General features: G+C 46.4%; 1 protein-coding gene across 1 annotated transcript; it reads left to right on the top strand.

Moving 5' to 3' along the window:
• The first annotated feature begins 68,565 nt into the window (after positions 1-68,565).
• Positions 68,566-281,980, top strand: LOC138566854 (THAP domain-containing protein 5-like). Its single transcript, XM_069644561.1, has 4 exons — positions 68,566-68,747; positions 123,003-123,195; positions 253,654-254,739; positions 281,614-281,980. The coding sequence occupies exons 1-4, from the start codon at positions 68,665-68,667 to the stop codon at positions 281,770-281,772; spliced, it is 1,521 nt and encodes a 506-aa protein (XP_069500662.1). The 5' UTR covers positions 68,566-68,664; the 3' UTR covers positions 281,773-281,980.
• The last annotated feature ends 6,378 nt before the right edge of the window (positions 281,981-288,358 follow it).

Genomic DNA, 288,358 nt, shown 5'->3' with positions numbered 1-288,358 from the left:
ACAGCACACAGGAGCTGTCTGGAGGGGAGTCAGGTCAAGGGAGCATGAGCCCCACAGAGGTGCCACACGAATTTGCATATTTGACACATGCAGCATCCACTTCCACTGGTGTCCGTGGTGGGGTGCAGCAAATGGAACATACGGTGCAGCACCAGAAGGAGCTGACAGCCCTAGTCAGGCAGTTTGTTTCCGACGGCGCCCAGGCAAGGCGGGAGGGGCGGGACAACACTGCGTCCCTGAGACAGGCAATTGAGGCCAGTACCACGCGTATCTGCGAAGGAGGTGTCTGCTCTGAGGCAGGTCCTTTCCTGCATAGCAGATGCCATGGAAGCAGAGCGTCCTGCCCCAAGACTGGAGCAAGCAGGCACGGCATCATCATCTAGCCCCACCCAGACCAGCCCCCTTCGCAGGTCTGCGCGCACCTTGCGGAGATTGGAAATGCCGCCACCAGATGCGGGAAGTGGACAGGTAGACAAGTAGATGGGGCAGCCTGATGAAGGCAATTGACGCAGTAACCTGCAGCATTTGCTGTAGGTAATTTGTATATTTTTATTTGTGAATTTGAGTAAGAATACTGAACCACTTAAAGAATTGTTGAATTTGAATTTTGGTTGGTTTGATCGCAAATTCTTGTTGTGTGTTGAAACACTACATAGTACTTTGGAGTACTTTTTGAATATTTGTATGAGACAAACAGTGGAAGGAGGTCATTTGTCCTATAAGAGTGCATAGGGGTTACCTGTTGGTGACAACAGGGTAGATAGGTATAAGTTCACATTGGTCTCCACGGGTGAGGAGACGATACCCTGCTGCACCAGAAGCCACCAAAACCCATTTTAAGTTAAAAAGCAAAGGAAATAAAAAGACTAACAAATCACTGACCAATATTGGAGTGCCCATAGACATAAAACTACGTTTCTCTCTTTTCTTATTTGAATCTTGCAGATCCCTCACCAAAACCCGCCTAGAGTCTCCTCCCAGGTTGCCAGGAGAGGGCAGATGCTTCCTGATGCCAATCCTGGGGGTAGTATACTGCGGGAGGATCACCTGGGTGGAGACAAGGACCAGGCTAGTGAGGAGATTCCGTGGGATAAGACACAGTATTTCTTCCCTCAGATGGATACGTTTGCCACTGTGTCAGAGGAGGTTTTGGCTTGCTGTCGTGGCCACAGGAAAAGAACCACAAGCTCCACTACATCAAGGGTCCAGTTGGAGCCAGTTCTGTCGCCTTTGGCGCCAGGCTCATGAGAAAGTGTGCTCTGCACACTTTTATTCTGGTGCACGTGCTATTTTCTTCCCTGCAGGGCCTTCACGTGCCTCCAGGTCGGGTTGTGCCATAGGAGTGCATTGTGCTGCATGTGCAGCCTCTTCTGGGAGTGGCAGGGTGGGGCCACAAGTCAGAACAAATGGGCGTGGCTGGGACCAGGCTATTTAAGCCTACCCTACCCGCATGCAAGCGATTCGCGTTAGTCTGCTTATAGCAGCGTAACGGTCAGCGCCGCCTGAAGCGCATCTTATCTGATTCCAGCAATAACCATCGCCTAAAGCGCATCCTTACCTGATTCCAGCAGCAACCGCAGTCGGAGCGCATCATTACCTGATTGCAGCAGCAACAGCAGTCAGAGCGCATCCTTACCTGATTCCAGCAGCAACCGCAGTCGGAGCGCATCCTTACCTGTCTCCAGCAGCAACAGCAGTCGAAGCGCATTCTTACCTGATTCCAGCAGCAACACAGTCGGAGTGCATCCTTACATGATCTCGGCTCCCAGCCTCAACACTTACTCAGGAGTCCATCTCTGGCCAGCATCCTCGCGGATACAGTCATCCTTCACCCGCCGGCAGATCTTCGGATAACAGCATTCCAGTCTGATTTCGCCTTGCCATCCCTGCAGGAGAAAAGGACAAACACGGTTAGAAAAACTATAAAGACATTACGCTAAGGTCGCGCAAAAACCAATCCTCGCGCTTGACCTAAGAACCAAACCTACCATTTATTGGAACATAGTGAACTGCCCTGTTCTCCATTGGGGCTCGCGTATTGCACCGCAATTCCGCTGGGCCTCACATCACCTATTGGGGAGAAGGAAAGACATTACGAGAGATACAGACAATAATCAAGGAAAAAGACATTACAAAAGAATATGGACAATAATCATTATCGAAGGATACTTACCTTTGAAGTGGTTCAGCCACATCCGTTCTGGGCTGCCACACACATGGACCATTGAAGAAACTAGGTCTAACTAAAAGCTCCCTTGCAGTGGAAGCAGGACGAAGAGCTCGCCATCATAATTAAACAGGTGAGACTATATGGGTAGGCTCACCACATTCTGGGAAGAAGGGTTCGAGGGAGACCACTGCCGTATCACAGCATTTTCACGGCCTCTCGTATTCTCGCAGGGGCAGTACCAACAACCAGCGCAGTCCACAACACAGGAGCAGGGGAAGAAGCCAGACCCCGGGGAGCCAGGTCCAGAGGGCTGCAACCGTGCCCCAACGTCCCCGCAGAGACCAGGTGAGCGCAACACTTACTGTCACTTTAATATATCACAACCTCCAAGTAAGACCGAAATGGCAAGCTCCAAGGTTGAAACCCCTCAACCTTTTATATAAAAGAACAGGTCTTTTGTATCCCTAAAAATAAACATCGTCCTCAATGTCATGAGTATACCAAAAGGAATGATGGAAGTGTGGCCTTTTTTATACCATTTGTTTCTGATAAAGCCTAAAACCCACAATCCCTCTTCTAAAATTAATAAGAAAACTAAAACTACCTTTAACAATTTAAAAGGAGTGGAAAAAACGAATTTCCTTAAAATCAACTACGTGTCCTAGAATCCCTCAGGGACTGCAACGAAGAAGAGGGCTAAGGAGGCATGCAGAAGTAGAAGACAAGCAAATAGGCCCAACAGCATTCACCAGGGTCAGGCAATTAACATTAAGGGCCTGCACATAAAGTCAAATGCCCCACCTGAGAGGTGTAAAGGCTGCAGCAGAAAGGAGCAGAGAGAAGGAGCTGGCAGTAGTAGCAGAAGGAGAAGAGCACAAGGCTTGCAGTTCATGAGGAATTGTGATCACTTAAGGGACGCCGAGACGAGAGAAGAGCAGATTTCCCCTGCAGGTTTCAAGTTGGTCCTGTGTTCACAAACCCTGTTTGGCCATGGCTGCACTGAGAGAGACGTGCTGAAGTTAAAAGTATTTTCAGGTAGAACCTAGTAACTGTGACTGCAGCGCTGAGGTTGTCCTTCAACCCAAGGAATGTGTGCAGAAGCAAGCCAAGGGACAGAGGGTGATGGAGTGAAGGAGAATCCCTGTGGTCGAGGCTGGAACAGAGACATCCATGCTGCAAAGGGGTGTGGGTCCTAAGAGTGCCTGAAGTAGTAGTAGCAGGAAGAAAAATCAGGAAGTGGAAGCCGTCCACAACCACAGTGTTTCTGGAGCTGGTAAATGAAGCTGCGTACTCCGATTCACTGAAAATCCCTTGCTGGGAACTGTAACCAGCTCAATTATAACTTGCGTAGAAGTGTAAGCAAGTTAAAGTTGTTTGTTGCTATAAGAAGTTCTAACAACAAAGGAAATGTATCACGCACACATTTAATACCCATTAGAACGCTCATGTAAACAAAAATCTTTCCTTTTTGCCATTGTTGACTAAATACCTTTACAGGAGTGGTTGCGTGTCTCCAACTGAAGGGGAGAACGCTGTTTGAAATTAATCAGAAGGTTAACGCTGACTTTTACGAATTGTTGGAAGTATTATCACATCAAAGAGAGGTCGCGTATGGACAATTATGATTCCCGACAAGAAAAGTAACACTCTGTATGAATGAAAGGGAATGCAAATCCTTACCATTCTTTGAAGCTATAAATCTTCATCAAGGAGTGGTACCGTATATCTAAATAAGTTTCTCTTGTGAATCTTGTAACATCCAGAACAAGTATTCTATCATTTTAGAAGTTGCTGAAGTAAAGAGAAGAGCAAGCATTACCCAAGCCAGTAGGTGAATCCTTTCTAAAGTGAAACCAGCCCTATTCAAATCTAACCACCTGTCTTTTGAAGTTGTTAAAGGTCCAATGTCCTCTGCTACATGGGTGGCAAGTTTACCCGAAGCTGGAAGAGTAGTAATACAGCTTTGGGGGTAGCTGCTGTAACCAAGAAAGTGTTCATGAAGCTGGGTGCTAAGAAGAGTCAGTCCATAGCTAAGACTGTTGAAGCTGAAAGAGAAGCAGTTTGGAAGCCAAGGCAGATTATATTGGTAGCAGCAAGAAAGACGGAAGAGGCTGACCTTTTCTTATGGCATAGGTAGGAAGAGTGCCTTGTCTACCTCTGGAGGTCAAAGCGTCTTGTTTTTAAGTTGCCCAACCATCATTAAGTACCAAGTAGAAGTAGAGCTAACAGAACTGTGGCTGTCTATAATATTGTCAGAAAACATTATATTGAAGGTCGTTGAAGCAGCAGAACACAGTGGAGCAAAGGAGCTTGTTTTCCACAGTGAAAGTAGCAGGAGGGGGCTGTTGAGAGGAGAGCAACACCCTAAGAAGAAGCATCCTGACAAATGACACTTCAGAGGCTACAAACATATGGAAGTGGTTGAAGTAGAAGCTGTACTTTTGTATTTCCGATTATATCTAGAACATCCAGGATTACCATTGGTGCTGTTTTCTTTATTGGAATTGGAATGGGAACTTTTCAACAGACGGATAAAAAACTGTTGCCAGTAGTTTTTAATTTAGGTGAACTTTTGTTTCCTTTGGAACTTTCAAGAACTGATTCAATACTTCTTTGTGAACACTTGAAGAGTGTGACTTTGGACAATCCTGGGAAGGGGGTCTACCCAGAACAGGTGAAGGTTATCCATATCATTGGTTATTTAATAATCATTTACGTTGTCTATTATTTGCTTTGTATGGTTTGTTGTTTAGTGTGAGGGCCAGTTTTGTGTATGCTAGGAGATTTTCCCTTAGAACATAGACTAGTTAGGGAACTCCCTGGTAGAGTAGGTTTAGTATTTTGCTTTGCACTTTTTTGTATCAATAAAATGTTTAATGTTGAGAAAATCACAAGCAGTTGTCCGCCTTGAATAACTGACCCCTCACAATGCTTTAAAAAACAAGCATTGGCAATGCCAATAGTTTTTGCGATTACTCATGTTATTTGCATTTTGCATTTACAGGCACAAGAGTGCAAGGAGGAGAGTACAAAGTTTGAAAGGAGGATTCGATAAGAGGTGCAGGTGTGCAATAGAATGAGAAGAGGAATAGAGCAAGGGTCGAAGCCATTGATAGAGGGTGCCATCAATGATGAGCAAGAGTAAATATGAGCGAAAAATGGCATGAGTGAGAGGAAGGAGAGGAGATAGGGAGAGGGGTAAGAGAAGGTAGGATGGGGTAGGGTGGGTGGTAGGGTTGAGTAGAGAAAGAGGTGGTAGGGTAGGTGGGGGAATGGAGAGGGGGTGGTATCACATTGTGGGTAACAATTATGGTATTCCTTAAATCAGCTAACAAGCGTGCTGCAACTGAATTCCCTGTAGCACTATATAAAACACCAGCGTTATCACTTGGACCTCCAAAAACATGTATTATCCATCCAATCTTGCTCGAAATTTGTGAATAGTATAGAAAACCATTTTTATTACAAAGCAAACTAATTCCCTCTCAAGCAAACATATTTTAGAACCAGTAAAATGAGAAAAACGTGCAACCAGTAAAATGAGAGAAACGTGCACAATCCTCTCTTCTATTGAAATAAAGGTTGGTGTTCTAACTTGATGGGTCCGACTTGATGGTCGTGCAGTTATAAAATGCCTCCGTCCCCAAGTACCGCTCGAGCAGAATATAACCACTGCCCGAGCAATCTTTGAGGCCACAGGAAGGAGTGTTGTCGTCAGCCTGGTATTGAGAACGCCGGAAGGACCCCTGAGTGCTGTAAGGCAAAAGGTTATAATCAGGAATATACTCTATAATGGCAATGGGCATTTGATAGAAAGAGTTAAACAAGATGCAGTGACACCAGCTTACCTACTAGAGATGGAATGTAGGTAGAAAACCTACGCAGGGAAATCCAAGGCAAGCTGGAATGATGTAATAGGCACTCCTTCCCAGTACCTCGTGGAGTGTGGCAAGATCTGTAGCAAGGCTTGAAGCAATCCGAAGGTTGCAAAACAGAAGGGCAATCCAAGAGCAAGTCCAGAGTATAACAGGGGTCGGATGTCCAGAAAATCAGAGAGCACGCCAAAATCCAAGGGTGATCCAATAGCAAATCCGAAAAGAGTTCCAAGGTCGAAGCAAACAAGAGCAAGGGTAATGCGTGACAGTCCTCCGTAGAAGTTGAAGTAGCTGTGAAGCAAAGAGTCTTGTTTGCCGGCTTCTTTTGAAGGGGCGAGTGGTATCACGTGACGTATCACGTGACTGCTCGCGTACGTTGCATGGAGCGCAACGTGGCCAGTGATTGGAGCTGCCGGCACTTCCTGGTATTCTGACGTTGCCGGCTGTGCAAGAGGCGCCATGGCAGACGCCAACGCGGAAAAGGGCGAAACGAGGCAGATCCGCCCAACATGGTATTCCGCCTGCCGTGTTTTCCCTGCTGGTGGTGTGAATGGGAAATACTACGGCGAGAGGCGCCTGAGGAGGAGAGGTGTGAAGAGGGAAAGGTCGTGTGAGAGGGCGTGACAGAGCCCCCCCTCAAAGGCCCACGACCGCGTGGGCTGGAAGGATGCTCTCGATGAAACTTGGCCACCAGGCGAGAAGCGTGAACATCTCGAGCAGCAACCCAGGAGCGATCTTCAGGGCCATAACCCCGCCAATCCACCAGATATTGTAGCCCACCCCTGTGTATACGGGAACCCAGTATTCCCTGGACCTCAAAAACATCAGGAGAAGAGACAGAGACCGGAGCAGGAGGGGCAACTAATCGGGTAGGACCAGGGCAGGGCTTAAGCAGGGAGACATGGAAAACTGGGTGGATTCGCCAAGCAGGAGGTACCGCCAGACGCATAGCCACCGGATTCAGAACCTTGGCCACCTTGTAAGGACCCACAAAGCGAGGGAGAAGTTTGCGACAACCAGGAATGTGTAAATGACGAGTGGAGAGCCAAACCCTGTCCCCCACCTTGTACGCAGGAGCCTCCGCCCTCTTCCTGTCAGCTGTGGATTTCATGGAAGATTGGGCCTCACGCAAATGGATCAAAGTCCGGGCATGTACTGACACTAAATCCCTAGCGCAGGCCGAGGCAGCGGGGTTATCAGAAGAGGAGTAATCTGGCAGAGGAAGAGTACGAGGATGTTGGCCATAGAGAGCGAAGAATGGCGAAAAACCAGTAGCAGAATGCAAAGAGTTGTTATAAGCAAATTCGGCAAGATGCAATAAATTAAGCCAAGTGTCCTGATATTGTAACGTTAGGCAACGTAGGTATTGCTCCAATGACTGGTTAACCCTCTCAGTCTGCCCGTCACTCTCTGGATGGTAAGCAGAGGAATAATGAGCATCAATTCCCAACAGAGAGGTGAGGGCCCGCCAGAAACGAGAGGTGAACTGTGTGCCTCGATCGGACACCAAAACATGAGGCAGGCCAAAGAGACAGAAGACAGACTTAAAGAAATGCCTGGCCAAAACCGGGGCTGAGGGTACTCCCTTACATGGTACAAAACGAGCCATTTTGGTATAGGAGTCGACAACAACCCATATAGTATCGAAACCCTGTGTGCGTGACAAATCAGTAATTAAGTCCATTGAGACCGTGTGCCAGGGACGTGGAGGAACCGGGAGAGGAAGAAGAAGACCCAAAGGCCGGCCCCTACGTGACTTGCCCTGAGCACAGATTGGACAGGTATTGACATAATTCTGTACGTCTCGTTTCATAGCCGGCCACCAACACCATCGTTTGAGTAATTCCAGGGTACGATGCTGCCCGGGGTGACCATTAATGGCAGCATCATGAGACCATTCCAACGCCAAATTCCTGGTTTCACTCGTGGGAAGAAAAAGCTTCCCATGTACAAAGGGCAGCCCATCCTGCATAACGGGATCCCATTCTGTTAGTGACTGTGGATATCGGGAGACCCATTGTCGTATGGTGGACTGCAATGAAGGTGATGGTGTGCAAACACAAACTACGTGAGACTCACTCAACAAGGTTTCAGGGAAGGATGGTAGAACTTCCCCCCCAGGAGAACGAGACAGGGCGTCTGCTTTCCCATGCCCTACACCAGGTCTATGTTTGACCACGAAGTCGAACGCGGCAAAGAAAAGATGCCAACGTACTTGTCGACTATTGGTACATTTCAAGGAGGCAAGGTCTTGGAGATTCTTATGGTCTGAGAACACCACCGTCTGGTGTTTTGCTCCTAGAAGGTGATGTCTCCAGGTCTGTAAGGCGTCCTTAATGGCCAATAGTTCCTTTTCTGTGACTGTGTAGTGTAATACACTTGTTGTGAACTTGCGAGAGTGAAATGCCACCGGATGTAGCCGACCAGTGGCAGGACATGGCTGGGACAGTACAGCTCCAAGTGCATAAGAGGATGCGTCTGCCTCAAGGACAAACGGGAGTTCAGGGTCAGGGTGTTGTAACACCGGAGCAGTAGTGAACATAGTTTTCAGAGAATCGAAAGCATTTTGTTGTTTTTCGGACCAGACATAGGGGACTGAAGGACTAGTGAGCGCAGTGAGTGGTGCTACAATAGAAGAAAACCCAGCTATGAACCGTCGGTAAAAGTTGGCAAAACCCAAAAATGACTGTAATTGCTTAAGTGTGGTCAGAATTGGCCAATCGTTTATTGCCCGAACTTTGGACTGATTCATGGAGAGGCCTCCAGGAGAGATATGGAACCCCAAGAACTCAACCTGGCTGGTATGGAAAATACACTTTTCAGGTTTAGCAAATAGTGCATTGGCTTGCAGACGTAACAATACTTCCTTGACATGTTTGATGTGTTCATCGAGAGAGGAAGAGAAGACCAATATGTCATCTAAATACACTACTACGTATGTGTTCAGGATATCGCCAAATATGTCATCCATGAAGCGCTGGAACGTAGCAGGAGCATTACAGAGACCAAACGGCATAACTGTATACTCAAACAGCCCTTGTCGTGAGCAGAAAGCCGTCTTCCATTCGTCTCCCTCTCGTATGCGTATGAGATTGTATGCACCCCGTAGATCCAATTTGGTGTAAATTGTGGCATGAGTAAGTTTGTCCAACAACGGGGTAATAAGAGGAATAGGATAGCGGTTTTTTACTGTGATGGCGTTCAAACGCCTGTAATCAATGCAGGGACGGAGATCCCCTTCCTTCTTTGGCACAAAGAAGATGGGACTTGCAGCTGGAGAGGTTGATGGGCGAACATGACCTAGACGCAGCGCCTGCTGTATGTAATCCTGAAGGACTCGCTCCTCTGTTTGGGTTAAGGAGTATATCCGCCCCTTTGGGATAGGGGCGTCTGGGATTAAATCAATGGGGCAGTCGTAAGATCGATGTGGAGGAAGGCCTTCTGCAGAGCCTTTGTCAAACACTGCCCGAAATTCATAATACTCAGGAGGCATGTTATTTGTGACCGCCCCTATCATGTGTGTGTCTGGGGAATCGGACCTGTCTTCTGTGTCTAATGAAGCGACTATCCCTAGGATGTCTGCGGGACTGGAAACCTGAGGTGTCTCAAGCAGGCAGTAGTATTGACATGTTTCGGATTCAAAGAGTACCTGACCTGTACCCCAGTTAATCAAAGGATTATGCCTCTTTAGCCAGGGAATGCCCAGGATAACACCAAACTGAGGCGTAGCTATGAGGTCAAAAGACATGGTCTCTCTATGGACTTCCTGTATGACTAATTCCAAAGGGGCTGTCTGGTGTAAGATCGGCCCAGAGGTTAATGATGTCCCATCTACTGCATGAACTGGTTTGGGGTGTTTCTTTTGGACCAGAGGTAAGTTTAGAGCATTGGCTAGCGCTATGTCTATAAAGCAACCAGTAGCACCAGAGTCGATCACTATTTGTATTGCATGGGAAACTCCTGCAGCTAGGTTTAAGGAAGCTTGCACCACCACAGGTCGAACGGGACCAAAAGCAAGATCAGAGGTATTAGGTATAGGACTCCCCCAACCCCTGATCTCAAGGGCGAGTCTTCGGAAAACCCGGAGCTTTGTTTCTTGGTCGACGGGGACACTGCTTTACAAAGTGCCCATTGAGTCTGCAGTAGTAGCAAGCGTTGTCTGCCCTCCTGCGCTCCCGTTCGGCATGTGTAATAGGACTGCGTACCCCGCCGATCTGCATGGGTTCAGGTAAGGTGCTAGATGAGGTTGAAGGTGAGCTCTGGGATATCCCTGCTTCCCCCTTACGTTCTGCCCGCCTGGCGTCGATTTGCAAGGTTAAATCTACCAGATCAAGATAAAGTGAGGGAAGGGAGGGCACTACAGACAAAGCATCCTTCATGGAACCACACAGACCCCGATAATAGATCACTGCCTTCTTATTCTCTGGCCATGAAGTCTCGGTGGCGAGTTGATTAAACTTGGTAATATACTCAATGAGAGTAGATCGACCTTGAGTGAGATCTAAGAGCTCCATGTCTCTGGATTGGGCTTTATATCTAGTGTCAAAAACCTTAGCCATTTCTTGAGTCAATAATTCGAAATCGTACAGAGCGGGATGATTGCTCTCCAAAAACGGATTAGCCCATGTGGCTGCTACACCCGACAAATGGGAGAGTAGAAAAGCCGCTTTAGAGACTGGATCAGAGAAAGCTTGAGGTCGGCATAAGAAATGTAGTTTGCACTGATTTATAAAAGTGCGATATTTCAAAGGATCTCCCTGGTACCTCTCAGGGGCTGCTAGAGGAAATGGAGTCTGAACCACCACAGACGGGACTGGCAAAGTAAGTGGAGTGATGGGGGTGTTTTGGGATGAGGCAGCATCGCCGAACTCAGCGTCAGCAGGTAAGGGATGTCGGGTGCTTTGCATGGCATCAAGACGATGGTTCAGTGCAGTGGTGGCAGAGGCTAAATCAGTGCGGAGGGCAGTGGTAGCAACTGCCATATCTGTCCTAAGCGATGTCACTGCTTGCATTAAAGCAGTCACAGGGTCCCCGGCTGAAACATCCATAACTGGACGACCATAAGGCTTCACAGTCTGTTCTAACTTGATGGGTCCGACTTGATGGTCGTGCAGTTATAAAATGCCTCCGTCCCCAAGTACCGCTCGAGCAGAATATAACCACTGCCCGAGCAATCTTTGAGGCCACAGGAAGGAGTGTTGTCGTCAGCCTGGTATTGAGAACGCCGGAAGGACCCCTGAGTGCTGTAAGGCAAAAGGTTATAATCAGGAATATACTCTATAATGGCAATGGGCATTTGATAGAAAGAGTTAAACAAGATGCAGTGACACCAGCTTACCTAATAGAGATGGAATGTAGGTAGAAAACCTACGCAGGGAAATCCACGGCAAGCTGGAATGATGTAATAGGCACTCCTTCCCAGTACCTCGTGGAGTGTGGCAAGATCTGTAGCAAGGCTTGAAGCAATCCGAAGGTTGCAAAACAGAAGGGCAATCCAAGAGCAAGTCCAGAGTATAACAGGGGTCGGATGTCCAGAAAATCAGAGAGCACGCCAAAATCCAAGGGTGATCCAATAGCAAATCCGAAAAGAGTTCCAAGGTCGAAGCAAACAAGAGCAAGGGTAATGCGTGACAGTCCTCCGTAGAAGTTGAAGTAGCTGTGAAGCAAAGAGTCTTGTTTGCCGGCTTCTTTTGAAGGGGCGAGTGGTATCACGTGACGTATCACGTGACTGCTCGCGTATGTTGCATGGAGCGCAACGTGGCCAGTGATTGGAGCTGCCGGCACTTCCTGGTATTCTGACGTTGCCGGCTGTGCAAGAGGCGCCATGGCAGACGCCAACGCGGAAAAGGGCGAAACGAGGCAGATCCGCCCAACATGGTATTCCGCCTGCCGTGTTTTCCCTGCTGGTGGTGTGAATGGGAAATACTACGGCGAGAGGCGCCTGAGGAGGAGAGGTGTGAAGAGGGAAAGGTCGTGTGAGAGGGCGTGACAGTTGGGTAGAAGACTGGATTACAGGAGGTGCAGCTTTTTCTGAAGGAGCGTCAGGAGTATGTACAGGAGAATTAGTTCCACATGAAGGAGAACATCTAGAGCTTTATAAATAGAGTGCTATTAAGTATTTGGTAATCAGGACACCAGGGGAAACTCGCTTCGAGTTTGGTGTTTTTAGCTAATACTCCAAACTGAACAACTGATCCAGTCTGTGGTAATGGTATCTGTAAACTGGGAAATTGTGATGCTGGAAATGCATCTGAGGGACAGGGCCTCTGAATCCTTGTCCTTTTACTGTTTTTACCGTGTGTTCTGTTATGTTTTCTGCCCCGGAGTCCATGTGGGACTCCTGGCAGTGCAGCTCTCTCTTTTGGTTTGGTGAACAGACCCATGGGATACCCTTATGGCACCCATGGGTAGGGGTACAACCCTGTGCCCCTCGTGTATGTTTTTGGGCACCTGTGGGTGGCCCCAGAGCAGGGTATGGGCTGGTGGCAGCTCTGTGCTGAAATTGACAGGTGCTCCGGGTGTCCTCCATTTTGGGATACCCAGGCCCTGCCATTGGGATCTGTTGATTCCTGATAGGAAACAAGATGGCCCCTGTGGCCTCTTGCATTCTATTGCCTGTTAACTTGTTTTCCCAAAGTCCTGGGAAGCCCTGTCTCTGTCCCTTCCCCCTGACAGGCTGTTGGGTGGAAGTTCCATATATGGTATTGTTGTGAAGGCCCAGCTAGACTGACTGGAGCCTTCCCAGTGTCTGTATGTTGTGGGTACCTCCTGTGGGTGGGACCTGGGTGAATGGAGTGTGTGACCAATATACACTTCTTGTTGTGGTTGTCTGGTTTCTGGCATGAGAGACAAAGGCTGAGACAGCCCTGCCCGAAACTGGCCTGAATGCAGTGTGTAGTGTTGAATGGCTGGGTACTTGTCCCAATCCACATTTCTTGTTGTGAGTGTCTGGAAGGGAGGAGTGTGGCCTGAATGCACTGTGTGCCTGATTGGCTGACTGACTGCATGAATGCCCTGCTGTATGATTGGCTGCTGAGTGTGTGCCAGCAGCGTGGATGAGAGACAAGATAGTATATCTGGGGACCTCTCACCACAGGAAAAGTGTTCAGAAGCAGCCAGGTGTTCAGAAGGAACCATTGGTTGAGAAGCGACCATTGTGTTCAGAAGCGTTCTGGAGCTGAGTCTCCACTCTAAGAGTAACTGGAACTGCTGATCCTCGACGTCCAGCTGGAAGAAGAAGACTTGCTGTGGCATTTGCTTCGACCGATCTGAAGGCTGACGAGATCGTCGAGGGCTGACCCGAGAGAGGACCTGGTAAGGCGCCCTCTTCCCGTGCTCCGAGGGACCATCGAGCACCGCTCCATCTTCGCCGAAGCGCCCTGGAAGACAGACCCTCGAAAGGCTGTCGACCCGAGACGGGACCGCTGAGGAGATCGAAGTGAAGCACCCGGACATCGACGCCGTCGAAGTCCATTGCCGTCGACCAGGGTTCGCAGGCTTGTGTAACCGCTGGAGGCCCGTCGAAGTTGTGTTGCCCAGCCGTGGGAACCACTTGATGCTGTGCCGCCGACGACCGGAGCCGTCCGCTCCTTTGCCTAAGAACATTCAATCGAAGGACTCTCTCGACCGCATCGTCGACCGCGTATCCTGCCGGAGAAAGACGAGGACGACCAACGCGCCGAGGAGAAACCTGCCGGTGGGTTTCCCGCCACCCGAAGACCCCAAAGACTCGACCGACTCGACGCCCTTGCTGGGCCTCCGTCTCTACAATCTTTGCGGTCCAGAACTATTGTCACCGAGGTGCCCCGCACGCCTCTGCCTTGCAGGACGCCGACGCTCCGACGCCGACGAGCACCGCTCGGACGAAGCTGCCGCCTCACCGACACCGTTCTACCTCGTTCGTCGACGGACGTTCGACGCCCCGTGCCTCCCGCTTGAAAGGGAAGGCATTCAAGAAGGGCCGTCGATTCCCCGTCGCCGAACAACGAGTTCCTCGACGCTTGTCGACGCCTCTTCAAGGAGCTCGACTCCACCAGGTACATTGGGGGGGTAAAAACATTATAGGAGAGAATAAGACTTGCAGAGCAATAAATGGACTGGGCGTGCGCTACATCTTTGTTTTACAGGTTGCCCAGGTAGGGGGATCTCCACACAGAACTGTGCCTAGTGGTAGGGGCCAGTATTCTGCCTATTGCTCAATCATCTTATTTTCTCTCCTCTCTCTATTGCTGGCTTCACTCTATTGGTCTGTGTGACATTGTACAGTATTGTTCATGCACTTTAATGAGATCTCATACAAAGGGTGGTACCACTTTAGAATTGTATATATTTGCCATTGTTGATTTTTCCGGAGTACAAAGTGAGTTATTATGATAAGTGTACATAACCTTGAATATTGATTATATAAAGACTGTGTTCTAACCAATACAGAGTGTGGATATTCCTTTGTGGGGGCTTGGGGACTACACTGTACTTAAGAACCAGCCTGCATCACCTCCTGAGAAGCTAGGCCTTGATTGCTCGACCATTGCTACCGTAATAGAGAATCTTGGCTGGGGTCTCCTGTGCCTCTCCTCCACCATATAGGGAGCGGAAGTACAGACACCCCCCACCGGTCGTTGAGGCCCTTCTCTCACAGAAATCAGCACTAAATTATGCATTTTAGTTACTCTCCTGTCAGGTTGCAATTGCCGGCACGTTCCCCTCGCTCACCTGGTGATATTAAACGAACAATCTCACATACGAGCAGGCGATTGCATAATGGACTATTTCGAAGGCACTGGCACTTGACACAGCTGCAGTCACGTTCCCGTCTGCTTTCCGCTCACGTGACTCCCACGCCGCAGCAACGCCGATATAGTCACGCCCCCTCCCTCCCCCCGCGCTTCTGATTGTTTTCTCTTTGGACTTCAACAGCAGCGCTTATATACTACTGAACTCCAGGTTTCTGACTCTTGCTTGTTTTTTGGACTTCGTTTGCCTTGCCCTCCGGTCTAAGCCTTCTTGAATTGCTACGACCCGGACTGTGTAACTGGCTGTGCTTTTTGTCTCGTGATTTCACTTCTTCTTGTTACTTGTGGATTGAGGACCTGGACTACTTACGGAATGCCTTGCTTTATGGACATTGTTTAAACACCTCCACAAGGAGCTGCGCTGGAAATACCATCTCCTAGGTGTACTCGTGCCGGCGGGAATAGGGTGTTTATTTCTGTGCTGGACTAGAGACTGCCTGCAGCACTTTGGAATTACTGTGTTGGACTAGAGACTGCCTGCAGCACTTGTGAAACCTAGGCGTCCTCGTTTTGGTGGTACAGGTGGAGTTCTTGCTTCATTGTGGAATTTTGGAACTATTAGCTACAAAAGAGGTTCTGCTTTTGGACACATAGGTAAGCAAAGGGTACTAGTACCTGGTTATTTATATCCGATTCTATTTCCAGTCCTAGGCTTACTTGTGGTGTGTTGTGTTTACTATAGATTCGCTATCTGGCTCCAGTGCTGACCAATTTGTACCTGCTATCCCAGGAGTCATCTTGGTTATAGTCAGGTGGGTTACCAATTGTCATTTATGTTACCAACTACCGTACATATACAAGTTGCTAACCCAGTGTTTTCTTTGCAGCCATTTGGGGTCCAGCGTGTCCAGCCATCGTCAATTACTCTGAAAGGGGCCCCTGAGGGACCCTCGGATGTGGAAACAAGGCACAGTCACCACACTCGAATAGATACGCCAGACACAAGGTTCCGTTCCCAAAATCTAGGGTTTATTGCAATACAAAGAAGTCCCAGTTGGCCAAATGGGCCACGCCCCGTGACATGTGTCTAACAGACCTCGGGGACGCAAGAGAAGAAGAAACGTACATCAGTTACATATATACAAACTGAGTACCTTACAATCAGCAATGACACAGTATGACACATTTGATGCCGCCCTCAATTAATTTTCCTTTGAATTAGAGGCGATAATTGACCAGTATAATAAAAATGACACCTTAGACCACCATATTTAGTAACGGTTTGCAATCTTCAATTTTACAGACACCATTCTTTATTTGCGAGAACACAGCGTTTCTGTTTTTCATGGGCAAGCTGTGCGTAGGAGACTGGCACATACCAGACCTCACTATCTCTTAGTTTCGATTCTCGCTCTAGAGGTCAACCTGCTCTCCGGGGCCTCACTGGGCTCAGAAAGGGGGGCCGTAAAGAAGATCATAATTCAACTCTTTAAATGCTAGTTTCGTACATTGCTATTCTTTCAGGGGACTCGCTGGCATTCGTGTACTGATTAAATGCCTTGCTCCCTGTCTTCAAGGATATGTGAGGGAGGGAATCGGGGCTTTTCTGTCTGGCTCTCCAGTGTAATGTTTCAACATGTTTCTTAACCTTGGACCATTGAAGCGAAATAATATCTACAGCAAAGCAGTTTTACATGAGGCAAAGTGGCAACGTTAGAGAGAACAGAGAGAGAAAACAAAATGGCGATTCTGGTCATCTTAAAATGGCCTCACTCTAGTTGAACTAGTTGAACTAATAGCTACGTAATAACTAATGAATATCTATTCTTAACACTGTAAATGAGGCGGTTGGTCTTCGGCCAACCAATTATCATTCATTTCCGGGCCCTCAAGGGGTGTTTGGTTTTTCTGGACTGACAAACGCTCCTCTTGGCTGTATGCCAAACATCTCATCCATACATTGCATCCTCCTCCGACCAAGTATTTGGATTAGATTCGGAATCTGATTCAAATTCGGACCCATGTATACTTGTTGTCTCCTTGTTATTATTATCAATATCAATTGCCATGAATTCTTTAATGGTTTCAGATTCGTTACTATGACGAGTCCTTGATTTAGTAATGTTTTTTCGTTTCATCATTTGTACACACTCTTCCCTGATTTCAGTACATATTATGGGGAGACAATGTATCCAACAACAACATGTCACGAATATTCTTAGGATTGCTAGTAAGATTTCAAATAGCTTCCATCCCCAGGATCGCAACACTTCCCAGAACCTGGAGCTTATTTTCAATTCCCAGCCACCTTCAGGGGGGTGGAGATCAGAGCTTAACACATGCAATTTTCTTATTGCCTCAAAAATCGTGGGGAGGAGTCACTTACAAATACGCAACACACTGATCCCACGATTTTGCAAACACCGCCGCGATCAACTAAGATTATATCAAGGGCCATTCTATTTTGTAGTGACATGAATATAATTCCTTTTTCCTCGAGAGTCATATCATATAATATATCAGTGGTTCCATTTATTGTTTCTTCCAATATCCTAGACAGTCGTCTTATGTTATAAGAGTTTATCGCCTGGCCCCAAAATGGTATGAATGATTTTGCTATGTCCCCTACAATCAACCCGTCTTCAATATTACGGCGAGGTCGTGACCTGGTCAATTTGGTTATGTCTGATGTTTTTAAAAGAAACACCCCAGGAAATAGAAATCCCAAATAACACGTACCTCCCCAGTTCCTAGGTAACCAATGATATGCTTTTTCTCCACATATGAAATACACAGGATCTCCCACATATATTGGTTCCACTTCTTTATCAAGGAATGCTATATTCCTGCATCTGGTAAATGTTCCTACCTGGAAAGAACCCTTTTTCTTTAAACACAATGGGACAGAATGAGGGTTATAATTCACTGTATATGAAGGGGGTTCCGCATCCTTATTCCTCTGTGGGTTCATGTGGAACGTGATCACAGAAGTTTTATAAGGTACAGACAATCTATCCTGTGGCATTATTGCTGGTGTAATTAATCGTCTTTTGTGGAACATGGAGGAACCCATCGGTTTCATAATCACTTCCTCGAATTCATTCATATTTGTTTTATCTAGTTGACCAGTTTCACTTTCGTTCCATTTCGCATAATATAGGGCACTAACAGAAGCCTAACACGCAGATGTTAAGGGCAGGGGCTGTACATACCATCCTATTCCCTGACCAGCATGCTGCGGCAGGTGGGCACAAACCCAACAATTATTTTTTCTTAGGATTGAGTGTGTCATATTCATTATTAACAGCAATGTGTTATTCCCATATCCTTCCCTATGTTTCTCTTCTATTGGGGACACGGAAATCACATGGACTGGGCTTTCCATTGTGGAAATGTTCATAATAGGCAAAAGTACTTCAAGAGGGTGCGTGATATGGTCAATATTGGGGCTAATATACTCATTATACACATTATTATGGTTAGACCCAACATACAATTCTTTCGCCCATGTCCTTTTTTTACCATACTATGTACTGCGTTTAATTCTCTATCAGCATTGGTATAAGAGGGGGCATTTGCTGGTTCCGACATTTCTTCTCTTCCCTCTTCTACTGCTGTGCTCGTCGTGACTATCTCTTGTTCATGTGTTTCCCAGGATGTTGACAGAGTTCAATCAATGTCTACAATCTTTTATGCCAGTTTGCTATCTGCCTGCATTGCTTTTTCATTTGGCAAAGCCTTCGTGCATTTTCACATTGCCCTATAGTTTCAGAGCAGCTGCCTTTGTACCACGTGCGCCCCGCTTGTTCACTCGGGTTCCTGACGCATGGATTTAGCACCGAGGAGTTGCGTTTCGTGAGCTGTCTAACTTGCACAACTCTTACGCCACCCCCCTTTAGGCCTCCGGTTCCCACTTCATCTGAAAATAGGAAACAGAGGCAAGAAATTCACCAAGAGATGAAAATGTGATCACTCCTTCTTTCTGCTCCGCAGGTTGTACCGATTTGCTCCTGGTACCGTGTGATCAACAAATAGTGAGGGTGCACTTCCGGTCTCGAGCTTGGAGTCAGCCTGGGGCACAATGGCAGATGATGATGGGTGCCCAGGCGACAATGCAGGCTGTGGCGCAACAGAAGATGGTGGGCGCCACAGAGGTATGCGCCTGATTTCGGCCAGCAGAGATGCAGAATCTGCTGGACAACGTTGAGGCACTCTTTACTCTTCCGTTTTTATGGCAATCTCATCAGGCTTTGTTTCAGGATCAGGCAGTTTCTATGGCAAGGGACTGGCAATGGCATTTTTCGTTTCTGGAACCGCTGCTATCTCTTTCTGGTCTTTGTCCCGATCAGTTGACGTGTCAAATGGCGATGAGACTTTCTTGGTGTGCGTGGCATGAATCCACGCCTTGCGTCCATCCACGCGTATCGCTGTCTGCGTGGTCAGGAGTATTTGATACGGCCCACGCCACCTGGGTGCCAGTGATGTTTTCCGTTCGTAATTTCGGATTAATACCCAGGTGCCTGGCTCCAATGCATGTCCTGGGCCAGTATACCTTACTGGTAATGCCTCCTGCACCTGCTGATGAATACAGGGTATTCTAACTCTCTCATTCTCCTAGGCTGGGGTGCGCACCACACATTCGCCGGTCTCCCCATTATGATTTCATAGGGGGAGAGCCCAGTCCTGGCCTGCACTGACGGTCGCATACACAGTAACGCTATTGGTAATGCATCTTCCCAACTTAATTTGCTGCCTGCACAGATCTTACTGATTTTGGACTTTGAGATTCCGTTATGCCGTTCAATAAGACCGGCCGAACTCGGATGTCTCGAACAATGGAATCTTTTATCGATTTGCAATCCTGCACAAATCTGCAGTATCACTGCACCTACAAAGTGCGGACCATTGTCCGACCATATGACACGGGGCAGACCAAAGCGAGAGAAATACTCTTTTAGCATTACTTTCGTCGTGCTCATAGCTGTGCAATCTTTCAAGGGATATGCTTCCACCTATTTGCTGAATTCACATATGATCACCAAAACATACTTCAGATTTTGGCATCTCTCCATTTCTATGAAGTCAAAGTGAATCACTTCGAATGGCATAGAGGGAGGTCCAAAACTTCCTGTTGGAGTCACCGTTCCCTTTCCCACATTGTGCTGTAGGCATGTAATGCAGTTTTGTACCAGCCTTTCGGCATTATTTTTTATCAGTGGATTTTCCCAGACTGTGGCTAAATGTTGGACTATTTTCTTCGCACAGATGTGTATGGGACTATGAGCCATTGTAACCATTGCGTTTACATACGCATTTGGGAACATCCAATTCCTGCTTTTCTTGTCCACCCAACAACCCTCCAAATCCAGTTCTGCAGAGCCCTTGGCCCATCCTTGTATTTCGTCCGCGGTAGCTTCCGCCTGCATTTCTTTAACAGTCACAATTCCATTTTCATGTCACTTTTTTATGCGCCTCGCATTTCACAATTGCCAGGTGCTTTGGACACGTAAGTGCATACAGCAATCGTACAATCAGAGGGCCATGTTGAATTCTAGTCCCCTGGGATGTTAAGAAACCTCTCTCGGTCCATAATCTGCCAAAATTATGAACTACGCCAAAGGCGTACTGGCTATCAGTATAGATATTTACGCTCAAGTTCTCTGAAATTTCACAAGCTCTTGTTAAGGCAATTATCTCTGCTGCCTGGGCAGAGTTATAAGGAATTATTTTACTCTTCACAACGCTTTTTAATGTTGTAACAGCATATGCGGCAGTTGATGTGCCATTAGGTAGTTTAAAACAGGAGCCGTCACAAAACAGTTCCCCTTCTGGTTCTTTTAGTGGTGTGTCACTCAAATAAATTCTCCCTTTTGTTTCTTCCTCAGTAACCATTAGGCAATCGTGGGGAGGCAATTCAGTCCCACCGCTATTTTCCCCGGGCATTGGCATTCATTCTGCTGGATTCAAAGCGCTACACCTCATAATTTGGATGTGGGGCGCAAACAATACAATTTCATATCTAGTCAATCTAGCAGAGGTGAGGTGTTGCGTCTGGGTTCTATTGAGTAGAACGTCTATGGCATGTGGCACCATCAAAATTTAAGGTGTGCCCCAAACCATCCCTTCTGTTTGTTTGATATGATATGATAGTTTATTTATATAGTGCCTATACACAATGTGTTTCAAAGCGCTTCAAGGCAAGGGAGAGAACAAGGGAAAATACAACCACATTCTTACAGGCCATGAACAGTAAGGATGTGAAATTAACTATCGTACTCTGCCTGATGACATTTCAGATAGTGCAAGAGCTAAGACATAGATAAGGAAGGGAGGGGGAGAGTGGGAAGGAAATGGAAACAGACAGGCGACTACCGTACTAGGTCTGACGACATTTCTGGTAGAGCCGGAGAAAAACAAAAGGTTAGGGAGAGGGGTGCAGAAAGGGGGGGGGAGGAACAAAACAAGCGACTATCATACTAGGCCTTGACGACATTTCAGATAGTGCTGGAGGGGCGGTGGGGAGGAAAAAAACAGTAATGGGAGGTTGGAGAAAACAGACGAGGTTGCTATCATATTAGGTCCAGGGACAATTCTGATAGAGTAATTGCATAGAAGAAAGTAAGGGGAGGAGATAGGAAAAGGGAGAAGGGAAAGGCGGAGAGAAAAGAGATTAAGCAGTCAACAAGAGTGGAGAAGCAAGCCTGGAGAGCAAATACAATTGCAGAAGTCAGTAGTAACACATAATGTTGCAAGCCAGGATACAAGATGAAGATGGGAACAGCATGATTCAGGGTCACCATAAGTACAAGATGCAAAGGAAGTCCAGCATGAGAGTTGAGAAAGAGTGACGCACCGTGAAAGAATGAAGTCCATAAAAGTCAAATCCAGCATTGGCCACAAGACAGTGATGGTGAAGGAAGGCACCAAGTGGGCGGGGCTTGCTAAGTGGTGAAAGGGAGCAGCAGGCAGGAAGGTACCAGGTGGGCGGGGCTTAGGCTAGGTGACCTAGATCCACATGCACCTGCTCCCCATCTGCAAAGGAAAAGAAGCTGGAGGGCTCCTTAAGTAGGGGAACAGAGAGGCAAGCAGAAAGGCACCAGGTGGGCGTGGCTTGCTAAGTGGTGAAAAAGAGCGGGAAGCAGGAAGGCACCAGGTGGGCGGGGCATGCTAAGTGGTGAAAAAGAGCAGCAAGCAGGAAGGCACCAGTTGGGCGGGCTTGCTAAGTGCTGAAAAAGAGCGGCAGGCAGAAAGGCACCAGGTGGGTGGGGCTTAAGCCAGGTGACCTAGATCCACTTGCACCTGCTCCCCATCTGCAAAGGAAAAGAAGCTGGAGGGCTCCTTAAGTAGGGAAACAGAGCAGCAAGCAGAAAGGCACCAGGTGGCCGTGGCTTGCTAAGTGGTGAAAAAGAGCGGGAAGCAGGAAGGCACCAGGTGGGCGGGGCTTGCTAAGTGGTGAAAAAGAGCGGGAAGCAGGAAGGTACCAGGTGGGTGGGGGTTTCACTGACACAGCAGCTGCTGCAACAGCTCGCAAACATCGTGGTAGTGCGCGTGCTACAGGGTCCAGTGCAGAAGAAAAATAGCCGCACGCCCGATTTCTTCCACCTTGTTCCTGTGTTAAGACAGACAACGTGCATCCTTCGTTCTCATGCACACATAGCCTAAAAACCTTTTCATAATTCGGTGTGCCCAAAACTGCAGCAGAACTCAAAATGGTTTTTAGCTAATCAAATGCCTTCTGACATTCTTCATTCCACTGCAAATCACATCATCCTTTTTTGATAATTCCACCATTGGTTTCACAATTAAAGCAAATTTTATAATCCATTGACGGCAATAAGAAGCCATCCCTATTATCGCTCTCACACCTTTCTGTGTTGTTGGAATAGGCATACCAGAAATACTCTATCCTCTCTGGCGTTAATCTTCTCCCTTCCTTTGAAAGTAGGTAACCCAAATAAGCTACTTCTTTCTGAAAGTACTGGAATTTCTTTAAGCTCGCATTATGGCCATGCGTAGCTAGATGAGTCACTAATAGAACAGTACCTTCTTTACATATCTCCTCCGTGTCAGCAGCGATTAGTAAATCGTCAATGTATTGTAGCAACACACAGTCTGCTGGTAATTCTAACATGTCTAGCTGTTCTTTCAACACTCTACTGTATATACTCGGACTTTCAGTATATCCTTGTGGAATGCATGTAAATGTGAATGATCGTCCTCCTAGAGTGAAAGCAAATAAATACCTGCTTTCTTTGTGTACTGGAATGCTGAAGAAGGCGTTTTTTTAAATCGATCACACTAAAGTATTCTGCTGAAGCAGGGATCATTGTCAAAATCGTAGTGACATCTGGCACTAACAGGAATTGGGGGTCTACCACTTTGTTCAGTGCACGGAGATCAATTATGAAACGGTACGGTACCTCATTACCCCCTTTCTTGTACACGGGAAGAATGGGACTGTTACATACACTACCTGTAATTTCTTCAATCACTCCCAATTTCACCAAATCAGAAACAATGCTTTTCAATCCTTTCTCTCCTTCTGCTGAAATTTTATACTGCGGAATACGTGGTAGCGTTATTCCTTCTTTTAATGTAATTTTCACTGGCTCTATTTTCAAACATCCCACATCATTGTCATTCACGGCCCAAATGCAAGCTGGTACCTTACTCAATTCCTCTGATAAAGGTTCTGTCACAAATTCAGAAGTCGGCATAGTCTGGGGAGAAATAGTCAAAAATACCCCATCTGGCGTACAATGAATAACTGTGCTTAGTTTTTTAAATACATTCAATCCTAAAAGATTTTCCGCACAATGCTCTGTTAAAAGAAATGGACAATGTTCAGTAAAAGGCCCTATTGTCACTGCTACTGATTTGGACTCTGGGTTTATTACTGGGGTACCTGCGAACCCTACTGAAATATTCTGTTGCCCTGACAGAGGTATGTCTAGAACCAAGTGATGATCTATCGAGCACTTTTGTGCCCCCGTGTCTATGAGGAACCTATGCTCTTCATTCCCGATTTTCATCTCTACGTAGGGTCCTTTCTGATTCACGGGAATTGACACTGGTTCCGACCCCTGTCCTGGGCTTTCCTATTGGGGTAACAACACATCATCCGATGTAGTCTCCACTGTTATTATAATATGCACCTGTCTGGTTATCAAAAATGTTCCCCCCTCTCCCTCTACTTCCCGTTTGTACACCCTGCTGATTTTGACTTTGAGTAGTTTGATTCGGAGCCTGGCCTTGATTCTGTGCACCATTCCCATAATTATTTTGGTGCTGCTGCATATGATTTCTGTTGTGACCATTTGTTCCCATGTGCCCTCTGTGAGGCCTTCTCTGACTATATCCGCCTCTGTATTGCAAATGCGGATATTGTGCCCGCTAGTGTCCTTCCTCTCTGCAGTATGCACATTGGCTTAATCCCAAAGGCCCTCCATGCATATTCAAATTTCCCCTACTCTGTGCATTTCCCCTTCCCCTGTTGTATCCTGCTACCTGCTGGAGTAACACTCCTACTATTGTCCGCGGAGCTTCTATTCTTATTTGCAAAGGATACTCATTACATATCTCATTTATTTCTCCTACCGAAGTCCTAGGGTTTGACATCCATCTCATCGTTTCCCACACACACACCTGGAATCTTTGTCTATCACCTATCTGTTCCGTTGGCGGCAAAGATTTCTGCATATACAGTCCTGACGCTTTCTTCCTGCCTCTCTCAATATTCTTTCTCCTATTTCCCGGTGTGGCGAGTACTTCAGAATACTCTTCATCCAATTCATTCTTTATTTCAAACAATCGCTTCACATGCTCTTCTATTTCCTCATCTCTCCTTCTACAACGGGCTAATGCATTCAAATCCAACAATCGTTGCAGTGGTAACTTCCCAATGAACTTTTCCATTGTCCCGACAAATATTCCCCCATGCATTCCAACAATACCTGTCTTTCGTTGTTCCTTCTGAAGTCATATAGGGACGCTAGCGGGGATACCCCATCATTATCGTCTATATACATTTCCGCCTGTTCTTGCAGCTCACGCTTTCTCTCCTTACTGATCGCGCTGCGAGTTACTCTCGTACATTCATTCTGCTCAATTCCACTCATGGGAGGAGCGGTCGGAACAGTGTGTTAGATCTCTCTGCCCTTCCAGTCTGTTAGCGGGAAAGAAAGCACGGCGTCGCCAGTTGCTCAGCGGCGCATCCGCGATTGTGTCCTCCTGTATACCGTGTCTACACTTCTACGGCGCCTGGGTCATCGGTCTCCTGCCTTTCCAGTAATAGACCATTCTGGTTGTTATTTCTAATAGCCAGACAGGTACATTATTTGGAAGACTTCGTCTTCTACACGACGAGGCAAGTCGCTCCATTTCAAGTGCTCCCTTGACAGATTCAGAAGCCTTTAATATGGATGCGAACGAGACCTTGACCACTATTTTGGAATTAATGGCCGACCTTCGTAATGATATGACTGCTGCCCATTCCGTCACTCAATGACGGATCGATGAGCTACAAGCAGGTATGCAATCCCCAGGCGCACAACTACCACCGTCTGACATGGCATCTGGGTCAGGTGTAGGACCACCGGCACCAGGGGCTGGGCCAGTGTACATGACTGCACAGTTCCCATTGGCGCCCCCAGAACGATTCAACGGAGATCCTAAATCCTACAGGACCTTTTTGAATCAATGCAGGTTGCATTTCCTCTGTAGACCTGCTTCCTTTCCTGACTCTACGACTAAGGCCGCCTTTTTGCTGTCCCATTTGGGTGGTACAGCGGCCGCCTGGGCTAACCCATTGCTAGAGGATGGCAGTCATTTGCTGTACAATTGTGACGCCTTGAGAGAGGCAATGAGTCGTGTGTTTGATACACGATATGCTACTCAAGCTACAGATCTAGAGTTATTGGGCCTCAAGCAAGGGGAGATGCCTCTTCTTGCATATTTGGCCAAGTTCAATCAACTAGTGGCAGAGACCGGATGGCCTGAAGATAAGAAGGCATCCCTGTTTTACAAAGGCCTTTCGGAACCCCTGAAAGATACCCTGGCCACTGTTCCGGTTGTGCCAAATACCTTCCCTGAACTTCTTGATTTGGTATTACAAATCGATTCAAGACGAGCGGAAAGAAAAGGGGAAAAAACAAACTGTTCCTCCCACGTACTTTTCACCCTCCGCTCCTATGCCTAGTCCTTCGGAACCTATGCAAATAGGTGTATTAGGGGGACCTCTCTCCGCTGAGACGAGAGAACACAGGCGGAAGAACGGATTGTGTTTCTATTGCGGGGCCTCAGATCATCTTTTGCGTGTTTGTCCCAAGAAACCAGCTAAGAAGCAGGGAAACACCAAAGCTCGGCAGTAGAAGGGGTCCAGCTGCTGGGCATTTCTTCCATGGACTCTAATTCTTCCACCCCTTATTACCTCTTGGCTACTCTCTCTTCTGACACAGGTGGTCTAAAAGAGGTCTTGGCCGTCCTAGACTCGGGGGCTACCGGCTGTTATATGGACGAAAAGTATGCTCGAGAGTTGGGATTGCCTATTGTGATTAAACCTTTTCCTGAAACCGTGAGTGCTTTTGATGGGTCTTCATTGGTTTCAGGTCCCGTAACAGAGTGTACAGCCACATTGATGATGACCACTAGCTCCGGGCATAATGAAAATATAACTTTTGATCTCATTGATGCTCCACAGCTTAAGTGCATATTGGGACTGTCTTGGTTACGGTTACATAACCCCGTAATTGACTGGCAATCGGGGGAGGTGATGTTCCTTTCTGATCATTGCGAAAACAACTGCTTGGAAAGTACTCCCGACACATCGAAACCTACTTGCTTGATACCGCTTCCATTGTGGGAGCTGTTATCAACACAGTTTTACCAAAAGAATATCAAGAATACAAGGACGTTTTTGATTTCGTTGCAGCAGACATTCTGCCACCCCATAGGACTTATGATTGTCCAATAGAACTGGTACCTGGGGCAAAGATACCATCCGGGCGAATATACTCTTTGACACCCAAAGAAGATTTAATCCTAAAGTACTATATTGAGAAATCCTTAGAAACTGGTTTCATTCGCCCATCAAAGTCCCCGGCAGCCTCTCCCTTATTTTTTGTTTGTCCCCAAAAGGGAGGGGGACCTACGCCCTTGTATTGATTATCGGGCTCTGAATGCGGTTACCATAAGAAATCAATATCCACTCCCGCTGCTCTCTGTCTTATTGGATCAACTTGGAAGTTCAGTGGTGTTCACTAAACTGGACTTGCGTGGGGCATATAACCTAGTGAGAATTCGAAAGGGAGATGAATGGAAGACTGCGTTCAAAACCAAATATGGGCTTTTTGAGTATTGCGTGATGTCGTTTGGGCTGTGCAACGCCCCGGCCACCTTTCAGTATTTCATCAAAGAAGTGTTCCATGATATGCTGGAACGTTATCTGGTGGTTTATCTGGATGACATTTTGATCTATTCACCCTCTCTGGAAACACACATTTCACATGTAACCAATATATTGCAGCGATTAAGAGAAAACCACTTATTCGCCAAATTGGAAAAATGCATATTTCATGTACAGGAGGTGGAGTTCCTAGGTTACAACATTACCAACCATGGGGTGCAAATGAGTCCCTCTAAGGTATCAGCAGTGTTGCAATGGCCGACCCCTGTGACCTTGAAAGAGCTTCAGTCCTTTCTAGGGTTCTCTAACTTCTACCGACGCTTCATTAAGGATTTCTCAACCATTGCTGCCCCCCTCACGGTTTTGACCAGTTCCAAAAAGCCTTTTTGCTGGAATGGGGAAGCTCAAAAGGCGTTTGAAAGTCTTAAGACCGCATTTACTACTGCACCTGTACTCCAGCATCCCAATCCGGCAAGGCCTTACATTGTGGAAGCAGATGCCTCAGGTATTGCTCTTGGAGCGATACTGTCGCAATTATGCCCCGAGACAAACAGTCTTCACCCGGTTGCATATCACTCCAGGAAACTCACCTCATATGAAAGGAATTACACTATCACAGAACGAGAGTTGTTGGCAGTAATAGATGCTTTCATGGTATAGAGGCACCATTTGCAGGGTACCTCAGAACCTATCCAGGTTTTTACCGACCACAGAAATCTGTTTGCACTCCAGTCCGTTAAGTGTACTACAGCTCGGCATGCTCGCTGGCACAAGTTTTTCTCAATATTTAATTTCACTATGTCGTATCGCCCAGGAGCCCTCCATTCTAAAGCTGATGCACTTTCTCGTAACCATGGTAGTCCTGAGCACAGTAACATGGATGGGGTTCCACGTTTACCTAACCAGGTGGTATGTGGTTGTACCCTCCAACCGTTCTTCATAGACAAGCTTCGGGATTGGGTGGAGACACCTCCCACGGAAATATCCACTCTGGGGCTGGAGATAGTGCAGTTCCTCCCTTATAAAGATGGGAAGGTCTATCTACCCGATATTCTTACTAGACAACAGGCGATGCAATGGTGCCACGATTCGTCTATTGCCGCCCATCCGGGTATCCGGAAGACTCTGGATTTACTAAAACGTTGGTGTTGGTGGCCATGTATGGCAAAAGATGTTGCAGACCATTTGTCAACCTGTGCGGTTTGCGCCCAGTGCAAATCCCTTCATGGCAAACCAGTAGCTTGTTACGGCCTATGCCCATACCCGAACTACCATGGACCATGATTTCCATGGTCTTTGTTGTGGAACTACCGCTGGTGGAAGGCTATGACACGATATGGGTTATCATTGACTATCTCACGAAGATGGCCTTGTTCGTTCCTTGCAAAGGAATCCCTACAGCTCCTATTCTGGCGAGCCTGTTTCTAAAGCATGTATTCAGGCGTTTTGGTCTTCCATCAATCATCATTACTGATCGGGGTTCACAATTCACTTCTCTCTTTTGGCAAGCGTTAACCTCTACCCTAGGTATTGATGGTAGATACTCCAGTGCATATCACCCACAAACCGATGGGCAGACTGTACGCGTAAACGCGACTATGGAGCAATACCTACGCTGCCTTATCAGTCATCTTCAAGGTTCTTGGGTCTCGCTTCGGTCCTTTGCTGAATACGCTTATAATGATTCTATACATACTGCGACAGGTGTTTCTCCGTTCTTTGCTATGTATGGAATGAATCCTAGAGCCCTTCCTATACAGTTCGAGCTTCCACTGAATAACCCTGCAGCTCTGGCTTGTGTGAGGGATTTGTCTGAAACACGCAGAAAAGTTCGACAACATTTACTCCAAGCCCAAGCAAAAATTAAAGAAACGGCGGACGCTCATAGGTCTCCGGCTCTGAAATACAAAATAGGTACCAAGGTGTGGTTGTCCACGCGTAACCTGCGAATACCAGGTCGCAAAGCTCTAACACCTAAATTTGTAGGGCCGTAGGTCATTTCGGAAGTCATTAATCCGGTGGCTATCCGGTTGAAACTCCCGTCTACCCGGAAAATCCATCCGGTGTTTCATGTTTCTCTTGTTAAACCTTGCCATCCTTCTACCAGGCTTCCATCTCGCCCACTTCCTATTAGAGTTCATGGTTCAGATGAATATGAAGTGAACGCTATTTTGGGCACACGGTTACGCAGGGGTAGATGGTTTTACCTGGTGGATTGGAAGGGGTACGGTCCGGAAGATCGTACCTGGGAACCGGCGTGTAATATACATGCTCTAGCTCTAGTGTCCCAGTTCTGGTCTGCCCGAAGGGTGAGGGCCTCTTTGGGGGAGGATACTGTTAGATCTCTCTGCCCTTCCAGTCTGTTAGCTGGGAAAGAAAGCACGGCGTCGCCAGTTGCTCACCGGCGCATCCGCGATCAAAGACTTCAGCGCAAAACTAAAGTGTATCCTAGCAGTTGAGTACTTCACTTACCCCGGATGCAATCCTTTCTCTCCTTCTGCTGAAATTTTATACTGCGGAATATGTGGTAGCGTTATTCCTTCTTTTAATGTAATTTTCACTGGCTCTATTTTCAAACATCCCACATCATTGTCATTCACGGCCCAAATGCAAGCTGGTACCTTACTCAATTCCTCTGATAAAGGTTCTGTCACAAATTCAGAAGTTGGCATAGTCTGGGGAGAAATAGTCAAAAATACCCCATCTGGCGTACAATGAATAATTGTGCTTAGTTTTTTATATAGATTCAATCCTAAAAGATTTTCCGCACAATGCTCTGTTAAAAGAAATGGACAATGTTCAGTAAAAGGCCCTATTGTCACTGCTACTGATTTGGACTCGGGGTTTATTACTGGGGTACCTGCGAACCCTACTGAAATATTCTGCTGCCCTGACAGAGGTATGTCTAGAACCAAGTGATGATCTATCGAGCACTTTTGTGCCCCCGTGTCTATGAGGAACCTATGCTCTTCATTCCCGATTTACATCTCTACGTAGGGTCCTTTCTGATTCACGGGAATTGACACTGGTTCCGACCCCTGTCCTGGGCTGTCCTATTGGGGTAACAACACATCATCCGATGTAGTCTCCACTGTTATTATAATATGCACCTGTCTGGTTATCAAAAATGTTCCCCCCTCTCCCTCTACTTCTTGTTTGTACACCCTGCTGATTTTGACTTTGAGTAGTTTGATTCGGAGCCTGGCCTTGATTCTGTGCACCATTCCCATAATTATTTTGGTGCTGCTGCATATGATTTCTGTTGTGACCATTTGTTCCCATGTGCCCTCTGTGAGGCCTTCTCTGACTATATCCGCCTCTGTATTGCAAATGCGGATATTGTGCCCGTCAGTGTCCTTCCTCTCTGCAGTATGCACATTGGTTTAATCCCAAAGGCCCTCCATGCATATTCGAATTTCCCCAACTCTGTGCATTTCCCCTTCCCTTGTTGTGTCCTGCTACCTGCTGGAGTAACACTCCTACTATCGTCCGCAGAGCTTCTATTCTTATTTGCAAAGGATACTCATTACATATCTCATTTATTTCTCCTACCGAAGTCCTAGGGCTTGACATCCATCTCATCGTTTCCTGCACACACACCTGGAATCTTTGTCTATCACCTATCTATCCCGTTGGCGGCAAAGATTTCTGCATACACAGTCCTGGCGCTTTCTTCTTGCCTCTTTCAATATTCTTTCTCCTATTTCCCGGTGTGGCGAGTACTTCAGAATACTCTTCATCCAATTCATTCTTTATTTCAAACAATCGCTTCACATGCTCTTCTATTTCCTCATCTCTCCTTCTACAACGGGCTAATGCATTCAAATCCAACAATCGTTGCAGTGGTAACTTCCCAATGAACTTTATCCATTGTCCCGACAAATATTCCCCCATGCATTCCAACAATACCTGTCTTTCGTTGTTCCTTCTGAAGTCATATAGGGACGCTAGCGGGGATACCCCATCATTATCGTCTATATAAATTTCCGCCTGTTCTTGCAGCTCACACTTTCTCTCCTTACTGATCGCGCTGCGAGTTACTCTCGTACATTCATTCTGCTCAATTCCACTCATGGGAGGAGCGGTCGGAACAGTGTGTTAGATCTCTCTGCCCTTCCAGTCTGTTAGCGGGAAAGAAAGCACGTCGTCGCCAGTTGCTCACCGGCGCATCCGCGATTGTGTCCTCCTGTATACCGTGTCTACACTTCTACGGCGCCTGGGTCATCGGTCTCCTGTCTTTCCAGTAATAGACCATTCTGGTTGTTATTTCTAATAGCCAGACAGGTACATTATTTGGAAGACTTCGTCTTCTACACGACGAGGCAAGTCGCTCCATTTCAAGTGCTCCCTTGACAGATTCAGAAGCCTTTAATATGGATGCGAACGAGACCTTGACCACTATTTTGGAATTAATGGCCGACCTTCGTAATGATATGACTGCTGCCCATTCCGTCACTCAATGACGGATCGATGAGCTACAAGCAGGTATGCAATCCCCAGGCGCACAACTACCACTGTCTGACATGGCATCTGGGTCAGGTGTAGGACCACCGGCACCAGGGGCTGGGCCAGTGTACATGACGGCACAGTTCCCATTGGCGCCCCCAGAACGATTCAACAGAGATCCTAAATCCTACAGGACCTTTTTGAATCAATGCAGGTTGCATTTCCTCTGTACACCTGCTTCTTTTCCTGACTCTACGACTAAGGCCACCTTTTTGCTGTCCCATTTGGGTGGTACAGCGGACGCCTGGGCTAACCCATTGCTAGAGGATGGCAGTCATTTGCTGTATAATTGTGACGCCTTGATAGAGGCAATGAGTCGTGTGCTTGATACACGATATGCTACTCAAGCTACAGATCTAGAGTTATTGGGCCTCAAGCAAGGGGAGATGCCTCTTCTTGCATATTTGGCCATGTTCAATCAACTAGTGGCAGAGACCGGATGGCCTGAAGATAAGAAGGCATCCCTGTTTTACAAAGGCCTTTCGGAACCCCTGAAAGATACCCTGGCCACTGTTCCGGTTGTGCCAAATACCTTCCCTGAACTTCTTGATTTGGTATTACAAATCGATTCAAGACGAGCGGAAAGAAAAGGGGAAAAACGAACTGTTCCTCCCACGTACTTTTCACCCCCCGCTCCTATGCCTAGTCCTTCGGAACCTATGCAAATAGGTGCATTACGGGGACCTCTCTCCGCTGAGACGAGAGAACACAGGCGGAAGAACGGATTGTGTTTCTATTGCGGGGCCTCAGATCATCTTTTGCGTGTTTGTCCCAAGAAACCAGCTAAGAAGCAGGGAAACACCAAAGCTCGGCAGTAGAAGGGGTCCAGCTGCTGGGCATTTCTTCCATGGACTCTAATTCTTCCACCCCTTATTACCTCTCGGCTACTCTCTCTTCTGACACAGGCGGTCTAAAAGAGGTCTTGGCCGTCCTAGACTCGGGGGCTACCGGCTGTTATATGGACGAAAAGTATGCTCGAGAGTTGGGATTGCCTATTGTGATTAAACCTTTTCCTGAAACCGTGAGTGCTGTTGATGGGTCTTCATTGGTTTCAGGTCCCGTAATAGAGTGTACAGCCACGTTGATGATGACCACTAGCTCCGGGCATAGTGAAAATATAACTTTTGATCTCATTGCGGCTCCACAGCTTAAGTGCATATTGGGACTGTCTTGGTTACGGTTACATAACCCCGTAATTGACTGGCAATCGGGGGAGGTGATGTTCCTTTCTGATCATTGCGAAAACAACTGCTTGGAAAGTACTCCCGACACATCGAAACCTAGTCGCGCCTTGCTTGATACCGCTTCCATCGTGGGAGCTGTTATCAACACAGTTTTACCAAAAGAATATCAAGAATACAAGGACGTTTTTGATTTAGTTGCAGCAGACATTCTGCCACCACACAGGACTTATGATTGTCCAATAGAACTGGTACCTGGGGCAAAGATACCATCCGGGCGAATATACTCTTTGACACCCAAAGAAGATTTAATCCTAAAGTACTATATTGAGAAATCCTTAGAAACTGGTTTCATTCGCCCATCAAAGTCCCCGGCAGCCTCTCCCTTATTTTATGTCACCAAAAGGGGGGGGGGCCTACGCCCTTGTATTGATTATCGGGCTCTGAATACGGTTACCATAAGAAATCAATATCCACTCCCACTGATCTCTGTCTTATTGGATCAACTTGGAAGTTCAGTGGTGTTCACTAAACTGGACTTGCGTGGGGCATATAACCTAGTGAGAATTCGAAAGGGAGATGAATGGAAGACTGCGTTCAAAACCAAATATGGGCTTTTTGAGTATTGCGTGATGTCTTTTGGGCTGTGCAACGCCCCGGCCACCTTTCAGTATTTCATCAATGAAGTGTTCCATGATATGCTGGACCGTTATCTGGTGGTTTATCTGGATGACATTTTGATCTATTCACCCTCTCAGGAAACACACATTTCACATGTAACCAATATATTGCAGCGATTAAGAGAAAACCACTTATTCGCCAAATTGGAAAAATGCATATTTCATGTACAGGAGGTGGAGTTCCTAGGTTACAACATTACCAACCATGGGGTGCAAATGAGTCCCTCCAAGGTATCAGCAGTGTTGCAATGGCCGACCCCTGTGACCTTGAAAGAGCTTCAGTCCTTTCTGGGGTTCTCTAACTTCTACTGACGCTTCATTAAGGATTTCTCAACCATTGCTGCCCCCCTCACGGTTTTGACCAGTTCCAAAAAGCCTTTTTGCTGGAATGGGGAAGCTCAAAAGGCGTTTGAAAGTCTTAAGACCGCATTTACTACTGCACCTGTACTCCAGCATCCCAATCCGGCAAGGCCTTACATTGTGGAAGCAGATGCCTCAGGTATTGCTCTTGGAGCGATACTGTCGCAATTATGACCCGAGACAAACAGTCTTCATCCGGTTGCATATCACTCCAGGAAACTCACCTCATATGAAAGGAATTACACTATCACAGAACGAGAGTTGTTGGCAGTAATAGATGCTTTCATGGTATAGAGGCACCATTTGCAGGGTACCTCAGAACCTGTCCAGGTTTTTACCGACCACAGACGTCTGCTTGCACTCCAGTCCGTTAAGTGTACTACAGCTCGGCATGCTCGCTGGCACGAGTTTTTCTCAATATTTAATTTCACTATATCGTATCGCCCAGGAGCCCTCCATTCTAAAGTTGATGCACTTTCTCGTAACCATGGTAGTCCTGAGCACAGTAACATGGATGGGGTTCCACTTTTACCTAACCAGGTGGTATGTGGTTGTACCCTCCAACCATTCTTCATAGACAAGCTTCGAGATTGGGTGGAGACATCTCCCACGGAAATATCCACTCTGGGGCTGGAGATAGTGCAGTCCCTCCCTTATAAAGATGGGAAGGTCTATCTACCCAATATTCTTACTAGACAACAGGCGATGCAATGGTGCCACGATTCGTCTATTGCCGCCCATCCGGGTATCCGGAAGACTCTGGATTTACTAAAACGTTGGTGTTGGTGGCCATGTATGGCAAAAGATGTTGCAGACCATTTATCAACCTGTGCGGTTTGCGCCCAGTGCAAATCCCTTCATGGCAAACCAGTAGGCTTGTTACGGCCTATGCCCATACCCGAACTACCATGGACCATGATTTCCATGGTCTTTGTTGTGGAACTACCGCTGGTGGAAAGCTATGACACGATATGGGTTATCATTGACTATCTCACGAAGATGGCCTTGTTCGTTCCTTGCAAAGGAATCCCTACAGCTCCTATTCTGGCGAGCCTGTTTCTAAAGCATGTATTCAGGTGTTTTGGTCTTCCATCAATCATCATTACTGATCGGGGTTCACAATTCACTTCTCTCTTTTGGCAAGCGTTAACCTCTACCCTAGGTATTGATGGTAGATACTCCAGTGCATATCACCCACAAATCGATGGGCAGACTGTACGCGTAAACACGACTATGGAGCAATACCTACGCTGCCTTATCAGTCAGCTTCAAGGTTCTTGGGTCTCGCTTCTGTCCTTTGCTGAATACACTTATAATGATTTTATACATACTGCGACAGGTGTTTCTCCGTTCTTTGCTATGTATGGAATGAATCCTAGAGCCCTTCCTATACAGTTCGAGCTTCCACTGAATAACCCTGCAGCTCTGGCTTGTGTGAGGGATTTGTCTGAAACACGCAGAAAAGTTCGACAACATTTACTCCAAGCCCAAGCAAAAATTAAAGAAACAGCGGACGCTCATAGGTCTCCGGCTCCGAAATACAAAATAGGTACCAAGGTGTGGTTGTCCACGCGTAACCTGCGAATACCAGGTCGCAAAGCTCTAACACCTAAATTTGTAGGGCCGTACGTCATTTCGGAAGTCATTAATCCGGTGGCTATCCGGTTGAAACTCCTGTCTACCCGGAAAATCCATCCGGTGTTTCATGTTTCTCTTGTTAAACCTTGCCATCCTTTTACCAGGCTTCCATCTCGCCCGCTTCCTATTAGAGTTCATGGTTCAGATGAATATGAAGTGAACGCTATTTTGGGCACACGGTTACGCAGGGGTAGACGGTTTTACCTGGTAGATTGGAAGGGGTACGGTCCGGAAGATCGTACCTGGGAACCGGCGTGTAATATACATGCTCCAGCTCTAGTGTCCCAGTTCTGGTCTGCCCGAAGGGAGAGGGCCTCTTTGGGGGAGGATACTGTTAGATCTCTCTGCCCTTTCAGTCTGTTAGCTGGGAAAGAAAGCACGGCGTCGCCAGTTGCTCACCGGCGCATCCGCGATCAAAGACTTCAGCGCAAAACTAAAGTGTATCCTAGCAGTCAAGTACTTCACTTACCCCGGATGCAGCGCAGTGCCTGGAAGGTAGCCTGGCAACGCTGGTGTCCTCTACACTACAGGAGCACTCGTCCTGCTGTGACGGTATCACGCAAACCAAGTCACGTGATACAGTCTTCATAAGCTCCTCCCTGTACAATCACCAGCGCTTCTGAACTTTCTTCGGTTGCGTTTCGGATTCGATTCCTGTTTCCTGATCATAGTTTTTTCCTGGTCCTCCCGGTTTTGACTTCAGACTGCTTTGGTTGCTCTTTGGGATTTGCCTTTTGATCTTTTGCCTTCCTCCTCTTGACCACGGACTGTCCCTGATTTTGCCTTGGATTCTGAATTGTTCTGCACTGCCCGCTCCCTGCTCCACATTAGCCTGACATTGGATATTGCCTTGGATTCTGATTTGGTCTGCTTTGCTCACTCCCTGCACGACATAGGATTGTTATTGGACTTTGCTTTGGATTGCTTCCACGCTGCTACCTCACCTTGAATGATTTTGGCTTCGTTTTGGTTTTTGAACTTCCTTGCTTTCGTCCCTCACAAGTACACAGACTAGAGACTTCCATGGTGTACGTTGTGGGTGGTTTGCTTGTCTCAAGCCTCGCGACTGAGGTTTGCTACGAACTTCCTCTGCCCCTCCGGACCCTTGTTACCACTGGACAGGAGTCCAACACGGTAAAACTATGATAGTAATTAGGGACTCCTAGTTATTCTGTTGATGCTTATTGATAAGTGACTCATTGCCGTATTCTTTGCTTAGACTGCAGGTGTCAGCATTACCAGCCGGTTATCTTTCTTACCTGAGTTAGCAGGTTAGTGGTATTCCGTGTATTCTGTTTTGTATTGGCTTTATTGTTTATGCAAAGTCTGATACTTGCCTTGTTTTCAGCTGGTGGTGTGTCCTCCTGTATACCGTGTCTACACTTCTACGGCGCCTGGGTCATCGGTCTCCTGTCCTTCCAGCAATAGACCATTCTGGTTGTTATTTCTAATAGCCAGACAGGTACATTATTTGGAAGACTTTGTCTTCTACACGACGAGGCAAGTCGCTCCATTTCAAGAGCTCCCTTGGTCTGACACAGTGGCACCCTCTTGATCGGGAGATGCGGAGGGGGCAGTGAGAGTGGGATCCGTCTGCTGGGGCTGTGGTAATTGCGAAACACTCGGGGCTGGCTGGCTAGTTGGCAGTGCAGTGTCTGATGCAACCTGTGGCTGTGCTGGTGTTGGGAGGGGCTGGGCAACGGGAGGGGGTTGAGCGGCAGCTACTGACATAACCTTACCCTTGGCTAATTAAACTTACTCTGGGTGTTTGATTTTGCAAAATCAACTCTCAACCAATATCAGGATCACTTACGAATCGGGGCACGACTCACCTGATTAGTCAATTTGACTTTTCAAGACACAATTCGTCTGTATACTGACGCAACCAATGACGTCGTGTCTGCGTATCTTGGCTCTGCCTCGTTTTGGGACCCTCGCCTCCTTGTTCGCTGGCCAGGGACGTCGATCAGAGATCAGCGGTGTGCAGATCTGCAAAGGAGTCTCTCATTGCTTTCGCAGGGGTGCCCCGAACACCTCTTGATCCCGGCTCGATCGCTCCCGTCCTCGCCGTTCTTACCGCCTTCCTTATTCTGCAACGTACACGATGGAACAAGTGGGGGAGGGTCCCTATTCGGGCGCGACCCTCAGATGTGGAAACAAGGCACAGTCACCACACTCGAATAGAAACGCCAGACACGAGGTTCTGTTCCCAAAATCTAGGGTTTATTGCAATACAAAGAAGTCCCTGTTGGCCAAATGGTCCCACGCCCCGCGACGTGTGTCTAACAGACCTCGGGGGACGCAAGAGAAGAAGAAACGTACATCAGTTACATATATACAAACCGAGCACCTTATAATCAGCAATGACACAGTATGACACATTTGATGCAGCCCTCAATTCATTTCCCTTTGAATTGGAGGCGATGATTGACCAGTATGACAAATATGACACCTTAGACCACCATATTTAGTAACGGTTTGCAATCTTCAATTTTACAGACACCATTTTTTATTTGCGAGAACACAGCGTTTCTGTTTTTCATGGGCAAGCTGCGCATAGGAGACTGGCACATACCAGACCTCACTATCTCTTAGTTTCGATTCTCGCTCTAGAGGTCAACACGCTCTCCGGGGCCTCACTGGGCTCAGAAAGGGGGGCCGTAAAGAAGATCATAATTCAATTCATTAAATGCCAGTTTCGTACATTGCTATTCTTTCAGGAGACTCTTCAAGGATATGTGAGGGAGGGAATCGGGCATTTCTTTCTGGCTCTCCAGTGTAATGTTTCAACATGTTTCTTACACTTGGACCATTGAAGTGAAATATCTACAGCAAAGCAGTTTTACATGAGGCAAAGTGGCAACGTTAGAGAGAACAGAGAGAGAAAACAAAATGGCGATTCTGGTCATCTTAAAATGGCCTCACTCTAGTTGAACTAGTTGAACTAATAGTTACGTAATAACTAATGAATGTATATTCTTAACACTGTAAATGAGGTGGTTGGTCTTCGGCCAACCAATTATCATTCATTTCCGGGCCCTCAAGGGGTGTTTGGCTTTTCTGGACTGACAACTCTTTCAACCAATTAAACGCTCAGCACTGTTCTTAAGTACAACTGAGTATTGCATTGGTGGGAAGAACTCATTTCTTCACTACGAGTTCAAGAGTACCCCATGCCCGTTAGGCACTTGGTTCTGACAGAATCAGAAGCCTTATAATGGACACAGCTAGTGATCGCTTTGCGACATTGGTTCAGTTGGTGGCTGATTTGCGTGCTGATATGCAGACAGCTCACAACGCCACTCATCGCTGCATTGATGACATTCAGGCGGGATTGAGAACCGGTGTCACTGGGCCTCCACCAGTTGCTGTGGCATCCGGTTCAGGTACGCCTGGAGCCCAACCACGGTCAGAAACGGTACCTGTCTATATGGCAGCAGAGTTCCCATTGGCCCCTCTGGAACAATTCTTGGGCGATCCCAAAGCCTTTAGAACCTTTATAAACCAATGCAGACTGCACTTTTTATGCAGACCATCATTTCCTGACTCCACTACCAAGGCTGCCTTTGTCCTGTCTAATTTGGGTGGTACTGCTGCAGTTTGGGCCAATCCCCTTGTGGAACAGGGTAGTCATTTGTTATTCGATTGCGACGCCCTTATAGAGGCACTTACACAGGTCTTTGACACCAGATATAAATCTCAAGCCACCAACTTAGAGCTACTAAGTCTTCAGCAAGGTGATACCCCCTTATTGACATACCTCGCTAAATTCAATCAGCTTGTGGCTGAGACTAACTGGCCGGATGAAAAGAAGGCGGCTTTGTTTTACAAAGGCCTATCGGATTCAGACACCATAGCCACGGTACCTGTGGTACCAGCCTCTTTTCCTGATTTTTTGGATCTGGTTCTCCAGATCGAATCTTGGAAATCAGAAAGGAAGGGAGAAAAAAGGACACTGCCTCCGGTTCCAGTCAATCTTGCGAGCTGGGTCCCTGGGAATGGAGAATCTATGCAAATAGGGGAGGTAAGGGGACCATTGTCCAGAGAAGAAAGAGAGAACCGAAAGAAAAACAACTTATTTTTTTACTGTGGTTCGTCTGAGCATTTTTTACGCTCCTGTCCCAAGAAACCAGTGAAATCGGGAAACGCCAAGGCCCAGCAATAGACGCAGCCCCTATGCCGAGCACTAATGTTCAAAGCTCCAGTTTCTCTGTCCCATTCACGATTAAGGCCACCATTGTATGTCTGGAAAGACAGCCCTGGTCTACCAAAGCTGTTTTGGATTCCGGAGCAACTGGTAATTATATTGATAGCCAGTATGTCTGGCAAATACCACTTGTACCCAAAGAACATCCCGAAGTGGTCAATGCGGTAGATGGCACTACACTTCCTTCCGGGCTAGTAACCAAATCCACTGTGCCTCTGACCTTGATTGTCGACAGCTTCCATAGTGAGCTTATTTCATTTGATGTTATTGCTGCACCCCAATTTCGGCTCATTTTAGGCTTACCCTGGCTTAGACTCCACAACCCTATTGTTAACTGGGTTACCGGTTCCGTTTCTTTTGTGTCACCGCATTGTCTGGATCATTGTAGTACATCAAGCATTGTGCCAGATAACCTATGCCAAGCTCTACTGGAAACTGCTTCAGTGGTCGGTGGCGTCCTCAATACTACCATACCCCCACAATATATGGGCCCTCATTACGACCCAGGCAGTAAGTGCCTACCCCCGGAGCACCAGGCCAGGCCCAGCACCCCCGGGAGCAGGCATCACGCCCCTGGGTAAAAGCCCAGCGGCCCTTTATAGGGGCTCTTTGGACTCTGTCCTGGCGCCGTTGGCGCCAGGCTCATGTTGGACATCAGTCCTGGCGCCATAGGCGCCAGGCTCATAAGGAGAAGTGTTTGTGCACTTACCTGAAGCAGACCATGCTGCACACTCACCTGATGCAGACCATGCTGCATGAAGAACCAAGCCAAATGAGGCTTAGGAGGGACTATTTTTCTGAAGGAACTATTTTGTTACTTGGGTGGGGCTGTGGAATAATACTCACCTGGAACTTCTTCCAAGGCTATTTAAGCCACACCCGGACAGCCACACGTGCTTTGTGTTGTTCTGCATCCCAGCAGCTGAACGCTCACCGTGTCTGCTCCTGCACCTGGACTCCAGCCACGCCCGCCTCGAACCTGGAACACCTGTAAGGAAAGAAGAGAAGAGAAAGGTGAAAACCAAGTACTTATTCAACCTTCTTACCTGCATCCGGAATCTTCACGCCAGCATTCCTGAAGGAAGACTTCCATTTAAAAGCACCGCGTTGCTTGCTGCAGCGCCACGCTTCACTCACCAGTTCCCGAGACGCCGCCCGGCTCCATCGCGGCTCTCAGCACCGGTCGCCACATCTCTGCACCTAGGGGAGAGAAGAAGAGACAAAAGGTGAGCAAGCGAACACAAGAGGAAAGACGAATTTTCAGCCATATTACTTACCGGCTTTTCTTGGTGAACCATTCCACATCTCGGGTCGGCGCCGCATCTTTGGCAGGTACCGCACCCCGGCCCCTATGGGGAAAGGACAAAAGACATTACTGGGGAATTATAAAGACATTTAGAGGGGTCGCCCTCATCACTAACTCACCTGATTTTACCACCGGCAATTTAACCCCTGAACGCATCGCCTTTGTTCTGCACCTGAAATAAAGGACAGAAAAAACAACATAAAAGGAGGCTCACACTTCAACTTTTGCATCTTCATACTTACGGCGTATCGCTCAGAAAAGTCAAGTGGATTTGCCAGCGCCATTCTGAAAACCAGTGAAGTAACTGGACGAACGCGCGCCCCTGCACCAGAAGCAGGATGGAAAGTTCATCCTTCCAAACCATAAGGTGAGCTTAAACCAGGGGTTTTGGAGGAAGTCAGAGAAGAACGAAGGGGGAAAGGGGGGGAGCAAGCACACTGTTCAGCAGACAGTTAATCCCCTTTCTCATCTGCAGAAGGATATTCCTACGGGCCAGACAAGCAAGATTTGGGGGTCCTGTTCAATCGGTGGTCCGAATTCTGCGCATCACGCTTGAAGAGGCCACAGCAACCCAGACCAGACCAGCGCCTCCGTGGGTGCCAGGTGAGCGTTACAGAACCCGAAGCCTTCCTACAAATTCCCACCCAGGCGCTATGGAAACTTCTGAGACTGACCAGTTGGCCCAACTACTGGGGGAATTACGGGCCGAAGTACACGCCGCTCGTCAAGAGACTAATCCTCTCAGGAGGGAAGTGATTGTAACAAAGGAAAGAGCTGATGACCTGGCTAGACAGCTTTTGCAAGGTCAAGCTGGACAAACTCCTTTACCCGGTTCCGGAGGGAACCCCGCTCCTGTGCTTTCCAGTAACCCGGTGCAGATTAATCTACCTGGAAACATGCCGCTGGCCCCACCCGAACGCTTTGCTGGGGACCCCAAACGATTCGCCGTATTCATAAATCAGTGTCGTTTGCATTTCCTGTGCAGACCTGGGGCCTTCCCTAATGACCAGACCAAGGTAGCCTTTGTATTGTCATATCTCAGTGGCAGTGCTGCCGATTGGTCAGTTCCACTGGTAACTCAAGATGACCCGATTCTTTGTGATTTTCAAGGATTTCAAGCAAGCATGGAAAGGTTATTTGCTCGTCACTCCCAGGGGCAGGCTCTAGATGACGAACTTCTATCTCTGCGACAGGGCAATCAAGACCTCCTTTCCTACATTGCAACCCTTAATAGACTAATTGTGGAAACTGGGTGGGCAGAGGATAAAAGAATCACGTTATTTTATCGAGGTCTACGCGGAGAACTTAAAGATGTCCTGGCTCAAGTTGTAAATCCGCCCCAAGAATGCTCAGAATATATAGACTTAGTGGTCCAATTGGATCACAGACTGCAAAACAGAAAAGCAGATCGGTCCAAGTTTGAGACCCGGGTGTTAGTCAAGACCCACGCTAACCTCAAGGGGGCTGAAGCCTCTGAGCCAATGCAAATCGGAGGAGTTAAAGGACCTTTAACTCAAAAGGAACGTGAAAGAAGACGGCAGATGCACTTATGTCTTTATTGTGGTTCCTCTGGACACTTTCTACTAGATTGCCCGGCAAGGCCGCCCAGGAAGGTGGTAGGAGCTGCTGATAAAATCCATGAAACCTCTGTATCGGGAAACGACCCCGCCCGACAAGCGTAGGGGTCCGCTTGCCGAGCTTGAAAACAAACTCTCAGACCTCGCATTTCATTGTGCCAATGGTCCTCGTAGATCTGGGACAGCCTAAGCGGTTGCATGCAATAAAGGCATACATCGATAGTGGGGCTATAGGAAACTACGCGGATCGTGAATTGGTCTCCAGGATTAACGTCCCTCTGCGTCCTAAAACCAGCAAAGATGTCATCACCACAGTTGATGGTACCGAAATTGCCTCGGGACCGGTAACACATTCCACAGCTGAGGTGACACTTGTAGGTCCGGACGGCCATCGGGAGGCAGTTGTGTTTGATGTAATCAAGGCTCCACAGTTTCAGGTTATTCTCGGAATCTCTTGGTTAGAGACACATAATCCTCGAATTGATTGGCGAGCGAAGAGAATAATCTTTCCGGAGTGTGCACGAACCTGCTACCCAGAAAATCTGAAGATCATTCTAGCATCAGTAACCTCTGTCTCCATGCAACTACCTCCGGAATACCAAGACTTTCAGGACGTCTTCCAAAAGGAACAGGCCAACACGTTACCTCCTCACAGATCGTACGATTGCCAAATCGATCTGGTGCCCGGTGCACAACCCCCTTGTAGCAGGATTTGTGCCCTTACTGAGCCGGAGAATCTGCATTTGAGACAATATTTAGATCAATACCTAGCCAATGGTTTCATTCGCCCGTCAAAGTCTCCGGCATCCTCGGCTTTGTTCTTCGTGCCGAAAAAAGAAGGCGACCTTAGAACTTGTATCGATTACCGCGCATTGAACCAGATAACTGTTAAAAATCGTTACCCTCTGCCTTTGATCCCTGAACTCCTTGACCAGGTGAAGGACGCTTGTATATACACCAAGTTAGATCTCCGGGGGGCTTATCATCTGGTACGAGTAAAAGAAGGCGACGAATGGAAAACGGCCTTCCGTACAAAATATGGACTATTCGAATACCAGGCGATGCCTTTCGGGTTGTGCAACGCGCCAGCTGCCTTCCAATTCTTCATGAACGATGTCCTTCGGGAACTCATCGATGTCTGTGTTGTGTATATCGATGACATTCTGGTGTACTCCTCTTCGGAATCAGATCACAGAAAACATGTCAGGGCCGTCCTTGAGAAATTGCGCCAGCACAAACTGTTTGCAAAACTGGAAAAATGCGTTTTCCATACTACCGAGGTTGAGTTTCTTGGATTCATCCTGACACCTAAAGGGGTCCGAATGGACTCACGGAAAGTGGATGCCATCCTCAAATGGCCATCACCTAGTTCGGTGAAAGGTGTCCAAAGCATGCTTGGTTTTGCCAATTTTTATCGCAGGTTTATCCCGGAATTTTCATGGGTGGTGCAACCCATCACTGCACTCTTGCGGAAGAATAAACGTTTTGAATTGACCAAGGAAGCTGAACAGGCCTTTCAAGAATTAAAAGCTAAATTTACGTCTGCACCTATTTTGATACACCCGCGTCCTGATCTCCCATATATAGTCGAAACCGACGCATCCAGTTTAGCCATGGGAGCTGTCCTGTCTCAGAGAGACCCCGAAACCAACCAACTGCACCCCGTAGCATTTTGGTCCAGAAAGTTCTCGCCGCCGGAGATAAATTATGCAATCACCGATAAGGAATTATTAGCCATTAAGTCCGCCTTTAAGGCTTGGCGGCATTATCTTCTTGGCACCAGGCATACCATCACCGTGATCACTGATCACCGAAATTTACAATATTTAAAAACTGCCAAGGCTCAGTCTTCACGACAGCTCCGATGGGCTTTATTCTTTGCTGAGTTCGATTTTGTAATCACTTACCGTCCCGGCTGTAAGAATGGCAAAGCGGACGCGCTATCTCGAATTGGAATGGGAGAAATGGACACAAACTCAGAACCTGTGCCGATAATTCCCGAACAAAGAATCTTGGGCATAACCACTTTACAAACCCTTGAAGACATTCAAGCACGGGTAAAACTATTCCTGGACTCTTCAGCCTTGCAGGATTGGATCACAAGGGGGTCTGACTTTTCAATCAACGATGGCTTACCTTACTTCCAAGGACGTTTATTTTTGCCAGAAAAGGAATTGCAAGAACTGGTTATTTCCCGTCATCACGATACTCTGATGGAAGGACATCCTGGCATTGCCAAAACAGAGGAAAAAATTAAACGACAATTCTGGTGGCCGTCCTGGCGAAAGGATATTAAATCTCTTGTGATGTCCTGTGGAGTTTGCGCCCAAAACAAAGGTCAAAAAACAAAACCCGCCGGTCTTCTTCAACCCTTAGACATTCCACCAGCACCTTGGCACACCTTGTCACTAGATTTTATCACGGACCTGCCCTCTTGTAATGGATACAATACTATTCTGGTTGTGGTGGATTTATTTTCCAAGATGGCCCATTTTATTCCGTTGAAAGGATTACTTTCAGCTTTTGTTCTTGCCAAGGAATTCCTCGAAAATATCATCTGTCTGCATGGATTCCCGTCCATACTAATCTCCGATCTGGGAAGCCAGTTTATTTCTCATTTTTGGAAAAAGTGTTGTCAACTGGCACAAATCGACGTAAGACTCTCAACCAGCCACCACCCACAGACCGATGGTCAGACGGAGAGAACGAACCAGACCCTTGAACAATATCTACGATGTATGTTGCACCAATCGGAGGGTAATTGGAAGGATATTTTATGGGTGGCTGAATATGCATACAATAACTCGATACACTCTGGAACTGGTCAGAGCCCCTTTTGTACCCTATATGGACATCACCCTCGTACTTCAGACTTGGATTCACCTTTGAGCCTCGAAATGCCCGCAGTGGACCATTTGCATTCTACGATTACTCAAGCCTTCAAGGATGCTACTGCACTTACAACATGCGAAAGGGAAATACAAAAAGAATGCGGATCTGCATCGAAAGGAGGCGCCTCCATACCAAATAGGGGATGAAGTATGGTTGGCTACCAAACACTTATCGCTCAAGGGACCTCGGACTTTTAATCCAAGGTATTTAGACCCTTACTCAATCAAAGCTATAATTAACCCAGTGGCAGTCAAGCTAGATTTACCAGCTAACATGCGGATTCACCCTGTTTTTCATGTCTCGCTTTTGAAACCATTGCAACCAGGAACCAGATTAATAAAGCCAACAGAACCAATCCAGATAGATGGGGAGCCTGGATTCGAGGTGAAGAACATTTTGGACTCTAAGATCTCAAAATCAAAACTTTTCTATCTAATTGATTGGAAGGGGTACGGGCCTCAGGAAAGATCTTGGGAACCCAACGATCACGTACATGCACCTCGGCTAGTAAAAAGTTTCCATCGGAATTTCCCCAACAAACCGAAACCCCCTGAGGGAACGACCTTGGGAGGTGCCTTGGGGGGAGTGCTGTCATGATGCCTACCCCCGGAGCACCAGGCCAGGCCCAGCACCCCCGGGAGCAGGCATCACGCCCCTGGGTAAAAGCCCAGCGGCCCTTTATAGGGGCTCTTTGGACTCTGTCCTGGCGCCGTTGGCGCCAGGCTCATGTTGGACATCAGTCCTGCCGCCATAGGCGCCAGGCTCATAAGGAGAAGTGTTTGTGCACTTACCTGAAGCAGACCATGCTGCACACTCACCTGATGCAGACCATGCTGCATGAAGAACCAAGCCAAATGAGGCTTAGGAGGGACTATTTTTCTGAAGGAACTATTTTGTTACTTGGGTGGGGCTGTGGAATAATACTCACCTGGAACTTCTTCCAAGGCTATTTAAGCCACACCCGGACAGCCACACGTGCTTTGTGTTGTTCTGCATCCCAGCAGCTGAACGCTCACCGTGTCTGCTCCTGCACCTGGACTCCAGCCACGCCCGCCTCGAACCTGGAACACCTGTAAGGAAAGAAGAGAAGAGAAAGGTGAAAACCAAGAACTTATTCAACCTTCTTACCTGCATCCGGAATCTTCACGCCAGCATTCCTGAAGGAAGACTTCCATTTAAAAGCACCGCGTTGCTTGCTGCAGCGCCACGCTTCACTCACCAGTTCCCGAGACGCCGCCCGGCTCCATCGCGGCTCTCAGCACCGGTCGCCACATCTCTGCACCTAGGGGAGAGAAGAAGAGACAAAAGGTGAGCAAGCGAACACAAGAGGAAAGACGAATTTTCAGCCATATTACTTACCGGCTTTTCTTGGTGAACCATTCCACATCTCGGGTCGGCGCCGCATCTTTGGCAGGTACCGCACCCCGGCCCCTATGGGGAAAGGACAAAAGACATTACTGGGGAATTATAAAGACATTTAGAGGGGTCGCCCTCATCACTAACTCACCTGATTTTACCACCGGCAATTTAACCCCTGAACGCATCGCCTTTGTTCTGCACCTGAAATAAAGGACAGAAAAAACAACATAAAAGGAGGCTCACACTTCAACTTTTGCATCTTCATACTTACGGCGTATCGCTCAGAAAAGTCAAGTGGATTTGCCAGCGCCATTCTGAAAACCAGTGAAGTAACTGGACGAACGCGCGCCCCTGCACCAGAAGCAGGATGGAAAGTTCATCCTTCCAAACCATAAGGTGAGCTTAAACCAGGGGTTTTGGAGGAAGTCAGAGAAGAACGAAGGGGGAAAGGGGGGGAGCAAGCACACTGTTCAGCAGACAGTTAATCCCCTTTCTCATCTGCAGAAGGATATTCCTACGGGCCAGACAAGCAAGATTTGGGGGTCCTGTTCAATCGGTGGTCCGAATTCTGCGCATCACGCTTGAAGAGGCCACAGCAACCCAGACCAGACCAGCGCCTCCGTGGGTGCCAGGTGAGCGTTACAGAACCCGAAGCCTTCCTACAAATTCCCACCCAGGCGCTATGGAAACTTCTGAGACTGACCAGTTGGCCCAACTACTGGGGGAATTACGGGCCGAAGTACACGCCGCTCGTCAAGAGACTAATCCTCTCAGGAGGGAAGTGATTGTAACAAAGGAAAGAGCTGATGACCTGGCTAGACAGCTTTTGCAAGGTCAAGCTGGACAAACTCCTTTACCCGGTTCCGGAGGGAACCCCGCTCCTGTGCTTTCCAGTAACCCGGTGCAGATTAATCTACCTGGAAACATGCCGCTGGCCCCACCCGAACGCTTTGCTGGGGACCCCAAACGATTCGCCGTATTCATAAATCAGTGTCGTTTGCATTTCCTGTGCAGACCTGGGGCCTTCCCTAATGACCAGACCAAGGTAGCCTTTGTATTGTCATATCTCAGTGGCAGTGCTGCCGATTGGTCAGTTCCACTGGTAACTCAAGATGACCCGATTCTTTGTGATTTTCAAGGATTTCAAGCAAGCATGGAAAGGTTATTTGCTCGTCACTCCCAGGGGCAGGCTCTAGATGACGAACTTCTATCTCTGCGACAGGGCAATCAAGACCTCCTTTCCTACATTGCAACCCTTAATAGACTAATTGTGGAAACTGGGTGGGCAGAGGATAAAAGAATCACGTTATTTTATCGAGGTCTACGCGGAGAACTTAAAGATGTCCTGGCTCAAGTTGTAAATCCGCCCCAAGAATGCTCAGAATATATAGACTTAGTGGTCCAATTGGATCACAGACTGCAAAACAGAAAAGCAGATCGGTCCAAGTTTGAGACCCGGGTGTTAGTCAAGACCCACGCTAACCTCAAGGGGGCTGAAGCCTCTGAGCCAATGCAAATCGGAGGAGTTAAAGGACCTTTAACTCAAAAGGAACGTGAAAGAAGACGGCAGATGCACTTATGTCTTTATTGTGGTTCCTCTGGACACTTTCTACTAGATTGCCCGGCAAGGCCGCCCAGGAAGGTGGTAGGAGCTGCTGATAAAATCCATGAAACCTCTGTATCGGGAAACGACCCCGCCCGACAAGCGTAGGGGTCCGCTTGCCGAGCTTGAAAACAAACTCTCAGACCTCGCATTTCATTGTGCCAATGGTCCTCGTAGATCTGGGACAGCCTAAGCGGTTGCATGCAATAAAGGCATACATCGATAGTGGGGCTATAGGAAACTACGCGGATCGTGAATTGGTCTCCAGGATTAACGTCCCTCTGCGTCCTAAAACCAGCAAAGATGTCATCACCACAGTTGATGGTACCGAAATTGCCTCGGGACCGGTAACACATTCCACAGCTGAGGTGACACTTGTAGGTCCGGACGGCCATCGGGAGGCAGTTGTGTTTGATGTAATCAAGGCTCCACAGTTTCAGGTTATTCTCGGAATCTCTTGGTTAGAGACACATAATCCTCGAATTGATTGGCGAGCGAAGAGAATAATCTTTCCGGAGTGTGCACGAACCTGCTACCCAGAAAATCTGAAGATCATTCTAGCATCAGTAACCTCTGTCTCCATGCAACTACCTCCGGAATACCAAGACTTTCAGGACGTCTTCCAAAAGGAACAGGCCAACACGTTACCTCCTCACAGATCGTACGATTGCCAAATCGATCTGGTGCCCGGTGCACAACCCCCTTGTAGCAGGATTTGTGCCCTTACTGAGCCGGAGAATCTGCATTTGAGACAATATTTAGATCAATACCTAGCCAATGGTTTCATTCGCCCGTCAAAGTCTCCGGCATCCTCGGCTTTGTTCTTCGTGCCGAAAAAAGAAGGCGACCTTAGAACTTGTATCGATTACCGCGCATTGAACCAGATAACTGTTAAAAATCGTTACCCTCTGCCTTTGATCCCTGAACTCCTTGACCAGGTGAAGGACGCTTGTATATACACCAAGTTAGATCTCCGGGGGGCTTATCATCTGGTACGAGTAAAAGAAGGCGACGAATGGAAAACGGCCTTCCGTACAAAATATGGACTATTCGAATACCAGGCGATGCCTTTCGGGTTGTGCAACGCGCCAGCTGCCTTCCAATTCTTCATGAACGATGTCCTTCGGGAACTCATCGATGTCTGTGTTGTGTATATCGATGACATTCTGGTGTACTCCTCTTCGGAATCAGATCACAGAAAACATGTCAGGGCCGTCCTTGAGAAATTGCGCCAGCACAAACTGTTTGCAAAACTGGAAAAATGCGTTTTCCATACTACCGAGGTTGAGTTTCTTGGATTCATCCTGACACCTAAAGGGGTCCGAATGGACTCACGGAAAGTGGATGCCATCCTCAAATGGCCATCACCTAGTTCGGTGAAAGGTGTCCAAAGCATGCTTGGTTTTGCCAATTTTTATCGCAGGTTTATCCCGGAATTTTCATGGGTGGTGCAACCCATCACTGCACTCTTGCGGAAGAATAAACGTTTTGAATTGACCAAGGAAGCTGAACAGGCCTTTCAGGAATTAAAAGCTAAATTTACGTCTGCACCTATTTTGATACACCCGCGTCCTGATCTCCCATATATAGTCGAAACCGACGCATCCAGTTTAGCCATGGGAGCTGTCCTGTCTCAGAGAGACCCCGAAACCAACCAACTGCACCCCGTAGCATTTTGGTCCAGAAAGTTCTCGCCGCCGGAGATAAATTATGCAATCACCGATAAGGAATTATTAGCCATTAAGTCCGCCTTTAAGGCTTGGCGGCATTATCTTCTTGGCACCAGGCATACCATCACCGTGATCACTGATCACCGAAATTTACAATATTTAAAAACTGCCAAGGCTCAGTCTTCACGACAGCTCCGATGGGCTTTATTCTTTGCTGAGTTCGATTTTGTAATCACTTACCGTCCCGGCTGTAAGAATGGCAAAGCGGACGCGCTATCTCGAATTGGAATGGGAGAAATGGACACAAACTCAGAACCTGTGCCGATAATTCCCGAACAAAGAATCTTGGGCATAACCACTTTACAAACCCTTGAAGACATTCAAGCACGGGTAAAACTATTCCTGGACTCTTCAGCCTTGCAGGATTGGATCACAAGGGGGTCTGACTTTTCAATCAACGATGGCTTACCTTACTTCCAAGGACGTTTATTTTTGCCAGAAAAGGAATTGCAAGAACTGGTTATTTCCCGTCATCACGATACTCTGATGGAAGGACATCCTGGCATTGCCAAAACAGAGGAAAAAATTAAACGACAATTCTGGTGGCCGTCCTGGCGAAAGGATATTAAATCTCTTGTGATGTCCTGTGGAGTTTGCGCCCAAAACAAAGGTCAAAAAACAAAACCCGCCGGTCTTCTTCAACCCTTAGACATTCCACCAGCACCTTGGCACACCTTGTCACTAGATTTTATCACGGACCTGCCCTCTTGTAATGGATACAATACTATTCTGGTTGTGGTGGATTTATTTTCCAAGATGGCCCATTTTATTCCGTTGAAAGGATTACTTTCAGCTTTTGTTCTTGCCAAGGAATTCCTCGAAAATATCATCTGTCTGCATGGATTCCCGTCCATACTAATCTCCGATCTGGGAAGCCAGTTTATTTCTCATTTTTGGAAAAAGTGTTGTCAACTGGCACAAATCGACGTAAGACTCTCAACCAGCCACCACCCACAGACCGATGGTCAGACGGAGAGAACGAACCAGACCCTTGAACAATATCTACGATGTATGTTGCACCAATCGGAGGGTAATTGGAAGGATATTTTATGGGTGGCTGAATATGCATACAATAACTCACTCTGGAACTGGTCAGAGCCCCTTTTGTACCCTATATGGACATCACCCTCGTACTTCAGACTTGGATTCACCTTTGAGCCTCGAAATGCCCGCAGTGGACCATTTGCATTCTACGATTACTCAAGCCTTCAAGGATGCTACTGCACTTACAACATGCGAAAGGGAAATACAAAAAGAATGCGGATCTGCATCGAAAGGAGGCGCCTCCATACCAAATAGGGGATGAAGTATGGTTGGCTACCAAACACTTATCGCTCAAGGGACCTCGGACTTTTAATCCAAGGTATTTAGACCCTTACTCAATCAAAGCTATAATTAACCCAGTGGCAGTCAAGCTAGATTTACCAGCTAACATGCGGATTCACCCTGTTTTTCATGTCTCGCTTTTGAAACCATTGCAACCAGGAACCAGATTAATAAAGCCAACAGAACCAATCCAGATAGATGGGGAGCCTGGATTCGAGGTGAAGAACATTTTGGACTCTAAGATCTCAAAATCAAAACTTTTCTATCTAATTGATTGGAAGGGGTACGGGCCTCAGGAAAGATCTTGGGAACCCAACGATCACGTACATGCACCTCGGCTAGTAAAAAGTTTCCATCGGAATTTCCCCAACAAACCGAAACCCCCTGAGGGAACGACCTTGGGAGGTGCCTTGGGGGGAGTGCTGTCATGATGCCTACCCCCGGAGCACCAGGCCAGGCCCAGCACCCCCGGGAGCAGGCATCACGCCCCTGGGTAAAAGCCCAGCGGCCCTTTATAGGGGCTCTTTCGACTCTGTCCAGGCGCCGTTGGCGCCAGGTTCATGTTGGACATCAGTCCTGGCGCCATAGGCGCCAGGCTCATAAGGGGAAGTGTTTGGTGCACTTACCTGAAGCAGACCATGCTGCACACTCACCTGATGCAGACCATGCTGCATGAAGAACCAAGCCAAATGAGGCTTAGGAGGGACTATTTTTCTGAAGGAACTATTTTGTTACTTGGGTGGGGGTGTGGAAGAATACTCACCTGGAACTTCTTCCAAGGCTATTTAAGCCACGCCCGGACAGCCACACGTGCTTCGCGTTGCTCTGCATCCCAGCAGCTGAACGCTCACCGTGTCTGCTCCTGCACCTGGACTCCAGCCACGCCCGCCTCGAACCTGGAACACCTGTAAGGAAAGAAGAGAAGAGAAAGGTGAAAACCAAGAACTTATTCAACCTTCTTACCTGCATCTGGAATCTTCATGCCAGCATTCCTGAAGGAAGACTTCCATTCAAAAGCACCGCGTTGCTCGCTGCAGCGCCGCGCTTCACTCACCAGTTCCCGAGACGCCGCCCGGCTCCATCGCGGCTCTCAGCAACGGTCGCCACATCTCTGCACCTAGGGGAGAGAAGAAGAGACAAAAGGTGAGCAAGCGAACACAAGAGGAAAGCCGAATTTTCAGCCATATTACTTACCGGCTTTTCTTGGTGAACCATTCCACATCTCGGGTCGGCGCCGCATCTTTGGCAGGTACTGCACCCCGGCCCCTATGGGGAAAGGACAAAAGACATTACTGGGGAATTATAAAGACATTTAGAGGGGTCGCCCTCATCACTAACTCACCTGATTTTACCACCGGCAATTTAACCCCTCAACGCATCGCCTTTGTTCTGCACCTTTGTTCTGCAATAAAGGACAGATCACAGGTTAGGAAAAACAACATAAAAGGAGGCTCACACTTGAACTTTTGCATCTTCATACTTAAGGCGTATCGCTCAGAAAAGTCAAGTGGATTTGCCAGCGCCATTCTGAAAACCAGTGAAGTAACTGGACGAACGCACGCCCCTGCACCAGAAGCAGGATGGAGAGTTCATCCTTCCAAACCATAAGGTGAGCTTAAACCGGGGTTTTTGGAGGAAGTCAGAGAAGAACGAAGGGGGAAAGGGGGGAGCAAGCGCACTATTCAGCAGACAGTTAATCCCCTTTCTCATCTGCAGAAGGATATTCCTATAGGCCAGACAAGCAAGATTTGGGGGTCCTGTTCAATCGGTGGTCCGAATTCTGCGCATCACGCTTGAAGAGGCCACAGCAACCCAGACCAGACAAGCGCCTCTGTGGGTGCCAGGTGAGCGTTACATAGATCTCAAGGAGGGAGCGAAGATTCCTTCGGGGAAAATATACTCCCTCACTGTGAAGGAGGATGCAGTATTGAAGGAGTATTTGGATAAAGCCTTGGCTTCTGGCCTCATCCATCCCTCCAGTTCCCCTGCGGCCTCTCCTTTGTTTTTTGTTCCCAAAAAGGAGGGAGACCTCAGACCATGTATAGATTATCGGGAACTCAATGCCATAACTGTGCGGAACCAGTATCCCCTACCACTGATTTCTGTTCTTTTGGATCAATTGGGATCCTCAGTGATTTTCAGTAAACTGGTCCTGAGGGGGGGCATATAACCTAGTGAGAATATGAGAGGAGGATGAATGGAAAACGGCTTTCAAAACCAAATATGGTCTGTTTGAGTATTTGGTTATGCCATTCGGGCTCTGTAAGGCTCCTGTCACGTTCCAACATTTTGTCAATGACATTTTTCGAGACATGATTGACTGTTTTTTGATCGTCTATTTAGATGATATTTTGATCTATTCCCCTTCTCATGACCTTCACGTACAACATGTTACGGACGTCCTACAACGGTTGTGTGATAACAACTTATACGCAAAATTAGAGAAGTGTACATTCCATACTTCTGAAGTGGAGTTTTTGGGGTATGACATCACTAGCCATGGTGTACAGATGAGCCAAGCGAAAGTCAAGGCAGTATTGGACTGGCCAGTACCTGCTACGGTGAAAGCCTTGCTGTCCTTTCTGGGATTTGCGAACGTTTATCGTCGCTTTATTAGACACTTCTACAACATTGTGGCTCCTCTCACGGCACTGACAAGTAACAAGCATCCGTTCCTATGGAACCCAGAAGCACAAAGATCTTTTGATGTCCTTAAGGAAGCCTTTACCTCAGCTCCGGTGCTACAACACCCTAATGTCAAACAACCGTTTGTTGTGGAGGCAGATGCATCACACGTTGCGGTAGGGGCGGTTTTGTCCCAACCTTGTCCGGAGACCGGGGTTGCCTTTCACTCTCGCAAACTCACTCCCTAAGAGGTAAACTATACCACTACAGAACGTGAACTTCTGGCGGTTTGTGATGCATTTAAGGTCTGGAGGCATCAACTTTTGGGAACGGAAACCCCAATTCAGGTGTACACGGACCATAGGAACCGTCTAGCTCTTCAATCATTGTAATGCACCACAGCACGTCATGCACGCTGGCATGAGTTCTTTTCCATGTACAACTTTGTCTTGTCTTACCGTCCTGGGATTATGCATTCCAAGGCAGACGCTTTATCTCGTTTACATGGAGAACCCGAACCCCGGTTGCAAGATGGTACTCTTACTTCTACCCAACCAGGTGATTGTACGTTGCAACCCTCCTTAATATCTGCCATCCAACAGTGGGTACTCAGGGGTCCTCCAAAGCTGGATCACTACAATATGGATGTGGTACAGTCCTTGCCTTATGTTCAAGGTAAGATGTACATACCAGATTCAAATACACAATGTATCGCCATGTCCTGGTGTCATGACTCATTGTTGGAGGCACACCCTGGCCCTAGAAAGACGTTGGAATTACTTAAACGCTGGTGTTGGTGGCCTTCCATGTCTAACGATATAATACAGTATGTTGCAACTTGCGCTGTTTGTGCGCAATGTAAAACCTCCCCAGCCAAACCCATGGGCCTACTGCAACCACTACCCGTACCCGCTCGACCCTGGGCTATGATCACCATGGACCTTGTAGTGGAATTACCTCTGGTTAGAGATTTTGACACCATTTGGGTAGTGGTGGACAGCTTCACTAAGTTAGCTCTCTTTTTGCCATGTAAGGGTCTCCCCTCTGCCCCCATTCTGGCTGATTTGTTCTTACGGAATGTTTTCCGCTTCTTTGGCCTCCCTGACATCATAGTATCTGATCGGGGTACGCAATTTACCTCTCATTTTTGGAGACATCTTACTCAATCGATGGGAATCGATGAGAGGTATTCCACTGCCTACCACCCCCTGTCACAACCTTATCCCCTTCTAGGGGTCACGGGCCCTTAAGGACCACATTTGGCTCGCCTCGGATGCCGTGGAGCCAGTCTTGGCGTTGCTGGCATAGGAGGCGCTTGCAGGAACGGGGTTTCAATGAGCATTGGACCAGCATGGCCGCCCCAAGGTGGAATACAGGAGAACTGTATCCTGCGGTCTAGCTTCCAGGGTGGGGCTTGCCCCAAAGACACCTGGGAGACCGCCTGGCTATTTAAACCACGCTCGTCTTGAGGCACGCGCTTCGTGCTAATCTGCTTTAGCAGCGTGACACTCATCTGGTCCTGTCCAGCATACCTCTGGCTTCGTCGACATCCAAGGCCCGAATCCTCTCCATCCTTACCTGCATCTCTGCATCCGTCGGCTAGACAGTGTCCTCTGGCTTCGTCGACGTCCAAGACCAGTCTCTTCTTCATCCTTACCTGCATCTCTGCATCTGTCTGCTAGACGGTGTCCTCCGGCTTCGTCAACTTCCAAGACCAGTCTCGTCTTCATCCTTCCCTGCACAGCTGGATCCACCGCCTGGGCAGTACCCTCTCCTCCCGGATTTTCGAGGACAAGTCACCTCCGGGCCACCCTGGCCTGCAAGATAAAGCAAATCACAGGTTAGCCATTTGCAAGGACGGTTCCGCGCCGCTTGGCATTCACTTACCTGTTCGGACTCGCCTTCGGCTACTTTGCAGCATCATCACCCGTAACAATAGTAAGAAGGTTACTACCGGCAAATTCATCACGGCAAAACCCCCACCCAAAGACATTGTTCCACCAATCAAGACTCACCTGAATACTTACCTGGATAGGAGTTGAAGCCGGCCTGAACTCCGGCCCTTGCCAGTGAAGTAACTCAGCGATACGGTGCCATATCGACACGCCCCTGCCCAGCGTGGCAGGACGGAGAGCGCATCTTTACATTATACAAGGTGAGAGCCGTCACTGGGGGAAAACTACAGGGGGAACCCGGGTGGAGGGTCTCGAAGAACGAGTAGTTTCTAAATCGCCCCTCCTGTCTTCCAGTGTTACCTCTACCGATTCCAGGGGCAGGCGAAGGGTTCCGAAGAACTTCTCGGTTATCGAGAGGCGCCCCCGTGGAGGCACAAGGTGAGCGTTACACCCCCAGATGGATGGACAAACTGAGCGACTAAATGCCACAATGGAGCAATACCTGAGATGCCCTATTCTGCAACATCAGGAGACCTGGCTCTCAGTGCTGTCCATGGCAGAGTTTGCCAACTCGGTTCATTCCTCCACTGGGGTCTCTCCTTTTTATGCCATGTATGGACAACACCCTCTTTCTTTACCCTTGGACATTAACTCATCCTCGGATTGTCCGGCAGTTCGGTCCTGTCTCTGGGATTTATCCTCGCTACGTACCAGTATTACAGAGCATTTGACTCATGCCCAGAGGCAGGCGAAGAAATATGAGGATCATCATCGCAGGACGGCCCCGCTTTACACTCCTGGTATGCGTGTCTGGCTTTCAGCCAAGCATCTCCCTATCTCGGGGCGTAGGAGCCTCTTGCCTCGCTTAGTAGGTCCCTATGTTATTAAGGAGGTACTTAGTCCTCTTGTGGTTAAATTGGAGTTGCCTCAGACGTGGAAAGTACATCCAGTTTTTCATATTTCCTTGGTCAAGCCATGTACTGAGCAAACCAGACTGCCTCTCCGTCCTCCACCTTTATTAGTACAAGGGGTCGAGGAGTATGAGGACTGCGCAATACTCGACACCAAAGTCTCTCGTGGAGTGCGTTTGTTCTTGGTGGATTGGAAAGGTGATGGTCCTGAGGATCGCACCTGGGAGCCGGAGTCCAACATCCATGCTCCCGCCTTATTGTCCCGCTTTCTTGCCTCCCGGGGTCTGGAGGCGCCTTTGGGGGCGGGTACTGTCAGTTTGCAATCGCCGGCACGTTCCCCTCGCTCACCTGGTGATATTAAACAAACAATCTCACATACGGGCAGGCAATTGCATAATGGACTATTTCAAAGGCATTGGGGGTTGCCACGGGGACGCTGGCACTTGACACGGCTGCAGTCACGTTCCCGTCTGCTTTCCGCTTACGTGACTCCCACGCCGCAGCAACGCCGATATAGTCACGCCCCTTCCTTCCCCCGGCGCTTCTGATTGCTTTCTCTTCAGACTTCAACAGCAGCACTTATGTACTACTGAACTCCTGGTTTCTGACTCTTGCTTGTTTTTTGGACTTCGTTTGCCTTGCCCTCCTGTCTAAGCCTTCTTGAATTGCTACGACCCGGACTGTGTAACTGGCTGTGCTTTTTGTCTCGTGATTTCACTTCTTCTTGTTACTTGTGGATTGAGGACCTGGACTACTTACGGAATGCCTTGCTTTATGGACATTGTTTAAACACCTCTACAAGGATCTGTGCTGGAAATACCATCTCCTAGGCGTACTCGTGCTGGCGGGAATAGGGTGTTTATTTCTGTGCTGGACTAGAGACTGCCTGCAGCACTTTGGAACTACTGTGTTGGACTAGAGACTGCCTGCAGCACTTGTGAAACCTAGGTGTCCTTGTTTCGGTGGTACAGGTGGAGTTCTTGCTTCATTGTGGAATTTCGGAACTATTCGTTTTTCAAGTTTACGTCTTGCTCTGTTGGTGCTACAAAAAGAGGTTCTGCTTTTAGACACATAGGTAAGCAAAGGGTACTAGTGCCTGGTTATTTCTATCCGATTCTATTTCCAGTCCTAGGCTTACTTGTGGTGTGTTGTGTTTATTATATATTCGCTATCTGACTCCAGGTCTTGGCATTTTCGTACCTGCTATCCCAGGAGTCATCTTGGTTATAGTCGGGTTGGTTACCAATTGTCATTTATGTTACCAAGTACCGTCCATATACCAGTTGCTAACCCAGTGTTTTCTTTGCAGCCATTTGGGGTCCAGCGTGTCCAGCCATCGTCAATTACTATTTCAACCAATTAAACGCTCAGCACTGTTTTTAAGTACAACTGAGTATTGCATTGGTGGGAAGAACTAATTTCTTCACTACGAGTTCAAGAGTACCCCATGCCCGTTAGGCACTTGGTTCTGACATCTCCTTTGTGAAGTCTTTTATTATTTTTTGAGTGGTTGTATTAACACATGTGGAAATACCACCTGCACTGCTGCCTCTGTGAATGAAGAGAATTCCTCCTCTCATAAAAGCATGCGGTTTTCACAACATATGGGTTTTCAAATCAGCAATGGTAAAACAGGCACTCTTAGAAAACCTACATGTTTTCCCATTCCCACCATACTTTTGAGCGCCAAAGTCACCCCTCAGAAACAAGTCTTGTACTTGGCTCCATTTGGTTCACCTAAAACAAACCAAGACTACAGCTCGAAGAATGCATCCGCTTACAAACTCAACAGGACTCGTAACATGCTGATGAAACATGGAGCTATTCACCACTCTACAAATGAGTCGTTAAGGCTATAGGAATATCCAAAACTGCACATTTGGGATGCTCAAGGTTCCCTGCAACATTAAAGAACAAGGTGAATATGGCCGAGCAAAGAAACGAATGAGCCTAGGGCTGCGCCTGTTCGTTAATTATTTGTTTTACACTCCAGCAGATAGATACTCAGCTTCGATGAGAAGGGAGTGCGTAATTGGGGACAAACATAATGTAATCCAAACATCAACATAATCGTGCGAGGCAGACAGAATGAGCAGCTACTGCAGCATATAAATGCAAAGTGAGGAAACCGTTTTTTTTTTAAATCAGACTTATCTAAAGGGCATGTTGAATGGATGGTTACATCCCGGACTCACTAGAAAATGAGCTGTACAGTAGTATAAAGGCATTGCCAAGTTTTACTATGTGGTAAATAGTCCACGCTTGTGTGTTCTTGCGCACTGTGAATGATCAGCAATTTGTTCCTCGTATCTTGGGCACAACTTATCGGGCTTCCCCGAAGTTTGGGCTCCCTTTCGACCTTGCCAGTAGGCGGGCGTGGTCGGGGGCACAAGAGCATTCTGCCTCGACAGCACTGACAGGGAAGCCGGGCAGCAGCCAGGTACGATGACGCTCACAGCAGAAGCAGCACTCCACACCAGGAGGATGAAGAGCCAAATACAAAACGGCGCCAGGAGTGGGGAAAGTGGCCTGTGGTATCATGCTTCACTATGACACGCCCTGTTGTTTTGAGCAATAGAACCTTCCAATATTTAACATCATTAATTTGTTTACCAAAAGGTTACAAATACATGTATGCTTAACTAGTTTAGTACACGGGTGGGTGCATCCATTTGATAAGTCTAACCTGCCCCCAACTTCCTCAACTCATATAGGTAAACTGACATCTTCAAATGTCCATTCCACGCTCATTTTCAGTCTGTCTTTGTCTCTTCTTTATTACGGTTAGTTTAGCAGAGCAAGGGCACTCTAGTTAATGCCAATACTTGCATATTACGTCTTGGTTAATTTTAAAATGTGTTTTGTTATGTACAGACCCGTCTTCTCTAGCAGCAATGGCAGTTGTCTCAAGGGCTGCCCAGCGATGTCACAGGTGGTGTGTGTCCTGCCCTGACAAGCAAAAGCTTTTGCTTCAGGTGTTGAAAGATAGATTATGGAGCCTATATAAAAAAATGTGTAATTATAACCGTCTGATATAAGAGACTCAACTAAGATAAAACAAATTAACCTTTGCTTATTTTCTTGGAAATACAGCCATGTAACTTTGATTGATCAGGTTCTATTGCACATAAGACTTAGCGTGCACGTTGTCTTAAGAGTTGTATGCAAGCAAGCGCACACTCGCACTACCAGCCAGCAGTCTTCTTACTACCCCCATGTGTACAACTGACTAGACTCCACTACAACACTGTGCCGGTCATTGCGCTGAGGAGTTGTTACCGAATTGCTGATTAGGCTACGAGTCGCACTGGTGTGCTCTTCTTCTGCGGGAACCCCCTCAGCTGCTCTCTCCAGTGACTGCTTGCCCTGGTCATGTCCCCTTGCAGCTTCGACTCTGGTACAAGGGGACACAGAGCAGGTAAATCCCTCGGGCTGTTTCAACTCCCGTCATCCGGCTCCTCCACTGTGTGGCCGTAAGTGTGGTCTAGGCAAAGAAGACCAAACAGAGATCACTCTGAGTGGATTTTAAACAGAGTCCTACAGGAGTTAATCTGACAAAAAGTAAAAAGTATTGGTGCATACAAATGAAAATCTAACGTGCATCTACTTAAATGCAGTCATTTTGCTCCTACTTTGGCAGCTCCCCGGCAACAGCAACAGGACAGCAGACGTGAGCGAGAGGGTGAAGGCATGGCTGGTGCTTTGGCCGTTTCATAGCCAAGCATCAGCAAGTTGCCATGTCAATGCCATACAATGCTCCCAAACTCACCTTTATCCTATTTTTCTTTACATTTACAGAACCAATGGTTTAGCGATTAGCACCAAAACCAAAAAGATTGCATAGCCCTGCTATACCTTTTCAGGGTAATGCCCAACTTGAGCACCTGCTCTGACCATCCACCAGACTCATGAAACCTAACACCCAGGTAATCAAAGTAAGTCAATTGTCAAAGGGCTGGATTTAGTAAATTGCGGCTTAAAAACAAGAACTTTGGCCTTATGCATGTTTTGCTCAAGGTGTAGATCTTTACATTTGGACACAAAACATGCAGTGACTTTATCAGGCCTTGAGGGGTGGTTACCAGTAGGACTGCGTCATCAGCATTAAAAAATGTAGGATACTTCTCTGCAGCCATCCTGGGACACTTTTGGCACTTCCTCACCAATGCATCTATAATCTCTTGTATATGAATACAGAAGAGCAGGGGTGCTAATACCCACCCCTATCTCACTCCCTTGTTAACAACAAAGGTTTGCGTCTGCTCACCCATAGGCCGTAGCGTACTGTAGCTAAAGTTTCTGAATAGAGCAATTTTATAGACGATACCAGCTGTGTAGGGGCATTTTGAGTTAACAGTATTTGCCATAACGTATCCCTTGATACAGAGTCAGACGCCGGTCTCAGATCCAGAAACAGAGCGTATAACTTCATTTTCTGCAGGATGGTGTATTTCTGGATCATCAAGAACAGCAGCAAATACTGATCTACAGGGTCCCTATTCTTTCTGAAGCTTACCTGGAGGTCACTAATGACATGATGGGCATCCACCCATTCTTGGAGATGGGCGAGTATCACTTTCACCAAAGTTTTTCCAGCACAATCGAGCAAGGAAATTGGACGGTAATTACCAGCCTCCCTTTTTATATATAAGTATAATTACCGCTGATAGCCAACATTTTGGAACTGACCCTTGTCTGATTACTGCATTAAAGATTGTACATAAAATTGTGGCCCAAAGTCCCTCCTCGTCTATGTAGAGGTCAATAGGTATTAGATCTGGGCCCCCAGGTCTTCCACGTGTTTGTGACCTCAGTGCACTCACGACTTCTTCTGTTGTTATAATGAAGTTGTCCGAAACAACATTTGTGGGGACAGCAGTCAAGGGTGCTGGCTCTTCATAGCTTTTTCATAAACTTGAAAAATGGGATTGCCACAGAGCTGCACTTATAGAACACTGCTGGGTCTGATCCCCATTGAGTTTTTTTTTTTGCAGTGATCGATTTCCAAAATATAACGTGAACCCTATCATCTAATGCTTTTTGAAGAGCAGTCCATTGATTTTGAATAAATTGCCTTTTTTGGTTAGGATTAGACTCTTATAGTTAGATCATAAGAGACACAACTTGGCTTTGTTCACCCCTAATCCAGGTCTAGCACAGATCACTAGATTCTGTTTAGCCTTTGGGCAAGCATTGTCACAAATAGTGACATGTCTTCAATCTCTTTGGCTTCAGGTAATGCTGGATCCCGCCTGAACGCCACAGTCAAAGAGGAAAGACACACCCATTTTGATTCAGATGACGTACATAAAACCAAGGGGAACTTTGAATCAAAGAGGGAGAATTCTACGCAGACATGAGCCTCTGGCGGAAAGATGTCCCTGAGGGACGGAGCCATGCTGAACCGCAGAGCCAGAAAGAGATCCAAGTTATTGGGCCAGGCAGAAGTTCAAAGATAGAGGCCATTGCTCCAGCCACCTTTCTTTTTGTTGTTTTTCATCTAGGTGGCAGGGACTAGTAAGCTAATAGGATTTGGACTAAGGACTATTTAATTGGAATTTGACAAGCACCATTACATTTTAGCTTGTTAGGCAGGGAACTTCCCACATAGCAGTAGGATTATATAGGTATTTTCTTTTTATTTAAATACAACATCTTAGAAATGGCACATCTTAGTCAAAGTCCTTCTAGTTCGTCACAACTGCCTACTCCGTCATCGTTGGTACATGGCAGATACGCATAAAAAAAGTGGGCGTGCTTAGCCCCCTTTCAAGACTTTCAAGTAGAGTGCAAGGAGGATGCTTGAGTAGCTGTGGGGGAGGAGAGTAGTGGTGAGAGGAGAGTAGTAGAGGGGATGAGAGTAAAAGTATGGAGATGTGGAGTAGTAATGGAGAAGAGGAGTAGTGCTAACATCAAAGGGTGGCAAGAACTAGGAGAAGTGAAACATCAGAGGAGTAAAGAAGAGAGGTGTGGTAGTAACAGTAGAAGGGACGAGGTAAACATGGGTGTGAGTGAACCATCCTGAATCCAATAGAGTAAGTGAAAGGCGCTACTCCAATTTACATTAGAAACACTAACGACTGGATAGAGATGGGATAGTTAGGAAGTCCCTTGGGGATATTAGGCAGCCACTGTCTTAACATACCATCTGCAGTATAGGGTAAGCTTATAGACAGTCAGTCAACATTCGCTGGCACCAACCAGGGGTTACGGATGCCTGGGTTAGGGAGGCGGTTCACAAATAGATCAGAAAGAGCCAGCCTTAGGCCCCACAAAGGAAACAAATAAAAACCCTTGATCTGTCTCTATGTCTCAGAGTGATTTTTGTGAAAACTGCCACAGCTGTCCCACCATGACTGTCATTCTCAGGATAAGTCTACTCCTCTCTTAGCAAACACACTTTTCAAGATTGACTACAAACAGGACTCATCCTGTTGAAAAAACACATGCTTGACTCTAAGGATCTGACAAATTACTGGCCTATCAGTAGGCTCCCTTTTGTCGGAAAGATTACTGAGAAGGTGATTGCTCATCTATTTGCCAAAATTCCCCAACTATGCCTTCTTCATGATTATCAACCCAACTTCCGCCCCAATCTCGTCAAGGAGACATAAAACATTGAGGTGGTTGATAAGACCTTGCAAAATATCAATAAAGGTGATGCATGCCTATTAGTCCTACTCAACCTCACATTCTATCAAGACACACTTCCGCCTCCCCCCATCCACTTAGAAAGTGAATGAGCTTTGCAGGCATGATGGTTGTTCTCATACCTATCTAGGAGACAGCAGGCTGTTCAAATGGGCTATCTAAGGTCGACACACTGCCAAGTGACCTGGGATGTGTCCCAGAACCCCATGCTCTCTCTGGTCTTATTCAGTCCATACATTGAACCCGTCAACACACTCCTAACTGACTGACATCTGAATACACCAATACGCGGAAGGCACTCAGCAATACCCAAGAATTCTCAGTTGCCAGGACATCACCCACTGCTGTGCAGGCCTTACGGGCATTCCCAATGGATGTGAGGATCCTACTTGAAACTTAAGCCTACCAAGACAGAATTAGTTATCCTAGGCTCTCGCTTAAAGGTGGCTAGACGGCATGCACTTGGATATTTATCCTGAAACTCACTAACTTAGAATAAATCTCTCAGATTCATTGTGGAAATGAAAGTTTCCTTTCAACAAAACAGTGCTAAAAAGGCCCAAAAGGGCTGGCATCAAATCACCCTACGTTGCAAGATCAAACCCTTCCTGCCGCTCCAGGACCTCTGAGCAGTATTGTAGGCGCTGGTGATAGATGTATCACTTAGATGGGGGAAATACCCTGCTAGCAGGGCGTACAGCCACGTAGCTAGCCCCTCCTTAAGGAGACATACCACACAGTGGTTCCCCTCAATTCCATGGCATGCAAATTCAACCCCACATCCTCTCCACTATACGCAATCTGACTGGACACCCTTACCAGCTAGGATACTGTTAAAAGATGTCAGCATCACCTACAAGGCTACCTCACCAGGCACATCACCTTGCCTGCCGGCTAAGTAAAACACATGTGGCATATCGCAACAGATCATTGCCACACTAAAGAGTGGATGGGCCCCCATGGAAAAAACTAGGAAACAGCCATTCTCTTGCTATACTCCTTTCCTGTGGAATTCTATCCAAGTTGTAACATGGACCATTCCCGCTCTCCTGTAAGGAACTGAAACCGTTCATATTTCAGTCACACCTTGACATTACCTAGACTCTGAGACTACCACCAGCCACAGGGTGACTATCTGTAGCTCAACAAAGTGCTACTGTGTTAATTGTTTTGTGGTCCCAAAATAATGCGTTACTGTCTGTTCCGCAACACTCTCACCTGTTTATATTACCCTAATTCAGCTGTATGGCATTCCACTGCTTCTGAGCTAGGTCTGTGATATATAAACATAATAATATAAATTCAAATAACACAACAAATAATCACCTTTCCGATTCTTGTGAGAAAAAAAACAACCTGACTACTGTGCAATGCTGCACCTTAACATCAGCCAAAGCCCTATCCAGCAGCATACATAAACACATATAGATACCTCTGCGGAGCCTCACCTGGACCCCTTGTTTACAGCCTGATCCAGACAATCTATGCATAACTCCCGTCTAGACCCCACTCTGCACAAACCCAGTCCATATACCGGTTTTCCCTGCCCGATCCATACCTTTCTCTAGAACACCAACCACGCATCCATAAAGAAAATCACTATCCAACACGCTCTTACAAAAGCACATGAAGGCGCCACTACAAAAGAGGCCTACCCATGCCACGTCAACACAAGTCCTGAACCCTCTAGAAGGTTCTATCAATGCCATTTTTACAAACCCGAAGCGAGACCATTTATGACAAGGGCACATCCAGAGGGATCGAAGTTAAGATTGGATAAGCAGAAGCTCAAAGCAGCTCCTGGGTATTCAGCCTAAACCATTGACCATGAGCTACCACTGAGGAACGATGAGCTAGTGCATAGCGTTCCGCAAATCTAACTTCCACATAAGATGCAAACATATAATTGTTCCCATTATTTATGACCCCCTTATGCTTTAAATGTCTTACAAGTTTCTTTAAATGATTATTTATACATTGTCCCACATGCACAGAGTTAAATTAACACAGGGATGTTTATTCAGGACCAATTGGCCACCGGAGCCAAAAGTAGCTCCTGGTGCAAAGCTAACGAGGCGTTTTTAGCCTACATGCAGGAGCTAAATAGTTTCCAGCTCCCCTCAATTGTGGAACGCTGCATCCAGCTCCCTGATTCTAAACAGCCCAAGCCATTTGCTTTGCAAGGTCTCATTACCCCTCTCTAAAGTGACATCCAAAACCCCTCTGTCTAGGTTCAAACCTGTCCCACTTATTAAACCCCATACAAAATCAATCCGTCATAGTTCTATGCTGAGACTCCTCTACAAAGCCCCACACAAAAAGCCTCTGAAAAGGTCTGATTCGGGTGTCCTCTACAAAGCACCACCCAGAACACCTATACATATGTTCAATCCTGCCCCCACTCTGCAAAGCCCCATCCAAAAGCACTCTGATAAGGTCCAATACTGGTGCCCTCTCGACAAAGCACCATCTGAAACTGTTCTGCAAAGATCCAAAAGTGATGTCTTCTCTATATGCTCCATCCAAAACACCTCTAAAAAAGTACAATCCTGATATATGTCCTGCAAAGCACCACCAAAAAGCAATGGCAAGATCCAATTCTGCCCCCCCCCTTACATTGCACCTTTCATAACATCTCTAACAATCGGTCATGTATAACCCTCTACTACAAAGCTCTATCCCGCTGCCCCTTCCTAAAATCCAACTCCCACACCCTGCCACCACTCAAAACCACCCTTACAAAGTCACATGCTCCTTTGTTGGAGGTAGTTAGCAATATCTTCAACAAGGACCAGCCTGACCCGCCTTTATAAACACCATGTGCCCCCTTTACAAAGCCCCACACAGATGTTACACTTTCACATTTCAACTTACAAACCTGTTCCTAGTCCCATGGAGACTGCTTTTCACAGAAATCAACCCCAAAATGTTACCTGGTTTACTGCAATTCGCCTCTCTGCACAATACCATAAGAAATCCGGCCGTGTACAGGGAAGACCCACCACTCTATACAGGACCAGAAAGAAATCTATGCCAAAACGTGTCCCTCTATATGCACAATCCATCCCACACTTCTGCTGCACATGACAAAACTCTAAATACCCCATCTGGGCAGGGAAATTTCATCCCTTCCTCTTCAAAGAGCGAAATACCCAATGCTGTTTTTTGCAAAGTATCCATGTCCTCTGTTTAAATACCCCCTGCTGTGCCAAGACACCAAATCCCATACTTCCCCGACGCTCTGTACAGGACAAATACCTAACTCTCCACACAGGACAAATACCTAACTTTGCCACTGCAAATGGTCAAATAAACCCTTTGCCGACAGGACAATCTGCTTCTTTTTATTGGAGCACCAGTAGTCTGCTATTCTTCACTACCCAAATGTGGCTCTCTGCGCAGGACAAATGCTCAAGTATGCCCGGGTTCATCAGCTCTCAACCACGAGATGCTGTCTCAAGGTCCTGTCTTCCCATGTGTGCAATAATGACAAGGTGCTAAACTGAAGGCCATTGCATTGCTCAAGTATGCCCCACTGCACAAAACAAATCTACCCCCCATCTACTGCTCGTAAAAGATCCACAATTTACCCCATACCCTGGGCAGGTAAAATCGCCCCTCTGCTACGGTGACAAGACGTCTCGATTTTGCTGGGACTGTGCCAGAATTGGGACCTCTCTCCCCCTGGCCAGGGAGTTTTTATTAAAAGCCTATCCCGGTTTTAGGGAAAGGGAAGGTGACCCAAAAACTGATACTGGAAAACACTTTTAATTCAAAAGTATTGGAATACTTAACATATTTTCCCGTATTACATTAACCAGAGCTTTGACACCTCAAGGTGGGCTCAAACCCCCAATCTTACAGGTGCCCGTCGCATGCATCGCCTTATTGTGCCACAAAGGCTGGTTACAAAACAAATACATAGGAAGGCCTATGATATTAGAGCAATCATAGCAAAAGCTCCTTTATTAATGAAATACTTGCATTATAAATCTGCTAATTTTTATTTGGTCGATACCACTCCAATCTTAGAAATACTGCGCAATGCAGGGTTCTGAGTGTACGCCTTGGTAGTCCTTTTACGTTTGTGGCCTTGCCAGTTATTTTATCTTGAGAATCTGGTCACCCTACCCTCTGTACCAGAAAACAATCCAACAACTAACTATCCACCATCTGTAAACTGTTATGATGGAAAATCGCACCCAACGGTGCCCCTCTGCCATATATGCAACCCTCCCGATTTTCAGTGAAAAATATTGCTATTTTTCATGGTCTCCCGCCTAAAATAACTAGCCTCAATGCATTCCTATGGGGAAATGTGTGTCTCCCGATTTCCCTGTGGAAATCTCCCTCCGAGGTGCGTCTGAATTTTGGCATGCAGTCTGCACAGGATAGTGAAGTATGTACTACTGCACACAACACAAGCACAAAACACATCTCTTCTCTATCTGCTGCACATAACAAATCCCAAAAAGACCCCTCTTCAGCGGGCAGGACAAAAAAAACCTAACACGAGAAAACAAAAAAAGAACTACATGTATTAATGTAAACTGGCATACTGAAAATTCGCCTGGGAACGGAGGAATACCCGTGGGCTGCCCCACTGCACAAAAAACACCCATAAATAATCTCCTCAATATCCGCTCTTCCAGGCAGACCAAATCGGCCCGCTCAACTAAAATAACAACCAAGTATGAGATAGCTTTAAGACGTACTGCAGACCAAATTCGCTTGGTAACGGAGGAATGACAGTGTTTATCAATTCTCGACCAAGATGCACCGAACTTCCTCTTTCTGCCACGAGGCTCCGCAAGACATCCCGCTCGTACCACGATAGGCAAAGACTACACGTTTTTGATGAAGTGCGCGACCTGAGGCACGTGACTTCCCAGACAAGCCCGAACGTGCTACCAACTTGATGACGTAAGGCTGAGCAGTGCTAAGGTCCGTTTCTCGGAGTGGGACAGTGGGACTAGGCACTACAGTAGCTAGTAAGGAGCTGCTGGCCTGGGACTTCTGTCCTGGTCCAGGCGAAAGATGCCAAAGTATTGCAAGGCTGCCCATTGCTTCAACTACGCCGGCCAGCTATCTGCAGACAACCGGAAGCTCAGTTTCTACAAGTGAGAGTGGAAGGGGAGGGGCGGAGGGGCATTTGCAAAATTTAGCCGGTGTTTCCAACTGCATGTTGTGATAGAGGGCATTTACAACATAGGGATTTGGGGGACAGCTGGTCGGGGCATTTTCAACATGGGACCATGACCTGTACATTGGCTAAAGAGCATTTAATGCATAGACTATTTAAGGGGATATGATTACAGCAGACGTGATGTGAGTGGACAACTTATGGAATTGGACCATTGGATTGCGAAATTGCAACTGTTGGTATGACGGGATCACAGCACATGCAATACAAGATATTTATTTATTCGCATTTGTATAGCGCACTAGCATCCCGGAGGCATCGAGGCGCTGTTACAAGAAAAATTGTAAGACATTTTGATTCATTTGTAAAACGAGAGAACAGTGGTCTCTTGGTTACAGGCAGAAACTATATGCAGTACAGGAATGGTAAGAGTTACATACAGATAGTTAATACAGTGACATCATTATACATGGTCATTATTTTATTTATTTAGATGTGTTGGGGCAGCGAGACGAAAGAAAATGATGATGCTCTGATTAATTACTGGTAAAATTCATTACTTCTAGCCCTACTCTTCCTTTCTACAGTACTTACTTGTGAGGTACCCACATCGATGTGAGGAGGAGCACTTTTATTTCAATTATTTTCTCATTGCTCCGCCCTCACCAACTGGTGTATAACACGCCCAGCATGAAATTAAATGTTATTTATATTGTGCTCGTAGACAAGTGTTTCAGAGCGCGACCAGGCAGAAAGGGAGGGAAACAAGGGAGATAAAAAAAAAAAAAACAGACAGCAGTTATCTAACTAGGCCCAGTGACATTTAAGAAGGTGCAAGGGAAAGGAAAATGGGGGGGGGGTGCGGGGTGGAGTGGAAAGTGTGAAGCAGAGAGAGAAAAATATAAATAAATATTAAATAGAAAAAATAAGGGCTTTAAACCATGGTAGTGCGGCCAGCAAGTGGCAGGTGAAACTTAGTCAGAAAGGTATATCTGATAAGTGCAGAAGAAACGTGGGAGGGGGGCTGTATGGGTACAGATACAGAAAACCTAGTGCAGATGGTGGCCTGGAGGCAGTGCAGGAGGGTGGGCCCAGAAGAACAGCGGGTGGCCAGGTGCACAATGCCATGAGAAGAAACCGATCAACAGGGGAGAAGGGGGGCAAAGGCAGAGGCGAAGAGGAAGGTCTTGAGAAGTTTCCGGAACCAAAGATGTTTTTCCTCAAGTTTCAAGGTGGCCGGGAGCCTGTTCCAAAGGGAGGCACCAGCTGAAGACCGGGATCTACCTCCAGCTTGTTTTTTTGCAAAACGACTAACATTGAGGGAGTGTTGAAGTAGAGGAGCAAAGGGCTCGAGAGGGGATCTATTTACGGAGGGATAGTTGAAGGTATTTTGGACCCAGGTCCCAAAAAGCCTTGTGGACAATGCAGAGGGTTTTAAATTTAATCCTTGCATCCACTGGGAGCCAATGAAGGGATTTCAAGGCTGGAGAGATACGATCCCAGGGCTTGAGGCCAAGGACAAGTCTCGCAATCCTGTTCTGGATTAGTTGTAGAGGGCAGAGAGTGGAGGCAGGTAGATTTAGGAAGAGGCTGTTACAGTAATCCAGTCTTGAAAGAACCAGAGCTTGAGAGACAGTGAGCTTTTGAGGGAAGGAGAGGAAAGGTAGAGTACCTCTAAGGAGGTGGAGTAAAAAGTTAGATTTTTTAGAGACATCAGAGATGTGTGCAGAGAAGGAAAGTGTAGAGTCAAAGATAACCCCATGGTTCTTAGCCGTGCAAGTGGGGGTGGGAGGAGGGCCATGGGAGGCCGGCCAGAGAGTGAGAGGAAAGGATGGAGATGGTGTACCAATAAGGAGGATCTCAGTCTTGTTGGCATTTAGACATAGATCATTGGCGGCACACCAATTTTGAATGGCGATTAGACACTCGGAGATGAGAGGAGGCGGCTGAAGGAAGCCTGAAAATGAGTTGGGTGTCGTCAGCATAGCACTGGAAAGTTGAGCAGAACATTGAGATGCAGTAAGCGAGAGTTGCCAGGTATTGGTTAAAAAGCCAGGGCGAGAGGAAGGATCCCTGGGGAACACCACATGTGGAGAGGGTGATAGAAGGTAGGAAGGACCCAAGTTCTACCCAGGAGGGTCGATTAGAGATAAGAGGTCAGCCAGGCCAAAGCCTGATCAGTGATACTGAGGTTGTCACGAAGACGATTGAGCAGGGTGGTATGGTTGACAGTGTCAAACGCAGAGGAGAGGTCAAGTAGGATGAGGACAGAGGGAATGTTAGAATCGAGGTTGGAGAGCAGGTTTTCACAGATGTTCAGGAGAGCAGTTTCCATACTTCTGGCAGCTCTTAAGAGCCAGATTGGTGGTCATGGAGGGAGCCAACATAGTCAGAATGGAGATTAAGCTGAGAGATGGCCAGCTTTTTCAGGAGCTTGCCCAAAAAGGGAGTAATGCAAATTGGGTGGTAGTTTGCCGGACATGACAGATCAGCAGTGGATTTCTTGAGGAGAGGATGCACAAGGGAGTGTTTAAGAGGGGTGGGGAAAGAGCAAGAGGCAAAGGAGAGGTTTCAGAAATCGGCAAGGGCCGGCGCAAGAGTGTCAATGTGATCCTTAATGGTTTTAGAGGAACAGGGATGGACCTGTTTTGATGAGGGTTTCATAGATCAGACTTGTCTAGATATATCATCAGGGGAGAAAAGAGGAAAGGAGGAGAAAGGAGGATTAGGGGTAACTGAGGGGAGGGTCAGCAGGCCGCGAAGGAGAGGGAGCGGAGGAGAGGGTGGAGAGGATGTCCTGGGTTTAAGAGATAAAGTGGGAGGCAAGGGCATTGCAAAGATCCTGTGAGGAGAAAGGAGGGGTGGAGACTGCAGCAGGGTTGGCCAGCTCCTTGCACATTTTGAAAAGTTCGGCCGAGTTGTTAGATGCTGCAGAGACGCAAACTTGTATGTGGACTCTCTTCTTAGTGTGGACAGCAAGTCGGTATTGCCTTTGGAGCAGGCGGCAGGCCAGTTTGTCAGAGGATGAGCAAGAAGCCCTCCATTTCCTTTCTGCCGCCCTACACTTACGTTTAAGTGTAGCTAGGTCAGAATCATACCAAGAATTGCACTTGGCTTTGGACTTCAAACGGATCCTCATGATGGGGGCAAGAGTATATCAAGAGAAGTAGAAATGGAGGAGTAGAGAAGAGAGAGGGCTGTGTTAGGGTGTGGAGTGAATCTGAGGTGGAGGAGGGGGGGAGAAGGTTGCAGCAAAGGCCTCGACTGACGCACGCTTCATGGGCCGGATATCTGAGAAGGTGGGTGGCAATTCAGGAGTGGACTTGGCTTGGGGGGAGGGGATGGAGAGATGAGAGGGGAGGAGGCAATGATCACTCCAGGAGAGAGGAGTGGTAAGGGGGGTAGAGAGGGGGAAGCCGGATGAGATCAAGACATCAAGTGTGTGGCCAGCCAAGTGAGTCGGGCCAGAAGGAAGGATGGAGAGGGAGAGTGAATCGCAGAGGTCGCGAAAGAGTGAAGATGAGGGACAGGTAGAATCAAGATGAATGTTGAGGTCACCAAGGAGGAGAAGTTGAGTGGTGGAGGCCAAGAGGGAAGAGCAGAGGTCAGCCCACTCAGAGAAAAGGGGTGATTTGACCAGGGGGTCGGTAGAGAGTAGCAACAGCAAGAGAGTGGCTAGGAGAGAGAGAGAACCTGCAGACTAGGCATTCAAACCGAGGAGTAAGCTTGAGTGGGAATGAGACAGGCAGGGATCCACTCTGGGAATATAAGGGCTACACCCCCCTCCAGGCCGATTGGATCTGGGAGCTGAGAGGATCTTGTAGCCGTCAGGGAGGAGAGTGTCAACTTGTGATAGGGCTGATTGTGAACCATGTCTCGGTGAGACCAAGTACATGAAGGTTGAGTTCTTCTAGGAGGTGACGGATGTTAGACGAGTGTTTAACAGCCGAGCGAGAATTTAGAGTGGCGAGATGGAGCAGGTTGCTAGACTTAGACCTTCCGGGGAGGGGTATAGATCGTAGGTACGCCCTGCGGAGGAGTGGAGGGAACTTGAGATGGGGCAAAGGAGGAGGCGGAGGAGGGCAAAGTAACCAGAGGAAGAGATTAGGGGACAGCTGGAGATGAGAGGAAGTTGATGAGGCGAGGGAACTGCCTATCAAAGAGGAGGAGGTTAACCTGAGGGCCTTGCACCATGACAGTGCCATTTAGATAGATGTTAATAAAGACTCTGGAGGAGTCAAAGAGATCCATACTACTTCCCAGCGAGTGCCACCGTTAATGGGAGAGGAGGAGACAGGACAGAGCACGAAAAAGAGGATGTCAGTGAGGGTTTGTCTGGCATAGGTGCTGGATCCAGTATCAGCGATGGGGAGTCCAGGGTTAGAAACCAAGATAACCTTTTTGAATTTCTTCTTACCAGACTTAGTGAAAAGGGAAGGAAAGTTAATAGAGAAACAGTTGGAATAGATAGGAGAAACAGATAATGCCATGGGTAGATAGAGAGAGGAGGCAGTAAGAGAAATATACAAGATAAGAGGTATGGAGCGGTCCCTGGGCTACCAGGAAGCAATGTAGGTGAACAAAACGCACCCAAAAATTGGCTTTCCCAAAGGCACATCCAAATTTGACTTTTACCAAACACACCCAGATATTGAAATACAAGGCAATAGCTAAGGCACCAATTGGTAAAAGAACCGAGGTGGGAACATAGGGGAGTGCTCAGATGAGAGCATGAAGGGAAGAAGGTAGAGTGAAAGTTGGTGAAGTGAAAAAAGAAAGGGTAGGCAGAAAGAGGGAAACTAACCAATAGATGGGGAAATGGGACAGTCGTGGAAGTCCAGGTTCATAGTAGAAAAGAGATGACAACCCCAGGGAGGGTCAGGCTGTTGTATTAGCATCCCGGAAAGCAGACAGGGAAGCTGACGGGGGCCTTAGAAGTGGGCCTTTGAACAACAGGCCAGCTCCCGCCTCCGGTGCCACTGCTAGGTAGATCAGAGGTAGCCAATGGACAGGTGACTAGGGTAGGCAAGTTGGGCTGCAGTAAAATCAGGCATCCATCTTAGAAGCGTTTCAAACCCCCTCGGAATGGTAGAACAAAAAGTACAAAGGTCATGCAAATCAGGAGCACACACAGCTACATGCTGGGCAGAAAACATGTGCTTCAGACACTCGCTTTCCAAAAGGCAGCTGCATTATACACGTGCTAAATACAAAACATTGCACAGACTTCATATTTTAATCCCACAAAAATAATGTTCCTTTTTTCTTTCTAAATCGTGAGCAAAATCAGAGGGGCCAGTGCCCGAGAAATGATGGCGGCAAAGGCTAGCCAAGAGAATGAGGCGCCAGTGCTGGAATGAGGTGAGAGATTCACAGGAGAACAGCTGTTTTCAATTCAAAATTTGTCCTCGCATGCAGCGCAAGGATTGCAGGCAGTCAGAAATGAAAGGAACAGCATGCCATATTTAATTACCATTCATTAGTCCCCCTCCATCCTTGCAGAGCAGGCAAGGTGTAAAGTGCTGCGATGAGGAAGGGGGGGGGCTAGGAGTAATGAAGATCACTGGTGAGTAATCAGAACGTTCTCACTACATCACTTGCTGCATTGATGTATGTCTTTCACTTCTTCTAACATTCATCATCGGACCCCCTTAATTTCAAATTCATATTCTTTCCGTTACCCTAACACATGCACTAAGAAGTAAATGTCTGCCAAAGTGACTGTAGAAGAGGTAAGTGTAGAATAATTTTTTTTAGGCGTATTAAAGCGGGAGACCTGCCCCAGAACTAACTTCAGAGATGGATGGGTCCAAGAAACACTCGGACCGTAAATGCCATACGCACCAAACATCATCAATTTATTAGCCACTCTGGACTAATAAGTGTGATTACAAGGCCTGGAAAATACTGGAAATGATTGGTGACAATCAGCGACAGGATCACAGTAAAACATTTCCCCTGCTTGATCCACTTCAATCTGAGTTGCGTCCAGGATTTGGTACAGGGACGCTTTAATTATGGTTTCAGATGAATGTCTACGGGCTGCAGATGAGGGTGAGCTGTCTCTGCTGATCACAATAGATTTGTCAGATGCGTTTTACGCTGTAGACCACAGTATCCTCTTAGACCTTCTGAAAACGGTTGTTCAGGACTCAGAATTTGCCATCGAGTGGTTTGGTTCCTTTGTAACTGTCCGCTGGGAACAAGTGAGACTGGGCAGTTGCATATCAGACTCCCTTCCTCAAGAGTGTGGGGTCCCTCAGGATTCGTCTCTCTCGCTTCTGATTTTGAATCTATATATGCAGCACTGATGAGCATCGGATGTTGGCAAGGATTCCCTAAAAACAAGTTTTTCAGCTTCAAAGGGTGCAGAATGCAGAAGTGGGGCTCATCTTCAGTGTCCAAGTCTGCATATATATTTCTGCATTGCTGTGCTCATTGCATTGGTTACTAGTTGAAGAAAGAATCATATTTAAAAAAGCATGTTATTTATAACACGTTCGCGTACACATCAGTGTGCAAAGAGTACACAGTGATATAAAATACAACGTAGTATAGCAACAGTAAACAATACAGTTACTCCTGGAAATCATAAATCTGACAACCCTCCCTTGCCCTCCTTATGCCACTGATGTAATATATAGTCTGTTAATGAACCCGTACCACTGCGTCTTTACAAAGCAGGGTCCTGCCAAGCAGCCCCCCCGCCATTCCCCCCCCCCCCAGCTGCTTCGCCATTATTGGCTGCTTCCCTTGATAGCAGGAGTGCGCGCACATGGTCCTATGTATCCCTTGGCTTAGTTCTAATAGACTGTAAACTGCAATATTCTTTCTTAATGTCGTGACACTACGCCAGATCCTTTGACCATCTTGCAATTGTTGGAGTCACCGGTCTTGACCAGAGCATTAAAACGCACCTCTTCGCTAGTAGCATACAAATCGACAGAACCCCCCCCCCCCCGGCCCCCCCCCAACCCTGTCGGAATATGAACAAAACCTGCACCATCTCAGTTACACCTGCCCGTCGCAAGACCGATCCAATTTCTGCAGCACTGCAGGCACGCCCAGTGAAGGATTTCAACTGTATGAGTTTAAACCGAGAATTAATCACCACCTTTCTAGTATATGAACACACGTTTCCATCTCGCATCTCCTAAATCCTGGCCTATATCGGCACCCCACCCACCCTGCTCGCTGGCACCTCCCTGGGAACAGGATTTATCGCCATCCTTTAAATTGTTGAAACCAACCCCATAGCATTAGCTGAATTAATCGGGTGCTTTCCCACATCACAGTAAGCGTTTCCCACTTAATTCTAGGTGTCTTTCGGCTCCACGTCAGCGTTATCATTAGTGACTTCAGCTTTGCGGAAAAAATTGGGCACCCCGGGACATTGAGAAACAAGTACAATAACTTGGGGAGGATAATCATTTTTATGATTGATACCTTCCCTATAAGAGAGATGGGAGTGATACCCACCGATCTACATTACACCGCAGAGCCTTTAGATTAGCCCTGTGATTTTCTTTAACCAGCTGAGAACGACTCCTGCTCACATGTATACCTAAAATATTTCATTGAAACTTGCTCCCAACAAAACCTCTCTGCTCCCGTGGGCTGTAAGGTAACCTTCTTTAGTGGGAGCAGGATGGACTTAGCTCAAATAAGCTGCAGCCCTGATATCTTTCCAAACGCCTCTTATTTTCTGCGAGATTGGCTGTAGATTACTACCATGGGTCTTTAATATCATCAGCATAAAGTGAGATCAATTCCCGGATCCCTCCTAGAGCCAGCCCCCGATGTCCATGAAGCACTCTCTAGCACACTACTAGTGGCTCCATCACAATGGCAAATAATAGAGGGGACTGCTGACACCCCTCCGCGTCCTTCGGCCAAGTTCGAGCGCTGCAGAGGGCCTACCTTAGAGGCCAATCTTTGCGGTCACCCTGGAATACAAGACCTTAACACACAAGTATTCCAATCTTCTCCAGCACTGCAAACAAATAGACACAGGCGACCATATCGAACGCTTTCTCCATGTCCAATAGTGCCCCTATTGTCTGCACTGAAGGATCAATCTGAGCCAGCCCTGTGAACATTCTCTGCAAGTTGAGAGCTATGGACCGACACAGAATAAAACTGGTTGGTCTAAATGCAAAATAGACTGACGGAAAAGAAGGAAGGAAATTATCAGGTAAGGAGAATATTTTCGTGCCCATATGATGGGGGATGTCGGCCTGCAGGAAGCGCACTCTAACTGGTCCTTGTCCGGCTTTAATATCAAATAAATTATTTCTTTGCACAACGTGGGAGTCAGTGACACCGACTGGAGGCCCTCTTGCCACACCTTAAACAAATACCCCACCAACCTGGTGCCAAACTCTTAAAAAAAAAAAAAAAAAAGTCGAAGTGATCCCATCTGACCCAGGTGCTTTTGCAGTCGTGCAATCTTTAATTGCTTTTATAATATCTTCAGCTGTAATAGGCGCAACCAACACCTACCCCCGCTTGTTTGCTTAACCCTGTCAATGTTGCCTCCTCTACAAAGCTCTGCATAATATCCGTGTCTGCCCCCTCTCTAGTAGCATATAAGGGCCTATAGAAATCCTGAAATTCTGCCAGTATCATCCCAGGTTCCGAAACCAGAGTGCCATCCCCACATCTAATAGCAGGTGTTTCCATATGAACCCTGGTGCCCCTCGCCAACCTAGCTAAGTATCTACCCAGCCTTCCTTCTTCCACATACCTATGCACCAACCGAGGGGTTGCGAGGAAGTGCACCTCTCTATCCGCCTTCTCTGTAAAATGGTGCAGAGCAAAGCGAGCAGCCGCTGATCCGTCTGATGAGCGCTCCCTCTGCCCAGACTGCAGCATACTAAGTTTGTCTTCTAGTTGGCCCAGTCTCCTGTATATTCCCTCAAGCACCCCACTTTCAATCGAAATACACTGCCCTCTCAAGTACACATTGAACGACTCCCAGAGGGTTCCAGCCGATGCCACTGATTTCACATTACACACAAAGAATGATGCTATAATCTCTTGTTCTTCGATACACCACGTCCTTTAGCGCTTTGCTCTTGAAACTGCCACAATATCGGAGAGTGATCAGAGAGTGTCCTCTGGAGCATAATACAATGATCAGTGCTATGAACTAGCTCCGGCCATACCAATATATAATCGATGCAGGATCTCATGTGATGTACAGAGGAGTAAAACGAATAAGCCCTCATCAGGATTGTGTTCTCCACAGATCTACCAACCCACGCTCCACCATTCCTCTGATTATTGATCTAGTGGGCGAGGGAAAGCGGCCTTCCACCTATAATGGATCTGTCTTGATCTCTCTGTGTGTGTGTGTGTCAGTCAGTCATACATTTAGCCCAGAGGGTGCCGTTCTGGGCCAGTGCCCCTGACACCATAACAAACTTCCCCTCGGGATCTCTCTCTTGACGCAACAACCTGAATTCCAAAGACTTGTGAATGACAATTGAAACACTGCTTAAGTTGGAGGAGTAAGACATATAGAACATGGCAATGCCCCAAGACTTTTCTAGCCCATCATTCACTTTCCCCATCGGGTGTATTTCCTGAAGAAACCGTGTCTTGGCACCATGGCGCTCCCCATAAGCCACAATTTTACGCATTTTAGCATATTTATTCAGACATCTCACATTCCAACTGTGATGCTGGAAATGCATCGGAGGGACGGGGCCTCCGTAGCCTTGTCCTTTACTACTTCTTATTGTGTGTTCTGTCGTGTTTTCCACGCAGGAGTTCATGTGGGACACCTGGTGGTGCAGCTCTCTCTCTTTTGGTTTGGTGAACAGACCCTTATGGCACCCATGGGTAGGGGTACAACCCTGTGCCCCTAGTGTATGTTTTTGGGCACCTGTGTGTGACCCACAGAGCAGGGTACGGGCTGGCGGCAGCTCCGTACTGAAATGACTGGTGCCCTGAACGTCCTCCATTTTGGGATGCCCAGGCCCTGTCATTGGAATCGGTAGATTCCTGATGGAGACAAAATGGCCCCCGTGGCCTCTTGCCTTCCATCACCTGTCACCTTGATCTTCCCGAAGCCCTTCCACTGCCCCTTCCCCCTGACTGGCTGTTGGGTGGAAGTTCCGTATATGGTAGTGTGGGGAAGTGCAGACCAGACTGACTGGAGCCTTCTCAACGACTGTATGTTGTGGGTGGGACCTGGGTGAATGGAGTGTGTGACGAATACGCCTTCTGTGTGGTGACTGTCTAGTATCTGGTGTTTGACACAATGGTTAAGACAGCCCTGCCCGAAACTGGTATGAATGCAGCTTGGAGTGTTGAATGGCTCTGTACTTGTCCCAATACACATAACTTGTTGTGAGTGTCTGGAGAGAAGTGAATAGCCTGAATACCTTGTGTGCCTGATTGGCTGGCTGCCTGCCTGCCTGCCTGCATGAATGCCTGTAGTCATGATTGGATGCTTGAGTATGACCCAGGGAATGAATGGGAGATCAACAGAATATCTGGGGACCTCTCACTGCTAGGAATCGTGTTCGGAAGCTGAAGTCCACTACGACGAGTAACTGGAGTAACTAAAGCTTAACCTTGAGCCTTGCTGGACGAGAAGAATTGTTGTTGCTCTCCTTCGCAATCTGAAAGCTGCTGTGCCTCAAGAACCGACCCAGAGAGGACCTGGTGAGGCGCCCTCTTCCCGAGCTACGAGGGACCATCATGCACAGCTGATCTTTGCCTAAGCTCCCTGGTAGACAGACCTCCGACAGGCTGCCGACCCGATACGGGGCTGCTGCAGAACTCCAAGGAGAAGCACCCGGACTGTTGTCCGCCACTGTTGCCGACCACCGTCTGGAGCCGCCATGCTCCCGTTGCCTAAGAACTTCATTGATCCAAGGACGCTCTTGTCCGCATCGTCGCCGCTGTATCCTGCTGGAGAAGGCCTGACCGGCGACGCGCTGAGGAGCATCCACCAGTTGGTTTCCCACCACCCAAAGACCACAGACGCCGACGACTCGACGCCCTTGCTGGGCCACAGTTCTTCAACTCTTTGCGGCCCAGAACTATCGACACTGAGGTGCTCCGCACGCCTCTTTCTTGCAAGACATTCACGCTTTCCTGTCAACGAGCACCGCTAAGAATGATGCGGCCACTTCACCGTCGTAGCTCGACTTGTCCCCCCTCGGACGTTCGACGACCTGTGACTCCTGCCTGAAAGGGAGGACACTCGAGAAGGGTTGTCGATTTCCCCGACTATGAACGCTACAACACCAAGGTACTTTGGGGTTGCTGAACTATTGGAAAGTCTAGTGGGAAGAATATATGGACTGGGCTTGTATCTTTCTTCTACAGGTTGCCCAGTTGGGGGGATCTACAACACAGAGCTGTGTTTAACGGTAGTTACCAGTATTCTGTCTATTGCTCAACCATCTTGCTTTCCTTCCTCTCTCTACTGCTGGTTTCCTCTTTATTTTGATCTGTGTCTCATTCTGACCTTATGCACTTCAATAAGATCTAATAACGTTAGTGGTACCACTTTAGAATTGTACATATTTACCATTGTTGATTTTCGGAGTACAAAGTGAGTTATAGTGTTTATGACCTTGAATATTAATTATATAAAGACTGTTTTAACCGATACAGTGTGTGGACATTCCTTCGTGGGTGCTTGGGGACTACACTGTACTTAAGAACCAGCTTGCATCACCTCCTGAGAAGCTAGGCCTTGATTGCTCGACTACGTTACCATAATAGAGAATCTTGGCAGGGGTCTCTGTGCCTCCCCTCTACCATATAGAGAGCGGAAGTGCAGACCCCGCCCCTCCGGTCATTACACCAACTAAGAAGAGTACAGTGCTTGTGTGTCAGACTCATAGCCTTGACCACGTTTTCTTCGTTTATGTGCCCCTCCTAGTTTAACAGATCCAAAAAGTAGACTTCTGTACTCCCCACAGTTTCTAAATGTCACGTGAACCATTTTTATTTCAACTCCCCTAATCATAACATTCCCCATCACGCTCCCTTCTCCTCCCTCTGGGTCCAAAATACCTTCAGCTATCCCTCCGCAAATGCCTCCCCTCTCGAGCTCTTCGCTCCTCTACCTCCAACTCCCTCAGGGTCAGTCGTTTTTCAAAGAAAAGTGCTTGGGGTAGATCTCTGTCTTCGACTGGGGCCTCCCTCTGGAACAGCCTCCCTACCACTCTAAAACTTGAGGAGAACCATCTCCGGTTCCGGAAGCACCTCAAGACCTTTCTTCTGCCTTCGCGACCCCTCTCCCCTGCTGATCTGTTCTCTGTTCTCTCTTGGCACCGTGCACTTGGCCACCCTCTGTCTGATAGTGAATCGCATTTAATCCCGATCGTAGCTATATACCAATCGGTAAACAGTCTCATATAATAAAGCACATGTTTAGCTCTCCACCCCCTCAAGCCTTGGACAAGGATTCAATGAAGACAAATACTACAGCCAGGTCCCTAAGTCTTGTTCTCATGGATGACACGCAGTTTAGAGGGGTTCAGCATTGCATCCCCTTCTCACTCAGTAAACGCTTCGCAGCTAAGAAAGAGAGTCAGGCCCGCTGTACGGATGGAGTGAAATCCTGATAGAGCGACACTCTGGCCTCTTTATGGTGCAAATCCCCAAATTGACGTGCAATGCGCAAGACGGTATCACGGTCACAATAATTCAGTACTCTTGTAATGACCGGGCACGGGTTCTGCCCCGGCCTGGGTTTCTGCACTGAAATTCGATGCACTCTCTCGACCAAAAATTGAGGGGACAAGAGGGGGTCTTCCAGAACCTCTTTGATAATAGCTTCCATGAACTGTTCCATATTCTGGGCTGGGAGTGACTCTGGAATCCCCACCACTCTAATGTTGTTACGTCCGGACCTTGCTTCCAAATCCTCGTTCTTGTGCTATATTTATTTTACCTTCTTCTGTAGCCCACGGATTGCCTGGGTCACTTCACTACTCGTATCCTTGAGTACCCCCACTCTATGCTCCACATTGCATAGGCAACTGCTTTCCTTCTCTATTATCTCTTGCACACTGTCCATCTTATATTCCATACTATCGAGTTCAGTAGTCACAGATGCGAAGCCGCTTTTTATCTCAGCCAAACTCAAGGTCAGATTTGAGGGCTGGCTCACTGATTCTCCAACCCACCCAACCCCCCCTGCAGGTGTAGTTGTGACCAAGACGGGCGATGTCACCTCTTGCTGCCCAGTTGACTTGGAAGAAGCCATGGTGCTCTTGCGCAAAGCTAGTCCCTCCCTCTGCGTGAATTGCAGACAAATGCTTCTTGTTCCCTTTGGCCATCCGGCAACCACACACTACCTGTCCCTCCTCCCACTGGTGGGGAGAGACACCGGGACTCCAGCGCTACACTTCATCCACATTCGGCTGTCTCAGTTCAGCTGCGTTCACACCCTGCTGATGATCCTTGGCCCGCCCAGTAGTACTAACCAGCACTCCACTGGCAAGGAACCTCAAACCGTCCAGCCTCTCCTTGAGGCCCTTATGCTCCCCCCCTGCTGTCGGGCCACAATGTGCAACCTGCCAGCCAGCCTCCGGCAGATTTGTTGCAGTCCCTCAGGGGTTTAACTGCTCCAACTGCTTAGCCCACTGACCTGTTTAGAGGACATATGCTTCAAAGGGGGCCTCAAGAAGTGCCGCAGGGTCATCTCACCTATATACAGGAGTCACTGCTAGTATTTAAACAGCCATGGGAAACAATAATTGCCAGTAAGATAGCAGAGAGGTTGAGCGCTCGTAATTGTGTAGCATGCTGACGTAGGTTCAAATCCCGGCAGGGTCAACACAGCCTTTCATCCTTCTGAGATCCGTAAATGGAATATGTAAGGATGACGCGGAACGGTAACTTTGATCTCTTTAGTTTAATATGCAGCGAGCCTGCCGGAGCATCCACACAACCAGCTTCCTCTCATAACTGTCACTGCTGTCACACAGCTTCTGCTCACTGGAATCCTAACAAGCAGGCAGAAGCTCACGCGACGGCTCGCGCTATAAACAATACCACTCTCTACATATCTTCCCCCTTAGGAGAACAAAATAATTTCAAATTACTTAAATTCAATAATCGCATCATAAAACGGTGAAATATCTGAGAAGCAAAATCAACATAACCTTAAAATTAAATTTAAAGAAGAATTAAGATAAGTACACTTACATCATCTATCAGATCACTAACAAATTTCACTCATGACAAGTAGTCTTTCATCCACGCAGGTTTGAGCCTCAGTCTACCCGTAGCACCACATTTTTTCACACCACTCGTATCTCCCTTCACACCTTCTTTCTCAATTGGCTGCTCAGGATCTTGGACAGTTCCTTTCATATCATGTGCTTTCGCTATTTTTCCTTTTGACCATACCTGGTCTCCTTCCAAAATTACCACTGACTTCTTGACCGCTGATATCCTCTTTGGCCCCAAATATTTACTTTCACAACATTTATTCACCAATCTGGGATTCTTCACATACACATACTCACCCCCCCCCCCCACCTTCCACTCACGTTCTTTTACTCTTTCACGAGCATTGAAACCAGCTTTTTTTTTTTTTTTTTTTCTTTTCTTTTCTTGTCTAGTCTTTATAAATCTCATTATTTGCTCTCTATTCGCACAAACCACTTTGGCAAACCCCAACCACCCCGGACACAATTTAGTCCCTCGGTTCCCTACTCTTCAGAGACACAAAAGTTGACACTCCTGTCACCGAATGTGGGGTAGTCGCATAACTCCACGTCATCAAATTCAAGACTTTTCTCCATGGTTGCCCCCCCTCTCATAGCTAGCTGGATACCTTCTTTCAATCAACGAATGACCCTGTCCACAAGACCGTTCGCCCTTGGGTGATACGCCGTTTTGATGTGTGTTATACCATAACTACTTAGAAATTACTGCATAGATTCCGACACAAATTGAACCCCATTGTCTGAAACAAGTTCCATTGGTACCCCTTCTCTAAAAAAATACTTTCTCCAAGAATGCTATCAACTCTCTAGCTGTAACTTCCTTTACTGCCTCCCATTCAACCCATTTAGAATGAAAGTCGACTAGCGCAAATAACAACCTCAAACCTCCTCCCAAGCCCTTTACTGGGCCCATGATATCCACTGCAACCTTGGACCAAGGCTGAGTGGGAACAGGATTGGGGATCATGGGAGTTTCACGCACAACTTTTGTCTTGTCACAGTCTGGTAAATCATGCAATCTTTTACCCACTTCTCAGTCATTTTATCAATCATTGGCCACCAATAATTCTGGCGAAGTTTTCTTTTCATAGCTCCTTCTCCCTGGTGACCCTCGTGAGCAAGTTCTAGTAGCCTTGACCTGACTGACTCCAGAGGAACAATACACCTCCCTCTTCTGAGTTTATCTTCAAAAATATTTAATTCATCTTTGAGCTCCCACCACACATCAAAATTATTTTCCAAAATTCTCTTTTGGGGACATCCTTTCACCGTCCACTCCTTGACTAATTTGATTTCTTGATCAGATTGTTCACCCTGGAACCACATTTCCTGACTGACTGCTTCCGTTATTTCTGCTACTACTGACTCCTCCCTTCCACCATCATCATTTTCAACTTGATTGTCCTCAATCGACAACATTTTTCTTCCCAGGTAGAAAACTCACCTCAAAGTTATACGCATGTAGGCCTAGACCCCACCGACTTATCCTGGGTGACCCTAGAGCCCACCTCCCACTCTCAAATAGTTGTACTAACTGTTTATGGTCAGACCTAACAACAAACTGTCTGCCCCACAAAAAATACTTCAAGTGCATGATGGCCCAAAACGTAGCTAAGGCCTCTCCCTTCAATGCCCTCGATGCAAATGCTATGACCCTTTCTCTCTTATCTTTGTCATACTGTATCAACGTTGCTCCAAGGCGCAATACGCTTGCATCTACTACCAACACTGTTTTATCATATGGGTCGAACTTCCCAATTGAGGAATCTTCACTAATCACACTCAATGTTTTCAAACGCTGCACCACACTCTCGAGACCACTCAAACTTAGCTCCCTTTTTAAGTATCATCCTTATGGGAGTTGAAACTATAGCAAAATCTTTGACAAATCTATGATAATATTCAGCAAGACCCAAAAAAGATCTCACTTGATCCTTGTCCGACGGTACTGGCGTACACTTCACTGCCTCCACTAAACTTCTCTTAGGTTTCACACCAGACTCCTCAATTTCATGTCCAAGATATTCCACTCTCCGAACAGCAATCTTGCACTTATCTCTCCTCGCCATCAAACCTGCTTCCGACAGTTTACTCAAAACATTAGTTAAAATCATATCATGCTCATCCACACCTCTTGCATATATGAGCACATCATCCTGAAACACTTATGTTCTTCATCCCTTCTAATACAGTATACATCACTCATTGAAACACTGATACCGCCGAGGCAAGCCCAAACGGCATTCTGCAATACTTGAAAGTGCCAAAGGGTGTTAAAAACGCAGTCAGCAGTTCTCGCTCAATGGAATCTGGTGATACACTTGAGAAAGGTTGATCACTGAAAATACTCTGGCGCCTCTGAGAGTAGAAACTTCCCCAATTATTGGCAACGGATGTTCGTCAACAAGTATGTTCCTATTCACGTCTCTCATGTCCACACAGTCTTATTTGCCCATTGGGTTTTGCAGCCACCACTATAGAGGACAGCCATTCTGAACTATCGCACTGTTCAATAATCCCTTTCTGCAGAAGAGTTTCAATTTCCGATTTCAATTTCTCTTTCAAATTATGAGGTATTGGTCTCACTTTATTTATCTTCGGTATTGCTCCTGATTTCAGTCGTATTTCATGTTCAAATCCTGTAGGCATTCCTAAATCCTCCTGGAACACTTTCGCGAAATCAGTTTCCCACTTGTCTTTTACTTCTGCTACTGTAATTGGCTCCTCTGCGCTTGCCTGAATGCGAATGCCTAGTTTACGTTGCTCACTCCAACCTAAAAGAGAAGACCCTTCTTGCGTTACGTACACTTCTGAATCACAACTTCTTCCTTTGTATTTAATAGCTGCCTGGAATTTTCCCAACGCCTCAATCTTTACGTTATCATAAGCATACGGTTCAATGCTGTGTTGCCTCAGTTCAGCAAGCTTGCCTTGTAAACGACTTTCAAAAGTATTTTTGGATATTAAAGTCCACGGTGAGCAACTATCTACTTTTAAAGTAACAACTCTTCCATTTATCAAAAACACATCTGTTGGGGAATTTCCTGCTATCTCCAACACATGTCTGGCCTGGATCATGCCTACTCTGTCTTCTTGTTCCGGGACTCTCCCTCCAGGTTCAATGCTTTGCACTTGGCCTGCTTCTCGACAAACTCTTGCAAAATGTCCTCTCTTTTTGCATTTCAAGCAGGAAATGTTTCTTGCCGGACAAAATGCGCTCGTTGAAATGTGGCGATTGCTGTCACACTTAAAGCACTTGACCTCTTTACTGATATTCAACTTTTAATTCCTCTCACAGCTGCCACTTCTCCTTTTTGCTTGTCCCCTTTCATAGTGGACATGAATTTATGTGTCTGTTCCATGCTTCTGGCAGTCTCCACTGCCACCTCTAGAGACATCTTTGGTCAGAAGCCTTTCTTGAATCTTCATGTTAGTACAACATACTAGCTGGTCTCGTATTAGAGAATCCGTTAATTGACCAAATGCAATGTTATGTTTTTCTTCGCCTCAAAATGAATTTCCAGCTTCTTCTCCGCTAGAGTATACTGATCCACTTCTCCTTGGCCTTCTTGTGGAGGTTGCGGCAACCCATCATAAACACCGACCTTCTGTGCCTAGATTGTGTAGAAGTATTGCTTCCTTCCTGGCAGCCGCAAATTTGTCACCACCAATTGCTACCAGGTAGGTGTCAAAAAGTTTCTTCCATCTGTCCCACCTTATTGGCGGGACACCTGGTTCCATCAAGAAAGGAGGGGCTGAGGCCATACTAGCTGCAGCCATGATTACGTGTTCTAATGTCAGATACTATTATAGTAATAGTTTTCTCAACCACCTTCAGTCTTAATCTTGCTGGAACTGCTCGGCTTGTGTGCACTTCCCATATTTAGTCACACTTGTCCTGGTGTAATTACTTCTCACAATACACCTTTGTTCTTTGTCACCTGCAGTTTAATTCTCTCAGGGATTTGTCCCGTGTAACACAGTTCGCTCTATTTTTTTTTCTTTTTTCAATCCGTGAGAAATTGTGCTTGTTTCTTTGTTATCTTTGCAGCTGGAGCGTGTTTGTTTACAGTAGATCATGGGCGGTTGGGCTTGTTCCCTATATTCTGTGGGCGTGCCGAGTAAACATGAGTTTGTTGTAGCTCATTTAAACGCCTTGCCTCGAAGTAAAGGACCGCCCCTCTCCTGGAGGGAATTCCTTCCCCCGTGCCCCTCCTCACCTGGAAGCACAATTTATGTCGGGGATCGGGGTCGTAACGAGTTTGCTGCGCCCACTCGTACCTCAGCAGGCCTTCATCTCCACGGAGTCGGCAGCAGACTTTGGCGGCACCTCAAACTGCGTTCCCCTCTTCGACCCAGGGGGCAGGAGGCGCTGGAGAACACCAGCGGATGTGTGTGCCTTGCTGCGCGTTGTTCTCCAGCCGCGGGCTCGCCCTAAAATCTTGTCGACAATTGTAAGGATGACGCGGAATGGTAACTTTGATGTCTTCATTTAGTTTAATATGCAGCGAGCCCGCCGGAGCATCCACACAAGCTGCCTCATAACTGTCACTGCCGTCACGCGGCTTCTGCTCACTGGAATCGTAACAAGAAGGCAGAAGCTCACGAGACAGCTTGCTCTATAAACATTACCACTCTCCACAGAGTACCACACTGTGGGATAATTTAACAATTGTTATTGCAACGCGTGGATACCTGCGGGTTTGTAGCGCTATATTAAAAACTAGTCATTATTATTGGTGACAGTGTCTGGGAGATGGTCAGGTCACCTTCTCGGCCGCTGGACAGGGCTCTGCTGCTATTATGAGGCTAGGTTAACGCATCCACTTGTCCTCCCACGACTCTGCTATGGGGCTCTGATTGCATGCATCATATGCATTTGCCCTCAAGCCCTGCTGCTCACCGGGTTCACACCAGTGCTCCCGCTGGTAAAACTCACTTTCACACCTGGCCCAGCATCCATTCCAAAGGATGTGTCGCCTACGCCAATGGGCGCAGGGGGAAGGTGCACTCGCTCAGACCCGCACCCTAGGTCCCCTTCACGGCCCCCACGCCTCAGCACTCCACCAGCTCTGCCACACCTCCTCCCAGATACAAACGGCTTGGCGGAACAGCTCTCCTGTGATGCTGCAATCACCCATGCCCTCCGCCTTCATCCACGGAGCCCGAGCTCTGTTTCGCACGCAAGTCTGCCGCACTCGGCTGCCGTTCTCTCGTTGCTAGGCAGGAGAACCCTGTTCGCTGGATTAGATCTCAGTGAGGGTGTGCAAGCCGATCATCAGACTTTGGCAGCAGGATCTTTTTTGTCCAACACTTCTTTCCGTCAACTGTTGGGCCATAGCATACCCTGGCCGCCTCCTCCCGATCCTTTCTCACAGAGCTCTGTAAGCAGCGGCCATCTTGGTCGTGAGCTCTTCTGCGCCCCTCAGAAAGAAGACACTTTAAAATCCTTTGTTTGACTTATATCTTCCTACCTTTTATGTTTGGCAGTTAAACTGATGAAATATCGGCCATCACGCATGCTGTACTCTACAGCTAAGTTCCTACTAGCGGTCCCGTCCTCCCGTTGTTACAAGGGCCGATGGATGGTTCTCAGTCTGTGGCCCCAAGCTTTGGTCCAACTTTCCTTGGGAGCTAAGAAACGAGACCTCTCGCATGCATTTTCTAAACTTATTAAACACCTTTTCTTTTAAAATAAATCCTATTTAGCGGGGCAGTAGCTTGTGTCTTATACAACATTGGTTTAAGTCTCTGGAGTTCATAATAAAATCTTCACCTCCGCCTGGATTTGGTTAACTCTGCTCGGTTTATAAATGTAACAAATCAAACAAAATAAACCCACAATCTAAAAGGCACTAGGCCCCCTCTGTGCAGACTCAAATGGTTGTTTCTAACAATAGCATCCGGATCTATGCAGGTGGTGGCCTGGCACATTTCCTGAATGGACACCCCCGATCCTATGCTGATGAGGCCACCATTGCTTCAGTTGATTTCTCCTAGGCGAAGAAGGGGCTCCATCCAACACGTAAATGTTCTCCTTTATCCATCTACTGATCATGGGCACTGTGGCTTTTCTGTGCGGTCAAGAACCCCCTTGCACCCGCCAACCCCCCAACTTAAAGAACACACTGTCAGATATCCTCCAAATTCATCAATACTGTTCTCTTTATATCAAACCTATACGGCTTGACATCTTCTTGTGAACTATGGTTCAGGAAAAATGGAGGGAGAAAAATCTTCTGTGATGAATGAAATCTGGACGCGACTTTGCACGTAAAAAACAGGATCACACCTAAGAAAACAGGTTTCTTCCTGAACGACCAAATATGGTGCGTTACATGTTAAAGCACTGACTTCATCCGACCTTCACGTAGTAGTAATGGTGACCAAATATACGGTCTCAAGGGTAAGCAGCTTTAAACATTTCTAAAGGTGCGACTGCAATGCCTTCCATGACCGTTGGAGAACCCACACTGACATCTTGGACGTACCTACTGACATGGATAAGTTAAAACTTTGATTCTTCAAACTCTTTCCCCCAATTGCTCCCCACAGGTTTGATGTCACCAGCCTGAAATCCAAACCCTGCTGAAAGCAATTGTAGAAGGACCGGGATAACACAATCTCTAAAGCCAAAATCCTCCACTCAAACCAACTCTGAAAATTGCCCCAGTGCCTGTTATAAGTGTTTAACTTGAATGGCAGCTTATTGTTTTAGACAGCCATTGACTGGGATTTTCGCACCCCCTCTTCCTTGAAACTCCTTGATGGGACATGAATGGCTTGGAAGGGGTGCTCCAATGATGGGGGAATCAAACCCTGGAGGCTGAGAACAGAGCCAGACAAACAACTTTGCAGATGAATCCCAGATCTCCACAATCTTCCTTAGGATTAATGACCATTGCATCCACCCCCCCACTTCCTGGGCAAAGGAACCTGGCGCAGGACTGTGCAGGTTTTGCATTCAGCTGTGAAATGAAACTGTCCAACACCAGTGTCCCAAAACCCCTCCATTTGTTGAGGAATGCTTCCTGCTGCAGCTCCTACATTGTTGATGGGAACACTCTGCTCAGCTTGTCTGCTTTGGATTTGTCAGTGCCCCTCACGCACAGTGTCTTGATAGACCATTTCTTCTTCCCCCACTGCCTGTTTATTTATGACATGGCTGTTGTATTGTCCAACTGTAGGACTACTGACCTCTCCAGGAGAATTGATAAGAAAATTAGGGCCCAGAGAGCTTCTGCTAGTTCTGAGCTGCCTCTTTATCAGGCAATTTTTCCTGGAGTATCTGGCCCCCCAACCACTGTTTCCATCCCATATTGCTGGCGTCAATAGAATGATCGGCAAAGGCTGGGTCGAGAGAAACCCTCTTTGAACAGTGGTCTTCAAATTACAGGGCTGGCCCCAAACAAGTGCCTGGAGGATGTCATTGGCAGGCGTGAGTTTCTAAATGGGAGTAAAGTGTTTTTTAAATATTTTTACTCAACTGGGGGTTTGGATAAGAGGACGGTTGCCCTTCTGTAACCATCACTGTAATTTGATTTTCAAACAGGATGATGCTCTTGTATTCTTGACAATTCCTGTTTAGATGAGGTGGCAGTGGCCTCATGCGTAGCCATGACCATAGAGCTAGGAAGACCCACAATGCCATATTGATATTTTATTTCTATTGCGCTCGTACACAAGTGTTTCAGAGTGCGACAAGGCAAGGGAGGGGAACCGGGGAGAACAAAACAACAATCTTACTAGGCCCAGTAACATTGAGAACGTGCGGATGATGAGCAAGAGGGAATATGAGCGATAAAGGGTGAGAGAGTAAGAGTCAGTATGGAAGAATGCAATAATTTCAACACACATACTGTGAAACCTATTTTTATTGCTGCAGCAAGAGTTCAGGAAGACAGAAGGGCAGGTTTTCAAAGAATGAATGGTCATTTGATCTGGGCACTTAGCAAAACAAATTATCTGAAAAGGGTCCACAATGAGCAGTAATCTTAGTTGCAGCTCTGATTGTCTGCTGTGCCTCTGTAATTAACTTGGCTGGCTGGTTGCATGTTCCCTAGCAGGTAGGACTACCTGTTAGGGTTTACAGGAATTGGAGACCTAAGCATCACACCCAGGTAGGTGTCTTTTGGCCATATATTTATCAAATCCTGCAATCCCCTGCCTGCTCCTCTCCAATCAAAACATAGCCTCCCTATATCACCTGCGGGTAGCTCTGACATACAGCCAGTGTTATTCATTAGCAGTCTTCTCTTGGGAGAGATAATGGTTTAATTAGAGTTGTAAATAGAGAGACAGATGGCAAGAGAGGCACACAGCGCAGAGAGAGGTGGGAAACTGAGGCAGTGCAGAGAGAGGGGGGCAGTGCAGAGAGAGGGGGGCAGTGCAGAGAGAGGGATCAAAATCAAAGAACGTATTTTATTCAAGACCCTAGCCATAACTCATAAATGCCTCTCACTCACAGCCCCCTCCTATCTCTCAGATCCTCCTCCTCCGACCTACCTGCTACACCTACCAGGTAAGTCTGTGTTCAGCAATTATAAGTTTTAAAAAACATAAATGTCTTTTATTTGTATATTTCAACCCATTATCAGTAAGAAACGGAAATTGTGTAATCTTGCTTCCAATTGTACACTTCAAAAATATTTCACATTAATCTTTATCTGGAAATAAGAGTGTGTGCTGTCTCAACCCTGCATATACCTTCATTTTCCGTTCCCATACGCATATGATCTGTCCTCTACACTCTCACTGTGATATGGGTTCTATGTTCACCCTGTCAGTACTGCACCTCGGCCAACACGCATTTCTCTTCCTCCAGTCTGCATAGTGTACGTACACTTCAAAACGCATGCAGTCCCAGGAAAACAGTTATTCCCCACTGGAATGTCCTGGAAAATCCTCTCTAAACTTCCTGTCTGCCTTTTGTTTGTACAGACTCAAGTGGATATATCTGCAGTAACACATGATTTAAAACACTGCAATTGTGAACCTAGACACTCCTGTGCGGTCTCCCATCCACACCTTACCTGGGACCAACTCTCCTTAGCTTCAGGAATCGGGGGGGGGAGGGGACAAACAAAAGCAGGACTGGAAGAGCTAACCTACTTGGAAACCCTTGACTTTCATGCATTGCAGTTTGTTACAAAGCCAGTAAACGGCCGAAAATTATATGTACAAGGGAAGCTGACCACCCCGTCCTCCTGCCCCACCACATAATCCTATGAACAAACTGCAGTGTCCTGGTATCTCAGAAATGTCTAGAGCTGCACACTGAGCCATCCTACAGTGCTACAAAGCCACACCAATGGCAGATCTGTTATTTACAAATAATACATAGCCATGTCCGTACCCTCACCCCAATCAAATGTATCTTTCCAATGTTGCTGTAGCTCAATTTGGTCACGCAGGGGATGGTTCTAAATTAATTTTGTCAACATTTCACTTCTCGCTCTAACCACTGCTCTGTTACTTGGAAGGTACGATCAAGGACAATCCCCACTTCAAAGTGGTCGCTCGGGCGTAACCCTCTGTCGTAATTGTAAGCCTTCTCTAAGCCCTGTTCTGCACTCCCACTGCGCTGCTCTGCCTATTCAGCGTTCCGGAACCCATATCGGAAGGCCTTATTTGTTTCTCACTTAGATCCTGCAGTGATCATGTCTCGCCAGAGACCCCTCTAGCGCTTATGCTGTCGTACTTTACAGGCTCAGGTTGCAAGATGCAAAGCAAGGACAAATGGGGTAGTGTGCTATTAAATGGCAATCGTGATACTTTGTTAATAAAGATTTTCCATAATGACTTAATAGAAATTCTTGATTCTATTAAAGACACAGAGGTGAGCATTATGCTTCTCTAAAATCATTTATACAAAGAAAGCTCAGCAGCAAGGTATTTTATGCACTTACATATAACAAACTCATTCTGAAAGCGCGTTGATAAAAATGCATAACAAAACTATTAAGTGGGGGTGTGGCTAAAAGAGCCATGTAGGAGGACGTTGTTACGCTCACCTGGCTCCCACAGGGGCGTCGGTCGGACCCGGACAGCTGCGGTTTCCACCCACGTGATGCGTAGTGCAGCAATGACTGACTGGATCTGCCCTCCTAATCTTGTCTGCTTAACCCGTAGAAATATTCTCCTACAAGTGGAGAGATGGATTTAGCCACTTGTGGATTCAAGTGATGGCACCCCCACAGTCCTCACCAACTAATCACCTCCGAAATGCCCTCACAGCAATCTCACCTTCTATTCTTGAAAGATGAGCTCTCCTTCCTGCGTGGATTTTCAGGGGTGTGTCGATTCCAGTTACTTCACTGGTTTGAAGGCTCGGGAGAGTTCCGGAGAGTATTGACTCTGAGGTTCCTGGTGAGGACCAGTAAGTATTAAGTTCATAGAGTTCAATTTGTCCGATGTTCACTCTTGTTTCCCCCCTTCCTTTCTTGTCTTGCAGCTGGCTCGTGAAAAGATGCTCTTGTGGCAGCTGGTGGCGCTCAGGTAAGAGTCTGTATTACCCGGCGCTGTACGGTAAATGTTGCACGAGGAAAACGTGTTGTTTTGTCTCTCTTTACAGATGCAGCACGTGAAAATATGGAGAGTCATAAAAGGATGCCGCCTGTGGTAAATCAGGTAAGTCTATGGTGGTAAGAATTATATTTGTTGGTTCCCTCGGCTCACCTTGTGGTTTTATTTTGACTCCTAGGTGCTGAAGTTCGGCGAAGAAATGATGGAGGCAGCGCCGACCCGAAGGATGCTGTGAAGACTGGTGAGTATGGTGCGGCGCTGCAGCTGGAGGTGCGGCGCATGCAGAAATGATGTTCTTTACAGGTCCGGAGACGAGATGGATCCACAATCAGGTGTGGAATAGAAATAAGTTTGTTTTCTAACCTTGTCCCTTTCTTTCCTCTTTGTTTTAGGAGCTCCGGATTTGAGGCGGGCGTGACAGAAGACTGGATGCTGGCTGCAGGCACGGTGAGTGTTACGCTGCTGGATGCAGAATAACGCGAAACGCGTGTTGCTGGTCGGGTGTGGTTTAAATGGCCTCAAAAGTAGTCCCAGGTAAGAAGTCCCTAGAAGCACACCCGAGTAAAAAATAGTCCCTGTAGAAAAATAGTCCTTTTCAGCCTTCATGTTGGATTGGAGTCATTTGAAGCATGGTCTGCCTGAGGTAAGTAATGACTATGAGCCTGGCGCCTTAGGTGCCAGGACTGAACCCAGATAACCCCTAGCCGGGGCTGCTGAGGTTTTACTAAATGGCTAGATGCTTGCTGCCGGGGCTGATGGGCTTGGTCCGGATGCCTGGGGGTCGGCATCATGACAGCCGTGCCTTCCTTGGAGCGCCAGAGATCCGCACATCATCCTGCAAGAAATTGCGCAAATACTTATAAAAATGCCCTAAAACTGGAAGATTGAGCGTATGAAGGCCTGAGGCACGTGAGGAGAAAGTGCCGAGTGGATCTGTGTTGTTTTCACCGAGCTAGAGGCTGAAGAAGAGCCAGAGGTTTAGCCGAGGCAGCGGGGAAGATGGCCGCTGCCAGACAAACAAAGGAAACAACGGGAAGAGAAGGAATGGAGGATGCCCCGCGAAACTATAAGCAAGCGTGAAGCGAGGGTGCCCGGAGCGGAGGACAGTGCTGGCCATGTGCATTGCTGGCATATATCACACCGTGCGCCCGGATCGGAGGCCAAAGAACATACAGCCCATACGAGAGGCTGATTTCGGCAGCTACATATTGAGCACCCGCATTGACTTTGAGAGGCCTGCGCTGGGAAAGCAACGCGCGCAGAGAAATGACTGGGCCTGAACTAGATACAATGTGGCCGCAGCCCTGAGGCTGACGCGGGTGAGCTGCCACATTGTTCATCGGCCCAGAACGGAGACGAAGCCTGAACCTACAAGATACTAATGTAGCAAGCGCGATTCACTCCGCGCTCACAGCGGCTGTGGATTAACCTGGGCGCTCGATGCAGGCTTCATTTCGGGAACTCCCAATAGCACAGAAGTGCTGCATGTTGTTGAGGAATGGCTGGCTGCGCATTTAGCAGGAGGCCTGCAGCATCTGAAGGCATATCCAATAAGTGCAGTGGGCTGGGGTACGGCCACATATTAAAAGAACACTGAATGGAAGCAGCCGTGCACAGCACGCCGGCAGTTTGGATGGTGCCAGGAACATGAGCTATGGCACACGAGATGCACATTCAAGCGCACTAAATTGCAGCCCATTTTAAAACGCTACATCCAAGAACAGTGTTGCTAATAACTGCCCTTGGCCCAGCAGCTGAGAACCCTCAGTGATCAGAGGTAACCCACGGGGTGGGGGGGTGAAGCCAGGGACCCCTGGAGACATGTGAAGCTCCTTGTCTCTGGGACCAAACCACACCATAATGTTCCTGGACTCACCTTAAGGCCCTGGGAAAGGTATAGGAAAGGTATGGATTGTGGAGGGCAGCTAAAGCGGGCCGCGAAAGAGGCGATCACACAACAGAACTGGCGACTGGCCCACGTGTGCACAGTGAACACGCCAGCTAAAATTGGTATTGGCAGCTCAGCCATGGAGCAACTCACTGCATCTAGTGAGATTGGAAAGCAGACAATTGTGGGGGGGCGGCTTGGATGGCGGCTGGTGCGGGGGCGGCCTCGGCGAACATAGACAGTGGTGCGCAGAGTAGGAGTCCAAGGGACAGGTGGTCCGACCGGGACCAATAACTATCTATAAGAAGCGGTAAGGACAAACAAACGTGGGAGGACACAACCCACCCGAAGATATAGCGCAGCGCATGTGAATCCATACGGGGTACGTCAAGGATAACAGCCCAGAGCTGGAGTACCTCACAAGCGGCACGGCGAGACAGCTAAGCAGAATTGCCACACAAAGCAACCTCGGACACTTGAACAAGATTGCAAGATGGCAGGGAGAGTAATTAAGGGCAAAAGCAAACAACCGATGATGGAAGCGTTTGCCAAGACACAGCAGTCCCCAGCGGCGTCGGCGCACAGTGGTACAAATTCTCCTGCGGAAAGCTCCCAAGGGACCGAAAACCAACAGATACTAACGGCTATAACGGAGCTAAGAGACTCATGGGAGATAGCAATGGCGGACCTGCGAACCTCCTTGGAGGCTAAAATAGACGCAGTGGGGATAGAAGTCAACCTGCTGAGACAAGACGTCAGGGCGCTGGTGGACATGACAAGCAGCCTGGAGAGTGCGGTTAAAAGTAACACGGACACCAGCACTGGTAAAGCAAAGGAGGTCCACATACTAAAGCAGCAAGTGGCTAACCTAGAGAACCATGCAGAGGAAGCCAAAGGAAGGGCGAGACAGAATAACATCCGTGTGGTGGGCCTGCCGGAGGGAGAGGAAGGCCAGGACCCTACGGACTATATTGAGAACATGATCCTGCAGGAAATGGGGGGGGTGGTCCCCGACAAACTCTCGCAGGATTCACAGTGGACCGTGCGCGTAGAGCCCTCATGTGAAAATGGAAGCCTGGAGCCCCTCCCCGCGCAATAATGGCCAAGATATTGAACTATAAAGACCGTGAGAAGATTTTGGAGTACTTTCGAAAAGGAGGAACGATCGAAAGAGCTTCGGCTACCATAACAGCGTATCCTGATTATACTATGCTGGTCCAGAGCAGCGGTATAGCTACGTGGCGGTAAAGAGGAGGTTGCGCATGGCTGGCATCAAATATATGCTTCTGTACCCTGCAAGACTGAAAGTGCTGCATAAAAGCAGAATGTTTTTTTTTTGACACCCCATAGGAAGCCATGACATGGCTGGACCTACAGGGCTGTCCGGAACGAGATGCAGAGCGGACCCAAGAAGAGCACGATAAGTGATTGTGATGTTACACGTGTATTGGGCTAACACATAGCGGGGTATCCCAGAAGAGACTTGGTAAAGACACTGTTAGATGGGAACGGATGGGTGTTGTTGAAGCTAGGATATGGTATCCTAGATTCTGTTGAAACTTGATGGACTGGAATAACACATGAGTAAACTGTTTAGCGATGCGTGATTGAATTGAAGCTAATGGGAGCAGCAGGACACATCCACCTTACCCCCCGAGCAGCAGTAGAAGTAGCAGGATGGCCATTAGGGTGACCTCACCCTGCTGAGCTTCGAGTACAGGCTATTGCCAGAAAGAGCTAGATCCGGGGGTGCTTGAGATCCAGGGATGGAGCTGGGCAACAGTTGGGGAGGGTAAAGGTTGGAGAGGGGAAGGGGTGTTTGGGGTGTTTGTAGTTAGGGGAAGTTTGAATTGGGGAAGGAGCCTTTATAGACTGAGACGGAAGTGGGATCTGGACTGCACCGATGGGAAGGGAGGGGGAACTCTAATGGGCCATGGGGGACCTTAAAATAATCACGTGGAATGTCGGGGGACTTAATAGTTATCTAAAAAGGAACAAGGTCATGCTGTACCTGCGCAGACAAAAAATAGACATTGCACTGTTGCAGGATACTCACTTGACACAGGAAAAGATGGAGATGGTTGAGAAGAAATGGAAAGGGGTTATGGTGGGCTCAACATATTCTGCTTATGCTAGAGGAGTGCTCATCTGGGTGGCGCCACATGTCTCCTGTTGCGAGAAATGGTGGGAACGGATGGGAGGATGGTCATATTGAGGGGATTGGTGGAGAATAGGGAGATAAGTATTGTAAACACATACACCCCCAATCAGAATACAGCAGCATATTTCAGAACTCTGTGTACAAACCTTGGCATGTGTATGGGGGGAGTGCAGTGATTTGGAGCAGAGATTTTAACTGTGTATTAAACCCCAGGGTGGATAGATCAGACGGAAAGATTGATAGACCCGCCCCTGCGGCTAAAGCGTTGCAGACACTACTAGACGACTTTGGTCTGGCAGATGTGTGGAGAATGAGACGCCCCAAAGAAAGGCAGTACTCGCACTATTCCGCCCCGCAGCAGTTGCATACGAGGCTGGACTATGTCTTAGCTACGTCAGAGGTAACAACAGAGATTACTCATGCAGAATATAAAACGAGGGTCCTCTCGGACCACTCTCCCCTGGTTCTTGGATGGCAATACTGCCCCCCCGAGAGCAAGGATTCCGACGTGGCGCCTCCGGCCAGAGGCACTTGGGGATCCCTTTTTCAGGGAAGATATAAGGGAGGAGATTATAAACTACTTTGAGACGAATACGGATAGCGTGGACTCGGCAAGTACATTATGGGAGACCTTCAAGGTGGTGATGCGAGGCGTAGCCATAGCAAAATTAAAAGGCATGCAAGGTGGGAATCTTGGCTGACCTACAAGAAACAGAAAGGGAACTGGAAAAGGCACTAAGGGGAGGAGGTGACACGGAGAGAGACATGGAGCTGATACTTAAACTCCAGGAGAAATGTGCGGAGCAATGGGAAAGACTGTGCAACCTCAATTATAAAAAATATATAGAGACACAGCATGCGGGAGGGGATAAAACAGGAAGGCTTTTGGCATGGTTATACAAGAGCGAAACCCCCAGACTCACGATTAGAACGATAACGAGAGAAGATGGAAGTGTGGCGGACACCCAAGAGGGAGTTAATCAGGAGTTTGCAGATTATTATAGTTTACAATATGGGGATGAGGGGGGAAGTAGCTATGGGGAGATAACCGAAACACTGGAAGACATAGGGTTGTGCGGAGGAAAGAGAAGAGCTGGATGCACCGATTACTTTAGAGGAGTTGGAAGAAGTGGTGAGGCAGCTGCCTTAAAGTAAGACAGTTTCCAAGTGAATTTTATAAAGTATATAGGGTGGAAGTGCTCCCCCCCCCCCCAATGTTAGAAATGTTAAATGAAGCGGTTGAGGTGGGACGGCTGCCAGAGTCACTTAGAGAAGCGATCATAATACTGCTACCCAAACCCAACAAGCCTGGTCATAGTTGTGGCTCCTACAGACCTGTGTCGATGTTGAACCAGGACAGCAAGATACTGATGGCTGTCTTGGCAAACAGACTGTGGAGAGTTATTGGCAAACGAATACACCCCGACCAGACGGGCTATGTCCCGAATAGAAATATAACCCATAATCACAGACGACTTCAACGGGTTGTTGAATGGGGGAGTGAGAATGAGGGCGAAATGGCAATTGTCCTTGGACGTGGTAAAGGCTTTCGATTCGGTTAGGTGGCCATGGCTGCTGGCGGCCCTTGCGGGCTACAGAATGGGGCCGGGATATATAAGGTGGGCGAAGATGCTATATAGTGAACCGCTAGCCAGGGTCCGAACAGGATCAGGATATCTGAAAGATGGCAACTTAGTAGAGGAACCAGACAGGGGTGCCCATGGTCCCCAATGCTCTATATACTAGCCTTGGAGCCCCTAGCAATATACCTTAGACAACAATACAACACTATTGGTATTGAAGTGGGACGGGAACGACACTTGATCTCCTTATATGCAGACGATTTGCTGCTGTACTTGAGGCACCGGAGGAAAATCTCCAGTATATTCTGGAGGTGATGGAGAGATATGCGGGGCTGTCTGGTATAGTGGTAAATCCCCAAAAATCTATTTTTTTCTCACTAGGCAGTTATAAGGGAATCCCTGTGGAACGGTTACCGGTGTTACAAGTACCATGGGCGGTTAGCACATTCCGGTATCTTGGGATAGATGTGTACCATACGGTGGAAGAGGAGCACAGGCACAATACTGAGGTAGCCATTGAGAAAATCGAGAAGTGTGTGAAATTCTGGGTGAAGTTGCCCCTCGCAATGATGGGACGAGGGACAATGCTTAAGATAGTGGTCCTACCTAAGCTCCTACACTATTTTGGGAATATTCTATACCTGATACCCAAGAGGTTTTTCTCCAAATTGAACGGCATGTGTAGGTATTTTCTGTGGCACTGTACCCGGAATAGGGTGGCACTATGGAAATTGCAGAACCTTTATGAAAAAGGGGGATAAAACTGCCTAACTATGAGTTTTATTATGTAGCAAGTCAACTGCAGTACATTGCTAAATGGCTCTCAGATGAAGAGATCCCCGAATCCAGGTTGTTTGGACATGATTGTGCCCCATTCTATTTAAGAGAAATGATCTGGCTGCCCAAGATAGAAATGGAAGAGCGCCCTAAAATGATGATACTTGGGTGGAAGATGTGGCGCCGGGCATGCCAGTTGATGGAGAACCCATTCCCATGCTCCCCGCAGATATCACTAGTAGCACTAGTAGGGGGAGATAAGCAGCTGAGGATGATAATCAGGAACCACTGGGAATCGGTGGGGTTAGTAACGATGGGAGATATCTGGCGAGAGGGGACTATCCTAAAGTTCGAAGTGCTGGAGGAGGAAATGGGGTTACACATGGGCCAATATATCAGGTATCACAGAATGGTGCGGAGAATTAGGAAAACATGGCCCGAAACGGTACTGGAAGAACCAGATGCTATAACAGATGTAATATATGATATAACGGAGGGGGGGGGGGGGGCATGAGATCTCTAGACTGTACGAAATGTCTAAGGTCGGGAAGGAATTAACACAACTGAGACTAGACTGAAAAACGGAAGTAGGAGCCCCAATAGAAGACGGGAAGTGGGATTGTGCCCTGGGGTACCACATGAAGGTGTCAAGAAATGCAAGACTAAAATAGATACAACTATATGTTACACAACTATATATTACGCAAAGGGCATATATGACACCCGAAAGGCTATCCAGGTTTGAAAATGCTGGGAGACTAGCATGTCTCGTAGGAGCCACAACTATGTCCCAAATGTGACGAAGAAAAGGCTGGCATGGTACACATGTTTTGGTCATGCCCAGTAATTGAGCGTTTCTGGGGTGAAGTAGCACAGAAACTAGCGGAAAAGGGGGTTGCGATTGTTATAGATACAGCCTGGGCCTGCTTGCTTGGGGGTTCCCCAGATTGCAGAAACTTAGGCATGTTAGTAAATTGAAAGATCTAACATATGTGCTCGCAAAAAGGATTGCCATGGGATGGAAGACATGTCACAGGCCACGGGTGGAGGTGTGGTGGAAAGATTTGCAGAAATGGGCAGAGGCAGAAACCATGGTATGGCAAGAGGCGAGCAACATAGGGGGATGAGGAGGAGGCGGGAACCCTGATGGCATGGAAATCATTAATAGCAGAATTGTTTGGAACGATACAAGATCTGACAGAATCCACGGAAAGTGAGACCCTACCAGGCGAGGCAGACATAAAAGGGCTCGTAAAGGGGGGGTGGGATAAGGGGAGCAGTGACCGAAATGAAGCAATGAACAATTGAGGTGTTGATATATGCACTGCGTGTTTGGTTTGTATTGTTTTTTTTGTTGTTTGAATAAATCAATAAAATGGTGTAAAGAAAAAGTACATATAAAGTTCATAACATTCATAGGATAACAGAAAAAACTTCAAATCCCATGATGCTCCAAAGGTCATCAGTGTCCATGGTCACGTGGTACTGTCCCTCCAATGAGTGTACAGGTGCTCCCATAAACAGTCCTGAACAAGAAATAACCTCCTCTTTCGAGGCTGCGAACTTGCTGTCTTTTTGATGATGGAATTCTAAACCTCGTTCAACCAGATGAAAGATCCGTTGATACTCAAATCAGGTGGACTTGTCTGTAGAGGCTGCCAAGGAAAAAAATTAAATATATTTGCGTATAACCACCCTAGTTCCTTAAAGGGGTGGGAGAATAAAGCATCTTATTGTTACACAATATATGAGGTTAGACCAACAAATTGTAATAATGCTAGAGTCATTCTTAAGCAGTACGCAGCATGCTTTTCTTCGATGGGTGGGATAATGCTCGCCTCCGTGTCTTTAATAGAATCAAGAATTTCTCGTAAGTCATTGTGGAAAATCTTTATTCTATGTCCAGACCGGAGGCTCACATTATGCTCGTTCAAAGCTTACTTGCCACTATCGAAGCAGGTTGTTCTACTAGTTTCAAGTAGTATTCTTTAAAGATCGATTCGCCTGCCCAATCGGCCATCCTCATTTATTTTAAAATTTGTTTATTGGCAGTTAACCTTTTTACATATGCATGACATTACTTATGCCCTTGATTTAAAGGATAATGAGTATTTCATAACAGTAACATTTTAACAATTCAACCTTCACTGTCTCCAAGCATCTCTATAGGCATAGCAGATCTTACGTCGATTGGGTTAGGGGGGGTATAGCCAGGCAGGTAAGAGGGGTGGGGGAAGAGTTCTGGACCAACAAGGTCACCACACGGCTGCGATCTGTTGCCTCGTGGGTCTGTAACCTTGTTTGCAGATCTATTTTCCATAACTTTGTCCCTATTCATGGAGGCTTGTCGTCTGAGGGATGAAATGGAGACCCAATTAGGTCTTTCCATGCTTCCAGAGCCATGCTCGAGGCGTCTGTGGATGTGGTGACACTGTCTTCCCACGCCTTGTTTTCGGCATGTATCCATCGTTCCAGTTCCCTGTGCCATGCCTTATGTTATGGTCCGGCGGGTTTCTATCAAGCCATTGCGATTGTTCTTTTTGCAAAAATACACATAATGTCCATTAACTTGGCCAGGTGTTTAAGTTTGGCCGGTCTGGGATACGTTCCCAGAAGGCATTAATCTGGGGTCCATTTATATCCAGTCACTCCTGCCTTTTCGCTTGTCTGCTGTATGGTGTTCCAAAAGGACTGTGTTTTTGACACATGACCAGAACATATGAATCAGATCTGCTCTATCTGCTCTGCACCAGATACAGTTAGTTTGTAATAAGGTGTTAAACTTCGCCAGCCTGGCTGGGGTTAAGTATGTTCGTTAGAGCAGGTTCAATTGTATTTGTCTAAATCTATGGTTTATGGAGAATGTTTTTGGGTACGCTAGGGCCCTTTCCCACTCCCATTCAGTCAATTCCCGGCCTACATCCACTTCCCATTTACCTTTCAGTTCGGCACTACGTGGATTAGGGGTATCACTCAGGTGGCCGTAGATCTGTGACACTGGCTTCCAGCCATCTCCTAGGTTATATAGTAGCATGATTAGGGGGTTAGGGTCTGGTTCTTCTGGCCAAGTTGTCCACTTGTTTCGTGCTATTGTGCGTATTCTTTGATACCATAGGAACTGCCCTATGTGGATGTCAGCCTCTTCTTGTAGCCTCTCATATTCCTTAAAGGTACCGTCCTCGTACAGATCACCTCATGTATATACCCCTTTCCTTTCCCAGTTCTTGAGGTGTTGCAGATCCGTACCATTTCTGCACAGGTCGGCAATCATTGGTATGTCCGGGGAATAAGGGTGTCTAGCGCTCTAGTTCTGTTCCATACTTTCTTTCCCAGGGTGGCTAAGAAGGGGGCATTATCTAGCAGCTGGTGAGGGGCCCAAATTAGTTCTCTCAGGTAAGTACATAGGGGAGATTAAGGGCTGTAGCAGGGCCGTCTCTGATGTATTATCGTCCGCTAACCACTTGGACACAAAGCTGAGTTGCGCTGCCAGATAATATTTCTCTAGGTTTGGGAGTTTGATTCCTCCCTGGCTGTATGGTAGGACCAAGGTGGTGAGCGCTATCTTATGTCTTCCCTTCCCCCACAAGAAGTCTCTAATTATTCTTTCTAGTAGGTGAAAGAAGGGGGCTTTGATGTAAAAATGTACGTTTTGAAACCCATATAAAAATTTTGGGGAGGACGACCATTTTAATTGAGTCTCTGCCCATCATGGATAGGGGTAGTTTCGCCCAGAATTATTGATTTTTGTAAAGCGATTGCCGCCCTCGTGTTAGGTTCATGCATTAGTTCAGGGGTGTGTGTTATGTTTATTCCCAGGTATTTGAATGAGGTAACCTCCCACTGAAGGAAGTTCTTCAATGTCCTTACCCTTGAGGCCCGCCAGGGGGAAGGGACCGGACTTTTCCCTGCTGAATTGTATGCCTGAGACCTTGGCAAAGTTTTCTAGGACATCCAGCATTGTGAGCGCATTATTGTATGGGTCTCTAATGTATAGCAATAAATCGTCTGCATAAAGTGAAATGATGTGGTCTGCTCCACCTATGCGGATACCCGCATCGAAAAATTGCTTCCGGAAGTAAATGGCAATGGGCTCTAGCCCCAGTATGTAAAGCATGGGGGATAATGGGCATCCTTGCCTGGTGCCCATACATATGTCCCACGACTCTGATATGTATTTACCGGTCTTCACTCGTGCTCTCGGTTTAGCATAGAGTATCTTGATCCATCTAATGGACCCGGGGCCGAAGCCAAAACCCACCAGGACCTCTATCAGCCATTGCCAATAAATGGAATCAAACGCCTTAATGGCATCTAGGGATATCAGTGCATACGCCTCCCTGCTTGTTTCGGTTTGGTTTATAGCGTGCTGTAGTCTGCGTAAATTCATGGTAGTGTTTCGGCTCGGGACAAAGCCGCACTGGTCCATATGCACAATTTCCCCTATTATTTTAGCCAGTCTCTTTGCCAGGATCGTTTTTATTATTTTTACATCATAATTAAGCATGGCTATCGGTCGGTAAGAATCACATTTATCTGTGGGTTTATTGGGTTTGATAATCAGGATCAAAAGGGTCTCCCTCATACTGTCTGACAACACCCCCCTCTCATGTGCCTCCTGGAAGACCTCGTGCAATAGGGGGGGGTCAGGGAGGTCTTGTATGCTTTATAGAACTCAGTGGTTAGCCCGTCGCTCCCAGGGGCTTTGCAGGTGGCCAGCGATTTAATCGCCTCTGATATGTCATCAAGTGTGATGTCTGCATCTAAGGCCTCGGTCTGTTCAGGGGATAGTCTGAGCAGCCCCATCTCCTCCAGGGTTTCTAATATCTGTTCTCGGGGGACCTGGTCTTTGTGGGAGTATAGGTGCTCATAGAAGCCCTTAAAGGAGTAATTTATGCCCTGTTGTGTTCGGAAGTTATTGCCTTCCGTGTCCTGTATTGTGGTGATTGTATGCCTTGGGTGTTCCTTCCTGCACAACCATGCCAACAGTCTGCTTGGTCTATCTGCTTCTCAGCCATCCTCATGATGTCCTCCAGACGGACGCCAATCTGAAAGGCTTTTGTGGCCATGGCTCCACTGACTGAATGAGCTCCGAACTGGAATGTATCTATTCCCGCCTGGGCTAGCGTCCAGCGAGCTAAGGTAGGAGCTGAGACTGCCTTATGGGGCTTGCAAATAGCTATGAGAAGTTGACCGCTTGGAGAGGATCTGAGCAGAGCTGTTACTTCTTTGTAGGCTTTTAACCACTGAACCACGCATAGCTTGGGTTGTTCTCTAAAAGCCGGGTAAGGGATCACTCTTGAATCACATTTAGTTCTTCTTACGTGAAAGACTATACCGTCAGGGGAGAAAGGCCTACCCTCTAGATTTAGAGCTCTAACATCCGATACTCTACTGCAAAAAACCAGACAAAGCAAGGTAGTAAGCTTGCCGGAGAGTGCTGTTCGCGATAGCTCTTCGTTAACTGGCCATGAAAGAAAAAGATTGAGCACTTTATTAACATCCCAAAGTTTGTTGTAACGGGACGGAGGTTGTACTGTAAGGAGGATATCTTTTAACAATCTGCAAACTAGGTGATGTTCCCCAGCTGGGGCCCCTTGTATGAAATAGTGGCCTGCAGAGATCGACGATCGATAGGAGTTTACTGTTCTGTAAGCAAGGCCCCTTTCTACTAAAGAGGCAAAAAAATTGAGAATTTCTTCTAGAGGCGCTGAAACTGGATGCAAGCTCCGGTCCTGGCACCATATCCTCCATGTATTCCAGGAATTGGAATACTGTTTGAGGGTAGCTGGGGCCCAGCTTTCTTCAATGAGATGAATTGCCTTGCTGGACATGCCCAAAGTTCTCCATCTTGCCCTGAAATCCTCCAAGCTGCTAGAGTCAGTTACCCGGAAACTAGCAGGGGGTGAGCCTGTCCCCACGGATCTAATAGGAGATCCTGATACCGGGGTAGAAAGATTGGAGACTCTGTGGAAAGTTCCAGAATAACTGGATACTAGGACTGAGAAGGCCATACTGGGGCTATGAGGACCAGCTCTGCTTTGTCGTGACGGACCTTCGCCAGGGTTCTCGCTATCATGAAGAAGGGGGGGAAACGCGTAGAGAACCCCCTGTGTCCAAGGCTGCAGGAATGCATCTGTCGCTGAGGCCGCTGGGTCGGGTCTCCAGCTGTAAACCACAGGGAGCTGAGTGTTGAGCCGAGACGCAAAAAGGTCTATGGACAGCGGACCCCAGTACTGCTGTAAGCGGAGGAATATATTCTTGTCAAGTCTCCAGTCGCTGGAATCGGTGTAATGGCGGGAGTGCCAATCCGCTATTACATTCTTGAGACCCGGCAGGTATTCTGCTGTGACCGAAATGTGATGATCCAAGAAGATTGATTTATTTTACGGCAGATACATTGTCCATCTTTAGTAGAATGCAACAGCTCACTTTGTCTCTGGCAAAAGAGCGTACTGCGAAAGAACCTGCGAGAAGCTCTAGGCAATTGATGTGCATTTCTAGAATTTCTAGCTCCTGTGGGGACCTAGTCCCTCCAGTGGCTGCTGTGCCACATCTTGCTGCCCATCCGGAACGACTGGCATCCGATTCTATGATGATATCTGGAGTGGAGCCGAAAATGGCCCTGCCGTTCCAAGCCTCCATGTGTGCAAGCCACCAATTTAGCTCTGTCCTCGCTTGAAGTGATAGTATCAATCGTTGAGAATAAGAGAGACTGCGTCTCAGGTGTTGGCCTTTCAATCTTTGCAATTCCCGGTAATGTAGGGGACCCGGAAATATTGATTGAATGGACAAGGACAGAAGGCCTATTACTCTTGCTAACTCCCGTAGCGAGATTAAGTCCCTCTGCAGTAGCCTGCAAATTTCTCTATTGGTTGAGTGTATCTTGGCAGCTGGAATACGAAGCTGCGAATTTTGGGTGTCTACAACAAACCTGAGAAATTCTAGATTCCTGGAAGGACGAAGAACCGAGTTGATGAGGATGAAATGGTGTTTGTTTTTTTGTGGGCAATACTTGCTGGTGTTCCAGCCTGTAAATTGGGCTTTCTTGAATGTAATACTGTCCATGGGCAATCATGCTCAACTAACAGATTAGCTGGTTTGTTGATTTTTAAGTATGTCCTAATGTTATTTGCTTTGGTTAGGAAACGCGCCCATTCAATGTCCTCAGTTTAAAAGTTCCTGTGACATATTAAGCATCACGTGAACAAGTTTGCGAGAGACAATACATCAAGACTGTGATGCAAGCATTGTATATAACTAATTTAATATGAGATGCTGCCTTAGCAATTGCTCCTGGTACATACTCCCATTCTCACAGAAAGCAATAGAAGATGCATGTTTTATCCTGCCCCATAACATGTGTGTGTGCCCCTCAGAGAGTGATGCTGCATAATCTTGATGTCGGTGTTCTGTCTTGACATGCAACATTAACCATCCTAGGTGTGGGATGCCGAGTACTCTTGTTCCTGTCTGCCCGTCCCCCCATAAACCATACAGCTCAAATACTACTATCGAAAAATGATGTCACTCACCTTCTGTATCTGACTCCAAACTAGTTATGAGAGGGGACAGCAACCAGAGTGACTGCCACTCCAACGATCATTCCTACCCTTGGTTACAGGAGGCAGTGGGCTATCCTCTCCCTTCATCGTTGTAGGATTAGCAAGTGAGGGCAGGTAACTATTGGCAGAGCCCCAAACTCAAAACATCTCTGCCTTCAGTATACAAAGTGTTAACCACTTCATTTGATCAGACCTTTTCTGTAGTGTAAACACCTGGAAGTTGCAAATATCAACCTAACTGATAATGAACAATCGTCAGAAGTTTTTTCTGATATAGTTTGTTAAAAATTGATTACAATCTGAAATTTGTCCAGGGAATTTTATGTTGCCTTAATTTGGCCCAGGTTAAAATGATGCCTCATATATATATATATATTCTGGGCTTGCGAGTGTTATGTATCAGATTGTTGTGGATCATGTTCCCAGAGTCCCTCATCTAGTTCCTCAGGTAAGATTTTGAGGTGGGAGTATTTTACCCCCCATTTTTAAGCTTTGAGCGTAAATGTGATTTCAGGAGAGTAAAAATGACTTTTCTCCTTTGCAATAGAGAAAATGTATGTGACATCCAGATGACGTGTGCGAAAACTGTATGGAAATCATTACTATGCAGCAGCTTTCTGCATTGTGAGAGAATACACCTTTCATTAATTCTCTAAGGTCTGGCCATTTGATCTCCCGAGTATATATTTAAATGAACACCAAAAACCAACCCAATTACATAGTAAAGCAAACATGAATTGTATTGTGCGTTTAGAGGTTCAATAGCAGAATTGCCTTTTGATTTTTAATGAAAGTCCTCATTTCCTGGCCCTATTACTACCTAATGGTATGCCAATGTGATGATACAACAGTGCAGAGAGGCAAGGACTCCAGGATAAATGCTATATCTAATCTCATGGTCAAATAGTTATTTATATAGGGCTTTTGGCAAAGCGCTGTACATAGAACATATTTATCACAATTATCACCAAACCTAAGTCGGTACTCATTGATCGACCACGAAAGGATGAAAGGCTGAGTTGGCATTGCCGGGATTCGAACCTGCAACCTACAGATCACGCAAAGATCGCAGCAATGAGCTCTCAACCGGCTCAGCTATCTTATGGGCTAACATCCTTCAGAGGACTGTAAAGTGAGCATCGACTGAGGTATAATAATCACAGTGCCTAGACTAACCATGTATGAAGCGCTACATACAATTAAATACCTATCTGTATTATCACATGGACAGGTTTTACTGAGTTTCTGTTTTAATTACAAATGTAACTTTAATTTGTTTCCTTTTGAACAGCGCTTGCACTTCCTGGAGAGTCAAATTTTGGATGTTTTAATTGGAGTCTCGAAGATTTGAGAGGCTAGACCACCTGTGATTGATGTAATGACAACCACTCACCCTTGAGCAAAGCCACTGCTGCCACTGACCATTTATAGTAATGTGCCCCATTGACTGCAAGGTTAAAAGGATGTAAACTAGACTGTGTACACTCAAAATTGTACACAGTGTTTTCATAATTGGAGTGTAAATTAAATTATAAGTGTAACCATGATCTGCCGCCACGTGATTATAAACACAGCACAGGAACTCTGCAAAATACAATTGTGCAATACTTGTTTGCTTTCACTGGGGAAAAAAAGCATAATTTACAAAAGATGAATTCTCAATTGCAACTTAGTTTTCCATCTTATTAATTACGTAATTCAAAAATGCTAGGACAATAAATATGCACAGTGCTTCTGTTTTGCTCCATGAGCATCAATACAGCAGAAGCTGAATGGAAAGAAACCATTCTCTTCATCCGTGTGCAGTTTCTTTTCTTAGAAAGGCTTCAGAGAAATACATTCTGTTTCAGAGGCTTTTATCCATGGTGTGCAATTACATCATGTACATAAAAATCAAAAGAAGCATTCTGGTTTCTGTCAAGTAACCTGACCTTTTCACTGCCCTCTGCTCTAAACTTGTATGTAAATGTACACAGGAAAATAATAAAGCGGTTGTATTTACAAGATTTTCATGCATAAAAAGGCCTGGTACGCACTTTATCTGGAGGCTTGCCCTCATCTGTTACTCTGTGGCTCTCTCCTGGTTCCTTCTTTTTGCAACGTATTGCCAAACTATAGTTAGTTTGAGCTCTAATGGTGGCAAAGAAATACCAAATGTTTGGAAGTCCTTGTAACGCTCACCTGACTCCCACGGAGGCGCTGGCCTGGTTCGCGCTGCTGTGACCTCTTCTAAGGTGATGCGCAGGGTTCGGAAGACGGACTGGACCGGGCCCCCAAATCTGGCTTGTCTGGCTCGCAGAAGTATCCTTCTGTAGGCGAAAATAGGGGATTAACTGTCTGCGGGGTAATGCAATCAGCCTCCCAATTTCCCCTCTCACCCTCCTCGAAACCTTTCTGTGATTCCTTGTAGCGTCTCACCTTAGGGTCTGGAAGGTCGAGCTCTCCATCCTGCTTCTGATGCAGGGGCGCGTTGGTATCCAGTTACTTCACTGGATTTTCGGATTGGTGAGAACCAAACTTGCTTGGCTTCCAGGTAAGTTTTTTTGATGAGAGGTTCCCCATGTGTCCATGCATTAATGTACTAATGCTAGTGTCTTTTTCCCCAGAGGGGCCGGGGTACGGAATGCCGGGGAACAGGCACCGACCCGAGATGAGAGGTGAAATCCTTGTAGAAATCAGGTAAGTCTTTAATGAGCGTTTTTGGGTAATGTCTTTTCATTCGCTCATTAACGCTGATGCCTTTTTCCCCTTATGGGCCGGGGTCCGGAAATGCCAGGATGCGGCGCGGACCCGAAATGAAGAGGGATTGAATCAACAGGTAAGTCTTAACATGGAGATTTAGCTTTCCTTATTCCCTTCTCTCTCACCTTTTGTTCTGGTCTTTTTCTCCCTAGGCGCTGGGGCGTGACTGCGAATCCGGATGATCGCTGCTGAACATGGAGGCGCCTTGTAAAGGTGAGTGGAATGCGGCGCTGCAGCGATCGACGCAATGAGCTTTTAAATAAGTCTTCCTTTTCAGGATTGTCGGCAAGATGTCTCCGGGATGCGGATTTAGCAGGTAAGGACTTTTCCTTCTTCTGTTCTCTTCTTCTCTTCCTTTGCAGGTGATCCAGGATGCTGGCAGGCGTGGCAGAAGTCGGGATGCAGGAGCAGACACGGTGAGCGTCCAGCTGCTAGATGCAGAACAACGCGAAGCACGAGTGGCTGTTCGGGTGGGGTTTAAATAGCCTTGGAAGAAGTTCCAGATATGTATCCTTCCCCGACCACGCCCGGATGATAGATTAGTCCCACAGATAAAGTAGTTCCTTTCAGGCCTCAAGGAGGCCGGGGTCCTGCAGCATGGGCTGCATCAGGTAAGTGCACCCAAGCGCTTCCATAATGAGCCTGGCGCCTATGGCGCCAGGACTGATGTCTTTTATGAGCCTGGCGCCACAGGCGCCAGGACACTGTCCAAAGGGCCCCTATATGGGGTTGCTGGGTCCTTCCTTGGGGACTGGATGTCCGCTTTCGGGGACGCAGGGCTTGAACCGGCTCCCCGGGAGCGGGCATCATGACAGTCCTTGCTTGAAAATTGGACTGCAGATCGTGCCTTTGTTGCAAAACAGATCTACTGTTAAAAGCCCTGACAGTAGACTAATGAGGGCTGCCTTTTAATTATCTAGTGTGACGAATTTAGAGATTGTAATCTACATTCAACAAAACTATATCAGAAAAAGATTCAGACCATTGTTCATTATCAGTTGGGTTGATATTTCCAACTCCCAGGTGTTTAAACTGCAGAACAGGTAGGGCCCCCCCTCCCCATGATAGGATATGGCAGTTATAACACGCCTGTACATGTACATAAGGGGTTCTAGGTGCCATGTGAGGCTAGGGAGGTGAGCCCGCTGCGCAACACCCTCCCTATGGTTCGGGGCAAGTGGTACTTCACTGGGAGAGACTCCCCCTTAGGGGACAAGGACTCCCATTCATGTGAGGAACTCCCTGGGACAAGAAACATGATGGCATACTTGCGATTGTCAAATCCATCAAATAATGTTAAGTACCAGGATGGACTGAAGAAGAACCATGCAGACGAGAGAAACGTCTGTTGAGGCAGGAGAGATCCCCTGAGAACGTGAACCTGGAAGGAGACGGGGTCACTTTAAAACATGGAGCCTGAGAAATCGGAGCTTGCTGGGAAGCAGTACACAGAATGCTGAGAGTCCAGCATAGCTGAGACCCTGGAAAAAGCCAAGCCAAGTGGGGCTTGTGAGTTGGTTATGGTGCAACCCTGAGAGAGCAGTGGTGGGCAGCCTGCCCACATACCAGCGCTAATACCTCCGTTGCGAAGCCACAGCAAGCAACGAGGCTCCCCTTTGAACTCTGGAGAAACTTAACGAAGGTGCGAAGAACGCCTGACAAGGACACAGAGGAAAAAGCCTTGACTGCGGCCTGAGAATGGAATCGAAGCAAGACCTGTGGGAACCCCAGAGGCATTCCCTGATAATAAGGAAGGAAATGTGAGCTATGGGAGGCACAGGAAGTCAACCTCGGATCATTGAAGTTGAAAACTCATCCCAGTACGAATGAGAACGACATAAAAGTAAAGTTGATGCATCTGAATTGTGATAACGTGAGTAAGAATAGGACATTTCTCATTTTAGGCCCCCTCTCGCTCCCTTCGTTCTGACGATCTCCTGTTACTTTCAGTTCCCCCACCCCCTTGTACCTCTTCTCGTTTCCGTTCTTTTCAGCTCCTTGCCCCCTTACACTGAACTCCCTACCTTTCTCTATCCGTTCTTCCCCTTCCTATTCTTCCTTCCGCTCCTCACTGAAATCTCTTCTTCATTCCCCTCCCTGATCCCCTTCCCCCTTTCGCCCTTCTTTCCCTCTTTCTTGTACCCTTCTCTGTGTTATCTTTATCTTCCCTTCTCTTCTAAATCTCCCTTCTTCCTACTACTCACTTACTCACTACTCTCTCTCCCCCCCCCTCTCCTTCTTTCTCCCCCCACCCCTCCTCTTCTTTCTCATATGTAAATTTTTCTACATGCTGATTTTCTGGTTTGACTCATGTTTACCGTTATTGCTTCTACTGTTCCATGTTTATTGTATATTTTGTTGTTAATTGTGAAGCGCCTTGGATTAAGGCGCTATATAAAACAATAAATACAAATGAATGATCTCGGTGAAAGCAAGAAGAGATTAGAAGCCAGATTAACGGATTTGAATTATTTGCAGTGAGAGATGGTGAATAAGTGGGTATATCTCTACCCTGGGAAAAGGGTAAATCCAATCCTTTATCAAAAGTGGAAGAGTGGGAGATGAGAAAGAAAGAGCATGAGGAACCCATGGACAAGATAGCCTTCATGATAAATCCATCTAAGTGCAGGAGAGATGCTCTTAAGGTAGCAAGTAAATGTAACCAACCCGATGAAAGAGTTGCATGAACTGATAAGAAGATTCGCCAGACACTACAGAAAGACTATAAATTATGAGGAAGTTGTTTGAAAATCAGAAGACTAGTGTGGAAAGCTCTCTGCAGGAGAAGGGAGTCATTTTTCTGCCCTTATTTGTGTTTCTATAAGTGATGGGCTCAGATAGTATTGTTTATTTGGACAGTGGGCTTATTATTTTTGGACATTTCAAAGACGACGGACAAGCACCTTAGCTAGTAACGTAGGTAGGGAACACCCCATAGCAATAGGGAAGGATGGCCCTAATTTCTTTTATAAACACAAAGTAAAATGTCCTCAAAGAATCAGCGTCCTCCTTCTGATCCTCCCCACTAGTCATTTGAGCAGTGAATCCCTTTGTTTGTTTGTCCGAATGGTTTCTTCGTCATTGTCATTTCCCTACCCATGTGTCTAGTTATTCCCAAATGAATAAAAGCATAAAAAATGTCTCTAGTTCGCACCTTTGTTTACTCATTTTTCTCTTACCACTCTAGCAAGTGAATTCTTTTACTTCTCCTTTGTATGCTTTAGTTCATGAGTTTTGCCTCCTTTTAATTGCAACTTGCTTGCTTTATGTTCCTGAGCTGTTAAAAGATCTAGATCATGCAAAGTCATGGGGCCTCATTACGGGTTCAGCTGTAACCGTGCCATTACTACCGCCGGATTGCTGGCTGATCTGTAAATATTTACTGGCGCCTGATTTGCAGGTAACACCAGGGGATTACAACCCCGGCGCTCCGGACAGTCAGGCACCAGTTAATTGTAAATCCCCATTCCCGTAGAGTCCTGTAGGACTTTATGGGAATGGGGAACACAGAAGCAACAGTGTTGGGGTTTCCGTGACAGTCTGCCTACCGTGGCCGCTGTACCCGGCAGGGTCCGACCTGTCGGACACAGCGGCTCGGGCAGGCAGACCTATAATATGCCAGTCTGGCAACAACGGTGCTGGTAAGCTTACCGGCACTGTTGTTTCCAGACCGGCATAATGAGGCCCATGGTCATCAATATCAGCTCTGCGAGAATTGTCAGGAGGTCACTTCAAGTTCCTTGGCAGCTTTTTGTAACATTGTTGAAATCCACCTTACCTTGTGTGATAGTGAAACCCTAATATCGGGGGACCAGTCACCGAGGGCAACTACCCGCTATCCCTTGGCTTCAGATATTTTATTTCTTACTCTTGCCTCTCCCTCTTCTTTGCCTTTTTTTTTCCTTTTGTGGTTTTCTGCCTTATTTGGTTCCCAAATTTTAGACCCAGGAGTCATCTGGGTTCCATTTTCAATTAATTAGTGTGATGTTTTTCTACAGCTTTAGTGTTCAAGCCCTGAGACTGCCGATGGTGGTCTAAGTGTAGTTCTTAACACAAACTCCTAATACTTCACCCTTCATCTTTCAAGAATACACGCATCTTTTCAGGCCAAGTGCCTTACTGCTCCAAGTAGGTGACTACATGCACAGGCAAGATCACTACCACTGGGTGTGTTTAAGATTTGCAAAATTCCCAGTCACCTCTGTTTCCTAAGACTATGCAATGGCTCAGAGGCTGCCTGTATTCCCCACAAAGACCCACAATTCAATGCACTCCAATCTACCACTGCTAGGTAAGCATGTTAAGGGTGGACCGGTCTTTCTTCTCAATTTTTCAAAACCTCCCTCATTTAAAGGGCCCTCCAATCATCTTGGCTGACTATGACCCCGCCCAAAAGCCTGTCGTAGGTACCAAACCCACCCCGGCCCCCCAACCGTCCTTCAATGTGAAATGGGATGGAGCCTAGTCATAGAGCTTTAGTCGCCAGTGGCCTTAGTCCCAAAACTGAACCAACTGTTTAGAGTTGAGTTATTGTAAGTTGTCCTTTGAACCATGCAAATCCTGCTAAGAGGTGCACAGGGCCACATTACTTGGCCTTTGTTACACTTCTGTAGCGTTGGGCACTCACCAGCTGTGTAGGGAAGCATGACCATGCTGCTCATCGGATTGATGGAGCTGTGATGAATCCTGCTGAGTCCTCACAAAAACGCTACCCAAGTCTCCTCCCAGGTGGCATGGGGAAGGCAGCCGCTATCTGATCCCGACCCTGGGTGTGGTATTAGCCGAGAGATCACCTGGGAGGAGATGGTCCCCAGGGGAACAGTAGGACTCCGTTGGGATGTTGTATTTCTTTTCCTCAGAGGAGGAAGTGTCATTGATACTGGAGTCTGGATTGACTCGTTGTCAGAAGGAGCTTTTCTTTCTGAAAGCTAATTATATTGAAGATGGTGAAAACTGTTACAACAATTCATATATTTGGAATAATCCCTCCCCCTTTTTCAAAATCATGTCCATATATAACGGTGTATACTCGTATGATCATAAGTGAATCTCTAAATATTAACATCTTGGATTCTGAAAACTCTAAATTTCCTTTAAAGCAAAAACCATCATTAGATCCTTTATAACAATCCTTTAGAAAAGGCATTTAAGGATATAAAGTAATTTTGTATCTATATTTACATTAATAAAAGTAAGTTGAACATTGGGGACTTTTAGTCCCACAATGCCCAAAGTACCGGCACGAAAAAGAGGGAGGCGAGGCACTGATCTGCAATTTGCAGGTTAATAGGGTTAATGAGCCACACCTGAGGAAGACTGGGAGGTATAAAAGGCCCACTTGGGTGCATGCCATAGAGAGTAGCAGAGAGAGCTGTAATGGGAGGGTGGAGAGGTTGCTGGAACACCGCATTGCAGCTTAAACTGAAGGAGAAGGGAGACGCCAGAGTCGCCATAGTTTGCGGTGTGGATGCCGGCTCCGAGAGGGTCTCTTCGGTCAGAGACTTTGGTTGCAGTGATTGTGCAGCAGGAAGCGTTATCTGCAAGAGCCCCACCCACCCCCTAAAGATCGTTGTTGCAGAGGAAATGTGGCGGGAAGCGTCGAAGTTACCTTTCCCCACGTTTAGGCGGGCTCTGGTGGCACCAGAAAGCATTTGGAGCAAGAAAGGCTACTTTTCTCACCAGTGCGGGCCGGGGAAGACAGAATAAAGCAGTTGTATGTGTTGCCCGAAGCAGAAGAATCGGACAACCCTAAGGCAGTGGAACGAACGCACAAGCCAAACCCGGTGAGTTCACTGGTATACTGTGACCCCAGAGCGCTCCGTGACAGCTCGCTGGCCACGCCCTGGAGTTTTAAATATAGATCTAATGAAAGAAGAGTGAAGTGGCAGAAAAACCAATATTATGGCAGAGAAACAAATATGTATGTCCAACTGATGTGAAGCAGAAAGAGAATTATTCTAAATACCAAGCTGATAAGAAGTGGAGCAAGTGGCAATATAAGAACTTGGTGAACAGGCCAGCCAAGTGTCATTGTTATATTTGAAGGTCAGAATAACTACCAACAACACAAGAGGGAAATATTGTTAGAAACCAATGTAAACCACTGTTGTCAAAGCGAAAAGTATACCAGAACCAATCCAGTTAAAAATAACTATCCTTTCCAATGCCAAGAGAAGGCCATTAAGAAACCAGTTGTTTGTAGAACCTATTGTCGGAGGGAGAAAGAAGCAATTGGGGGGAACAAAAATTGCCGAAGCCAAAGAGGAGTAGCAGAGAATCCTTATCAGTACTTTGTTGATGCTAGAGTGGGAAAACGAGAGTGGCAGGAAGGCTGCCCTTCTGGCTGAAAGTGTTCCGGAGTAGAAGAGCATGACCTGCATTGCATGCGGCAATGAAAAGTATGGAACAAACGGCACCAATGTGTCGTGTTTTTCCCTGAGAAGTAGTCAAAACTGTTTGTTGAACAAATCATAAGACTTTTTGAGGTGTGTGAAGGAAAAACTAAACCACAGAAGTACTTGTAGTAGTAGTTTGGCTAGGCCTGGGATGAGAGTACACCAGGACAAATGGACCTTGTAGTATAGGTCTGACAGGTGAGGGGACCAGGCAGAAGTCATTGAAGCCCTGCAGTGTGGTTAAAGGGGTTAACGAAGTGGCAAGACCCCAAAAGTACATTGTAAATAGTTGTGGAATCATGCTGAAAAATCAAGATTGCTGATGAAGTATTTTGTGAACAATTAATTATTCTGACAGAAGCATTTTTGTTGATTTCGATGAACTGTGGAAGGATGCTTATTTTCTGAAGAAAAGTTGTGTATAACTCTCTGCTCCAAGTGGAGAGACCAAAGATTTGTTGAAGATTTTGAACTGTTGGTCTAGTCAAATTGAGAGACTTATTGGAACTTGTTGCAAGACGCGATTTCCTTATTCCTTTTGAAGTGTCGCTTGAAATCCTGATTGCATCTGGGGAGGGGAGACTCACCCAGGTTACAAGCAGAAACAGTTGCCTTGTCTCGAACATACCAGTTAAAGTTTTGAATCTCAATTGCCTTATATTGTTGAGTTTGTTGTATGTACAATTGTGAGTGACAGAATCCTTTTTGTTAGTGTTTCCTTTACTTTATTTTAGGCTGAGAAATCCTTGTCAGGGTAGGGATAGTGAAGCATTTTATCAGACCCTTTTTGAGTTTAATATAATGGCATCTTTTGAAAAACCTTCACACAGTTGTCCGCCTAACATTTCTGACCCCTCACAGGGCATGCTCTGCAACGCTATTTTAACATAATTTTGACAGTAAATTATTGAAGGCATATTCTGTCTCTTGGATTCTGATCCGCTAAAGCAGATATAGCCTGTCACCAAGTTGTCACTTTTTAATAACATTTTATGATCTCCATTTTGTTTATGTAAATATTGACTGAATCAACACACATGATATTTTAAAATAATTCTTGTATGGCTCTTGCTGGGATCGAAATTAAGCTTGGATAAGCAGGACCTAGAAGCAGCTCCTGGGTATCTAGAATTAATCGGCAACAAGGAGCTGGGAAACGAGGTGCTTGTATATGTTATGTAAATCTAACAGCAAAATAAGATGCAAATATTTAATTCTGTCCATTACTTCTTAACCTTTTGTTTTAAATGCATTTGTGTCCTAATGTTTATTTAAAGATGGTCCAAATGCGCATAGTTAAATTCACATAGGTGTGTTTGTTCAAAATCAGTTGGCCTGGGCAGCCAAATGTAGCTGTTGGTTTCAAGCTAACCAGACTCTTCTAGGCTACAAGCATGAGCTAAATGGCTCCCAGCTCCCCTCAATTTCGAACCCTGCTCTTCACTCTCTAGCTGGTCTTTATACCATAAGGATGTCTGCAGTAAGAGAAGGTACAAGTTATTGTGTACTGCGTTCATGTGACCGCAACACCCACATCCATATATTCCTAATCTGAGGTGGTCTAAAGGCTCTTGGTAGTTTCACCAAGCTCCAAGTTTAAATCTGCAGACGTGACACGGATGCAAGAAAAAAACAAGTGCATTGATAAATATATCTAGATTATAAGGTCTGGATGAAGATTGTTCCAAAGATTGTAAAAATGTATTGACTAGAAACCACTCATATTGAAGTGATATACTGAAATAAAAATATGGCTACATAGACCAAAATGTACTTAATTAAATTCCAAGATAGAGAAGAGTTTCTGTGACTGAAATAATCAATTGTTTGCATAAAATCCAAAAAGCTGCAGTACGCCTTGATTTTTTCCACCTACCCATAACTTCACACCTATCGTCTTCTTGGAAGCCACTTCACTGACTTCCTGTATGTTGGCGTATTCATTTTAAGGTACTGTTTTTTAAGTGTCTTCTTTGGGATGCCTTGCCCCTTATATAGCCTTTTAAAATTCAGCCCTACATACTCAGTACACCGCTGCAATAACTGGCCAGCTATCCTTTGGTGATGCCAGGACCCTTCTGTAACAGCAGGTGCAATAGACTCTTCCCGAATTTTGGTCCTGTTTGTGGAATTGTCTGCCTCGTCCTATTCATCTGTGACTCCTTAATCTCTTTGTAAGACCCTGAAAACTTCCATTGCCAACTCTAGTGTCCTCCTACGAGAGATGCGCGCAGTAAAGAAAATCATCAGATGGACCGTAGAAAAGGTTTAGGATAGTTAATAGATATGGGAGTTTTTACTGCAGCATGTACCAGGTAATGGAGTGTGGGACTGCAGGGTGTGGGTATTTCAGGCAAGAGGTGATCATCGCCAATGAAGCTTTGATGTCATTGGCTGTGTGTAGCCCGTACTGATCGGACAGAAGCTTGTAAACAAGAAAAATGTATCGATGTGGACATTGGTGTTCGTGATTGAGGTTCTCGCACTTGATGGGGTAAGACTGGGAACAAACATAGAACACTGATGTGTGTCACAAACGGTTGTCTGTTTGCTGATTTAACGGGCAAAATGTCCTTGGCAGCATTTCGGGAAATGTGGATGGGCCACCAAATAGTACACGACAAGTCTTGAGTGCACACACAAGACCAAAATAAATGGGTAGACAGACTGACCAAAAAGATGCCCACTTGCTTTTGCAGCAGCCTGACCGCCAAAACTCCATCTGTCTTGTGCAATCTGGAGAATGCTGGAGACTGCAATCAGCCTTCTAGCAGCATGAGCTTTGTTGGATGCAAATGCTTGACCTACCCATCTGCCGAAGCCAAAGAGGCAAAATATGGAAAAATGTAGGAACTGATTAAAAAAACAAGTGGAGACTCTAAAAGGGCGTTGTAAAAGGGATCCCCTACTGAGTAATCAAATCAAAATACTTGACGGACGGGAACAGCAAACACAGAAACCGTTTTCTTTAGTGAATCCTTCTCTTATTTGGTGAAGATTCTGTGTTCAAGTTATGTTCAGAATGGTGTTCCTTGTGCTTTTACAGTAGAAAATGGACTACTCCATGGTAGGTGCCTTCGAATTTGCCAAAAAAATCACACTGACTTTTTTCAGTTTGAGCCAAGTCTTGGGGAGGTCCAAATGGGGCAACGGAAAGCAAGTAAACTGGGGTTGCATTTTTGTATGATTCTCGCCAGAGACGGTGGAGTAATCACCTGGTTAATTTGTGGTGATGTCTGATGATCTGTCTGCTGAGTAGAGTATGGTGTGACTACTTCGAAGCAGCTGGCATTATTTGCCTAGTTAGGTGAGAGGATAACCCAGCAGACGTCTCTTTGGCCATTTGATGCGGTTGACTGTCCCGATGTTTGAACCATTCTCCCAGTTCTTGTTCCTGTTGTAGTTCTGCTTCCTGTTTAGATCCTTGATCCTTCTCCAGGATGTATTGAACTGAAGTTGATGAGTTCCCGGAAAGTATCGGGACATGGAGTTTGGTCAGGTTGGATGAAGTTGTGCATCCTGTCTGAATGTAGGCGTAGTGGATTTTGATGGGAAGCCTATTCCGCAAGCATCAGGCAATTGGTGCAAAGTCACTATCCCCTTCTGTTATTTGGAATGTATGTGGTTCGCACGGCTATGTGAGGGATGAGATTTGGATGGTGGTGATTATTTTGATTTGTAGCCTTTAGGGGTTTTCCCTTCTGTTCTGGTTTTGATCCAGCGGCAGCTCTTTAGGTAGGACAAGTGCCTTTTTTTCTAGACTAAATCTGTTCTGTATCCTTTTTAATCTTTGGATTGGTACTCATGTACACTTTAATATGTAAATTTGCCTAGCCAAATTGCAGGTTTCAGTGCACCAACCATTAGGGGATAGTTTCCTATTGACGGGGGGTTAAGGTTTCTTCACCTTCCTCCCCTTCCTTTTAGCGGTTTCAACTGACATTTGGAGGATTACACCAATGTGGCAACTTGAGTTTGAGGCTGAGGTCCATGTATCAGAATGCACCTAGGTTGCGGTCTTTGGTCTTGATTGTAAATTGTTCTCGAAGTCTTTGTTTAGGGAGTTCACCCTTTCTAAAAAAAAAATAATAAAAAAAAGTGCTGAGGGAGTAGTTCCATTTTGTAAATGTTAATCGTAAGGCTCTTGTTGCTCATCCAATTTTCCTTGAAACAATGCAAATGGGTTTGATTGCACATTTGAGTCAACTTATTATTGAAAGCTGTGAGGAGGATCTTGTTGTGGGTCGATCAGAGGTAGATACTAAAGAGCAGGGTAGACACTGGTCATATCTATGTGCCAAGTTATCTGGCCAGTACCTGAAGAGGGATCATCATGTTTTGAAATGCACTGAACTATTTTGTCTGAAGAAACCCTGTAATTCTGCATGTGTAATGCCCCACATTTCTTCCAGTCTGTGAGCACGTAAATATAATATTACTTTAATTTTAAGTAATTTATAGGCTTGTGCGTGCTGCTTGGTTTTTTAGTTTTGGTGTGTGTGACAATAAACCCATTTAATGTATAGTGGAGTCTGCTGACAACCTTAATGTGGGACAATTGATGTTACCTGTATTGGCATATTTGGGTTCAGGCAGTGGACATTCACAGACTAGGGGATCAGAACACAGATGCTATTATAGTGATTAATGTTTGAGCCAAACACGAAAGAGGAGAAGAAAACAAGTGAGAGGCATAACAACCACGGCTAAACTAAAGTAGGGCTGCGGTCCGGAGTTCACATGTTTCCTTCTGAACAGTTTGTGGTCAAGATGGGACTCCATTGTTTGGTTGTATAAAGTAAAGACAGTTTTGCGAGTTTGTGACTCTTAAAACTCTGCTAAAGTCCTCTCTAGCACTTGCAGATTAGTTTCTTTCCTACTTGTCCTCGGTTGATTTTCAGACTGTAGTCAGGCTCACCTAGGCAATGTTAATGTGGTGGAGGGGGGGGGTGGAGAGGAGTGTGGCACCGGATTTCAATTGTTATACTGCTTAGACAATGCCAGCTTGAATGTCCCTCACACTCGACTCAGGCTTATCTGTGGTTTGCTGAAACGTTTTCACTTAGATTTACTCTTTCTTTTTGGACAAATCCTTGTTTCTCTGCACTGTGTGTCTTCTCCTCGACTTCTTGAGTTCGGCATATGGCCATAATTCTCGGGTGACTTTTTTGGTTTGTCTTGCCCACCTGAACAACATGATCTCTTATTTCTATTTGTTTCTTCCTCTTGCAAGATATGATATATTTTATTTATATTGAGCCCATACACGAGGGTTTCAAGCAAAACGCATGTATTCTTTGATTAGCTTGCTTGCCCAACTAGTTTCTGTAGTATGGGCATTGATGAGACTGCTCTTTTTTTGGGGTTTGCAGGTCTTCGAGCCTCATTACAAGTTGGGCAGTGCGGGTTAAATGCAGCAGTATGAGCTAGAGGTAAATCCACCAACTGCTCTATTTTTGGTGGAATTACTGCTGTGGTAATTCCATCGAAAATGCGCTACTTGCAATCTGGTGGTAACACCGCCGACCAAGTGGCGGTAACAGTAACAGTTTGCTAGTATCTGGGTGGGTTTACCGCCTAGATACCACCAAACTCTGAATGAGGCCCTTTGTCCGTAATTATTCCCGCTACTGCTCCCGGATGTCAGTGACGCCCCACGCCTGCGAGTACTAGGTACGTTCTTGATTCCGTTGGCATAGATGATCTAAGACTGCAGCCATACACTTAATTTGCTCTACTGAAGCAGCTTTATGCCTCAGGAGAAACGTCTTTGTTTCTCTGAGAAGATCAGGAACTTCTCAGAGAAATGTAAGCTGCCCTGGCTTGAACATATTCCAGTTCTGTGTTTAGGTGACATGCCGGTGGCAAAACATGAAGCTGGGATTGGGGGAGAGGCCCTCTCCTGGGTTGGCATCAATGAGCTTGTCGCCTTGCTACAGTGCCCCTAATCCTATTCCCCAGAATTGGGAGTGTGACTCCAATGTAGTATGCACCCTGGCCAAACTTTGATTGGCCCCTGCCGACCATGATTGACTATTGCCAATGATCACTTCGGTATGGTATGGTAAGCCTAGGGGCTTAGGAACCATCTCCATGTAGGCCACCTACCAGTGTCTGTCCTTAGTATCTGGGAGAAATTGTGCATGCCCGAAGCAGTACACTTTAGCAAAGCCAAAAGTGTTGGCTTTATCAATTCTTGTTACAGGTTGTGAAGAAAATGACAAATACATTTTTTTTTAAGTATCACTCCATTTCGAATAGGAAATAGGTGTTTTGACTGGTTTTTAACTTATGTCATTCTTGAATCTTTTGTGTATTGCTAATTATTTTCTTATTGAAAAGATCTAATTTATTTTATCAATTGAAAACCTGCTTTGTATCCTTGCTTTGCAGGTTTCCTTTACATAACAAAGAGCGCCTGCACCAGTGGCTGATCAGCATGAAGAGGGAGAAGATGGTGCCCACCAAACACCAGCACTTGTGCAGTGAACACTTCACACCGTCCTGTTTTGAGTGGAGATGGGGAGTACGCTACCTAAAACCGGATGCAGTTCCCACCATCTTCGAGCACACTGGAAACCGTAGGGTAAGTATTAGGAGCTAAATTGACAATGAACTGAAATTGATCGTAATGCATACAGAGTAAGGGGGAATGTTTTGTCAATTAACTGAGCTAATACATTTGATGGGATTGTGTTCAGTGCTGAAGTTGTGTATACTTTTGCTAGAGCCAGTGGATGGGAATTCCCTTCTTTGCAGGCACCTGGGGAGCAATACTAATAATAAACTACAAAAATGATGAATTCTTCCAATTGGGGCTTAAGGAGTAATAGAGGGTTATGGCAGGCAAATGCACAATTACAATTCATTTATTAGTATGTTTTATAAAAAATCTATTGCAAACCACAATTTAGACAATTCACAATTCATATAAAATCATCAACAGAGTGTGCCAAAACTGCATAATTATACTGTACAAATCCGCAAATGTAAATTGTCCAAATCGTATATGCCACCAGTCTTCAATATTTAAAAAAAAAACATAATTTGACTATGACTAATATACATTTATTGCAAACATCACTGTTTAACAAACTATTCATTTAAAGTGCAAACAAAACCCATTCTCCACATTTGTCACCTAAAGGTTAAGAGGAGTGAAACCCCAATAGGGCAAGCGTCTTTAATACTCAGTATAAAACTTCCCTTTCTCTTAGATTTGCTGGAGGAAAAAATCTAATTAAATATTTGCGTTTATGTCCGTCTTCCTTAGGATGTGAATGTAGCATAACGTGGTTCCTTATGTGATTCTAATCATCAAACCATCCTGTATAGTCTCCATGAATTCTTTATAATAATTGCATGGCGGGGGAAACACCTACGTCTTAAAAAAGGCAGGAAACCAACTGAAAATCTCTCTATACAGGCATATAAGGTGCTCTTCACGGTGTTATGCACCCTTAATGATGTCTTTCTTTCTGAAAATAAGAAAAGGGACATCATTATGGGTGCATAACACCGTTGAGGGTTGGTTTCCTGCCTTTTTGATTGAAGACTTAGGTGTTTTCCCGCCATGCAATCATGTGTGAATGAATTTATAGAGAAAATAAACTTGAAGGGGGTATTAAATTTTGTTACATCCATGCCTTTTTTCTAAATTGTGAGTCTTTTTATAGAAACTCCCACATGATTTGTTTTTATTGATACTAATGTGAAACCTTGTTTCACAGAGATTACTGCTTTGAAAAAGTACCAAATGCACCAAACTGGGGATGTAATTCTATACCAAAAACCACACTGTTTAAAAAACATCGCACTATTGCAGTTAGCAAATGTCAGAGAAACAACTGTACTCTGGGTGGTTTTTGTCTTAAGTGTTGTTAATATGTTGGGTTTTTAATTTAAATCGATCATCACAACAACGTGTCGAAAATCATCAAGCACAAGAAGATGCACACAAACTGAGAATACATTTTTAATTTTCCTCATCAGTGTTGCTCTCCTAAAATATTTGAAAAGCACTTTGATTTCTCCAGCATTGGATCTTTCATGGATTCACATGCTGTGAATTTTGCCCCGTCGTCAGGCTGGGAACCTCGGTCACTTTAACCTAGCGTTTTCCCATGGAAAACTTTGACACTTCAGTCTCCTATGAATGTCCTTTTTGGGTGCTTTAGTCTCCACCAATGGGATGTAGGGTATAAATAACCCTGCCCCTGCGGCTTCCCTTAAGATTTCAACCGCCTCCAAACTGTTGGGATCACCTCGTGTTAGTTGTTTTTTTGCTCGTGCGTGTGCTATTTGCATGTTGAGATGGCTTCTGGGGCTCCGAAGAAGTCTCTGTTCTGGCCCTGTGTGACTTATGGTTTGAAAGTGTATGCGTGCGACAGGCATATGGATTGCCTCTACTGCCTTTACCCCCATCACTCAGCTGACTCTTGCGAGATTTGTAGAGGGCTTTTGCAAAAGACTCTTAAGGGCAGCAATTGGCGGTTGGTTTGTTGGCCTAATTAATGCACCTACCCGGCCTCGGAGGTTGGGTCAGTCTGGAGCCTGTCTTTGGAGCGGTCTGTGCAGTCGACGGATCGTCGCCGGGCGGCATCGGCCGAGCCTCCAGCTAAGAAACCTCTTCCAGCTCCTGTATCGCTATAGATATTCTTTGAGTAAGCAGCTGTCAAAGGGTTCTTCTTCGCCTAGGCATGGTCAGTCGGACCATTCCTGAGGGTATGGTGGTAGGCCCGAGAAGTTGGTGGCGTAGGAGAAGGCCTTGGCCAAGAAGGACTTGTCGTCAAAACGGTCCTCTTCAGGGGACCATCACAGGTCGTCCTCTAAGCACCGCTCCAGCGCTGCCAAGCAGATGGCCATTCCGTCGACGGGGGCCCCGTCTATGGTTGCTCTTCCATCTATGGTTCCGTCGTCGACGGTAGTGTCATCAGCTCAGGCGACAACAGTGTTTGATAAAGGACTGATGTTTTTCTCGTCATCGACACAGAAGAATTGTTGCCAACGAGTGGGGCTTGGCAGTCTTCCACCTTTGACTCGCTTATGCCTGACACCATTCTACATCAGGAGACAGCAGCTTTTTCGGTGTCCTCTGAGCTGGACGACGACCGGGAGCCGGTGTTGGGGCCATCGGCTTTGGGACTGCAGAGTGTTGGGCCTTCGACGTCGGTGGGCATGGGTGCTGGTCCTGCTAGTTAACCACTGGTGAACCCGCAGTCTAGGTTGTCGCTTCAGGTCCTTTCTACGCTGCAATCATTGTTAGGCCAGCTGGATGCAAGGTTACCCCCTCTGAATGTGGTCCCGGTGGGGCCTGTCATGGATGCTCCTGGTGTTCCTCTGTGTTAATCTCCCACGGCTGGTTTGCCGGTGCCACTGCCGGCGAGAGATCGTCCACGTTCGTACCGTGAGGAGGGTGAACTGCCAGAGTCGGAGACGGACAGTGTTCCGCGGGACACTGTCTACTGGTTCATCGTCGCCGATGAGGGATGACGCGTGGGACACGACCGGGGAGGTGGAACAGCCTCGGAGTCCGGTGCAGCCTTACCCCTCCTGATAATGTTGGGGCATTCCACGCCATGATGGCTAAGACTTGTGTGGAGTTTGGGTTGGCAACTGAGGAAGAGTCGGAAGGAGTGTTTCCTGTTCAATCACATGAGCAAGAGAAGGAAAGCTGTATTCTCTGTGCCTTTTCTGGACCACGTGTGGCAGGAGGGCCTGCGCATGATGCAACATCCCTTTTCGGAACCGGCTGTCAAAGGTAGACTGGAGAAAAAGTTCAAAGTCCCGGAGTCTACCCCGGTGTGCTTAGTGTCGCAGCCCACTCCTGAGTCTGTGGTGTCGGTGGCGCCCAGCCATAAGGCCCGGAGTCAGCACAAGTGTGTCACTCCTCCGGACAGTGAAGCAAGGAGACGAAGGTTTTGACTGTTGGGGTGACGACGGTGAAAGCGGCCAATTCCTTAGCGATCATGACACACTATGATCGTGAGATGTGGCATAGGCTAGCGCCCATTTTGGAACATCTGCCAGAGGAGCACCGCAAGACCGCCATGCTCTTGGTGCATGAAGGGGAGGAAGCTTCCAATCACAGTGTTAATATTGCCGTTGACCTAGCGGAGTCCGGCTTTGAGCAGATTAACAATGGGGTAGTGCTTTGTTGCCAAGCCTGGCTTAAGTGCACTGACCTTCGCCTGAAGGTGCATTATAAGGTTATCGATATGCCCTGTGAGGGGGAGCATTTGTTTGGCGAAAAAATCGATGAGGCCCTCAAAGGGAAGAAGGAAGACACTGAGACTGCTAAATCATTGGGGGCTTTACAGAGTGGGCGCTCTTTTCGCTCCTTTCGCCCGTTCCGGGTGGCTTCGGGTAATGCCCGGTTTGCTTCCACCAGGAACCGGGGCTACGGTCGGTCAGGTTATTCATCCAAGGGGTATCAGTTTGGCGCAGTCAGTGCAGAAGAGTCGGGACTTTCAGGCCCAGCGAAAAAGGGGTGCGCAGTCCCCCACCTGTAAGGGGAGGCAAGCTAAACCACAATGACTGCCTTCAGGACAATCTACTGGGGGGCAGGGTGGCGATACACGTGGACGAGCGGTGCAAGATTACGTCGGATCGTTGGGTGTTGGTCACGGTGCGTCTGGGCCACTCGCTGGAGTTCAAGTGTTCCCCGGTTTCCATTCCGCCGGTGTATACATTGCAATCACACCTTCACATCCTGCGGCAGGAGGTAGAACGCTACAGAAAGGGGCTATAGAACTGGTTCCTGTGGCAGAGAGGCCAAGTGGTTTATTCCCGCTACTTTGTAGTGAAGAAACACAACGGCAAGTGGCGGCCCATCCTGGATCTTCGGGCGTTCAACGCCTGAAGTTCAAGATCATCACTCTTCAGGAAGTTATCCGGTCGGTACATCCGACCGAGTTTCTGGCGTCTTTGGATTTACAGGACGCATACTTTCACATTCCCATGCGTCGATGGCACCGCAAGTTTCTGCGATTTGTGGTAGGAGAAGATCATTACCAGTTTCGGGTACTCCTGTTTGGTTTAAAGTCGTCTCCCAGGACGTTTACAAAATGTATGGTGCCAGTGACAGCGTGGCTCTGACGGGAGGGTCGTCATGTATACCCGTAACTGGACGATTGACTGGTGCGAGCTTCGTCACCAGGGGAGGCGCAGGAAAGTCTCGAACTACCATGCAGCTGTTGCAACGGCTAGGCTTCGCCATCAACTTCGAGAAGTCCTTTCTGACGCCTTCCAAGGATTTGATTTTTCTGGGGCTGGAGTTTCGGACTTGACTGGGACTGGTGAAGCCCTCGGGCGAGAGGGTCAGGAAGCTACTGCAAAGGGAAGCAGAGTGGAAGATCAGTGCAAGGGTGTCGGTCCGGACCTATATGTCGCTGCTGGGGGCCATGGCGTCATGCATTCGGCTGTTGCCAAACTGTAGTCTCTTCATGAGGCCGGTGCAAGAGTTCCTCATGGACCAGTGTGTTCAGGGTCGCAGGGCTTGGTCCGACAGGTTGGTGATCAACAGCACTCTGGTGGAAGCTCTTCGCTGGTGGCAGTGCTCGGACAATCTGTTTGGGGCATGCTGTTCCTGGAGCCGGAGTTCAATTTACGGTGGTGACGGATGCCTCTTAGATGGGATGGGGGGCGCATCTTGATGGCTCACAAGTTCAAGGCCTGTGTTCTTGGGTGGAGTCTCGGTTCTACATTAATGTGCAGTACATTGGGCCCTCAAATAGTTTCTGCCGCACATACGCGGTTCGGTGGTGAGGGTGTTGACAGACAATACCACCACAATGTTTTATCTCAGGAAACAGAGGGGCACGCATTCCACGGTGCTGTCGAAGGAAGCACAGGAACTGTGGCATTGGGCTCCGTTACACAATATTGGCATTGTGGCATTTCATCTGCCGGGAGTGTTGAATGTGCAGTCAGATGCACTCAGCAGGGATGTAGGTCAGCTGCACGAGTGGCAGCTTGAAGGAGCAACAGGTTTCCATGATCTTTAGGAAGTGGGGCCATCCTCCATTGGATCTCTTTGCAACGATGGAGAACAAACAGTGCAGGGAGCTCGCCAGCAGGTGGGCTCACCCCGAGTCTCTTGGGGGGGGGGGGGGGGGGGGGATGCCTTCTCTTTCCCGTGCACGGGCTGGTTCGCTTATGCATTTCCTCAGTTTCCGCTCATCCGACGGACCCTCCAGTGGATTCGGAGATACCCATGCCGTGTAATTCTGGTAGCTCCGTTCTGGGCCAGGCAGCCATGGTTCTCGGATCTCCTTCACCGATTCGGTTGGAGGCGACGCCGGACCTTCTGTCTCAGGACAAGGGCGCTGTGTGGCACCACAATCTGGGGTCTCTCAGCCGACGGCTTGGCTCCTGACTACTCCGAGTTTGGCCAGTTAAGGCTTTCCAGTGACTGTCGCCGAATTTTGGAGGCGGCAAGAGCAACGTCCATGAAGGTCTCCTATGCATGTAAATGGAAACGGTTTTGTGTGTGGTGTAAGGGCCAGCTGGGAGTGGACCCTTTGAACATTTCCCCTGAATAAGTTCTCCCCTAACTGTTGGGCGTTATCCTCCATAAAGGTACACTTGGCAGTGATTTCTAGATTTACTCTGAGGCGACATGCGGCTCCTCTGTTTAGTGATCGCCTAATCAAGCATTTCTTGAAGGGGTTGTTTCGAACTTATCTGTTTGCGCCGGCGTGGAGCCTTAATGTGGTACTTTCGGGTCTCATGAGACCGCCTTTTGAGCCGCTGTGGACGACTCCTTTGCAGTTTGTCATGGAAGGTGGCTTTTCTGGTGGCCATTACTTCAGCCAGAAGGATATCAGAGTTGCAAGCAATGGTTGTGGACCCCCCATACTTGAGGTTCTTGAAGGACAAGGTTGTGTTGGCTACCAATCCTCAATTTATCCCTAAAGTGCCAACGGCATTTCACAAACTCTCTTCTATTGTTTTGCCCTTGTTTTTTGCTCAGCATCCACGCCGGCAGAACGGGCTCTGCATTCGCTGGACGTGAAGATGACGTTGAAGTTTTATTTGAATCGTACTCATGATTTCTGAAAATCTAAACCGCTATTTGTGGCTTATGGGCCGTCCATCAAGGGACGGGCAATCTCCAAACACGGACTTTCTCGTTGGGTGTCCTCTGCTATCTCGTTCTGCCACAATAAAGCTGGAAAGCCTTTGGGAAGGCCTCCGAGGGTACACTCGACGAGGTCTAACGCTTCATCGGTGGCATGATCGTCGGGGATTCCTATGGTGGACATTTGCCAGGCGGCCTCCTGGGCGGTGCTGCATACCTTTACCCGGCATTACTGTCTGGGGCAGCAGCATGGTGATGATGTGCAGGTGGGATGGGCGGTCCTGTAACGCCTATTTCAACAAGGTAAGCCCTGCAGCTTCGGGGTGTTTGTTTTACCTTGATCACTGGATGGGTTTATTTGTCTCATGTATGTGATTCTATTTCTGTATTGGTTTGCCTTTACACTCTGCCGTGCATGATTGGTACTGCTATGTAATCTATTCACAGTATGTGAATCCATGAAAGATCCAATGCTGGAGAAGGGAGTAGTTTCTTACCTGTAACTCCATTTCTCCAGCGTTGGTATCTTTCATGGATTCACATGCGCCCTCCGGCAGTCCCTGCAGGCAAACCTGGTTCGGGTTCCCTCTACTTTGGAGGTTAAAATCTGAAGGGAAGCCGCGGGGGCGGGCTATTTATACCCTACGTCCTATTGGTGGGGACTAAAGCACCCAAAAAGGATGTTGATAGGACACTGAAGTGTCAAAGTTTTCCATAGGAAAACGCTAGGTTAAAGTGACCGAGTTTCCCAGCCTGACGGGGAATATTCACAGCATGTGAATCCATGAAAGATACCAACGCTGGAGAAATGGATTTACAGGTAAACTATTCCCTTCATCCATTTTGCCAAGTGTTCATTAACTATCTGATCAGATGTGTTACCTGCTATATTTAAAGAAAATCTACTGGTCACAAGATACAGCGCTTGTGAGATTGCCTCTGTAGCATTCTGTTTTGCTTAATGCAAGTAAAATGGGCACTAAAACCTATGAACTTCTGCAATTCTAAGTTGAGAAGTATCCGCCTTTCCTTCATCTGTCACTGTTCAGGCAAAGGAACTAACATACAGAGTGAGCCGAGAACATTAAATATTGAAATTGGAATCCACGGTTTTCGAAATGTGTACTTCTGTCCAAAGTGGAGTTAAGAGCAATGTGCTCTTCATTGTTGCCTGAGGAAATGTGCAGTATCCCTCAAAATTATGCCCCTCTGCTAAAATCATACCCTAACTTAATTCTAGAGTTCACTCTGGGCTGGGGGGAGGTCCCTTTTTAATAGTATTGCAAACATTTTGAAAATGCACACATTTTTTAATACCAAGGGAAAAAATGAAGAAAGCTGAACATTTAAAGGGATCTCTCGTTACATGGCACAGGATTCATAAATGAGTAACAGAAGAGGCATCATGAGACCCAACAAGTGGCCAGTTATATGCACTGTGTCAAGCCTGAACAACTTTTGAATTAATCAAAATACGCAAAACATTATATTACAACCAGATATCAGGGGGGAGATCAACATAAAAACAATAGTTTGATGCAAAATGTCAGCTTTACATCATGCTACGTCTTACTGAAACCTTTATAATCAGACTTGCTCCCAAAATTGTTTGTAAAATCAAGTTCTTTTTTTTTATACTAACTGAACAGTTAGTGAAGAAATACATGATTCACTGATTTCTTGAGGCATTCAGTTATTGAGCCATAGTCGAAGTTTATACCAATTTATGATATATTAATTAAATATTTTCATTTATTGTATAATTTAATTTTTCCTGGACATGGTATTGATCATACATCAATTCTACTTGAAGTAAATCCATTTATAATGTAAATAGTATCTATATTTCTTCACTCGCTTATTAAGGGCTGTTTTGGCATTCCTGATTTTGATGGTCCTAAACGTAAACTTTGAATCTTGTGATTTTCTTTTTAAATGTTTTTTCTAAGCATTTTTGTTTCCAATCCCTTCTGGGTTATGTCATTTTAAAAACATACCCATGTATGTTTAGGGCAGCATATATATTGTCATTAAGCTTATGTGATTCTGATTTAAAGGACAAATATGTACACACCGCAATAATAGCTGCTTGTTTCCTTTTCAAACTGGATTTTCATGAATTGTGTTTCCTGAAGCTGGTTTACTTGTGTGAACATTCTACCATGCCGATGGTTACAGCTTATTGGTGATTGGAAAGTCAATTGAAACATCATTTTAGAAAAAGCAGACAGGATATGTAAAATGTAGGCAAATTTTGTGTAAAGCTAGTTACAGCGTAATGAGTGCCCCACCATTCTCACGGGTTTACCGCAAAGAATCTGTTTTGTGGAATTGTGATGTAATGCAAAGTTGTCTTATATAGCGCTCTTCTGCCAATAATGTTGGCCTCGCTGCTCATGGCTTTGTGAGTTTGTCTCAAACACCAAAGGTTTGGGTAAAGCGCCTGTCACTTTTTAGTGAAAGGACAAGTTGTTACAAAAAGTGACGGCTTGAAAGCAGGCCAAAGTAGGACACTTGCATTGGTGTTGGAGACTTCAAACTAGACACTGTGTAGCATTCTGCTCCTGAAGGGGAAGAGTAGTTCAAGAATGCTACAATTTGGTAGTTGATTCATTGTGGAAACAGCCAACAATTGTCAGTTCTGAGCCATTAAAATAGTACAGTGGCTCTTTTCAGAAGTTAAAATACTACCCAAAAAATAAAGTATGTTAGCCCCCCCAGAGAAATCATAAGCCTTAGTCATTAAAGAATATTGGTTTTTACATGAGGACAAACATCCCTCACCAAGTCATGGAGAAACATCACAAAATATTTACTTGGGCGGCAGCACTCTTGGCCTCGGCAGGAGTCTTGGAGTGCTGCCAGCACTCAAAGGTTTAAAGGTATAGCAACACTTATGAGAAATGTTGTTACTATCGCAATTAAAGAGTAGAAACCATTCTGAAAAATGCCAGTGCTGACTCAATAAAAAAAGTATGCATCTTGACGTTAAGGTTTGGTAATGGCGATTTCTTAGAGTAGACCAGACCTTTTGGGATAGCCTGGGATCACCCTGTTTAAGGTGTAGCACAAAACATGCAACAGTGAAAACTTCAAATCCTTAAAAGCTGTGGATGGATGGATGGATGGATGGATGGATGGATGGATGGATGGATGGATGGATGGATGGATGGATGGATGTATGTATGTATGTATGTATGTATTTTAGAAAGGAGACGCATGCTCCGTACAAACGCAGGCTGAAAATAAGAGCTTAGCCCCTTGACCGCAGTAATGTATCAAAATTGTTTCATCTGATGCTTTCGTTACAGGACTGGGGATGGATAAAAACTAAGTTTGAACATGGTCTAGACTAAGTATTTGAGAAGTCTAGCACATCGGGCTCAATGAAAATAAAAATGCTAAAATATAATTCCTCAAGTGTTTTATATTGTTTAATAACAATCCAGCTGCAATATGTGCTTGAAAAAGTCCTGAGAGGGCGTGGCTTGGTGCCATGGCAGTTGGTCTGGCTCTGTAAGAGCTCCCGGGCCGTGGCCACGGGTCCCTCAGATTGTGCCCCAGTGAATCCCAGCGGAGATCGACGGTGATGCCTGTCTCGGAAGTGCTGCTGCACACAACCATCCACTTTTGGCTGCTGAGTTTGTCCGCAATCCATGGTTACCGCCGAGTTCCTCTTGGAAGGTGGCCACAACGAACACAGTGCACCCAAAATGGCAGGCACAATGCTGGCGAGAGAGCCCTGAGAGGAGGTCTGCATGGAGGCCTTCTGAGGTCTGAACGCTGACCCTCCGGTCAGTGCCTGTTCACTCGAGACGCCCACCCTGCCGGGGCCCATCAACACGAAACAGGAGCGCCGGTGCCTCCAGGAGCGCCGGGCACCCCCCACCAGCGCCGGGCACCCCCCACCAAGCGGCTCTCACTCAGCAGCTCAACATGCCACCACGCAAAGTACCTGGCTCACCCTCTCAAACGGAGTGGGGGTAGAGGGGACCCTACAGCTGCAGACTATGGTAACGGGTGCAAAGAGAATACACCCAGTGAGCCCCTGGACCCACTTCCTCCCCACCCTCAGCAATTCCTTCAGCAGCAGATCCAGAACCCACCTTACAAAGCGGTCGCCGGTCCTTCCCGGACTGCATCGGAACTCCACTGCGACCCGTAGGAGCTCTGGCTGCCCCACACTCAACTCAAGGAGTGGGCTGGCGGAGCGAGCGTTCCGAACGTCGTGGAGAGGGGGGCCAGCTGAAGGCATCACTGAAGGCGACTCTTTCCCTCCCTCCCCCGCCCCCCCCGACCACCTCCCCCCACCAGCACCTTGATTTCTCCCTTCAGTCGTGCCTCACACCCGTGCCAGAAATCCCAGGGCCGGCGTAAGGAAGAGGCACTAGCCTCCTGGCTACCCATGCAGCGTCGGGGCCGCCTGAGCTCCTGATCTAGCCCGGAGTGGCCATCCAAGTTAGGGTGGCTTCTGCCACAGCGTGCATTGCATGATCCCAAGCAGAGGGCCGGATCATCCCACCCGTCCGCATGTAGTCCCGTGGACACCCTGCGCAGCTCTAAACTCAGGGCAGCACTGGGGGAGTAAAACCTCAGCCACAACGGACAGCTCCACTGATCCCAAGGGACTTGGGCACCCGACCTAATCCAGCAAGCCCCCACAGCACAGCATAACGCAACGGCTGCATCTCCAGCGTGGGGGGCAAGCTCTCACCCTCCCAGCCTCCCCCGGAAGACTGTTTGTCCGCCGCCATATAACGGCTCCCAGCAGGGGTCCCAAGGAAAAAGTTTGGTGCTCTCCACAGCCTCGAGGGCCCCGGAGCAAAACCTACCTCTGACTGTGCAGAACCCCACCTGCTCCTGGAGAGTCGAGCAGCCTGGTTCCCCTGTGTTGTGTCCCAGCCCAGGGGAAAGTGACTGGGACCTAGTGACTGCTCCGGCACCCTGGCAGCCAAATCCTTCCTAGGGTGAGCAGGTGCCTCCTATAACCTCACTCCCCCACCAAGACGCGCTGGCAGAGAAGTGAAAGAGCAAACGGGCACCATTCAAGCAGGGGTTCGGGGTGAGGGGACTAGAACTGTGGGAAACCCGGAGGCCCGTACCACCGAACCACAGGTCAAGACACCAGCAGCCCAGAGTCCTCTGCGGTGACAACACAGCAGCCAGCACTTAATGTCCAGAAATCTAAAGCTCACGAAACAACCGGACATAGCAGGGTGGCAATCAGCAACTATGACCAAGAACAATAAGCGAGGAGAGCGCAATGAAGACCTAGGTCTGGGTCCACTCACAGAACCTGGCCGTGACAAATCGGCACAAGCAATTACCAAAGGGGACCTGCAAGAACTCCTTTCGGATATCACCAAAGAATATCAAAAAGGGACCAAGGAGCTAAAGAGCAAGATATCAACCCTAGACAAGCGGGTGGGGGACATCGAAACCAGAACAGAGGAAATGGAAACTACACTCTTTGAACAAAATTTTGAAATTGGGTAGGCGGCAGATAGACTGGCAGCCCTGGAGGCTAGGTGCGACGCCCTTGAGCTCCAACAAGAAGATGCGGAAAATAGATCCAGGCGCAACAACATCCACCTGAGGGGAATCCCCTCTGCCATCTCTGAAGAGGAACTGGGGGCCTATGTGAATGACCTTCTCCGCTTTATCGTAACCCTCCCAGATGAAGCTCTGTTAGAACTTGACAGAGTGCACAGGACAAGAGCTAAGCAAAGCGCTGCCTCCCCTCCCAATGTCCTAGTAAGGGTCCACTTCTATAAAATCAAGGAAGAAATCATGCGCGAGGCCAGAGGCTCGGCCCACATACACTTCCGAGACGCCGCAAGATCTTTATACCAAGACCTAGCAGCTACCACTCTGGCAAAGAGAAAAGCCCTGAAACCTATGGCTGAATGGCTCTGTGAAAGGAAGATCGCATACCGATGGGGCTTTCCTACTGCCCTCTCCTTCACATGGGAAGGTAAGCCCCGACACATTCACTCCCCCAGAGAGGCAGAACACTTCATGAGCCCGGAAGCCGGGCCTGATGAACCCGACAGACCCACGCTCAACACACGGGAGGGGCAGCGGGAGCCCCTAAACGCCTGGTCCTGCGTCGAGAGGCGTCGCAGACTGAGGGACCCCCCACTAAAAATCATCTCCCGCTGAACAGGTCGTCTGCTCTTCCGAGAATTTGGATCCATTGAGTTCCCGAGTTCCCAACACACCTATCCACCCAGCGCCTACGCAGAATGAATCGCATTAAGGGGTAGTGGCACCAGAATTTGCACCTGATGAAAACTTGAAAAGTCTTCGGGCTCCATAGCCGGCCCCATACTCAACGGATTACACACTGCAGCCTCCGGAGTATCCTGGGGGGCTCAAGCTGCATTCCGAACTCCTGCGATTTCCGGGCCCGAGAAGACCCGATCTACGATTGTCGTACTCTTCACTGAAAGAACCAGAGGTGCCGTCGCCACAATCCGAGTTGGTGCGTTGGCCCGGCCGTTTGCCCCATTGGCTGAAGGCTGGTCCGGAAGTTCTGCTATAACTTGGGGGGGGGGAATGGGGGATGGGGAGGGAGGGAAGTCCCAGGAAGGGAGGGGGCAGAACCAGAGAAGGGAGGGGGCAGAACAGGAGAAAGGAACACAATGCAAGACTGAAACACGACAAGGGAGACAACTGAACACACCCTCATAGGTTCAGACGATGGGTCCCCAAGATAAAATACTCACACGACCTGGAATGTGCAAGGCCTGAATGCCCCCAGGAAGCGGAAAACGGTGGAACAGAGAATCTCCCAACTTGGGTCTGACATCATATGCCTCCAGGAAACTCACCTCCTAGCGTCGGACGAAAAGCGGATAAACTTCCGACTCTATCCGAAATGCTACTTCACCTCAGCAAACCAGAAAAAAGAGGGGTAGCCATTCTACTCAGCCGCAAATTGCCACTAAACCAGGTCTCGGTCAAGAGGGATCCAGAGGGGCGTTTCTTGCTACTAAGAGGCCTTCTAGTAGAACTGGCCATTACCCTGCTGGCACTCTACAGCCCTAATAAAGAGCAAGGGCTCTTCCTCTGTAAGCTTTTACCAGTCATAGCATCATTTGCCAAAGGCCACCTACTGATCGGGGGTGACTTCAACCTCCTTCCAGACCCGAATCTAGATAAAACCCTCCCACCATCAAGGGAAGACTTCAGCAAAGCTCTGGCCATGGCTGAATTTCTAAGGGAAATGGAAACTATCGACACATGGAGACTACGCAACCAGGGAGTGAGGGACTATACATTTTTCTTCCATGTCTACAAGGGATTCTCAAGGATCGACCTACTACTGGCCGCAAGTTCCATCGCCCCCTGTGTGGAGGATATCCAAATTGGGCATATCACTATTTCGGACCACGCCCCGGTCACCTTGAGCCTCCGGCTGCTGGGATTCCCAAAGCCGCTCCAAAAACAATGGAAAAGATCAGATCCTATCCGACATCTCCATTAGCGCAGAACTCGCTGAAACGCTTACAAACTACTTTAATGAGAACACTATCCGAGACACTCCTATGGCAACTGTGTGGGATGCAACAAAACCAGTCATCTGAGGGGTTGCGATGGACACAACAGCAAGGCTCTGTCGGCAAAACCAGCTACTAGAAAACAGGCTGGAGCAGAAGGTAGTTGAACTGGAGAGCAGCCTCAAGAAGCGTCCAGTCAAGACAGTAGGTCGAGAACTCAAATGAGTGAGCGGCCCTGGAGATGCACCTGGTGGACCGGGCGGCCAGAGCTTTGACATACACCAAGTAATTCTACTACCTAAACAGTAACAAAGCAAACCGCCTCCTGGCTCATGAACTGATGAAGCTGTAATCAAGAAACCATATCCAATGCTTGGCCGACAGTACCCGCATCCTACATTACGCAGAGGCAGAGAAACTGCCTCTGCGTAGTGCAGGGTGGTGTAGAGCTAATGGCGCAACACCACAAGGAGATCATGTCCGGCCTCCCAACAGCCGTGCCGCTCCTCTTACAATTCCTGGCATCCGTCCCGAAAGCCCCACCACACCAGTCACGGGGAACTCTGGAGCGTCCGATAACTGTGGAAGAGGTGGGAGACACGATTCGCTCTTTGAAAAACAGGACCCCAGGGCCGGATGGGCTTTCTACGCAATTTTATAATAAGTTCACTTATATCCTGGTACCGTGATTAGCGAGCCCATTCAACTCGTTCTTAGTGACAGGTTCCATCACGGCCTCCGTGGAGGAGTCCACAACGGTCCTCATCCCAAAGCCAGGAATTTAAAAGCGCATCATGCTCCGGGGCTCTGCGACGGGCGGCCTAGTGGTCCCAGACGTTGCCAGGTATTGCCTCGCAGCCCAGCTTTCCCAGGCCTTCACTTGGAAGATCACCACCAACCGGCCCGTTGGTTGAAACTGGAGGAAGATTGGTGCAAGACCCCAATAGATGCACTCCCACACATGAAAGAGCTCAACCCCTCTAGGGATATAGGCCACTACCGGCGACGAGAAACAGTGTCAAGCTGGAAAAAGGCAGCGTGCCTATGGAAATGCAAGAGTATGATAGGTCCTCTCTCTCTCTCTCTCTCTCTCTCTCTCTCTCTCTCTCTCTCTCTCTCTCTCTCTCTCTCTCCAATCTGGGACAACCCAGACTTCTCTCCAGGTATTACACCAAACAACTTCGCCAGGAGGAGGGAGGGGGGGTGCTGAGGATCATGGCTGATTTCTTCGAGAATGGAAACCAGCTGAATTTCGAAGACTGCAAAGTTAAATTCCAAATCCCAGAGACGGAGAGGTTCCGATACACACAGCTTAGACACTGGCTATCGAGTGCGTCTGTCAAGAAGTACGGCAGCAGAGAATTAATAGCCCTAGAACGTACGCTTACGTCGAGTCCCCCCAAGGAGAAAGTGTCTTCGCTATACAAACTACTGGACCGAACGGACCCGACTAAGAGAGCCCTACATGCTAAAGTGGGAAAAAGACATGGGCAGAACCATCGAACCGGAGGAATGGAGCCGAATCTGGTCCTGAGCGCACAAAAGCTCAAAATGCACGACCAACAGAGCCTTCAAAGTATGCTTCAGATCGAGAAATATTGAACAAATGCAACCCGGCCATACCCTCACATTGCTGGAGAGGATGTCTCGACACAGGCTCATGTTTCACCTCTTCTGGTCATGCCTGAAGGCCACCCAATTTTGGAGGGATGTCCTCAATCAAATCAATAACTGGCCTCAAGATTCCATGGCTCCTGGGAGCCACCAGGGAAGGCCAATTTCCACTAACTGGCCGCATGGTGATATTATGCTCTCACCTCCCAACAGTCGCAAAGATCTCAATCGCCACACTCTGGAAAAACTCTGGAGGCCCATCTACCCAAATGTGGTGGGCCAAATATTAGGAAATAGTAGTGGCAGCAAAAATAACAGCCCTCAGATTCGGTTATGGACGTATGTTTGATCAGATTTGGGCCCCTTTCCTGGACTAAACGCAGCAATTCCCAGGAGTGGCGAGACAGCCGCCGACCCTTCGCTGGATGGGGAACCAAAACTGAAAAGACAGGCCGAAGGACGGGAGGCACTGAGCCTCCGCAGACTCTCACCTTGGCCTATGACTGAACCTAGATAAGCGGTGATGCTCTCCCCCCCGGATTAAACAAACTGTGAAAGACTCAATCCCCCTGTTCCCTTCTCTGCTCCATCTCCCCACTTTCCCAATGTCATTTTCTGTTAATTGAGTTTTTCAGTTCTTGTTCTGTTGTCCTTGTGTCCCAGCTTTATGCAAGCTCTTAAGTGCGTTGTGTCAATGCTTGACTCGTATGCTTTTATGCTCTAAAACCAATAAAAACAAACTTGGGGGGGAGGGCAAGTACTGTCCTGAAAATACTCTAAATCCCATCCAATGACAAGAAAATAAAGTACATAAAAAATATCCGTAATTGGCAGATAATCCACCATAAATGAACCTGTAGCATCCAACGCCAAAGAGCTTGCAAGACTGATCTCCTCTGATGGTGATGAGTGGGTTAACAAAATGCAGACCAGGGCCCTTTCCACCCAAAGTCTCCTCTGTACAAATAAAAGGAAATTGAGGGTGCAAGAGCTATAGCAGCGTGGACTGCAACCAATCAACCTCCTTCAGAGTGTTGCTGCAACCCCTTAAGACCCCTACTTTCAGGCTACTGTTGAGCTTGAATTATTGTTTAAATAATTACCTTACAAACGTGATCTGATCTGTATTTAAAGATGGGTGGAGCATTTGTTTGGAGGCAAAAGGGGTAATTGTGGAGGTGAACACGTGTACTTTTAGCTGGCAAGCAGTTAAAGAGCAGAGCTTGCCAAAAGTAATTTATGGTGAGATGCATTTCATTTCTCCAAGATTTGTTCTAGATCGGATATACCACGGTATTGCCACTAGGCCCACTGTAAAATTCTTGAATCCCACCCCACTGCCTTAAATGTCTTGTACAGCAAAATCGATTCTCCTTTTTAGAATTCTCATTTGGATGAATGTGACTGCAAGATGACTACTAGAACACCAAGCGTTTATTGTGGAGTGCAGCATTCATTCTAAGAACTGCTTAAATGCATCTGCAGTGGAAACCTCGGATACCAGAGTCAGTGGTGCCATGTTACACTCAAACACATTGTGTTTTTTGGAGTTTGCTTTACCATAGTGGAGTAATTATTTCACCTCAACTTTGCTGAGTCCTATGGAGGACCATTGGCTGTGCTTCGACAACAGAAGCAAGATTGTTGTCAGAAGGGCGCAATCACTCTGTGAAAGGGCCATATAATGATGATCTGTTGCATTAACTGATCCATGGGTCTGACTGATGAGATTATGTAGTCTTAGTTTGTCCCAACTGGCACCTTACCACTCCCCATTAAATAAACTGCAATGAAGGGTTTTAGGTCCTTCCAGAACTGATGACCTGTGGCTCCCAAAACAATTAATGGCCTTCCCACATTTGTTTCTCTTGGATGATCTTTGGGTTGATAATTTAAGTTTGCCTGGATTTAAAGTTCTGGGTTGGAGCGTAACGGGCCAGCAGACCTTTTTAGGTTGTTTTGAGGACACGGAGCATGGCATTTGAGGAATACAGAGGTCCATTCTTAATATATATTCTGTTACACTGGTAACCAGTGGAGATTGTTCTTTCTTTTTTGTTATGGTAATCACACACTGACTACTTAATGTTGGGAGCCTGCAACTTCTGCAATAGAAATGACAAGACATGTGCTTGGATGTCAGTCTGTAGAGGAAGACACCCCAGCACCATGGCAAGAACAATCTTGTATACAAATCTTATGCTTATGATATTTATACTGCGCTAGTGGGCTTGAACATCCAAACCGATTCATTCTACAGTTTGGAGGAAACTCGAACAACTGAAAATGCTGGACAAGGAAGGTTTGATTTTGTGCCTGAAAAGACAAGGTGTTATAGTGACCAAATCTCCTCCAGTAGGGCATTTAGTTAACTGTTTGCGTGAGCAAAGAAACCTCTGCCAAGTGCCCATTGTTTTCTTACGTTTTAGTACAATGATGGTCCTTCCTGTTTTTTTGCTCGTTGGGGTTTTTAGGAAGCTGGGCGCATGTCCATGTAGGGATATATGGACAGTGGCCATCATCTTGAATAGAAGCCATGCTTTCACTAGGAGCCAACTGCGACAGGGTCATTGGAATTACCCTGTTAAGGGGAGGGGTGGGGTTAATGGGCATCCCCGTCACAAACTCCCTCGTATGCTTGGTGTTGTGTATGTACATTGATGCCCATTTCTCGGACCCAATGCCCATCTGTATCTGTCATGGCCAGGTGTCTTTCTCCTCTTCTAAGTGGTTTTCGAGAGGCTCCAGCACCCAGCATGCACCAGACCCAAACACCTGGGGTGGATAATAGTTGCTGGGAAGCAGCACCATTTAGAAAAAAACACTTGGACTGTGACCGGTAAGTCCCAACCTGGAACAGGAGGAACAGACTGGTTAGACACATAGTAATGGAATAGGTCTCCAGATTGAATCCTAGGACAGCCGTTCTAGGAAACAGAATGCTCAACCAACACTGCTCATAGAGCTAGTAAGTCATTGCAGCACTGTGCATAATCAATTAGAAATTAGTACATATAATAACTCTAACTTATGATTCCAACACTGCTTTGTTTCCAAATTCCTGGACCACACAGCATACAAGCAGCTCTGCCACTTCACAGAAGCCAACAACCTTCTTGACCCAGCCCAAACAGGATTAGAACCCCTCTGAGGAACTGAGTCCTCCCTGCTGTCTGTTTGGGATGACCTAAAAGGACAGTGGACGTGGAAGGATGCGCAGTGCTCCTACTTCTTGACCTCTGTACCTTCGTTGCCATTGACCACACCATACTCCTAGACGAGCTACACTCCTTAGGAATGAAGAACACCACTCTCACATGGATCTTCTCCTACATCTCGAATTGCTCGCAAATCATGCTCCTCCCTCCTTCACCTCTTACCCAGTGCCGAAAAGAGGTTCTGCAGGGAGCATCCCTATCTCCCCATGAATATCTATCTCGGCCCCCTCCCTGCACTCATTCGCTCCCACAACCTCAGCTGTTAAAACTTCACAGATGACACTCCGATCATCCTCAAAATCCCAGGTGCCACGCTTCCGAATCTCATCATGCATCTCGGATATTGACCAATGGATGACGACCAACCAGCGCCTCCACCCTGGAAAAACAGAAATCCTAGGATGCGGTAAAACCGCTCCCTTTCCCCAACCTATCCACTGGCCTCACTCTCTGCCCACCGCCAACTTCCTTTTTGGTGAAAAAGATTGGATGCACGCTGCACTCAAATCTTTCAGTCTCCCCACACATCAACTCTGTATCCAGAACCTGCCTCTTCCACCTACGCATCCTCTGGCAATTCTTCCCAAACCTCACCTACTGTAAGGAAGGCATGGTATCAACAGTAAGACACAAAGTTCATGGGTGTTTATTGAACTTCAACAGTGGTGTGATAAATGCATATCTAACCCTAAATCTACAGATGGGAGCAAGCTACGACCATCAAATAATAATAATAATGCAGTCCTAGTGGAGTCTTGTCAAAGTAAGAAGGCCTATACTGAAACAAACGATTGCCAATCCTTACCACTAAATACAAAATAGTGTGGGGGTAGTTAGTGTTCATGAAAATGAAAAGTGTTCACAAATTGAGATTTCAGGATGTTTAAGACGTTGGCCTCCCTTCCCCACGTTTTCAGCACAGGACAAGGCAGTTCACTCGAGGAAAGCACACACTCTGGCTTCTTTGGCACGAGGATACAGTTCTGTTACCAGCATCAGGGCTTTCTGTACCCAAGTCCCTTTGCTTCAAGTCTCTTAATTCAGAGGGTCTGATGTATAAAAAAAATGCAAAGTTCCTTTCCTCTTTATACTTATTCAATTGTTTTGATTCACCTTGGACCCCCCCTCAGTCAGGGTCAGATCCCCCCCCTTTTCACAATGTTCAGAGAATATTATTTCTCGGATGACTCGCGGTTCACCCCCGGATTCCCCTTAGCAGGGCTCAGATCCTTCCTCTTAAACAATTAGTCTCCCTCCGCTGGGCGTGGACCAATTTCAGTTTGGGTTAAACTTTCGAATGTGCACAGGGTTTAGCTTGACCTGTTGCAGGACCACTTTGATCTTTGATTTCCCTTTTCACAGTTGTCAACCCATTGGAAACCTAAGAGACCTTCGAATGAGCACCCACGTGGCGCTACCACTCTGTCTATGGTATCTTTCTTGGCTTCCAAAAGTTCAGTCACTCCTCTGGTTTTCAATTATATAATGTCGCTCGTTCCACACTTTTCACTCACAGTTCTCTTTAGATTTCTTCATACAATGTTGCCGCTTGCATCCTTGGTTCAAACACAGGCTGGTCTGGTATCGGTCTCTCCGACTCGTGGGCTGTGCTCTCCTTAGTGGCTCTGCTTTGTTGTAGGAGCCAAGGACAGTACCACAGCGGCAACTGTTCCTCCCCATCTTGGTTATTAACGCGGAAGAGCCGCAGGTACCTCCGACACACAATGCAGGTTTCTTCAGCTTTAGTCCCCGGCCTTAGGTTTCTGATTTTCCGAGGCTCACAAAAGTAACAGTCTGAAAAGGTCAAGGGCACTTCCCTCCTTGCAACCCTCTCTGGTCTCGCCGTCTTTCTCCTTGCATTAAACTGCCATCTTGGAACTGCTGCATGTGCTTTGCCTTGCTCCGAGTGTGCTTTTGTGCTGCACCTTTTATCCGTGTGAGGAAGTTGATGGGAATCAGGTGTGCATAATGATCAGTAATTACCTGACTATTGTATTGGGACATGTCAGGTATACGGCTCTGGTGTTAGTCCGTTTTCGCTCATGGTGAGGTGTCCGTGAGAAAGTGTTTGTCTTGGGAAGGAGGTGTGGGGGGCAGGATTGAGTCCCTAAGTATCCTACATGATAAGATGGGGGGAAAAGGTGTTACATGGAAGGGCATACCACACCTCGCCATCCGGTGTCCCACTTCCACTCCCTGAAGACCCCTCCTCTAGGTGATCCTACCACACTGGTTCACCCCCAGGAACTGTGTCCAAAAGCGATGGCCGTGTCCTAGCCACAGATCCCTGTAGACTAGCAGGTGAGACACCTTCAGGTTTCTCACACTACCCACACCAAATCCCTGCCATCATCCTCTCCCGCTTAGATTATGCAAACTGCCTTTATCTAGGTGCACCAGCTTCCCAACCTAGAATCTAAAACTCTGCTGCCTGTCTCCTCATTGGCCTACCACCCAGAGAGCACATCAGCCCTGCATACTCAGTCTACACAGGCTTCCTATTGGTCAACGGACTACCTTTAAAGCCATTTGCATTAAACACTGTGCCATCCACAGCACTGGTCCCGAATTCCTCCTGGATAAACTCATATGCTACCAACCCACCAGGACCCTTAAATCCGTTGGAGCACTACTCCTTGTTATCCCCCATTGCAACTCCACCAGATTCGGAGCATCCACCTTCTCCATCTGGAACTCTCTCCCTCTCCACATCCGCTGCATTGACAACCACTTCGCATTCAGAAAGGCCATCAAAACCTGGCTATTCCCTTCCTCTTCCTGAATCCCCTCCCTCCACATTATCCTTATTGTCCACGCACACAAGCACCGGCCTCCACTCACCAAAACACCAACAGTTCATGTTACAGTGGATGCTGACTGCTTTCGCGGAGGCCCACCGTGCTAAACTCAGCCCATTCCACTCCTGCACACGATCACACATCAGCCCCAAGGGACTACCTGCACTACGGTTACTGGACAACACATGACCATCTGATTGCAGCTTGTATGTCATCACTGAAAAGTGTCTGGACAGCAGATCAGGCCTGAAATATGCACTGGGGTCTCATTCGAACTCCCACCTCGTTCGAATACCCAGAGGCCCTGCACCAGCAGATCCTGACCTTTCTAATATCAATAGGGGCTTGGCGAAAACACTCAGAATGCTTGATTAGATGGATGAACTGGCAGCAGCAAATGAAATGCGCCTAGTTGGATAATGGGGATAGGACATGTTACGCGCTTAGATGGATTGCCCAATCTAATTATCAAAGGGGCTTGCCCAAATACTCGGAACGCTTGATTCATAGGTTCGCTGGAGGTAGAAATGAAGTGCCCTAGTTGAACTTGGGTATAGGACATGATATGCACTTAGATGGATTTGGTGGTAGCAATAGTGACTCACTAAGATGGTTCTGGGGGGCATACAACGCAACGTACTTAGATGTTTTTTGGGGGCGTGAACTAGGTCATAGGTGAGACCCTTACAATACTAGTGAAGGCCATGCCATAGGGTTGGACCAGGATATGTTGGTGGCATGGCACTGCATCTAATTAACACATGTGGTTCTACTTGGAGCATTACGCCTACAAGGGTTCAGCCCACCTGTGAATCTCTAGCAACCCCTTAGCACTTATAATTGCTTAGGTTAGCCGGTTAAATGCCCCTGACATTGCGCTTATTAGATTACTTGGTTAGCTTCTTTAGAACGTGTAAGAACTGTAGTAGCTATGTCTATTTAATGTATTTGCCTATTGCACGTAAGCCTGGTCCTTCTCCATGGTAGCCTACGATTCCCTCCCCCCACTAGAAGATGCTCTTGGAAAACCAGCCTATCGCCTTGGGAGACTTGGCGGTAGCCGGCCCATAGTGTCAGAAAAATCTGACAGTGACGTTGAAGATGAACTCCATCCGAGTTTAAGGTATGTATAAACGCACCACTTCTGTGGAAATCGGCTCTCCATCCATGCACTCTAGAATGCAGCTACGGCTATGACCAATTCGGTCTAGCTGGTGTGATGCATCGGAGACTATTCCCCCCCCACCTAGAAAACCTGGCCTGCGACCCTTCTAATGTGGCCTGGGAAAGGCAGATGCTTCCTGATCTTGGCCCTGGGAGTGGTGTATCACATGAAGGGGGAAGCCAGTCAGGATGAATGGTAAAACCCCTGTAATAACTTTCCCAGAGACCATACAATCCTAATGGCTTATTGCACAATTGAAACTGTGGAAAAGGGTGATTTGAACATTGAGGACTTCAAGTCCCACAAAGCCCAAAGTACTGGGATGAAGAAGAGGGATGCAGAGGCACTTATCTGCAAGCTGGTGGTCAATTGGGTAAATGACCCCCACCTGAGGGAGACTGGGAGGCATAAAAGGCCCCCTTCATTTGCAGGCCATAGAGAGTAGCAGAGAGAGCAGTGTGGGAAGTGGAATTAATGCAGTAACTCAATGTTGCAGCTGCGGTTGAAGGAGAGCAGAGACTCCATCGTTCACAGATGGGATGCCGGTTCTGAGAGGGTCTCTTCCTTAATTGCAGAGGTTGCGCAGTGGGAAGCATTAATAAAGCTTTCCCCCTGGAGATCATGGTTGCAGAGGTCACATCATGTGTTATGGAGAATTCTCTGTTTAGGCTGAATTTCCTAACCTAGTGAGTCCCCCAGCAGCTTTGCTGGATTTCTGCAGTTTGCTTTTTTCTCCTGCCAAGAGTGAGACTCTTCCTCGCACTCTTGGACATGATTTGAGGGGTTCCTTTGACTGTTAATGTGTTTTATGGGCTATGGGGTCGTTTACTCCATACGGTCTATGTTTTTACTATGTGTGTGTGTTACACAGCACCCTCAGTGCAGTGACACAGGGGTGTCATAGTGACACTCCACCATATACTCCATACCCTGGGACTGACTTCTGTCTCCCAGGGCATGTAAAGGCACCATTGGCTTTACTAGTCCCAAATTATGAACAGAAACCAGTACAAACCATCATATTGTGGATGTACTGGTTGGGGCAATTCGATTGCCCTGGGGTCTGTTATTCGAGGGGGCACGTCTCCGTCCCCCCTGATCGAGTTTTGGCTGGTGGCAGTGGATACTACTTTTTATATTCGACCGCAAATATATCTCTATGGGATTTTCCCATTGTACGAGGCTACCAACTTTAATTATTTAATTCCTATAGCTTCGAACATACCGCTGGGTTATTTATTTAATATTAATTCACCGGTTGGTATTTTTTGCCAGAACTCTATTCTAAAATGGCGTTTGTGTTCTCTTCTGTGACTCCAACCCAAGTCAAGCCCTTTGTTCCACTTTTTGGCGGGCTTCTCCACAGAAGCCTCCAAAAGTGGTGCCACTCTGTCTGGGTACCACAGGGTGTGTTGCAGGGGGTTTAGGCACCCTGGACTGAGTTGCCTTGGCAACTCAAGTCGCACTCTTGTGTGATTGGCCCAAGTGGTGAGCCGGCCGACTCACCACTTGGCATGTTTGATTGACAGCTAGGCTGAATGAATGGGGGTTTCTTGCATAAAAGCAGGGTTTTTGGGACTGGAACTTCAGAAGTCGCCACAGAGCCTGAAAATCCGAAGAGGGAGAAGCTGAGCCAACCTGCAACGACGACGCCACCGGTGGAGCCCTGCTGAACCGTCTCACCACTTCCCGACGGCAGATGAGATCTTCTTGCCGAGAGTCTCTTCCCCTTGAGCTGGTGGGGACAACCAGTTTGCTTTCCTTTTCGCCTACCAGGACGTCTAGTGGTCGAATTGCCCGTGCCAAGCACTCCGACAACCGGATAGCCACTTACCACTGAACCGCGAATAAAAGGACCGCTCCTTTTGAATCGAGAAACTCCGCGGCTGGTTTCTTCCCTGGCAGTACAACGAACTCCTGCTTTCCTCCCCGACAATTTCTTCTCTTCTGCCGGACGAAGCAACGACTCGCAACCGCTGCCAGGAACAACTGCCCCCGCTGGCGTGTTCTCACCAAATCAAGGTACTGTGTCCGCCTGGCCTCCCTTTCTATAGATTGCTACAAGGTGACAGTAAATCCTTAACCTTCTAGACTGGGCTGGTCTCTTGACCATTTAACTGGTCCCTTTCTTTTGGTCCAACTCCTTTCTGAACCTTTTCGAGACGCTTGTGCACTTTTCAACCGTGTGACCTTGGACACATTTCGTTCTGATCCTCTTAAAGTGGATCCGGCTTTCTGGAACTCTAACTTCAGTGTTTATTCTGCCTTCCTCTCTTGCTGTGTTCTTTTGAAAGTGTTGGGATCTGTTTCAATTTATGCTCTGCCTTCCTCTCCCTTTTAACCAAATTATTAGAGTACCATCCGTGTTAAGCGCTCACCGCTGTCTGAAAATAAGTGGTGATTTACTTAAGACTTGTCTAATTTTCTCTTAGGGAGTGTATATACTTGAGTGACTGTGTTTTTGAACTTGCTTGATATTAGTGCCAGTGTGTTTTTAAATAAATAATTATATATCTTTTACACCAAAACTCTGGTCAGTGTTTGCTTGTTTATTTACCTGCCCTATTTTGTATGCTCTGTATACTGCCTAACTCTTCTTGAGAGAAGTCTGACTGCTCGGCCACAGCTACCAGGTAAATCTGGTTGGTGCAGACTGCTCCCAATTGGGTTTACTGCTAACTCCTATAGTCTTAAACTTTTTGCAGTGGCCCAACAGGTTTCTGCCTAACATTGTGAAGTTTAGAAGCCGTCCACACAATCGGACTGATGGCCTTGGGAGCGAGGAATATTTCTTTTCCGAGCAGCGTGGTCCACGGAAGAGTTAGAAGCAGTTTTCTGTGCTCTTTGGAGCAGAAGCAGGAGAAAACCCAAAGGCAGCCAAGCGAGTGCAGATGCACGCCAAACCCAGTCAGTTCACTAGCATATTGTGACCCTGGAGGGCTCTGTGATCGCCCGCTGGCCAGAACCGGGTACTTTGAATATCGCACTGATGTAAAAAGCGTAATGTGGCAGAAACGTAAGCATTTTGAATATCATACTGATGTAAAGCAGAATAATGATCATTTTTAGAGCCAAACTGATATTAAGTGGAGAAAGTGGGAACAAAAGAACTTGGTGAATAGGCCAGCAAAGCATTAATGTGTTTGTGAAGGCCAGAATACTTGCCAACAACACGAGAGGGTAATATTATCAGAAGCCAATACAAACCAACATTGCCAAACCCAATAGAGGGCAATTAAGAAGCAAGTTGACTTCATACCCTATTGTCAGAGGGAGAAATAAGCAAAGGGGAACTGACCTCAATAAGCAGTGCCTAAACCAAAGAAGAGCAGGAGTCGGAGAAAATCATTATCGGTACTTAGTTAATGCAAGAGTGGGAAAACAAGAGTGGCAGGAAGGTTGCCCTTCTGACATAAAGGTATTCAGAAGGAGAGGACCATAACCTGCATTGCAAGTGGCAATTGAAAGTGGAATAAAAAGCATCGATGTCCGGGAGATTTATCAATGTTATGCTTAAGCCCCCCTCCTTTCTCTCCTGATTGAGGGGGGAGCCCTTTTCCCCTCATTCATTTTTATTTGCTCTGACTTTTTGAACTGTTCAGTGTTTTACCTTTTTCTATGGAGTCCGCTTTCCTCCATATCTCTTTAAAGGCTTCTGTGTTTAACTTTTGCAGCACACAGCACTCTTATGTGCAGTGTTGCTGGGAACCCTTTGGGTTCTCTGTTGCGATAATTTCACTATCCTTAACTACTGTTCTTAAGGATAGAGGGATACTTTGTATCCTTCCTAAAACCCCATGCTATGAGCGTGCAGCACACACCACCTTATGTGGAGTAATAAGGGGATACCTAGTATCCCCCTGCTCTCTGCTCCTGTGACTTTCTAGTCACAGTGACAACCCTACAGTTATGGCTGGTGGCAGTGGACGTGTTCTACCAGCTATTGTGCTATTTTATTTACCACAGACTGTTCAGTCTCGGTTATGTAGACTAGGGTCCCCTATGTTACAACATGGTGGCTCCTTTCTTTTTTCGGCATTTCTCGTGTGGGTGTCCTTTGTTAGCCCTACTTCTACCATTCTGGGATGGTGAGGTCTGTGTTTTGCCTTTGGCGAAACTCTTGGGTGTCCCTGCCTAGACTCCAGTGTGTCTGTGAAGGAATGAAGTGGGGGAAGAGTTTTACATTCCCCTGCCTTGTCTGCCAGAATAAAAGCAGTTCCCACTGGAGGGGTGGGGGGGAGGGTGCTGGCTTTCCGTCCTGATTGGACAGCCGCCTGCCACTTTCTGTAAAAGGCTGAGAGAGTTTGCAGAGGAGTGAGTGGGAAAACTGAATATAAGGTGAGGTTCCCGAGGTAGAAGGCAAGTTGACCTCTGGAACAGAAGATCTGAAGCTGAAGACGACCAGAGAAGCCTGCAGACCCTTCCAGTAACCATGAAGTGACCACTGCTGCCCTGACCCCGATGTCTTATCGACGGAGGAGCTCTGAAGAGGACGACTCCTTCTCTTTTGCTGGTGGGACCAACTAGCCTCAAGACCAACTACAAATCGAGCCATCTCCGAGGTGCTGTGACTCTCCAGGGCTGCAGACCGCAAATACCAGGAGACCTCGACCCATTTGCAGTGCAACGTCTTGTCGAGGAGGAACCCGTCCAGAATCTTGGTGAGCTCCAATTGGGCCACCAGAGGCACCCTCCCACTCATCTAAGTCCCCTCACCAGAGTGCAGAAATGCAGAATTGAAGATGATCGACTGGGTGATAATTGTCCTTTGCTGGAGCTGATAAAAAGGCGCCAGAACTGCAGACCGAAGGAATCCATGCCAAGGGTCCTCTCTCATGACTGCTGCTGTGATATCCTATTCAGAGTCCTTCCTTTCATCACCAGACCGAGGAATCGGGAGACCGGGCCCGTCGCTGCTGCACAGGAGATAATCCATCTACATTTGCTTTGTTTTTACCAAAGGTACTATGGGGCTTAAGGTAGAACTTAGTTTGAGTCAGAGCCACTCCAATGTGACTAGAGTGTGTTAAGGGGTGTCGTCCACCCTACCTCTGGCCCAGGCATGGCAGCTTGCGTCCTATTGGGGAGTCCTTTGCAGGGTCTCCCTACTTTTATGTTCTATTTCTAAACATTTCTATTTGTATGACTGAAGTATCTGTAACGCTCACCTGATTCTCGCAGAGGCGCCGGTCTTGACTGGGCGACTAGCGTATCTTCAAAGGTGATGTGTAGCACCCGGTTGGCTCTTTGGGCTGGACCTCTGTGCACTGTATGCCTGACGTGTAGAGTAAGATGTCTGCAGATAGAAAATATGGGGTTAATGAACTGGGGTTATTGGGGTGTCCCTATCTCTTTCCTCTTCTCCTCTCCTGTAGACCCCCAAAGGTTAACGCTCTCACCTTAGGTAAGTGAATGCCGAACTCTCCATCTGCCTCGGGGCAGGGTGCTGTAACCAGTTTCTTCACTGGATAGGTAGCGCAGGCCTCTTGACTTCAGAGGACTGCTGTCCGTCGTTTACTGCACGAACGGTAAGTTTTGAGTCATTCAAATGTCTTTAAAGTCTTTAGTAATGATGTCTCTTGTTTTGCAGGGTTCCGGCGATGGCGGATGACGGGCTGAAGTGAGTTGAAGATGGAGCCCGTGTGATGAATAGAAGCGCCTGGAAGCACGTAAGTAAGCGCTTGTTGCCTGCTTCACTATGCGCTCTAACTGTCTTTTTATTTTGCAGGTACGAGTTCGGAGCGGCTGCAGGGTGCCGGAATACCCACTGGATTAGATGTGGAAAGGAGTAATGGCACGTGAGTATTAAAGTTCCCCAATGTCTTTAAACGCACCTTGTTTTGTCTTTCAGATGCGGGATGCAGCGCCGAAGGCCTCCGGAGCGTGCGAAGAGTTGGTAAGCCTTTGCCTTTCAGACAGATGCCGGAATGCTAACCTGTTCTTTCTTGTCTTTATAGGTGTTGCTGAAGACTGGATTCAGGATGGTAAGCTTTTGCCTTTCAGATGCCGGAATGCTAACCTGTTCTTTCTTGTCTTTATAGGTGTTGCTGAAGACTGGATTCAGGATGGTAAGCCTTTTTCCTTAGGCCCAGGACCGGATGCAGAAGACACGATGAGCGTTCTGCTGCAGAGGTTGCAGAATAACGCAAAGCAAGATTCATCCACCGGGTGTGGTTTAAATAGCCTCCTGTAGTGCTTAGGTGTCTCCTTCCACAGCCACGCCTAAGTAAGAAAAGAGTTCCTGGTAAGAAAAGAGTTCCTGCCTTCCAGAAGAGTTCCAGTGTTCTGAATCTAGGGAGTGGCTCCAGCCCCACCCAACAGGAAAAGTAGTTCCAAACAGAAGAGGATCAGAGGCTCAACTGGCAGGCAAGTAAGCAGCATGGTCTGCTGAAGGTAAGTCCACCCAAGCATTATGAGCCCGGCGCTTCCAGCGCTGGGACTGGGCATATTTATGAGCCTGGTGCCACTGGCGCCAGGACTGGGTCCAAAAGGTCCCAATTGGGACTGGTTGGCACTCGGAACCTGGGTTATGGATCTGCTTCCAAGGGAGTTGGGAAAACCCTGACCTTTTGGAAGCAGAGATCATGACAGTATCCTCGGTAACTTTACCTGTTCTGCTGCTACATAAGACTTTGGTTCCACTCCTACACTTCTTTGGTATAGTTAAGGATTGGACTTTAAAAGCATCAGATGCATAGAAAAGTGTCACTACAATGTAAAGAATTCTTAAAGTATGTATACGCAACTTTCCTACAGACTTTATTTGATGTGGTTTTACTAAACGAATACCATAACAGTATAGTTTGTAACTCAATATGAGTGTGCAGTAGTACCGGTAATATGTAAGAACTGTAATTATTTATTTGTATAGCGCGCCAAACCCTCTGGTATCTGGGCGCATTATTGCAGTTACATTTGTACAGGATAAGGTTGCGGTTAAATGGTACTCAACACAAAAAACAGAAGCATCGGAAAAATATTTACAGCATTGTCAAAAGCATGAACATGCACAAGTTGATGTAAGGCATTATGTACAAGTAGGAAGGAAGCATAGGTGGGGGCTAGACACTAGTTGGTTTCCTAGGTAACGAGCCATTTTTGTAACACTTGACCTGAATAAGGGTAGAGCAGGCATCGTTCTTGTGTTGGTAGGTATGGGATTCCAAAGTTTGAAAGCTAATAGAGGAAAGCTGCTGCCTCCTGATTTTTGGCGGTTATATCTAGGTACTTTAAGGCAGTGTAGTTGGGTTGATCTGGTGGGTCTCGATGACTGATATTTTGTGAATCTGCAGATCAAGTAGTTGGGTGCTGAGTTCGATAGGCACTTGTGAGTAAGGCTAAGAGTTTTCAGTGCAATCCTGTTGTTGATGGCCAGCCAACTTTCTGCCTCGTTTCAGAGATGTGGTGGGATTGAGGTATGTTGAAGGCTGCCCTGATAGCATTGTTTTGGAGGAACTGGAGTTTGTTTAGGTTTCTTTTGCTGATTCCAAGGTAATGTGCATTGCAATAATCCAGTTTGGATAGGATCAATGCTCTAGCTAGGGTGAAGAAACTTATGAGGGAGAGAAATGGTCTGCATGCGTTTATTAATTTACAAGTGTAGGCTGTAGTGGAGGAGACTGCATTCACTTGTTTCGTCAGTGGAATGGAGAAGTCAATATAGACGTGTTTTGATGACTTTGGAGACTGGGATGTTCATGCAGTCGATGCAGAACGAGTTGAAGGTGGAACCGAGTTTTAGTTTGGCTTGTGAGCCAATTGGTAGTAGTTCTGTCTTCTCATCATTGAGGCAGAGGCCATTCCATGCCTGAATGATGAAGTATATTTTGTTTAGCAGTTTGGAGTCCGTGTCGTGATTGCTGGAAATTGGGATGAGGACCTGGGTGTCATCCGCATAATTAGTGTAGGTGACACCGAAGAGGTCCTGATAATCAAATAATGGCTTTGTAAATATGTTATATAGCGTAGGTGACGCACAGGATCCTTGTGGCACTCCACATGTCACTGGCGCACCTGGTCCTATTGCCACATTTGTGGATGATCTGCAACAACTCCTCGCCACGGACACCAAACCGAGTTCACAAATTCTACTCCTTGGTGGTCTTAACCTTGGCTTCCTCGACCTGAAAAGACAGTCCAGCAATATCAGTAGCTAACGGAACCAGGTTTCGCCCACCGCATTAACAAACCTACCCATGACAAAGGCAGAATCCTCGACTGGGTACCTGACCTTAACTGTGAAACTAACATCCTTGCCAATGCACTATGCGCATAGACTGACCACCATTTGATCACATTCTCCATGTAGCCTGCTCACTCACTCCAACTACTAGCCACATGCCTCCACCGGCCTTAACAAGAAACAACGAAAGAATCACAACGGAAAACCTACTACCTTTGTTACCTCTCCTAAACTACTCAAACACTAATACAGTCCCATCTATCTTTGTGGAGCTCTACAATCTCACACTCCTCCAAGCCATTGACACTATTGCCCCATTGAAATTAAGGAAAGCCAAGCCTCAAGCCCATCTCAATAATTGGTTCTCTTCCAACCTAAAAACCTTACACGCCAATAAAAGAAAGGCGGAATTGGCCTGGAAAAACCAACCCACAGACATTACCAGAGATGCCTTCTTAATGTCTGCCAAGACATACAAATTAGCCATCCACCAAAAGAAAACCGAAATCTATAATAGAATTTCGAGGGGATTGGGTCCTCCGACGTATTCTATATCTATGACCGGTAATGTCCACAGCTGTGCTGCTCCGGAAAATCTTTGGCGTCTGCGTCCTGCATCGATGACGTCGATGCGCCGTCCCCGAGTACCTCCTCCGACGGCCGATGTCACCCGATATGATAAGTAGGACGCACAACGCCCATAGCCTCATTTCCGTTTTTTCCACGAAAGTGTTTGCTTCGTGAATCTCGGTACGCCTCGACTCGTTGGAGTTTGCTGTTTTCGAATTCTCGGTTCGTTGAACCTGTTCGGTTTTTTGTGAAGACCTGTTCGTGGCAATGTCTACTTCATCTTCAACCCCGCGTCCGGGCTTCAAGAAATGCAGGGACTGCGGGTCCAAGATGTCGGTCACGGACTCGCACGACGCCTGCCTCTGGTGCCTCGGGGAGGCCGACGATACGGACAACTGTGTCGACTGCCAGTCGCTCACGGCAAAGGCCTTGTGGGAATGCAAGAAGAAGCTGTCGGTAATCCGGGTGTCTAAGCCCCGGAAGTCGAGGTCTGTAGGGCTTTCAACGGATGACTCGAGGGGCGACTCTCTGCGTCATCGTCAGAAGTCCAGTGGGTCTCCTTCCCGGAGTCGGTCTCGCCACTCCTCGGCCTCTTCGAGGCATACCAGGAAGCACGGGCATATGTCGCCTTCCCCGTCCTCTTCCGAGGTCTCCACCCGTCGGCGGGTCGCTTTTCCCTCCATGCAAGCGACACCGGAGGAATGGGCTTCCTTCGGGAAGCAGATGCTAGCGATTCTTGAATCGCAGGGCGCCGGTCCGTCCGCGCCTCCGAGTGGGGTCGGTCGGCACCGGTCGAGAGACACCGCTCGTATGCCTTCGAGCTCGGGTGGTTGGCACGGCTCGCGGGAGAGGTCCCGCTCGGACAATGGTAGCCTTCTCGCCATGCCCGTTCCAGGTCCCGGTCCTCGACACGCTCGAGACCGCGTGATCCTGTGCCCTCTTCAAAGAAGACGTCGACACCTGTGGCGCCGAGGTCATCGACGATTTCTCTCGAGGCTCCGCCTCCGAGGGGGTCGTCGTCGGCGCCTAGGTCGTCGAGACACGCTCGGCGCTCCGGCTTTGAGGCCTGTGTCGACTCTGCCGGCGCTGCATCCGACCTCGACGCCTTTTCTGTCGACGCCGGCACCGACTTGTTCGGCGCCCTCGACGCCTTTCGAGGCGGTGGTGTCGGAGGGGCCCCGTGGCATGGGGTTTGCCCCTAGAAAGGCTCTGGCTAAGGTCAGGCACTGCTTTGGTCCTCAGAGGTCTTCCTCTCCACGCCTGGAGTACGTTTTCTGAGGGTGATGAAGGCTCTGATGTCAGCTTGGTTACGGTTCCAGATGAGCTTATCTCGGGCCATAGCCAGTTTGATGACCTGAGGCAGTCACTGCATGATGCCAGTGGATTGTACACCTCTCCGGAGGTGGAGTTTTGTAGGCTGGAGCCTGGCACTCATGCCGATTCTTCATATCGGCGCCTTATGTCTCGGGTCACCGAGTATTTGGGTTGGTCAGCTCCCCCAGAGGAGTTTGTTCAGGATGATCTCACGGACATTCTTGATCTCGGTCCCCCCACTGACCCGGTTTTGCCGTTTCATATGGCTCTGCAGAGAAGGGCGGCGGCGGCTTGGACTGCTCCGGAGAGTCTCCCGGCAGTGGGCAAGTCTTTGTCGCGAAAATACCGTCCGGCCAGTAGCGACCCCTGCTACTTGTCCAGGTACCCCACACCAGAGAGTTTGGTGGTGCAGGCGGCTACGGCCCCGGCAAAGCTGGCGTCGTATCCTACCATCCCTCCGGATAGGGACGACAAATGTTTTGACGGCTGGGTGAAGAAATGTGCCTTGTCTCGTTTCACAGACACTCTGTGGAACTGTGTTGCATTAGCGGCTGAACATATTCCCGAAGGGGACGAACGGGATGGTTTCCTTGCTATGGTTCAGGATGGCAAGGATGCCATGTGTGAGGCCGTTCAGTCGGGTTTAGACTTGGCAGATTGTGTCAGCCGGTCCATGGCGGCGAGCACCGTAATGCGCAGGTTTGTGTGGTTGCGGAAGTCTGGGTTCGCTCCTGATGTGCAGTCCCGGCTCCTCAACATGCCCTTTGACGGTGAACACTTTTGGCAGCAAGGCTGACGAGAGCCTTGAGAGGTTGCAGACCTCCAAAGCTGCAGCAAAGTCGTTGGGCGCTGCAGTTCGCCAACCTCTGCCTTTTCGTCCTAGGGGACAGCAATGGAGGGGGGAGGTTCCTTTCGCTATTACTTGTCCTTCAGTAAAGCGAGGGGAGCTCGCAGTCAAAGAGGCCATCGTAAGACTGCCAGAGGTGGAAACAAAGGTACTCAAGGTGCCAAGGCCGCTCGGGCAGTTGCCTCTTTGCCTTTAGGCAACGCCGCAGCCGCTACCACTCAGTCATGAGGCCCGGTCCCATGGTTCACCGGTTGGGGGAAGGCTGGCGCAGCATCTTGTAGAGTGGCAAGCCATTACTTCGTATGTGTGGGTTCTGGAGATCATAACCCATGGCTACTGTCTTCCTTTTCGGGAGAGGCCTCACGACAATCCACCAGGGAACCTCTCTTTGAAGTGTCCGGATCCGCTCCTTGCGCAGGAAACTCAAGCCCTGCTGGAGAAAGGCGCCATAGAACTGGTGCCTGTAGCGGAGAGGAACAAAGGATGGTATTCCCCTTATTTTTTGATTTCGAAGAAAGATGGGGGATTGAGACCCATCATGGACTTGTGCGGTTTGAACAAACTCCTCAGGAAGGACAAGTTCAAGATGGTGACTCTTTAACAAGTCCTCCAGGCCCTTCAACTTCAGGACTGGTTGGTGTCTCTCGACCTCAAGGATGCTTACTTCCATGTACCGATCCATCCCAAGCACAAGAAGTACCTGAGGTTCGCGGTTGGCGACTCGCACTTTCAGTTTCGGGTCCTGTCGTTCGGATTGACCTCCGCCCCGAGGGTTTTCACCAAGCTCATGGTGGTGGTGGTGGCAGCGCATCTCAGGAAAGGGGGGATTCACGTCTACCCCTACCTGGACGATTGGTTGATCAGGGGGAGCTCTCCCGAGCAAGACCTGGATCATCTGTCCGTCACCTGCCACTCCCTTCACAGGCTGAGCTTCTCCCTCAATTTAAAGAAGTCCCATTTGACACCAGTGAGCGGCTCCAGTACATCTGAGCAGTGCTCAACACGTCCTTGGGGCAGTGTTTTCCTCCTCAGGTGAGGGCTCTTCACATTCAGCAGATGGTGAACAAGTTTCAATTTGCCCAGGATCTCCCAGCGTCCGAGTTCTTGAGACTGCTCGGCCTTATGGCATCCTGCATTCTTCTGGTGCCAGAGGCTTGTCTGCGGATGAGATCTTTTCAGTGGGCACTCAAGCTCCAGTGGTCTCAGTCCTCCGGCAGGCTGTCGGACCCTGTTCAGGTGCCGCCCTCGGTATCCCGGGACCTTCTGTGGTGGGCCGTCAAGGGCAATCTGATGAAGGGGGCCCCATTTTGGCTGCCCTGGCCGGAGGTGACAATCGTGACAGACGCATCCCTCACGGGATGGGGAGCTCATGCCAACGAGTTGACAGCCAGCGGTCGTTGGTCTCCATCGGAGTCCAGACTCCATATCAATCTGTTGGAGCTGAGAGCCATCGGGCTAGCCCTGAAGGATTTCTGCGACTGTGCGTGGAAAGAGTGTCCTGATTCTAACGGACAACACAGTGGCCATGCACTACCTCAACAAAAAGGGGGTGGGGGTGGGGGGGGGGGGGTTAGGGTCACTTCCGCTGTGCAGGGAGGCGATGCAGCTCGAGTTCTGGGCCATCCAGCAGGAAGTTTCGTTCTCGGCTGTTCATCTGGCCGGAGACGACAACGAGACGGCGGACGCTCTGAGCAGGCAGAGCGCGATCTCTTATGAGTGAAAGTTGGCGCAGGAGATTCTCCTGGAGATCTTCGCCCTTTGGGGGACCCCTCAAGTGGATCTCTTCGCCTCCAGTGTCAACCGGAAGTGCGAAACGTTTTGCTCGCGTGAATTTCCTCCAAAAGGCACTTAGGAGACGCGTTCGTGGTGGAGTTTTCATTCCCACTGCATTACGCTTTTCCTCCAGTCCCCGTCATCCCGCAAGTGCTGCAGAGGTTACGGAGGTTCGGTTCCCGGATGATACTCATTGCTCCGGCGTGGGCCCGGAGGACGTGGTACCCGGACCTTCTCGACTTGTCCATCTGCCCTCCACGTCGTCTTCCCTACCGAGACGATCTGCTCTCACGGGAGGGGGTTTCGGTTCTCCATCCAGAGATCAGATCCCTCAACCTTCACGCTTGGCTTCTGAAAGGTTGAGGTATAAGGATTGAACCTCCCTGAAGACGTGATGGAGGTGTTGCTCTCGGCCAGGCGGCCGGCAACAAAGTCTCTGTACCGTTGCCGTTGGAGAAAGTTCTCCGACTGGTGCAGAGTTAAGAATGTGGATCCTTTTGAACGTGACATTCCCATGGTTCTGTCTTTTTTGCTTTCCTTGGCCCACAGGGGCTTGCAAGTGGGGACCATTAAAGGTTACCTGGCGGCGCTGTCCATATGTAAGCGCTCGTCTGAAGAGTGGTCCTATTTTAAGATTCCTTTAATTTCGCAGTTTTTGAAAGGGCTCACTAATGTGTTCCCTCCGTCACCTTTTCTGGTGGCTGGTTGGGATTTGAACCTTTTTCTTAAGTTTCTTATGGGTGCTCCGTTTGAGCCTTTACATTCTTGCCCTTTGAGGCTGTTTACTCTGAAAACTGTGCTTTTGGTTGCGGTTACTTCTGCTCGCAGAGTGAGTGAGTTACAGGCACTTTCAGTTAAGCCACCCTTCACTGTGTTTCATAAGGACAGGGTTGTCCTTAGAGTTCGTCCTTCTTTTCTTCCGAAGGTGGTTTCGGAATTTCATTTGAGCCAGAAGATGGTTCTTCCGGCGTTCTATCCTCCTCCACATCTTGGTAAGGAAGAGGCGCGGCTCCATAGGCTTGATCCTAGGAGAGCGTTGAGCTTTTATATTTCGCGCATGTCCCGGGTCAGAGTGGACAATCAACTTTTCATTGGTTACGCTGGAAAGCGTTTGGGACAAGCTGTGATGAAACAGACTTTGTCTCGTTGGATTATTTTGGCTATCTCCGAGTGTTACCGCTTCGCGGGTAAGGATCCTTGCGGGCCCATTCTACCAGGGGAGTGGCTGCGTCTACTGCCCTGCAGAGGGGAGTTCCTATTTGTCACATCTGTGATGCAGCCACCTGGGCTTCAGTACATACTTTTGTACGTCATTACTCCCTCGATTCCATCAGAGGGCAAGATCTGGCCTTTGGCAAGGCAGTTCTCTATTCCGCAATTTGATTGGGCATGCTAAATTTGTATTCTAAATTCTTTCCTACCTCCTTGTTTGGTACTGCTTTGGGAGTCTGTCATAGATATGGAATACGTCGGAGGACCCAATCCCCTCGAAGAACAAGTTACTTTCTTACCTGGTAAAGTTCTTTCGATGGGATGGTCCGACAATGTATTCCATATCGCTCCTTCCCTGCGGCAAAATTTCTTTTGCGATTGCAGCTTGCGTTCCGCAAGGCCTTGTGTGTCTGACTGGCAGAAAACTGGTGGCACACGTTCTGGGAAAAAACTATAACTGAGGCTATGGGCGTCGTGCGTCCTACTTATCACATCGGGTGACGTCGGCCGTCGGAGGAGGTCCTCGGGGACGGTGCATCGACGTCATCAACGCAGACGCCAAAGATTTTCCGGAGCAGCACAGCTGTGGACATTACCTGTCATAGATATGGAATACATCGTCGGACCATCCCATTGAAAGAACGTTACCAGGTAAGAAAGTAACTTGTTCTTCCAATGCCAAATCAGGCTCTACTTTTCAAGATGCTCCGTGAGCTAGAATCACCTATCCCACCCACTGAGACTTGTGCTAAAGCCTGGTGCACCTAGATCCAAGTAGCCCTACTTGACAAAATCTCACAGCAACAAACTAAAATCCAAAATGAAAAAACTCAACATTCACACCGACCTCAAACCCCCAAAGACCCAACGCCCGACAGAAACCGTTCCATGTCATTTCATTGCGGGATGTTTTTTCGCTGGCTTTTTTACAGCAGATTCTTTTTAACGAAAAAACTCATCAAATGTATTTCTTTTTTATTCCTGGGAGGGTCTCTCCGTCCCTCAACCCCCCATTCCCTTTAATTTTTTATATATTCCCGAACACCCACACCCAATATATATATATATTTTTCTAACCCCCCAAAAAAAATGCAATGAGTTTTTTTCTTTCTGCAAATCGCAGTAAAAAACCCACCGAAAAAACATACCACGATGAAAGGACGTCGTACCACAGAAACACATTTCAGCCTCTTCAAATTCTTGCTGCCATCCATTACAGATGTGGAAAACACCATCTCTAGTCTTAAACCTTCCTGTTGCCAAGGTGATATTTGCTCTGGGTTGGTCATCAAAGAAGCTGCTAAAGATCTGGCACTGGCCATTACAGCCTTCATCAGCTCTTCTTCTGAATCCAAAACAGTCCCATCCAACTTAAAAGATGCCTGGGTTCTCCGCCCCTCCCCCTCACCCCCCCCCCCCCCCCCAACAACCTCGATCCAAATGTCCCCACAAACTATAGGCCCATCACCACAGTGCCATTCCTACTGAAGATCCTCGAGCTATCTCCAAATACAGACGCATTTGGAAGCAAACTGTCTCTTAGGCTTATGGCAGTCAGGTTTACGGCCTAGACACAGAATGGAAACTGCGCTTATAGATCTGAAAACGCAAATTGATGAGCAATTGGACAAATGCAACATTTCTCTCCTCTTGCTCCTAGACTTATCAGCCACGTTCGACCTGGTCGATCAGTCATTTGCAACCATCTTTCCTCCTCGGCCCACTTCTCTGAATAAGCCACAGAGTGGATTCAATCCTTCTTAGAAAACAGAATGATGCAATTGGTGTTGTTGTCTTTAACAAATACAACTGCAAGCCACTACTAGTGAATCATTCACCAATAAAACTGTTGGTTAAGTGAAACAAGTATGCATCTACCTTCTTTGTATAAATAAGAATATTAGAGACAGGAGTCTCTCTACAGTTTCCTGCTTTTTCCACTTGTGGGTGGACCCATAAAACCTCCATTCAGCTGCGGAGTTGGCTGCAGAGTTGCAGTCTGTGGCAGTCTGTGCATGGCTGAAATGGCTGAAACGGCCCAACCGCCAGCGAGCATGCCCTTCATAGACATTGATCACGAACCCGTGGAAGCAGAGGAGGGCCGCCTGCTTAGAAGTGCGTGCCCACGCCCCGCCGCAAAAGTCCCTCAACAACGTGGCGCACAAGCCCAACATTTGTCGAGTTTGCTTCACAAACACCTAAAGACTCCTATAGTGACAACAGCCAACACCCGCCTAAAACGGGCGGACTCTTCTTGCAAAACCTTCAAAAATACAAACAAATCTGCAAAAAGCAAATCTTACAGATACAGTGGACGCTCAAAATCACGTACTTGGTCCCCCTCCAGCGTCTGACCCGGATCTCGCCAGCATCTTGCCAGCGCGCTCTCGTCCGCGGCCCCTGCCCTCACAGCTCCGGGACCCGATGGCCTCCGGAGGGAGGATCGAGGCCCGTGAGCGGGGGGCGGAGCACGCGCCCGCGTGGAGCGGATGCCGCGGGACAGCCCGGGGGGGAGAAAGAAGTCCTGCACCACCGCCCTCTGCAAAGGCTGCCTCACAAATGATTCCGTACGAGGCCATGTAACTGCGGGTCTTTCAGGGGGAGGAGTCTGGTGCCATCGCTCCTCCCCCAGTAGCACGTGACCCGCTTGCTGGCCACAAGGCCACGCTTCTCGCTGAGGAGGCCTCCAACTTAATACCTGCACAACCCAACGGAACAAAAGAGCTGTCTGGAATCGAGAGAGGACTCGAAATCCCAGCGGCAAATCCAAACCAAAATTCTACGCTACAAATAGTAGCTCAAGTACACTCGAGCCTGCCACTTACACCCTCATCCAGTCAACTGGCGGCTGAGTGCAGGGTCCTGGCGACTCCAGGAAATGAAGTGCAGGCACCCGGCCCAGGAAATTAAACTTCTCCCTTGGCAGGACTGCTAAATAAAAAAAAACGCAGTAGGAAAGAGGCGGAATCCCCTGACATAGGAATTACAAGTGCCTCTAGAAAGAAAGCGCACCCAAAAATGACAAACAAAAGCCTACAAACAGGGTACTGGAGTCAAAAAACAAAACAAATGGTCAGCCACCAAAAAAACCTTGGATCCCAGAATCCATAAAACCATCAGTCGCCAGCCTCGTAACTGACTTCTTCCATGCATTCGCCCCAGATCCTCACTCCAGGCAAGCTGACCTCACAGATGAGGAAATCTTTGAAGCGATTAAAACCTGCCAACCTCCAGAAAAAGCAAGAAAAATTGGCCCACTGCAAGACCACCGCGCCCAGCCCCAAAATCCTGTAAACGACAAACTGCACTATATATCTCAAACGCCCTTTGCAGGTGGACTCATCAAAGCAAATTGATTTGTCCCCCCATCCTGACTCGGGGCCTCAGCTCATACTCGAAAAAGAGAACCCACCAAAATCAACACCAGAAAGCGACCAAGATATTACACCCATGGAAAAGCCCATCAAGCCAAAAAACAGTCCCCCCTCCTGGAAACTCTTGCACCTGCTAATCCTAAAGCCACACAAACCTACATCGAAGGTCCCTCAGATTCATCCCGGTCGAAGGCAAAAGCTACCTGTGTAACTCCAGGGCAGGCAGGGGTACAGCCCCCTCAGGGAAATTCTCTCGTAACTCTGAGGCCAGCACTGCCTCCAAACGGACAGAAGCCCGAAACTCCAACCATCGAGGCAGGCCCATCCTGGCCAAACAAGGACCGGCCAGTTGGTCCCTGACAGGAAAATGCTCAAACTGCTCTCCTCCACAAACCGCAACCCTCGGGGCGACCTAGCGGCGGCCCATCTGACCTACCATCCTCGCCGGTAGTAAGGCGGCTCCTAAATGAGAGCTACTTAACTTCACCGGCTGCTAAACAGCACACCCTCCCTCAGGGTTCACCAACGGACTCTCCTGCCCCACACAAGAGAGACCTCTTATCTATAATGTCAGCAGTCACAATTGCAATGAACCCATTCACAAAACTTTACGAAGGCATAAATGAAAAACTGAAAGACAACACCTCGATCCAAGCCCAAATCCTTTCAAAATTAACTTTCCTTGAAGGTTACATAACAGCCCTAGACGACAAATTCAAAGGTCTAAGGTATGACGTGGAACAAAGACACAAAGAACTCGTGAATATTTTTTCGACGTCCCCTTCGGGAGTCAAACCAGGAGGTCCAAATCAGGCAGCGCAACTTCAACCGCTCTCCTCCAGCGCCCCTGTCCATCATCCATCGGACCTCCGCTCGGCAATCCCTGAAACACACGAGGTAATTGACATCACAGAGGACACCCTCATCGCCTCGTTTCCTCTGAAAGACGCCAGTGAGGGTGGAAGACCCCTCCTACCCCCTGTTTACAGGATCGAGATTAGAAAAATCAGCTTCCGGGGGTCAACCTAAAAACCAGAATCCCAAACCAGCTAAGCAGCAAAGTACAGTCTCAACAAAGAGAAAAGAGAAAGCAGGAAACTCGGCCCAAATTTCAGCTTCCCACAAGGCATCACCAAAGGAAACGATCGTTTCCCTCAGAACATTAGATGATTTCCTGGTAGACGAGGTCCTGATGAATATTTCTCAGCATCTAGATGACATTCAAGACTCATCGCCGGACAAAAGCAAGAATAGGCACCAGCTAGCAACCTCGCAGGTCCTCTCACTCGACTGCAGAAATAGAGCCGAAAAAGAAATCACTGAGGAACTGTCTGAAGAGGACTCCGAACACAAATTTAACACACTAGAAGAACGCAGGAAAATCATCCGACGGAAACCCTCCAGCCCCCGCAGCCCCTCAAGATCACGAGTGGTGTTGTTTACTTCACCATCAGCCCGCGAGCGGCTGACTCGTAAAAAGTCAGTCTCCAGCGACAAACAGATCCAATACCTTGCTAGACGAAATCGGGACCACCACTCAAAGCCCAAAGGAGGCACTCCTGCGAAGCCAAAGGAAACCAACAAAAGGGGACAGCATTCTCAAGCCCACTTTATCTCAAGAACTGAGAAATATCGAAAAGGAAACGACTCCCTAAGGGAGTCGCCTATCAAGCTCGAATAGCACACATTGACAACGATGACGATATAATACTAAATAGAAGAGGGATTCTCACGCTATTTAGCTTGATCTCAGCCCTAAGGAAAAGAAAGTCCTCGGATTTAAAAATAGTGGACCCACACCACTCAAAGGAAAGAGCGAAAGCCTATATCCACGCAGCATCAAAGCACACCAAAATGGCAATCACTGGAGCATCAAACGACTTGGCTGTGTTAGGATATATCGTGCAAAGTGAATCTCAAAGAAGCTACCGCCAGGAAAAGGACCGTCCGGAAAAGAAATTGGCTCGCAAGGACAAAACTCAAGGAAATGAGAGGGGAGCGGAGCACCGAAGAACTCCAGAACTCACTCGAACAGTGGTCAACCACACTTCAAGCCATAGGCGAGCCCCGGCACCAAATCGCAAGAAAAACCCAGGAGGGACAAGTCAAAAAAAGGCCATCGAGCCCAAATTCCCGAAGCCTAATCAGCAAAACTCAGTCACGTCAATCTCGTCCACGACGTCGTTCACCTCGCAGAGAAACGGGGAAACCGCCCGAGAAGCAAAAGAGTGCCAACACGGCCTCAAAATCAGTAGCAAAACTACAGGGGCTGTGGGCCTGGCTCCCAAAGGGTCTGTCCCAATCGAACAAATAGCAACCCACAGGTGGGCTTGCTGAGTCCTTCGACAATCGGAAAGTCGACCACTCTACATCTTCGCTACACCTATGCTCTTGGAACACGAGAGGCCACTTACACCTCACAACAACGGGCGATGCAAACTTAGCCTCATTTGACATCATTTGTCTCCAAGAGACCTGGCTTAGGCAAACTCCGGCTATGGTAGGCTATGACACCATCTTGGCCCCAGCCAACAAAGGGATACCGGGACGCCCAACATCAGGCCTTCTCCTGGCCTGCCGTCAGGAAATCGGGCTGACACTCAAGTCCACTCTGCAATCAAACCTCTCAATCCTGGCAGTATTACTTGAATGGGTCGAAAAACCCTCTTCTAGTCCATCACAACTGGCGCTGATTAATACCTACTGGAACCCAGCCGCCATCAACCACCAGACCTACTTGGCAATGATGGAAAATTTGGTGGATGAGAGTCAAGCAACTCACCAGGTCTCTTCGATCATAATCTATGGGGACCTGAACGCCAAATGCACAAATGAACCTCGAATGCCAGCAGAAACTGCTCAACCAACAGCAGCGAAAAGAGGGTGTCTATGGTCTTCGCTAATGACTTCGAGAAACTTTGAAAATCTGAACTTCGTTTTTCCAAACGACTACCGCCTCCCGACCTGGGAACAAGGATCTCTAATGGCGACCATAGATTACATCTATGTATCCAGACCCCTTCTGTCCAAAGTAAACACCTTTTGAGGTTCGAAAAACCATACCCAGCGACCACAACCAGCTGACGATGTCCTTAGCAAATCACTTCAAAGAACCCATACAGTACGCCATGGAAGTGGAACCAAACGCATGTGGAAACCGCCTAATCTTGACAACTCGAGCGGTCACAGCTTTGCAGGCAAAATACGACAAGGCTGGAAGTATGGAGGGCCCAAATTCCGTGGACTACGTGCCCCTGTTACTCAAACACGTGGTGAAACCAAAACAGAAAGTTCGCTTTTTAGGTCTCCAAACCATACTTAAGACACTACTTTGGTGGCAAAAAGACGTGAACTCTGCAAAATCAAGACAGCTGGGAAACCATCCGTGGAATAAAGAAAAATTAAAGTCGGCAATATCAACCTACAAAACTTGGGTGAAAGAACATCGACACCGACTCCACCAACAAGATGCCGAAACAATGCTAAAAGCAATCTGCGGCAATAAAGTTAAAGAATTCCGGTCCCTGCTGAAATCCGTGGCGCCCTCGTATAACAACTTGTCCATCATCGCCATGCCGGAGCATAAATGGATCACCCACTTTACCACTGTCTTTCAAGCCCCTGCAACAACCATCAACCTGGAAAAAACACCTCAGACGACAGACTGGCTTAAACTGGATGACCAACATGAAATTAGCAATCGTATTAAAAAACTAAAGATCTCCAGAGCAGCAGGCCTGGACGGGATCTCAAACATCGATCTGAAAGCAAATCGACCAGAATGGGCCGCGCTGTTAGCATCCATCTTCCAGAAATGCGCCAAAAAGAAATCTCTGCCGCCTTCATGGACAAAATCCATCATTATCCCTATTTGCAAAAAGGGGGACATCACCGATCCTCTAAACTACCGCCCCATAGCCCTTTTGGACTGCATTGGCAAAGTCTTCGGGAGTACGCGTCTGAATCGCTTTCAATCTTGGGCAGAATTAGCCCTGTGCAACGACAAATTCCAATCGGGCTTCAAGAAAAACATGGGTACGGCGGCAAACATTTTAGCGATCAGCACCCTGAAAAGCAAGGCTTGGGAAAGAAAATCACTGATCTTCATCGCCTTCATCGATCTTTCCCAGGCTTTCGACTTAGTCGACAGGTCTCGTCTGTGGACAAAATTGGAGGGGTGGAGCTGCCCACAGGAGATCCTTCAACCAATCAAAGCCCTACACACGGACACCACTATTAGGGTACGCTTATCCCAAAGAGGCACCCTATCAGAAGAGATCCAGATAGGACGGGGGTAAAACAGGGATGCCCCCTAGCTCCAGCGCTGTTTCTCGCATATATCGGTGACTACGGGGCCTCAGAAATTCTGGAGCACACATTTCCACCGTCACTCGCATCCTCGAAAATAAGTCACCCGTTATATGCTGACGACTTGATACTACTGGACCAGACCCAGATCGGTCTCCAGAGACAGTTATCCAACCTCTTGAGCTACACGGCCGAAAACAACCTAAGAATAAATCAAGAAAAAACTAAAATCATGATATTGGAAGCGGGCCAGAAGAAGAACAAAAGCTCAGAAAAATTCAAATGGTTCCTGGAGAAAAACGCAATCGAGAGGGTCAACGACTATAAATACCTAGGCGTCCGGATAGACTCCTCGAAAAACGAGTTATCAATGCAGAGCGCCCTCCAAATCAAACTAAAGAAACTAGCATCTCAAGGAAAGGCCATTGACTTAAAATTTGGGAAATGTTCTTGCATTCCTGTAATCGAATTTTATAAGAAAAAAGTTGTCCCGTCGATCACTTATGGAGCCGAGGCTATGCCAACGATTCCAGCAAAAATCTGGCAAAAATTGGAGAGCATTTTCTGGAAAACGGTCCTGGGTCTGCCGAACTCCACATCAATAGCGGCAATCCACCGGGAGTTAAGCTTACTGTCATTAACAGCTACAGTCAACATAAACGCTCTCGGGCTATTCAGGAAATGCACCACGGACGAGAGTGAGCAAATTTTTGGACTGTTAAACAAAGAACTCTAATCTGGAAAGGTCAAAATGTTAACAAGCTGGAAAGAGAAAAACATGTCCATACTTGATTCAGTCATGTGCTCGAAAGACGATCTCACAACAAACCCGTTGAGAGTCTATAAGAAGCTGAAAGAACTCGACTGGATCAATAGTCAAGATTTAGTATCCAGCAACAAACTCCTTTCTCACCTGCCTCAGTCGACTTCCAAACTCAACGAACCGATGCTGTACCTCCAAAAATTACCAAACAGGGGGGCACGCAACTTCATGCCAAGGACCAGGTTGAACCTGCTTGAAACCAATGAAATCCGACACATTAGAGGCCTATCTGATTCCAGCACGTGTCGACTGTGTAAAGCCAAGACGGAAACCATCAGGCATTTACTGCTGTCATGCTCAAAAACTCTAGACTTGAGAACGGCCTACATAAAGCACCTTAGCCAAGATTAAAGTGGGTGGGACGAAGATATCGCCTGGAAAAGTCTGATCGGAGGAGACCGAACCACTTGGCTCCTAGCAACTATCAAAATTCTCCAACACTTTCTGTCGAGGATAGATGGATGAGGAGCCCACCCTTGTGTAGTCAACGCACTTCTTTTTCTTCAACCTTTTGTAAAGTTCTTATGAACATACCCATTTATTCTTATATTTTTTTTATTTATTTTTTTATTTGTGTATTTTTAATGTAACATGTACTGTGTAATCGTTTATTTGTACTATTGTATTTACTGGGTTCAGTGTACTTACCTACAGCTCACATCTTCCTCCTATGATAAGCATGGCTGCTCTGCCATTCTACCAAGATCCTTTGGGTATTACAGACTTCTACTAAGAGTTGGGGACCTGTATTCCAAGCGATACTAAGTCTTACCTCAAGTACACTTTAGGAAAACTCCCCTAAACAATGTGTCTCATGTTTTCCCAGAAGAAGTAGTCAAAACTGATATTGTGGAAAGTCTAGAGACTTTACAAGTTGTTTTGAAGCAGAATGAACCATAGTAGTACTTGTAGTTTTAGTAGTTTCATTAGCCTTGACGGGGGAGTACACCAGGACAAGGGACCTTGTAGTGGTAGACCTGGCAGGTGAGTGGGCCAGGTGGAAGTTAACGGAGCTCTGTGTGGTGGTTATTTTGATTTTTTTATTTTATTTTTTAACTATTTTGTTTTTCGTTTAACATGGTAACATACATACTTACATACCAATGTACAACTTTACAATAAAAGGTTACATCTGTTTGACTCCCCCTCCCCCCCTGCCTACTTGCATCTAAAATGCAAACAATTTACAACTGGAATCCACTGTGTCCCTCGTTCCTAATACCATACACTTTCCTTGCCCACCCACTCAGCCAGTATCGTCATACCCGGCGGTGGTTACATCCATTACTACCTGTATCCTGGCCTCCAACCCCATATTGCTCTGTTCTGGGTCACGACTAGCTGCCTCTTGCCAGGCCACAGTCTCTGCATTCATCCATTTCTGTAGATCCGCCCACCACACCTGTGTCGCAGGCACCGTAAGTGCTTTCCAACCCATTGCTATCCTGCGTTTAGCCAGTATTTATGCCAGGTATTTTAGCTTATTCACATGCCTTGCTTTCCTGGGTCTAGCAAAGCCACCCAGCAAGCAGGCCTTTTTCATCAGTTTACTCATGTACAGTGCAGGAACGCAAGTAGGGAAAAGCATTCGTAAGGCTAGCTATGTATCGAATTAGATTGCGGCGATGCACCGATATAGACCTAGGAATGTACATAACCTGGATATTCCACAACACACTTCAGCAGGCCTAAAGATTCATGAACAAGAAAGACTTTCAAATGAGTGGCGCAGTTGGAAATTACTGATGGCAAGGCACATTTCAGAGAAGATGGGGCTGGCCCAGAACCAAGGGAAAAGACCACAGTGAAACTGATGCCTGTCAAGAAGGCTGCAATGAATGTGAGAAAAGAACATGCTTCTGTTTGAAGCAGCATAAACACTGAAGGTTTTTACAGTTCATCATGTAATATGATCGAATGCTCAAAGGGTGGTCTTCAAGTCACATGGGTGAGATCGAAATAGCTTGGGTCAGGCTGAAACTAGAAGACACAGTGAAGCTATACTCCCATTATCTCTCAGACAAAGTCAACAGTTACAAGGCCAAGTTCAAAAGCCTAATTGTCTGACGGACTGAAGGAGTGTTGATGGATAGTGGGTTAATTGGAGGGGAGGCATGATCAAGCCAAGCTTCCATGCACCTGGGATGGTAGCCTCCGTGCTGCTAGCGTGTGGAAAATTGTAGAGGGGTACAAAGGTGCCAAACCAATCAGTGGGCCGTGCAATTAAGAGCCCTATAGTTTGATGAACCAAATAATCGTTGTGTATTTAGTGACGACATAGATGACCATTTATTGGGGGTGGGGTTTTGATACCGATCTTACTTGGGTGCCCAATCATAACCAGTGGCTATATTGAACGTATACATAGATGTTCACTGAGAGCCAACCACAGGTACTCATAGGTTTTGTAGTTTGCCACGTAGTATGACATCAGCAATGTCGCATTTTTGTTATAACTGTTTATTTAATGAAATATTTCAAGATCGAGCTGTGCGGTGTCGGGTGATGCTCGTAATCCCTGTTGTAGACAATTGATATTAAAACAGAAAGCACTTTGCCAAACTTCCTGAGTCGTCCTGATTATTGATGTTTGAGTAACTTCTGCATCCACATTCGCCTCTGAGTATTGCTACCTCGTCTTAAAGGGCTCTTAGTAGTAAGAGTTCAGGAGAGTACAGTCTCACCCTCCCCAGCAGCCGGCAAGCCCGTCGCCATGTCTCTCTTCCCCAGCTTCAACAGTAAATGTGGGTAAGATTTGTGAGGTGCTGTTGTCCATATCACTTCTTTGAGAAAGTACGGGGCACTACTGCCTGCAGCAAACGTGGCTCCTGTCTGTTCGTCAGACAGCCGTTTGGCCACAAATTGCAGCTGTCTAGCGACAAAGTATACCTCAAATAGGGCACTTTTATCCCTCCCGGCTCAAACAGGTTCTGGAGTTTCTGCAATGCCACCCTGCATCTCTAGTCATGCCACAGGAAGCTCCTACATTTACCGTTCAATCTCCCGAAAAACAGTTTTGGGATGTGGAATGGCACGTTGGCAAAACAATGAATTCTAGGTAGCACTACCATTTTCAGTAGGGCTGCTCTATAATCGACAATTGCAGTCTGGCCCAGAAAGCCACAGACTTCTCTATTTTGTCCACCGCTTTCTGTGTATTCTGCCTGTGCTCAGTCTTTGCATCATGGTATATATTTATCACCAGGTACGTGAACTTATATATCTCCCACTTAATGGTAGAACCAGCAATGTACGCTCTGGTTGTCCCACATATCTTCCCAGGGGGAACAGGCTCGACTTCTGCGCATTAATTGTTATACCCGACAACACATCTAGGATATATTGCAAACTATTCTCCAGGGGCTTCAGGTACATAAGCATGTGATCCGCGTACAATGAGAGCAAATGCATTCCTCCTGGTGTAGCGATACCCACCTCTATATAATCTCTTAGGAGATTGACCGCCAATGGCTCCAATGCCAAGATAAAGAGAATCGGGGAGCACAGGAAACTTTGCCATGTGCCTTTACCCAGCTGCCACTGTTCCCTGCAACTGTGCGAGTTTTAACTCTCGCTATTGGTTCGTTCTATAGCAACCGCACCCACTTGACATACGTGGGGCCCATTCCAAACCTCTCCAACACTGCTATCAACCAAGGCCACCTGACAGAGTCAAACGCCTTGATCGCATCCAGTGAGGCCACAGCCAATTAGTGCGTACTGCCCTGCGTATGGTCTATTATATGTTGCAGTCTTCTCAGGTTACTAGTGATCTGTCTATGGGGGACATATCCAGTTTGGTCCTGGTGTATTAGTTTGGCAATAGCTGGTTTAAGCCTATTGGCCAGTAGTGCTGTGAGGATCTTCCAGTCTTGACTCCGCAGTGATGGGGGCCTGTATGAGCCACAGTCCGTAGCCAGCTTGCCGGGTTTCAAGAGGGGAATTATTATTGATTCTCTGAGTGAGCCAGGCAGACGGCCCAAGTGCAATGCGCCATTGAGAATTTGCCTCAATGGGGCTAACGCCTCCGCCCTGTACCCTTTGTAAAATTCACTGGGCAATCCATCTATACCCGGAACTTTACCTGTTGGCAGCTCTCATATAACCTGTTCCAGTTCCTCTGCGGTTATGGGGGCCTCCAGTTTATATACATCTACATCTAGTTTGGGAAGATTAATCTCTGACAGTGCCTCCTCAATCTTAGACATCAGCATTCCGAGGTTTCCTCATATAGCTTCCTATAATGCTCATAATAACACCCATTTACCCCTTCTTGAGTCTCGCACAATGTCCCATCACTCCCCACTAATGCCCTAATCGTTTCCCTCTGTCTGGTCCTGACGGTGGGGCTGCTGCTTACGGCCCCTGGCTCACACTGCCACTGAAATCCTGTTTGTGTTGCCACTGTCGCACGCTTTCGGACAGCAACCAGCTCCCCCAGGGAGACCTCTTCACGGCTGCCTTCCTTGTACGTGAACTGCTCCGGAGGCTCTTTATTTAAGTGGCTAATGCTCTGTGTGTCATTGGGCTGCTGCCGCTCCCAATGTCCACTGGGTCGCCAGCTTTCTTGCTGCTGCTAACCAGTCCGACTCTATGGTCGCCTCGGGCTTCACCTTACTGCATACTGTTTTGTAATGCCTTATATGCCGGCCGTCTGATCTCGTCTACGCCTTCTGTGCAAAGCGATCCTTGGGTGCTTGCTTATAACAGGCTCATTGTTGCTCGCTGCCAGGGTGTTGTTGCCCATATGCTTGCACCAGGTCCTGATGCCGGATGGCCACTGCAGTTGTGTGCACCGCTTGTGCTCTCCCTTCACCCTACAGTCTCCCAAGATCGCGTTTCACAGACGCATTCTCCGGCTCACTTTGTCCACATGTGCCCGCTCCTCCTGTGCGGCTCTCGCCTGTCTCGCTGCAATTGGCGTCTTGCTGTAATAGACTTCTCACTGCCTACTCCACCAGCCGCAACCCAGCCTCTATCTCAAGCTCCGTTCTGCTCCAGACCATCAGCGCTGTGTGACTTTATCTTTGTTCTGTGCCACCGTCTTGGAACTCTTCCGCTTGAGTTGCGACGCAGACCGCCAACAGCCACAGTTCCTTGGGGAGGGCACCACTGGTCCCCAAACAATGCACAGTTGTGCTCTTCGACTTCCGATACACCGTGCTGCAACTTTCAAGCCGTGGGCTTGCCGAAAACCTCACATTTAGTACAAATGCATGTAAGGATCACAGGAGCTCCTGGAGAATCGTCTTATTGCATGTCTGTGTACCCACCTCTCCCCCCACCTCCCCCGAAGTTCTGTGGTGTAGTTAAGTGTTTCGGTCAAGTCTAAGTGAGACTCACTGAAGCAAGAGGAACTTGATTGGAACTTCTGTTGCAAGATGGGATTTCCTTTCTGTTTTGAACTGTTGGTTGAAATCCTGTTTTGAATTTGCGGAAGGGGAATTCGCAAGATTACAAGGAGAAATGGTTACCAGGTTGTGAACATAACTGTTATTTCTTATATTTGAATTGCCATATATCACCTTGTTGAGTTTGTTGTATTTAAAAGTGTGAGGGACAGAATCCTTTTGTGGAGTGTTTCCTTCTTTTTTAAATGTTTCTATTTAGCTCTACAGTTTGTACTAGCAAACTTTTAGATCTAGTAAAACATATTACCTCTTATAAAACACATTGCATCTTATGTACATCAATTAAAAATACTTGTATCCAGAAAAAAGAATAGGAAAGAGAGGACCAAAGAAAGGCCCTTTCTCCGATTTATACATGCCAAACTGAGTAGACAAAACTTTTATAGACAAACGATTTCTTTAAGGAGCTCCAAATGTCCCATTTGGACCATTCATATTCAACCCACCTTTACTATTTCAGGTAATACGTTTAAAAAAAGAAATGTATCATAGTTAATGAGGGACTCAAATATATCCCACTAAACCTAATCGCCCACCTTGTTAGGGTACGGATAGTGTTTATCCATCCTTGTTAAATTAATAAAATGGCATCTTATGAAACAATGTTACAAAGTTATCCGCCTCACATTTCTGACCCCTCACACTGGTCACGTAACATTTTGCACTGAAAACTCAGACTTGCCGCTACACTTCTGCCATTAGTATACACCAACCACCTACAACAAATTAGGTCTAGCTGGGTACACTTCGAGTCTCCTGCACTAGCACTCTGTCATGACCAGTGACCGCACCCACGTACTTGACCTCTTGGGTTACTTAATGGAGCCTAGCCAGCCCTCTTAAGTCCCAATCTCGCCCAAATGCACACACCCACATTAGAGTCTACTCTTAGAACATTTTCCCGTACCTGGACTTCGGTCCCCGATGGCGTTCCAACCACAAAGCGCATTGAGGCCGTACAAATGGGGACATTGGCGCTATATAAATGACAACTAAAATGCAAGGAATTAAAGTTTGCAGAATTTTGAATGTGAACGTTGCGGAGGACCATGCATATTTAACAAGGTCTGCCAATGCATTTCGGATCAAGTCTGTCCTCGAGGGGGGAGAGGGGGGGCTTCTTGATGTATCCACAACTCTGTATTCTGTACCACTGTCATAGGCTCAGCTGTACGAGCAAATTACACTGTGGGTGTGTGAGCTCGAACACCCAGTGTGTTTGCTCGTACTGCTGAGCCTACATTTTTTTCCTGTTTAGGAACAGTTTGACAGTGGTCCAGAATACATAGTTGTGGCTCTAGTAAATCTGTGCTGCAGTACGCCCTGTTGAGTAGGGAGACTAGGCTATGGAGGCAGGAGCCCCTAAAAGGTTGAGGGTAAAGTTGTAGAACAATTCCCTGTTTTTTGTAAAACCTTTAATAAAAAATCTGAAAACCTATTGGATTTGTCTTTCGACTCATTGCGACTCCTTTAGCACCTTGTCACACAACCTCATCTTCTCCGATCTAAGGGATATCCTTTCATGCAAATGTGTTGTATACACATCTAGAAGCAGAGCTTTTGGAGCAAATGTAGCCTCTGCAGGGTGCTTTACTTGATTCCTGTTGAGAGCGCAACACAGTAATATATCTTGGCACCAATAATGGCTCATGCAATAGATGCACAATAGTTTTCCGATAGTAGTCTAAGCAGCAAGGTTACAAGGCAATTAGTATTGCAGGCTAGCTTATTGACACGTTAGGCAAAGTTTGTATGCAGTACCCTTTGGGACCACTACACACAACTATGACTACAGGTGTAAGCAAAACCAACCTTTGGTATAAGTCTGTACTACACAGTTTTTGGTAGCGAAGCTGAGCAGCCAGGCTTATCTCAAGAGGGAATGTGAGCTGTAATGATGTTACACAGAGGTCTACAATCACAGGTGTGCAAATAAACTTACACTCAAGGTTTCTTTGTTAAATACTTATTAATTTATTTAACTGTCAGTTATAAAACATTCGTAAGAAGGAGGCAATATAATCACACACAAATATACTTCAGTACTGTACACTCTAAGTTTCTGAGGCATTCAGAATACTTTGAAGGCAGAGCAAAAAGGCATAGGTTATCAGAACATAGAAAGAATAGTTATTTCTTAGGCAGTGCAGATACTTTGAGTTCACCTGAAGAGTCAATTCAATAGGCTAAGCCAAAGTCAATGAGCTAAAGTCTTGGATAGGATAAAGCAGTTCTGGTAGATAAATGGAAAAGTCTCTGCAAATGTTCTTAGGAATAGTTTGTAAGAAGAAGAACCATATATTGGGTCACAAGCTGATTAGGCCTGTGAGTTGGGAAAGTTTCAAGCACTTTCACCGCGAGAGGTAAGTACTCTGTCTGGTTTTATAGTACCTTTTACAAATGAAGAAAAAGATGCAGCTGGTGACCTCTGTTCCTGGCAGTTCCTGCAGGTCTCACTGTTCCTGGGCCTCAGTAGTGGGGACAAGAGGGAGGACGTCGGGTTACTCCTGCACTGGGACTGGTCAAAAAGCTGGATTAAAATTCTAAAACTCTAGAGCCTCAGGTCCAGACGAGGTCACAAATGTGGACTTAAAAACCTGTCCGAAAGAATGGTGAAGACTTCTCAGTAAAATCTTTGAGAGATTGCAGAGCTAAAATCGATCCCTCCCTCATGGAAATCAGCAATAGTGGTACGGATTTTTAAGAAAGGTGATCAGAACGACCCAGCAAACTATCGGCCAATTGCCTCGTTAGACTCAATAGTTAAGGTTTTCGGCACATTGTTAGTGGAAAAACTCAAAGCCTGGGCTAAACAAGCACCATGTGATGACTACTTTCAAACAGGCTTTAAGAAGAACATGGGAACAGCAGCCAACATCCTCTTGTTAAATGTCTTAAAGAATAAATTGCTAGAAGGAGGGCCTTGAGTGTTCATCGCCTTCATAGACCTGACACATCCATTTGACGGAGTAGATAGAGCTCGCCTTTGGAACAAACTTGAAGCTTGGGACTGCCCGCCTGCTCTTCTAGCTCCCATCAAGGCTCTTTATACCGATACCACCATGCAACTTCGATTAGATCAACAGGGGGTCCTTTCAGCGCTGATTCCAATTATACGAGGCGTGAAGCAAGGGTGCCAACAGGCCGCAGCCCTCTCCCTAGCATACCTAGGAGATTTAAAGGAGTCAGAATCGGCAGTCCGCATGTTTCCACTAAAGCTGCATAAAACACTGATCTCCCGTCTACTGTATGCTGACGATCTGATTCTTCTTGACCATACTCCAATTGGCTTACAACATCAGCTTAACAACCTTCATAAATATATTCAGGCAAACAACTTAGAAATAAATGAACAAAAGACCAAGTTCATGACATTAGAAATTCAAAACAGAAAACATGACAAGACACGGCTTAGACTGAATGGCAATTGTATCGAAAAAGTATGTGAATTTAAATACTTAGGGGTTATGCTCGACAGCTTGCAGTATGAATCTGCTATGCAAGAGACCCTAAGATCTAAAACGATTAAACTGGCAGCACAAGGTAAAGCCATAGATGAAAAAAATGTGGCCGCTTCTCTATGGTTCCAGTGTGAGTTTTATAAAAAGAAAGTGGTCCCATCATTAATCTATGGAGCAGACGCAATGCCAAATATACCAAAAGAAATTTGGCCAAAACTGAAAGCGCTATTTTGGAGGAAAGTTTTTGGTCTACCTAATTCAACTCTGGTGGCCTCGATACGCCGCAAACTAAGCTTGTTCTCTCTCCATGGCTCTGTAATCTCTAGTACGTTGATGCTTTATCGAAAGTGTCGGATGGCCGCTGCTCCGTCTATTTACACTTTGATTAATCAAGAACGTGAGGCCTCACGATGAAAAAAACTCCTCCTCTGGAAAAAATCAAATCTCGCCGCACTCCAGTCAATTGAGTGCGATGAAGACACTCTGTTTAATAACCCTGGGAGAATAAAAAAAACAAAAAAGAAAGGAGCAAGACTGGATATAGACGCTTGAGGTAGCTGCCAAAAGCAAACTGCTCATTTTCCTCCAAATACAAAAAAACTGAACGAGCTCCAGAGCTTTATTAAGAAATTCCCGAGCAAACAGGGACGTGATCTCCTCCTGCGAGCCAGGCTCAACTTGCTTCAACGAAAGAAATCGTGGCCAATCAGAGGCCTCGCTGAAACTAATCTTTGTCGATTTTGCATCTCAAGCACTGAAAAAGAAACTGTTCGACATCTACTCCTTCGGTGCCCTGCCAACCATCAAATCGGACGACACGATCTGAAAAACACCCTCTCGGACTTTGTGTTGATGGATGAGCCGACATGCTGGTCTAGATTAATTAGTGGAGACTCAACAAAGTGGTTATTTGCAACTTGTAAAATTCTACAGCATATCAAATTTCCTCTGAGTCAAGCGACTTTGTTTTGACGTCTTCTGTGATAGAACTTGGTAGCCATTGAAACTTGTGCGATTCGTCTGCTGGACTTCAGTCTTGATTCTAGCCACTTTTTAGACCTATTTTAGTTTTGATAGCTTGATGAAGTTATGAAAACAAATTCTGCAAATTTACTATATGGCTTCACCAAGATCCAGTAACTGATCATCTGCATCTTATATTTTCGTAAGAAATCTATTCTTTTGATCAAATACAAATGAATAAATAAATAAAAATTAAAAAAGCTGGCAACTGGCAAATCTATTCCGGTAGCTGTAGTCCAGCACACAAGCTGGTGTCCCTCTCCCTGGTTATTCGGTTTCCTGCAGCACTCTGAGGGAAACACAACCAGCTCCGAGAATGGTATCCAGGTGGCTTAGTGTCGAGTTGATTGGCCCCTCCAACTGAAAGGGAGAAGTCCTTGCAGGGCTTCTCTGTCAGGATGAACTCAGCGATACTGGCCTGCAGCAAGGCTTCACCAGGCAAACCAATGGTCCAGGAGTTGCAACAGCCGTCCTCTTCAAGCTCGTCTTCGGTTCTTTCATTCCAGTGGTCGACTCTGCCTTCCAAGCCAAGAGACTGGCCTTTTATTCAGTTTTTCCCATTCATTCCAGCCTAGCTGTCACTCACCCAGCAGGGTGGCTGTCCTTGCCGGACAGTCACCACAGTGTGTCCTAGGAGACTAAGCACAGGGAGTTTCGGACATCTCCCTCACTTCTTGCCCAACCCAGACACTATGGCGCTAGAGGCGGTCTTCAGTCCTGAAGCCCGCCAAAGGCCAATGAACAAAAGAACCAAACTAGGTTTGACGCGCAGAGCAAAACTCTAGGAGGACCTTTCCACAAAGAAATGGCGAAAAAAAAAGACCGGGCCCTGCTTTTGCAGAGAGCGCTCAGACGCCATCTTGAAAAACATGGCTCCCGCGATTTAACGCTACCGGTGCTCGCGATATGGAAAAAGCATGGTAGTTTTAAAACCACTGCCACCAGCCGTTTCGAGAGGAAAGGGTAGCATTTGACTGCTACATGAGTATCTAGACATATGGGATACAAAGTAACCCCTCCAGCACTCTATTGTAAGATGAGTTGTGCTGGGTCTAGGAATTTAAAAAGGCTAGGAAAGTCAGTTTCACTTTACTTATTCTGGGAAACAGTAGTTTATCCCAGAGAAGGTATTTCAACCTTGGGAAAGCCTAAAAAGGTTTCCCTGTGCCACTGCACTGTGGGTGCTGTGTGACACAAATGAAAAATGATGCCTCCATAACCAAAGAAAACACGAGTAAAACACATTTCAAAATACAGGCGCACGAGTGGGGGGGAAAAAGGGTCCCACTCTCTCCAGGTAAAAAAATCAAGTCCTCAAAATCCAGCAAAGTTGCTGGGAGTCTCTAAGGTGAAGGGAATTAGCACATTTTTGAGAGTTCCCCCCAACATCTTTGTCCGTGTATAACAAGGAATCTCAAGTAAATTTGCTTTTTGTTGTATTGGAACTTGATATGTTAAAGCCAGATGTACATGAGAGTTTGTATCTAAAGCTTTCAACAACAAACATTTTGAAGATGCAAAAATTAGTTCAGTTAACTTTGGTTAAGTCATAACCAGTTTTCTCTCATACATTTCTCGAACCGACAGAGCATATTTTTTAATATGTTGTATATTGACCTAATTTATCGTCAATGTAGAAATAAACCGTAAAGGTGAAATGCATACCCCCTGCTGGAATCCACATGTTACCAGTTTGAGTTCAGGTTCATTCATTCCAATCCTGAAATCCTGACAGTTGAAATTCTAATTCTGCCCCCCCCCCCCCAACTATCGCCACCTTCTGCATATGTGTAGTGCTGTTGAGTGCCTTGAAAGCTGCTGAAAGATCAAGCAAAAAGAGATCTCTCTTGGCATGATCCAAGATCCTCAGCAGGTTCTCTAACGTTCAGCAGTGCAAGTTTAGTTCACTTATCAGGCTTGACAATAGACAGAAAGTCTGAGAAGTGTCCTCAATGTGCCTTTACAGATGAATGGAAGCTTTCTTGTCAAGGATCTGCTTAAAAAGACATTTGGAATGGGCTTATAGTTAATGGGCCTCTCATGGTTTAATGTGGGCTTTTTAATAAGATGTGCAACCCAAGCTTCCTTTGCTAATGCAGGTATGAGAGGCCAAAAGAAAGAGAGCTATGTCCCATGTGGAACAAGACAATCGACCCTCAAAGAATAGGGCACACCAAAACTTTTGTGAAAGGGAAGCTAGAGGCCAGAATTTCTCAGCTCAAACCTGATGAGGCTATACTTATTGAATTTTACACCACACAAAACATAACCATCACACCCAATTTACCAGCTTTTTAGCATCCATTTGCATATTATTCAGTTTTGTATCCTCCCTCCCAACCCCCTGCGCTGTAACTCGAGCTTCCGCTGTGATTCCTCGGGTTTCCTTTTTCCTGGGGTTAATCCTCTGTGCCATCCTCAGACGTATCATGTTCACTGCAATTGGTCTGGGGTGCTCCCGACAGTGTGGCTACCGTTTGTCTCCATGCTATCAAGGGTCCCACTTCATCCTCCTCCCCTCTACTGGCTGCCTCGTACCATGCAACTGTCTCGGCATCCGCCCACTTAGATCATTCCACCATACCTCCAATCTGGGTCTACAAGCTGCTTTCCAGCCCATGGCTATTCTCCTTTTGGCCAAAATGTAGGCCAGGTCTTTGAGTTTACAGATATGTTTTAGGTTGGCTGGTCTGGTGAATCCCCCAACATGCATGCCCATACGGATTCCACCTCCATCTTAATCCCCTTCTCAGATAGTCATAGCCTGATTTCCTCCCAAAATTTCCCCACCTATGGGCACGCCCAGAACATGTGGATCATCCCGGCATTCACCTCTCCACACTTGGGGCATTTTTGCGCTACTCTACTCCCAAATCTAGCAATCCTTTGGGGGGTCATGTACGCCCTGTGGGTGACCTACAACTGGATCTGTTGCAGCCTCGCGTTCCTAGACACCTTTTTGTGATTTCTCTGGGCCCTTTCCCACTGCCCATCCTGCATAGGCTCTCCCGCTTCCTCCTCCCAACCCCGTCTAAGTTGGAGCAACTCCCTACCCACTCTGGACATCACCAGCTCATAAATTCGGGATTTTTCGTGCCCTCCCTCCGAGATATCGTATATCGTTTGTATGGCGGTGTCAGGTTGTTCTGCTAATGCGATTTCGGACCACGTTTCCTTCACTCGTTTGATTATTCTGGTATATGTAATATATTGCCCCATGTGTACCCCAGTTTCATCCACTATCGTTTGGAAGTCCAGTGCCCTTCCCTCTCGCCATATAGCTCCCAAGGTCGCTAGGCCTACCGGCTCCCAGTGTTTCCGGATCCCTTTCCTCAGTTGCACCCCCCCCCTGCTTAGCGGCACTAGTGGCGCTTGTGGGGAGAATGGGCTCAGGTTTCCCACCATTTGGCACGCCTTGTGCCATGTCCTCCAGCCCAGTTCCAACAAGCTCGAACTCCAACAAGCTTGATCGCCCGTGCAGTTCGAGCTTGGGTAGCCATATCATTTCTTTTAGAAAATACGGGTCGCATTCACCCCTCACCAATCTAGATTCTGCTGTCTCGTCCTCCGACAGCCACCTAGCGACATATTGTAGCTGTTCTGCTGGATGGTATATCTCGAAGTTCGTCAGGTTTATGCCCCCCTTGTCATAAGTGTTCTGTAGTTTCCATAGGGCTACTCTGTTTCTGGAATTGTGCCAAAAGAAGCCCCTGCATAGACTCTGGAGCTTAGCGAAAAAGCGCTTAGGCACCATATATGGGATATTGGCGAAGAAATGTAGTAGCCTAGGCAGAACCACCATCTTAAGTAAGGCTGCCCTACCCACCATGGCTAGGGGGAGATTTTCCCAGAACCCCATGCTGTTCTTGATCCCTTCCACTGCCCTTTCCGTGTTGTGTTCATGCTCATCTAGGAGCGTATGGTATATATTAATCCGCAGGTATCTAAATGTTAAGGTTTGCCAGGCTATCTGTAAAGTAGGTAGGTTCTCCTGTGAGGACTCCTCTGCACCTTCCCAGGGGGAACATGCATGATTTTTTGGGGTTCACTGCTATGCCTGAGAGTCCCGTAGCACTCCATCACCTCCAAGACATAGTGCAGGTTTTCCTCTGGGTACCGCAAGCATAACAGCATATCGTCCGCATACAGTGATATCAATTGCGGTCCCCACTTGGTGTGGACCCATATTGCTGTCTCAAACGGATCGCTAATGGCTCTAGTGCAAGGATGTATAGCATTGGGGACCATGGGCAGCCCTGTCTCGTGCCTCTGCCAAGTTGCCATTTTTCTGAAATTGTCACTCCCGTTTTAACTCTGGGTGTTGGGGCGCTATACACCATTTTCATCCACTGCAGATACCCTGGTCTCATCCCATATTCTTTCAAGGCCGCCATCATCCAAGACCACCTTACGGAGTCGAAGGCCTTTACTGCACTTAGCAAGACTATTGCCATCTCACTTGGGTCGCCCTCTGTCTGTTCTATGATATGGTGAAGCCGCCTGTGGTTATCAGATATGCTTCTCCCTGGGACTTATCCGGTTTGGTCGGGGTGTATTAGTTTGTTTACCTTCTTCAGTCTATTCGCCAGCACAGCCGTGAGGATTTTGCTGTCCTGGTTTAGCATGGAAAGGGGTCTGTACGACCCACACTTCGTGTTTGGCTTGTCCTAGTTTGAGCAGTGGAATAATCACTGCCTCCCTCTCTAAGGCCTCATTTAGCATTGCCAATTGAGGTGGGGGGAGTACTTCTTGTCTATACGTTTAATAGAATTTGCTATGGAGCTCGTCTGTCCCTGGGGCCTTGCTCGTGGGCAGGTGTAGTACCACTGTCTCTAAATCCTCTATAGTGATAGGGGCATCCAGGTCCTCCCTGTTTTCCTCATTCAGTTTAGGTAATCCTATATCTTCTAACGTCTCCCGAGTCTGCTGCTCTGCGGTCTCCCCTACATCCTCGTAGAGGCGTTTGTAAAATCTAAGGAATCCCTCGTTCACACATTCTTGGGTGTTCCAGACTTGGTCTGCTTCTCCTGTTATCTCCCTAATTGCTGATTTGGGATTCCCGTTCTTGTACAGCCATGCGAGCAGCCTCCCCAGTTTGTCTCCCCCTGCGTGTTGCCTTTCGATATATTTTTTTATAGTTCAGGTGATAATCTCTCCCAGAGCCTGCCACACTCCTGTTGTAGTTGGCTCACCCGCTCGGCGTCTTCCTGTGAGGTGCCCCCTCTTTCATAATTGTTTCTTTTCTGTCTCCTGTAGCTCTCGCTATAATCCTCCTTGGAGCCCTTTGGATTTGGATATGGCTGCCCCTCTCAACACCGCCTTAAAGGCTTCCCACAGGGTTTGCTCTGACTTCACGCTAACTGTGTTATTTTCGAAGTATCCTGTTATCTCCTCCCTTAGGTCCTCTCGGAATGCAGTATCCTTCAGTGCCTCGGCTCTAAGCCTCCATGTTGGGATCCTGGCTCTAGGCGGCTGGTGTCGCCACTCTAGGACCAGGGGGGAATGGTCTGATAATATCCTCGCCTTGTATTCCGTACCTGTTATTTCCCCCACGAGTACCGGGGCGGCGAACAGATAATTCAGCCTTGTGTACAGGTTCTGTGGGGCGGCATAATGCGAGTACTGCCTATCATTTGGGTGTTGCTGTCTCCATATGTCCTCCAATCTGAAGTCTCTCAACAGGGTTTGTAACGCACTCGCTGCGGGGATGGGCTTATCTAGTTTTGTGTCCAATCTGTCCATTTTGGGGTCCAGCGTACAGTTGAAGTCTCCTCCCCATATAACCGCGCCTCCTATATGGGGGCTGATTTTGCTATATAGTGTCCTGAAATAGGCCACTGTGTCTTGGTTAGGGGCATATGTGTTTATAATGCAGTTCTGTTTTCTAGCAACCCCCGAACCGCTACCATCCTACGTCTGGCTCTGCCGTAACCTGCAATATCTGGAAGGGCACATGTGGCGCCACCCAGATAATTACTCCTATGGCATACGCCGAGTATGTTGCTCCCATGGTGGTCCCTCTCCACTTTTTCCCCACCACCTCCTGTTTTTCTTTAGTGAGGTGGGTCTCTTGCAATAAGGCTTTGTCCACTTTTTGCCATCTAAGGTACATCATCACCTTATTCCTCTTTAAATAGCTATTAAGACCCCTGACGTTCCAGGTTCTGATTCTGAAGTCTCTCATTATCCCGTCTGGTTGCACCCCAGGCTCCCCGGCCGGTTATTCCGCCCGATCTTTCCCATCTCCCCTCCTCCAAGCTACAGCGCATGTGTATAAGCTCGTTCCCCAACTACAACCACTGCAAGTCCCCCAACTCCCCTCCCTACCCATCCCCAACTGTTGCCACTCCAAACTCCCCAGCTCCCCCCCCCCATCACCTTCCCTTCCCCAACTGTGCCCTCCCTTCTCCTTTCTTCCTTGCTAGGGCTCTGAGCACCCGCTCAATCGCAAACCCCTGGGAAAGTTTACCGACCCCGATTTCCTGGATCAACATGTTTTCCACGTACTCTGTGTGATCCATTCCTCCTTCTTCCCCTTCTGGCAGGCCCACCACGTGGATATTGTTGCGCCTTGCACGCCCTTCTGCCTCCTCCGCTCGAGTTTTCAGGTTGCACACCTGTTGCTTCAGTATGTGGACCTCCTTGGCCATGGTGGTGCCAACCTGTTGTTTTTTTACCTTGCGTTCCAGGCTGCTTGTGTGCTCAGCCAGTGCCCGCACGTCTGGTCCACAAGGATTTCATCTCCGTGATGGCTTGTAGGATCAATTGGTCTTCTCGTGGTGGGGCCGACGTGTCTTGTGGGCCAGTTTTTGCTTGCAGAGGTGTAGGCGGGGACTGCGACGGTTTTGAAAAGATGTCCATCGTTGGTTGTTTGGCTTTGGTCTTGCCCCCTTTTTGCGCCATTGTCTCTTTGGGTGACCCTTGTGGTGGTGCGGGCCTATCGGATGCCTCCTCCGTGCACTTTTAGTGGCCCTACTGTGTATGGCAGCAGTGTGGTTACTCCAGGGTCACTTCCCCCATGGGGTCTCCGGGGCTCTGCTGTTTGTGGCCTTCCGCCTGTTGTCCCTCCATCCGGTTCACCCGGCCCCCACCTGGTTTCCAGTTAGGCTACCCAAGTACGATTGGACCTTCCTCTATTGCATTTCTTGGCCTGGCCTCTGTGGTGGGGCTCCCCTGTTCTGGGTGCCCGGGTGGCTCAAGGCTCCAGTTCCATAAAGGGAGAGAGGGGGGTCACTGCTGCAGCTTACTGTCCTCTGCTGGTGGTGCGCTCCACCACATGGCTGCTGGCCCCCATCAGTATCTTGCCTCCCCAGGGCGCCCAGCCTCTCATGTTCTGTTGGTGCGGAATTGTGCTGAGCAGTTCGCCTTGTACTGTGTGCACTGCTGCCCCAGGTATGATGTCCACAGCTACCTTCTTGCCCTCCTTGTACACACCTGCGGATGTGGCTCCAGTCTCCTGCTGCCATTTGCTCAGCGCCTTGGATGCGTTCCCCGTGAGGTTCGCTATTAAACCTCGGGTGCTGTGTTGGGGCTGTGTCCTGCACCTCCATGCGTTTCGTTTGTTTCCCTAGATGCAGCTTTACATGAGGTCATAGGCCCCTCTATTGCACTCCGTGTAATGTGGCTCGTGATTCTGTGTCGGCAGCAGGTATTCATGCCTTTGATCTTTATGCGCCGTACCGGCGCTGCTCCCAGGTTGCCCAGCTCGGCTTCACCCATCGCACTGTAAATCTCCCACTCCGCGTGATACAACATATCCGCTCGGGGCTCCGTGTGGGGCGTGCAACAAGTGTATCTCCGTTCTGTGCACGGCCGCACTATTACAGCGCTAGTCTTGCCTGCGGCTCGCTGTCATCCTCGGTCTTACCCGGCCCGGTGTCCTGAAACGTTTCATTGTTTGGGAGCATCCGCCATTTTGTTGAGCCCTTTGGTGTCCTCGTTTTGGTGCGTATCTCCAGATCTAGTCCTTCTTTTCTCCCTGCAGGGTCAGCAACGCGACGCAGGTACCTCACTTTCCGACGTCTGTGTAGTGGATTATGTATATTATCCGTTTTTTTTGCTACAATGCGCTTCCGGATCGAGTTCGAATGAACGGGAGCCCACGGGAAGAGCAGCCCTACTCCATGGCTGCCAAGCCTCGCCCAGATGAGTCTATACATGAGTATAGTATGGCATTTCTAGAGGCTGTGGAGCCTACACCCTGTGATTATTCAGTAGAGGAACAAATGACATATGGGGCATTATTCAAAGGTACTGCAACGCATTCTGATCTAAATCTGCTGCAGAGTGTTTGAGGACATACTTGGAGCAATAACTAGTGGCTCAATACATTTGTATAACGTTCTTAGTTAAAAGGCAAAGGAATTCCTCAATGGATTCCTAGCCACTAAATCACTATTAAGGCTGTCGGTTCCCTTTTTGACGAATAATGAAAACCAGCACCCATTGACCCTTGTTTCTTTAGGGGCTAACTAATTACTGATTCCATGGCGCGATCTACAGCAAGAACATGCTGTAGCACCCTGACTTTCACCAGCAATGCTCCCCTGGAAAGGGAAACCAAGAGACTCTTCTTGTTGGCTAAAAAGATAGGTACTACAACTTACGATACACGCATAGACCATGCTACAGCACTAACAATTATGCTTGACAGCACAAAGTGGGATGCACTACAAGATCTCAGATAATGTCTGAAAGTCTGTGAAGCAGGGAATGCACTATTGAAAAGGAGTGTGAGACCGGCATGGTATCAAGAGAGACACAGACGCAGGTGAAGGTTTCAAAACCTTTAATCAATGAATCGGGATGGGTGAAATGCCTAACAAGCCCCATCGCTATGGTGGGATTGCCCTGCCTAAATAAAGTAAGGATTGTCAAAGTCAGTATGTCCAAATCGAAAAGTGTGTCTGTGTCCAAACCTATGCTTGCCCTCACAACTAAGACAACTGTAGTTAAGGGCAGGTTAGTGAATAACCGGAGCACTGCCTAGCTCCCTTTCCCAAGTCCGGATACAGTTCAAATAGTAGGATCTTGCAAAACGTGTACCCTGTGGGGTATAGTTTCAAGTTATAATCCACACAAGATTCCCTGGCAAACGTTCAGTAAAAAAAGAAAGAAGGTTCATAAGAAGTTCGGGGTGCCCTTCCCCAAACTTCAAGTACCAATTCATGAAGTATCCAGTTATCAAAAGTTCACAAAATTCACAAGAAACAGTCTTGTCGTATTCATTCAAGGCTCAGGGTTCCCTTCCCCAAGCTCAATACAGTTCTTGCTCACAAAACAAAGTTCATAGGTTCTTCTCACTGTACAACTTTTGTTGGAGCCCCCTCCTGGTCGTGATGCAGTTCTAGACCGTACAGTAACGTTGGGGTTTAGGGCCTTTCTTTATATATTAGGGCTTCCCGGTCCAGGCACAGTTTTAGACCACACGGTCCACCATTACAGGTCACTCAACAAGTCTGTTCCCCCCCCCACCCTCAGCGCTGCCCTCACTTTTTTCTTTTGCTTTGACAACTTGCTTTCGTATAATCCCAGGCACTTCTCTGCCCCTATTAATGATTCAGGCTCTTTTAACGTTCTCTTTATTCCATCTCAGGGCTCCTCTCCTAAGACCCACCCTTTGATGGGCTTCTCAGCCCATTTCTGACTTCCACAGCCATTCTTCTATTCTTTGGGTTTTGCTCCCACTTCGCTAGCTCCCCTCGGCAGCTTTTCACTCAGTGTTTTGGGATCTCTACTTCAGTTTCACACTTTTAGTAGCTTGCCGCACGCGATGATGCGTTCCCAGTTATCTTCAGGTTCGATGCGCGCTGGGTTTCATTCAGCCACTGAAACTCACCAGCGTTCGCGCCTGTATCTCTGTCATTTTTGTTCTTCTTTGCGAAAGGTAGGGCTTCTCTACCTGCCCCTCTGACAACCCTGGGCTGGTGCTTCCAGCCAGGGTAACAAGCAGTTCTGGGTGATCACCATAGGTACCGCCTGCAGACATGGCTCCCTGCACTACTTCTGTCTGGCTCCCTGGCCACACTGTCGACACTGCCGACTTTCCTGTGCAGGCCTCTGACGACTCGCCACTCTTTACTCAGGTACACTCTCGGTCACAACACCCCTTCCTGATGCTCCTCACGCTCTGCAATTCCCCATTCTCTATGGGTTGTCCCACTGTGTCCATTTTATACTCCCAGCAAAGGCTGATAGGCTGCAGGTGATGTTAGTTAGTTAGTTTTAAGTGCCTGAGTTTGCCTGACCCCGTTAGTGGGACACATGTATTGAAAGTACTGGTTTGCCTCTGCTCGCATCTTCTTCTCAGTACTATAAATGTGTCTTTCAAAGGTAATCTTCCTCACTTGAAGATGCCTCTTCCTCTTCGTAGTACTTTGTATGTTGTCAACGGGTAAGGTACTGTCACAGCCTCCGAAGGGTGTAGGGGCACGATGAATTGTCGGCAGGACGCGGGTGGAGGGGGGAGGAATACCACCTTGCCCTTGGGCATTCTCTTCCCAGTGACCCTCTACCCAGCTGATCCTCCATCGCTTGTCCACCCCCAGAGTCTGGATCCAAAAGGGATGGCCCTTCTCTGGGTACTTGAACAGAGCATCCCCAGCGACTAGGTATGAGAATGCCCTCCGGTTTCTCACAAGAGACAAATGGCAACCAATACAGTAATTGAAGGTAGGTCTGATCCAACAATAACTTGAAATACTACTCCTGGCCTACAGTGACAGGATTTAAACCAGAAAAGCAAGCTCTTTTAATAAACACACCACTGGACAGAGAGAGCACCTGTTCGTTAAGGAGTTGGTTGAAAGACTTAAATGCAAAAAAATCTCAGATTACGTTTAAGACTGTATGACAATTTGCGAGATACAGGCCCTTTCGCAGAGGCGCATCTTCATACTGAAAACATTTCAGAACCCAAATACCACAAACCTTTCATGCACCCTATCGGAGTATATACAAGCATTTCCTGTTTGTAGAACCACAGTATTTACTAACTGTCTCATGAAGATCAAGACAGAGCGCATCATAGGGCATGTGGCTGTGCATGTACTTCAGCCACCAGGAAAGATGCACGGCCGAAGCAGTGACTACCAGTACTCTCTTCCCTCGAATGGGATTCAAGTAGGATGTCATATATGCATGGGGGGGCTATAGCAAAATAGAAAATTGCCACAAGGTACCGTCACCCACAGGTACTGCCTAGAGTTTCTAATAAAACCTTTCACTATTGCACCAAGAAGCAGCTGCACCAATCTAGAATGTGTACTTCTTTTGACCGATGAGTTTGCAGCATCTCTCAAAAAACGTGCACAAACAGGAGGTTTCTCTACCAGAAAGGAACTTGGGGATATACTCCTTCTTACCTCCTCCACAAACAAGATGGGTGCACGAGACCCTGTCTTGACATTTGTCCAGCACGCAAATCCTTTGGACTACAATGTTTATTTTTTGTACATTTTGTATTGGTGTTTCGTAACACAGAAATCAAACATAAAACAACATTCAGTACGATCTCTTGACCATCCCTGTTTTTAGTCCAAAGAGCCCCATCCTATCCATATTCATACCAACTCCACCCATCGGCTCCATGTTTTGGGGGGCACACCCTGTATACCCTTGTATCCAAATCACAGCAGTCGTCCATCCCATCTCCATTTATGTACACTTGATATCATAGGGCTACCCCAGCCGGCTGCCAAATCAATTTTGCCAATCATCAGGGCCGTCTTGATATGGCTCTTTTCCCTAGATTTAAAGCCCGAATCACCCCAAATGTGTAGGAGACCTAGTTTTGGGCAGTCCTTCCTCCCAGACTGATTTGGGCAGTGTGCCGAGTGCTATTCTCAGGGTAGACGTGCCCCATATTATTTTCCTTTTGGATGTTTTCTATGTCCCACAGCACCTTTTTCAGGGATTTTCACTGGAGTGTTCTGAAGGACGTAAAGGAACCTGGGTAACGCCATCATTTTGAACAGGTTGGCCATGTCCACCATCGAGATCGGGACCGTCACTGTGAGACCGGAGGGCTTTCTCACTTACGGACCCCGAGGATTCTTTGTGCAGGCTGCCAGGGCACGGCCATTGCCTTTTGGAACCAGACCCTAGGGGTGGACAGTGCGGGAGGATCACCTGGGCAGGAGGTCCTTGGGGACAGTTGGAGGAATGCCCTCGGGAGAGACGCGGTATTTCTCCCCCCCCTTTTCTGGTAAACCCCTAAAAGCACTTCCACCTTTTTTATAGGTTATGAATCATGTCCTGTTTCCCCCTCCCCAATTCCAACAGGTACTAACATTAAAGGGAGGCGTAGGAGAAGAAATATATCCCTATTCGACATCCCCACAGTCACTATGGGACATTATCATCTAAAACCCATTCACCTACAACCACACATCTACCCCCTTAACCCTGACAAACACTTACAGAAGTTTACCTCCATCATTAGGGATAACTACAACTCTCATACTTCCTCACCATTGCTTTATTTCAAAACCACTGGGACGAAGAGGAAAAGGAGCAGAGCTATGAAGATTGCCCATAGGAACCAAGTGCCATGGATTCTTATGGGCAGTCTCCATCTTGTCCCATTAGCAAGGACAGGCAGGGTCAGGCCTCCCTTTTCAACCATCCACACCTGACTCCAATTAACACTCCCTGTCAGTATAAAAGGTGGAGCATTGAGAGACACTTTGAGTGAGCTGGTGGTGCAGTGTGGACCCGAGGAGCTAAAGAGCAGAGGAGAGTGCTGAAAGAACCCTGGAGAGTCTGGAAGGGAGCTGAGGGCCAAAATGCTTATCTTGTGCTGTTGAAGGGCTGCAGCAGGGCTGAGGAGCTGTGCCTTTCAAGAGCCAGAGGGCAGATCATATCATGCTGTCTTTGTTCACAGAAGTACTTGTTTCCCCTGGGCAAATGAAGGGAAGCCCAGGTACCTGAGGGGCAAGTGGTAAGATCCTGACCCAGCGACGTCCAGAGAAGTTTGCTCGCCAGAGCTGCGCTAACTGGGGGCGGTATGGGGGGGATGAGATGGGGGGGTATGGGGGATGGGTGGTCAGTGATGGGATGCTGGGGGGGATTGGGGGGGATCGGAGGGGGATTGGGGGGGATAAGTGGGGGGGGCGGGAATTGGACAAAACCCTGAACTTTGAGATGGAGTACGTGAATGCCCAGTAGACTCTGGAGGGCCGAGCCAGCTACCCCAGGTGTACTTCCATAGCAGAGTGTGCCCATAGGTCAAGTGCTCCACCCCACCCACATGTTATAAAACTTGGGCAAGAATCTTTTGATGCCATTCTGTCATCCTTTTGTTTCCCAGTGGTTTTCTGTTTGCATTACATTTCCCTAATTCACTTGTATGGTATTAGAGTGAGGGCAGGCAATAGGTTTTCTAGTTTAATTGTTATTCTTTTGGACTAAAGAGGGGGCTAGTACTGTTTTCTTTTTATTTAGATGGCAGAGTGTACTCCCATCTTTAGTGCTAGGGCAAGATCGGAGTTCTTCCAACCCCCTTTTGAAGTAAATAAAACAGATGATTTCTATCTTTTGTGTCCTTGTTCTTCTTGTGATACTATATCTGCCTCAGTCAACCAGTTCTTCACATCCCCTACAACTTCTCGATCACCTGATCCATATTGTCCCGGAAGAAGGTAGAGACGTTCCCAATTATTTAGATACCCAGGTACTTGATCGAGTCCTTAGCTTTTAGAGGGCAGTTGACTGGTATTGCCTCCATCTCCCCCATTCACCAGCATAATTTCAGACCTATCCCAATTAATATGTTATGTTATTAGCATTTGTAAAGCGCACGTTCGCCCAAAGGCATCATGGCGCTGGAAGGGAAGCTACCCACTAAAGTCCCTGAACCTCAAGACCACCTCCATCACCACCAGGTTAGTAACCTTGGTGCCTCCCAAGTAAATGAAGACACTGCCCGCATCTCATGAGATGCAGTCTTCACTCCTGCCCCCCACCCCACTGGCAAATGGAACTGTCACTGCTGTCATGATCACCAGGCTGCCCCCACAAACACGCATGCACGCAATCCCAACAGGACTCGTATGCACCTTACAAGCACACGCAGTAGGAAAAGTAAGACAGACTGGACTTCATTGTGGCGCAACTGGCACTCTCATCGCTATCCCAAAACAAACAAAAGGACCTCCAAGATGGCCCCCATAGAAGGATAATCTGTTCTACCAATAGGGCTGACAGCTGAGCTGTTTTGCATTCATGAGTTGCAGGCTAGTTTGCATGGGTGGGCTTCTATAAATAGCCACACCCATGCGTGCAGCCTAGCTTCGCGTTGAACTGCCTACTGCAGCTTAACGCTTATCGTCGGCACTTGAGAACCTGATCCCAGCGTTGTGAAACTTGATGCCAGTACTTACCTGTTGCGAGTCCCCCGAGCAGCCAGTCCGTCATCACAGCTGAGTGAAAGCGTGGAAGTCAATGCCCGGTCCCGTTCAGCTCCGACTCCGCACCTGCAGCGAAGGAAAGAGACGACAAGATTAGTGGATTCCCGCGATCACGAGCAGGGTAATGCAAGCAAACAAACAAACCGTACAATCCCTAGCGTTTGTAACCACAGCGCATATGCTTACTGAGGGAAAGGCTACATACTAATTAGCAGCACGCTCTGCTGCCAAACGGATAAAGACTTCTGAAAGCGTGGATGTGCTTATTAACATCGCGCAACACCCTTAGGGTGCAAAAGACATGCGAAGAAACCAGAAGGCACTCATTAGCATCATGCAACAACGTTAAAGGTGTAAAGACTCTTTTACCAGCTCTGAGAGCGCTAGCAAGCAGGGCACAAAGTGGAAATCGTTTCAGAGGAGTTAACACTTTCAGCTACTTTGCTCACACATGTGAAAGTCCCAGAGACAGTCAATGAACACAGGAGTCACATTAATTTAACTGCTAGGTCTACTGATCTTCATGTGAAGGGCAGGATGAGGAGCAGCTCTTGAATGGAAGTTAAGCATCTTAAAGAAGGAGAAATAAACCATAAGCCACAGCTGGACTGGGCATCGCAATCCTCTCTAGTGAAGTGACTAGCGTCACACAGACACAGTCAAAACGACGCACCTCTGCAGTTGATAGCAGGAAGGAGAGATTCACAAAATAAACACAAAGGGGAGAGGAAGCAACCATGTGATTTCGGTTGGTGGCATCTGGTAGTAAACATGTGCATTGGTGGCATCTGGTAGTCAACATCACCCCTGACATTAATGCTCTTATCATAGGTGGGGATCCCAACGGAGGTCCAGAGGTACCATTGGGTCCAACGCAACCCTACACCACTCGGCTCTGCAGAGTTCCGCAGCCCAAGTGCCCCTGCGGAGTCCAAAGTTAAGCGTTACACTGTTCGCCCCACCTGAAGATTGTGGAAGAGGTGAGCATATAGCGCCATCGGAGTCCCTCCATGTTCCACACTGAAGCATCCTCTGCGGTCTAGTATTTCCCAACATGGTGGACCACTTTTTCCTTTATTACTTTGCTCTGCGTTCGCGCCACACATTGAAACCCGTTTACCTCTTCCTCCTCCTAGTGCTTTGGCTTTTCATCCTCCCTTCCATTACACTCGGCTGAAGTATTTCTGCTTCCCTGATTTCAGTTTATTTTGAGGTTGAGGTTGGGGGTGGGGGAGGGAGTGGGGGGGGTGGGTCCCTGGTCTCCTTGCCGCTATTTATTTGTTCTGGCAGTGCGTGATGGAAAGAGCACAAAAGTGTTTTCCTATGCTAATCAGAGGAAGTTACTGTTGTACTCGCCTTCACACTACCTTTCTGGCTATGGGTGTTTGACGCTGGAGCTTCTGTATTGTCCTCTGGTGTGGCTGTCTGTACCTTTTGATCCTCAGAACTTACTCTACCTATTGGACCTGCCTACTATAGTAGTTTTTTTTTTGTGTGGCATTTCTGGCTTTTTCCCTTCTTTTGGCTGTTTTGGGCGGGAGTCTGTTGTCTTAGCTGCTAACCCTGAAGTCATAGTTGTTTCCTCCCGAGATCGGCTGTATCTCTTCAAGGACCGGAGATCCACGAGGAAGAAGGGAATCTGGCCTCCTCCGGAATTCACAACTTGCCAACGCTAACAACCTGCATCTATCATGGCATCGGCAGAACAAGTCCAGGAACTACTTGCAGCAGTACAAGGACTTCCCCTGGAGGTACAGTGACTAAAAGCTGAAAATGCTGTTGTCTGACAACTGGTGTCTGTTGGAGAGGAGCGATCCACTGATCTACCTCCCATGGGGCTTGCCTCAGGTAAGTTAGATGGATCTTTAAAGAAGATTAAGGAATCTATTGACTCCTGCATTGTCCACTTTATGTTCCGTCCTTCCACTTACGCCACGGCATGAGTGGGCTTTATGGTAACAAACCTGGTGGGCAATGCCCTTGCTTGGGCCACTCTGTTAGTTACTGTGTCCAATCCAGTCCTGCAAGACTGCAGTGCATTTGTTATACTTCTAAAACAGACCTTTGAGAGGCCACAGGTGACCTACATGGTCTGTGAAACACTCTTGGACAACCGTCAAGGATCCTCTGACCTTACGACATATGTCCGCCACTTTAAGCGGACTGCTGCTGAAGCTCGGTGGCCCAAAGAAGTCCAGTATTAATTTTTTTTTCAGAAGGGGTCTACACGACGACTTGAAGGATGAGCTTGCACGCCCGTCCTTGTTGTCTGATCTGATATCACTGGTTCTCCAAATTGATTACTGCCTACAAGAGAGGAGATCACAGCGATGGAAGCAACTTAGCAAGACCCAGGGTTTCTCTCATCTGGGTCTAGCCCCTCCTATTTCAGGCAAAGCCCCAAAAGAGGAACATATGTAGATCGGACCTGCTCGGGCACCGTTGTCATCTGCAGAAAAACGACAAAGTCGAGACCTTGGTCTATGCATGTATTGTGGATCAGGAAGTAATCTACTGAGATAGTGCCCTGAAGTACCTCAGAAGAGATCGGGGAAACGAGCGACCCCAGCCTTAGAGCAGACCTCCGGTCGGGGAAGCCAGCAAGGTCCCTTGTTTTCCACCTACACCAGTACAGCCCAGCCTGATAATTCGGTTACTCCTGCAGGTGACTTGAAGATCTATTGAAGCTTTGGCCTTAATAGACAGTGGAGCAGCTGGTAACTTCATGGGCGTTGTCTGGGTTAAGAAAGTGTGCACTACGAATCAAGTGGTCGAAGAGTTGCATGGCAAACCACTTAGTTCGGGACCCATAACTCATACGACGGTACCTGCGTTTCTCTCTGTGTTCGACCACAGCAAAACTTTGTTTTAATCTCATTAGAGCTGCTCATTTCCCAGTGATATTGGGCACTAAAGTAGTGCTTGGTATTGTCTGGAATGCTAGCATAAGCCTCTGAGACTTTAGGCTCCCAGGAACCCAGGGAAACTGGGACTACCTCGGATTCCATCCCACTGGGGAAGGAGTCTGAGGAGAAAGATGCCCCTGTGATCTCTTCCTCCTCATAGGAGGGGAAGGCCAGACTCTGAGTGGAACCCTAAGGTTTTGACGTTACATCTGGGGTCCCCCTTTACATCGTCATTTGCTCCACAAGGCAACCAGGATACACTGGGTATTGGGACATGGGGAGGCTTATTATAACCAGAGTTATGTCTGGGAGCATAACTCTCACTACCCTGAATATTCTCTTGGGACTTGCCCTTGTTTTTCTTTTTGTGGCTCTTTTCGGGGGGAGGTTTTATCAGATCCCACACCCTCCTTCTCTTTGTTCTGTGACCCCCTCATCATGCTTACCAGGAGTTGTCTTGTCCTTATGGGACACTGTGTGACACCCACAAATCTGCTGCACTAGCCAGTTTCTTAGGATCTATCTCCTTTGAATCAGCCAAGTGCTGCTTAAGCTCAGGGGAACAAGATGCAAAAATATATTCAAGCAGGACTAAACCTATCGTACCCTCCAAGGTGGTGACCTTCTAGTCTTCAAACCAGCCAGTCAAGATTTTCAAGGAATCGGTAACCGAGGACAACCAAGTGTTACCTTATTTCTCATTGTACTCTCTAAATCTCTTTAAGTATTGAGCAGGAGTCTTCCCAAACTTTTAAGATGAGAGTTTGCTTCGATTGTACAAAATCTACTCTGTCAGTTCTAGACATTTCCATAATGGCACGGAAGCCCGCATGGAGTAGTCGACTGAGCAGCCATGCAATTTTATCAGCATCCACAACCTCTTGGACTTCACATGCATACTACAATGCAGTCAGCCAGTGTTAGGAAGAATTCTCTCTTTAGGCTGAATTTCCTAACCTAGTGAGTCCCCCAGCAGCTTTGCTGGATTTCTGGAGTTTGTTTTTTTTCTCCTGCCAAGAGTGAGACACTCTTTCTCCCACTCTTGGACATGATTTATAGTGTTGCTTTGACTGTTTGTGTTTTATGGGCTATGGGGTCCTTTACTCCATAGGGTCTCATGTGTTTTTACTTTGTGTGTTACACAGCACCCTCCGTGCAGTGACACAGGGGTGTCCTAGTGACACCCCACCATAGACTCCATACCCTGGGACTGACTACTGTCTCCCAGGGCATGTAAAGTCACCATTGGCTTTACTAGTCCCAAATTATTAACAGAAACCGGTACAAACCATCATAGTGTGGACGTACTGGTTGGGGCAATTCAATTGCCCCGGGGTCTGTTTTATCGAGGGGGCACGTCTCCGTCCCCCCTGATTGAGTTTTGGCTGGTGGCAGTGGATACTACTTTTTATATTCGACCGCAAATTTATCCCTATGGGGTTTTCCCATTGTTCGAGGCTACCAACTTTAATTATTTAATTCTCATAGCCTCGAACATACCGCCGGTTTATTTATTTAATATTAATTCGCCGGTTGGTATTTTTTGCCAGGACTCGATTCTAAAATGGCGTTTGTGTTCTCTTCTGTGACTCCAACCCAAGTTGAGCCCTTTGTTCCACTTTTTGGCGGGCTTCTCCACAGAAGCCTCCAAAAGTGGTGCCACTCTGTCTGGGTACCACAGGGGGTGCGGGAGGGGGTTTAGGCACCCTGGACTGAGTTACCTTGGTAACTCAAGTCGCACTCTTGTGTGATTGGCCCAAGTGGTGAGCTGGCCGGCTCACCACTTAGCATGTTTGATTGACAGCTAGGCTGAGTGAATGTGGGTGTGCTGCATAAAAGCAGGGCTTTGGGGACTGGAACTTCGGAAGTCGCCACAGGACCTGAGAATCCGACGAGGGAGAAGCTGAGCCGACCTACCACGACAACACCACCGGTGGAGCCCTGCGGAACCGACTCACCACTTCCCGACCACAGAGAAGATCTCCCGGCTGGAGAGGCGGCTTCCCCTGACTGGTGGGCACAACCAGTTTACCTTCTTTTCCTCGCATCCCAGGATGTCTTGTGGTGGAATTGCCCGTGCCAAGCACCCCGGCAACCGGATAGCCACTTACCACTGGACCGCGAATAAAAGGACCGCTCCTTTTACCTGAGAACTCCGTGGCTGGTTTCTTCCCTGGCAGTGCAACGGACTCCTGTCTTCCTCCCCGACGAGATCCTCTCTTCCCCCGGACGAAGCACCGACTTGCATCCGCTGCCAGGAACAACTGCCCCCGCTGGAGTATTCTCGCCACTTTAAGGTACCGTGTCCGCCAGGCCTCCCTTTCTAAAGATTGCTACAAGGTAATAATAACCCCTTAACCTTCTGGACTGAGCTGGCCGCCTTGACCCTCTAACTGGTCCCTTTCTTTTGGTCCAACTCTTCCTGAACCTGTTCAAGACTTTTTGTGCACTTCAAACGTGTGACCTTGGACACATTTCGTTCTGATCCTCTTAAAGTGGATCCGGCCTTCTGAACCCTAACTTAACGGTTACTTTTCCGTCCTCTCTTGTTATGTTCTTGTGAAAGTGTTGGGATCTGTTTCAAATTATACTCTGCTTTTCTCTCCCTTTTAAAACGAATTATTAGAGCGCCATCTGCGTTAAGCGCTCACCGCTGTCTGAAAATAAGTGGGGCTTTTTCTTTAGACTTGTCTAATATTCTTTTAAGGGAGTGTATATCTTTTAGTGACCGTGTTTTTGAACTGCTTAACATTAGTGCCTGTGTGTTTTACTAGATGTGGTTTTAAATAAATAATTATCTTTTACACCAAGCTCTGGTCAGTGTTTACTTGTTCTACTGTGTTCGTTTGACCTATTGTGAATACTCTTTATACTGCCTAACTCTTCTTGAGGGAAGTCTGACTGCTCAGCTACAGCTACCAAGTGAATCTGTGTGGTACAGACTGCTACCAAGTGGGTTTACTGCCAAACACCTGTAGTCTTAAATCTTTTGCAGTGGTCCCAGAGGGAACTGCACAGGTTTCTGCCTAACAGCCGGTCCATAATGTAATTCTTCTCATCATACATACTGAGTAGATCTTTGGGAATTCTTTGAGAGGAGTACCCAGACCCATGTCCAGATCCCTTGGAAGTGCCAGTTGTATTCTGAATCTTGTCCGGCTCCAACTGATGAGCCCTGTCCTTTTTGTTTTTCTGCCTGCTCGACTCTCAGCTTTGCCATGTTGAACTCGAGCTCCTTCTGATTAAACTGCAGTTCTTGTTTCTTGAATTCAAGCATGGCTCCAGCATCAGAGCTGACAAAACCTGGGACTCTGCATCATCCCTGTCTTCATGGACCCCATGGATGAGGGCAGTGACAGCTCTGCTAGAGCCCTCAGTGAGAGCAGCCCCACCACCTTCTGCACTCTCATACATCCAAGGTAATGGCATTGAGTTGCTCCATGTGCCAATCCATGAACCTTTGGATCATTTCACTCTGTGTACCTTGAACAGATAAGCCTCCCTCGGTACACATCATTCTCAGGGTTTCTGACTTGGAAGCATTCAAGGTTATGTTGGTTATTGCTTCCATGTTTTAAGATGGGTCATTAGCCTTTACTGTTACGTTACTACTAAGGTTGCTATGTGTCCCGGGTAAGTGTAATCCGAGTACTTTTACCAGTGCGCAACACTGGGTACCTTCGATCCTATGCTACCGCTGCCAGCAATTTAAGATGGATTTCTGAACTCTGACCTGGTGGGCAGAGGTTCAGAAGGCCAGCCTAGTTTCTTGGATCAGGCTAACCTTCTGGACAAGCCAGACCAATCAAGGTAGCGTTGGTGGCAACCAAGACTGGGTCTTAGGAGGGGTGAGGGTGATCAAAAGTCTACAATGAGCACACCCAGTATACAACACCACGAGTTACTGTGTCGGGTGTATATATCAGAAATACATGTACATTTATTAAAGGCCTTTTAAATCAAAGCAAATCTCAGCAATATTGACGAAACCAACACAGCTCTAACCATGAAATATATATACAGTTACCAATGGCATAATGGGATATAATGGGATATTTCAGATCCATAACCTGCAAACAAAGGGGTCACACAGTGTAAATATCTTATAGACACTTGTTCACAATTCAGACCCTAGCTAAGGGGCAATCCAGTTCCTAAAATGAGTGGAACCTTGAGCTCAAAAGTACATTCGGTGCTGATGCACTGGGTCGTGCGGTGAAGTTCAAAACTGGGTCTCTTCAAGGGGCTTTAGCGACTCAGGAAGGTGGTTGAGGCAGTGAAGAATAAGTTCACTATTCGAGGAAGATCCCCCCAAGAGGGCAGAACAGGATCCAAGAGTTAGTAATAGCTTGGTAGCACAGGCTACCTCGATAAAGAAGAGTGGCCCTCAGGGACACTTGGGCGTAAAAGTCTATGGATGTGCCAGGGGCCACCGGTAAGGTTTGCAATTACTTACCGACCTTCACCGCACTCTGGACCAAACTTCGGCAGTCAAGTCCACTTTGGTCACAGGTTCAAATCCTGCAGTTGCGTAGCTCTGCGTCTTTCAGGGGCTGCGTTCCGGGAATGATTCCGTGTCTGTACAGTGGCGATTTCTCCCTTCCTGGTGAAGGGATCAGGCCAGTTCCAATGCAGCGAGTCTGAGGGCACAGGGGGGCACAGCAGCAACAGCTGGGCGACACGATGACCGTGTATGATTGGGTTCAGGTGTACTCTCCTAATTCCAGAACTAGGAATGCTAGGTGTACAAAACTCTGCGGGAGAGTACCTTATACCCAGAGTTTACAGTCTCCAAAGGCTGAATTCGAAACGCAGGACGGTGGCGGTTCCAGGGCAGATGTCCTATACAAGCTGGTCAGTTCACTGTGTGGTCCGGGAACACTACCGAAATGGCCCACTTATAGGTCAAGCAGGACGTGCAGAGAATATTTGGTCCCACTATTCCAATGGGGCGAAGCGCCCTTGCAGGCTTTCCATGTTCGATCAGTAACGGGGGGTCCAATGGGACAACAGCGGGCTCAGGGTGCCAAACCTTACAGCGGGTCACCAGCAGTTCAACAGATCTACTTCTTTGGTTCAGGATACTTGGCTCCTTTACTAAGTTTGGTGTGAACTCAGACGATCGACCTGGAATGGGTGTAAGATGCCTTCTCTTATCCAAAAACGTACTGCAGATACTATCATAGAATACTCGGGCATGAAGAAAATAGAACAACCATCTCTAGAGCCGTTATCCTCTCAAGACTGGACTATGGTAATGCCCTGTTATTGGGAACAAATAAGGGTTGCATCGACCAATGCCAAGCCATTCAGAATGACGCAGTGAGAGCTATAAAAAAGAAACCCCGACATAATCCCATCACAGAAGACCGCAAAGCCTTACACTGGCTGGCGGTTGACGATCACATTATATACAAAGTGGTCTCAATTGTCCACCACTGCCTCTATGGCTCTGCCTCTACCTACCTAAAGGAACAAATATCCTTGTATGAACCAGGACGATCACTGAGATCCAAAAACCAAGGTCTAGTTAAGATCGCCCGGACAAAGAAAGTGAATGGAATGGGACACTCCTTCCCAGTTAAAGCATCTCTAAAATGGAATAGCCTGCTAACCACGCTCGGACTAGAAGCCAACTTTCAGATTTTCAAAAAGAAATTGAAAACATTGCTCTTTAAATAAACGTATCTAATATCTTGAGCTAGATCACATGTTCCCGTCCTGTCTTACTCGTAGTCCTCTGTCTTTATGTCCGCCCCCTGATGCCTGTGGGCTTTCAGCGCGTAACAAAAATAAATACAAATAGAAAATCTCCTGTGCGCCAAAACTAAGAGAAACCAATAGGAGATCTGCTCAAATACAGCCATCCCAGATGTGGACCAATCGCGGACCACGGTAGTCCCAGTCATCCCAGCACACCAGACATCTGGCACCCAGGATGTGTATTGGAACTAGACGGCTCCAGCCCACATCCTGGGCGCGCACCCAAGGCATGCAGAAGCCCGCAAAAGTTTTGGTTTGCGCCGGGGTCTGCATGAACAAATAAGGAATTTCTCAGGTCTGCTCGACCTGGGGAAGGCAAGGGGACAAGATAGCCAAAGGACAGAACAAAGGACCTTGTGGCATGGCCATTTTAGGCACTGGCCACTGTCCCAGGCCAAACGCAGTTAGGACCGTAGGAAAGAGTTGAAAATACATAAAAAGGAACAGCTGCCACCAGCTTTGTCCAAGGCACACCTGTACATTCACCAAAATCCTTCGAAGGTTTCTAGGGCCTTCACAATGAAAAGGGGAACCCAGCGCACTGTACTGCAAGGTACTTTGTCCACTGATAAATGTTACTAATAAAAAGCAACAAAGTGAAAGACTAAGGGAAACAGTCTCCTGGTACTGCCGGTCCTAAGGGCATGTCAGTTTCCCCATAACAAAATGAGCAAAATCACAGCAGACTACAGCAGAAGGCTGGGCTCCACTGGCCAAAGTCAGGCTAGGATGTTCAGACAACAGCAAAATGTTGGGGGGCGGGGGTAGGGGTTCAGACCTGGAGGGAAAATTAGACATGAATGGAAATCTTTCCTAACACATTGTATTCACGTTGAGAAAAGGCTGACTGCTCACCTGGTTCCGCTGAGGATAAAGGCTGGCCCTGCGTGCGTGCTCATCGCCAAGTGCTGGACAAGTGTGACAGCAGTTTGGCGGCTTGGCGGCAGGGCCTGCTGAGAGGAAAGTTCTTTAAAAAGAGGTACGTTAATAAAAACTGATATTTTACCCCTTGTGTGACGACTGTAAATAGTGTGTCTCACTGCCCCTGTGCTAATTTCAATCAGCCCGCAACCCACTGACACAAACCGCTTGTGCAATGGTGAACAAACCGAAGGGAAGGAAAGCTACCTATAATTTACGCAACCACAAAAAAGGAAAGGCTAGCAATGAAACCTCTAACGATAAAGCTGCTGTACATGGGGAAGAGAACAATGAAGCTCCTAAGGGTAAATCAAACACTCCACACTCGCCTTTCTTACCGCTATGCTCACTCTACTTTACACCAACACACAATAGAGCGCAGCTATACCCCTTGATCTATTTCGTCCTAGCTGCACACATACAAACATTACTCCATGAACACCTCAACATTGTGCTAGAACGCAGCTATACCCCACGAAAAAAATCAGCCTAGCTGCACACATAAACGTCCTACACCGGTCTAATGTTGCCAGAATGCAGTCTCGGAGACCAACCACAGGACTGCACACATTCGACTGATCGCTCCCTACCACCACACCTGTTAAGATGCAGCTACCATCAGGCAAATTACACTAGCTGCACACATATTGAGTGCACCCTGTACTACACTACTCTCTCGGCTGACCTGGACTACGGTCCCCAAGGGCGTTCAACCCACAAGTGCTTTGAGATCATACCAATGATATATAGAGCGCTATAGAAATAGAAATAAAAATAACAATACCTTGGTATTGACTGACTATGCTAGAGCCTGGTCCCAAATGGCTGGAGTGCACCGTATCTCCATACAGTATCAGAAGTTCAGCGAGGGCTTTTTAGACAAGATCCCCAAAGAGCTACCCCTCACTGTCCTGAGGATTGCACCATTGAACTGACACAGGATGCCCTAGTGCCTTTTGGTTTGTTGTTCTCCGACGGTCCCTGAAAAGAAGGCCTTGAAGGAATACTTGGAAGAAAACCTTCAGAATGGACTCATCCGACCCTACAAATCACCAGCCGGAGTCTTGTAGTTTTTTTTTATTCCTAAAAAGGACTCATAAAAACTCAGGCCTTCGCGTTGACTATAGAGGCCTAAATAAAGGGACCGTGCGAGACAGGTATCCCATGCCACTCCTCTGGGACATCCTAGAAGTCGTGCAGAGGGTCATCATCTCAAAACGAGATCTACGAGGGGTGTATCATCTGTTGCACATTCACGCTGGTGAAAAATGGAAGACCATCCTTTAGGACCCTTACGGCCATTACGAATAGCAGGTCATGGCTTTTGGCCTAGTCGACGTACCAGCAGTGTTTCAACGGTTCATGGACCACCTATTTTCTGATCTTTTATTCAGATCAATTGTCTACCTCAATGACATTCTAGTGCTTTCATGCTCCTGAGAGCTCCATCAACCGCACTTATCAGAAGTCTTGGATTGGGTAAAGAGGAACCTGTTGTTGGTAAAGCCGAAAATATGTCTATTTTAGAGGTTGTTGGTCCCATACTTGAGTTTCATTTTGTCTGATCAGGGCATAGCAATGGACCAACTCAAGATTTCAGCGGTGTTGCAATGGCCTTCGCCTTCTTCAGTAAAGGACATCCAGCATTTTTTGGGGCTGGCGAATTTCTATCCAGTTTCATTCCTAAAGAATACACATTTGTGGTCTGGCTGCAGAAGCAGTTTTTTGTCGTCTCAATAGCCTGGGCTTTGGGAGCAATATTTAAGCAAGAGTTTGACAGTCACGAACATCCAATCACCTACCCCCCCAAAGACTCATTCAGAGTGAGTTGAACTATTCTTCTCAATAACTGAATAGTCCATGGCAATGAAGGAGCTGCTGTACTGTGCTCTGGTTTGACTGACTGTACCGTCGGATCCGCAAATCTTCCTCTACTTATCGGACTTGCCTACTATCGAATTTTTATAATTTTTTCCTTTCTGGGTTTTTCCCTTCTTTTGGCCATTTCGGGGAGGAGTCTATTGCCTTGGCTGCTGACACTGCGGGAATAGTGGCTTCCTCCCTTCAAGGACAGGAGATCCACGAGGAAGAAGGGGACCTCTACCTCCGGAAGCCAAAACGTGCCTATTTAGTGAAGAAGAATCAGGTGAGGAAGGATTATATCAAGCTAATGGTGACAAGAACCCTGTAATACGGGGTTCCATCTCACCCCAGCCGCCAACTGTTCCATGGCCAACAGGCGCAAAAGCGGTGAGAGGGTGCACCCCTGCCTAGTTCCCCTTTCGAAATTGGAAGGATCTGGAATTATAGCCATTAACTCTCGCCTTTGCCACCGGATTGGCATAGAGTAGTTTTACACAGGTGTTGAATTTAGGGCCAAATCCCATTTTTCTTTTTTTCCCATCACCCCAATAAACCCCCAAGTCCCCCCAAAGGTATTCCTACAGTACAGAGTCGAAAGCCTTTTCCAAGTCAAGGGTCACCAGAGCTTGCAGACCCGAAAATCGGGAGGACTCGCTTAGGGCGTTGTTAACCCATGAGATTCATTCTGGTTGCCCTTCCTGGCAAAACCCCAGATTGGTTGCTATGGATTAGATCCCCTATCTTATTTCCTAGCCTATTCGCCAGCAGCTTTGCCAGAATCTTGGACTTCCCGTTGAGCAACATGATTGGGTGATAAGCACTGCAGTGTTCAGGGCCTCTACCTTGCTTATGAATGACCACTATCACTGCATGTCTTAAGGCAGCCTGGAGCATTCCCTTAGCATGGCTTTCCATAAACCCCCATTGCCTCTAGTACCTCATGTACAGTTTATTTTCCAGAATTACGCCAGGAACCCATTTGGCCCCAGGGTTTTCCCAGTTTGGAGCTGGCTCACCGCTAACTGGAATTTCCTCCAGCATCTGCTCAATTTGCAGCCCTTGTTGGTTCTCTTGGCTCAGGGTTGCCAAGTCAATCTCTTTAAGGTATTTGGTGATGTCACTCACATCAGCTCGCTGCTTCTCCCTATACAGCTCTTGAAAGTAACTGGCAAAGGCTTCTGCAATGTCCTCCCCTTTCTGCACCATCTCGCCACCGCTTTCAGGATTTCACGTACCCATCTGGATCCTTCTTCCCTCTTTTCTAGCTAGGTCAGCATTCTGCCACATTTGTCTCCTTCATTGTATATCCTATCCGTTTTATCCCATTGTGCCCCTTTAGCCTCATATAGTACCACTGCTCTGTAGCGACTGATTGCCCTAATGATATCTCTTTGTCTCCACTGTGTTCTGTTCCAAGTGTACCTCCTCTGCCCCTTCCATTTCTGCCTCCAACTGTTCCAGTTGTGCTTGCCATTCCCTCTTGACGAGCCTGATCGCTTGAATGGCTTGTGCCCTCGTGACAGACTTGTATGCCTCCCACAATGTAACGTGGCTATCAACCGTTACCTTATTAATGTGTCAATCCTCACTACCCTTATGAAGTTGATATACTATGTCAGAGTTTTTGAGGTAGAATGCATTGAGCCTCCAACCCCCAAGATGCTTACCCCCCTTACCTGTAATGCTAATAATCAAAGGCGCATGGTCCGAGACGTCTTTGAGAAGACAGCTTCCACCCTACGTGCTAGTGTGCAAGGTCGTATAGCGTAGTCCCGTCGTGAAAATGTGTGTGCATTTGAGTAACAGGAGGTGCCCTGTTCCCTCGGGTGCAGATCCCGCCATGTCTCTGAGCCCTGTGGCCTCAATGAAAGTGTGCAGTTTAGTTTGTGGGCCATCGGTCCTGCCTCCATATGAAGACCTATCCAATTCTGGTTGAGCTGTGTCATTGAAATCACTGCCTACTATAGTTATATCTTCCCCCATGTTTGACTAATAACGCTTGTATCAAGTAGAGTGTCTCAGTCTGTAGCGTCGCTGGGGCGTAGACATTTATTATATATAGGTTCCTGCCATAAAATACCCCTTATTAGTATAAAAATACTATAATGTAATAATAGTAATGTATCGGCTGTATGTGTTAGTTATGTTAGTAGGACCTGCTTCCCGAACGGCACGAGTGCGCTCTAGCGACCGGGATGGTGCACTTAATACGGCAGAGCGTCTCTAGTCCTGTGCACTAGCTCTGTCTGGCTTTAGACAGTGGGTTGTAAAGCAGTCCGTGAAACAAAGGTAGGTCGGCGGCATGCGGGCAGCATAGGGATCCAAACAGTATAGCAGAATCCGAAGGCGTAGCAGAAAGTCAGCGTTGTCGGGCAGCAGAGGTACAAAACTTGAGGCAGGCAAGTACGTAATCAAGACTGAGGTCATCAATGGATAACAGCGATATCAGGACTGTGCGGAGACGGAGTCCACAACGAGGAAAACCAACAAAAACAGGAATTTGGCACTGGAACACAACTTCAATCAGAAGCAGTTGTGTCTGCATTCTGCTGAGTTTTATGGAGAGTAGGAGGCGGGACATGAGGCGTCATTGCTGGCCACATGACCACGCTCATGTCTGATACCCTCGGCAACGGCATCCACAGAAGACCAGCATCCTCTCCAGCACGCATGTCCCCAACATTGCCAGGGCAACCTCCAGCGTTGCAGGAAAGGGGATTTGTTGATGTAAGGGAACCGGGTCAACGGGATCTGTGACGTGATGCTGCAGGTAACGCATGCGGAGAGTGTGGTGCGCCCCTGACACAAACACACACAGAGATAAATACACATATGTTAAGCGGCTTCACTTCAACACTACAGCTAAGTCAATACCTAGTCTGGGATGCTGAGGGAAACCCTTATTGATATATTTTTAGGTCCAGTTCATGTACTCTGGATGACAACCCTTATATAACACCCCTCTCTTAGAATCCCCCTGACCCCACTGAGCCAAGAAGTAGGTCTGTTTTGCAAATTTAAAAGGTTTATTTGAGAAATATAACAATATATATATCACACTTTTATAATAAATTAATAATTGATATCACACTTATGAATATTATGTTGATCAACAAAGGATAATGTTACAGGGGAACACCGATTTGCTTACTTAGGAGTAGTATAGAGGGTGAGGTAGCTGAAAATACTTTTATGGTTTCAAGGGAAAAGCAATGAGGAATGAAATGCAGTACAGAAATAACTTGATATGATTTTAGCAAAAGATAATATAATCACTTTTTCTCTGGCAATTCACCCCCCTCCCCCCTATGCAATGTAAGAAATGGAAGGAGAGCACACAGCCTTCAAGAATCCCAACAAAATGCAATACGAAATGCAGGTCCCCCCCCCCCAGCAAGCTTAGAGGAAAACAGGTAGAGGTTTGAAACACAGGTCCAAAATGCTTTGAATGTGATGACAATGAAGTGAGAAATGTGCTAAAAATGCTTTTAATTCCCTCTAGAGGTTCAGGGTGGGTGATATCTAGTTTATATTAGTTCAGGCTCACTTTAGCAATGCTCTATGTGGAACCAGCAGGTTAAAACGAATTTTAGCAAAGGAAAGCAAAAAGCTGCTGATTTTTACACGTGGCTGAAATTGTGCAAAATGTCAAATCGCGGCAAATTTACTCGCGCGCGTCGAGCGTAATTACGGAGGCACTATAAGGAGTAGGAAGGTCGGTTCTAGGTTCGTTGGAAAGCCTAGAATCTTAGGTTCCGGAGATACGGCCGATTTCGTGAAGGTAGTTTTTCGGATTTGAAATTTAATAGTTCAAAATGACAGGTGACAGTTTTCAGCTTTAAAAAGGACAGAATGACACACCGATTCCTACGAGGTAGGTCTAATAGGCTAAAATAGTTTGGATTAGATTATTTTAAACTAAGAGATTGGTTTTGCACAGTCAGTACTCAAACTATCTTTTTGAAATAAGCCGTCAAGGTCTGGTCAGGTTGGACGGAACTTCCGGCGGGTGGTTCTGAAGTCCCGGCTATCTGGTCCAGCTCTGCTGTCTGGGTCTGTCGAGCACCGGTTCTGCTCACCACGGTCTGGTTTGTGGTTCTCTCTGGTTCCGGATACAGCACTGCTTTCTGGCTACTGCTACAGGTTCTCGCAAAAGTTCTTGGCAAAAATTCAAACAGCTAGCCCGGCTGTTGAATAGTTTGGTTGGTTTTGAGGCCTGCTGAAGAGGATTCAGCTTGTGGATTCAGGCCTCTCTGCTACAAATTCCGGAGTTAATTTCTGCTATAGGTTCTGGAGATTGATGGATTTGAAGTCTGGATCTCTGGATGTGAAGTCTGAAGTCTCCCAGCAAAGCGTCCCGCAAGAAAGCGGAAAGTGAATCCCCTACCTGGGTTTCAGTGGCCCTTTTTATGTGTTTTGAAAATGGGTGTGTGCGTGGCATAACTGAGCCTGCCCCTCTCTACTTGTCATTGGCCCAATCTTTCCTCTCTCCCTTGATTGGGGGGAAGAAATGGAGTGTCATAGTGATGCTGTAGGTGTTATGGTCAGAGGAACCTCCCCTTGTCAAATTGCACACAAATCTATTTCTGATCCAAAAACATATTTATCTATGTACCATCTTTCTAATATTATAGGTCCAGTTAACATATTTTCTGTAGCACCAAACCATCCGATCCCTGTCTTTGTACGATGTCGTGTCTACTGATGACAGAATTCTCCCCTTTTCATCCAGATAACGACCTCTAAACCTTTCCAGATTTTAAACAAATGTGCACCAGGTATATGGGTTTCAGATGATAAAGTGTCAGATTTTTAACATGCAGACATTTGGAGTAACAACCTTTTTTCCGCTACTATCCCCAGGAACATACCACAGGGTCCTAACACCTCTTAAAATGTGCACCGAAAAATCACAAGAATAATGGTATTATTTATATAATTTTGACCAGTCCGCACTATGAGTTATCTATCTTTTTAAAATTATGCCCTGTTCAAAAAGGGGTGTGGCTTCACACATCACATGGTGGAATAACTGGTTTATCCACTTCCCCCAAGCTCAGCTGGCTCTCACAGGCACTGCCCCTCCCAGTTTCTCCCAAGAGGAAGCCACTTTACGGCCCCCCCCCCCAATATAACATTTGCCTGAGTCCAGGACATGGCTTTGTTCAACCTCCTGCGGTGCCCCTCCCCTAATCTACTCGGAGGTGTCAACTCCTTTTGGTGGGGGAAGCAGGATGCAGCTAGGCCTGGGAAGAGTGGCTGAGCAGGTTTCTCCTGTCGGGGGTAGTTGTCAGGCAGAATTCAGCTAAATGTCACTTTAGTTCCCAGTTTAAGTCAAACTTACACTTTTTACATATACATTAAATAATTACTTCCTTCAAGTCATTTCGGAATAAAGTTTTACATTGTATCCACCTCTTAGCAAGTCTTTCCTTGGCCTGGTTTGGGTTCATTTGTTCAGTTTTACACAAGTCTGGTGGTTTTAAAACGCCGGCTTTCTGATTGTGGTGAGCACCGGTACTGCATCCATTTTTGTTATTAAGAAAATGAATTCCCCACAGTTCTGGGTTGCTTTTGGCAATCAGCATTGCCATTCCCAATGGTTTCAGGCTACTGTGTGTGTAGCCCAATGGTGGTTTTAGGCAGTGCCATCCTGTGCTCACAACATAGGCAAAAATGGGTGGCAGCCTATTCTTCATGTTTTCCCTGTGCACTCTGGGGAGTTCTGGCCATCATGATGTTTTCCATGCCAGTACCGCACCGTTTTATGGTAGGGCTTGGATGCATGGGTAAAAACATCCCACACATAGGTGTGTTTTTTCTGCTTCAGTTGGCTCCAGGAGCCAAGAGTAGTTCCTGGTATCTGTTGGTGTCAAGCTACCCAGTCTCTTGTAGGCTACAAGCAGGACCTAAATAGCTCCCAGCTCCCCTCAATTTCGAAATCTGCTTCCAGGTACAGCTCCATTGATGGTCCCTCCACCTTTTCTGGATGGCCCAGGGTCCGTACATTATTTCTGCAGGCTCGCCATTCGGCATCTTCCACCCTTTCTTCAAGTGATTTTGTTCTCTTCCTCTGCAATATCCTTTTTCCTGGGGAGTAGCACATCTTCCTTCTCCGAGATCCTTATGTCCGTCTTCAACATTCTTGCTGACCCTTTATGAAGTTCTTGTCGCAGTAATCCCACTTCCACCCATATTGGGTCCTTTATCCCCTCCAAGCATGTTTTGGAGTCTTGTATTGCAGAGAGAAGCTCTTTCAAGGACAACGGTTGACCCGCCATTTCTTACATGTCCTTTATGGTCTCTGCGTCCTCTCTGGATTTCCTAAGCGGAAATGTGAAAGAATCCATCTTGTCTTGTAACTGAGCCTTTTTTTAATTATTTATTTTTATTTTTTTAAAGATTTTATTCATTTTGTCACACCAAACAACAATACATAACCCAACACGCAGTGCAATTTACAACAGTTTCATTAAACGCGCTAAAGAAATATTGTCCACTGCTTCCCCAATCCCACCCTCCTTTATGAGCCTATTTGTTCTTCACATTCAGTGTCTGCTATACGTGGCAAGGTCACCTTCCCTCGGAATCTGATATAGATCCAAACAGTTCTGCTATAAGTAGTCTCCATGCCAACAGGGCACCCGCTTCCTCCTCCCCACCAACGCTGCTCGCCTCTTGCCATACCATTGTTTCAGCCTCCGCCCATTTCTGCAACTCCTTCCACCATACCTCCACCCATGGTTTGTGACATTTCTTCCATCCCATAGCAATCCTCCGTTTCGCTAGCACATATGCCAAAACTTTCAGTTTCCCAACATGTTTAAGTTTTCGCAGTCTGGGGAACCCTCCCAGCAAGCAGGCCCAGGCCGTGTCTATGACGAGCATGGCCCTCTTCTCTGCTAGTTTCTGTGCCACTTCACCCCAAAAACACTCGATTACTGGGCATGACCAAAACACGTGTCATGTCAGCGTTTTCCATGTCGCACTTAGGAAATGCTACTCTTCCCCCTGTCTTCCAACCGATCCCACCCCCTCACGTAATGTAGATACAGCATTTTGACTCTTCTGTATAGGCTCAGATTTGAACTTAAACTCCCCATAACTATATACACACCAAACGTCCCGCCTCCCTCCCTCCCCCGTTCATCCCTCACCCAACAGCTCCCTCCCCAACTGTTTCCCAGCTCCATTCATGGATCTCAGGCACCCCCGACATCTAGCTCTGTCCAGCACAAGCCTGTGTTCAGGGCTCAGCAGGGTGAAGTCGCCCTAATGGCCACTTAACTGCCATTATTTTGGGTTGAGTTGCTTCCATCCTGCTGCTCCTATTTTCAGTTTTATTATACTTTTATGTCACTGCTATGCAGCTTCAAATTGCATTTTACCCACTATATTCCAGTACATGTCGAGCATAAAGCTCGAATGCTATCCAGTGTTCGACCAGTCTCACTTCCGAATTTAATCAAGATCACCCTCCCACTTACCCCCTTACTGACCGCTACACATGTACTTCATTTGCTATGTTCCTGCCGGTCACAGTCCATTTCCTGTTCCGGGCAGCCTTGCAGGTACACCCACGTCACCACCTCCTCAGGAGTATAAAAATAAAACGCTCTGTCTTGTGTAGCACCTTCAGCCTAGCTGGGTACAGGAGCATGTATTAGATGCCTGCTGCTCGCAGCCTCCTTTTGACTGCCACATAGTTGTATCTCTGTCTCTGCACCATCATCGTGTAATCCGGATACGCTGTGATGTCGGCGGACGCTCTCTTGATTGTTCCACCTTTACGAAAATATTCCAGGATCTTCTCCCTATCTCTATAGTTCAAAATCCTCGCGATAATCGGTCTCGGCGGAGCCCCAGGCCGTGGTTTCCTCATCAAGACGCGGTGCGCCCGCTCCACTGTGAACCCCTGCGAGAGCTTGTCCGCTCCAATCTCCTGGAGGATCATGTTCTCCACATAGTTCGTGGGGTCTTGGCCCTCCTCCCCCTCCGGCAGGCCGACCACCCGTATGTTATTTCTTCTCGCCCTTCCTTCCGCTTCTTCCACCCGATTCTCAAGGTTGGCAACCTGTTTGAGAACATGAACCTCCTTTGCATTATTTGTGCTGACATCTGTATTGGACTTTACTGCACTTTCCAAGCCACTCGTTCTCTCTGCCAGCGCCCTGACATCTTGCCTTAACAGGGTAAGTTCAGTTCCCACCGCGTCAATTTTGTTCTCTAAGGCTGCTCGTAGGTCCGCCATTGCCGCGCCCCATTTTGAGCTCAACTCAGTTATAGCCTTCAGGATCAGATGCTTGTCTTCTTCTGGGGATTCTTAAACAGGAGTCGCGACCGAGTCCTGCACTGGCGTTGTGGGGGTCCTTTGTGTTTTCGCATACACCTCCATTGTAGGTTGTTTGGACTTGGCTTTCAGACCCCTCACCGACATGATGCCCCCTTGCCCATGTGTTCAGTTCCAGCCCAGTGCTGTTGTTGTTGTTGTTGTTCCGGACACTATCTTACCACTTATATTAGTTATGGCACACCTTAGTCATTTCAGGTGGATTGTAACCTCCCACGTATTACTTCCAACTCACAATTCTTGCGGCAACGTGTTCTCCAACTCCTTCCCCTGTGGTCCGGTTACCAAGGCACATACATCGTATGCCAGGTTGGGCGCCCTTTGAGGTTGTCAGTTCCCCCACTCCAGGTGAAGCTCTCAGTGTGGCATCCGAACAGGGGTGACGGGTCATGTGCCCATCTCATATGCAGGCTCCGTATTTTGTTGCACATGGCCTTCCTTTTGTGTCACAGTGTAAATGAACAGTTCAACAACTGCACACTTCCCAGGTGTCCCAGCAGTGGAAGGCACAGGCCCCCAACTATCGATGCGGCAGGGCAAGCCTATGCTGCACCCAAATCTATTGTTGCTGTTATTAAGCTACCCCTCCATTCGGCAGCGCGCCACTACGCACCTTCAATTCCCTATTACCATGCAGGGAAGTCCAATCCAGCATCCTGCTTCACACGATCCAGCACCGGATCACTGCTGCATGTGTCGTGTGAAAGCCTTACTGTCTTCATGAGCGGCAGAATTCCTCGCTGGCGCACGGTATATGGCTGATGTTAGCACAACCAATGTCCGGTGCTCCACATGTTCAATTCAATCCGAGTTCACCTCGGGGCACCGTTTCGCGTGACACGTGCACACGAGCCCCCGCCGCCGTCCTCATTCAGCGTGACTTCGCTCACCCGCACAAGCCGCTCCTCACCGGCATTGTCCTATCTGTTTTGGTCCTGCTCCCTCTCGAGTCCACGGACCTCCGTCCGCTCCCAGTCCGGCTGTTTTAACAAGCGGCCATGTGCCGCGCCTCCGTGCAGCATTTCTCGGCTGCTACTGTAGCCCTTTCCAACAGTACTTAATATCCGATTAATTCGGGAGCGGCACCTCGGAACACCCGTCGGTGCTGGTAACCGGCGTCCGCCTCCTTCTCTAAATGTAGGGGGGTGCAGCCAGCCTGTGCACGGCGACGAGCCCTGCCAGCGCACCATGCCAGCTGATACAATATAACGATCCCGGCCGCTATCTTCGGTCGGGCTCGTGAGTGCCGACGCACTTTTCCAATAGAATGCAGAAACTAATTGTTTCGCATGGAGCTGTCCCCTCCGCTTTTCGTTGAAGTAAAGGGCTCTATGGGCATTTAGGCTGCGACAACATTCCCTTTGTTGTCTGCCATCTTGGTAACTGTGTATCCATGCGGCCCCTCCACGCAAAGTCCATTTATCTTTCGATTTGCCAGCAGGAACAAAGTATGCAACAGGAACAAAGTATGCAACAGGATTCCTTCAGTGCATACGTTCCAACGCCCAATCGTTCAGTTCCTGGGCGCGCACATCATTTTTAAAAGCATAATTCCTCGGATGAAGTCGGATCGTCAGGAGCACTGTTCAGAAGCACGTCCTAGCCCATGGCTTCCTAGACACGCCCCCCCAACTGAGCCTTTTTTGTTTTTTTTTCGTCATCATCCATCGTGTTATCTGGCGTGTACTATCTGCCTGCCCGCCTCCGGGGTTGATAGTGTTGCACTTTCACGTGGTGTTAGAACTGATATAATATTGTTTCGTCCTCATTGTATATGTTGGCCTATGCCCAGTCGCTTTGCGAGGAAATCCGTATTACAAGGTCGTGACCTCAAGTGAATCAAGCCTCCATTTTAGGTTAGAGCCGCCATGTTAGTTTATCGTACAAAGTCACCCTGTAGTCTAAAATGGCCGTCTCGTGTGCTCTTGTTCTTGCTTTAACCTCTCCAACCTCTGTAGGGGAGTTAATGTCCAACCTGCCTTCAGGTTACATGTTAGGGTCATGTAGACCTTGTCCTTCGTTGACCTCGGGATCAGGGGATTACTTGAATTGGTGATGTTAACCTACAAGTATACAAGAACAATAACGCTATCCAAATACGACATGCGAAACATTTGTTTGATCTGTATTAAAGCAATGTGTAAAGAGTGTAACGTTAAAACTAAAGAATAATAGTGTGTAGTAAATATGTTGAAAAAGTAAACCGCATGCACAAGATATGTAAGTTAGGAAACGAACCTGGCGCAACCCTAGCCCAGTATATAATTAACTTGTAAGAGGCTGGACATCATTATAACAAACTGTATAAATACGCTGATGTGCAGCTAGCAAATCCTGCTCACATTGAACCCTGCTGGTGGTCTCTGTGATATATTGACGGCCAAATAGCTATTTGTGTACTTTGTTCGATACTGTTCAGTTTTGTAATAAAGATTCTGTGAATCTTTACAAGCCCGTGTCGGTGTATTTTCCTTTGCATGGTGTAAAAGCCTTAATATTGTATTTTTATGATTCCACAGTGGAAACTGCTGGGAGTCAAACTTGCACCCCTCCCCTGCCCCTGTGCTTACGTTTACATCTCACCAGCAACTGTTCATTTTGCTGCCACTGCTAACTTGGGATCAGGCTCTCCCTACCTCGCCCAAATCCTTTGGTCTGCCTATCTGACTGCTCCTTTTCCATCTCCCTCAGTGGCTCCCTTGATCGCCTGGTGCCAGCGAAGCAAATCTCCTTTAAGCTGCCCCCTGCAGGCTGTCTCTAACCTCTCCTCTGCGGGCCCCACCATCTGCCACCCCGGCGTATTGGGCCTCGCCATCCGTTTTATCTATTGTTGCGGGTTGGAAACCCACGGGGAGATTCCAGTCCCTTGGCGCGCGTGGGCCCTGGAGGCAACCCTCCTCTCCTCCCTCTCGGGCTGCTCCTCTGGAAAAGGACCACAGGCCGCCTCCATCTTGTGCACCATGTGCCATTATTCGCCTGGGGCTGTTTGCACCTCGATCGGTACCAACTATAATTTTGCCCTCTCACCCGCCTGTTGTCGTGGGTTTCTGCTAACCCTCGGTGTTGGTGTCCCGTATCTTGCAGTTCAGAGGCTTAGAACTTCTACAAGAACACACAAGAGACCATCTCTCTTCATCGATTAGGCTTGTCTTAAACGGCCCAAAATCAAACTATTTCTCACAGCGCAATACAAAAGAGACCTTTGCATTCCCTTCACATGAAAAAGTCAAAAAAGCCCTTGCGTCCTTTATCAGCTGGGGCTGACAGTAACAAGACAAATGGTGAAATGCTTAGGCGTGATGGCGGCCTGCATTTTTCTCATACCGCTAGCAAGAGCTAACATGAGAGATTTTCAAGAGTGTTCAAATTTGCAATGGCCACGCACTCTTGGACTGGAAGGATTTAGTGGTTAGAACAAAATAGGTTGTAAAGGCTCTGCAATGAAGGATCACCAAAAACAGGTTAAAAGGTTGACTGGTTCAGAAGTCTCATGCTGCAAGAGGCCATTACAAAAGATGCCTCCCTCCAGGGGTGGAGGAACACGTCTACATCATATATCAACTCTGGGAAGTTGGACAAGCGACAAAGCACAATTGCACATCAGTGGCTTGGAACTGAAAGCAGTGCAGAAAGCATACATGTGCTTCTAAACACACATTCAAAGCAAGAGTGCCTTCCTAAAAGCATACAGCAGAACAGTTTTTTTATCTAAATAAACTCTGTGTTGGGGGATGGTTGGGCACCCTGTAAAATGATCTATTTATCTCCGATAGTGCACATAGTTTAGCTATGGTGCATCCCTAGGAGCATATGGCTGCAATCATAGCATGGGCCTGGAGTACACAATAGTGTGTTGGATAGCCTACGCAGAAATCTTCTCTCAAAATAGAAATGGGAGCGCAAATCAACCACTCTGAACCAGTTTTGCCAGATGGGGCATTCCAAATGTCAATCTATTTGCAACAAATGCAAACTTTAAAAGACCCACCTTCGCCTCCAGGTTCCATAGAAGGAGATTCTTAGGCAATTGTCTATGAACTATTTGGTCTGGGACATTTTATTATGTTTCGCCCTCTCCCGGACCCCCCCGCTCCCTAATCCACAGCATAGTGCACAAACTTCAACATGAAAGCATCCCCTAATTGCACCAACGTGGGTAAAATAAGTGTGGTATCCACTCGTACAATCGTGTAGATTACACTCTTAAAGATATTGTCATGTATTTGCTGTACCTTCTTAATTTGAGGTTGGTACTCCCCTTTCTTAAGGTACATGTTGCAGCCATTGTGGCATAGGCCATGTTGGGGAGTTTTACTCCACTTACTGTCTGGGACAGAACTTGGAAAGGTCCACCTTAGGTGAACACAGTTAGGCTCTTTAGTTTAGGCCTGAACTACCCAGAGGTTTGATAGTGATATAGTTTATTTATATAGTGCCTATACACAATGTGTTTCAAAGCGCTTCACGGCAAGGGAGGGAACAAGGGAAAAATACAATGACTTTCTTACAGGCCATGAACAAGAATGTGAAATTAACTACCGTACTCGGCCTGGCAACATTTCAGATGGAGCAAGTGCAAAGACACAGATAGGAAGGAATGGGAATCAGATAGGCAACTACCGTACTAGGCCTGACGACACTTCAGATAGTGCTAGAAGGGGGGAGGAGACAAACGTTGTTGCTATCATACTAGGTCAAGGGACAATTATGATCGAATAAGTGCATAGAAAAGAAAGGGAGGGCGGGAGGAAGGAGGGAGAAGGGAGAGGAGGAGGGAACAGAGAATAAACAGTAAAAAAAAACAGAGAAACAGAGGGGAGAGTGAATACAGTTGCAGAGGTCAGTAAAACACATAATGTTGCAGGGAACGGAGAATGTAGTCAAGGAATCAGGGTGGCTCTGAATCATGCTGTGCCCTTCTTGAGTGCGAGATCCCGGGGAGGTCCAGCATGAGAGTGAGGTGAGTCAGTGTGTCCATAAGGTCAAATCCAAGCGTTGGCAACAGGTCTGTGCTGGTGAGACAATAGTGAATCGGGACAACTTCTGTAGTGAAAGATGTGAAGGGGTGGTGGCAGAAAGGATAAGGGAGATGGGAAGAAAGAAGAGAGCTGGCAAGTAGGGGGGGACATAATGAGGGGAAAGAAAGGGGCGGGGGAGTGGGAGAGGGTCACACGCCCATCACAGTGGACAGGGGAAGGGGGCACAATAACATCACAGGGGACAAGGAAGGGGTTGGGCCACGGAGAACCTGTCCTCACCCCAGCACCGGAGAAGTTGATGTTGCTGTTGCCTGATGATTTTGGGGATGGCCTGTGGGGACAGAGTCTCAGAATCTGTAGGTTTGTCACTCACACTTTCCTTCCCACTAGCCCACTCCTCACCTGATGATTCTGTGTGGGTCTTTACGGATTCGTCTGATGAGCTTTCCGACTTTTCCCTCCAGGCTGTCTTTGTCGTTGTCTTGACGATCTTATTCTTCTGTTTGACGAAATAGGAGTGAGCTCCCCCGGAGGCCACCTTGCCTATAAGCAATTAACCCGGCAGCGGGGAACTCCGGGGAGCCCACCCCAAACCAGGGAAAAGCCTTGCCGAAAAACCCTGGAAGATTGTGTAGCTGTAGCTGGCGTGTGTCCGTACTTCAATAACCAGCATGCACTGGTAAGTGTTCTTTGTGAATAGGTATTACGGTCCAGTGCGGAACAGCACAAACAGTACAGTACTCCAAAGAACTTGGACAACGAAGAGTTCCCAGCAAAAAGGCGTCCGATGGCAGATAAGACGCTGAAGCAGGTGTGAGTATTAGAAGACAGCGCAGAGCGCGTAAAGCAGCGGGAGCAGATAACAGACAGGAAAGCGGAAAAAACGGGAGTAGGAAACCGCGAACAGCGGTAACGGAAAGACACGGGCAGACTAACAGGTAAGGAAGGCACAGGAAACACAGAGTAACCACTGGAGGCAGAGCACAAGCGAGGTGTACTCCCGTCGGCAGCAAGAAAGTTGCAACGCACAGGTGTTCTCCATTTTCCGGTACTTGTAGGCAGTACAACAGAAAGACTAGTCCGCACCTTGCAGTTACTCGGAGTCTAGTCCTTCTTCCATATCGCCCATCTGCTCCATACTTTCCAAGGGCGATATATGACACAGAGGCAGTAAACACATGTTGGTGCATAATTAACTGCTGTCTGAGCAGGTGGTCGGGCCCTGGGTCTTCCTGGTCCAAACAGGAAACGGGAATTGCCCTTTTCTTCTTCTGCCCTTTTCTTCGGACACCCGGGCGAGAGACGTCCTTGATCTAACAGTTAAGAGCAGAAAGGAGGAGGCGGGGCTAAGAAGGTGGGTGTTCTTGACCAAGACCCCTAGGTCCTCTCGAGGCTCCCCCAGAATGACTGTGATGTGATTCTGGAGATAGATGTTGCTGATAGAAGGGCCTACAGCTTGGACAAACATGCCTTCATATCCAGGTTTTGGAAGACCCTTTCAAATATCGAAAACGATTTAGAGAGCATAAAAAGAAAGATGCTGTGCTCTGGGTCACCTGGGTCTGCGAGTCCCTGTAGAACATGTATGGGAGGATTGAAGGCCACAAAGTGAGAACCTTTGATGGCATGGGGTATCTGTTTGTTCATGCTTTAAAACAAACATTTGTGATGCCTGTTCCCCAGAGTTGAGGCAGAGTTGAGACAGCACCTGGCTGACTCAAAAGAATTAGACCCCAAGAAGCTGGCACTTGCTTGTGACTTATGGGTAGCCAACAGGGCCACCCATAAACGTTCTGCGGCTCCCCACAGAAAGGAGGCAGGAAAGGAAAATCCCCAAACTAACCCATCCAAAGAGGCCCACACAAATAACAAAAACCCCATGTTAAATTCAATAGGGCTAGTGAAACCTCTGGAGCCAAACCAGAGGGAGGTTACCAGAAACCTCCATTCCACAAAGCTTTTGGTAAATGCGTGCTTTGTGGGTCTGGTGACCATGTGAAAGGAGATCCCAGATGTAAGTCCAAGCCCTTGTGAATTATATCTGTCTCCTTGGCCTTCACCCGAGGGAGAAGCTCCTATGACAGGTGCTAGCTTTCACCCTCTGGCTCAAGAACCGATTAGAGGTCAGGATGGAGTTACCATGGTGTCCTTAGGTTCCTGGGAACAAGAGTCAGGATATCTATAATTCTATCCCAGATGGCACCAAAGGATATTTCAAGGACCGTGTGCTTGTCAATTGACAGGAATCCTCTGCCATTAGGTACACGGATCAGCATTACAGTGGTTTGAGTCTCTCCTCAATTTGGCGCAAGTAGCTAAGGGTTCTCTGAAACGCACTAAACTTGCAGGGGGTCCTATCCAAATGCTCCTTAAAATGCCTGTCACCATCAGATGTGCCTGGCACTGTGCTCTTGGGCAATGACCTAAAGGTCTTGTCTCAAGCACAGCAGAGCCCCCAAGCTGAAAGACAAGGGCTCAAACTATGAGGGCAAGAGAGACCACCTTACAGGACCTCTCACAGGAGACAAAGGAGAAATCCAAACGACAAAAAGGCCCCAAGGCCTCCCTTAGGAAAGAGTCCAGAAATCTTAAGGTCACTGCTGGGGTGCCGGAATCACCAGAAGACCCACCTACTGGTGACACAGGTGTGGAGGAGATTCATCTGGGAGCATCTGAATCCTAGAGACCATTCTGAGCTGCAGACTTTGCTTGTAGAAGGTGGACCCTCTAGGGCAGACTATAGCAAGGGAAAAAGAGTGTCTGTATTGAAGGCTTGCGCCAGCAAGTTTCTTTCCAGCTGAAAGGGCAAGACCCTGGGAAGCACAGGCTCTATTGGGAGGATGGCCTCCTATATAGTGAAACCGTACTGTCTACTCCAGGAGACTGGTGATGCCCCAAACAGTAAGACCTCTACTTCTGCAGTTGGCTCATGAGGTGCCTCTTTCTGGTCATTTGAGTAACAAGAAAACCAAGGAAAGCGCTCTGTATTTCTACTGGCCCCATATGGGTCCCTTGGTAGATGAGCACTGCAGAAGTTGCCACAATTGTCAGTTGGCTGGAAAAAATGGAGCTAAGAATGTGACACCCGTTGTACCCCTCCCAGTTGTGGGAGTACCTTTTGCAAGGGTAGTGTGAGGAGCCAGAAATGAGACATGGACACAGTGAGCTCATAGTTTGGGCTATAAACCTTTATTCAAAATAAAAGGGGGTTGGAAAAGGCCTCACTATCCATACTCTAGGAGGTATTTCCCGTCCTTAACCAAAACTAAAAGTCTGTCTAGTGCCCAAAACAAAATGTCCTATGTCTGAAATCCTATCCTTGCCCTCACATTCTATGAAACAACTGTAATATGTGAAAGATAATGTCTTTGGCCTGGTAAGTGCCCAAACATTCAAGTTCAAAGGAAATGTATAGCTCCACCACAAGTTCCCAATGGAAAAAAAGGCCACAGTTCCAGGGGACAACTCCTTTCCCCAGGTTTCTCTTCAAGCCCCTTTAAATTCCCAAGGGCATGAATCTTCCTTGCGTCTTTGTTCAACAAAATACTTGTATGCAAAAAACAACTTGGAAGTCCCAAAGTCATAGGATACCTGGTGTTACTCCCCTGCCAGGTTATTTTCCACTTTGTTTATCTTTGCTTTGTCTTGATTTATGCATGATTTACTCCCCTGCCTGCTTTTCATCTGATGTACTTTATACAATTTGTAAACTTGCTTTTCTCTCACATTTATTCAATAAACCCTTTTGGAGCAATATTGGGTTTCATATTCCTTATTAACTTAATACACTTTTTTTGTTATTTGGCAGCATTGCCGAAGGGCCAGGTGTCGCATTCTCTCTGTAGGACTCACTGGTGTCTTGTGGCATCCTTTGGTTCCTTTACGGTAGACGGGAGGCAGCACTCGGGTGTCCCACCTCCATCTCGCAGGCTCCCCGGCATTCACCATCAGGCTTCAATGTCCTTCACGGCTCCTGATTTCCTCTGGGCTTTCGCACCGTGTTTGGGTGTTGGTGGGACTGCAGGTTCTTCTTCCTTCCCTCTCGCGTTCGACACACAGCGAAGTGGCCTCTGCAGTCCTCTGTCTCTTGCTTTCCTCCCGAGCCTGCCGGCTCCACGGTCGTCTTGACATCTTCACAGTCCCTCAGTCAATACAGAGAGGGCTCGACTTCCCCAGGCAGCGTTCTCTCACTCCATGCTGAGTAAAGCTTTTACATTTTTCGGCACCTATCGCACGCTCAAACACTAGAGCGTCTTTGGTGCTTCCTGTCCCTGGTGATCTGGATTAATCCTTTCAACCTCCTCGTCCCCCATGATGGCCACCTCCTCCCGCATGGGGGTGGCCATCTTGGGGTCAGGCTCACGTGACCGCGCTACCCAGGGCGCCATGGTTACAATAACACTAGGATGGCGCGGGCCGCGGTGAAGCAACACTATGCGCGCGACCCGCTGGACCACCCGAGACTCTTGCTCCAGGTAAGCGGCCCCACCGGGCGCTCCCGTGGCTATCCACTCTCCCACACGTGTGGTCGAGAGGCAGGCACGCGGACCCTCGCACCTCTGAGGGGATATTTCCATGTTGTAAATGTACTTTCTAGAACCAAGCTGCAATGCGCTATGCGTGCACCTTAACAATGTTATTAACACAATTTGGTTAGCAATAGTTATAATTGCATTAAGAGCATTGTCGCTTTCAAGAAGCACGCTGGCATCGATACATGACAGTAATCACTGTTATTTGGCCCCCAGGTTCCGGGCTGCCTCAACCCCCCGTGGAGAGCATTTACACCACACGGAGAGGGTAAGCCTCTGGTTCATTGTTTATTACTTGTACTATGCAGTGTTCTGGTAACTAGCTACAGCTGAGGTGTAGAATTGGATATTTATCCGTGCTTTATCTCTCTCCCCTCCCTCATGTCATCCCTACAGGGAGAGATCTACAAGTATTGCAGACCACGCTGCTGTATACGAATCACAGTGGGCACACATCTAGCTGCCCCCTATCTAGCCCTGATGAATGTGGCACACCCGCAGTGCTCCACAGAAACCGGTCGGCTACAGAACGACTAGACCTAGTGCATAGCACCATCTGCACAGGTCCAACTCGTTCCGACAAAGGACCCCCAGACCACATCCCAGGGGTCCCTTTCATCTTTTAGGTGAACAATCTCCAGAGAGAAACCCATTGAAGAAAGCTCTTTCTTGTTTTTAAACCTGCACCTCCCAATACAGAGAAGACCAATTAAAATTAGATATACCCTTCATCTGCACGGCAGCTAACGCATGCACCGACCAAGGAAGTTTACTCCAGACCTGCACATTCTGGTGATAGTCGCAGTAATGCCCAAAGCCTTACAAGACAAGTGGACTGGTCTCTTCAAAGTTATGATATAAGTCATTCATAACGCGCTTGTTCTGTTAAGGATTTCAATCAGTTACACACCCGGGTCTGGCCTAACCTGTAATGCACAGATTAAATACTTATTTATTATGTCTATGGGTTCAATATTCGGAGTGATATACCACTCATATCACACCTGTCTCAAAATACCCCCCAGGTCACAGTGGACCAGGAATCAGGCTGGTTGATAAAGGTAAATATTTATTTAAAATTCAAATCAAGCTATATATATATATATATATATATATATATATATATATATATATATATATATATATATATATATAGAAAAAAACTTTGTTAAAGGGACGTTATGGTTAAGTTGCGCTACTAAAAACCTATGAAATTCAGTGAAAAAACTGTTAAAGGGACGTTATGGTTCCAAGTAAAACCGAAAAACCCTTGAAATTCGCCAGTTATGGTAAGCTAAGCAACCATAACTCGCGCCACCACCGTGCTCTGCTAAGACTAACACCTGGACATCAAAGATGACATCACAAATGTCATTGATGACATCATTGATGTCGCTATCAACTTAAAACTGTCCTAAGAACACAATTGCTGTCCTGAAATGTTCGTAAATACACGAAGATGATGTGTCCTGAACAACAGTACAACTGTTCGTAGTGTTCGCTACCCAATTGAAAGTGTTCTAAGAACACAATTGGTGTCCTGAAATGTTCCTAAATAAACTAAATTACACGTGTCCTGAAGAACACTATATCTGTCCTTACTGTTCGCTACCAAGTTTAAACTGTTCTAAGAACACACGCGGTGTCCAGAAATATTCGTTTCACGTGTGACGCACTTTTAATTACTTCAGAACCCGAACAGTGTCCGTAGAACATCAATGCGCATGCGCTAACCAATCTCCGTGCACTTGGTGTCCTGCGGACAGGCGCTTCCTTCGCAGACTAGTTCGCAAACAGATCATATGACCGCGCCCACGCTCATCGCGTGTCCTGAAATGCGGACACTGTTCGTGTCCCCGAACAATTTAAAAGTACATTTTCAGTTAATCCATAATATTTTTCAATACAATCTCACCATGCCACAAGTCCCACATAGCAATCTTGACTTTCTATATACCTTTTGAAACTTTCCGATCCTTTTTTTGTGTTCGATCTGTCCGCGCACAGTGCACATGTCCGCGGACCGCGCACAAGCACCCCTATAAAAGACCACGCCCAAGAGCTTATTCCCATTGTGTTTCTGGCTATTCTTCAGAACACAGTGATTTTTGCTGCCACCTGCAGACTACACCATCATCGACATGTCCTCCTTAGCTGCTGAACTGCCACTTGGTGCTGCACCTGCTTCAGCACCACCACCACCACCACCCCCTCCACCACCACCACCACCACCTCCCCAAGGGCCTGAAGAGGGGAAAAGGAGTGTGGATGCGGAGGAGGAAGAAGAGGATGATGAGAATGAGGTAGAGGAAATCCCTACTACCCGCACTAGGCGTGAGTCTTGGGTGTGGCGGTTATTTACCATTCATGGGAATGGTCCTAAGGCTCGTGCGAACCATGTTACCTGCAATGAGTGCAAAATGATACTCAGTTGCGGGAAGCACGGTAACTACAGCTTTGGGACCACTACTATGAAGCGACACCTGAGGTCATTTCACTCTGGGGCTATTCGCAGGGTTGTACCTTGCGAAGAACGTAGCAGGTTGATTTCCTCTACTTCATCCTCTGTTTCTGATCCTGTCACCACAAGGACCACCTCTGTGGGACAGCGTCTTTCTCAAGCTGCCTCACAGGCCATACAGAATGCTGATGACCCTTACCTTTCGAGGGTCACAGTTGTATGTATGTACAGTGACACAGTACTCTGCAGGGGGGAGCGACTTCGGAGTGCTTTTGAGACTATCGTCTCAGAGCACGAGAAGACCTGCTCACTACCCAAATAAAACCCACTCTACATCTTCCTCTCTCAGCTCGCCCTTTCTTATCCCTGTGGTTGGTGAATCTGACTTTGTCCAAAGGCTGTAAAGGACGTCATTACTACGGTGGATGGTACGGAGATAGCCTCCGGACCAGTAACGCATACCACCCAAGAAGTGACGCTAGTAAGTCAAAATGGACACCATGAGAAGATCGTGTTCGATGTGATCAAGGCCCCTCAGTTCCAGATTATTCTAGGAATTCCTTGGTTAGAGAAGCACAATCCTCAGATCGATTGGCGAGCAAGAACGGTTCAGTTTCCAGAATGTGTCTCTACTTGTCACCCTCGACCTGGTGTTGCACTGGCAGCAATTTCCTCGGAGGCTTCCCAGTTACCTCCTGAATACCTAGAATTCCAAGATGTTTTCTGGAAGGATCAGGCTAACTCTCTACCTCCTCATAGGTCTTATGACTGCCAGATAGACCTGATACCTGGATCTACTCCTCCTTGTAGTAGAATTTATGCCCTCACCGAGCCTGAGAATCTTCACCTCCGACAATACCTGGATCAATACCTAGCGAATGGGTTTATTCGTCCTTCCAAGTCCCCTGCTTCCTCAGCTTTGTTCTTCGTTCCAAAAAAAGAAGGGGACCTTAGAACTTGTATAGATTATCGCGCCCTGAACCAGATCACCGTTAAGAATAGATATCCGTTACCTTTGATCCCTGAACTCCTGGACCAAGTCAGAAAAGCATGCATATATACAAAGCTGGATCTTAGAGGAGCCTACCACTTGGTACGAGTAAAAGAGGGCGATGAATGGAAGACGGCCTTCCGCACCAAGTATGGGCTATTTGAATATCAGGTCATGCCCTTCGGACTTTGCAATGCCCCGGCCGCCTTTCAATATTTTATGAACGATGTCCTCAGAGAGCTCATAGATGTGTGTGTTGTTGTTTACATTGACGACATCCTCGTTTATTCTTCATCGGAAACTGAACATCCGAAACACGTGAAAATGGTCCTCGAGAGATTGCGTCAACACAAACTTTTCGCTAAGTTGGAAAAATGTGTTTTCAACGTGACTGAAGTTGAATTCTTGGGATTCATATTATCACCTAGCGGAGTGCGTATGGATTCAAAGAAGGTCGATGCAATTCTCAAATGGCCATCGCCATCCTCCGTAAAAGGTGTTCAAAGCATGTTAGGCTTCGCTAACTTTTACCGCAGGTTTATCCCCGAATTCTCTCGAATAGTCCAGCCCATCACCGCCTTGTTAAAGAAAAACAAACGTTTTGAATGGTCTACCGAGGCGGAACAAGCTTTCCAGAATTTGAAGACTAGATTTATCTCTGCACCGATCTTAAAACATCCTCGCCCAGAACTCCCCTACATCGTTGAAACTGATGCTTCGAGCCTTGCCATGGGGGCAGTTCTATCACAAAAGGACCCAGTAACCAATCAGTTGCATCCCGTGGCATTTTGGTCCCGCAAATTCTCGCCTCCTGAAATCAATTACACTATTACTGATAAGGAACTTCTAGCTATCAAGTCCGCCTTTAAGGCTTGGCGGCATTATCTTCTGGGGGCCCGACACACCGTTACTGTGATTACAGATCACCGAAACCTGCAATATTTGAAAACCGCAAAAGCTCAATCCTCTAGGCAACTCCGTTGGGCACTATTCTTTGCCGAGTTTGACTTCATAATTACCTATCGACCTGGTACAAAAAACGGTAAAGCTGATGCCCTTTCTCGGATGGGAGTGGAAGAACATTTGATCAATCCTAAACCTGTACCTATCATTCCCGAACAAAGAATTCTAGGTGTAATCGCCACACAATCCATAGAGGAAGTTAAGGATAAAGCCTGGCTACTGGTAACTCCAGCAGACCTACAGAATTGGCATCTGCAGGGAAAGGACTTTACGGTGAAGGACAACCTATTATATTTCCAAGAACGGTTATACCTGCCCAGCACAGATTTACAGAAAAAGGTAATCTCTTGTTATCACGATGCTTTAATGGAAGGACATCCCGGTATGACTAAGACCTCGGAAAAGATCAAGCGCTACTTCTGGTAGCCGTCTTGGAAAAAAGATATCAGAGACTTTATAATGTCCTATGGAGTATGCGCCCAAAACAAGAGTCAAAAGGAAAAACCAGCCGGCCTCTTACGCCCTATTGACATCCCACCTCGCCCTTGGCATACACTTTCTATGGACTTCATCACCGATCTACCTCCATGCTCCGGATACAATACGATCCTAGTAATCGTGGACCTATTCTCCAAAATGGTGCATTTCATTCCACTCAAAGGCTTACCAACAGCAGCAACTCTGGCCCGAGAATTTCTCGAAAACATCGTCCGACTGCACGGTTTTCCTTCAGTTCTAATTTCGGATCGAGGTAGTCAATTTATTTCTCATTTTTGGCGAAGTTGCTGTCGGTCGGCTCAAATTGATGTGAGACTTTCGACCAGCCACCACCCTCAAACCGACGGACAAACCGAGAGGACCAATCAAACTCTGGAACAGTATTTGCGCTGCATGCTACAACAAACTGAAAAAACTTGGAAAGATATCCTTTGGATAGCCGAATATGCCTACAATAACTCTGTCCACTCGGGAACTGGGAAGACTCCGTTTTTTCTTTTATATGGTAGTCACCCTCGAACCTCGGAGTTGGATCCACTCCAAGATCTTGGAACACCAGCAGTAGACCACCTGCATTCTACAATCACCCAAGCCTTTAAGGAAGCCGTTTCTCACCTTCAAAGGGCTAAAGAACAATACAAGAAAGGAGCAGACCAACATCGGAAGGAAGCCCCCCAATATCAAGTAGGAGATCAAGTCTGGTTATCCACCAAATATCTACCATTAAAAGGACCACGCACATTCAACCCAAGATACCTTGGTCCCTATTCCATCACTACCATAGTAAATCCAGTAGCGGTCAAGTTGGACTTGCCCCCTCACATGAAGATACATCCGGTCTTCCACGTCTCTCTATTAAAACCCATGCAACCTCAAACCCGACTAACTACATCTCCAAAACCTATTCTAGTTGATGGAGAACTCGAGTTTGAAGTCAAAAGCATCCTGGATTCCAAGATCTCCAAATCTAAACTATTTTACCTGATTGACTGGAAAGGCTACGGTCCCCAAGAAAGATCCTGGGAACCTGCAGAATATGTCCACGCGCCTCGTCTAATCAAAAGATTTCATCGGACATTTCCTAACAAGCCCAAACCCCCGGAGAAGCCCGGTTTGGGAGGGGCCTTGAGGGGGGGTACTGTCATGATCTCTGCTTCCGAAAGATCAGGACTTGCCCGACTCCCTTGGAAGCAGACCCATAACCCCGGTTCTGAGTGCCAGCCAGTCCCAATTGGGACCTTTTGGACCCTGTCCTGGCACCAGTGGCACCAGGCTCATAAGGATGCCCAGTCCCAGCGCTGGAAGCGCCGGGCTCATAATGCTTGGGTGGACTTACCTGCAGCAGACCATGCTGCTTACTTACCTGCCAGTTGAACCCCTGATCCTCTTCTGTTTGGGACTACTTTTCCTGTTGGGTGGGGCAGGAGCCACTCCCTAGGTTCAGAACACTGGAACTCTTCTGGAAAGCAGGAACTCTTTTCTTACCTAGGCGTGGCTGTGGAAGGAGACACCTAAGCACTACAGGAGGCTATTTAAACCACACCCGATGGATGAATCTTGCTTTGTGTTATTCTGCATTCTCTGCAGCAGAACGCTCATCGTGTCTTCTGCTTCTGATCCTGGGCCTAAGGGAACAAAGGCTTACCATCCAGGAATCCAGTCTTCAGCAGCACCTGTAAAGACGAAGAAAGAACAGGTTAGCACTACGGTCTTCAGTGGCAGCGCATCTCTTACCTGGTCCATCGGCTGTCACCAACGCCTCGCGTTGCATTCCGGCATCTGAAAGACAAAGGCTTACCTACTCTTCGCATGCTCCGGATGTCTTTGCACTGCATTCCGGCATCTGAAAGACAAAAGCTTACCAGCTCTTCGCACGCTCCGGAGGCCTTCGGCGCTGCATCTCGCATCTGAAAGACAAAAGAAGGTGCGTTTAAAGACATTGGGCAACTTTATTACTCACGTGCCATTACTCCTTCCCACGCCGAATCCAGTGGGTATTCCAGCACCCTTCAGCTTCTCTAAAGCTCCGAACTTGTACCTGCAAGATAAAAGGGACAGTTAGTGCGCATCGTGAAGCAGGCTACAAGCTCTTACTTACGTGCTTCCAGGCGCTTCTATTCCTCATGCGGGTTCGATCCTCAACTCTCATCAGCCCGCCATCCGCCATCGCCGGAACCCTGCAAAACAAGAGATATCATTACAAAAGACTTTTAAGACATTTGAAGTGCCCAGAACTTACCGTTTGTGCAGTTAACGACGGACAGCAGTCCTCTGAGGTCAAGAGGCCTGCACCCTTATCCAGTGAAGAAACTGGTTACGGCACCATGCCCCGAGGCAGATGGAGAGCTCGGCGTTCACTTACCTAAGGTGAGGGCGTTAACCTTTGGGGTTCTACAGGAGAAGAGAAAGGGAAGAGGAGAGAGGCACCCAATAACCCCAGTTCATTAATCCCATATTTTCTATCTGCAGACATCTTACTCTTCAAGTCAGACATACAGTGCACAGAGGTCCAGCCCAAAGAGCCAACCGTGTGTTACACATCACCTTTGAAGATACGGCATTCACCCAGTCAAGACTGGCGCCTCTGCGGGAATCAGGTGAGCGTTACAGGTAGATTTATATAAAGTTAGACAAGCCTTCCAATATCTTAAAGAGAATAATGAATATTACAAAGAAATTAATATTGAAGGAAACTTGAAAGATACAACTGAAATAATTCAAGAAACACAAGAAGCTGGTCAATTTGAGCTACTAGATCCTGCTACAATATCAAATACTTTAGACTAGTATACAATTCATCCTTTGCACTGTAATGACACCGTACAAGATGTACTAGAAACTTAACAAATGCGTCAAACAAAAGGATCGCCAATCAGTATATGGGAAAAAAGTATAGAAGCACGTGCTTTTCCTCTACTCTTTCCAACTGGCAAAGGAGGAAGATATGATGATAGACCTATTCAAATATCAGCTTCAGAATACTGCTCATTACGGATGTATTCTGAAGATCCCAGATTTAGACAAAATGTGCAATACATATTCCACCTACTCTTTGAAAGTAAACTAGCAACTTTATGTTACGGAGTTGCACACATATTAAAATCAGGATCACACTTTCAAAATATGACAGCTACATAATTATTAGAGAAAGTGCAACAAAATGATTGTTTTACAATCAAATATTACAAATCTATTAGCAAATATGCGTGGTACTAAAGAGTACTGGTTTCGACGTCATGGAGAAGTACGTTGTATGATCAGAAACCTTGGCCCACCCACTTGGTTTGTTACATTAAGTTGTGCAGAATATGCATGGGAAGATTTACATGATTTCCTACGCATATCAAATAAAAACAAAACAAACATAGATATTCTAACACCTGGAGAACTTTGTTCTTTGGATCCTGTTAATGTTTCAAGATATTTTCACCATCGCTTCATTGCTATGCTACATTTTATTTGTAATAAAACTGTTCCTCCCCTTGGAGAAATGAATACCAAGCCAGAGGAGCACCACATATCCACATGCTTTTATGGATTAAAGATGCTCCTAAATTTGGTCAAGACAGTGATGCCACTGTTTTACAGTTTATTGAAAAATATGCCACTTGTCAAATTCCATCAGAAGCCACAAATAGTGATCTTTGTGCACAAATTTTACAATTTCAAAGACACAAATGTGGAAAATATTGTCGTCGCAAATACAAAAACAAAGGCAAATACTACACCAAATGCCGATTTGGTTTCCCTAGACCAGTTACAAATACAAGTAAACAACCTCATGTCTTCAGTTAGACATACTGTTAAAGGAAAGTCACCTAAAAATACATATTACATAAAAAGAAAAGAAGAAGAAAAATATATCAATGATTATAATGCAATCATTGCCCACTTATGGAATGCAAACATAGATGTGCAGTACATTGCAGACAATTTTACTGCAGTTGCACGATATGTCACAGCATACTTAACTAAAGCAGAAAAGACAGAGCTCCAAGACCTCTGGAATGACCCGTCATCAGATAAAACAGTATCTCAGAAATTATACAGCTTGGGCATAAAAATGCTCACCCATAGAGAATGTGGATCTTATGAAGCAGCTGATCGTTTAACTGGTACTTCATTGTATGGTCAATCTGAAAATATAGTATGGCTAAGTCTTGGTCCAGCTAAATCTAGAAAGCGTTCTAAAATCATATGAAGATATAGAAACAATAGCCAAACATGATCCCAACAGCCAAGACATTTTAAAAAACAATTTATTGGACACATACTACCCAAACAGAAGTAATACTTTAGAAAACATGTGTCTATACCAAATAGCCCAAAACTACACATATAAAAATAATATGAAACCCGATGAAAAAAAAGGTAAATATAGAGTGACAGACTGTGAAGGCAGCTTAGTTAAACTCACTCAACCAAATTTAATTAATCATATCAAATTGTCATTGAAGACTCCTCAACATAAAGAAGTATATTACATGTCCCTGCTACAACTCTTCAAACCATGGAGAAAAGAAGAACAATTACTAGATAACTATGACTCATATGAGGATGCTTTCAAAGCAAATGAAAGCACTATAACTGATGTAAACTTTACACAGTACAAAACAATGTTGTACAATGAACAGCAACATGAAGAAGAACTCCAAGCTCAACTAGATAAGGATACTCCTGACAGTAGTCAACCTTCTGTAACAGGAAGCCAAGAACCACTGGGCGAACCACTAATAACAAATGAGGCAGAATTAGCCATGATAGAAGTAGAAAACACCATGTGTCAGTATGAAGATAAGGAAGACTTAACTATACTACAATCAAAACTAAACAATGAGCAAAGTAGCATTTTTCAAGAAGTAACAAAACAAATTGCACATGGTGTAAAACATGAAAATAAAGAATGTTCCTGCCATAATTATAAACCTATACTACTGTACGTCACTGGTGAAGCTGGTTCTGGCAAAACATTCCTAATCAAAATCATTAGTAAGTTCCTTCAACAATTGACAAACAACAAACTGTCAGCTGTTGTTACTGCCCCCACAGGTTTAGCTGCCTACAACATAGGTGGTGTTACATTACACTGATTACTACTATTACCAGTAGAACACCAGAACAAATTAGACTATTACAAACTTTCTGCAGAAGCTGCAATGGAATTACGCAGAGTATTGAAACAAATGAAAATGCTACTAATAGATGAAGTGAGCATGGTCTCCAACCTGATGTTAGCTTTGATTCACCTCAGATTACAAGAAGTACTCAAAACAGACTATGAAGAGCTCTTTGCAGGAAAACACATTATTGTTTTTGGAGATCTGCTTCAATTAACACCAGTAAAAGGTGAACCTATTTTTAAAACATTAGGGCACAAACTCTGCCATAAAACTGTTGGCAGCACTGGAAATGTCAACCTTTGGCAACATTTCCAATACAGAGAATTAACAGAAAACATGTGCCAATCTGCAGATCTAACTTATGCCAACATTTTAAAAAGTTTGAGATTTGGTATACTTTCTAAAGAAGCAGAAGCAACATTGAAAACCCGGCACATTAATGCACTTTATGGCGATAATGCATGTGCTACAGATGTTATGGAACAATTAGCCCACAAAAATGTCAATTGTATGGCCTTAATGCCAACTCAAGCTGTTTCAAATTCAATTAAATCATGCTACGTAAGGAAATGCAACCAATAATGGAAATTAGCGCCACAGACAAACTAGATGTACATGGTATGACACTGCTCATGTGTGACCAAGCCACAACAAGATTAAATAATTTAGAAAAATCAATCTCAAACACAGCAGGCTTAGAAAAGATGTTAAAATTATCCTTAAATTGCAGAGTAATGCTTAAAAGTAACCTTGACGTGCACCAAGGACTAGTTAATGGAGCACTGGGTACAGTTGTTGGCTTTCAAACATACCCACGTGACGACAAAATTCAGTTTGTCAATATACTCTTTGACAAACTTTCAGAAGTAAAACTGATAGGACGCTCAACAGCTAGATTCCTTCTCTTCAAAGATATGTATGTACGCAGAGAACAATTTTCTCTAACTCGTGCATACGCAGTCACAATTCATAAATCACAAGGTCTTACCCTAGACAAAGCAATGATAGATATTGGTAACAGTCTTTAAAGAAGGCATGAACTACGTAGCACTATCACGCTTACGTACACTTGACGTTCTATTTCTAATCAACTTTGATGTAAGTAAAGTAAACGCTGATATTCCTTGCATTTTAGAATATAATAGACTTTGCTCACTATACACTCCCCATCTAAACACATATTCTGTTCCACAAAAACTAAAACGTTGTAAAAGAAAACTAAATCAAACTGAAATGCAACAGGACGTCACTGGAAATCCTCCAAAGAGAGTAAAAGAAACTAATACTTCATCAAGTACCACAAACAAAAAAGAATCAATTAGAGAAAGTAAATCAGGTACTTCTTTAAAGAAGGAAGACAAACTCCAAAAAAAGCAGTTAGATACAGAACTACCTGGACCATTTAAATACTCAAATATAGTTGGTGTAAGTTGCTATGCAAATGTAGCAATGAATATTCCATTTAAATTACCACCAATTGTTGACATTTACTCACACAGTACAAACCCATTGTGTTTGCAAATGTTAGTACTTCAGAGAAATGCAGCAAACAATCCTGACAACACATAGTGTTTTTGGAATAAGCCGACAATTGGACTACTGTGCTGGAATGGTGAAATTCATTATAAACTCACAGGAAGATCCACAAGAATTTCTAATGTACTTACTACAAGTACTGGAAAACAAAAACATACCTATATGTTTCAGATTTCATACATGTGAAAACATACATGCACTCTCTGCAACAATGTGACACAAGAAGAAATCCCCAATGAACGCTTCATATATATATATATCAATACCAAATTGTGAATCCATTCCATTTCAGCAACTTGTACAAAATGCAAACCATGGTAGATTATGCTCTACCTGCAATTCAGATAATCGCTCCACGTTAGTAATACAAACACATAGTAAATACTTAATACTAATGCTTCTACGTTACAATGCAGATGGTACCAAAAACAACTGCAAGCTGACTGGATTCACACATGGTCAAATATCACTTGGTAAGAAAACCTTCACAACAATAGGTATAATCTACCACGCAGGAGCCACAACCAATTCAGGGCACTACACTGCATACATAAAAAAGAAATGTGGATGGTTTGAATGTAATGATAGTACCATTACTATAAAGCAGAGATTACCAGCAAATCTTGCAAACGCTTATTTGATGTTCTTAAAACCAAAATTTGATAAATAAACTGTATTTAAACCTTTAAGTACATTTGTGTTACAAAAATATGAACTGTTAGAATACTCCAAAAGCCATCTAACAGCTCAAAGATTCTACAACAACTAATCAGATAAATGAATACCACTAAATTAGGCCAAAAAATACACAGTTAGAATACGCCAATTGGTATCTAACTGTCCCAAAATTTAACAATATCCAAATAGGTAAAAGAAAACCACTACAATATATTAAAAAAATAGACAGTTAGAATACGCCCATTGGTATCTAACTGCTCCAAAATTTTATAATATCAAAACAAATGAAGAATCTGTTACTGTTCCAAAAAAAAATACAACAAAGCAAATTATAAAGCATTAGCCAGAAACAACAAGTGAACAATGAAAACAAACAAACAAATAAACTGTAGCATAACAGAAAAAGGTTTTTTTTTAAATCCAACATGGATTTTTTTTTCTCCCACAGACTCAATGATTTTAGCAACAAATACAAAAACTGAGAAAATTGCACAGTACTCTGATTTGTACTCTACTAAATATGAGGGTCGAAAAAAAATAAAAGTATATTGCTTATACAATGTAATAAGTCATTACAAAATACTAACACTAACATGCTATTTTCTTTTATCACAGACATGAAGAAGAAAAACATGGACTCCCATTACTAGACCAAACAGTAAGTATACAATAATAAGGACAACCATAGCAGCACATCACATCCATAGTATCTAATACCTTTGTTCCTTATACATTTGTTTTTCACCCAAACTTATAAACAAATATGAATGTGATATGCTGCGGTGGTTCACCCAAGACTCTATGCCCTGGCAACAACCACCGCAGCATATCACATCCATAGAGTCAAACATTTCAACTATGATCTATGGGAAACTTTTAATGTCTGCGAACAATGTGAACACTTTGAACTTGCCAGCGAACAATACGGACACCGTTTTCAGGACACCCCCTACGAACATTTCAGAACAACGCGATAGTTCTTAGAACACTTTCAACTTAACTACGAACAATACGGACAGCGTGCTAAGGACACCCCCTACGAACATTCCAGGACACCGGGAGTGTTCTCAAAAACGTCTTCAGAACACCCCCATCTTGTTTATTTGCGAACATTTCAGGACACCGCGAGTGTTCTTAGGACAGACTCAACTTGACAGAGAACAATACGGACAGCGTCCTCAGGACACCCCCTACGAACATTCCAGGACACCGGGAGTGTTCTTAGAAGCGTCTTCAGAACACCCCCATTTTGTTTATTTGCAAACATTTCAGGACACCGCGAGTGTTCTTAGGACAGATTCAACTTGACAGAGAACAATACGGACAGCGTCCTCAGGACACCACCTACGAACACTCCCCGGACACCGCGAGTGTTCTTAGAACAGTTTCACTTTGCTTGCGAACAAAACGGACACATTTTGACTCCTTAGAACACCACCTAGTCAGTTTATTTAGAAAATTTCAGAACACCCGTGATGTCCGCAAACAAATCGAACACAAAAAGAATGTCTAACACATAAAAAACACAACTTTCATCCTATCTCACACACTCCCACCCTCCCGAAACACTCCTACACACCAACACACTCTACAAAATACACATTTTGAACAAAGTTTCACCGCGCTGTCCGGGGACGTCCGCAAATCCAATATGGCGGGCGCTACCGAAAAATCTGACGCGCTTCACGCTCCACGCCGTCCAATCAGCGAAAACTTTGCATGTCCGCGAACATCACGCAAGACGATTGGCCAATCAGGACACTTTCCGCGGAGCGAACAGGGAAGTGTATCCGCAAACCGAACACAGATATGACTAATTTTTTTTTACCTACTTTTTGGTCATTTTAAAAAAAAAAACTACTGGACGAATTTTCACCAAATTTGCAAAACCACGCTTTCGGGACCAAGCTGCTGCTCCTGGTCCAAATTTGGTGGAAATCCGTCCAGCAGTTTGGGCTGTAGACGCGAGCACATTTTTTTTCCCATTCACTCTATGGAGAGTGAGTATAATGTATACAAATATGAGCATACAGAGGGAGCGTAGAGTAATAAAAATAAAACTATGACAAAGTGCTGATAACCATAATGATTATCTTCATGCACAGAAAGGATTGCTCTCTTTCAAGCCTATATCTTCCGCTATGTACATGTTTCATATATGTGACAGGACCCCAAGTCTACAAATATAGTACCTTTTCAATTTTTACTTCCTGACTGTTACTGTAGAAAACTATGTGGCTTCGATATGTCAGTAAAGGATAAAAAGGGAGAGCCAGCCATGTGATGTCATCAGTTATGTCATCAATGACATTTGTGATCTCATCTTTGATGTCCTGGGTGTTAGTGTTAGCAGTGCACGGTGGCGCGAGTTATGGTTGCTTATGTTACCATAACTGGCGAATTTCAAGGGTTTTCCGGTTTTACTTGGAACCATAACGTCCCTTTAACAAAGTTTTTTCACTGAATTTCATAGGTTTTTAGTAGCACAACTTAACCATAATATCCCTGACATGTAACATAGAACATACTAACCCCCTCGTAGTGATTTTCATGCCTGCGGACTACCGCCATGTCCGCGGACACATCGAAAATCTGAGCGTGGTGAATGTAAATTTAAATAGTGTGCCCCATTTTCCCCTTTGAAGTTGGCTCTGAAAAGAGCCGTTTTTTTTTTTTTTTTACAGATGCTTGACAGACACCTATTATTTTAAATTTTTTTCCTTACTTTACTCCTAAAATCTTCACATAACCTTCTCCAAAGCAACCCTTACATTCCAAAATAAAAAGGCATTTCCGGTAAAAGATAAACAAATGCCATCTTCTTTAAAATTAACAGCATTACTGGCATCAATATTCTCATTGTTACAGAAGAACATACCAGCTCTAAGCATGAATGCACACATGCCTCGGTTGATGACACACCTAGCAATGTTTTGCTGAGGACAAAAAACTGAACTATTGTCCCAGTCCCATATTTCCCTAGGTAGTAATCCAGAAAAATTACTTTTGCATTTGGGAGGATCTTCACTACGGCTTGAACCAAGCGTTCCAAATCAGCCAACAAAGTAGGGGCACTGACGTTGCCCAAATGGAAAGCACCATAGTGCAAAACTACCACATGCGGACTGTTCATCGTGGCCATATCCGCACAAACTTGTACAATTCCCTGTACATTGCAATCAGGCACAGTGCTCCACACCACCTCCACTCCTTTGACATCAAAGTTCTTTGCAACATGCCTGCATTCAGCGTACTGCTGTAAACCATGCACAAACATATCTCCGAGCACCAACACCCTGACTTTCTCCACTTCTGCCATCTTCACCACACAGTCTCTTTCAACACAAATCCACAACCTCGACATCTGATTGGCTGATCCGTACAGTCTTCTTTCCATGTTGGATTTCCTGGAAAAACCCGGATTTACCACGCCCTGTCCACGAACAGCCGTCCACTTTACTCTCTGTACCATTCCCTCATTGCATACAGCTCACACAATACGATAACATCCTCAGAACACCCCCATTTTGTGAATTTTCGAACATTTCAGGACAATTATCATTTCATTATTCTACATATTAACATTACAAATATTATACTTTTATCTTGTACTCTGCACACAATGCTATCTTTCTCCATTAGCAGCTCAGTATACTACATAGAATCCCATAATACAATGCTATTTATTGATATAAATGCATCGTTCAATGCACTAATAACGGTATATTTATTGCAATATCCTTGACACTTTTTTCGGAACATTATAATGAAAATCCCTAGTACACAAATTCTATGAAAAGTACATACACATGTGATGTCATCAGTGATTTCATCAATGACATTTGCGATGTCATCTTTGATGTCCTGGGTGTTAGTCTTAGCAGTGCATGGTGTTGGCGCGAGTTATTTTTCATAGCTTACCATAACTTGCTATTTTCAGGGGTCTTTCGGCTGTACTTAGAACCATAACGTTCTTTAAACAAACTTTTTTTAATATCACGCAAACAATCTACAAACATGGCGTGCAAAAACCAACTTCTACAGATGGCTTTACACAGAATGTTGCAAAGTAAGAATTTATGCTCGTTCACAGTGAAGGTCAGCTGCTTCCATTTTTTTCTCGGGCCCCGGAGAGGCTCACGAAGCAGACTATAAGGTTGTATTGTGTTTTGACCTTGACAGACAGAGATTGTGATGAAAGGCTTCTCTTGAAGGAGTGTTGCTAAAACGTAAGAGAAGATAAAGATGAAATTTCTGAAACGAAACCACTTTTACATATTATATCATTATGCGAACGATCGTTGGCACACGCAGAGTCGTATTTTGGGACTGCACCACTCACAGGCAATGGAAATTGCAATTGTACTGTAAGTAACCCTTTACATTACTTTATACCAAATATAATTACAATAGCGTAGCATTAAAGACCGCTGAAGTTGAACTTGTTCGTTGAAAGTGGCATAATGTTTTCTACCGCGCACTATCACAGCCGAATTGATCCCCTGTCGTTTAGAGGGCTCTGAAAAAGGCAGACGACACAGAGTGGGTTAATATAAATAATTTAACCGGTCTATAGGCGGTCAAACGCTCTACTCGCTGTGCCACGTCACTGTAGCCTGTCAAGTGGCACAGCGAGTACAGCGCTCGCTTTGACATCCGTGCATAGCTTGCTAACGCAAGTTCGAATCCCGGCAAGGCCAAACTCAGCCTTTCATCCTTCCGTGATCGATAAATGAGCACCACACACCGTGGTTAATAATAACCACCGCTTAGATACCTCACAGTTCTTAGCGCTATATGAATGTGAAAATATTATTATTTTATTATTAACATACTCTGTTGCACTATCTTCGATAGCAAATAGTTTCACGCCCTAATAAATAAAATGATGATTTTTAATGATCGGCTGGTGCTAATTTATGTTTTTTAAAACAGGTACATAGCCCCGTTTTGTCTATGTCACGATTTACAGACTCCAGCGGATGGGGTTTTCAACTGCCAGGTGCAAGTCCAAATATGCAACTTCATGACCCTCACCATTTTATGGGACAATCGCCAAGGACCAATATGCCCTTATGCAGTACTAGCGGCTACAAACAACATACCAACCAATACGGTGGTCTAATGGCTCCTTGTTGGAGCAACCTTCCGATTATCAGAGAGACCATTTACTGCTTTTATCATAAACCAACAGCCTATCTACCGCAAAGGAACAACGCGTGGCTCCAAATAAACTTTTGCTGATCGACAGCAGAGACCATAGCAAATCGCTGAATATTCACTAAACATTTCATGTGAAATAAATGTACTTTACCAAATGTACAATCCTGCTGTTTACTTTTAAACCACAGTTTCATATTCCGAATTGTGGCGCACTGAGTTGTAACCTGATCTAACACTCTCTGTACCGCAAAGGAACATCGCGTGTCTCAACATGAACTTTTGCGGATCGACAACAAAGACAAATGCAAATTGCTGAATATTCTCTAAACATTTGATGTCAAATAAATGTACTTTACAACATTTACAATCTTGCTCTTTCCTTTTAAATCACTGTTTCATATTCTGAATTGTGGCACGCTGTGTTGTGACATAATGTGTGTTGTCTTCCGGGTTCTGTGTAAAGTCGCGTAGTACTGGAGACGACTGGGCGCGTTTCATTACGCACCCTGTAGCGTCACGGAGAAAGGCGGGGAATATGAATGCTTTGATAATATCAGGCTTAGTGGCGGGAGATATGATTTAGTGTCGCAAAAGCAAGTCAGCCAGGTCAATAGTCATAGGATTATCACATAATGTCGACGCACACCAGCCGGATTTATCGTTTCTTTAGTGGACAAAAAGTCGGTTGACGCCCCTAGGAAATTGTACTATTAGCGGACAAAAGGAGTGCTCTTAAAACACTTTCACCCTGACAACGAACAATACAAACAACGTTCTCAGAACACCCCCATTTTGTGTAATTGCAACCATTTCGGGACACTGCGAGTGTTCTTAGAACACATTCAACTAGACAGATTACAATACGGACAGCGTCCTGAGGACACCCCCAGTTTGTGTATTTATGAACAATTAAGTACACCGTGAGTGTTTATGGCTCATTTTTACCTTCCTTGCGAACATAAATGACACATACTCCGTCCTCTAAACACCCCACCATTTAGTTTATTTACAAAATGTCAGAACAGCCTTGTTCTCCGCGGACAAATCGAACGCAACAAAAAGGTCTAGCACATAAAAAAAACAAAGCATTGAACCTATCTCATACTCCCCAACCCTCCCCAAACACTCTTACACACCAACACACGGCACTAAATACAATTTTGTATCCACGTTTCACTGCGCTGTACGCGGTCGACTGCAAATACAAGATGGCGGGCGCCACAGAAAATCTGACGCGCTCCACGCCCCTCGCCGTCCAATCAGCGAACATGTCGCATGTCCGCGGACATGACGCAAGCCCATGGGCCAATCGGGGTGCTGTCCGCGGAGCGAACAGGGAAGTCCGTCCGCGAAGCGAACGCAGATATCACTAATTTTTTTGCCTTACATTTTGGTCATTTTTTAAAAAAAACTACTGGACAGATTTACACCAAATTTACAAAAACACGCTTTTGGGACCAGGCCGCCGCTCCTGCCGCAAATTTGGTGTAAATCCGTCCAGCGGTCCGGGCTGTAGCCGTGCGCAAAGTTTTTTCCCATTATGTCTATGGGAAAAAAAAAAGTTTTGGGACCCCCCCTATAACTCCCCCCCCCTGGACGAATCCTCACCAAACTTTGCAAAAAAATTCAGAGTGAGCCAACTACTTTTTTTGCAAAGTTTGGTGAGGATCCGTCCAGGGAGAGCGAAGTTATAAACCGCCCAAAAAGTGCTCTTCCTATGGAAACAGCAACTTAACCATAACTACATGTAATACATACATGTAATATATATATGTATGTATGTATATGTATATATATATATATATATATATATATATATGTATGTATGTATATATGTGTATATATGTATATATGTTAAACCGAAGGGTAAAGGTGCTGGGGAGAAGAAAGCTCTCCCACAAACACCTACCAAAAAATGCCCAAGCACACACGACTTCAATTTGTGTTCAAAATTTCATTTTATTTATCCAAAAAGAGTGAACATAATATAAAAAGCATACATAACAATACCTAAGCAGACCAGGTGTCATGCAGTACTCACCCACAGCGGGTGGAAAACGCCACGCGTTCCGCTCGACTCGCGAACTTCCTCAGGCTAGTATGATTCCAAACGTTTGTTTCCTTGTGTTTTTATACCCGTGCACTGAAGGTGATTGGGTCTGCACAGCTGTGCAGCTTACATAACGTAAAAAAACCTTAACAGTTAATTGTTTAGAACTCTATGGTTCTGATTGCAACAAATCCGCCATTGTTCAGTGTGTAAATACATAATTGCCCACATTTGTGAGTTGCCTAGTTCCCCATTACTATACTGGGTGTATGACAGCTGACGATAAGCCATAACAGCCCTTCACCTTCACTTGCTTTACAATGTTAAAAGAAGTGACCACAAGTAAAAGCGCTAGTGCGCCTATTTAATTTAATGCTGCACCGTGATAGAAAAAATGTCTTCACGGTGTTGCTCTCTTCCCGCTAGTGGCATAAAATGCCCTAAAACGAATGTGTGCTACTACTGCCCTGAAACTACCATGCTCGCTTCCGTATAGTCAAATAAGCCTTCAAGTGAAGGCCCCCTATATATGCACACTATAAATGCAACATGGCAATACCAGTGTATGGCCATATAAAATAAACAATGGTGTTCACTACACGGGGCGAGCATCTGTGGTATAGACAGTCTGATTCTCAATGACAAATTAAAACAATATCACGATTGGTGAAAAATCACCATATCGAACAAAGTGACTAATGCATTAAAGTACAATATAAGACAAACGCTGAGACCTGAGTTCCTATTCAGTGCACAAGTATGGCTGTAAAACATCCAGATATCCATACATTTAAATGAATATTGAAGTGTGTTAATTCATATAATACACACAGCCAATAAGAGGGAGGGTCTACCTAGATCGGTATCATAACTATAGACAATAGTTTGTAAACTTGTGATAATCATATATGCAGAATGAATGGACATATCAAGGTGTGTTGGTTAATATAGATTAGCACCTGGATATCAGTGTTTAATTCCTCATTCATATAGGAACACATACATCTCTGAGTCTATATTTAGACCATTGGGTTTCAGAGTATCATATTTGCTTATGAGCTTGGCTTCTAGTTGACGTAACTTGAGTTCTCTATTGCCAAGTCCTTTGTGTTGTGGTATATATGGGCTAGTCCCTGGAAACTCATTTCTTTTACGTTATTGCTGTGTTGTTCAGCAAAATGTGTTGCCAGTGGATAGGTTTGATCTCCATTTTTTATAGCCCTATAATGTTGCAAGATGCGCAGTTTGAGCGGGTATATTGTGGATCCTATATAATTCAGGCCACAACTACAGGTAATGGCATACACAACGAACTTCGTTCGACATGTTATTCTATGTTTGTGTTTCCATTGTTTGCCATCAACACCAATAAATGGTCTCTTAGATACAAAATTACACATTTTACATTTACAACATTTTCTGAAACCCATTTTGTTCTCTCCTAAGAGCCAACTTGACGATTCATTCTTAGTCACTACCATACTTGGCGCCAAGATGTTTTTTACTGTGGGGGCTCTGCGGAAAGTAACACTCGGTCTTATCTCTAAGACTCTGCACAGATCTCTATCGGTGGTCAGAATGTTCCAATGTTTTTGCATTATAACTGTTATTTATTGGGCTTGTTGGTTGAAGCCTGTTATGAGCCTGATTTTCTCATCTTTAGGTTTAATTTTGGGTTTAAACAGAATACTTCTAGACAGTTTGTCTGCTTTTTCAAAGCATTCTGTCACTGTATTTTTAGAGTATCCTCTGCTTACGAACCTTCTGCCGATATTTTTGGCTTCTTCCTGGAAATCTTTCTCCTGACTACAGACACGTTTGGCTCTCAAGAATTCTCCATATGGTATGGATTTTTTGAGTGATGTGGGATGATGACTGTTGGCATGGAGGGTAGAGTTGGAACTAGTTTCATATATATATATATATATATATATATATATATATATATATATATATATATATATATATATATATATATATATATATATATATATATATATATATATAGCAATCGCCAATGACAAAACAATTCAGAAAGTAAGTAAAGCAATTGAATTCACTTATAGTAATGCAGAATAGAAAACACAAGAAAAAGAACAGTTTTGGCTTGTTGAAAAATATAGCGCTTAGGTTAATGTTTCCCCCTGCAAAGTTCTTAATTCACAACTAAGCAATTCTACACAGATGCAAGTAAGCAGCTGGTACTCAGGAATGTAGAACGGTGTCTAGAGTTTAAATGTAATCTTCCCTCCCCAAACAAGAGAGAAATGTTACACTTTTAAAATTACAGTTGAAAATGGCTTTGTGAGACAAAGTGTGCAAAAATTCTTAAATTGATAAATTCCTATGGGAGCAACACTAAACAGGTTCTAACCAACATAAGCTACAATATGATCAACGGTACACACTTTAGATCAGAATGGAAGTTAAGAAACACTTTCAATGGGAATTAACATGTGCAAAACTTTTGCAAAATGCGAAATCGCACCTAATTTCCGCTATGCGATTTTTAATAAAAACGGGTCAAATATACTGTTTCGCAATGCGGTTACTAGTTGTTGATGTAGCTAAGGGTCTTAGGTTTAACTGAGAGTTGAACTTACGTTTCTATCTAAAATTGAAGAAGTTATGCAAGTTTGAATAAGAGGTGTTTTTGAAAAACATAGAACGGAGAAAAGCAGAAATTAGGTTTTAAAAATGACAGATTGGTCTGATTTAACTATATTAATGACTAAGAAAAAGAATGCCGCCCGGGAATCTCCAGTTACGCACGGCCGCTTGTAACTCTTCATGTGGCAGATAATACGTTTTCTTTATGGGAATTACTTCGGGATTGTAAACCGGGTTGCAACAATGGTTCTGACAATGTTAAAGGTTCTTAAGTTAAAGAGAGGATGGGTTGGGATTGGGATCGGGCCAGGCAATATACTAGAGGTTACTATGATTCCTGTTGATACTTACAGTCCACCGTAAATTAAGATTGGACCGTCAGGGTTATCAACTGGGTCGGGTCTACCGGCAGCAGGGCACCTCTGGCAGGATGGTCAGCTGGGCGGTTCTGGTCAATTGGACTGCACCTCAGATTGGATTGAATTGGCCTTTCTGGTCACTGGACACGCTAGATTAGCGGGATTGCGAGTTATAGCTGGCAAGCATGAATGGCAGTAAGCCAGACTGGATCAGAATGATTCTTTCCTGAAGTTTGGGATGGTTCAAGAATTGGGCCTAGCTGTTCAGCAATTGCTGAGGCCAGGGTTTTGCAAAGAAATCTGGAACAGGAACAAGATGAAGAGTTCTGGAACAAAGCGCTGCGCGGAAATCAGGATGAAGTCGGGAATCGGTGTGTATGTGTGGTGAAGTTCCTATATTTATCCTGCCAAGTGACATCACAAAGTTTATGGTAGGGGCAGAATTTCAGAACACACCCCCACGGCTGTGATCGGTCAAAGGCACTTGCCTTTTTCTGGTTGGAAGTCAGAAAAGAGCTGCCCTCTTTGATGTGATTTGGGAACTCCCACATTGATTTGAACAACAATTTAACTTTTGCACAAATGCACATTTCTATAATTATGCCCCCTAATAAAATCGGACACATGCATTATGGATTTTGTGAGTTATCCTTGCGTCCAATTCCCATCTGTGTGTCATGATGCCTACCCCCGGGCGTCCGGACCAAGCCCATCAGCCCCGGGAGCAGGCATTCAGGTGCTTACTAAAAGCCCATCAGCCCCGGCTAGGGGCTGTCTGGGTACAGTCCTGGCGCCATTGGCGCCAGCCTCATAGAGGAAATCAGTCCTGGCGCCATAGGCGCCAGGCTCATGTACATTACTTACCTCATGCAGACCATGCTGCAATGAAGTCAAGCCAACGTGAGGCCTGAATGGGACTACTTTACTTCAGGGACTATTTTTTACTCGGGTGTGGTTCTGGGGAAACTTCTTACCTGGGACTACTTTGAAGGCTATTTAAACCACGCCCGAACAGCAGCACATGCTTTGCGTTATTCTGCATCGAGCAGCGTAACGCTCACCGTGCCTGCAATCAGCATCCAGTCTTCTGCCACGCCCGCCTCGAATCCAGAGCTCCTACAACAAGAGGAAAGAAGAAGGAAAGGTTAGAACACGGACATTATTTTAATTCCTTACCTGATTCCGGATCAATCACGTCTTCGAACTTGGAAAGGACATTATTTCTGCACGCGCCGCATCGCCAGCTGCAGCGCTGCACCATACTCACCAGTCCTCACAGCATTTTTCGATTCGGTGCTGCCTCCATCATTTTCTTCGCCGAACTCCAACATCTAGGGACAAAAGAAATGAAAGGTGAGCCGAGAGAGCCAACAAATAAAATCTTTTTACCACCATAGACTTACCAGATTTACCACCGGAGGCATTATTCTTTAACATCCCGCAACTTCTTACGCCGCACCTGTAAGTAGAGAGAAAACAACAAGTTAAATACACGCATCTTTTACCGGACAGTGTTGGGTAATACTCTTACCTGAACGCCATCAGCTGCCACAAGACAATCTTCTCTTGGACCCAGCTGCAACACAAGAAGGGAATGGGACAAGAGTGAACATTGGACATATTGAACTCTTTGGACTTTATACTTACGGGTTCTCGCCAGGAACCTCGGAGTCAATATTCATCCGGGACTCTTCCAACACCTTCGAACCAGTGAAGTAACTGGTATCTACGCGCCACTGCATTCCACGCAGGATGGAGAGCTCATCATTCAAAAACATAAGGTGAGATTACTGAAAGGGAATATCGGAGGTGATTAGTGAGGAGAACAGTGGGGTGCCATTACTAGAATCCACGGGTGGCTAAATCCCTTTCTCCACTTGCAGGAGAATACTTCTACGGGTCAAGCAGACGATAATAGGCAGGCTAGTCCAGTCTGTCATCTCTGCACTACGCTTCACGTTGGAGGAGACCGCAGCTGTCCGGGTCCGATCGACGCCTCTGTGGGAGCCAGGTGAGCGTAACACTGTGAGAGCTGTCTTTGTCGTTCTGTGGAATTTTGTCCATTTTAATCATAACGATTTGGCCTAACAATTTCTAATTCAATACATATCTTGGCGATTACCCCTAGAACATGGGTATACAACAGCATATTTGCAATTAGGGTTTTCATGTAACTTTGATCCTTATGTAGTACAGGGTTCACTAACGTCTTCAAAGCAAGGGCATACAATTAGATTTACAACTACCAATTTTTAGATTTGTCCTCCTTCATGGGGCAAAGTTAAAGGTTTTCAAAACTTAATCACAAATAGGCATTTTAAACAACAGATATCTTTTCAGTTTTTTTTACTTTCATTCAACTGGCAACAGCTGTCACATTCCTTTTGATCAGGGTGGGGTGTAGAGGGAAATTTCCTGCCATTGTCCTTGGCTGGGCCAGAGACGAATGTCTAATGAAGTCTTTGTTCTAAATATGCGAGAACCTCCAGCATCAATTAAGCCTTCCTGGTAGCAGCAGTGTGTCAACATGAAGTGCCATCTTTCCCATGCTGGGCACTGTCCAATCAGAATTAACCAGTTAACTCCAAACTGGGTTACTTTAAGATTCACCTAAAATCTTTCATTTAAAAGATCTAAAATGAACAGGGTTTATAGGGGATTTTGACAATTAAAGTAATTAAGCCCTTCACAAAAACATGCTTTTAAACCGGCGAATTTTGCAATTTCTTCATGGAAAAAGCACATTTAAACTGAGTCTTTTACATCAGAATTTCCTTTGCAGCATACAAATCTATTCAGCAGCATTTCTGTCATTGAGTGCTGGAATTGGTTTGCAGCCTATAAGTAAGTATTCAGCCTTTGCTTGGAGTTTTCTCTGCACAGCTGAAATTGATATCTGTTGCCACTTTTATCTGCATTTTTCCTGTGTAACTGAAAACCAACTGTTGCTGGACTGGTTTTTCATAAAATAAATTTCTTAACTGCTGTCACTCAGCGAGGCCCAGTTTCTGAGCCACCTGGAGGATCTGTGATTTCAGTACACTTTTAATTTCAATGGGTCACTTGCCAAATGATTGAATTTAGCGCCAAAACAGAACTTTGAAGGTTGCAATTGGTTGTATTTTAAAAGGCATTTTCGGTACTTAGCCCACTTCTGTGGCCTTGTTTCATGTTACATGTAACAGCACCCACTGGCATTCCCCTGCAGTGAGTTCTGTTTTTACACCAACTTTGACTGTGTGGCAGGGTTGTGCAGCCTTTTGTGACTTATGAACCATGCACAGTTTTGCAGATCTTGTGCGCACAAGGGTTAGCGCATCAATTTTTGGCTGTTTCTTTCCCCATTGGCAAGGGGGTGCAGTGGGGCGCATTGGCATGGGTAAAAATATCCCACAGTACGCATGTTTCTAGGCGTGACAAGGCAAGGGATGGTATTGAGGGAGGACAAACTATCTTGCTAGGATTTGCCATTCAGATTGTGCAAGTGCAGTAACGCAAAGTGCAGGGGAAGGAAATGAGGGGGTAGTGCAAGGGGGAGGGAACAGGAAAGTGCAATCAGGCCAGCATTGCTCTGAGTAAGTGCAGCGTGACTTTGGGTAAGTGCAAGGAGGTGGGGGATTGTAGAGGTTACAGTTACAGCTCCCAGTGCGCACCAGGCCCAGAGGCAATGCAGGGGAGACTGGTCAAAGAGGAGCCCGGTACCCAGTGAGACTGAGGGTAAGCAAGCAACCAGTCGACACAGCAGACAGGTAGGTTAGCAGGGCAGGAAGTGAAAGCAGAGGGGAAAAGCAAGGTCTTGAGCTGCTTCAGGTGTTCCGGCTCAAGTTTCAGAGCGGCAGGGAGGGCATTCCAGAGGGAGGCACCTGTAGAGGAAAGTGATCTACTTCCTACTCTCTGCCGGGAGAAGCGTCTGACCCTCCGGGAGTTGGAGGCAGCGGAGCCAAGGGCTTGAGAAGGAAGGTATTAGGAAGAGCATGTTAAATGTATTGCATGCCCCGACCCCAGAAAGCCTTGTGGACGATGCAGAGGGTCTTGAACTTGATCCTTGCAGCCACTGGGAGCCAGTGGAGCGATTTCAGAGCTGGAGAGATACGGTCCCTGGGCTTGAAGCCAAGGGTAAGTCTTGCTGTCCTGTTATGGATTAGTTGCAGGGGGCAGAGAGTAGAGGAAGGCAGATTGAGAAAGAGGCTGTTGCAGTAGTCCAACCTAGAGAGAGCTAGGGCTCTGGAGACGATGAGCATCTGGTAATGGGCCTTCTTGGAAAGGTCAGTGATGTGAGGAGAGAGTGGAGTTGAAGGTGACCCCCAGGTTTTTCGCCTCGCAGGAAGGTGGACCATGGAGGGCGGGCAGAATGAGAGGGGGAAAGCGGGAGCAGTGGTCCCAGTGAGAAGGATCTCAGTCTTACTGTGATTAAGGCAGTGATCGTTGGAGGCGCACTAACCCTGAATCGTGGACAGTCTGGAACGTGCGAGAAGAGAGGAGGCTGTAACACTGAAAGTTAGAGCAGAAGGTTAAGATTAGGTGGGCCAAAGGGGCCACGTAGAGATTGAAGAGCTAGGGTGAGAGGTTATATCCCTGGGGAACACCACATGTGGCGATGTAGGTGGCGAAGAGAAAGGATCCAAGTTGTACCTGGGAGGGTCGGTCCAGGAGGAAAGGGGTCAGCCACTCCAGGGCCTGATCTGTGATGCCCAGGTTCTCACGGAGTCGATTGATCAGGATGGTGTGATTTACTGTGTCGAAAGCAGAAGAAAGGTCGAGGAGGATGAGGACAGAAGGGGCTGCCAGTATCGAGATGGAGTGTTCAGGAGAGCAGGTTCCATGCCTCTGGCTGCTCTGAAGCCAGACTGGTGGTCATGCAGACAACCAACAGTTTCAGTGTGGAGAGTAAGCTGGGGGATGGCCAGCTTTTCCAGAAGTTTGCATAGGAAAAGGGTGATGGAGATCGGGCGATAGTTAGCCGGAAAGGTAGGATCGGCAGAAGGTTTTTTAAGCAGGGGATGCACAAGGGAGTGCTTGAGGAGAGAGGGGAATGCACCAGTGGTGAAAGTGAGTGCAGAAATCGGTCAAGGCTGGCTCAAGGGTATCAATGTGGTCCTTGATGGTTCTGGATGAGCAGGGCAGCACCTGTTTGGATGACACCTTTATAGATCGGACTTGTCTAGAAACATTGTTGGGTGTTATCAGAGAGAAAGAGGAGAGGGAGAGGTGGCCAGAGGGGGGGGGAGAGGAGAGCGATGACAGGATGTATAGAGGGTCTGCGAGGGAACAGGGAACTGGGGAGGTGGAGCCTGCAGCAGGATTGGCCAGCTCCTTGAAGATTTTAGAGTTCGGCCGAGTTGTGAGAGGCTACAGAGATGTGGGCTTGGTTGTGGACTCTCTTCTTGGTCAGGACAGAGTCTGTATTGCCTTTGGTGCAGGCGGCAGGCCAGTTTGTCGGAGGATGCAACCGAAGCCCACCACTTCCTCTCAGCCACAAGGTCCTGTGAGTTTTGAGGGCTGAGAAACCCCAATACCAGGAGTCCTGCTGCCCATTCCGAGTGCATTGTTGCGGAAAGGCAAAACCCGTCCAAATCTTTGCTGAGCCCTCAAGGACACGCCAGAGATCTGATCCAACTCGCCGAGGCTCCCTCTGAGTGTGGGACTGTGAGAAGCGAAGATTATTGGCCGGGCGAATCACATCCTTTGTTGGGGCTGCAGAAAAGGCGCCAATTCCACGTGATGGAAGCCATGCCATCAAGACTGCTGCTGAGATCCAGTCCATTGTCCTGCCTTTCGTCATCGGGCCAAAGAATCTGGAGGTCTGGTCCAGCACAGCCACATCAAAGAGAATCCAGCCACAATGTCTTCTTCAAACTTAAGTTACTGTGGGGAAAAAGGTATTGCTTACCTAAGTCGCTCCAGAGCATTGGAGTGCACCCATTGGTGTCCAGGGTACCCCCCCTCTTACCTGAGACCCAGGCTGCTGCTTGTGTCCCTTTTATCAAGTCCTTGACAGGGTCTCCATCGTTGGTTGTTAACTTACTGCATCTTTGAATGACTGGAGACTGGAAGAAATCCACAGGAACTCTTCATATTCTGCTGCTTGTCAAGACTTTGAGCCCTCTCCTAACTGCCTTTAGCTAGGGTTGCGTTTTTGTACTTAAAAGCCTTGCTGTGCAAAGATAACATCCCAAGAACCTTGAAACTTGCTAGTATTCCACTAACTAACCATTTTCCTTCCCTAAAGTCACTTTCTTACGTGTATGCAGAGTAAATGCCTTATTGTATTTCTGCTAAGAACCACTAGTGAGTGTAGTTAATGCTATTGTATTATCGGTGTCTCTTGACTTTCTCACGTTGCAACAAATGTAACCACAAACTAACACAATGTGTCCTTTGAATTCGATTCTGAAGTATTCCGCAGTGTTCTAGTGTAAACATATGCCTCAGCATATGTTAAAGAGTGCCTCCCTCTTTCTCTCTAGGGTGTGTCCACTTTAAACTTCCCGGCACTGATCAGTAGCTTCCTAACACTAGATTGCTGCTTTGGCTTGCCGTTTCTGTCTCTTTTCCTTAATAATGCCCTCTTCCTCGTCTCAGTACTTAAAAAGGATGGGTTTTGAAAGATACTGTCGCAGACTTGGCAAATTGTTGAAGGCGATTACTATAAAATGCCGTCATGGCATGAGGAATTAAGAGAATATCCCTAAAAGGGAAACTGGGGATACCATGTCTCGTCTGATGCCTGTCCTCCTCCTTGAGGGGCGCCTTCCCCCGGACACCCGTGTGATCCACCCTCAGCCACCCACAGGGTCAGGATCAGGTAGCGGCTGCCGTCGCCTGGCCACACAGGGAAAGGAGAGATGACATCATCAGATTCATCACATTCCCCTTGGTTGCTACACAAGAGCTCTGAATGTTGGCCTGAGGAAAGGCCAATGGAACACATAGGATTCCGGCCAATGGAACACATAGGATTCCATTTTCCATGCCCAGCTTGTGTTATGCAGTTTCATAAATTCAACATCAAAAATAATTTCTGAATGATTTTTCTGTGCAGGAAAGTGGATGGTGTCCCTCGAAGACACATGCAATCACTTGTACTGCCTTATTTTGAAATGGTATGATTGAAGTAGTGACTACTTTGAAGGAAATATACCTTTTCATTTAGTGATTTTTATTCCTCTTGTATGTTGGAAAGTAAAAGCTCAGAAAAGGAAGATGTCAACCAGTCTTAATTGCCATCTTGCTTGTTTTGCTCTCGAAGGTTTAGAGATCCAAATAGAATTAATTTTGAAACTGCAGTGAGGGCCATAGCTAAAGCCCTGATGGGCTGCCTCTGGCCGGGCCATATAATGTGCACCATTAAATCTTTCAAAAATCTTGTGGCAAAAATGTTCCCCTAATAAGTCCTTTACTATACTATATTGTTAGATTAGATGTCACAAAGTAAAAAACACTCTGCGATAAAGTTGTCCAATAATGGTATATGGTGATTCATTCAACATAATGCATCATTAATTGCCACAAATGAGGTATCCTGCACAATAAAAACACAGTACATAAAAAATGATCACAGAACAGTAACACCGTCCGGCATGGCAGCCTCCCATTCCGTAATGGTGCCTGTAAAAAATACAGCGCTATCCTACCTCATTGCAGTGTCCATTTAGCTGCATGTTTTGCAAATTGTTTTTATGGGGGTTGAGCCAAAAATGTATAATCCCTTACCCTCCCCCTCCTTGAAAAAATGTAGTGAGAAATGTAGCAAAATGGTCGTTTCACTGAATGCAGTGAAACCGTTGTGGCGAGGTGGGCGTGCTCCGACAATGGTGGTGGTTAAGATGCAAAGACCCCATAAAAATCTCTGTGTCTCACAAAGTAGCTGATTGTTATGCACTGGGAGCTTCTGAAATTATTTAAGTGCACAGAGCAGAAAACGGCACATTCTTAATAAAATAACAAGCATTGGTATGCCAAGAAGCATAAATAACGATATTAAAAAATGCAGCAAAGCAGTTTAAAAAAGTCATTTAGTAAGCTGCATGGAAACAAAAATTGCTCTTCAAAGCTGGCAAACTTCCATACTTACTCGCTTTTGGCTGCAACATCAAGAGAGGCTCACACTGATAAACTAATTTTGTATCATAGCATAGCTGATTGACACCAGGGCCTCACTTGTATGCATCTTGAAGAGTTCTGCCATAGAGCCAAAGTTCTCTCTAGCTAGACTTAAAGCAATGTGCCAATTCCAATGCTACTGAATTCAAGTGCTCTACTATTTCTGGTATAGCGTTGTACAGATACACTGCAACGATCGTCATTGATCATAATTTGACCAAGATGAATAGTTTAAATCGCCCTTGCTATTCTGAAATTGTCACATGCCTAAAGACATTATTTCTCAGGATGTTTAAGAAATTAAGCTTGTGCCTAAACAGTTGTGTGTGGGATCATGCTGTGTGTTTGATCTATTGGCTTCCTGTGTTTTAGGAAAATAACAGTGAATGCTCTGGGGTCTCCAAGGTTTTCGTTGAAGTAGAAGAGTGCAGTTTGTGTACTCTCAAGACACCAAGTTCTGCTTTGGTCCCAAATAGTCGGATATGTTGTAGAGTCCTCACCTTTCAGATTCTTCAGAAGGCCATCTGCTCTTTCAGTGTGTCTGCATATTTGATGTTCAATATCTTCTTTGTTGTTTTTTAAAACCATTTTTTAAAGTAGGCGGGTCCTTTTCTGTTTTTATCTTTTATGGATTTCTGTTTCATTTGCATCTTGTTTTCTGAATTACTATCGACCATAAAATTCTATGTGCCCATCTTTCTTTTAAGATTGTGTCTAGCACACTACCTAGTAGTGTTTGGGTCTGCAATGCTGTGAAAGCTTTAGGCCGGTTTATTCTATTGTTTTGTGTACATACATCCTTGCAGTCTATCTGATTGTTGCATCCCCACATCTATTTCTGTCTGGGGTGGAAACACTTGCAAAATGGATGCAGCATAAAAGAGGACAATGAACCCAACAGGCTTGCTCAAAACAAAGGTAGGCGTTGGAGTTTAAGGTTATGCATGGACATTGCTTGCGTACATGATTTCTTGCTTGCGTTCAACACTAAATGTCAATTTTCGTATTCCCAGACATTAGGGCACAATATTGGACAGCTAGTTTAAAACAGAAAAGCTCTTGCACAGACTATTTCTCAGTTTAGTAACTTTAATTGTTTCTTGTTTGTTTGCAGAAGAAAAAGGAAATTTCCAGATCAGGTGTTAGAAAAAAGTTTGTGTTTGAGAGCAGCATTGCTTGCACTTCCCCAGAACAAACTATACTGGTTCCATCTTTGTCCGAGAAAAACCTGGAAGCATTTACATTTGCCATTGATCCATGTCACACTTCTCTGCCATTTTACATTGGAACGACGACGCAGACCTCATCCAAAGATTATGATGTGGATAAAGTCTCCACTCCAGTAGTTGGAACTGTGAATTTAATACCAGTGGTACAAATTGTCGAACCTCTTAAAGACTCTGCTGCTACCTTGTCTTCCACAGCTGAAACTGTAAATTCACCTTTGCAAATTTCAAATTCAGTTGCTAAGAATCCGCTAGACTTTCCTGCAGCATTGCCCCTCGAGTCAGGAGAGTCTTATTTAGCAGTGGAATCTGAGGAATTTACTGAAAGTGCCTCCATGTCCTATGAATGCACAGCTCCAGCACAAAACAGTGAATGCTCTACATCATTTATACTCAAAGAAGCATCTGCAGCATATGATACAAATGAGATAAACTGGCCTGGGGCACTAATAATTGAAAATGTGTCCATAGATCCGGTATCAGAAGTGGATCCATCTACCTCAAATTTCACAACTGTGCAGATGTTAACACAGATGGACGCAGTGAGCACAGTGGCATCTCCTGGCAAAACTGGTTCTCTTACTCTTGTCACAGTGCTTCCAGAAACTGTATTATCTTCTGCTATTACTGCACCAATTGTCTCAACTGTGCCAATTGTCTCCAACCATGCAAACCTATCACCTGGGCAATGTGCCAGGCAGAAGGCTATTGCCCGTTTGGAAGAAAGCCAACTGAACATATTGAAGGAACAGCATCTGGAGGAGCCTATGCATCTGGAGGAGCCTATGCATCTGGAAAACAGTGTCACAAATGAACAGCTTGTTGCCATAGCTATGAGCCTCCAGAAGAAGGTGAAACTGCTCCAGCAAAGACACAGACGGCACAGATCCAAGATAAAGTCCATGGAACGCATTGTGGAGGGTCTGCGGAAAGAGAACTTGATTTCGGAGGAGAAATTGAAGATTTTGGAGACGGTAAAGTATATAAAACTATAACCTGTAATTGTAATGTATCATACAGTCTTGAACACGTTATAACATGATTATACGTTTGTCACATATGCAAGTCTTTTCTTTAGATTGCCATCAGCAATTCTTTTTTAGGTAACTGGTCTCTAGAACTACAAACACGCACAACTCGTATCCATTCCTTGTCTATGAATACAAAATAAATGTTCTGCCTGCTTTTCCAGGCTTTTTCACTTCCTTATTCTAGAAGAGTGATCTGTAAGAAAAACGGTTTATATTCATTTAACCTTTTGACTGCCGTTGGAATTTCTCAATCGTACATATAATTCTCCAAGACCCACCCCTTCCTATGGTAAAAATCTGCGTGAGGCTTTCCTCGTACAGGAAAGAAAACATCTCTGGAAATGAGAAGTGGACCCCAGTGGAGTGACAAATATTGCAGCCATTAACTCCCCCATCCACATTTTGAGGCTGTCCGAATGAGTATAGTTCCTGGATTCTAAATCTTTAATGTTAGGGTGAGGGTTCAAAGAAATGAAATGAGCATCAAACCCATGGTGCTTTATGTACGTAGGGTTCCATGTGATATTGTCACCTGGAAGAAGTCACCAGGTAAGCAGCAACTTTTTTCCCGACCCCCTAAAATACTTTCCCCAAATATTCTAGGAGTGGTATCGTTTTATATTATAAGCTCCCATTGTTGAATTTTTGGGGAAAGTGTTAGATTTTAATGAGGGTGAATTCTTTGGGCAATGTTGCCGCCTGGCGGACGTTTCCCAAGTGACTTTATCACTGGACACTGGACTTGGCTATTAAAGCATGTAATTCTTTTGTCACAAACTTGTTTCATATGTAAAGATCTGTGGTTCTTCTTATGCTCCAAAAATGATCTTTGATTTTTAAACAAAGCAGGCAGGATCGCTCATTAGTTCTGTTGTCACCTGTGAGGAGTTAGAAAGGTGAGGTAAACGCAATAATTTTGGTTTCTGAACTTGCGTCATTTTACTAACCAAAATTAAAACCGAAAAGCACCTCACTACCTTAATCAACAGAGAATGTCCCTGCCCACCACAAACAAAATGAACAAAGGGAAAGTTCTAACCCGCCACTAAAACAGAAAATAATATCAATCATCACATGATATCCTTGACAATAACATTCAGATTTATAACCATATAATTCCTCTTGAGTAACCTGGGTTGAATTCCACTTGCCTACGTTTTCAATCTTCCTTTTCAACAAAGAAAATAGCCCAAGAGGTTCATTACAACATAAAGGTGCAATAACAGTTCTTGCCCTTTGCCATAGGTCACAGTATGATATGATATGGCATTTATAACGCGAATATATACAAGTGTTTCAAAGCACCAAAATGATGTTCCTTTTTAAATGACCACACAAAGAAAATAGGTTTTGTCCTTAATTTATATTTCACAACATTCTGTAGACAAAAATTCAATTTGTCAGAATGGCTTTCCCCAACACCTGACCTACTAGAGTTACTTTTCTTAGAGATTGCTTTTCCCCACTTGCCACTACCTGTGTATCTTCACCTGCCCAGCAGTGCCATACGGTAATCCAGCATACTTTTTAGAGTTTTCTTCTTTAGCAACCAAAGACGGTTAGTTATGTTTCAAGTATTTCATAATCCTTGTGATTCTTAATTTTCTCTTGATTTCCTTTCCAAATTGGGTTGTTCGGTCTAGGCCCAGTTGTCGGACCCCCACAGTCCACCCATCACAGGTCACGCAACTGATAACCCTTGAAATGTGATGATATTTTAAGTTGTTCAACACAGATTTTCAACGCTGCAGCAGTGTCGGTATCACTTTATTTTTATCCATTGAAGTTCCAACGGTTTTGTTTTTCACGCATGCGATTAACATACAAATTTGATTCTACAACTTTTCCCAGTTTACGCCTTTACAGGCAGGCTAGGCCTCTTCCTTCCACCCACATTTCATGGCAGGCCACCCTCAGCCCCTCTAATTTCCACTGTGTACTTCAATTTTATAAGGTTGCTTCACCTTCTTTTCTGTAGACTTTAACAAGATTTCATTTTCATACCATCTTCATACATTAGGGAACAGTCCCAACTACTCAGCATTCCTTCAAGGTGAATAGCAATCACCCTCTTCCGAATATGCATAGTACAAATGCTGAGACTTTATACTATGAGTTTGTGCTGTTCCCCAAATATTTACTGAACCACAAACGCCATTCTTCAAGTCCGTGTCACCAGGGAATCACTTTTACCCATGCGTGATAGACTAGTTTTAAAATAGAAGGCAGGAGAATGTTACTTATCCCTTTTTAAACTTCTTCTTTGCTTGCAAGAGTTACAAATGTAACTAGCCTTTGTCTATAGCATTCACTGCGATTTACCTTCCATAAAGCCAGTTGAATGGTTTAACAATCTCTTGTTACTTTGTCTTAACTCACATGTCGAATATTCAAAAAGGAATTAATTCAGCAATAAATCTTGGAAGTTTCTCTGCTTCCTAGAATTCGCGTACAGAGCGATCCAATGTCTCTTGTCTCTGAGTAACTTGATGGTAATATACACTTGCCTCTGCAAATCCCACAAACCTTCATATAACCTGTCGGTTCCTGGGGTCCTCATCCCACCCTTTTTACCCTCCGGTGCTTCGCTAATGCTCGGAGGCACCGAAGGAACTTTCTGGGAGCTTTGGGAAGGTATTAAAACAACCCCACCTTCTGCTGCATAACTCTGTGCACCGGAACTCCTGCTCCGGCACCTCTCACGAGAGGATCCTCCCAAACCCTTAAAGTTGAGCATATCAGCCTGCCTTACATACAGCAACGCTACTCGGCACTCCCCACAAGCCCTGTGTCTCACCTTCCAGTCAACCTTCACTGCTGTTTCACTTTTCTCGACTTTCTCTTGCCTCTGCTCATGCATTCTCCTTCACCGACCTGCACATGGGAGGTTCTTTTTTTTTTTTGTTTACCGGTCTCCCGGCCTAGGGGTGAGCTATTAGGCATAATTGTCCGACATCTACATTGTTCCTCCTCCCTGATCCCCTGGCGCAGGACTAGAAGGATTATGGGACCGGTAATCCAACATTTCTAAATTTGTTTTTTTACCAATTTATTGATTTTAACTTTAGATTCCCTTTTCACCATTTGACAGCTAGTATTACCAGGATGTTTACACCTTTGAGGATAAAGATGTCCTTTGATGTTGCCAACTTCAGAGGGAATCTCTTTACCTCCGCCAGATATTTAATCCTGTAAATCGGCCCCATTTTCCTGTGTTTTGTCTCCCACCCGGAAACCCTCTTGCAAAAGCCTACACTCGCGGTCAGAACCCGAAAGCAATCGCCTTTCCCCGGAATCAATGGAAGAGGAAAAAGTGAGGATGCCCGCAGGATCCGCACACACCTTCCCCCTTTTCATAGGGGTATTTATTTCAAAAGAGTACAATAGGAGTGTGCCAGACTGTCCATCTTGGAATGATAATCTTCTATCGGTATATGTGAGAGTGTAGTTTTTGATAACGTTTTTTTCTTTGTATGGCATGTAACATTTTTATTAGGACTATAATACATACTGGAAGTGATCATTAGAAATAAACATAGTAAACTGGATCTTTTTACAGTATTAGTACAGTTAAATAATGTAACATTTTTGTATTCACTACTTCTGCTGAGAATGCACGCCATTTTGTCTTTCAATGCCCTTCCTTCCTGTGAAAGTTATATTTTGATTAAAACCAATTATCTTTTTTTATTGTGATCTGCAGTGCTCCAAAGCTATCCCATGGCATGTGTTTGTAGCTTATCCAGTTCTGTGTTTGCTTTCCATTCTGTCCATTGTAGGTTTGTTCATCCCACTATTAATGCAATACTATAAGTGCCGGAATGCAAAGAAAGAGGCAGGTCTCGACAGGTGGTTCATGTGCAATGGTGAACACCTATGAGTTATGAACCTGGGACACATGTGTTATGATGTTCAGGGGCATTCCGGTAAATATAGAGCTCTAATAAATAACACGCTATTTCTGGTCAGTTTTAGCATCTGCTCATAAATAGCAAGGCTTTGTTGACTGGTAACTGAAGCATGTGTCCCAGATACATAGTACTTCTACTTATTACATAATACTATTTCTCACATTTCATTCAGAATAATTCCCTATCCGTAAGGCATTGGGGCCTGTAGTGCGTTGGTCAGCACGGTTCCCCATTGCTGTTCCCCATTGGGAAGCTATATTTTAATTTTTTTATTTAATTAATTTACTGTTTTTTTTTATTTTTATTTATTTTTTTTACACCGTATGGAAAATGTTATATTGGATCAGCCGCTAGCGAGATGACACATTTATTTCCCTCGCCGCCACCATGGCCTCCACCCATTCTTCACTCAAGGGTGCATAGGCCCCCTTCCCACTTTTTCTTTCAGCTGTGTTATAGGGAAGTGCTGAAAAGTTGTTGGTGGCCTGATATAATACAGCTATCCCCTTTTTTATATCACCTCTGTAAGCAGGCTCACCTCTAAGGGCTATGGTCCGGGAAGTGAAGTTTCCTCCCGAACTGGGCCACTACTGCATGTGTTAGGCCTGCATATGTCTCTGCCTGCTTCTGACCAAGGCCATATTTGTCCCTCAGACTCAGGATAGGGGCGCATGGCGTTTTGTTCAATCACATCCCCTACTCTTACTATCCCCATCCTGACCCACTGTGGTTGGCCTCCCAATTTCTTGATCTCCCCCAGTGCTGGGTTATCCCATGCAGGCAGAAATCTTTCCATCCCATCGCTTTTGTGACCTCCTCCCTAATGTGTATTACCCTTAGACCTGCCTGGGTTAATGGCCTCCAACCCGTGCTCCCATACAGCACTTGCTGTGGGTCTGCCCCCTTCATTGCGTCCAGTTCCAGCCTTGTGTGCCGGAGTTGCCTACCCCTGAACAACCATTAATTTGCAACGATCAGCAGGGCTGCCCAATAGTATTCTGACAGGCAGCCCCACCTCTCCCTCCCATACCGACCAGGTCAGTGTGCTCAACGCTATGCGGGTAGTCTTATTCCGCCATATCACCACTCTAATCAATGTGTTAAGGATGTCAAATTGTTTGTTTGGAAGCCGCACCGGGGTGTTCTGCAACATGTATGTTAATTGGGGAAGTGCTGACATCTTCCCAAAGTTTATTTTTCCTAATGGGGTCACTGGTAGGGTGGCCCAGTGGCTGGCGTCCACCCCACCCGTAGTCTTAACTATTGGGTCAAGATTGTGTTCTAGGAAAGTCCCCAAGTCCTTTTCTATCTGTATTCCTAGATATTGGCCCCCAAACTCCCCTTGAACTGCATAGTGACTGACTTCTCCCAGTTAATCTTCAGCCCACAGTACGGTTGAAATGCTTCCAGTCTTTCAATACTTCTCTGCCACGAATGTGCCGGGTCCCCCAGGTACACCAGGAGATCGTGCCCAAATTGCATTATGTGATCCCAAAACTGCATTGATAGCTGGTCATCTGTGCCCAAATAGCATTGTGTGACCTCCAGACTGCATTGATGGGCCTCTCTCCCACTATACAGGTGTCTCAAACTTGATTAGCCTCTCTCCCACTTCACAGTTATCTCAAATATAGCTCACTCGCACATTTAGCAAACTCCCGTATCTCAAATATAGCTCACTCGCACATTTAGCAAACTCCCAGCTGAGACAGAAACCACCAGCGAACTACGGTGGTGGGTCACCCTGACTAGGGCCTCTCGCATCGCAAGGCGAAAGTCCAATCTACGCCCGTCCAAGCCACCCTCCAACCAGCTGATACACCACCCAATCCATACAGCCTGCTCACCACTATGAACCGCGCTTAGGGAGAAGGACAGTAAAAGAGAGCCACCAATAACACCCAACTTAATAACCCTTACCACCCACTTCCTCTCATAGGACAGCGACTGAACGAGTCGTCAACTCCAGCCGAAATACCACCCATAGACGGAGCCAAACTAGTAGCGGACACCCCCTCACCAGCCACTACACCACAAGACAGCTGGTCCAAAGCAGGATCAACTAGACGTAACCAAACAAAGACTAAACAACTCTCAATCCTACAATGCCACGCCAAGGACCAATTCCGAGAAAAAGACGGAAGAGACGAAAGAACAAACACACCAGAACAGCAACCTAGAACAACCATAGACTGGACCCCCACAGGCAGGAACACAAACCGAAGAAACGCTGAGAAGAGAAAAATCCCTCTACCTAACTCCATACCTAGCAGACAACTGGCCACCACGGCAATCCAACCCAACATCAGAAGCAGCAACATCAATCAACCTAATAACAAGCAAGTAGAAGAAGGATGCCGAAAACAAACAACATACAGACGACCGACTCAACAACCCCCTACATCACCAAAGCAAGAGGAACTTCCAATCAACAACCACAACCCCCGGAAGACGAACCCGATGAACACAAAAAACCCAAGACAAAACCTAGAAGAACTCTTTGAAGTCGCTGACGCCCCAAACCTTGCAGCCCAACAAGTTACCGACCAAGAAGGAAACCTCAGCACCGAGCGGAAGACGACCACGACAAAACCCAAACCAAACAACACCTCCAAACTTCACTGCAATCTAATAAACATAAGATCCATGTCAAAACACTCAACAGAGATCTTCGACCTACTCGACGACGACGGCATTGACATCCTGTTCATCACAGAAACATGGCTAGACGACAACTACAAAATCACACTCCAAAGCTGCCTTCCGACAGACTTCAAATGCCTACAATTAAACAGAAAAAACAAAAAAGGAGGAGGCATCGCTATAGCATTCAAAGAACACCGGAACATAAAAACTGACGAACGACTCAACAACCTCAGCTGCGAAACCATGGTAATACACCTAACAGCGAGCCCAAAAACCAACATCATTCATCCTGGTACACAGACCACCAACATATGATGCAACATTCGTCGATAACTTCATAGAAGCCATCACCAACTTAGCCATCACCACGAACACTCCGTTAACAGTATCTTTATTGCCATTGCTTCAGTTTATGTGCCCATCTTGAAATACAGTTCCAACGCAGCAAAGCTCTGAATGCGTCTCAGCATCTTAGAATATTAAACCCATCTGCCAGATTCAGACCCCAAAAGGACACTGTCCACGCGATTATATCTTCCCAAAAATCTGCACAGTTAAGTGAGGCTAAGTTAAGTCTCCACAGGGGTGCGTATATGTATACGTTTAGTAGGGCAGGTGCATGGTCCTAGAGAGTTATCTGCAGAATTATTGCAGCTCGCTAACCTATGCACTATGTTTGAGTGCATCAGCCAGTAAGCCAGCTGCGCACGGCTCTGGTGTCTTTGTGAATAAAAAGTGAAGTCTTTTTTTGTGGAGTTTGCAGTACGCCACACATCTTAGCCCACACTCCGGCATCAAGTTAGTACAGGCTTTCTTAGGTGTGTGTGTGTGAAGGGGCATGCCGGGCTGCCTGTCTAGAGTGCCTATAAGGGCAGTGTTAAAGTTTCCCCCAGCCCAGTTTCCCCCGCAAAGGTGCTGAACACATGTACAAAATATCACAGGTTATCCCCAACTGGGCAGCATTGGTCTAATAGGGTTCTTGATTGGTGAAATAGAGAACCATTGGATAACGACCCTCCCCATCTGATTTTGTCAGTAAATACAGAAACAGGATGTTTTTATTGATCCGTATGGAAACTGCCCTTTTCCCGCAGTATCTCACCTAATGGGCTTGGCCCACCCAGCCCCTACACAACGTTTCAGATTCTATGAGATTGAGATAAGTTTCCTGGAGAAATTATACATCCATTTGATTGTTGTGTCAAATTCATCGATTTGCATCTCTTCATTGGGTTATTCAAACCTTGAACATTTAGCGTTATCAGGTTAAGTTTGATGTGTACCATAATTGGGGAAACCGATGCGCCACCAGCTGACCACCCGCGACAGGTTTGTGTTTACCTATGCTTGAGCCCCTTTGGTAATTACTGTTACTCTATGTATATAGAGAGTCATCTAATTCTGATGAGGGGTGCACTGTTTCAAGTATGCTCACAACCTTGTATGTGTATAGGTCAAGAGGTGTCAAAGGAGTCGCACCCTGGGTGCGTTGACTGTGTTGGGTACCATGCATGTAACAAAAAAGAAAATAAGAATCATAGCGAAGGACAACATCCAAGAAGTAAAATTGTCCCTTTAAAGAGACATACTAATGATGAAACTCAAATCTCAGAAAAAGATCTAGCTGGAGCAACGACTGAGCACATGTACACCAAAATGAAGAAAATCATCAATCCACAAATGGAAGACATGGATTGGTCATGGGTTGCCAAAACTATCAATATCACGAAACACAGCTAATGCTCAAAGATCCAGGAGACTGGCAATATATGTATTGCCTCATGGAACACACGTGGGCATTCACATCTCTTTGAAAATACATCCAATGAATTGAAGGACATATATTTGCTCTGTTTGCAAGAGACTTGGTTACTGCAACCACCAGTAGCAGACGGTTTTGAGATAGCCTTTAACAGAGCAATTAAAAGGGAAAAAGGCCGACCAATATCAGGAATGGTAACTCTTGCAAAAATATAAAGTGGAATACGTATTCTATCTCATACTAATGTGTCACCATATATACAAGTGTGCAAAGTGAAACTTCCAGAGAGATACGTGAACAAAAATAATTTACTAATACTGATCAATATATATTGGCAACATGCAGCAATATTACTAGATAACTTTATTGAAATCATTTCCGAATTAATCTGTAATATCACAAGGAATGAAAAGGATACAAACATCTTAATATGTGGAGACTAAACATAAATTGCCTGTCTAACACAAATGACTCCTTTGAAGATAAGATAACCAATGGTGAACAGGCAGCCAGGCGCTGGATGTTAGAAATGAAAGTTTTGAACCTACAGATGTTGAATGGTAACACGCCAGGGGACATTCCCGCCCAAGCAACCTGGCGAAGAAATAGGCAAAGATCGACAATTGACTATATGTTCGTAGATGGAATCCTAAGAAGCAATGTTATGTGTCTGAAAATCATTGAAATGAAGGTCAGCGATCACTGCCTAGTAAAACTGTATTTGAAATTAAACAAACCTAGAAGACCAGCTGTCAATGAAGCACCGACGCTTGAAGTAGGCCCTGGTCGTAACAGACTAAGACTGAATGAGAATAATATCATCTCACTAAGGAAATCATTGGAAAAAAAACCAGAAATGGAGCAAATCGAGTATACCACTTTATTAGAGATATACCGGGAGATAAAATGTACCAAGGCAAGACCGGACTTTAAACAGCTCCATGCATGGGATGCAGAGGTTAATGAAAATAAAAAAAACCTGAAAAAAGCATTGAGAATGCTCAAAAAGAAGGCGAATATAAATAATCAAAGCATGATAAGATATTTGAAACAATCTTATAAGAACTGGCTAATTAGCCATAAACACATCATGTTACAAAGAGATGCTGAAATTATGATCGAAGTACTCGCTAACAGAAAGAACAGGGATGTTTGGACCTTGTTGAATAACACCTCAACACCCCAAGGAGCCATTATAAAATCTATGATTCCGGAAGATCAATGGGTAAGGCACTACGCAGGAACATTTAACAACAATCGACCCAAGATAAGAACTCCACCATCCTCAGAGCATGAGTGGTCAATTGAAATAAAGAAAGGGGACATCTACAGAAACATACTAAAATTAAGGACATCAAGAGCACCGGGACCAGGCGGTCTAACAAATCAACAGCTAAAACAACATCCAGAATTATGGGCAGAATTCTGCTACTCATTATTTCGGACCATTCTTCAGATGAAACAGATACCCACATTCTGGCGGTGTGCCATTGTAGTACCAATTTTTAAAAAGGGTACTCAAACAGACCCCAAGAACTACCGGCCGATAGCTTTGCTCGATGTGGTCGGCAAAATCTTTGCCACCCAGCTCCAAATCCAACTATTAAAATGGATCCAAGATTCTAAAAGATACGATCCTCGACAAACAAGATTTGTGAAAGGGGTGGGTTGCGGGCTGAACTTGACAATTTTTAACTTTCTGAAGATGGAAGCTATCCGCCAAAACAGAAAGATCTATGTAGCGTTTGTTGATCTGTCTAGTGCTTTTGGTACCATCGACCGAGAGATGCTCTGGGAAAAGATGAAGAAATGGAATTGCCCAGAAAATCTACTTCAACCTATAAAGGAACTCCATACGGACACAGTCATTAAAATCAGACTAGATTCAAGTGGAACGTTGAGCAAGTCAATTGAAATGAATCAAGGTGTGAAACAGGGCTGCCCGCTTGCAGCCACGTTGTTTGGCCTATTTATGTCTGACATTGGCGATAGTTTGCAGATGTAAACTCCTTTCCACCGAAAATAAATGGGCAGGCAATAAGTTGGATGCTATATGCAGATGACATTGCATTACTGGACCTTACACCGATTGGACTAACTCGAAAACTAGCAGCTCTGGAGAGATACGTAGAAAAGAACAAACTAAAAATCAATCCTGTAAAATCTGAAATAATAATCCTGCAAGATCTAACACGAAACAACAAACGGAATACAAAAAGCATTCCGAAGTGGAGATTGAGAAATGACATCTTGAGATGCGTGAAAAAGACAAAGTACCTAGGCGTCTGGATCAACAGTAACATAAATGATGCACCCTGGGCAGAGAATGCTAAACAAAAATGTAGATAACTAACATGTCAAGGAGTAGTAATAAACAAAAAGTTTGGGAAATTCTCGTTGCAACCAGTAATAGCCGATTACAATCAAAACGTCATACCAACACTGATCTATGGAGCAGAAAGCGCCTTAGGAGTGTCTGCCACTCTATGGCCAGAACTAGAAAATCAATATTGGAGGAGAGTTTTGCAATTACAGAAAGGAATCTCGAGTGCATGTGTGAGATACGAACTCAATCTAATATCCATGCATGCCCGAGTGTTATGGAACATGCTATCCATATATCGGAAAATCATTATAGTTGAGTGTGCTCCCCAGTTTAAGATCTTACAAGATGCTATGAAGGGCAACCGAGAAACCCTATTATGCAAATGGACTGACGGTTGTAGAAATCAGTTAGAGCTACTGGGAACTGATCTAGACACACTGAGAAACAACCCGAATTATGTGAAGAAAAAGCTATGGGAACAGGATTGGTGTTCGACAGTTGACGATCGTAATCGTCACAAGCTTATGGAAGATGCAGCAGTTGAGGCAAAAGATCGAAAGAAATTGCCACAATACCTGATGAAAACTGCTGATGCAAGACATCGAGCAATCTATATGAAATTTCGGCTGAATTTAATTAACACCAGAGTAAGCCAAGCCATAAGAACGCGGAAACCGATAGCGTTACTCGGGTGTCGTCTCTGCAATAAACAGCAAGAGACCCTTAAACATCTCACACTGTATTGTGAAGCCCTGAAAGACCAGAGATCTGTGCATTTAGGACATTTAGTTCGGAAATACGCCACTCTATGCGGAGAGGAACTATGGCAAAAATTTCATAACCCTTGTGAAAAAGACATTTTCGGGTTGGCATATTTTTTGCAAATACTCGAAAGCTTGCTAAAAGACAGCTAAATGGGAGGGAGAATCTGTAAACTAAGCCACGGGTGCTTCAAAAATGTTGAGATGTGGTGATGAGGTGAAGTAAAGTCAGATAAAAGAATGGTAAAGGAGTAATGAATCGCCTGAAGCGAATAGAGTTAATGAAAGGTGGGACTATCCGAAGATGGGTGGTAGCAGTAAGGCATGGAATGTAACACTCTGGTATGAAATAATGTACTGATATGACTCATTTTCTGAAGCACCCTTTAGAGAGGGGAGGAATTGTTTATAATTTCTTTTTTCAAAAAGTTTGTATAAACTAAATGAAAAAAAATAAATAAATATGAAGCATAGCAATTAGAAAATGTAACCTTGTGTGCCATAGAACATAACACAATAAGAACAGTAGGAAACCAGTGTGGAGGTAAAGACTGGTCAGCATTGTGCTGCACAGGCCGTATCGCCCATCCGGCTACAACCATAAAATGAAATATAGCGAGATAAAAAGTTGGGAGGTAAAAGGTAGGCCTGTGTCCCTTTTTATAGATTTAGGAACAACTCTATCGCCCTCTGTGACTGCTTCATTTCCCCTTTGTGTGCTAGAGTACTTTGTGTGAGCCCAACTGATCACAAGAGCATTTTTCCCTCTTTCTTTCTTCTGCGCCATTTCGTCTTTCTAAGTTGAAATCTTCGCTCCCCAGAACAAGTGCAACAGCGATCTTTATCAGGGTACCCGCTACCCTTACCAAGGGTAATAGCGGAATTTGGCACCTTACCATTGTCACTGTCCATCAGTGGCATGTGTTACTGCCTTTGAACTGTACATGCCTACTTTTTAGACCTCTTTCCCGCTGTCAAGGGTTGATTTCATCTCTTAGTTATATCTTTCCATTCCTGGCGAGGGCCCTTTTGGTTTCCTTCTCGGCAAACAAGTTTCCTCTGGGGCTGAGTCCTCTAAGCTCGCCTGAGCCAGTGTTTTCTGCTGAATATTTTGCTGTTGCAGGAAACTCTAATAAAATATATGCTACTGTTTCTGATGTTGGAAATGCCAAATGGCAGGAAACTGGAAACTGGAGATAGTATCAATGAGCAGAGTTTTTCAATGCCTTGAACAGGGGTTTGAATTCTCTTCTCGAGACCTCTGCGGAAAAGTCATTAAAGAGCCTGACTGTCGACCCACTGAACTGGAGGTGGGCTTCTGGCGGCGAAAAGCCCTCACCCCGACTTTTTTGCATTTAAGAAGCGCACATTAATTGGCTATGTGAGCTGTTTCTATCACCAGGTCTCTGCGTTTGGTATTTTGTAGATGTTCTTAGGTTTGCAGCTTTTGCACCTTCCAGCAATCCCTCTAACCCCCCAAAAAATTCAGAGCGGTTTTCTGGATCATCAATGTTTGCATTGAGTCGTTGCATCTCGTTGATGGCAGAATCCAACTCTGAAGTTTAGAGTTTACTTTTTATCTTCCACCGTGCTGATTCTCTGTTAGTTACCTGTTATTCGCTCGGCCTATGCGTTTATTTGGCTATTGACCTATAAAGTTCCTTCATGATGTCCTGAACCATGGTGTTGGTTTCCTGAGTACATTGGTTCAAAGTCTTCACGTCTTCGGCAATGACCTACAGCTGCAGATGGTATCCATTTTATTTTGGTTCTTGTGGCACTTTGTCCTCTTATTGGTGCTCCAGGCCCTTACCTACTATTCTGATTTTCCACGCCAGTAGTGTCTGTGTGTATGAGCATAGTTAAAGCGCATTCATAAAGAGTTTTGACACCCCCTGCAGAGGGTTCTTGTTGTTCCCCACTCCTAGGACAGTTACGTGAGCCCATTGGAGACAATTGGAGCCCACCCAGGGTATGAGCACATTTCAGGTAAGGCGCATGCAGAGGGCTGAAGGCCCCTGCCCACTATCAGTTAGACCAGTCTGCTCTCCTCGCAGCAAAGCTGATCCAAGCAGCCTGGAACCCAGTCTAGAGCTTCAATTGCCCCAATCATTGAAGGGCAGCCCTCCGGCTCCTCTGCCTGACCCATATGACCCCCGCATGCTGTTTGGGCCATTTCCGCTCTGGGAGAGTAAGGCTGAGCAGAAGCAGCCCGGGGAGTATCACAGCTGTCTGGTGCAGCAGGAATGCTCTCCACCGCGTCCTGACTGCCCGGCCGTGCCTCAGCATGTTGTATTGCGTGATCATTACCAGCTCTGTTGTCTCGCGTTAATCTTGCTGATTGTGCCTCCTCACTTTGTGGGATATTATTCTAGCGGGTGTCCCCTCCAGTGACTTGATCACCAGAAGGCGCAAGGATTGCGAAGCCTGCGCAACTCTTCCAATCTGCATCAGTGCTGTAGTTTAATGGCCTCCTTTATTCCGCCACCTGTTCCCCAGCGCATCTCCACTCTGTCTGCTCATTTCAGCATTTTCTTATTGAGCATTTATTAGCAGCCACAGAGCAGAGCTGCACTAGGACGCAGCCATCTTGCTCTGACTCTTGAGCAACCCCCCTGGGGTTCTTTTTAATTATGTGTGTCAGTGAAAAGCCATTTTGAGTTCAAATTTTTTAATATAGCGTTCTATTCGATGAAATAATATATACATAACAGGCTACAACAGCTAGGATTGACTCCACCACCTGGCATATATTTTCAAGTTTAGCCATGTATAGGGCTTGACGTCTGAGTGTAATTCCAGGCTGTATAGTCATATTTCTTAAACGCGATCATTGTTTGAAATATATTTGTGTTTGGAATGCACTTAAATTACATTCAGGCGATGCGAAAGAATTTATAACTAGAACAGCGAGTCACGTTCAGTTCAGTTTTAGTTTTCTGGGCTGTGCCCCAATGATATCTTTGTTATGGGACCCTGTCAACAAAGGATAAGCAACGATTCTGGGATGCACTCCAGACATTCTGCGAAGCACACCAGGTGCATCAGTTAATTATGGCAAATAAAAATATATGTTCTAGTTCAAAGTAATCCTTTAAAGAACTACAATATTTCTGAGCACAGCCAATATGGAAGAGAACGGATGAAGGTAGGTTAGAGGATATTTTGCGAATAACCGTGACGCAATAAGGAAGCATCTCATCTTGTAATTGGGTGAAAGGTTCAAGCAATTTACTGTTGGCCTTGCTCTAGACATAAACAAGCAACGTACTCCTGTGAAATGCTGCCATATAAGGATGACCTCAGCAGCATTTAAATCATGACCGTGATGGGTTTTAAGTGATCTTGGCTATCTCCTGTTCTTTACGTTGATGGTCAGAAAGTGAGGTATGCAGTGGGATGTGACTATAAAATAGGAGAGAGAGAAGGGCTGTTCTGACCAGGGCTGGAGGACACCCACAAGCAGACTGGAAATTCTCTTCATGCAAACCAATGAAGCGGGGACGGGGGAAATTGTCCTCCTTTTTCTGGCTGGATTTTGAAGCCCCTGAAATTTAATTGTGTTTTTTTGAGTCTGAGACACTTTGTTGAGCTGTATGGGGAATATCCCTACCCCTGGCAACCAGTTTACCACATATTCAACAGGCTTCCAGGCATTCCGCCTACAACGCTGATCTCTCTACCTTCTGAGGATAGTAGTGAGTCTGAGCACCTGTTTTACCCATTTTTTAACATCGCATTGGGAAAGAGAAAAGGTATTGAGAGGGCAGATCATTCTATGAGGTTGCCTAGTGAGATCTGATGAGGTAGACCGTTACTTTTGAAGTGGTGTGGTGTGATGGAATAAGGAGGCTTTAAAGAGGTGTTTTTTTTTCTTGGATAGTTGAACATTTATTGGATTTTATTGAACACTCATAACAAAACCTACCTACCAGCCCGAGGTTCATATATTTATCACATCATCAACCATTTATGTTCATTAACATAACACATGCAAAAACATTCCTTCCCCCTACAACCTCTCCAGCACAATTTAGGGTTACTCGGATGATTGTGGTGAAGGCAAGATGGAGTTTTTTACCATCTTGTTAAAATCTTATCCTGGGTCTCGGCTAGTCAGTGGTGGGGAGGGGTGGGCCAGAGATTTTGTTGCCTCTTTGTAGACCGCCTCCCACACCTCCCCAGTAAAGGGGTGACCCAATTCTCTGCCTCCTCAAGCCCCAGTGAGGCCTTGCAGTCCTCAAAACGACATATTTTCTGGTTCCAAAAGAAGTCTCCAATTTTCCCCACCCCCTTTTCCATTCACTGGGTGAATCCTCTGTCCGGTTGCCCTGGTGTGAAATCCTCATTATGGAAAAGAGGGTTGAACGGGGAGGGGAAGGTGATGGATCACTGCATCTTGCTCACGCTATCCCAGGCCACTAGGGATCCCTATGTAACCGGTTTGACATATAGACTCTGCGCTCTCACCTGTCAAGGGACCCAGGATTGGGTCCATATATGGCACCCCACAATCGCCTGTTCCATGCAAACCTATATATTGTGTGAATCTCGCTGGACCCGGTCAATAATGGGTCTGATTTGATTTCTGCGGCCCTGTAATAGGCCCACAGTCTGGGGAATGCCACACCCCCTTTATCCTTTCCGGTGTATAGCGTGCACCTATTGATCATGGGAGATCCCTTCCCTCCATAGGAACTGTACTAACACGGAGTCCTATCTCTGCAGGGTATGCCTGGAGTTAGAGATGGGAAGAGCCTGAAAGAAATGCAACAACCTTGCTAAGATGTTAATCTTGATGATGGCTATTTTGCTGAACCAGGAGAGACGAAGGTCAGCCCACTGGTCCAAATCTTTTAATACCGCTGAGTGGTGAGTAGTTGGCCCAAAAAATATCCCCCTATCTTGGCTGGGATGTTGAATCCAAGATACTTCACCATCCATTACCATTGGTTGTGGGATTCTGGTCTCGGGGAGGGTCATCAGCCAAATGAATCATAGATAAAGGTCCCTTTTCTTTAACGTTATCAGCCCATATGTATCCAATAACCGTTCTGGATGTTGGTGGTAATGGAGATGTTACAGATTCGCTCACTGGGGAGCCCATATCCCTTAAAAGAGGGGCAGAGCCACCCCAGTGAGACCATGCTTGCCAGAAGAGCCAAACCTCCCTAGGCTCAAAAGGGATGGCTCCCTCTTGGGGAGGGACGAATTACTTGTAATTGTCCCATCTGTCGTACCTAGATCAATGCTGTTCGCTTAATTCATTGAGTGAACCAGAGAAATAATGGCTAGGATACTGCGTGGGGAACCATATGCAATGCAATTCTTCTGAGCATAGATGGAAGCACTTTTTTACTAATGCAATGACTTGGGGTTTCAGCCAAGGCAATGGTCTGTTATCGGGCACAGCCTCTTGATCACTTTTGATATTCTAGGTCAATGTGGAGGTGCTTCAGAGGCACTGCAATATCAAATTATCATTATTTCTGTCTCAGTTTAGGTCAAGGTTGTTAAGTTGTTTAGCAGTCACCCATTCATTTACTTGTGGGAATCCGTTGCGGAGGTGGTGCCACAGTTTTCCCCACTGGTCGTTTTTTACGCAAATTGAGTTCTGTCCATCTGGTTGTTACATGTAAGCCCATATATTTTCATGATCAGTGGGGTGATGTCAATTTTGAAGAGGAGTGGTGAGAGGCCTCAATCCTTTAGGAATTCCACAAGTTATGGTTCATGAGCTTACTTTTAAGGGGGGAACCAGGTCGTTTCTGTCCTGTCTGTTGGGACGGATTTCATCAATTTTCAAGGCATACTTGGGAGTCCAGTTGCTTCAAGTCATCTGAATAATGTACCGTGGTTGACAGTGTCAAAGACTGCTGAGATGTCGGAGTACGAGTGCTGAGGTGGGTGGCGTTTTCGTCCATGGATAATTTGAGGTCATCCCAGTTGGATACTAGTGCTGAGTTACTGCCTTTCATAGGTCTAAGACCGACTTGTGAACAATGTAACCAGTTGGTGTCTGTGACTGTCTCTGCTGGCTGTGGCTGGGTATGTAAGGGCAGTACTTTTTATTAGGCTGCACATGAGACACATAAGGCAGCACCTGGACCTTTTATGGCTGTAGCTGGTCACTATGCCGCAACTGGATATGTGATGTTGGGTGGTAATGTGGGCCTAAATTGAGATACTCTACTTGGTGGGGGCATTTGAACACATTGGTCACACCAAATGGCCATTTTATAGACACATCACCACTATCTTGACTCCTAAATCTCTGAGATATGGACTACTGCCTATCACTTTGTCCATTGCGATTAGCTTTTCATTCAACCGGGGTCATCGTACTTATACATGCATTCTCTGTTCATAATGCACGCAGTTGCCTTTGGCTGAAAGTAGTTTCATATACGCTCGGGCGTGTGCAATTTCTATAGGATTGGTGGACCAGCTGTGAGCATACTCGCATTGTAAGAGAGAAAAAACACTGGAGCAATGGGTTTGATCCCCCCCTCAAATGCACTCATATTTGTTTTTAATATTATGTGATAATTTCCCCTACTAATGTACAATGTAAACTGGAAGTGAATTTAAACTTAACTTATTGAAAATAAAGAGGCCCCTTATCCAGGAACTGGATAGTCATTTTGTTTGGGATACAAGAGGCTTCCTTGCCAAGCATAAATTGTACGTATGTTAGCTGTGGACTGCCCACCTCTTTCCCACGTCTGTTTATTAATTCTTTTTGACACGTGTCTCGTTTGCTCCTAGCCAGTCTTCAGCTTGACATAGTAAATTAATAATCGAATCACTGTTCTGCCTTTTTGTCAGTTTTGCATACTAGTTGATTTGGATGAGGCCCCTTAACTGTAGAATGGGCAATAGCCTTTTGATATTCTGATTTTTAACATGTGTTGGTCTTCTTCTCCCAACATGCATCACTTTGAATTCTTTCAGTGTTCATTAAGCGTGCCCTTGCCCCTCAATCAACATATTTGTTTTCTTCGAATAATTGTTAGTGCTTGGGATGTGCTTTGTTTCACAGCAAGTGCTCCTTGCACTTGTTTCAATGGGAGTTAAAGTAGACTTCACTTTGCTTCCTCTAAAGAATGGAATAGGCAGGTTTTCCTAGCATGCATATGTTTCCTCAATATACATTTTCAGCAGATTATGCCCGGACTCTAATTCATAGTGTTACATGATCCTACACATTAAGGGTTCATATATCAACATGCAGCGGATCTCTCTTCTTGGCGCTTCTTATACTTTGTATGGTGTTTGGCTCCCAGTGCTTCTCACTTGTTCCAGACTTTTGGTTTAGATCTTTTAATTAACAGTTTAACACCAGTATAAAAATACACCTTGCTAATTACAGTTTGAATGTAACCCTTTTCGAGAGAGAAATTTCACCGCAAAGCACAGTAACCACTACTTATGTTGCAGCTCACCAGTTCCCGAGCTTCCCAAGCATGGTGCATTACTCCATTTGTGACTACAGAGAGTTCATTTGCAACACTGTTCTTTTATCACTGTGAAGTAAATCGGGCATGACAAAGAGGCGTTTAAAAGAATGTTAAAGCAATATAAAGGGGAATGTTGGTGTTTTAAACCATGCAAGACATTTGATTTGTATTACAAAATACTCCCTCCCCGGCCCCACCCACCACATAATACCCTTCAGCACTTAGTCTTCTTGATGCTTAATAATCCTCTTCTGGGCGTGTGCTTCCCATCAGTGTGCCAATAAAGGACTACGTGAGAGTAATTCAGAGCATTAAGAACACTTACTGGGTTTCTTTAATGGTACACATAGCAAAAAAATGCTTACTTAGCTTGGCACTCACTTTTGATCCAATCATTATTTTGTCCTTGTACAGTACCAGAAAACTGGAGAGCATAGCAGGATATCTCATGTGTTGCAATGCACACAGTACTGTTATTCCAAACGTAGAAAGGCCTGAGTTAGGGTTTGGTGGATCACAGGTTGCTGTAAAGTCTGGAGTTTCGTCAAGTACAGGGTTAAGCATAGCAATCTAGCTTGGCTGCCTCTTGACATTTTCACCCTGGGTAGAAAGAATCACAGTGTGAAATGTGCCAACCAGATAACTGTACTGTACAGTATGTATTGCCTCCTGTAATCTCGCCCATATTCTTTTTTTAAGCAGGCCATCCATTAAGGAACAAATAGGGCAAAATGAAATTAGAACAATAAGTGCACACAAGCATGGGGGATGGCATTCAGTGCCTACACTGCATGCCATTTCAGTCTTGTGCAATGTTTTTCGTATGGCTAAACCTCAAACATGGACAGTGTGATTTGCATCTAGTACCGCACACTGGAGCGAGTTGAGGTGTGCAGGTAGTTTTGTTTTAGGTTTATCAACAATACTACAAAAAAGGAAAAACATTGGTGGGAGCTGGTTCACTCAGATGGGGTGTTGTATTGGGTATGTTGTGTCCTACGAGATTAGATGTTCTTGACCTTTTCTGCACAATGGCTGTAGCTGGGCATGATGCATCATTGAGGGATATGATGTCGGTTAATGGCCACATGATACCTCACCGAAACCCATGATGGCAATATATGGCCTATAAATCTGTACCTTGGCCCATGCTGCCAAAACATAGCCGCCACATCTAGGCCTGTGATCTGAATACATGCTATATGAGGCAACACTTAGGTTTATGATGGCTGGAGCTGGACTTTGAACATCATTATATGATGGTGGCATATTGCTATTCGAGAAAGATTTCTCACAATTATGGATTTTGATGTTCAGAATGCTTCGCATGTGTATATGATAGCAGTGCATGGCCATGAGGCCATACCTGGACTACTCTATGGGAGTAGCTCATGACCAGAATTAGTTTGAGAAGGTACTATGGGTTTCTTATGAAGGCTTGCATATGCCTGTGGGTGGATCTAGCGGTGTTGGGTTAATCAGATGGATAGATGATTTAAGCATATTGACCTATGAGGCTGCATTTGCACCCTTGATGTCAGTATATGCTTATGAGGCCTCACTGAGACCATGATTGCAGTATAGGGCGATGAGAGATGGTACCTCAACCCTGGATTTTGTTGGCGTGTTGCCCTTGAGCTATCCTCCCGGCCCTAAACTCTCCCAACTGTGTTGACGGATCAGCACAGAAGGAAATCTATTTGAAAAACATTATTGGTAAACATAACTGGTACGTTTCTTGACAACCTCAAGATGTAGTACCTTGCTTGCTTTTATTACGAGCCTATCTGCAATTCTTCTCCCTTTCTTTAGGGTATGACCTGAGGGTATGCTAAAATATAATGACTCAAGTGAAAGAACTCTGTTGTGCGAATCTGCTGGTTGACAGTTTTGTCCATTACTCATTTAGAAGAAAGCCTTTCATTGCCACACTTAAAATGTGCTTCTTTGACTCAAGGCTCATTTTACACTTTTCTAAGTTTAACAATAGTATTTGTGGTTCAGCAGCTTTTATTTTGACCTTATCGTCCAAGGATAAGCACGCAAAGTACAGTAATACCAAAGTTATGTACAAAATTAGCTATTATAAACTGCATATATTTTTTTAAATTTTGCTGTCAAAACTATGATCTGATAAACAAGGCTATATTAACATTAACCTATCACATTGTGAAAGCAAAGAGTAGCCAGAACCAAGGCTGAGCGAGCGAAACAAGGCTTTACGTTTTGCTTTTAGCAGCACCAGGATATTTGAGTCTGTTTCCCAGCATGAAAGGAGTCACATAACTACATGGCCGACAAAAAAAAGGCAAGTCCAACACAATCGCTTTATGGTAATGCTGGTATATTTTCTCAGATTGCATTCTATGCAATGCGTGACCTAAAGGCCTTTTTTATCTTGAACCTCTGACTTTCCAGGTCCACGAGTGCTCATACTTTATTCACTGCATGTGCTCCACTGATAAATAGAATGTGTGTCCTTTATATTTTTGTAGTTGCAAATGGCCAACATGGCATGCTGTCTGGCATACCTGCCATGCACCACCTCTGCGTCTCGGCTTCAGTCTCTTTCGGCAGGCCCCCATGTCACTGAAAATGTTAAACATTTGGTAAACCTACTACTAAGGGAGCAGGCTGTCTTGATCTGAGAGTTCATGTAGAAAGACTTTTCCCCAAGAGGGAGACCCAGCGGTCTGCCTGCTTCATCTTTATATCTTGACGGTATGCTTGTTTTCTACTTTTTATCAACCATCTGACATTGGTGCAATAATGTAAATTGGCAGAGTGTTGCCACATGTAACCAACCAAAGCTGTGCCCTCTACCCCAAACTCTCCTGCTCTCAGCGGTTCTCAATTTGGCTGCCTGGTTGACGCACATCTTGACCCATTACCCTACTTGCAGTGGATGAGTTGCCTCTTTTGTAAAAAAAATGTTTAATTGTGATTTGGTTTACAAAAAACCTTACACAAAATAAAACAAATCATCGACAAGAAAGACAAAACATATATCGGAGATATAAAAGAAAAATTCAGGTAGTCCAAACAACTTACAGCATAAGTAAGAAAATGATATAACACAATCATTAAAGACATTTTCCCCTCACACGAGTCTGGCCCACAACATTTCTCTAAAACAATCTGTATCAAAATGTTTGAGATGGGATGCCTGAAATATCTGACACTACTCTGCTGGAGAGTTGGACATTCCAAAACCCAGTGACGCAAGCTCTCCAGAAGACCCAGCTGATTACAACAACAGTTCAGAGAAGAGTCAGTTATCCACAGACCCCCAGTTCTTCATCTGTGATCTAGTAGGAAGCTAATTTAAATCTCATATAAAGTGAGATATATTTATTACAAGGACAATGGGTCAGATATAGAGTAAGGTGGTCCCTTTTCCTCACAAATTTCACATACGTGTAGGAGGAATGTGTGTTAATGGCGTTAATTGTCTGCAGCCAATCCTGCCTAAATAGTTTCACTTTCACCCCTCTTGGGCGATTAAATGTCTCCTCTGAGGAGCCAATCGATGCAATTAAATCCTCCATCCTTAGGACATAGGTGTTTGTCTTGTGGTGATTTTTCCCTGGCCCCCTTGCCAAAATCGCAATAGATTGAGTTATCTTCTGGAGCAAGTCATTTTGAGTTATTTAGCACTGGTCTTCACCAATAGTGAGCTTGTACTGACACAAGAGCAGGCTTGTGCCGAATGACTACTTTGGGAAGGGACATGGCAAGGCAGAGAACCTCCTTCCACAGGGACCCCTGGAGTACATTCAAATGGTTACCTAGGTCCAGGAGGGATAGTTTGAGCCCATAAAGTGGGACCGGCTCATTCTTCATGTTGTAATAGCATATGAGGGGGGGGAATAGAAAATCTGCACACACAAGACGGCAAGCGTTTCACATGCGAGTTGAGGGGGCGTAGCTTGACATTCGGAGAATCCCTACATATCTCTAAAGAAGAGGCATTTGTGAGGTTGTATCCCAAACACCTAATGAAAGGAACACGCTCTATCCTCTCATCTCCCAAAGTCCACGTCTTTACCTTAGGTGTGTTACTGCTGGAAAAAAATATTTTAGATTTTGTGCAGTTTGCCTGAAGATTGTTCTTGCTTGCATATTGACAAAATGTGTTTAGCTTGCACTGGAGGCCAGTAGGCGTACCATCGAAAAAGATCAAATCTGCAAAGACAAGCCAATGCAGCTTCAACTTGCCAATGCAGGCAGGGTATATCCGCCTGCCACAACTCGTCGAAGTCGGTCAGATACAAGTTGAACAGTATGGGGGCTAGAATACAGCCCTGCTTAAGACCTACCAGAGAAGAGATAGATCGAGAAAGAGCACCCTCCTGGGTCAGGCTGATCCTTATCGATGAATCTTATGTAGAAGGGCAATACGCTGCACCAGTTTAAGAGGAACATTGCAGTGTAGCAATATGGCCCAGAGATTTTCACGTACCACACAATCATAGGCGGAAGACCTATCCAACGATGCCATGTAGACGGGGTATTACAATGTTTGACTGTGTGAAATAAGTGGACTAATGCTGTGGCATTGAAAACTGCCCATGTTTTGGCAAAACCCCACTTGATATTTGGAGAGGACAGAGAATTTGCGTATGATCAAATTTATATCCCTCAATACAAGAATGGTGAAGATTTTGCTGAAGGAATCAATTAAGGCAATTAGTCTGTAGTTTTTGGGAGAACTTGGATCACCCTTCTTGTAGACTGGAATAACAATAGATTGTGACCATGAAGGAGGAATGTAATGAGTCTCAAAAGTATAGTCAAATTGGGCCTTCAAGAAGGGGATCCAGCGAAAAGGTGCAATGCCATCTGGGCCAGGGGCCCTAGATGCCTTTAGTTTTTGTTTGGTAATGGCCCATCAATCTAAGTTACATTTCGCTTTCAATGCCCTGCTGCTACAGTATTTTCTGGCCAAGTACAAATTTGCTGTAATCCATGGTCTGTGGTTTTTCAGGATGTCTGCATCCAATTCTGGATCCTGACCTTGAACTGGACGGCACTCCTAAGCACTGCCACAAATGGGGAAGCCAATGAGGACTGCACAGCAGGAGCAATATGGTGGTGGGGTGGGGTGGGGTGGGGTGGGGTTGTGGTTGGGGAGAGGTCTACCAAATCCAAGCTTTGTGAATGTTGCAGCCCTCCACAGCAGCACAAATGGGGCACCGCAGTGTTGTACATATGTCCCAATGGAAATATACCAAAATGTCGCCTCCAGAACGCTGATTGCTGAAAAATTCCAACTTTTTTCCCGACCCCCCCAATATATATATATATATATATATATATATATATGTATGTATGGGGGGATGTAGGGGGTGTCTCCCCTGCATATGTATGTGGTGTAAAGGGGGTTGAAGAAAAAAAGTCACCATTTCGGGGGGTCGCAGTAATGACATAAATCCATCCCCATCTCTGTACCAGGGCTTATGGAATCTTGAAATGTAATTGGCACATACTTGGAGCCTGCCTATCTGTTTTATGAACTGTATTTGTGTTTATTTGGGATTCATATAGCACATTACTCCAAAGCGCTGTACATAACACACTTTCAGTACAATTAAATGAAAATTCGAGACTATACAAAATGTACATTATTTACATTAGAAATGCAAAAGGTGGTTCTTAAAAGTAGTACGAAATAATGAATAGGAAGTAACGGACCAAAGGGAAAGAGGTGGAGCGTTCCAGTAGTGCGCATGTCCCACACTCCTGCTTGGTTGCAACAACCTCTCTGAATAAGGAGACCATTCTCCTCGTCCGACACTCTGATGGCCTTTCCTGCTGAGACCCCTCCACTTGCCACCCAAGTAAGAAGCAGAACGCTTTAGCGAGAAGGACTCGGAAGTGCCCCGAACTAGGCCCTGATAGGGTGCCCTCATTGAAGTGATGCAATGTGTTGCAACACAAGGTACGATTGCCCCAAACTAGGTCGCGACTGGGTACATGCACCTATCCTGTCCCTCCAGTGAAGCAAAGGAATCCATCCACTTTTCCGAGCTCCGGAATCGGCTCCTGTTGAAAATGACCGTCGGCACTGTCAGCACAGCTCCAGCACTGTATCTATCACACTGCAAGGCGAGCGCCAATTGTCACGTTTTCCCACCTTCCACATAACCTTGCTCATTCAGCGATCCGTATGCCCAAAAGTCTCCCCTCTACAGCACCGATTCATGATGTTGAAAACATTTGATTGGTGACGTAAAGCTAATACATTTTTTGCATGTCACTATAGTACAGGCATATCGTGCATATAAACAAATATTTAAATGGGCGCTTTGTGTTGCTCACTTTAACTATCACTGATGTACAGGTTGGTGCTTTTCGAGCTCTTTTGAGTTGGAAATGTTCCATCGTGCATATGAAAGGCTCTGCTACTGGTTATAGAAACCGGAGTACCTTAACTACCTACAGGGCACAGGCGCTGTGTGTGTCTGCTTAGCTGTGATTTGGGGAAGTGGCAGTGCTTGAATGTCCGGCCTGAGCCATTCTATATCGGGACACGTTTCTTGAGCCTTTGTTTGCTTTTTACAGAGCGTACCTTTAGTTCAAACTAGTGGTACGGGTACCAATGATTTGCATCTCTGCCAGCAACACTTCAGACCACCGGGTGCAGCAGATTTACAAGAACACACCATCCGCAGCAGCAACCAGTGCAGCTGTTCCAGATGGATAAAGCTTGGCAGGGAGGGGAATCCAAGTGCCCCACGGGTGTAAATCGGTAGAATTCAGCTCTGCTCCTCACTTACATTGCCACAGCACACACGCCATGCACCATCAAGGGCAAAGCCCAAAAACACTGAATTGTTGAGGTGCTGTACCAAATGAGCTTGGGGGCACCAAGCAGGCATTATCTGAAGAATTAACCAAAGGGGCAGTACAGTTAGCAGGCAGGCGCATGCAGCAGTGACAAAAGCTGTGCTAAGCAGTAAGTGTGGCTGTCATGCTCAGGAGGAAGGTGCTCTCTAGGTTGGGGACAGTGGTGGTCCCTCAGACTGTCCCCTCCAGCATAGGTACCTCAGAATGTGAGTAAAGCAGCAGTAGGTTCCCGTGTCGCCAATGTTGTTCTGTGTCTTTTCACAAGTTGACCAGGGGTCTCGGGTAGAAAAGGAAAGCTTCTTTATTCTTAAGTTAAAGGATCAGGATAATACAGGCCCCAGCAGTATCAGAAGACCTACACAGGAAAGGGCATTCACTGACACACCTTCACTCCTGCAGCCTCTCTCCAACTGTCATTCCAAGATCACTCATCAGGTCACGCGTACATCGCTTTCCGTACCTAGAACCTTTGGGACATCACCAAGCAAGCAGGGAAGACCAGGCAGGAAAGAAAGCACATCACAGCAGATATTCAATCAGGTAAAGTTTCTCTGACTGATCGGGGTGGTGGGGGCGGCGGCTGTTAAAAGCACTAACTTAATCCAACAGGACTCCCTCTGCAAGAGTTGCACATTTGTATTGCCTTCATACGGAAATGTTTGTGAATGCTCCATAATTTCGAACCACTATAACCATTCTCATGCAGCTTCTTATCCATTGCCAGGCCTGCTAGAGTCCCATGTAGGGATGCCAGAGACTTTCTCCTGGCAATTTTTAGTCTGCACGTTTGGTAGTGAGGTGCCATCCTTATTGATGTCCTTCAGAATTAGTTGTCCATGCCTTATATGCATTTACCACTCTTCCAAGTTTCAGCATCTTCTTAATAATTATGTAATCTAATATGCTTTTTTCAAACAGCATATAAGATGACAGTTTATGGTTTTATTGGTTAACGGCCTAGAGAATACAATTGAAGGAAGCAATCTTAATTATGTTTGTGTTGCCTTCTATCTGTTGATATTGCATCATTGATATGTCTTTAACTTGCCTAATTATTTGCCCAAAAATAACGGTTTGCAAATGTGCCTCCACCTTATTTCAGGCGTGTTTACAGTCGAATACTGATGCTCCTGAAAGCGTTGGCGCGGTAGCCATCCTCTGCCAGGAAGAAGCCCGCACACTGGTGTACGCAATGCCGCAGAGCCAGCATGAGGAAAGCGAGACTGTTCTCCATCTGGAAGAAAAGCAGCACATCGAATGACCCAAATGCACTTCTACTGCACTTAAGCGTTGGACTGACGCAACTTAATTCAGGGAGGACAATGTCTTATGAAGACACTCAGCAATGTGGGTAATGCCCTTGATAATGGTTTACAATTACTTTTGTTGGCTAAAAGGGTGTTTTCTATTTGTTTTTTCTTTTCATTCATACTTTGGAGCCGGTTGAAAATAAAATTGAATCAACAATGTGTCAGTGTTTTGATGAACTTCAGCTCAACATCTACCCTCTATTAACATTGAGGTTCTCCTTTTCCATTTAAGCCTCTAGGTTGAGCTTTAGCGCCACCTATAAGCTGAAACTATTGCATTTGAGTACAGATGGGGAGAAATGGCATATGAGGAGGCACACAAAGCTTGTAGGCGTTGTTTAGTTATTCCCCCACCCATTGACTGGCCATTCTAATCCCTTAATCCCTATACCCATTCATGCCCAGTTCCTGCCTCTCCCCACCCAAATACCTCTGCATGGGAACTCTTTGAGCTCCCTTTAATCAAGCCTTACGATCAAACTGTGCACTCCAAGTGTTTGTTCAAAGTAGTTTTCTGTGAGTTAATGACTTAATTGGAGTTGTAAACGTACTACTAGTGTAATAAAAAAAAAAGTCTTAACCAGGTCTGGCTTCAGCCACTCTATTTATAAGTAATATGAGTGTTCTTCACAGACGTCTTGTTGAACACAAGCATTGGCAAAGCCAACATTTTTGGCTTGTATATATTTATTAGGCATTTGCTAGGCACCTCTATTGGATGCCCTGGCACTCGCACCATTTTGCACACCCACCATCAATCAATAGCCAGTTAATACGACCATGGTAGTACCTGGCAAGTGCATTTCCCATGCCTGCACAAAAGCCCAAACTGATGTATTGCCAGTGCTGGTTTAATTATAGGGCTTAGTTGGCGCTTGTACCAAGTAAGTTAACAAAATAATGTTGTATGTTCATTATTGATACACACAGATTTGCAAGTATGACTGACTGTATGTAAATAAGTCCTTTACAGTTTAGTCTGCCGTTGTGGTCTCCATCATTTACCGGGTATGCAGCTCCAGGGACGGTTGGTCAGCTCTGTGCTTTCTTAACTGTTACAGAATTAGAAATCCTTTTACAAATACAGTCAGGCTTTAAGTTGTACGTGGCTAGCCCCTGATGCTCCCTGAGATGGACTCTTGTCTGGGCTCCTTTGAAGCACCATATGCTATTTTACGTGTATGCACATCAGGAGACTGAAAGCATGTTAATTCTAAGCCTCGTACCAAAACGTTAGCTGCTCAAATGAGTATATATGGCTCATGGAAAACAGAGGAGGGTCTGGGGGTGTCTCTACCAGCACGAACACGGCCTGTTGACCTGTTCTTGGGTGGATGGCCCCTGGGAGAGTCTCAACCAAGTCTATAGCTCACTGACCCTTTCACAGAGAAGAAATATCCCTGCATATCAGTCTTTGTCCTGCCCAGGGGTAGTCCAGCAATGAAATGCTAGGCAATTCTCCTCTGAACAAGAGTACCAACAACAACCCCATACACGTGTTTCAGCCTTTTTGGGCATCATCAGTGAGGTGGAGCTGTGCCTATCTGAGAACCGTGAGTGAGGGGTCCACGTCAGGATTCCCCTGGTAACTTAGGGTGAGACCCAGAGCTACTTAATATGCAAAACAGAGGGGGGGGGTCCACCCAAGAACAGGTCAATGGGCTGTGTTGCTGCTGGTAGAGGGATTCCCAGAACCCCCCCTGTTTTGCATATATGGCTCATGGTTTACAGACATTTTACTGTGGGGGTGGGTGTTGTAACATATAACCACCCAGCCCATTGTGCATTACCTGTTCAGAAGAATGGCATACTTAGAACTCTCACACATTTGTTGACTATAAAAAAACGGTGATCTTTGTTCTCAAAATGCTTTGATTTTATACAATGCACCAACAAACCCACATTGTTTGTCTCTCTTACCTTTTTGATTTGCTCATTTGTTGAATTGCTGATATACTGATTATTTTATTTATAATGACGACTGTCTCACCCTTTGGTGTCCCACTCACAGAAGACCCCCATCCAGGTGATCCTCCCGCACTGGTACACCCCCAGGAACTGGATCCAATAGCGATGCCCGTGTCCTGGCCACCTGGATGACAGATCTCGGGGACTAGCAGATGAGACACCTTCAGGTTTCTCACACTACCAAGTAGGATACTTAGGAACACAACCCCTCACCCAATGCGAACATTTCCTCACGGCTAGCTCACTACAAGAGAAAACTGACTAACACCCGAGCCGTATACCTGACATGTCCCATTACAATAGTCAGGCAGGGCCAGGCATTTATTGCCAATCATTACACACACACACCTGACTTACATTACACTTCCCTCACACGGATAAAAGGCGGAGCACGAAAGCACACTCTGAGCAAGACAAAGTACACAAGGAAGAAGCAGTTCCAAGATGGCAGTTTAATACAAGGCGAAAGGCGGCAAAACCAAAGAGGATTGCAAGAAGGGAAGTGCCCTTGACCTTTTCAATGAAAGACCGTTACTTTCATGAACATTTTGAGAAAAGGAAACGCAAGACCAGGAATCAAGACTGAAGAATCCTGTATCCAAGGTACTCAGGGCTCTCCCGCGTCGATAGTCAAAGAGTGGAGAATCGTTTGCCACTGTGTTACTGTCCTTAGCTCCTACAACAAAGCAGCACCAGTGAAATCCGCACAGCCAGTGAGTTGGAGTCTCATACCAGACCGGTCTGTGTTGAAGCCAAGGTTGCATGCGGCAACACTGTATAGTGAAAACTGAAGAGAACCGTGTATGAAGGGTATGTGGCAAGTGATGCAAACACAATTAAACAACAGATGAGTGATTTGAACTTTGAAGCCAAGATACGATACTGTAGAGTGAGTGGTCCGGCACCACGTGGGTGCTCATTCGAAAGTCTTTTAGGTATCCAGCTGAAAGGTGGCAAATGTGAAGAGTGATAAAGAATTGTGAAATTGAAGTGGTCCTGCAATGGGTCAAGCAAAACCCATTGCACATTGGAAAGTCTTCGATAGTTGATGAAAAAGCATATGAAGTTGGTCTGGGCCCGGCATAGGGAGATCAGCTAAAAGCTTTTGGTTAAAGCAAGTTTGTGTAAAGTTATATTGGAAATTGGAATTGGTCCGAGCCCGGCAGAGGAAGACTAATTGAACATTGTGTTAAAAGGGATCTGAGACCCACTGAGGGGGATCCGAAACCGACAGAAGGGGAATTCGGCTTCTGAGCTTGGCTGAGGGGGATCTGGGGTGAACCGTGAGTCACCCTAGAGAGAATATCCTATGAGAAATTGGTTGCATAAATAACTTAAGAACATTGTGTTGAGAGGGTCTGAGCCCAGCCGAGGGAGATACGAGGTGAATAGTGAATCGCCTAAGAAATTGAGCACTTTTGAAAATCTGAAAGCGGAAAAGAACTTATTGTTTGTCGCATCAGGCCCTATCCTATGAATAAAGAGACTTTGAAAGGCAAAGAGACTTGGGCACGTAAAGTCCTGATGCTAATGATTGAACTGTATCCTCATGCTAGAGAAGATCGAGACTGTGCAAAGCTCGAGTGTACCGCCTTGTCCCGTGCTGAAAACATGGTGAAAGGAGGCCAACAGCATAAGCATCCTGACATTTCATTTTGTGAACACTTCTTTTTTTTCATAACATTGTTTCTGATGTTTGTTAATCTGCTTAGAATCACATGCTGTGCATAGTCTGACATCCAGTGGTCACTGCGGAGTATTGCATTTTGTTTTTCGTAGTCAAAAAGGGGACGTCGACAGGGTGTGTCTGTAACACTATCCCTATAGTGATGTGCAGTGTACCCACAATCCCTCACATCTCGAGGTCCCTCAGATTGTTTTTTTCCACCCAGATATTGGTCGCCTTAACACGGAGCTCCTTCGAGAGAAATTGCAAAACATTTACTCGACCCTTTGGTCGTTATTTATTATACATTACATTAGATCCCTCATTCAACGGCGAAGCTGTTTCACCGCTGAGTAAGAACTTCGACGGCGGTGACTTAGACTGAGGAGATCCTTCGGCGCTGCCGAACTTGTGGCCTGGCCTCGCCGGCCTAAGACAGTAGGGAGAGTGGGGGTCGTGGGACATTTCTTCTACTTGTAAGAGTGCCTTTCTTTTTCACCCCCCTTTCCTTCGGGGTCGTTATCACTCTTAATTGTATCCTCAGCTATGGAGAGCACTCTGTTTAGATTTTGACCACGCTGTAAGGCCAAATTCACATGGAAAGATGAGCACAAGCGGTGTAACCGTTGCTTACCCCTCGACCACAACGAGGAAGGCTGTGCGGCATGTAAACTTCTACACCCAAAAACTTTAAAGGACCGCAGGGTCAAGAGGTGGGCAGCCTACACTATGGCTAATGCTGATTCCTCACCCGGCGCCGAGTGTGACGAGGACAGTGATAACCCGACCTCGGTTTCGGAGGTTGTAGACCTCTCTAAGGAGCGTACCCGCTCCTCGGGGTCTGTCCCTGGCCCTGACAAGTTCGGCTCACACCCTACTTATGGGGATGAACACCCCGGTGACACTGACGAACACAGAAAACATAAACACACAACCCACGGCACTTCTTCATCGAAGACGAATAAAGCCCTAGCGCCAACGGAGATGCCGGGCCCACCGGCGTCCTCCACCGACCGTAAGTGTCGCAAGCCCTCCTGCCACCGCAAACATGACTAGCGACTGGGCTACCTGCAGGCAAGGGCGCTACCACCAAAACGCCAGGTGACACGCCTCGTAAAAGTGCGACCGTCGCCGAAAGAGACTCGGCACCGCCTAGCATGACGCGAGACGAACCCTCGACGGAGAAATTAATAGTCGAGAGCTTAGCTCGTATAGTTTCCACTGACCGCCAGAGACGGACGGCGCGTGATACGCCGAGGCCTGCTCACAAGGCCAGAGAGACACTGAGAATGCCGGAAGGGAGGCAGGAACCGCTCCTGCCGTCGAAGGAAGGCCCAAGCCTACGAGAAGGTTTCTCAGAAGGCGAAGGGACTTTATCCTCGACGTTATGGGACAGATCTAGATGGCTACAGGCAGAGGGGCCTCCTTTTTTGCCTCCAGACCTTTCTGGGTTACCACATTGGACATTTGAGAGATTCCAATCATGTATGGACAAGCTGGATAGATTATGTCCACTCATGAACATAAAACACCCAAGAGGCCAAAGGAGGTACTTCATGAAGACCCCAGAGCTAAATATCCTAGACTATTTGATCCCCCTCAGATGGAGACTAATACTTATGACCTCAATGAAGAAGACTCACTTCCAAGATGATGAGGAGTTCTTAAATATTGGAGACCAACAGAACCTCGAAGAAGGTTTTGAGGAAAACCCTGACATAGGTGGGGGGGGCCTTCGAAGAAGACCCAGAAGAAGGTGGCTCACAGCCTTGGCAGTCCCCAACAGTCAACAGACCCTGAGATCCTGAACCTTTCCTTTCCTCAGACCACACCGGTCAGGAACCTGTCACCTATAGATGACCACTTTCAACGCGCTACTACGGAAAGCAGCAGCGCACTTTGAAATTGAGACTTGGGGAAATTACTCCCGATATTGATTTTGTGGAAAAAAATTAAGGAAAAACCTCCCACTAGCCAGACCATTCCCCTCCTCGCCTCAGTTAAGAGACAAATCATCCCATCACTGCTTACACCTGCGTTGGTTAGAGGGGTCAGTTCGAGAATTCAAAAACTGTTTACTCTCTCTCCTTCATACCCATTATACATTAAGGGTCACTCAATACCGGATTCCTTGGTGGTAACTACCACAAGGAAAAGGGCAGGGGTTCCGCTATCAACTAGCAAAGCACCCCCGGACAAGGAAGGAAAGAAACTGTACTCCCTGGGTAAGAGAATTACAGCCTTAGCAGTTTTTCCACCAGAATTGCCAATAATAATACCTTACTGGCAAGTTATGCTGATGCCCAATGGGGAAAGTTACGGCAAGACCTCGAAGTCCCCGAGCCCTTAAGAACTCGATTGTTAACCACTGTAACAGAAGGAAATCTGGTTAACCAGAGCATCATAAAAAACACACTTGATGCTGCAGAAACCGTTGGCCGTTCTTTAGTCAAGGGGATACGTCTGAAGCGTCATGTCTGGCTATGCAACTCAGGTTTTAAGCCAGAAACCCAAACGTCACTCATTAATAAACCAATAGAGGATTCTAACCCCTTTGGGAAAGCGGTAGATGACGCACTGGAGACCGCAAAGAAGGATTTCGACACCCTAAAGACTTTAGACCAAATCTCAAGGCCTCCCAATAAGCGAGGATTCGGCAACAAACGCTTCTTTCGAGGCCAACGTCAACCGCAGTACCCTGAAGGCAACTGGTCCTCTACTCAGGGAACCAGTGAACAATACACTCAGAGGACAATGCAGTGGCAAGGGTAGAGGTCGGGCCCCACTCCCATAGGTTCCCCGGCTACCAATGCCAAATGACCCGAAGGTTCGGGTCCCCTCCCATGCATCGCCGGTCAGGGGCCGGCTAACATCTTTCCTACCAGCATGGGAGGGAATAACAT

The sequence above is a fragment of the Ambystoma mexicanum genome, chromosome 2p (genome assembly GCF_040938575.1).
Source record: "Ambystoma mexicanum isolate Mex_15411 chromosome 2p, UKY_AmexF1_1, whole genome shotgun sequence".
In the NCBI taxonomy this organism is placed as follows: domain Eukaryota; kingdom Metazoa; phylum Chordata; class Amphibia; order Caudata; family Ambystomatidae; genus Ambystoma; species Ambystoma mexicanum.
Note: the sequence above shows the minus strand (reverse complement) of the source record. Positions and strands in the feature narration are given on the sequence as shown.

Excerpts from the sequence above, each read along its gene's own strand:
- LOC138566854 (XM_069644561.1), top strand. The coding sequence starts at position 68,665 with ATGCCAAAGTATTGCAAGGCTGCCCATTGCTTCAACTACGCCGGCCAG. Across the intron at positions 68,748-123,002 it reads CGGAAGCTCAGTTTCTACAA|GTTTCCTTTACATAACAAAG; the intron begins GTGAGAGTGGAA and ends CTTGCTTTGCAG. Across the intron at positions 123,196-253,653 it reads AGCACACTGGAAACCGTAGG|AAGAAAAAGGAAATTTCCAG; the intron begins GTAAGTATTAGG and ends GTTTGTTTGCAG.